At 32.7% G+C, this 276,751-nt stretch overlaps 9 protein-coding genes and 2 long non-coding RNA genes across 20 annotated transcripts in view; 7 read left to right on the top strand and 4 right to left on the bottom strand.

Annotated features, from left to right (window-relative positions):
* Positions 1 to 7,090: 7,090 nt before the first annotated feature.
* Positions 7,091 to 31,999, bottom strand: LOC127714505 (dynein light chain Tctex-type 5-B-like). The gene is made up of 4 exons (XM_052220585.1): positions 31,703 to 31,999; positions 11,951 to 12,050; positions 10,629 to 10,719; positions 7,091 to 7,354 (listed from the first exon to the last, which is right to left on the bottom strand). Exons 1-4 carry the CDS (start codon positions 31,856 to 31,858, stop codon positions 7,189 to 7,191), a joined length of 513 nt encoding a protein of 170 aa, XP_052076545.1. The 5' UTR covers positions 31,859 to 31,999; the 3' UTR covers positions 7,091 to 7,188.
* A 13,852-nt stretch (positions 32,000 to 45,851) lies between these two features.
* Positions 45,852 to 68,247, bottom strand: LOC127736566 (phosphotriesterase-related protein-like). Of its 3 annotated transcripts, none has more exons than XM_052247149.1 (8): positions 68,191 to 68,247; positions 52,287 to 52,449; positions 50,995 to 51,067; positions 50,045 to 50,156; positions 49,166 to 49,318; positions 48,246 to 48,410; positions 47,147 to 47,364; positions 45,852 to 46,161 (listed from the first exon to the last, which is right to left on the bottom strand). In XM_052247149.1, the coding sequence occupies exons 2-8, from the start codon at positions 52,316 to 52,318 to the stop codon at positions 46,030 to 46,032; spliced, it is 885 nt and encodes a 294-aa protein (XP_052103109.1). In that variant the 5' UTR covers positions 52,319 to 52,449; positions 68,191 to 68,247; the 3' UTR covers positions 45,852 to 46,029. The 3 variants fall into 3 exon arrangements, with proteins under 3 accessions (XP_052103109.1, XP_052103107.1, XP_052103108.1); XM_052247147.1 differs by lacking the exon at positions 68,191 to 68,247 and adding an exon at positions 55,959 to 56,081; XM_052247148.1 differs by lacking the exon at positions 68,191 to 68,247 and adding an exon at positions 55,907 to 55,927.
* Positions 56,256 to 99,488, top strand: LOC127736544 (solute carrier family 2, facilitated glucose transporter member 10-like). Of its 4 annotated transcripts, XM_052247137.1 has the most exons (17): positions 56,256 to 56,318; positions 71,588 to 71,653; positions 78,574 to 78,659; positions 79,649 to 79,867; positions 80,648 to 80,764; positions 82,512 to 82,618; positions 82,877 to 82,960; positions 83,495 to 83,598; positions 85,776 to 85,884; positions 86,167 to 86,253; positions 89,273 to 89,359; positions 90,142 to 90,252; positions 90,550 to 90,928; positions 91,562 to 91,684; positions 93,349 to 93,481; positions 94,784 to 94,816; positions 96,126 to 99,488. In XM_052247137.1, coding segments are annotated over exons 3-17 (1,719 nt in total). In that variant the 5' UTR covers positions 56,256 to 56,318; positions 71,588 to 71,653; positions 78,574 to 78,634; the 3' UTR covers positions 96,127 to 99,488. The 4 variants fall into 4 exon arrangements, with proteins under 4 accessions (XP_052103097.1, XP_052103075.1, XP_052103087.1 ...); XM_052247115.1 differs by lacking the exon at positions 94,784 to 94,816; XM_052247127.1 differs by lacking the exons at positions 78,574 to 78,659; positions 94,784 to 94,816.
* A 3,381-nt stretch (positions 99,489 to 102,869) lies between these two features.
* LOC127736534 (uncharacterized) lies at positions 102,870 to 155,492 on the top strand. Of its 2 annotated transcripts, XM_052247097.1 has the most exons (18): positions 102,870 to 103,085; positions 110,380 to 110,565; positions 110,890 to 111,048; positions 111,631 to 111,802; positions 113,337 to 113,500; positions 113,957 to 114,265; positions 115,045 to 115,406; positions 119,375 to 119,466; positions 120,580 to 120,669; positions 125,381 to 125,525; positions 125,843 to 125,944; positions 127,039 to 127,162; positions 128,531 to 128,558; positions 131,017 to 131,091; positions 134,856 to 134,945; positions 140,258 to 140,370; positions 141,522 to 141,669; positions 152,997 to 155,492. In XM_052247097.1, the coding sequence occupies exons 2-18, from the start codon at positions 110,386 to 110,388 to the stop codon at positions 153,143 to 153,145; spliced, it is 2,502 nt and encodes an 833-aa protein (XP_052103057.1). In that variant the 5' UTR covers positions 102,870 to 103,085; positions 110,380 to 110,385; the 3' UTR covers positions 153,146 to 155,492. The 2 variants fall into 2 exon arrangements, with proteins under 2 accessions (XP_052103057.1, XP_052103066.1); XM_052247106.1 differs by lacking the exons at positions 102,870 to 103,085; positions 110,380 to 110,565; positions 110,890 to 111,048; positions 111,631 to 111,802 and adding an exon at positions 112,481 to 112,723.
* A 3,951-nt stretch (positions 155,493 to 159,443) lies between these two features.
* On the top strand, positions 159,444 to 162,144 carry LOC127714503 (uncharacterized). Its single transcript, XR_007987755.1, has 3 exons — positions 159,444 to 159,526; positions 161,541 to 161,694; positions 162,008 to 162,144. It is a non-coding gene; the product is annotated as an uncharacterized LOC127714503 (long non-coding RNA).
* Positions 162,145 to 170,043: 7,899 nt separating this feature from the next.
* Positions 170,044 to 189,942, bottom strand: LOC127736517 (PCNA-interacting partner-like). Its single transcript, XM_052247087.1, has 11 exons — positions 189,797 to 189,942; positions 186,516 to 186,691; positions 185,140 to 185,421; positions 184,232 to 184,405; positions 183,294 to 183,458; positions 180,419 to 180,573; positions 176,523 to 176,688; positions 174,601 to 174,773; positions 174,253 to 174,343; positions 173,027 to 173,151; positions 170,044 to 172,567 (listed from the first exon to the last, which is right to left on the bottom strand). The coding sequence occupies exons 1-11, from the start codon at positions 189,903 to 189,905 to the stop codon at positions 172,216 to 172,218; spliced, it is 1,968 nt and encodes a 655-aa protein (XP_052103047.1). The 5' UTR covers positions 189,906 to 189,942; the 3' UTR covers positions 170,044 to 172,215.
* Positions 177,527 to 179,299, bottom strand: LOC127736527 (uncharacterized). Its single transcript, XR_007998998.1, has 3 exons — positions 179,132 to 179,299; positions 177,933 to 178,023; positions 177,527 to 177,570 (listed from the first exon to the last, which is right to left on the bottom strand). It is a non-coding gene; the product is annotated as an uncharacterized LOC127736527 (long non-coding RNA).
* Positions 189,943 to 200,966: 11,024 nt separating the features above from the next.
* On the top strand, positions 200,967 to 208,032 carry LOC127736492 (peroxisomal sarcosine oxidase-like). Its single transcript, XM_052247043.1, has 8 exons — positions 200,967 to 201,120; positions 201,320 to 201,471; positions 202,203 to 202,416; positions 202,649 to 202,831; positions 205,698 to 205,844; positions 206,193 to 206,342; positions 207,444 to 207,519; positions 207,796 to 208,032. The coding sequence occupies exons 1-8, from the start codon at positions 201,022 to 201,024 to the stop codon at positions 207,918 to 207,920; spliced, it is 1,146 nt and encodes a 381-aa protein (XP_052103003.1). The 5' UTR covers positions 200,967 to 201,021; the 3' UTR covers positions 207,921 to 208,032.
* Positions 208,033 to 213,342: 5,310 nt separating this feature from the next.
* LOC127736474 (peroxisomal sarcosine oxidase-like) lies at positions 213,343 to 222,739 on the top strand. 2 transcript variants are annotated; one of them, XM_052247027.1, is made up of 8 exons: positions 213,344 to 213,523; positions 214,514 to 214,665; positions 215,038 to 215,251; positions 215,794 to 215,976; positions 216,668 to 216,814; positions 219,464 to 219,613; positions 220,600 to 220,675; positions 222,026 to 222,739. In XM_052247027.1, exons 1-8 carry the CDS (start codon positions 213,419 to 213,421, stop codon positions 222,148 to 222,150), a joined length of 1,152 nt encoding a protein of 383 aa, XP_052102987.1. In that variant the 5' UTR covers positions 213,344 to 213,418; the 3' UTR covers positions 222,151 to 222,739. The 2 variants fall into 2 exon arrangements, with proteins under 2 accessions (XP_052102995.1, XP_052102987.1); XM_052247035.1 differs by lacking the exon at positions 220,600 to 220,675 and having other exon boundaries at positions 213,343 to 213,523.
* Positions 222,740 to 227,346: 4,607 nt separating this feature from the next.
* LOC127736453 (peroxisomal sarcosine oxidase-like) lies at positions 227,347 to 236,679 on the top strand. 3 transcript variants are annotated; one of them, XM_052247004.1, is made up of 8 exons: positions 227,347 to 227,604; positions 230,094 to 230,245; positions 230,577 to 230,790; positions 231,144 to 231,326; positions 233,307 to 233,456; positions 233,914 to 234,063; positions 234,328 to 234,403; positions 236,278 to 236,679. In XM_052247004.1, exons 1-8 carry the CDS (start codon positions 227,494 to 227,496, stop codon positions 236,400 to 236,402), a joined length of 1,161 nt encoding a protein of 386 aa, XP_052102964.1. In that variant the 5' UTR covers positions 227,347 to 227,493; the 3' UTR covers positions 236,403 to 236,679. The 3 variants fall into 3 exon arrangements, with proteins under 3 accessions (XP_052102964.1, XP_052102970.1, XP_052102979.1); XM_052247019.1 differs by having other exon boundaries at positions 227,459 to 227,578; XM_052247010.1 differs by lacking the exon at positions 234,328 to 234,403 and having other exon boundaries at positions 236,278 to 236,359.
* Positions 236,680 to 275,296: 38,617 nt separating this feature from the next.
* Positions 275,297 to 276,751, top strand: part of LOC127736510 (interleukin 17-like protein) — a 1,548-nt gene continuing 93 nt past the window's right edge. Inside the window, exons 1-2 of the mRNA XM_052247076.1 lie at positions 275,297 to 275,356; positions 275,828 to 276,751. The exon at positions 275,828 to 276,751 is cut by the window's right edge and continues 93 nt beyond it. Coding sequence (XP_052103036.1) covers positions 275,354 to 275,356; positions 275,828 to 276,403 — 579 coding nt within the window. The 5' untranslated portion in view covers positions 275,297 to 275,353 and the 3' untranslated portion in view covers positions 276,404 to 276,751. The remainder of the gene's footprint in view (positions 275,357 to 275,827) is intronic.

Raw genomic sequence — 276,751 nt, 5'->3', positions numbered from 1 at the left:
CTATTGACGTAAACTCCCTTTCGTTTTTTATATTACTTTTCTGAGTTATGGGGTTTTATTCATTAAAAAAAAAAGGGATTTTCCAGTTTTCGGACAATAACTCGAAAATGCTTTTACCAATTTGCACGAAACTCTGGTGAATTGTTTATATCTATTGACATGAGCTCCCTTTCGATTTTAATACATTTTACATTTTACGTTTCCGAGTTACAGGGTTTTATTCATTAAAAAAAGTGGGATTTTCATATTTTCGGACAATAACTCAAAAATGCTATCAGCAGTTCTCATGAAACTTTGGTGAATTGTTTATATCTATTGACGTAAGCTCCCTTTTGATTTTTATAAATTATAGATTTTATGTTGTTTCCAAAATGCTTTGAACAATTCTCATGAAATTTTGCTGAGTTGTTTATGTATATGAACACAAGTTCTCTTTCTATTAAAAATAACTTCTGATTTTACGTTTTGGAGTATTGGGACTTTATCCGTTAAATAGGGGAGATTTTCCAGTTTTCAGACAATAACTCTAAATTGCTTTGAGCAGCTTTCATGAAACTTGGGTGTCTTGTTTTATGTCCAACGAAATAAGCTCCCTTTTGTTTTTATGCCCCCGCTGAAGTGGAGGGGGCATTAAGTTTTACTCTTGTCCGTCTGTCCCAAAATTGGTTTCCGTTCTCTAACGAGTTTGCCTCAACCAACAGTTATGAAACTTTTACACAATGCTAATTACCACAAAACACAGATCAAGTTTGAATTTTGGTGGCGTCACTTTGACTGTTCTAGAGTTATGCCCCTTTATAAATGAAAAAAATGCAACATTTTTAGTTTCCGTTTTCTAACTTAAATTTGCCCCAACCAAACATCATGAAACCTATACACAATACTTGTTACCTTAAAACTCGGATCAAGTACAAATTTGGGTAGCGTCACTTTTATCGTTCTTGGGTTATGTCCCTTTATAATGTTGTATGCAAGCGGGGGCATCATCTGTGTCCATGGGGACACATTCTCCATTTATTGTTTTTGCTTTGTACCGATCTGCTAATTCAAGTTATTTCCAACTGTTGTCTACAGTTTGTTCCTCTGTTGTGGTGTTGTTACACCACTACAAGAGGTAAGTTAGAAGATTGGGCGTTCACAAACATATATAAACCAAGAAATTCTGTTTGTGCCTGTCTCTAGAAGCCTGTAATCTAGTAGTTGTTGGCTGTGGTCTGCTATAATTGATTTCCGTAAATTGTTGTATAAACCAACCATTTTGTTTGCTCATTTTAATTGTTTCATATTTTGTCATTCGCCGTCAACAACTCGCAAAACTAATGCTGTTTTGTAGTAAGATGTAATAGGCACCCTGTATAAGGCGACTTGTAATTTTTCACACCTTTGTGCGTTGGTTTTAAAATGTAAATATAAACAAGAAGATGTGGTACGAGTGCCAATGAGACAACTTTCCATCCAAGTCATAATGTGTAAAAAGTAAACAATTATAGGTCAAAGTACGGCCTTCAACACGGAGCCTTGGCTCACACCGAACAGCAAGCTATAAAGGGCCCCAAAAAACTAGTGTTAAACAATTCAAACAGGAAAACCAACGGTCTAATCTATATCAAAAACGAGAAACGCTTATGAACCACACCAACAAACGACAACCACTAAACAACAGGCTCCTGACTTGGGACAAGTGCATAAAAATGCAGCGGATTTTAACGTTTGAACAGGCGCCAACCTTCACCCTAACCTGAAAAAGTGGTATAACGTTGCAACATAAAAAGACACAATAAAATATCAATTGAAATGGCTAAACTCGATCAAAAAGACAAGACACAATAACAAGTAAATATACACTGAACGAATAAGTTTGATCTATGACACAATATAAATAAAAAAGATGTTTCAATATCAAAAAGACAACTTTTACCTAGGACAAAATGGCTTTAAATAAAGTAACGTACACAGGTAAATTTAAATATAATAATTTTGTTGTTCGTACAGTAACATTTTTTACAAAATAAATTTGTTATTCATAGTTCGAGTACAGAAGTGACATTTTTTCGTCATACTAAATACTTATAAAAGGTGGTACATATTAAAAAAAAGTAAGACGAGATATAACACAAAATAAGTAAACATTGAATAACAAATGCATTACGAGTTGTGTCAACAGGTCAAATTAACACGAAAGTACGATTTTATAGTACTCGCAGTTACTGAAAGCTAGTTAAAAGCAAAACACGATTAAATAATAAAAAGTCATGCATCAGAGACTAAAATCAATTAAAACACATCCCAGGCAGGGATTTAGTGTATTAACGCCATGGACAGTCAAAAGAACACGCGACTTGTGCAATGCCAAAATAAAAGTAACGACAGGCAGTAGGATAGTTGGGATTTAACCTTAAAATAATATGTATGATGTTAGTATAGATAAAACAATTTCTAAATCGAAAATAAACCTGGAGGTGTATATATACATCCCAAAAAACATTCGAAAAGAATGAACCTTTAGTTATGTTTTAATTTGTTGATGACAAAATCGATGTTAGTGCCAATGAAAATAATATTCAAAGTTCTTATTACAACATTAATAAGATAACCTTTACTAATAAGTTTGTTGAAAGGTTCGATAAGTTTACACGGATCACATAGTGATTTCTGCGCTTTTAGTACAATATTACCGTAAAATTTAGGATGTGAAATACCATTTTTAATAAGGTTTATACAGGTACAGCCAAATTTACTAATCAAATCTTTGTATCTATGAAAACATTTAGTAAATGTTTTAAGTAATTTATGGTAACGAAATCCCTGATATAATAATTTACCAGTGATACATTGATTATGTTCGTTAAAATCTATGATATCACTGCACACACGGGCATAACGAACGAGTTGGGATATATAAACACCGTATGATGGAGCCATAGGAACATCGCCGTCTAAAAAAGGAAAATTAACAATAGGGAATGAAAAATCGTCTCTTTTGTCGTAAATTTATGTATGGAATTTCCCTTTAGAAATTGAAATGTCTAAATCTAGAAAAGGACAACTACTGCTGTTTATGTTAGATTTATTTAAAGTAAGTTCCTTTGGATAAATTTCGGTAGTATATTTAGAGAATTCTGGATTATTTAATGAAAAAATATCACCAAGATAACGGTAGGTATTGTTGAATGTGTCAACTAAATGTAACAATTACGTGTCTTTACTGATTTGGCCATTAACTGTGATTCATAGCAATATAGGAATAAATCTGCTATTAAAGGGGGCGCAATTAGTGCCCATAGGAATACCTACTACATGTCGATACACTTTATCGCCAAAACGTACATATATGTTGTCCAGGAGAAAATTTAAAGCTTCAATCATATCTTCACATTTCCAGTAAGTGTATCTAGCATACTTTCCTTTTTCGATACAGATAAAGGCTTTAAACGAATTACAGCAAATCAATTTGCAATGAGATTTTTCAAAAGACCATTTAGTAATATGAAAACTTTTTCTTGATAAGATTGTGGAAGTGTAGTGTAGAGAGAAGAAAAATCATAACTTTCAACAGAATTAAAAAGACCATCAAAAGCACGTATTTTATCTAAAACCTCTAAAGAATTTTTAACACTCCAAAAATAATTAATACCATTATTTTCATAAACTTTATTACACAAGTTAATAAGTTCTTTGATAGTAGTAAGGGAGGTAGTTAGAAACACTGACAGATTAGTAGTAGAACACTTACTAGATGCGGAGATGAAACGAAATTTAAATTGTTGTTCGTGTAATTTAGGTAACCAGTACATAATCGGGACTTCCAAATGTTCGGAAGAGGCTTTAAGCTGGGTAGTGGCAGTGATATGCTTGTTTACAATCTGACTCTCTGTGGAGCGTACGGACCTGAATGTAGAAGAATTGATAATTTCGTTTTGGAGAACTTCCGTGTAGTATATGCGTCACACCACACTACATTATTGGCTGCTTTGTCTGCCGGTACGAACACAGACCGCTTTGCTAGTACTTGGAGCTTTATTTTTTATTCTAGAAATGGGTATATCATGAACCCTATTATTAATTTCAGAATTGTTTTGAAAATGAGATATACGAATCTCAACAGTATTCATAATTTTATTCAAATTACTGTCTAGAGATTTTTTATCAGGTTTTTCTCGTTTACACCAGACAGAGCGTCATTAATGACCTGACGACATTGTTTCCTATCTTTAAGAGATGGAGGACTATCTTGAGAAAAGTTTTGACCTCACGGTCTTCAACGATGTTGAGATCTCCTGTAATGACATGACCATAGGGAACATATTTAAAACTAGATGTTTCACAGTCTTAAATTGAATTTAGATAAAAAATATTACAAAAAATTATGCCAAAATAAGAATAAGTAATAGTATGCTGGCTGTTGAACGCGGTAGATACAACAAAACAGCCTTGGAAAATAGAATATGTCCTTTATGCCATAAAGATGTGGAAGATGAATACCATTTTATCATAACATGTACAGAAATTATTAATACTAGGATCGAAATGTTTAATGAAATTTCTAGTATTGTCCCCAGTTTTAATTCAATGAGTAAAGAAAACAAATTTGATTTTATATTTTCTTGTGAAGAATGTTATATTTTACTTATCATTGTTAACAATATAAGTAAAATGTATAATGAGAGAAACAATTATAATGTCAATATATGAACTGTGTGTAATTGGTGGCTTAACTTATAATGTTATATATAATCATAATATTTGAATTGATAATTTTATAGAGGAGGCATGCTGTCAAAAATAGTATTATACTTAATATTAATAATCTTTATTTATTTAATTTTTTTCAATGCTACATGTTTGTATTGTTTAATGTCTATCGTTTTGTCATTAATATGCCTGTCTGTCTGTTTGTTTGTTTTGTTTTGGTTTTGTATTGGTTTGTTTATTTAGTAACAATCCTATTGTTTGGATTTTAAACTAATAAAATTCTTATTCTCTTAAGTGGAAGGAGCATTATTTTCTATATTGAAGTTTGATGTTACTGACGTATAATTAAAAATAAAACTTCTGCTGTTTTTTTTTTGTACGAATACGAAATAATAGGTTGTTCTGTATTATCAAAATATGGAGGTATTTGGCTATGGAGAATATACTAGATAAGTTAATAAAATCTATACCTCTATTTATATATTTTAATTTTGAAAAAAAGCCGTTTATGATTTTCAGGTTTATCGATACTAGGAAACAGCCTGTGATGACAAAAGGCTGTAATAAGCATTCATACAACGGTCTGAAAAATGAAATTTTATCACACACTAGAAAAATATCATATACTAGTAGTTCACTTATTGGTATATGACCAAGTTTGCATAGTAATTGATGTCTACCATTATTTTTTTTATTATAGAAAACAGATCAGCAAGTGTATAATTTATACGTAGATTACGGTTTTTTACGTTTACCATGAGACCTATTATTTCTTAGCCGTTTATCGACAATATTCATGACATCGATAGAAGTTTTAGATATGCTCCCCTGTCACAATATTTTGTCATTGAGATCGAGAGGATAAGCTGTTTGAAGTCTTTTCATCCAAAATAGTTCGCGAACTTTACGGGATTTTTCAAATTGTTTGTGTGATTTTCCTGGTTGTTTCTGAACGGTTTCAAGTGGTTGGAAATTTATAAATTTAAGATTGTGATTATGCTTATCCAAATGTTGGTATATCAAACTTTTGAATTTTTTATGTCTTCGAAAGCGGTAAAGGTGCTCTTGATTTCTTTTGTAATAAGCTCGTCCCGTCTGTCCCACATATTGAATAACACACTCAGGCTGGGTTCAAGTTACCAGATAAATAAGGTTTTGCGTTTTTCAGGTAATGTCACAGGAAAAGGAGAGCGAAAAAGCTCTCCCGTTCACTGTTGACCTAACAGTATTGTGTGAAGTTAATCTGAAACAGGTCAGTCATTTTCTGACATTGCACGTGCATTTTTGTTTAACAATCTGACTGCAGAGGCATTGCCTCCTTTGACACAATTGTACACAGTGCTAAATGTAGTAGGGTAATTTTGATAGGCTGCTGTTAAATTTATATTAGAAATACGGTTATTTAAGCACGTGAATATCCTAGAAGTAGGATTGTTTTTCAATTTCTTTCCATTTCGTAATATCATGATTATTTAAGTAGGGGTATAGGAAAAATAAAAAAGACCGGAGGTTGTAACATTGAATTGGGATCACAATTACGGAATAAGAAATAATAGGCAAAGCAGTAAAAGAACTCTTACAAAAACTGTTATAAAATATTTTTACTTCATGACCACAAACTGAAAAAAAAAACGCGTTTAAACGAGGTGAAATGTTTTCAAAGCACTCGATCATGGCTTACAGGATGCATAAAACTTTTAAAATCTCATCATTCCGAAAACTCGACATTAGGTTTAAACAACGATGCCGTAAAATTTCCACCCATGTTCTCTATTCGCATCAACCATTGCAGCCGACACGAAAAGATAAAACCGATACAAAATTCTAGTTTGTTGCTCAGTCTTTAGTTGTGTTTTGTAGACTGTTACGTGTCTTTTGGTCATTTTTCGGGTTCTTTTTTTTGCCATGACATTGTCAGTTTGTTTTCGTATTATGAGTTTGAATATTCTTTTGGTATCTTCCACTTCTTTTTTTTACATGTTAAATTCCAAAACTGCTTTTTCGTTCAGATTTGATATATCTTTTACTGTTCGAGTTTAATGGATTCCACAAGAAACGGTAGGAGCAGACATGACAAAATATTTCTTTCTTATCATAAATCCGATTTTGCGGGGTCTATTTTCTTCTTTTTGACTTTTGATGATACCAATTGAATATTTTAGTTCGGGAATAGATAAATAAAATTGTTTTTAAAGTTTTCAAACATTCATCTCGGAGCAAATATGCCCAGAAAAAAAGGAAAATAAAAACAATAAAAAACTGTACCACTGAGTGGACAAAATCATACATCAGAAACAAAGTTAAAAGAACGGAACAATTCGTTATGCGTTAGTGACAACATCCGAGCCGAGGAATACAATGGACGATTCACTTCTTAAGCCCTTATTTATAAGTAAAATAACAATTTAAAATCATTTATTAGTTTCATTAATAAAAAGACGTGAATGTAACAAAAATAAAACGACACATGCTGAAATTTGCTGACTCCACTAATGCCTATTCGTAATACAGAGCATAAACAGTGCCTACAGCGAACACATATTTGTTGTGGAAGGAAGAGCATGCAAAACTATCTCTCTCATGATCCCAGAGATATCTACTTCCAATCCTTACTCCTTGGTCATTTTTTTGTCCAATGGTCACCAAACTTATTATCTTGTACCTGTAAAATAAAGGACTTCGTCAATGAACACGGAAATATAAAATATTAAAATACCATGAACAAATCAGATGAATAAAATCGGTACTTAATGATTTTATTTTGCACTTTTCAGTGTTTTCAGTTGTGAAGTTCTCGATTACAGAACAACGTTGTACATGTTATTGTTTTCGTCTCTTTCTATATTGCCATACAAATATCGAAGGCAGTTAAGATGAATATATATATAAACCTGAAATGTTTTGATTGAACATGATTTGATATCCCCTAATATTTTAATGTAGTGCACTTGAGACAGTGTGATATGGTCGTTATTAGAGATGGGCCTTATGGTCTTTTTGATTGAACGTAACAACATACAAACATACTTCACTACGATAACTGTTTTACTTAGAAACTGATTTTTTCCAGAAAAAAAGGTATTAAACAAGTTTCAAATATATTCAATGTGCATTTCTGAAAATTCTTATTTACCCCTTTTCCGAGTAAAAAAATGTTTTGAGTGTCAATTGAACATCATTTCCTTCACGTAATATTACTAGATTTTGTAGCGACAATGTCTCGTTGTTTGCAACATAGTTTCCACAGATAAGACTTTCCCGTTCCACAGAGTAATCAAGATAATGCAATCGGCTTAAAATATTAATTCATAATTAAATTAATTTTTATTTTGCTAATGTTTGATCGATATTGATGTTATTTAGAAATGCTGGTATTTATACACGCATATCATTTCTATGAAATTGAAACAATCTAAACAACTGGCAATTCAAAATGAAATTAAAGCAAACACTTTGTCACAATATTAGGATGATCAAAATGATGAATGATGTTTATTTTAGCTGCTATTACCACAGTATGTACGGAGATAGGATCCAGAAAATGTATTGTAAAATAAAATACATATAATAACGCTCGAAAGAACTATGCAAAAAAAACTAAAACAAAGACGGTGTTGCGACAATATTGGATGATAAAATTTGATATTTGATTTGTGTATCCTTTTCTATACGTATATACCAAATGATTGTAAATTCAACCATTTAAGTAATGGTTAAGATCTGATAATAGATCATTTATTGTACATACGGCCTTATTTCTCTGACTTAAATGGGTATCAACATGCAGAGACCAAAGAATGCGACAAAGAACGTCGATACCATAAATGGTCCAGATATATCTGACTTCGGACACTGACACCTGGGGTCCTGAGTACTTAACCCTTCCCCTGTTTTCAAACAGAAGAGAACAACAATTACAGATTCCGTTGAAGCTATCAGTAGACTGTTCATTACTTCAACAATCTGCCGATGACAACAATGTTCGATGTACGGCACTATTTACAATTCTAATTTTTATTCATGTTGGCATGGTAAATTAATTTCTCATTTTTCATGAAAAGAAATATATCAAGAGTGCACACACTGAAATGTCTCGCCTACTCTACTACCATTGATTTCATGTTGATAGCCCTAAATATAAAGTTTTACTACAAGTATTACATAAACTTATCATGATCCAAGAAAATGAGGTCAAGGTCAGATAAACCAAGCCAGAAATACATGTGCACCATACATTGATTATAGTTGACCTATTTCTTATAAGAAACAGATCAAACCATGAAAACTTTATATTGACCAATGAACCATGAATATGTGGTCAAGGTCAGATGAACCCTGCCAGACAGACATGTACACTTTACAATCATTCCATGGATCAAATATAGTTGATGTATCAAATATAGTATCTAAGAAACAAACTTGACCACGAAAAATTATTGACCAATGAACCATGCAAATGAGGTCAAGGTCAGATGATACCTGCCAGACAGACATATAAACATTACGATCATTCCATACAACAAACATAGTTGACCTATTGCTTATAGTTAAAGAAATACAGACCAAAACACAAAAACTTAATATTGAGCAATGAACCGTGAAAATGAGGTCAAGGTCAAATAAATTCTGCCAGACTGACATGAACATCATAAAATATTTCCATACACCAAATATATGCATACAGTATTAGAAAAATAGACCAAAAAACAAAAACTTAACTTTAACCACTGAACCACGAAAATGAGGTCAAGGTGAGATGACAACTGCCAGTTGGACATGTACACCTTACAATCATTCCATACACCAAATATAGTAGACCTATTGCCTATAGTATCTGAGATATGGACTTGACCACGAAAACTTAACCTTGTTCACTGATCCATGAAATGAGGTCCAGGTTAAGTGAAAACTGTCTGACAGGCATGAGGACTGTGTATGGTATGCACATATCAAATATAGTTATCATATTACTCATAATAAGAGAGAAATTAACTTTATAAAAAATCTTAACTTTTTTTTCAAGTAGTCACTGAACCATGAAAATGAGGTCAAGGACAAAGGACAAATGACAGACGGAAACTTCACAACATAAGGCATCTACATACAAAGTATGAAGCATCCAGGTCTTCTACCTTCTGAAATATTAAGCTTTTAAGTAGTTAGTTAACGCCGCCGCCGCCGGATCACTTTTCCTATGTCGATCTTTCTGCGACAAAAGTTGCAGGCTCAACAAAAATATTACGTGAGCTATTTCCTGTTTTTAATGGTTTATATGGTATTCTAAGCACTTTGTAAATATCTGTAGTTGTTTGAATGAGAAACAAACACAAACAGAAAACAAGTTAAGTGGTTTTTTTTGTGGATAATACTACTTATTCAGGGGGGTGACAAGGGGGTGCTTATCCCAAATCTCAAGTTTTTGTAATTTTTCCCCACTTCCTTTTTTTCCTTTTCCCTCAGATCCCATTTTTTACCCCCTGTATCACTCATCACAATCATTATTTACTCCCTATATCCCACATTTCCACTTTTTTTACCTCCTATATCCCAAAAGGGTGTCACTCTAAGCATCTATTTAATACTTAAAATTAGAGGGAAAACTCAGCAGACTTGTCCACAACCTGAATAAGGACTTGATTACATGTAATTACCATTTAATGGCCAACACTTATGTCCAGATAAAAAAAAAATATTGATCACTTATACAGAACTATTTTTCCCGTGTACGAATTTTACTCGTGTGGCGTCATAAAACGTCTATTAACTTTTGGGTTGCCATGACACTTACCAATGAAATAAGACGTAACAAACAACATTAGAATTATTCATAATCCACAGCATTTACTGCTGTATCTTGATATCTATTTGCTTTATGGCCATCCTCTTTAATTGTTGATCCAAAATTTCAATGTGAGTATTCGATAAGATTCACTAACCTCTTAAAATTTAGTTCCTTTACTTTCATCTTTAATTCTTCTGCTAGTGACTTGGACAATATAGAACATTCGATTGGATCATACTTTCTTCCTGAAAAATTACACAAAACTAATAGATTTAGACCATTCATGACAAGGCTAAATATGAATAAGAAGATACATTCCTATTGTTTATTATATATCCTCTTGTTGTAATAACTGTAAAGCATACAAAGTGTGTCTAACCACCCCTTTATTGTCAATATATTTAAAAAAAATCATACATCATGATTAAATTTCTGTTGTGAATTTTTTTTAAATAATTATTCTCATTTTTCATAGTGAAACATTTGTTTCAAATGAAAAATCAGTGGCAACAATTTCCACCCAAAATATTCTATTTTTTTTTTAAATTCCATTTGCCTCAGAAGCAAACTGCTAAGCATAAAGACAAAACCATATTTTTCAATCCGGAAGGTTTGCAGTTTGTTGTATTGTCTAATATTTTATGTATTATTCATCTTCAACTATTATTTTTAAGCACAGTGTGATTATTGGCTCATAAATTGTGTCTTGTGTTTATGTGTAATCATTGACCATTATTTATTTGGTTTTGTGTTTATGTGTACTCATTGACCCATTACTTGTGTCTTGTGTTCACTTGTGTTTATGTGTACTCATTGGCCCATTACTCATTTGGTCTTGTGTTTATGTGTACTCATTGGCTCATTACTTATTTGGTCTTTTGTTTATGTGTACTCATTGACCCATTACTTGTGTCTTGTGTTCACTTGTGTTTATGTGTACTCATTGGCCCATTTCTTATTTGGTCTTGTGTTTATGTGTACTCATTGGCTCCTTACTTATTTGGTCTTGTGCTTATGTGTACTCATTGGCTCATTACTTATTTGGTCTTGTGTTTATGTGTACTCATTGGCCCATTTCTTATTTGGTCATGTGTTTACGTGTAATAATCGGTCCATTACTTATTTGGTCTTGTGTTTATGTGTACTCATTGTCCCATTACTTATTTGGTCATGTGTTTACGTGTAATAATCGGTCCATTACTTATTTGGTCTTGTGTTTATGTGTACTCATTGGCCCATTACTTATTTGGTCATGTGTTTACGTGTAATAATCGGTCCATTACTTATTTGGTTTTGTTTTTAAGTGTGATTATTTATCCATTACTTATTTGGTCTTGTGTTTATGTGTAATCATTGGTCCATTTATTTAGTCTAATAATCGGCCCAGTTATTTAGTCTTGTGTTTATGTGTATTAATTGACCCAGCTATATAATCCTGTATTCATGTGCTATAATTGACCTACTTCCAGTACTTACCTTGTAAATGTTTAGCAAAAATGTCGTCTATTATAGGTTTAACCTTGTCCGCTCTAAATTTTGTGTCTGGTTCTAATTTAAAGGTATTTTCATAATATACCTGAAACAAGAAGTTTTAGGTTCATTCCAATGACAAATAATGCTAAATATCTAAATAGTAATCGGTATGAACTGTTTCTCGGCTTAGGGAACTACCATTTGATTTTTATGGGGGGGGGGGGGTTAGGATGAAATTTGAAAAAAATAGGCAGGACAGGAGTTTTGAGTAAAAAAAAGGCAGGATGAGACACCGCATAAAAAAAGGCAGGATGACAATTTAAGTAAAAAAAAAACGGCAGGACCGAATAGAGTGGAAAATAAAAAGGCAGGACAGAGATTACATCTAAAAAAAAAAGGCAGGACAACATTTTTCATCCTAGCCCCCCCCCCCCCCCCCCCCCATAAAAATCAAATGGTAGCTCCCTTACCATCAGACTGTCGCTTTGGACTTTTGCAGGAAAATGTATGGGATGGATGGACGATGATTATTTTATACCAAGCTTTTTAAGGTAATTTTATTTATAAGCAAAACATTAAGGCAGTGTCCTTCAAATATTTGCTTTCGGATTAACAGACTTAATCAATGTTTATATTGCTGTTGTTCAATAATTTCATCATTGCATTAATATCAATTAGTTTATTTACTAAACTAATTCCTTTCTTTTTCCTGCATTATAATTCTATACGGGTTTACATTTTACCAGTAGTAACAAGTACTTTTCTGTACTGATTTTACTGCACGTTCATATTATTCCACTGATAGAGGTTCAGCTTTTTTTAAATATAAAACTGATCGAATCCTAACAAAATATGTTCACCTTTTGTTATTCTACTGATCGAGAGCTCACAGGACTAAATCGCCTTTTGTTATTCTACTTATCGAGTTCTCACAAAACTAGTTCGCCTTTTGTTATTCTACTTATCGAGTTCTCACAAAACTAGTTCGCCTTTTGTTACTCTACTTATCGAGTTCTCACAAAAGTAGTTCGCCTTTTGTTATTCTACTTATCGAGTGCTCAAGAAACTAGTTTCCCTTTTGTTATTCTACTGATCGAGCGCTCACAAAACTAATTCACCTTTTGTTCTTCTACTGATCAAGTGCCCACAAAACGTGTTCACCTTTTCTTAGTCTACTGATCGAGTAATCAAAAAACCAGTTCGCCTTTTGTTATTCTTTTGGTCGAATAGTCACTAGACTAGTTCACCTTTTGTTATTCAACTGGTCGAATGCCCACAAGACTAGTTCACATTTTGTTATTCCACTGATCCAGGGCTCACACAACAAGTTCATCTTTTGTTATTCTACTGATCGAATGCTCACAAAACTAGTTCACATTTTGTTCTTCTACTGATCGAGTGCTCACAAAACAAGTTAACGTTTTGCTATTGTACTGATCAAGTGCTAACAAAACTAGTTCACCTTTTGTTATTCTACAGATTGAGTGCTCACAAAACTAGTTCTTATTTTGTTATTCCACTGATCCAGGGCTCACAAAACAAATTCACCTTTTGTTATTCTACTGATCGAATGCTCTCAAAACTAGTTCACATTTTGTTATTCTACCGATCGAGTGCTCACAAAACAAGTTAACCTTTTGCTATTCTACTGATCGAGTGCTCACAAAACCAGTTCGCCTTTTGTTATTCTACTGATTGAGTGCTCTCAAAACTAGTACACCTTTTGTTATTCTGCTGATCGAGTGCTCATAAAATAAGTTAACCTTTTGTTATTCTACTGATCGAGTACGCACAAAACAAGTTAACCATTTGCCATTCAACTGATCGAGTGCTCAAAAAACTAGTTCACCTTTTGTTATTCTACTGATTGAATGCTCACAAAACTAGTTCGCAATATGTTATTCTACTGATCGGGTACTTACAAACCAAGTTAACCTTTTGCTATTCTACTGATCGAGTGCTCACAAAACAAGTTAACATTTTGCCATTCTACTGATCGAGTGCTAACTACACTAGTTCGCCTTTTATTATTCTACTAATCAAGTGCTCACAACACTAGTTCGCATTTTGTTATTCTACTGATCGAATGCTCATGAAACTAGTTCACATGTTGTTATTCTACTTATCATGTGCTCACGAAACTAGTTCCCCTTTTGTTATAAAACTGATCGAGGGCTCACAAAACAAATTCATTTTTTGTTATATTTCTGATCCAGAGATCACAAAACTATATCACGTTTTGTTATTATACTGATCGAATGCTCAATAGACTAGATTACCCTTTGTTATTCTACTGATCGAGGGCTCACAAAACAAATTCGTGTTTTGTAATTCTACTGATCGAGAGCTCACAAAACTAGTTCGCCTTTGGTTATTCAACAGATCGAGTGCTCACAACACTAGTTCACCTTTTGTTATTCTACTGACCGAGGGCTGAGAAAACAATTTCCTCTTTTGTTATTCTACTGGTCGAGTGCTAAAAAAACCTAGTTTCCATTTTGTTATTCTACTGATCGAGTGCTTACAAAGCTAGTTCATCTTTTGTTGTTCTACTGATCGAGTACTCACATAACTAGTTCACCTTTTGTTAATCTGCGGATCGAGTGCTCACGAATCCAGTTCGCCTTTTGTTATTCTACTGATCGAATTCTCACTAGACTAGGTCACTTTTTGTTCTTCTTCTGATCGAATGCTCACAAACTAGTTCACCTTTTGTTATTCTACTGATCGAGTGCTCACAAAACTAATTCACCTTTTGTTATTCTACTGATCGAGTGCTCACAAAACTAGTTCACCTTTTGTTATTCTACTGATTGAGTGCTCTCAAAACTAGTACACCTTTTGTTATTCTACTGATTGAGTGCTCACAAAACTAGTTCGCAATATGTTATTCTACTGATCGGGTACTTACAAACCAAGTTACCCTTTTGCTATTCTACTGATCGAGTGCTCACAAAACAAGTTAACATTTTGCCATTCTACTGATCGAGTGCTAACTACACTAGTTCGCCTTTTATTATTCTACTAATCAAGTGCTCACAACACTAGTTCGCATTTTGTTATTCTACTGATCGAATGCTCATGAAACTAGTTCACATGTTGTTATTCTACTTATCATGTGCTCACGAAACTAGTTCCCCTTTTGTTATAAAACTGATCGAGGGCTCACAAAACAAATTCATTTTTTGTTATATTTCTGATCCAGAGATCACAAAACTATATCACGTTTTGTTATTATACTGATCGAATGCTCAATAGACTAGATTACCCTTTGTTATTCTACTGATCGAGGGCTCACAAAACAAATTCGTGTTTTGTAATTCTACTGATCGAGAGCTCACAAAACTAGTTCGCCTTTGGTTATTCAACAGATCGAGTGCTCACAACACTAGTTCACCTTTTGTTATTCTACTGACCGAGGGCTGAGAAAACAATTTCCTCTTTTGTTATTCTACTGGTCGAGTGCTAAAAAAACCTAGTTTCCATTTTGTTATTCTACTGATCGAGTGCTTACAAAGCTAGTTCATCTTTTGTTGTTCTACTGATCGAGTACTCACATAACTAGTTCACCTTTTGTTAATCTGCGGATCGAGTGCTCACGAATCCAGTTCGCCTTTTGTTATTCTACTGATCGAATTCTCACTAGACTAGGTCACTTTTTGTTCTTCTTCTGATCGAATGCTCACAAACTAGTTCACCTTTTGTTATTCTACTGATCGAGTGCTCACAAAACTAATTCACCTTTTGTTATTCTACTGATCGAGTGCTCACAAAACTAGTTCACCTTTTGTTATTCTACTGATTGAGTGCTCTCAAAACTAGTACACCTTTTGTTATTCTACTGATTGAGTGCTCACAAAACTAGTTCGCAATATGTTATTCTACTGATCGGGTACTTACAAACCAAGTTACCCTTTTGCTATTCTACTGATCGAGTGCTCACAAAACAAGTTAACATTTTGCCATTCTACTGATCGAGTGCTAACTACACTAGTTCGCCTTTTATTATTCTACTAATCAAGTGCTCACAACACTAGTTCGCATTTTGTTATTCTACTGATCGAATGCTCATGAAACTAGTTCACATGTTGTTATTCTACTTATCATGTGCTCAAGAAACTAGTTCCCCTTTTGTTATAAAACTGATCGAGGGCTCACAAAACAAATTCATCTTTTGTTATATTTCTGATCCAGAGATCACAAAACTATATCACGTTTTGTTATTATACTGATCGAATGCTCAATAGACTAGATTACCCTTTGTTATTCTACTGATCGAGGGCTCACAAAACAAATTCGTGTTTTGTAATTCTACTGATCGAGAGCTCACAAAACTAGTTCGCCTTTGGTTATTCAACAGATCGAGTGCTCACAACACTAGTTCACCTTTTGTTATTCTACTGACCGAGGGCTGAGAAAACAATTTCCTCTTTTGTTATTCTACTGGTCGAGTGCTAAAAAAACCTAGTTTCCATTTTGTTATTCTACTGATCGAGTGCTTACAAAGCTAGTTCATCTTTTGTTGTTCTACTGATCGAGTACTCACATAACTAGTTCACCTTTTGTTAATCTGCGGATCGAGTGCTCACAAATCCAGTTCGCCTTTTGTTATTCTACTGATCGAATTCTCACTAGACTAGGTCACTTTTTGTTCTTCTTCTGATCGAATGCTCACAAACTAGTTCACCTTTTGTTATTCTACTGATCGAGTGCTCACAAAACTAGTTCACCTTTTGTTATTCTACTGATCGAGTGCTCACAAAACTAGTTCACCTTTTGTTATTCTACTGATTGAGTGCTCTCAAAACTAGTACACCTTCTGTTATTCTGCTGATCGAGTGCTCATAAAATAAGTTAACCTTTTGTTATTCTACTGATCGAGTACGCACAAAACAAGTTAACCATTTGCCATTCAACTGATCGAGTGCTCAAAAAACTAGTTCACCTTTTGTTATTCTACTGATTGAGTGCTCACAAAACTAGTTCGCAATATGTTATTCTACTGATCGGGTACTTACAAACCAAGTTAACCTTTTGCTATTCTACTGATCGAGTGCTCTCAAAACAAGTTAACATTTTGCCATTCTACTGATCGAGTGCTAACTAGACTAGTTCGCCTTTTATTATTCTACTAATCAAGTGCTCACAACACTAGTTCGCATTTTGTTATTCTACTGATCGAATGGTCATGAAACTAGTTCACAGGTTGTTATTCTACTTATCATGTGCTCACGAAACTAGTTCCCCTTTTGTTATAAAACTGATCGAGGGCTCACAAAAATTCATTTTTTGTTATATTTCTGATCCAGAGATCACAAAACTATATCACGTTTTGTTATTCTACTGATCGAATGCTCAATAGACTAGATTACCCTTTGTTATTCTACTGATCGAGGGCTCACAAAACAAGTTCGTGTTTTGTAATTCTACTGATCGAGAGCTCACAAAACTAGTTCGCCTCTGGTTATTCAACAGATCGAGTGCTCACAATACTAGTTCACCTTTTGTTATTCTACTGACCGAGGGCTAAGAAAACAATTTCCTGTTTTGTTATTCTACTGGTCGAGTGCTAAAAAAACCTAGTTTCCATTTTGTTATTCTACTGATCGAGTGCTTACAAAGCTAGTTCATCTTTTGTTGTTCTACTGATCGAGTACTCACATAACTAGTTCACCTTTTGTTAATCTGCGGATCGAGTGCTCACAAATCCAGTTCGCCTTTTGTTATTCTACTGATCGAATTCTCACTAGACTAGGTCACTTTTTGTTCTTCTTCTGATCGAATGCTCACAAACTAGTTCACCTTTTGTTATTCTACTGATCGAGTGCTCACAAAACTAGTTCACCTTTTGTTATTCTACTGATCGAGTGCTCACAAAACTAGTTCACCTTTTGTTATTCTACTGATTGAGTGCTCTCAAAACTAGTACACCTTTTGTTATTCTGCTGATCGAGTGCTCATCAAATAAGTTAACCTTTTGTTATTCTACTGATCGAGTACGCACAAAACAAGTTAACCATTTGCCATTCAACTGATCGAGTGCTCACAAAACTAGTTCGCAATATGTTATTCTACTGATCGGGTACTTACAAACCAAGTTAACCTTTTGCTATTCTACTGATCGAGTGCTCACAAAACAAGTTAACATTTTGCCATTCTACTGATCGAGTGCTAACTAGACTAGTTCGCCTTTTATTATTCTACTAATCAAGTGCTCACAACACTAGTTCGCATTTTGTTATTCTACTGATCGAATGCTCATGAAACTAGTTCACATGTTGTTATTCTACTTATCATGTGCTCACGAAACTAGTTCACCTTTTGTTATAAACTGATCGAGGGCTCACAAAACAAATTCATTTTTTGTTATATTTCTGATCCAGAGATCACAAAACTATATCACGTTTTGTTATTCTACTGATCGAATGCTCAATAGACTAGATTACCCTTTGTTATTCTACTGATCGAGGGCTCACAAAACAAGTTCGTGTTTTGTAATTCTACTGATCGAGAGCTCACAAAACTAGTTCGCCTTTGGTTATTCAACAGATCGAGTGCTCACAATACTAGTTCACCTTTTGTTATTCTACTGACCGAGGGCTAAGAAAACAATTTCCTCTTTTGTTATTCTACTGGTCGAGTGCTAAAAAAACCTAGTTTCTATTTTGTTATTCTACTGATCGAGTGCTTACAAAGCTAGTTCATCTTTTGTTGTTCTACTGATCGAGTACTCACATAACTAGTTCACCTTTTGTTAATCTGCGGATCGAGTGCTCACAAATCCAGTTCGCCTTTTGTTATTCTACTGATCGAATTCTCACTAGACTAGGTCACTTTTTGTTCTTCTTCTGATCGAATGCTCACAAACTAGTTCACCTTTTGTTATTCTACTGATCGAATGCCCACAAAACTAGCTCACATTTTGTTATTCTACTCATTGAGTCTCCACAAAACAAGTTAACCTTTTGCTATTCTACTGATCGAGTGCTCACAAAACAAGTTAACCTTTTGCTATTCTACTGATCGAGTGCTCACAAAACAAGTTAACCTTTTGCTATTCTACTGATCGAGTGCTCACAAAACAAGTTAACCTTTTGCTATTCTACTGATCGAGTGCTCACAAAACTAGTTCACCTTTTATTGTTTTACTGATTGAGAGCTCACAAAACTAATTCGCCTTTTGTTATTCTACTGATCGAGTGCTCAATAGACTAGATTACCCTTTGTTATTCTACTGATCGAGGGCTCACAAAACAAGTTCGTGTTTTGTAATTCTACTGATCGAGAGCTTACAAAACTAGTTCGCCTTTGGTTATTCAACAGATCGAGTGCTCACAACACTAGTTCACCTTTTGTTATTCTACTGATCGAGGGCTAAGAAAACAATTTCCTCTTTTGTTATTCTACTGATTGAGTGCTCACAAAACTAGTTCGCAATATGTTATTCTACTGATCGGGTACTTACAAACCAAGTTACCCTTTTGCTATTCTACTGATCGAGTGCTCACAAAACAAGTTAACATTTTGCCATTCTACTGATCGAGTGCTAACTACACTAGTTCGCCTTTTATTATTCTACTAATCAAGTGCTCACAACACTAGTTCGCATTTTGTTATTCTACTGATCGAATGCTCATGAAACTAGTTCACATGTTGTTATTCTACTTATCATGTGCTCAAGAAACTAGTTCCCCTTTTGTTATAAAACTGATCGAGGGCTCACAAAACAAATTCATCTTTTGTTATATTTCTGATCCAGAGATCACAAAACTATATCACGTTTTGTTATTCTACTGATCGAATGCTCAATAGACTAGATTACCCTTTGTTATTCTACTGATCGAGGGCTCACAAAACAAATTCGTGTTTTGTAATTCTACTGATCGAGAGCTCACAAAACTAGTTCGCCTTTGGTTATTCAACAGATCGAGTGCTCACAACACTAGTTCACCTTTTGTTATTCTACTGACCGAGGGCTGAGAAAACAATTTCCTCTTTTGTTATTCTACTGGTCGAGTGCTAAAAAAACCTAGTTTCCATTTTGTTATTCTACTGATCGAGTGCTTACAAAGCTAGTTCATCTTTTGTTGTTCTACTGATCGAGTACTCACATAACTAGTTCACCTTTTGTTAATCTGCGGATCGAGTGCTCACAAATCCAGTTCGCCTTTTGTTATTCTACTGATCGAATTCTCACTAGACTAGGTCACTTTTTGTTCTTCTTCTGATCGAATGCTCACAAACTAGTTCACCTTTTGTTATTCTACTGATCGAGTGCTCACAAAACTAGTTCACCTTTTGTTATTCTACTGATCGAGTGCTCACAAAACTAGTTCACCTTTTGTTATTCTACTGATTGAGTGCTCTCAAAACTAGTACACCTTCTGTTATTCTGCTGATCGAGTGCTCATAAAATAAGTTAACCTTTTGTTATTCTACTGATCGAGTACGCACAAAACAAGTTAACCATTTGCCATTCAACTGATCGAGTGCTCAAAAAACTAGTTCACCTTTTGTTATTCTACTGATTGAGTGCTCACAAAACTAGTTCGCAATATGTTATTCTACTGATCGGGTACTTACAAACCAAGTTAACCTTTTGCTATTCTACTGATCGAGTGCTCTCAAAACAAGTTAACATTTTGCCATTCTACTGATCGAGTGCTAACTAGACTAGTTCGCCTTTTATTATTCTACTAATCAAGTGCTCACAACACTAGTTCGCATTTTGTTATTCTACTGATCGAATGGTCATGAAACTAGTTCACAGGTTGTTATTCTTCTTATCATGTGCTCACGAAACTAGTTCCCCTTTTGTTATAAAACTGATCGAGGGCTCACAAAAATTCATTTTTTGTTATATTTCTGATCCAGAGATCACAAAACTATATCACGTTTTGTTATTCTACTGATCGAATGCTCAATAGACTAGATTACCCTTTGTTATTCTACTGATCGAGGGCTCACAAAACAAGTTCGTGTTTTGTAATTCTACTGATCGAGAGCTCACAAAACTAGTTCGCCTCTGGTTATTCAACAGATCGAGTGCTCACAATACTAGTTCACCTTTTGTTATTCTACTGACCGAGGGCTAAGAAAACAATTTCCTCTTTTGTTATTCTACTGGTCGAGTGCTAAAAAAACCTAGTTTCCATTTTGTTATTCTACTGATCGAGTGCTTACAAAGCTAGTTCATCTTTTGTTGTTCTACTGATCGAGTACTCACATAACTAGTTCACCTTTTGTTAATCTGCGGATCGAGTGCTCACAAATCCAGTTCGCCTTTTGTTATTCTACTGATCGAATTCTCACTAGACTAGGTCACTTTTTGTTCTTCTTCTGATCGAATGCTCACAAACTAGTTCACCTTTTGTTATTCTACTGATCGAGTGCTCACAAAACTAGTTCACCTTTTGTTATTCTACTGATCGAGTGCTCACAAAACTAGTTCACCTTTTGTTATTCTACTGATTGAGTGCTCTCAAAACTAGTACACCTTTTGTTATTCTGCTGATCGAGTGCTCATAAAATAAGTTAACCTTTTGTTATTCTACTGATCGAGTACGCACAAAACAAGTTAACCATTTGCCATTCAACTGATCGAGTGCTCACAAAACTAGTTCGCAATATGTTATTCTACTGATCGGGTACTTACAAACCAAGTTAACCTTTTGCTATTCTACTGATCGAGTGCTCACAAAACAAGTTAACATTTTTCCATTCTACTGATCGAGTGCTAACTAGACTAGTTCGCCTTTTATTATTCTACTAATCAAGTGCTCACAACACTAGTTCGCATTTTGTTATTCTACTGATCGAATGTTCATGAAACTAGTTCACATGTTGTTATTCTACTTATCATGTGCTCACGAAACTAGTTCCCCTTTTGTTATAAACTGATCGAGGGCTCACAAAACAAATTCATTTTTTGTTATATTTCTGATCCAGAGATCACAAAACTATATCACGTTTTGTTATTCTACTGATCGAATGCTCAATAGACTAGATTACCCTTTGTTATTCTACTGATCGAGGGCTCACAAAACAAGTTCGTGTTTTGTAATTCTACTGATCGAGAGCTCACAAAACTAGTTCGCCTTTGGTTATTCAACAGATCGAGTGCTCACAATACTAGTTCACCTTTTGTTATTCTACTGACCGAGGGCTAAGAAAACAATTTCCTCTTTTGTTATTCTACTGGTCGAGTGCTAAAAAAAACTAGTTTCTATTTTGTTATTCTACTGATCGAGTGCTTACAAAGCTAGTTCATCTTTTGTTGTTCTACTGATCGAGTACTCACATAACTAGTTCACCTTTTGTTAATCTGCGGATCGAGTGCTCACAAATCCAGTTCGCCTTTTGTTATTCTACTGATCGAATTCTCACTAGACTAGGTCACTTTTTGTTCTTCTTCTGATCGAATGCTCACAAACTAGTTCACCTTTTGTTATTCTACTGATCGAATGCCCACAAAACTAGCTCACATTTTGTTATTCTACTCATTGAGTCTCCACAAAACAAGTTAACCTTTTGCTATTCTACTGATCGAGTGCTCACAAAACAAGTTAACCTTTTGCTATTCTACTGATCGAGTGCTCACAAAACAAGTTAACCTTTTGCTATTCTACTGATCGAGTGCTCACAAAACAAGTTAACCTTTTGCTATTCTACTGATCGAGTGCTCACAAAACTAGTTCACCTTTTATTGTTTTACTGATTGAGAGCTCACAAAACTAATTCGCCTTTTGTTATTCTACTGATCGAGTGCTCAATAGACTAGATTACCCTTTGTTATTCTACTGATCGAGGGCTCACAAAACAAGTTCGTGTTTTGTAATTCTACTGATCGAGAGCTCACAAAACTAGTTTGCCTTTGGTTATTCAACAGATCGAGTGCTCACAACACTAATTCACCTTTTGTTATTCTACTGATCGAGGGCTAAGAAAACAATTTCCTCTTTTGTTATTCTACTGGTCGAGTGCTAAAAAAACTTAGTTTCCATTTTGTTATTCTACTGATCGAGTGCTTACAGAACTAGTTCATCTTTTGTTGTTCTACTGATCGAGTACTCACATAACTAGTTCACCTTTTGTTAATCTGCGGATCGAGTGCTCACAAATCCAGTTCGCCTTTTGTTATTCTACTGATCGAATTCTCACTAGACTAGGTCACTTTTTGTTCTTCTTCTGATCGAATGCTCACAAACTAGTTCACCTTTTGTTATTCTACTGATCGAGTGCTCACAAAACTAGTTCACCTTTTGTTATTCTACTGATCGAGTGCTCACAAAACTAGTTCACCTTTTGTTATTCTACTGATTGAGTGCTCTCAAAACTAGTACACCTTTTGTTATTCTGCTGATCGAGTGCTCATGAAATAAGTTAACCTTTTGTTATTCTACTGATCGAGTACGCACAAAACAAGTTAACCATTTGCCATTCAACTGATCGAGTGCTCACAAAACTAGTTCGCAATATGTTATTCTACTGATCGGGTACTTACAAACCAAGTTAACCTTTTGCTATTCTACTGATCGAGTGCTCACAAAACAAGTTAACATTTTGCCATTCTACTGATCGAGTGCTAACTAGACTAGTTCGCCTTTTATTATTCTACTAATCAAGTGCTCACAACACTAGTTCGCATTTTGTTATTCTACTGATCGAATGCTCATGAAACTAGTTCACATGTTGTTATTCTACTTATCATGTGCTCACGAAACTAGTTCACCTTTTGTTATAAACTGATCGAGGGCTCACAAAACAAATTCATTTTTTGTTATATTTCTGATCCAGAGATCACAAAACTATATCACGTTTTGTTATTCTACTGATCGAATGCTCAATAGACTAGATTACCCTTTGTTATTCTACTGATCGAGGGCTCACAAAACAAGTTCGTGTTTTGTAATTCTACTGATCGAGAGCTCACAAAACTAGTTCGCCTTTGGTTATTCAACAGATCGAGTGCTCACAATACTAGTTCACCTTTTGTTATTCTACTGACCGAGGGCTAAGAAAACAATTTCCTCTTTTGTTATTCTACTGGTCGAGTGCTAAAAAAACCTAGTTTCTATTTTGTTATTCTACTGATCGAGTGCTTACAAAGCTAGTTCATCTTTTGTTGTTCTACTGATCGAGTACTCACATAACTAGTTCACCTTTTGTTAATCTGCGGATCGAGTGCTCACAAATCCAGTTCGCCTTTTGTTATTCTACTGATCGAATTCTCACTAGACTAGGTCACTTTTTGTTCTTCTTCTGATCGAATGCTCACAAACTAGTTCACCTTTTGTTATTCTACTGATCGAATGCCCACAAAACTAGCTCACATTTTGTTATTCTACTCATTGAGTCTCCACAAAACAAGTTAACCTTTTGCTATTCTACTGATCGAGTGCTCACAAAACAAGTTAACCTTTTGCTATTCTACTGATCGAGTGCTCACAAAACAAGTTAACCTTTTGCTATTCTACTGATCGAGTGCTCACAAAACAAGTTAACCTTTTGCTATTCTACTGATCGAGTGCTCACAAAACTAGTTCACCTTTTATTGTTTTACTGATTGAGAGCTCACAAAACTAATTCGCCTTTTGTTATTCTACTGATCGAGTGCTCAATAGACTAGATTACCCTTTGTTATTCTACTGATCGAGGGCTCACAAAACAAGTTCGTGTTTTGTAATTCTACTGATCGAGAGCTTACAAAACTAGTTCGCCTTTGGTTATTCAACAGATCGAGTGCTCACAACACTAGTTCACCTTTTGTTATTCTACTGATCGAGGGCTAAGAAAACAATTTCCTCTTTTGTTATTCTACTGATTGAGTGCTCACAAAACTAGTTCGCAATATGTTATTCTACTGATCGGGTACTTACAAACCAAGTTACCCTTTTGCTATTCTACTGATCGAGTGCTCACAAAACAAGTTAACATTTTGCCATTCTACTGATCGAGTGCTAACTACACTAGTTCGCCTTTTATTATTCTACTAATCAAGTGCTCACAACACTAGTTCGCATTTTGTTATTCTACTGATCGAATGCTCATGAAACTAGTTCACATGTTGTTATTCTACTTATCATGTGCTCAAGAAACTAGTTCCCCTTTTGTTATAAAACTGATCGAGGGCTCACAAAACAAATTCATCTTTTGTTATATTTCTGATCCAGAGATCATAAAACTATATCACGTTTTGTTATTCTACTGATCGAATGCTCAATAGACTAGATTACCCTTTGTTATTCTACTGATCGAGGGCTCACAAAACAAATTCGTGTTTTGTAATTCTACTGATCGAGAGCTCACAAAACTAGTTCGCCTTTGGTTATTCAACAGATCGAGTGCTCACAACACTAGTTCACCTTTTGTTATTCTACTGACCGAGGGCTGAGAAAACAATTTCCTCTTTTGTTATTCTACTGGTCGAGTGCTAAAAAAACCTAGTTTCCATTTTGTTATTCTACTGATCGAGTGCTTACAAAGCTAGTTCATCTTTTGTTGTTCTACTGATCGAGTACTCACATAACTAGTTCACCTTTTGTTAATCTGCGGATCGAGTGCTCACAAATCCAGTTCGCCTTTTGTTATTCTACTGATCGAATTCTCACTAGACTAGGTCACTTTTTGTTCTTCTTCTGATCGAGTGCTCACAAACTAGTTCACCTTTTGTTATTCTACTGATCGAGTGCTCACAAAACTAGTTCACCTTTTGTTATTCTACTGATCGAGTGCTCACAAAACTAGTTCACCTTTTGTTATTCTACTGATTGAGTGCTCTCAAAACTAGTACACCTTCTGTTATTCTGCTGATCGAGTGCTCATAAAATAAGTTAACCTTTTGTTATTCTACTGATCGAGTACGCACAAAACAAGTTAACCATTTGCCATTCAACTGATCGAGTGCTCAAAAAACTAGTTCACCTTTTGTTATTCTACTGATTGAGTGCTCACAAAACTAGTTCGCAATATGTTATTCTACTGATCGGGTACTTACAAACCAAGTTAACCTTTTGCTATTCTACTGATCGAGTGCTCTCAAAACAAGTTAACATTTTGCCATTCTACTGATCGAGTGCTAACTAGACTAGTTCGCCTTTTATTATTCTACTAATCAAGTGCTCACAACACTAGTTCGCATTTTGTTATTCTACTGATCGAATGGTCATGAAACTAGTTCACAGGTTGTTATTCTTCTTATCATGTGCTCACGAAACTAGTTCCCCTTTTGTTATAAAACTGATCGAGGGCTCACAAAAATTCATTTTTTGTTATATTTCTGATCCAGAGATCACAAAACTATATCACGTTTTGTTATTCTACTGATCGAATGCTCAATAGACTAGATTACCCTTTGTTATTCTACTGATCGAGGGCTCACAAAACAAGTTCGTGTTTTGTAATTCTACTGATCGAGAGCTCACAAAACTAGTTCGCCTCTGGTTATTCAACAGATCGAGTGCTCACAATACTAGTTCACCTTTTGTTATTCTACTGACCGAGGGCTAAGAAAACAATTTCCTCTTTTGTTATTCTACTGGTCGAGTGCTAAAAAAACCTAGTTTCCATTTTGTTATTCTACTGATCGAGTGCTTACAAAGCTAGTTCATCTTTTGTTGTTCTACTGATCGAGTACTCACATAACTAGTTCACCTTTTGTTAATCTGCGGATCGAGTGCTCACAAATCCAGTTCGCCTTTTGTTATTCTACTGATCGAATTCTCACTAGACTAGGTCACTTTTTGTTCTTCTTCTGATCGAATGCTCACAAACTAGTTCACCTTTTGTTATTCTACTGATCGAGTGCTCACAAAACTAGTTCACCTTTTGTTATTCTACTGATCGAGTGCTCACAAAACTAGTTCACCTTTTGTTATTCTACTGATTGAGTGCTCTCAAAACTAGTACACCTTTTGTTATTCTGCTGATCGAGTGCTCATAAAATAAGTTAACCTTTTGTTATTCTACTGATCGAGTACGCACAAAACAAGTTAACCATTTGCCATTCAACTGATCGAGTGCTCACAAAACTAGTTCGCAATATGTTATTCTACTGATCGGGTACTTACAAACCAAGTTAACCTTTTGCTATTCTACTGATCGAGTGCTCACAAAACAAGTTAACATTTTTCCATTCTACTGATCGAGTGCTAACTAGACTAGTTCGCCTTTTATTATTCTACTAATCAAGTGCTCACAACACTAGTTCGCATTTTGTTATTCTACTGATCGAATGTTCATGAAACTAGTTCACATGTTGTTATTCTACTTATCATGTGCTCACGAAACTAGTTCCCCTTTTGTTATAAACTGATCGAGGGCTCACAAAACAAATTCATTTTTTGTTATATTTCTGATCCAGAGATCACAAAACTATATCACGTTTTGTTATTCTACTGATCGAATGCTCAATAGACTAGATTACCCTTTGTTATTCTACTGATCGAGGGCTCACAAAACAAGTTCGTGTTTTGTAATTCTACTGATCGAGAGCTCACAAAACTAGTTCGCCTTTGGTTATTCAACAGATCGAGTGCTCACAATACTAGTTCACCTTTTGTTATTCTACTGACCGAGGGCTAAGAAAACAATTTCCTCTTTTGTTATTCTACTGGTCGAGTGCTAAAAAAACCTAGTTTCTATTTTGTTATTCTACTGATCGAGTGCTTACAAAGCTAGTTCATCTTTTGTTGTTCTACTGATCGAGTACTCACATAACTAGTTCACCTTTTGTTAATCTGCGGATCGAGTGCTCACAAATCCAGTTCGCCTTTTGTTATTCTACTGATCGAATTCTCACTAGACTAGGTCCCTTTTTGTTCTTCTTCTGATCGAATGCTCACAAACTAGTTCACCTTTTGTTATTCTACTGATCGAATGCCCACAAAACTAGCTCACATTTTGTTATTCTACTCATTGAGTCTCCACAAAACAAGTTAACCTTTTGCTATTCTACTGATCGAGTGCTCACAAAACAAGTTAACCTTTTGCTATTCTACTGATCGAGTGCTCACAAAACAAGTTAACCTTTTGCTATTCTACTGATCGAGTGCTCACAAAACAAGTTAACCTTTTGCTATTCTACTGATCGAGTGCTCACAAAACTAGTTCACCTTTTATTGTTTTACTGATTGAGAGCTCACAAAACTAATTCGCCTTTTGTTATTCTACTGATCGAGTGCTCAATAGACTAGATTACCCTTTGTTATTCTACTGATCGAGGGCTCACAAAACAAGTTCGTGTTTTGTAATTCTACTGATCGAGAGCTCACAAAACTAGTTTGCCTTTGGTTATTCAACAGATCGAGTGCTCACAACACTAATTCACCTTTTGTTATTCTACTGATCGAGGGCTAAGAAAACAATTTCCTCTTTTGTTATTCTACTGGTCGAGTGCTAAAAAAACTTAGTTTCCATTTTGTTATTCTACTGATCGAGTGCTTACAGAACTAGTTCATCTTTTGTTGTTCTACTGATCGAGTACTCACATAACTAGTTCACCTTTTGTTAATCTGCTGATCGAGTGCTCACAAATCCAGTTCGCCTTTTGTTATTCTACTGATCGAATTCTCACTAGACTAGGTCACTTTTTGTTCTTCTTCTGATCGAATGCTCACAAACTAGTTCACCTTTTGTTATTCTACTGATCCGAATGCCCACAAAACTAGCTCACATATTGTTATTCTACTCATTGAGTCTCCACAAAACAAGTTAACCTTTTGCTATTCTACTGATCGAGTGCTCACAAAACAAGTAAACCTTTTGCTATTCTACTGATCGAGTGCTCACAAAACTAGTTCACCTTTTATTGTTTTACTGATTGAGAGCTCACAAAACTAATTCGCCTTTTGTTATTCCACTGATCGAGGGCTCAAAAAACAAATTCATTCTTTGTTATATTACTGATCAAGAGCTCACAAAACTATATCACCTTTTGTTATTCTACTGAATGAACCCACTAGACTAGATCACTTTTTGTTATTCTACTGATCGAGGGCTCACATAACAAGTTCATATTTTGTTATTCTACTGATCGAGAGCTCACAAAACTTGTTCACCTTTTGTTATTCTACTCATTGAATGCCCACAAAACTAGCTCAAATTTTGTTATTCTACTCATTGAATCTCCACAAAACAAGTTAACCTTTTGCTATTCTACTGATCGAGTGCTCACAAAACAAGTAAACCTTTTGCTATTCTACTGATCGAGTGCTCACAAAACTAGTTCACCTTTTATTGTTTTACTGATTGAGAGTTCACAAAACTAATTCGCCTTTTGTTATTCTACTGATCGAGTGCTCAATAGACTAGATTACCCTTTGTTATTCTACTGATCGAGGGCTCACAAAACAAGTTCGTGTTTTGTAATTCTACTGATCGAGAGCTCACAAAACTAGTTTGCCTTTGGTTATTCAACAGATCGAGTGCTCACAACACTAATTCACCTTTTGTTATTCTACTGATCGAGGGCTAAGAAAACAATTTCCTCTTTTGTTATTCTACTGGTCGAGTGCTAAAAAAACCTAGTTTCCATTTTGTTATTCTACTGATCGAGTGCTTACAGAACTAGTTCATCTTTTGTTGTTCTACTGATCGAGTACTCACATAACTAGTTCACCTTTTGTTAATCTGCTGATCGAGTGCTCACAAATCCAGTTCGCCTTTTGTTATTCTACTGATCGAATTCTCACTAGACTAGGTCACTTTTTGTTCTTCTTCTGATCGAATGCTCACAAACTAGTTCACCTTTTGTTATTCTACTGATCGAATGCCCACAAAACTAGCTCACATATTGTTATTCTACTCATTGAGTCTCCACAAAACAAGTTAACCTTTTGCTATTCTACTGATCGAGTGCTCACAACACTAGTTCGCCTTTTGTTATGCTACTGATCGAGTGCTCATAAAACAAGTAAATCTTTTGCTATTCTACTGATTGAGTGCTCACGAAACTAGTTCACCTTTTATTGTTTTACTGATTGAGAGCTCACAAAACTAATTCGCCTTTTGTTATTCTACTGATCGAGTGCTCACAACACTAGTTCGCCTTTTGTTATTCTACTGATCGAGAGCTCACAAAACTTAATCGCCTTTTGTTATTCTACTGATAAGAGTGCTCACAAAAATAGTTCACCTTTTGTAATTCTACCGATCGAATGCTCGCAAAACTAGTTCTTTTTTGTTATTTTACTGATCGAGTACTCACGAAACTAGTTCACCTGTTGGTATGCTACTGATCGAGTGCTCAAGAAACGTGTTCATCTTTTCTTATTCAACTGATCGAATGCTCACTAGACTAGGTCACCTTTTGTTATTCAACTTATCGAGTGCTCACGAAATTAGTTCGCCTTTTGTTATTCCACTGATCCAGGGCTCACGAAACTATTTCACCTTTTGTTATTCTGCTGATCAAGTGTTCACGAAACTAGTCCTCATTTTATTATTCTACTGATCGAATGCTCATGAAACTAGTTCACATGTTGTTATTCTACTTATCAAGTGCTCACGAAACTAGTTCCCCTTTTGTTATTCCACTGATCGAGGGCTCAAAAAACAAATTCATTCTTTGTTATATTACTGATCAAGAGCTCACAAAACTATATCACCTTTTGTTATTCTACTGATCGAACCCACTAGACTAGATCACTTTTTGTTATTCTACTGATCGAGGGCTCACATAACAAGTTCATATTTTGCTATTCTACTGATCGAGAGCTCACAAAACTAGTTCACCTTTTGTTATTCCACTGATCGAATGCTCACGAAACTAGTTCACCTTTTGTTATTCTACTGACGGAGGGCTCACAAAACATGTTCATCCTTTGGTATTCTACTGATAGAGAGCTCACAGAACTAAATCGCCTTTTGTAATTTTACTGATCGAGTGCTCACAAAACTAATTCACCTTTTGTTATTCTACTGATCAACTTTCCCTAGAAACTAGTCCACCTAGAGAGATGAACAGCTGGGTCCTACTGTTATTCCACTGATCTAGTTTATTCCCGTGATATGTAATAATGACATGGATGTGTCTGTCAGTACTTTCGTTAGTAGTTGTCTAAGGTCATATCATATCAATTTGTTAACCTCAAGAGGATATGGTAGATGTCAGAGATTTTGATAGTCTCTATAATATTTATACAAAACATTTTTAAACGCGGGGCGATTTAGAACCTGACAAATTCTCATAAATACCTGTCTATTATTGACGATTGTCTGTTGCTCTCTAGTTGTCTTGATTGTTTTTGTCGTTAGGTTGTCGTCTCATTGAAGTATACCCCACATCTCCTTTTATTCATTCGAAATTGTCAAATTGACCAAAAGTGGTCTTTTTCCACAATGCTTTTACGAGTATGAGCACAAACCCAACAAAGATACTTTTCTCCCAATAACATTTTTGTATACGACAATTTGTTGCTAACTATCTGTTTTGGTTTGTGTTGTTACTCGTTTCTAAATAGCGACAATAAACCATCAAATTAGGCCTTTTGCGGTTTTTTCTTACATCTGAACGAAGTTTGGAGACCTACATCAAATATGTGTAAAAATTAAAAGAAATATAAACATTCCTATCCGGCTGACGTCTTGTGAAAATCTCAAGAACGTTAATTATTGTTATATTTATACTACCGGTATAATACATAAATCCCTTTTTGTCACCATCCCACTCAAAAGTATATATTTCGCAGTTACTGTTTTAAAAAGGGGGAAAATAGTAGACCACAAAATGAAATGAATAAGGTGAATTTTAAATACCTTCTTCGCTGGTCTTCCAGTATCCTCAGAGAGTCTTGGATCACAGGCATAAGAAGTTATACTGGAGCCAATGGCTGCCAATCTTTTATCAGGAATTTCAAATAAACTAGAGACTCTAGCTCCCAAATCTCTTCCTTGAGCAGTTAGTCCTGCCATGTTGTACACCTGTCAACCAAACAATAACAATAGCGATGATGATGTTGGGTGATAATTGTATAGTGTTAGGTCACGCTATCTACAATGCAATTATTTATGTACAAGTAATTGTACATTGATTAACGCCTCAATTCATGACCAGATTGCTCGTCCTTTTGTTTATCGATTGTTCACATAAGAAGCATTATTTAGCCATCAAATCAGTAAAAGCAATTTGAGAACAGTCAATTGAAGAAACAAGTTAAAAGTGGCATAATTAACTTTCTGTAATTATCATCTCTTTGAAAGAAATGTTATCTGGTATAAAAAGCCGATTTCCTATGTGTTTGTTATACCATTCTGTCGTTATGACAGAAAAAAAGATGAAAAGTGGTAATATTTCATTACAGCTCTTATTACCTGATCATAAAGTGCGATCAAATCAAACCACCACAGTCATAATTATTGGCTATAATTACTATTAATATATAAAATTCTTGATCGATTTTACTGGAATAGATGTTTTAACCAAACTTTGGCCAACCAAAGTAAATATAACGTCTAATAATTAATTGTTTGTGTGTTTTTTATAAAATTGTCTTTTGAACGTACGTCTTTCAATTCAAACTTAGAAAAATAGAAATAGATAAAATATCTACGCAGCAGTAAAAAAGAAACCAAACAAGGCGAAAATATTTAGTAAAGACTCAAATGATGGCTGTACACATTAAGAGTCTTTATTTTCGTTTGGAGGGATCATAAATATTTTCAGATGATCAGGAAATAATCATTTTTCTTCTGCTTCAGAAATAAGGATTTAAGTGTCTGTAATAATTACGTCATGCAGCTTGTGTTTTAGAGCTTTGTTGTTATTTTCATAAAATCTCATTTTCAAAAGGCATTCTTTAAGAGCATACGATACAGAAAAGATCACTCGTTGATTTTTCCTTAAGATTTTGACACATATATATATAAAATGAGAAGATGTGGTATGATTGCCAATGAGACAACTTTCCACCATTATGATAGACCTTATGACATAGAAGGTTAGCAACTATAGGTCATCGTATGGCCTTCAACAATGAGCAGAACCTATACCGCATATCAAGCGGTAGATTTCTTTTTGCATTTGTTTTGGCAAGAAAATTGTCTACGGGTTTCTCATTACCAATAATTGTATGATTTTGATATGCACTACTGAGATTGGCAAAGAAAAGTATACCTCCATGAATTACTTTCGAGATAATTCAGCTGGAAATATGCATGTTTTAAAATACAAAATTTCATTTTTCAATACTTTTCCGAAAAAATAACACAACATTCAAACGGAAAGAGATATTTTCATCCGTTTTTTGCGAAGTGTTCCTTATATTATCAATTTATAGGCCTTTAAGTAAGTCCCTAAAATGAAGGCAACATGCGATTAAATATTTGTGAAATCATACAATTATGGTAAGAAAAAACCCGTAGACAATTTTCTCGCAAAAACAAATACCAACAAAAAATCCGTTGATTTTTTTCTTGCAATTTCGATATAACATTCCTGAAGCAGAACATAGTCCATTGCAAAAGAAAAAGGGGTACCATGTGCGCATTTTCAAAGCTAGAAATAGAAAACCTAGTTTAATACGAATTTATTGATGATAAAAAGTAAAGAGTCTTTATTTGCTTCAAATCTTATGCACCCGCACTAGATTTCAAGTGCTTAAATATACATTATCTTCGTTTTCCTTTGCAAATACTTCTTAATCCATGTTACCGGTTTGATACCGTTGGTGATTTTTCCGCGAATTTTGGATGCTTATCATTAGCAACATTGCAAAAACAACCCGTTAAATGTGGATGCATTATTATCTGCCCTTGCTACTATATCGTGCCCGTAAGGGAACGACCATTTAACTTCCGAGGGGGAGGTGGGTTTTTTTCATTCTGAAATTTTTCGTTCTGGTCAAACATTCATCAAATTATTGTTTTTTCATGCTCGAAACAAAATTTAAAAACTTAACATTAAATTTAAAGTCAATAACTCTCAATCAGAAACATATTTTTTTCTTCTGCTTGATCAAAATATTTATTGCTTCAAAGTTGGGAAACAGAATATTTTTAGAGAAAAACCATACCCCCCTCCCCTTCTTTCCGAGTTAAATTGTTGTTCCCTAAGATGATTTATATACTATGAAATTGAGAATGGAAATGGGGAATGTGTCAAAGAGACAACAACCCGACCACAGAACAGACAACAGCAGAAGGCCACCAACAGGTCTTCAATGCAGCGAGAAATTCCCGCACCCGGAGGCGTCCTTCAGCTGGCCCCTAAACAAATATATATACTAGTTCAGTGATAATGAACGCCATACTAAACTCCAAATTGTACACAAGAAACTAAAATTAAAAATAATACAAGACTAACAAAGGCTAGAGGCTCCTGACTTGGGACAGGCGCAAAAATGCGGCGGGGTTAAACATGTTTATGAGATCTCAACCCTCCCCCTATACCTCTAGCCAATGTAGAAAAAACAAACGCACAACAGTACACACAGTAAAACTCAGTATAAGAGAAGTCCGAGTCCTATGTCAGAATAGGAAACAAAAGAAAATAAACAAAATGACAATAATACATAAATAACAACAGACTACTAGCAGTTACTGACATGCCAGCTCCAGACCTCAATTAAACTGATTGAAAGATTATGTCTTCATCATATGAATATCAGGCACAATCCCTCCTGTAAGGGGTTTAGTATTATACCGTCATAAAATATATGAGAAGAACATAACCCGTGTCATGCCAACAACTGGTTTTAGAATAAATGTGTTTAATTCCGATGCAAAGACCCTATAAGTGAATCAATATTAAAGCCAAAATATGCAATCTTTAATGACCTGACAACAGTATCGTAACTATATCCCTTCTTAATAAGTCTGTTTAAAGGTTTTGTTAGCTTTTGAGGTGAATACTGACATTTTTGAGCATTGTAAAGAATATTACCATAAAAGATTGGATGTGAAATACCCGAACGTATGTATAAGATGTCTGCATGTTGAGTTATATTTACGAATGATGTCCTTATACCGATGATAAAATTTAGTAAATGTTTTGACTAGTTTATGATATCGAAAACCCTGGTGTAATAATTTTTCAGTAATACATAAATTTCTCTCGCTAAAATCTAATACGTTGTTACATACACGAGCGAATCGTACAAGTTGGGATATATAAACACCATAAGATGGTGACAAGGGAACGTCACCATCTAAAAATGGATAATTAAGGATAGGAAATGAAAAATCATCTCTTTTATCATAAATCATAAAGTGCATGTCGAGTGTCAATTACTGACTCTGTCTGAGACTTTTACAGCATATCTTTTATTCAAAACAGTAGAGGTTGTTAGTAGGTATCGACACTTAAAAAACGTTGGTAGATACTCACAGGGAGAAGAGCCCCCTTTTTATCGACTTTCTGTGGGCTTTGTTCACTGCAAACATTTTTTAAAAGGATTAGGTGTTTCGTTAAGTATTACTTTCAAGCGCACGGTTTTCTTCCGTCATATTTAAAATATTACAAAATGCTAAACACAACATGAAAAATGTGAGCCTTTTTCAAATAGCCGATACCTAGGGAATTTCAGAAAAGTTTGACGTTTCTTTATACCTCTTTCACGTTTTGGGGACAAGAACCGACCTAATTATATTTTGATCAGAGGGTATTTCCTTGATTGCAATTATGTAGAGTTAAAGGAAGAAGGCATCAGTGGTACGAGTTGATTGCCTATAACTTAAGTGTTAACTTAAGTGTAACACTATACATGTTTTCCCTTCCAGCATAAGTGAGTAAATATGAAAATTACACCTTTTGACGGACATATAATTTGTGTAAAATTCTGCAGAAGATAAAAGAAAACCGTCGAAATTGTACTTTTAATTTAAGCTACAGCCAGTTTTTAGGAAGAAATAAATGTTTTTCAGTTATAAAGCATGACTGTGTTATCCTAACTCAAATACACACCCTTTTCAACAATAACAATATTTGTAAACACCTGTCATTCAAATGTACCGCTGTAAAAACTTAACACGCATGCGCACAATTAGAATCAAATTTTATGTATGACGGAACTGAATTGACAGAAATACGTGTTTTACCTTTCAGTAGGTACATCATAATTTTGTGGCCCAAAAATAGGGGGTAAAAGGGGGGGGGGGGGGGGCGACCGGGACCAACTAGGAGATATATACTCCATATACAAGAGCTACTAGAATTTTGCTACGTAGAAATGAAAATTTCCAATTGGGTTGTTCTGTGAAATTTCTAAAGCATTTTGTTTCCGACGCAAAATATTCGACGCAACGGTGGCGAATCCTGTGAACGGGGATTTACCTGGACTATTGATTTCGATCTGGCATTTGTATACGTTTTAATTTGATTTTTTTTAATAATGATTGTTTGGTTTATAGTACTGCATGATGGGGGTGTCGGGAAGTACTGTAGGTTTGTCAAGTTATGATACAAAAACTCGGCGACACGATCTTGTTTGCCTTTTTCTGTGATGTCATCTAATTTTCATTGAGACCCTCAACCAAATATACGCATACAGTACACATTCAACGGCAAAATACAAAAAAAAAATATAATAAGAGGCGGAAGATACAAAAAGGGACACTTAAAAACTTGTAAGTCAAGAGAAACCGACGCCATGTCGAAAACGAAAACCGACGATGATGATGATGGATGGCTGCTTAACGTCCAGCGGCAAATTAATATGCATATCCAGGACGAGAACTTGTTAATGTAATATGAATATTAACCCTGCTTTGTACTAGACCGCCGGACACGCTGAGCCGGATTTTTAACGTGCTAGTTCACAAGGTAACAGTCCGCAGGAAGACAGTCACCTTACCCGGACACATTATTCTGACTCCGAGCCGACCAGTCTTTGCTCTTAATCCTTAATTCCGCGAAAACCGACGAAAAGACACAACAGTCCACAAAGACACAACACAGAAAACAAGACTGATCATCCTTGCAAAAAATCGGGGTAATCTCATACATACCGTGATCTAAATAGTATAATAATGAAAGATTTGAAATTCTGATCAAAATCAGAGACATAACATATAATACATGTACATGTATTATATGCCTTTGTCAAAATTATAAATATCTGTAACATTTTTCTATGTTATGTCAGCTGTTTTATGTACATGTATCTTCGTTTTTCAAGATCTTGCAACTATATACATTTACGAATGTGCGGCACGCATTTGAGATGACAAGCAGCACAGAAACTAACTTGTCAAAACTTGCGAAATTGTCCGTCATTCAACATCTTTTAATCGACTTATATACCAAACTTGGTATACTATAGTGGCCGGTTAAGGCCATGTCGCCATTCATATTCTAAAGGACGAAAACGCGAAAACGAGAAGTTGAAAATGCGAAATCGAGCAGTGAACTATTTCGCGTTTTCGACTCCGCGTTTTCGTGTTTTCGACTTCGCGTTTTCGCATTTTCGACTTCGCGTTTTCGCGTTTTCGCCCTATAGAATATGAAAGGCGAATAGGCGAAATCGCGAAAACGCGAAATTGCCTTAACCGGCTACCATAGTATACACTTTGCACTAACAAGTGCGTTCTAATGTAGTACATAATATTACAAACCTAAAATAACAAATAAAACATAATTATGTTATTCTCGCTAAACAACAAATCATAAACAAACTATTCTAAAAACCCTATCCAACAAGTGTTATGTGCAGTTCATGTCTGCAGTGGAAGCATCTTTCTTGTGCAAGAATAATAAAGAGCTGCAACATGAGCGCATGATACGCCCGTCGCTTTTTCAGCGAATAAAGTTCCATAACTCCTGTCATATCTGAAATTTATTAAAAATATAAACCAGACATCAAAGTTTCATGAAAACTGCTCAAAGCATTTTTGAGTTATTGTCCGAAAACTGGAAAATCCCCCTTTTTATGAATAAAGTCCCAATACTCCAAAATGTAAAACTAGAAATTTTTAAAATTCAAAAGGGAACTTATGTCGATATATATAAACAATTCACCAACGTTTCATGAAAATGGTTCAAAGCATTTTGAGTTATAGTCAGAAAACTGGAAAATCCCCAATTTTTTACGAATAAAATCCCATAACTCGGAAACATAAAATCTAAAATTTATAAAAATCGAAAGGGAGCTTACGTCAATAGATATAAACAATTCACCAACGTTTCATGAAAATTGGTTAACGCATTTTTGAGTCATTGTCCGACATGTTGACGACGGACGGACAGACAACAGTATACCATAATACGTCCTGTAAACGGGCGTATAAAAAATGTACCAAAAGCAAGGCGCTGGTTTTGTAACACTTGTAAAGTATTATAAGGTTGTTGAATTTTACTTTTAATTTCAAAACTTATGGGATATTTTATTATAATTTTTTTAATTAGAAAAAAACAAGGACTTCGTAATAGTGAATCATTCCGGCAGTGTATTCCTTTTGGAAGGAAGCGACTATAGTGTGAAAAAGGGATACACTAGTGTTAACTTTCCCTGGCGCATTTTCCCGAGGGTACTACAGTGAAACATCCTATGGAAATTTAGTTTGAAGGATTTTTAAAGCAGACAAGCAAACAAAAGGCACTGACTTTCTAAGCAGCATAACAGTACATTAAACATACAAGATCATTGTATCACGACAGCTTCCCTGTGGCATTGGCTCTTTTTATTTTCTCTTTCAGTCTGACTCTCTTTTCACTCATTCCGATATTTTCTCTTTTTACTTACATGTGATAATAAAAATTATTTCCTTGCTTATGCTGGCCGTCTATACAATATCAGAAGACTGAGAACTAAAAAAATGAGATCCATACAAAAATAATCTCGCAACAGTCATTTTCATATCTCTGCCCTTCTTCTACTTTCATATGGACAGTAACTTTTACCGATACTATAAGGATGTGCTTGGCATGATAAAACATGTTAACAAAGTATGTCCCTCCTATATTAAGAAGTTCAGTGTTAAAATGTTATAGGTTTAGTGTTAAAATATGTTTTATAACAGTTGCTCTAGTGGAGAGATTAACTCTACATTGTAGGAACCGTTGTCCTAGTGGAGAGATTTACTCTACATTGTAGGAACCGTTGTCCTAGTGGAGAGATTAACTCTACATTGTAGGAACCGTTGTCCTAGTGGAGAGATTAACTCTACATTGTAGGAACCGTTGTCCTAGTGGAGAGATTAACTCTACATTGTAGGAACCGTTGTCCTAGTGGAGAGATTTACTATACATTGTAGGAACCGTTGTCCTAGTGGAGAGATTTACTCTACATTGTAGGAACCATTGTCCTAGTGGAGAGATTTACTATACATTGTAGAAACAGGTGTTCTAGTGGAGATATTTACTATACATTGTAGGAACAGGTGTTCTTGTGGAGATATTTCTGTACATTGTAGGAACAGTTGCTCTAGTGGGGAGATTTACTATACATTGTAGAAACAGGTGTTCTAGTGGATAGATTTCTGTACATTGTAGAAACAGTTGCTCTAGTGGAGAGATTTACTATACATTGTAGGAACAGGTGTTCTAGTGAAGTGATTTACTGTACATTGTAGAAACAGTTGATCTAGTGGAGAGATTTACTGTACATTGTAGAAACATCTGTTCTAGTGGAGAGATTTCTGTACATTGTAGAAACAGTTGTTCTAGTGGAGAGATTAACTGCACATTGTAGGAGCAGTTGGTCTTGTAGAGAGATTTATTGTACATTGTTGGAACAGTTGTTCTAGTGGAGGGATTTATTGTACATTGTAGAAACAGTTGTTCTAGTGGAGATATTTACTATACATTGTAGGAACAGGTGTTCTAGTGAAGTGATTTACTGTATATTGTAGAAACAGCTGTTCTAGTGGAGAGATTTACTGTACATTGTAGGAACAGTTGTTCTAGTGGAGAGATTTACTGTACATTGTAGGAACAGTTTTTCTAGTGGAGGGATGTACTAAATATTGTAGGAACAGTTGCTCTAGTGGAGAGATTTACTGTACATTGTAGGAACAGTTGTTCTAGTGGAGAGATTTACTGTACATTGTGGGAACAGTTGTTCTTGTGGAATAATATACTTTATATTGTGGGAAAAGTTGTTCTAGTGGAGAGATTTACTGTACATTGTGGGAACAGTTGTTCTAGTGGAAAGATTCACTGTTCATTGTAGGAACAGTTGTTCTAGTGGAGCGATTTACTGTACATTGTAGGAACAGTTGTCCTAGTGGAGGGATTTACTAAACATTGTAGGAACAGTTGCTCTAGTGGAGAGATTTACTGTATATTGTAGGAACAGTTGTTCTAGTGGAAAGATTACTGTACAATATAGGAACAGTTGTTCTAGTGGAGAGATTTACTGTACATTGTAGAAACAGCTGTTCTAGTGGAGAGATTTGTTGTACATTGTAGAAACAGTTGTTCTAGTGGAGAGATTAACTGCACTTTGTAGGAGCAGTTATTCTTGTAGAGAGATTTACTAAACATTGTAGAAACAGTTGTTCTAGTGGAGATATTTACTGTACATTGTAGGAACAGTTGTTCTAGTGGAGTGATTTACTGTACATTGTAGGAACAGTTGTTCTAGTGGAGAGATTTACTGTACATTGTGGGAACAGTTGTTCTTGTAGAGTAATATACTGTATATTATGGGAAAAGTTGTTCTAGTGGAGAGATTTACTGTACATTGTGGGAACAGTTGTTCTAGTGGAGAGATTTACTGTACATTGTGGGAACAGTTGTTCTTGTAGAGTAATATACTGTATATTATGGGAAAAGTTGTTCTAGTGGAGAGATTTACTGTACATTGTGGGAACAGTTGTTCTAGTAGAGATATTTACTGTACATTGTAGGAACAGTTGTTTTAGTGGAAAGATTACTGTACAGTATAGGGACAGTTGTTCTAGTGGAGAGATTAACTCTACATTGTAGGAACCATTGTCCTAGTGGAGAGATTTACTCTACATTGTAGGAACCGTTGTCCTATTGGAGAGATTAACTCTACATTGTAGGAACCGTTGTCCTAGTGGAGAGATTTACTCTACATTGTAGGAACCGTTGTCCTAGTGGAGAGATTAACTATACATTGTACAAACAGGTGTTCTAGTGGAGATATTGACTATACATTGTAGGAACAGGTGTTCTAGTGAAGATATTTCTGTACATTGTAGGAACAGTTGCTCTAGTGGAGAGATTTACTATACATTGTAGAAACAGGTGTTCTAGTGGATAGATTTCTGTACATTGTAGAAACAGTTGCTCTAGTGGAGAGATTTACTATACATTGTAGGAACAGGTGTTCTAGTGAAGTGATTTACTGTACATTTAAGAAACAGTTGTTCTAGCGAAGAGATTTACTGTACATTGTAGAAACAGCTGTTCTAGTGGAGAGATTTCTGTACATTGTAGAAACAGTTGTTCTAGTGGAAAGATTAACTGCACATTGTAGGAGCAGTTGGTCTTGTAGAGAGATTTATTGTACATTGTTCGAACAGTTGTTCTAGTGGAGGGATTTATTGTACATTGTAGAAACAGTTGTTCTAGTGGAGATATTTACTATACATTGTAGGAACAGGTGTTCTAGTGGAGAGATTTACTGTACATTGTAGAAACAGTTGTTCTAGTGGAGAGATTTACCGTACATTGTAGAAACATCTGTTCTAGTGGAGAGATTTACTATACATTGTAGAAACAGTTGTTCTAGTGGAGAGATTAACTGCATATTGTAGGAGCAGTTGGTCTTGTAGAGAGATTTACTAAACATTGTTGGAACAGTTGTTCTAGTGGAGGGATTTATTGTACATTGTAGGAACAGTTGTTCTAGTAGAGATATTTACTGTACATTGTAGGAACAGTTGTTCTAGTGGAGTGATTTACTGTACATTGTAAGAACAGTTGTTCTAGTGAAGAGATTTACTGTACATTGTAGAAACAGCTGTTCTAGTGGAGAGATTTATTGTACATTGTAGGAACAGTTATTCTAGTGGAGAGATTTACTGTACATTGTAGGAACAGTTTTTCTAGTGGAGAGATTTACTGTACATTGTAGGAACAGTTGTTCTAGTTGAGTGATTTACTGTACAGTATAGGAACAGTTGTTCTAGTGGAGAGATTTACTGTACATTGTAGGAACAGTTGTTCTAGTGGAGGGATGTTCTAAATATTGTAGGAACAGTTGCTCTAGTGGAGAGATTTACTGTACATTGTAGGAACAGTTGTTCTAGTTGAGTGATTTACTGTACAGTATAGGAACAGTTGTTCTAGTGGAGAGATTTACTGTACATTGTAGGAACAGTTGTTCTAGTGGAGGGATGTTCTAAATATTGTAGGAACAGTTGCTCTAGTGGAGAGATTTCTGTACATTGTAGAAACAGTTGTTCTAGTGGAGAGATTAATCGCACTTTGTAGGAGCAGTTATTTTTGTAGAGAGATTTACTAAACATTGTTGGAACAGTTGTTCTAGTGGAGAGATTTATTGTACATTGTAGGAACAGTTGTTCTAGTGGAGAAATTTACTGTACATTGTAGGAACAGTTGTTCTAGTGGAGTGATTTACTGTACATTGTAGGAACAGTTGTTCTAGTGGAGAGATTTACTGTACATTGTAGAAACAGCTGTTCTAGTGGAGAGATTTACTGTACATTGTAGGAACAGTTGTTCTAGTGGAGAGATTTACTGTACATTGTAGGAACAGTTGTTCTAGTGGAGGAATTTACTAAAAATTGTAGGAACAGTTGCTCTAGTGGAGAGATTTACTGTACATTGTAGGAACAGTTGTTCTAGTGGAGAGATTTACTGTTCATTGCAGGAACAGTTGTTCTAGTGGAGAGATTTACTGTACATTGTGGGAGCAGTTGTTCTTGTGGAATAATATACTGTATATTATGAGAAAAGTTGTTCTAGTGGAGAGATTTACTGTACATTGTAGTAACAGTTGTTCTAGTGGAGAGATTCACTGTTCATTGTAGGAACAGTTGTTCTAGTGGAGCGATTTACTGTACATTGTAGGAACAGTTGTTCTAGTGGAGGGATTTACTATACATTGTAGGAACAGTTGCTCTAGTGGAGAGATTTACTGTACATTGTAGGAACAGTTGTTCTAGTGGAAAGAAGACTGTACAGTATAGGAACAGTTGTTCTAGTGGAGAGATTTACTGTACATTGTAGAAACAGCTGTTCCAGTGGAGAGATTTGTTGTACATTGTAGAAACAGTTGTTCTAGTGGAGAGATTAATTGCACTTTGTAGGATCAGTTATTCTTGTAGAGAGATTTACTAAACATTGTTGGAACAGTTGTTCTAGTGGAGAGATTTATTGTACATTGTAGGAACAGTTGTTCTAGTGGAGATATTTACTGTACATTGTAGGAACAGTTGTTCTAGTTGAGTGATTTACTGTACAGTATAGGAACAGTTGTTCTAGTGGAGAGATTTACCGTACATTGTAGAAACAGCTGTTCTAGTGGAGAGATTTCTGTACATTGTAGAAACAGTTGTTCTAGTGGAGACATTAATCGCACTTTGTAGGAGCAGTTATTCTTGTAGAGAGATTTACTAAACATTGTTGGAACAGTTGTTCTAATGGAGAGATTTATTGTACATTGTTGGAACAGTTGTTCTAGTGGAGTGATTTACTGTACATTGTAGGAACAGTTGTTCTAGTGGAGAGATTTACTGTACATTGTAGGAACAGTTGTTCTAGTGGAGAGATTTACTGTTCATTGTAGGAACAGTTGTTCTAGTGGAGAAATTTACTGTACATTGTAGGAACAGTTGTTCTAGTGGAGGGATTTACTAAACATTGTAGGAACAGTTGCTCTAGTGGAGAGATTTACTGTACATTGTAGGAACAGTTGTTCTAGTGGAAAGATTACTGTACAGTATAGGGACAGTTGTTCTAGTGGAGAGATTTACTGTACATTGTAGAAACAGCTGTTCTAGTGGAGAGATTTATGGTACATTGTAGGAACAGTTGTTCTAGTGGATAGCTTTACTGTACATTGTAGGAACAGTTGTTCTAGTGGAGAGATTTACTGTACATTGTGGGAACAGTTGTTCTAGTGGAGTAATATACTGTAAATTGTGGGAAAAGTTGTTCTAGTGGAAAGATTTACTGTTCATCATAGGAACATTTGTTCTAATGGAGAGATTTACTGTACATTGTAGGAACAGTTGTTCTAGTGGAGTGATTTGTTGTACATTGTAGGAACAGTTGTTCTAGAGGAGAGATTTACTGTACATTGTAGAAACAGTTATTGTAGCAGAGAGATTTATTGTACATTGTAGAAACAATTGTTCTTATGCAGAGATTTACTGTACATTGAAGGAGTAGTTGCCATTTTACCAATGATACAGGAGTTGTTCTAATGGAAGTGATTTACTGTTTTTTAATTTTTAGAAAACACATGTAGTTACATTTACAATTTGAAATCAGTGGACTTTATAATCCACCCTAGTCAAATAATTCTGCATCCCCACTTTTCATCAGTAATAGATAAATTTCCTCTATTTGAGTCATATTTGGATGCGTCATAATTTCAGGTGACTCAAACTAAATTTTAAGTCAGAAAAGATAATATACAATGTAAATTTTGTTCATTATAGTCAAATTGTTTCACAACAACAACAGTCCAAAACTGTCACAGAGATAGTCTTTAACAATGTTACTGATGATACAAATGTACTTTAATGCATCAATAAAACTTTTGTTTAACACTTTATCAGATGGTTAGACATGTTTATTAACTACATATGCATATTCATATAATATAATCAGCTTATTAGCATCAAATAAAAACCAACGTCCTGATTTATGACAAAAGAATAAAAGAAAAATAAATATGAAGGACAGCAACCAACCAAGACTACTGAATTACAGGCTCCTGTCTCACTGACTCATACTCACATCTCCTTTTATTCATAAATAAAGAACATGGCAGAACATTGTTGTTTCTATAATTCTGAATACTATAAATACAAAATGGCTTACAAAACTTGTGTAACATAAAAGATTGGTCATTTTCAGCATTAGCTCAATGAATGTTTTCTATTGTCCAAGTTCTATAAATCTTTAAAAGTAAATGATTCAAGATCATAATTTTTAATGTTTTTTATTCTGCAGAATATCTTTATATCTATAGTATAGGTAATCTGACAATTAATTTGAATTCAGAATGATGGCACAAACAAAATAGTTGATAAAATTGAGAATGGAAACGGGGAATATGTCAATGAGACAACAACCCGACCAAAGAGCAGAAAACAGCCCAAGGCCACCAATGGGTCTTCAACACAGCAAGAAAATTCCGCACCCAGAGGCAGGCTTCAGCTGGCCCCTAAATAAAAATGTGTACAATTCTTAGAAAATGGACGTCACACTAAATTCCCAAACATATAGATGAACCAAAATTAAAAAAAAACATACAAGACTAACAAAGGCCAGAGGTTCCTGACTTGGGACAGGCTCAAAAATGCAGCTGGGTTTAACATGTTTTGTGAGATCTCAAACCTCCCCCTATACCTCTAGCCAATGTAGAATAAACAAACACATAGCAATATGCACAGTAAAACTCAGTTTAAAGGAAGTCCGACTAGGATGACTAGGTCTCATGTTAAAAACTTATCATCAAGATAATTATAATAAAATGATGTGAATGAATTGACCATAACAAAACCTAGTAAGGAGTTCTATTCAAAATTCTGTACAACAAAATCTAAGTATCAAAGTAGTTCCTCTTAGTAGAGCATCTATCATTTGTATTTCAGTGAATGCTTCTGAATGACTATTGTGATCATAAGTGTACCACTATGTATTGATTGAATGACCTCCCTTTGTATTGGTTGGAAGTTGAAATATATATTTTCTAAAGAGGCCGAATGGGTAACTTTTTCAATAATTGACAAAAAATTCCAACAATTTTTGCCAAAGTTTGTAAAGTTATAAGAAAAAATGGGATATAAATTCAGCAACCACATATGAAATTTTGATATTTGATAATTTATTTCTGAATATATATTGACGTCATTCAGACTATAACAATGATTCATTTGTTCTATTTGAATTACTTGACTTGATAATTTCCATGTCTGATTAATATAAAACTCTTAGTGATAGAATCATTTCTTATGAACTGTACTCCCAAAAGTTTGTTTTTTCAATATGCCAGCCATTTTTGTGGGTTGACTTTTGTTATTTTATCTATCTGTTCTTGTGATATGCCTCTCTTTAACATCTTTGGGATAATGTTCAGTAGAATGTGTGAAAATCCATGACCACCATATTTCATCTGAAAAAAAAAAAATGAAATTAACAAAAAATATCAAATCCTTTAAACGGACACTTTTCCTGAAACGTTTTCTTTTATTTTATTCCCTGAAACATGTTTGACTTAAAGTTGTCTTCTGTTTTTTTTGTTCTTGGGTTGCTGTTTCATTGTATTACATCTCCTTTTATTTATAACTTACTATTAAACAAATGTTAAGAAATATTTCTTATGGATTTAAATTAAAATAGAGGCTCTTGAGGAGCCTCTGTTGCTCACCAGGATCATTGTGCATCTTCAAAAATGACAACTCTCCAATAATAAAGAATATAATATAATTCATGACTAGAGTCTCTTTTTTGTTGATCTTGTATTGCTATCATTTTTGCTTTGAACAGTTTCTCCTATAATTTTTGCTTTAACTTTGACATTATCAAATGCGACTTATAAACATATTTTTACCTGCAATGAGTTACACTTCAGGTTTAATTGTTTAATTCTCATACTGCTTAGGTTCTCATGTTTTCTCTAATTTTCATGCTATTTTCACATTTCCTGATCTGTGTGAGAAAAATATTTTCATCTCTAGGAAAAATTTTGTTCTCAGCAAATGATTGGTCAAAATTCAATTATGACGTCAAATTTCCTTGACTTCTACTGAATTTCCTATTGTGAAGTCATGAAAAAAGGCAACCATGTCTGATTACGTCACATAAAAAGAACACAACTTTCTGCAAATCTTTGAAAAGTAAGGATACTGTTTAGATATCGTCCAAAAATCATTAGCATGATCACCACTATATCTCGTGTATTACGACGTTTCTCCACTCTCAACAGTTAAATTTTAAATATTCAAATGCTCGGCAAGTGTCACGTTTAAATTTTATAATTAAACTGTCTCGAGTGGAAAAATACTGTAACACACTTAATGCAGTGGTGGAACCTATATATCTTTTTTATATGATACATCTACTTCCTCCAACTGTTAAGTCTTTTAATGATAACTTACCATTCTATGTTTTGTATGGATGTCGTGAGCAATGGTAATTTTGTCTTCATAACCACTATTGATAAGTGACTTTATTGACTGGATTCTAATTGCATCACCAGGCATATCTACTGCCTCATTTTGTTGATAATGAGTTAACTCAATACCAAAAAGATCAAACTCACAATAACAACCAAGAGCTGCAAATTCAATCAATTTATCTTCTCTCTGAAAAGTTCCTAGAAGGAAAAAATTATGTAAAACAGCTGATGTAATGAAAGCAATATTTGTGAAAAAGCAATCAATTTTTGTATGTAAATATATTAGACTGTTTATCATTACATGTACCATACAATGGCTAAAATATTAGTCTGATCCAAATCTAGTTTTTGAGTTGATATTGTTTCAATGTTCTCAGAGGTTGGCTATTTGATAGTGATTTCAAAATTCAGACATTTTTTATCAACCTTAAAACAATTAATTGTGTTGCATATGGAAGGTGGAATTTAAACCAAATTTGAAAATTGAAATCTGAAAGAAAAATGATAATTTTGAAGGGAATAGGGTAATATTCCAGTTGATACATTCAAGCTACTTTCTCCAAATCCACACATTAAATAAACAATAGACCATGTATAGTTACTACAGACCAGACATAGAATCATTAAAACTTTACCACCAACCGCCACGAAAAAGTGAATAGTGCTGAAAGTGGTATTAAACATCAATCAATCAATGTTATAATGAATCCACACACTAGTACCAAATATTGTTGGTCTACCATGTAAAGTTACTGAGGAAACTATATAATCATAGAAATAAAAGTTCTGTTCCTTTGATTTTTGTGTTTTTTTCTGTGCATGTAATGATTTTGTGTCATGGATGGATACCACATATCCTTTCTCTTCTATTACTCTGGAAACATAACTTGACCTCTTGAGCATGAAACTCTGATTAAATATTTACAATATATGTTTGAAAGACATATATTTATTACAAATTCTAATGCTAAATACTTTTGACCAATCATGTACAATTATTAGGAACAGATTTAATCCTAGAAACTTAAATTGACAACTGGACTATGAAAATGTGATGGACTAAATAAATAAGAACATACTGTCAAGATGTGACATGATAAGTTTGTCTACTTTCCCTCCAGCCTCCTGGTACACTCTTATGATCTCTGGTGGTGCCTTTTCATCACGTCCAGGATGTATAATTACCGGGCAACCAATATCGATATTCACTTGTGCTGCTGCTTCTAACGCCTGTTTCTCACTTGCTGAAATGAAAATCATAAAGTACTTTGTAAGTTAGTAGATTTGAGAGCTTATTTGAATGATAACGTTTTGTTTAATACCATTATTTACATTATTAGTATACTTCAGAATAAACAATTTAATAAAGTGTTAATATTGTTTTTAGGACCATTTGAACCTCATATTGTATAGCTATTTTCATTGCTATTATAAATATTTTCACATTGTATTGTTAGTTTTGTTGTTTGGATTGTTTCACATTTTTCATGTTGGGGCTTTTATAGCTGACTATACAGTATAGATTTTTCTCATTGTTGAAGGCTGTACTGTGGCCTATAATTGCTTACTACCACTTCATTTTAACTCTGGAGGATAGTTGTCTCATTGGCAACCATACCATATCTCCTCATTTTTATGTGATTTAGTAATAAACAGTATGAAGGCATGGAGAGGCATTTGGAAATAAAGCATGGACAATATGATAAAGTTTTATCAACATAAGTTCAGAAAGTTAAAAAATTCACAGTGACATATACATGTATGCATGATTGATTGTTTATTTCTCAAAGTCCAGTGGCAAACATTTAAAGCTAAAACACAGGACAATGTATCAGAAATATCAACTGTACATCTGTATAACTATTCACAATTCATGCAATATTCAATTTTAGATAAAAAGTAAATTCTAAAGGCTTATCATTTCCTCTGTAATTTATATAGGGAAACCAATCACATTTGATACTTGGGAGCCATACAAAATATTCATCCGACAACTTACGTAAAAGGGGCCAACTACACCCAACCTCTCCTACAACCCCACATTTGATACTTGAACCATCACAACCATCTTGTAACTCTCTCTTCATATGTGCTGCCATTTCTTCTACTGTTAACGTAACAGTTTCTGGTCTGGAACATTCTAAGTAATACCCTAAAACAAGAAAAATATTTTTGCTGAAAGACAATTTCTCATAAAACAAAATGATTCTGCGAAACAGGTTTTGCTTCAAATTACTGTAATCTTCCTAATCCTATCTCCAGGTCATTTTCACACAGATAAGCAAATGGGTTTATGGTAATCTAATCTATACAGTATTACAGGTAAATTCATCTTGTGCATTATAACCTCAAAATCAGGTCCCATCAATATCTTATCTTTTCCCTATTTGGTGTATTTTTCCTTTCATCTTTTTTGTGATAATTTTTCATATCATGCTACATGCTTGAGATAGAAAATTATTGCTAGTATCTAAGGCCTGTTAGAAACATCTTATTTTTTTTCAGTCGAGAGAAAGAGAATATATGAGGTCATGAGCCTACACCATTAACATTGCATAGGAAAACAGTGATAAACAGATTATCAATGGTCTTTAGAACTCGAGGATGCTTCTTGGAAACATCTCATCTAGGGCTGTTGAAAATGGCCCAGTTAGTGGATATGTCCAACTCAGGGGCGAGTTATCCTAAACCCACTGTCACATTTCCAATATTTATTATAAAGTAGTATAAAATTCAGTGTATTTTTACTGTATTCCTGGTGTCTAAATGTAAATACTGGACTACTGAAAACCAATTTAAATAAGCTTTGTTATGAGTAACATCACATCTAATTTGTCGATGGTAAATATTACTAATTTTTGATCTATGAATTCTGTACCTGTCCCAGCTACTATATTGACACCCGTTTTCTCTGAAGCCTGTTTCAGAAAATTTATATCTCTGCTTATACCAAGTGTAGTATTGTCAACCATTGTACCACCTCCATACTTCTGTAAAATAAAATACAAATTATCAATCATCAAGGTAGCACACCAAAATTAAAGTTGAACCTCAACTGTGTCAAGTTTTGTAATAATATGAGTATGCAATTAAATAGTGAAAATTGTGAATAGTGTTGTTTTTAATAAATCAAACATAACTATGTATATTTGCCATACAGTTATGAACAGTTATGGTCCTAAAACCTGTCGACCTTTATTGCATCAGGTCATTCTTTTTTCCGTTTATGACATTTTTTACACTAAATCTGTATGATGTGTACCGACTAATATTTTTAAAAGTCTAAGAAAATTTGGTTTTCGAGAAAGTCGGAGTACTCTTAGATGCTTACTTTGTTTATCTTGTCTTTTTGTTAGTTGTGTTTAGTGCTTTGTGCCAATCTGATGAATCAAACCTTCTCATTTTTTTTACAGTTTATTCTTATGTCGTGCTGATACAACACTGTCCCAAGTTAGGGGAGGGTTGAGCACTCACAAATATGTTTATAATGGCCACAAACATGACAAATATGTTTATACTTGTCCCTTTCTTTTTGTACTTGTCCCAAAGTAAGGAGACTGTAATTCAATGGTAGTAGTTGGCTGCTGTTTGCCAAGTTTTGTTTTTGTTTAGTTTTTGTTTAGCATAAATCAGGCTGTTTGTTTTCTCTTTTGAATTGTTTGCCAGAGCCTTTTTAGCTTACTGCCCTGTATGAGTTTGTTCATTGTTGAAGGTGACCAATATATATATATAAATAAGGAGATGTGGTATGATTGCCAATGAGACAACTATCCACCAAAGTTCAAATGAAGTTTAACATAGTTAACATTCCTTATAATTGTACTTTACCTTAAAAAACTTTAATTCTTCGATTACAGCTTCATGTTCTTCACACTGTTGTAAATTAGGGATATTACTATATCTATAAAACATCAAATGAATCAAGATATTAGGAGTAGCCTTTATTGCCGTGCTTGTACTATTCAATCATTGAAATTTATTTGTCCAACCCATGATACTTTGGTTGCTATTTTCTCAGGAACATCAAATCAGAGCTTCCTGGAATATGGTATCAGTCTTCATGTGAGCATTCCTTATCCTAATATGTGTTTTCACATTCATCACTCATTAACTTCCTTTTTACCCAACACTGATACATTCTTAACTAAAATGGCCATGACCACCAGAGAATGTAGGCCGTTGACATACAATGCCAGCAACCAATCTGTGTATTTTCCCCTTCTATTTTCTGCAGTAGCTCTGTTTGCCATGAATATTGCATATAACATGAAATTAGGACTCTGATGATATTTTGTTGCAAAAGAATTATTTTCAGAAACTGTTTGTGCAGGACAATAGAAATCAGACAGATGGCTTATGTTAAGCAAGAACAAATCTGTGATATTTTTGCCCTTAAGTAAGCTAATATATAATTCATTGTAATCTAAACTGAAGTTTTGAATATAAAAGATCAGTTTCTTATCTTTGTTTCTTTAAGTTTTGACATGAATGTAAAATATTCTCCCATGTGAACATGGGTTATGTTTCTTTGGGTTCATCCAAGTATATCTGGACTTTTAGCAAAAACTTAAACAATGTAATCTTCTAAAATATATCAAAAAATATTGAGGTTGATAAATATAGCTTAGGATTTAGGTAGAGTGGTTACAGAATATCAAAGAAAAGTTGAAAACATCAGAAGCAAGCATCCATAAAGGAATCAAATAAAGGTTGCTACAGATGATCATGCAAATTACTAAATCGGAGATAAAAGCAGCAGAAAAATTTATGCTCATCAGAAGTTCTAATGGTGTAGATTTTCTTTCTTTAAGGTCTTCATTGAAGATCAGAAATAGAATACTTTAATATTAAATGCATGGAATATGAAAAGAAAACCTCACACATACAGGTAAATATTTTTCAACTTTATTAAAATGTTTAAACATTCATACTCAGGTGCAGATCCAGGATTTTAGGTTAGGGGAGGCGCTAACTGAAATTTTTTTTTTTGGGGGGGGGGTGCACGCCCGCCACGTCCCCGCCTGAATCCGCCCCTGATACTTGTATTCAAATTATCACATTTACAATTACCCCAACCTTTACATCTGATTAAATATAGGGTGAAGCCTTAATATCCATACGGATTCTGATTAATCCACCACAAGGTATCCATGGCAACAGCTGCATTCTCATAATCCTTAAACCGTTCATCTTTGACTTTGACACCTAAAGCACCAGCAGCAATAGAGAGATGTTCATGTGGAAGAACCAGTCCTGCTGAGCTGGGATCTATTGGTCCTAGAACTAAAATTAAAAAAAATAAGACTCAAAACCAACATCCCATTTAAGTGATGTGATATGGTACCATTTCAAAATATATAGAAAATACTTAAATTTCAATTTGCAAGTATTCAACTGAAGAATACACTTTTAAACAACATTGACAATATATAGCAAATTTCGAATTATAAATATATACATGTCACAAATTTACAAAATTACAAAAGTACTTTTCACAAATTATATACCATGCAGCATTTTGGATTGGATATTTGCATAGATGCAAAGTTCAAGTTGTTCAGACATTCAATAGTTGAGTTGCACTGTTACAAAGAAAGTATTGCAAAGTTGTAATTTCAAAATTACAGAGTTATATAGTATATACATAAAATTTAAGAATTGCCTGGTTGGAATTATGACACCTTTGGAAAATTCCACAGACAATTGCTTTTGGTGTGCTTTTTTATTATTCTTTATTTTCATATACCTATGCACTTGTTTTACAAGATAGAATAAATGTCATTGGTATCCTTAAAAGTTACTTGAATACATACATGTTCCTTATTCTAAATATTTTTAAATATACTTTCACTAAGCTGTCTACAAGTTTTCTTACAAATCCTTCCAAATAAAAAAGATCTCTTCATATCAAATAAACATTAAAAATAATAATTCTGAATTATTGCAAACAAACAGAAAAACTCGAAAAACTGATATCACCTTGCATGAATTTTTATTGGAGTCGAAGCTTATCTGCACAAAAAATAATTACTTAGTCTTGAATACACTTAATATTAATCGGACACTATTTCCTTGACAAGACATTTTTACCTGTATTTTGTTGGCAGATCAAAGAGTGTAGGAATTCAAGGAATGAAATGTATCATTGTGCTATTACTAATAGCGAAACTCCCTAAGACAAAGTTGATCCTCCACTATTATGGCTGATTCGTTGGTAAAAGTTTCATATGTCAACCCCACAATACTAAATGAACACATAAAATACATTAGTACCTGTCAACTGACCTGGATCCTGCGGGTGTGACCCGAGATTTTCACAATTCTGAGGGGTCACCCAGAACACCAGCCGGGTGACCAAATAACCCGGGAATTCGGAAAAATAACCCATTTTCACCCAGATTTGTAAGCCTTCAGACTGATTAGATATAAACCGGCAAATTCGTAATTCTTCCTGGACAAGAAGTTCAACTAGCTGTGTAAACTCAGCTCAAGTAACCCATTTCAGTGCATGGCTTCACTTGACAGCTTTGGTGTCAAACACACTGTTAATTAACACCAATTACCTTAGCTTTAGGTCGTAAATAATTTGTGTATTTCAAAGTTGTTTTAAAAATAATTTGAGTTACTTCCCCTTTTTTGTCAATTCACAATATACTCCTTAAACTTATGTTTTTTTTGTAAAAAGATTAAATCTAAAATGAATTGAATGCAAAAACATATCAGAATAATACTTTTACTTATTGTTCTACCTTATAACAATTAAAAAATAAAAATTTTGAAAATTACTTTTTTCATCTATACCTCCTTTAATTGTTTAACTTTATTTTACTATACTCTAATATCAACCCCCTGGTATGTTCTACTGTTTAAAAACTGCACAAATATATGCAAAGAAAACACAAATTGGCACTTTGTATGTCAGTGACTGAATATGAACAGGAATAAAGGCAATGTAACACAAATCTATCAATGGCCTCCAAGTGCAATGAAATAATAAATTGTACAATTTAAATTACTTAACCATGTGGACATGTTTTGGAAACTTTGATATAAATTGTAAGAAAAATGTCCCCTAAATCTGAAATTCAGCTCGAAAAAGTTCGTACACGTTATGACCTGAGATTTCATTCTTCTATGCAGGTCATCACCTGCATTTTCATTGTCATAGGTTGACAGGTATGCAAATGATTACAATAAAACAAAATTTATTCAGTTGGATTGCCATATGGACATCTTTCCAATCAGTTTAGATCCTATGAGTTTTGATCATTGATGCTCACAAATGTTATATCTACATTTACACTGGGACTGTTAATATAGGATTAAATGCCTTTCTAAAGGAATTTATGGTGTATAAACTGGACCAAGTCACTCAAAAACAAGAAAAAAAGACGCTAGAAATTCAGTTACAAAAAGATGGCAACGAAGATGGGAAAACAGCAATTCTGGACGTCATTATTTTAGATTTCATCCTGAAGTTAAAAATAAAGTTAAAAAAGACTTCCCTTCAAAAAGAATGTACAACATAATCAACAGTTTAAGAACAGGTTATTCCAAACTAAATGCATACCAGTTTATAATAAACCAACACATCAATTCTGAAACCTGTGATCACTGCAAACAAAAAGAAGATGTACAACACTACCTTTTTGAATGTGATCGCTATTCCGATGCTAGAGACAAATTATTTCATCAAATTTATTTCATAACAGGTCAAATTCCAATAGATTTAGACAATTTATTAACAATCAATATGCCAAATGCAGAAAATGTCATTCAATTATTAGCAGAGTACATAGAGGAAACAAACCGTTTTAGTGGATAATTTAATAGACATTCTTTTTATTTTTTTTCATGTCAATTCAATTACCTGATTATACAATTTTTTAAATTTTAATTTTTTCTAAATACTTTTTTATTATTATCATTTTTTTTTCCCTTTATTAATAAAGCGCCACCTAAGATATTTAAGTACAACGGAGAAACTACATTAGTGACTATAATTTCACAAGAGAGGATATTAATTCACAACAGAGACTACCCTGTCATCACGACAAAGATTGAAGAAGAAGAATAACAGGACTTTTATGATATGTTTGTGAGTGACTTGGTCCAGTTTATACACCAATGAATTCCTGTAAAAAAGCGTTTAATTCTTATAATTTTTTAAAATTGGAGACAATAAATTAAATTTCCCCATCCTTAACCTTTATCACGCATAAATTGTATATTTGTGTCATTGAATTAATGGCCTGGCACATGAATATATTTTTTGGTTAACGTAATATGTATTCCATGCAATTTGCTTTCCGTCAATTCTCTACATAAGAAAATACCTGTACCAAGTCAGGAATATGACAGTTATGTTATCCATTCGTTTGATGTGTTTGAGATTTTGATTTTGCCATTTGATTAGGGACTTTCCTTTTTGAATTTTCCTCGGAGTTCAGTATTTTTGTGATTTTACTTTTTTCTGATAAAACAATAAACTACAACTACAAAAATATCTTATAATCATTCAAATGAATTTTTTTGAAGTTTATTATGTAATTCAACGACGAACGACAGGTACTAGGGTGAACGGACCCAGATTCGGTGTTGCCTGTGGTCTGTCCACGTGTGTATCCAGATTTTGTCCTCATAAATCCGTCTCTTAGTGTTCGACATCTGATAATTTGCTTCGCTTTGCACCTCACCACCTGCCCCGCCCCCTTCTTAAAGTTCTTTGCAAGAAACTTACTGGAAAGTATATGATGCAACTGTTAATATATTGTTATAAAAAAGGTAGCTACCAGTCTGAATTTTCATATTTTCCTCTAAATAACTTGTCAACCAAAAGAAATTATTGTTAGTATAGATTTTTCAAGGCGCCTTGGTTTCAAGGGACATAAGTCTAGTTTCACTTTTATTGTCGCAAAATTGAAATATTGGAGAAAATAATTTTGGCGCTATTTTTTATATTATTTCCACGTAAAGATTCAAATTCAATAAAAAAAATCCCTGAATTTGATGAATCAGCTTGATTCGTTGGATCATTTATAGTTAGGATTGTCGTAATTGAAAGTAATACTGCATATTAGTATTATTACCGAAAAGAGAGTGAGAACGTCTTCCATGTCCCAAATTAGGCCTATATTTCCCATCTAAACACAGTAAGTCTAAGAGGTAACCGAAATAGGTACTTTTGCTTCTGCTATACATATATTTATTCTAGTTTGAAGGGTCAAATCATAATTTGTACAAAACAATCTGATACAAGCACAAATATATCCAAAAGAATTGAAGATGCTTGATTTTTTTTTGACATATTTGGATAATTTGTTACATTTTGAGAACAGGTGTTTCTCAACACGCAATCGGCATTCCTATTGAAACCAACTGTGCTCTTCTTCTTTCCCACTTAATACTTCATTAATATAAGTCAGACTTCATACAGGAACTAGTCCAGAACATAATGAAATATTTGCCACTGGACATTATACAATCATCAATCAATCAATCAATCGCACAGGAGCTTTTAAGGAGGAATGAAAAGAAGCTGAATTTTCCTTCAACTTCAAGTTCTACTATATACATGTCCGCAGGTGTTAATTCGGGTGCATGCCCCACCCTACTATTTTTATAAAAAAAAAAAAAATTGTAATAAAGGTAAACTTACAGCCAATAAACCTATTTACATTTTTGGTATTAAGCTTGATTTTGTCTCTGACTGACCTTAGATCTGCTCCGAATAACCTTTTGACGTCAAGACAAGCAACAATCACTTTTTAATTATGACGTCAATTTTTGATTCAGCCATGTTGGATCTATGCGATCACTTTGTTTTGGAGATTGTGCAGAATACTAAGTTGAAGACATGTCATGAAACTAATTATGTGTTTTTATGACTTACAGAAACTTTCTACACCATTTTAATCATCAACTGCCAACTTTTGACATGTTATTTGCCCTTAAATTAAGAAAAGATTGGTCTAACAACTCTTTTATTTTAGATATACACTTGCATATAGTTCCTTTGTAAATCAAAATTTATAATGATTTATTATTTATGAAATAAATTGAAAAAGTATTTTTACATCAATTGAATCAGTTGATAACAATTTTGAAAGTATTATATTATTATCTTATGCTTGTGTAAGTTTTTGTTCTATGAAATTTAGGTCAACATGTGTGTTAATATATCTAAGTTGATTCCCACACTTTTTTGAAATGGTATTACTCCAATTCTTTCCATAGGCAAGTAAGAGTCAGTATGATTATAAACTGTCATGATTTTCAAATAATTACACTCAAAGGTGTAAGTATTAATTGGAAACAACCCAAGTCTTAATTCACCACATTTAATATCTCATGACCTGTTACATAATTAAATAGGCACAATTTATTACACACCTAACTGAATACACACATTCTTGACCTCAATAGTAAACCCACAAATGTATTATTTATTTTGATCTACACTACATTAAAATATTCTGTTAATTTTGCTAGCTAGCTGAATGATTAATCAAACATGGTTTTTTTTCAAAGAAAAGACAAAAAATGTAAAAATATGTATAAAAAATGCAACCAAATTTTATTTCACTTGTAAAATCAGTGTCATTATCATCTGACATAAGTCAATAATCAAGATCTAATTAATTAGTTACAATTATCAGAAATTTGGTTGAAACAATAAACAAAATTGCTTAACTCTTACCTGAGCATTTTCTGCAATAAAATTTATTTGTTTGTTCTACATTTATATCCCATTATATTACTATTTAACAGTAATTGGAAATATCTCAGCATTAGGTATTTGTACATTTAAATTTGAATACAGGAAAAGTATTTTTTCTTAATGAAGAATTAACACCAATTTAGATAAAAATTAGTTATTATTTTTTTTTCATTTTTGTTGTTGAGAAAGTGCATTTCCAAGGCCTCGTTCTGGAAATTATTAAGCCAGTTATAATTAATGGCATATAAAAAAATATATTACTTTTTTGACGATTTCCCTTTCCATTCATGTCAATACCATTAAATTGCAAATATTTAAAAAAAAAAAAAAAAAAAAATCTGACAGAGTCTAAAATTGAAATATCAATATATATATATCATTTTTTGCATCAATATTGCGAAATTCCCTACCTGTGGGCAATAACATAGAAATTTACAGTAAGATTGGAAATGAAAAGAGAAAAAAATATCGAAAAAAGTATGGTCAGAAAGAATATCAGACTAGCTATGAATATGGCTGGATCACAACATCGACCATGCTTTGATTTAAAATTGTGATGTCAAAATTTACAGGAACTTGTGTGATTTTAAGTAATGGCAGACAACTTTGCATACAAGTGTAAATACATCTATTTTGCCTCAAAATAATGTCGTATTATTCTTACCTTCAGTTTTTGGTCGGGTTTTTGTAGTTCAGTCTTTGATATTCTATGAAGTGTTTTGTGGACTAATTGTTTGTCTTATCATCATTTTTTTTTTGCTATGGTGTTGTCAGTTTCTCATCGACATTTGATTTTGAATGATATCAGCTACCTCTTTTAAGCTCACCTGGCCCAAAGGGCCAAGTGAGCTTTTCTCATCACTTGGCGTCCGTCGTCCATCGTCGTCATAGTCGGTTGTCGTCGTCTTCATTAACTTTTCACATTTTGAACTTCTTCTAGAGAACCACCGAATGGAATGAAACCAAACATGGCATGAATGTTCCTTATGAGGTGCTGACCAAGTGTTGTTACTTTGAAGCCGATCCATCATCCAAGATGGCCGCCAGGGGGGGGGACTTCGTTTAACATAGGACCCTATGGACAATACATATAAATGTCTTCTTTTAGAGAACCGCAGAATGGAATGTAACCAAACATGGCATGAATGTTCCTTATGAGGTGCTGACCAAGTGTTGTTACTTTGAAGCCGATCCATTATCCAAGATGACCGCCAGAGGGGGACATATTTTAACATAGGACCCTATGGGAAATACATACAAATAGATATAAGATGTGGTATGAGTGCCAATGAGACAACTCTCCATCCAAGTCACAATTTGTAAAAGTAAACCATTATAGGTCAAAGTAAGGCCTTCAACACAGAGCCTTGGCTCACACCAAACAGCAAGCTATAATGTCTTCTTTTAGAGAACCACAGAATGGAATGAAACCAAACATGGCATGAATGTTCCTTATGAGGTGCTGACCAAGTGTTGTTACTTTGAAGCCGATCCATCATCCAAGATGGCCGCCAGAGGGGGACTTAATTTAACATAGGACCCTATTGGAAATACATACAAATAGATATAAGAAGATGTGGTATGAGTGCCAATGAGACAACTCTCCATCCAAGTCACAATTTGTAAAAGTAAACCATTATAGGTCGAATTACGGCCTTTAACATGGAGCCTTGGCTCACACCAAACAGCAAGCTATAATGTCTTCTTTTCAGTCAGAGCTCTGACATAAACAAGTCAGAATAAAATGACTTCTTCAAGTCAGAAAGTGTTTTGAAATTCTGACCTGTACGCGTCAATTTTTGTTTTGCGTAGTTTTCACTCGAGTCCGTCAAACCAGAAGTTATTTTGAATTTGCCGCCGATCTACGACACATACGATCACGTGGGGTTACACTAATGACTGGACCGAATGACAGGACCGAATGACAGGACCAAATGAAAAATGCTAATAACTTTTTCATTTCTCAAAGGATTTATCTCAAATTTGAAATATAATAAGATTTCATCATTTTATATATAGATTTAAGAAAAAAAAATATATTTTTTTCTTAGAAGCTTTTGAAAACGTGACCTGACCAACGCTGATAATGACAGGACCACCATCGACAATGACAGGCCCAAATAAAAATGCTAATAACTTTTTTACTTTTCAAAGGAATTATCTCAGATTTGAAATATAAGATAGGATGTCATCCTATAATATATAAAAAAAATTTAAATTATAGATTTTTTTCAAAAACTTGCGAAAACGTGACATGACCATCGATGACTGACAGGACCAACCTCGACAATGACAGGACCAAATGAAATTGCTAATTACTTTTTTATTTTTCAATGGAATTATCTCAGATTTAAAATATAATAAGATCTCATCTTTTAATACATAAATTAAAGAAAAAATATAGATTTGTTTTTTAATTGCGGAAACGTGACATGACCATCGCTGACTGACAGGACCAACCTCGACAATGACAGGACCAAATGAGCTGCTAATTACTTTTTTATTTCTCAATAAGATTACACCATTTTATACATAATTAAAGAAAAATATAGAAAAAAGGTTTTTTGCAAGAGATCACGTGTTTGAGAGTCGTTGTTTTGGAAGTGTCTCGAACGAGAAGTCATTGAATATTATATTGATTATTTACGATTTTTAGTGAAAATCTAGGTCATTGTGGGCATTTTTAGAAAGGTAATTCACATTACCTCCGTATTTTCATGGGCATTTTTATATTTTTTGCCTAAAAAGAAGTTCCTTGCAAGTGATTTTTTTGCTGTTTCTTGAAGGCGCGCGACCTGTAAATACGGACGCGTGGTCTTTTAGATGACCTGGTGTTTGACAATTCTGACTTGTTCAGGTCAGAAAATGTTGTTATGATAATGAATTGTTATTTTCGGGAGATAACTCGTGTTGTCTTAAACAATATTAACATTATTAACCAGTCAGTGCAATTTAAAAAGTAAAATTATTGCTTCGAGCTGAACATCGTCACGTGATTTTTCTATTTTTAAACTCAATCACGAACTGATTTTTTAACCTTTCTGATTCGTTTCTCCCTATGAGAAAAACGATCATTGTGAATATTGATATGATGATAATGAAACGAAAATGGGAAAAATTTTAATAAAAGAAAAAGGAAGGGAGGGGTTTAACTAAAGAACCCAAGGTTTTTTTTTTATTTTTAAAGTTATAACTTGAGAACAATAAGTGATGCACACACCTGGTCTTCATTTATGATCATGGGACATGATAAAACAAATCAAATGAAATGTAGGGCAAGTCTCCAGGGATCACCCCTATCCCTGTCATTTCTCTATTCCTCTATAATGTCAAACTGATTTGAATGAAATATACCGGGCTAGTCTCCAGGTTTACCCCCACCCCCTGTCATTTGCAAATGTTCTTATATTTTGTAAACGGTAGAGATCCCCACCCCTAAACCATATATATTCTTGTATGGGACAATTTAACAAATCAAATGATATGTTGGGGAGGTCCCTGGGGGTCACCCCTACCCGTCCTGTTTGAAAACTTGTAAACGGTCGAGATCCCCACCCCTAAACCATATATTTTCTTGAATAGGACAATAAAACAAATCAAATGAAGTATAGGGGAAGTCCCTTGGGGTCACCCCACCCCCTCCTGTGTGAAAACTTGTAAACGGTCGGGATCCCCACCCCTTAACCATATATATTCTTGTAAGGGCCAATAAGACAAATCAAATGAAATAAAGGTGGAGTCCCTGAGGGTCACCCCACCCCCTCATGTTTGAAAACTTGTAAACGGTCGAGATCCCCACCCCTACACCATATACATTCTTGCACAGGACAATAAAACAAATCAAATGAAATATAGGGGAAGTCCATTGGTGTCATCCCCATCCCCCTTTTTGAAATGTTCTGGATCACCACCCCTAAAGGTAAACCATATGATATTCCTGTTCGTAATTTCAAGAAGATTTGAATGACATGCAGGGTCAAACCCTAGGCGTCACTTATGCATATCACTTTACTAGACAAAACCAATTTGTACTGGAACTTGCCCAATGTCAGGCAACCATGGGAATGACGAATTATGGGAGCTTAAATTTGTTTGGGAGACTTCGTAACAGCATCCTGTTACAATTATTTCTTGTTTATTTTAATCTGCTGAGAGACCACCTTTACATATTATATTTATCAGTGTTTGTGCAAACAGAATTGTCTATTCAGTATTATTTTCCTGTCACATGCATCACATCTTATTGATTACATGGATATAGGAAGATGTGGTATGAGTGCCAATGAGACAACTCTCCATCCAAGTTACAATTTATAAAAGTAAACCATTATAGGTCAAGGTACGGCCTTCAACACGGAGCATTGGCTCACACCGAACAGCAAGCTATAAAGGGCCTCAAAAAATTACTAGTGTAAAACCATTCAAACGGAAAAACCAACGGTCTAATCTATATGAAAAAAAAATAAATTTTGGCATATTTGTTTTCCTCTGAAATTACACATCTACAATTCTTACCCCAGATGCTTAGCCACATGAAGCATTTACCTCTTATTTGAGACATAGATAGTCTTTGTTTCTACAGAAGTGAGAAGAACATTGGAAGTCAGAATGTTCTGACTTATAAAAGTCTGAATGTTCTGACTTATAAAAGTCTGAATGTTCTGACTTATAAAAGTCTGAATGTTCTGACTTAATAAGGTCAGAAAGACTCAGAATGATCTGAAAATACTGACTTTTTTTAATGTTTAGAGTATTTTAGAATATGAATGCACTTGTCATGCTAGTACCATAAGAAATCCTGACAAGATTTTGTTCCCAAACAACAATTTTTAAAGATATTAAGAATAACAAGTGTACAATGGAACATAAATTACAAAGTTATAAGTGTTGTGAAAAAAGCTATTTAAAAAAAAATCAATAGATAGTTATCTTTCAACTTTTACATGTATTTAAAAAACAGTGAAAATATTATGGATTATATGTACGGCTTCTTGAAGGACAACAAAGTCACCATATTTGGTTTGAATTTGTATGTTTTTTCTCCTCAATTTTTTTTTTACATTATTAATGTCGGCTTTTTTCTTAACTAATTTTAAACATTCTTAATTATAATTAAATTTCCCCAACATTTTGCTTACAAACTCTTTAATTTCTAAAGTCAAATTGAAAGTTGTCTTCACAGATTCAATGTGTCTGAAAATGATATATTGAAAAAACAATACTTTTATATCCTCAAATAAAATGGGTATACCATGAGTTTAATGGTCATGCAGATATGCAATCCAGGATGTTAACAATCAGAGTTTAGATTACAGTCATATAGTAATAGGCAGAGTTTTTCTTATATAATCAATAACCAGAGTAAAGATAATTGATTAATAGAGGTTTAGTTTAATATAAGTAATAAACAAAGCTAATTAATACACTTGCAATAACATACATGTAGTTAAATTAGTAAATACAGAATATTCATAAAAAATTCAGACAGAAATACTGTAATAGGTCAAGTCATTAGGGACGACATCAAAAGTTCAATATAGGATAAAAAACTTAATTCACATCACATAGTTTTTTCACTGACCCACCCACCCCCCCTCTTAACTTAATTTGGGAAAGATTGATTGACCAATATGGATTTATGTAAAATCGATTTTGGATAAACAAAACTTGCAGCAACTTTAACCCCATCCCCACCCCAAACTATTTGATTTAAGTTTTTTTATCCTACATTGGTCTTTTGATGGCGTCCCTTAGAATGTGCTGACTTTGTACATGTTGTAGTGATAGTTATGGCACCCATACAACATATAGGAATTAGTCAAAAGGAGAGAAAAATTCCCGAAATTTGTCACATAGTGACATTTGTGAGTCGGAATAACAAAATATAGACTCATTAATCTCTCCATCTTTTCAAAAATTATGAACCAGATTTTATGCATATCCATTTAGTTTTTGACGGACTCTTTTAAGTCAGAACATGATTTGACCTGTTTGAGTAAATTTGCAGAACAAAATTTCCAATCAAAGCTATGTGTTGGACTGTTCTTCCTCTTAGCCCCCTTCTGAATCTGCCACTGTTGAGTTTATTAATTGATTTTTCCATACATTATCATTAATATCAAATGGCAATGCCTGACTTAATAATTTCAATAAATTTAGTTTTTGACTAATTTTTTAAAGTCAGAACATGACTTGACCTGTTTAAGTCAATTTGCAGAACAAAATTTCCAATCAAAGCTAGGTGTACTTCCTTTAAGCCCTGCAATGCCCGGCTTAAATATTTCAATAAATTTATTTTAGTTTTGGACTGACTCTTTTAAGTCAGAACATGATTTGACCTGTTTAAAACAAAATACATTTAATATTGAATATACCAAATAAACTTTTTTATTGTCCTCATTATTGTGACTTATGGGGACTTTATTCTCTCTGTCTTTTATCTGGCTCACCCATACATTTTTAAATCAATATGACAATACTATACTTAAAAGTTGTAATAAGTTTAGTTTTGACTGACTCTTTGAAAGCAGAACATGATTTGACCTGTTTAAGTCTGTTTACAGAACAAAATTTCCAATCAAAGCTACGTGTACTTCCTTTAAGCCCTGCTTCTGAATCTGCCATTTTCGAGTTTATTATTTGATAAGTTTTTAGAAACAATTAAGTCAAATGGTTATTTATTTTAGGGGATCTTACATATATTTCGTGTGTCTTTTATCTGACGTTCCCATACATTCATTAAATAACATATGGCAATGCCCAGCTTATATATTTCAATAAATTTATTTTAGTTTTGGACTGACTCTTTTAAGTCAGAACATGATTTGACCTGTTTAAAACAAAATACATTTAATATTGAATATACCAAATAAACTTTTTTATAGTCCTCATTATTGTGACTTATGGCTACCTTATTTCCTCTGTCTTTTATCTGGCTCACCTATATATTTTTAAATCAATATGACAATACTAGACTTAAAAGTTGTAATAAGTTAAGTTTTGTTTGACTCTTTGAAGTCAGAACATGATTTGACCTGTTAAAGTCAGTTTACAGAACAAAATTTCCAATCAAAGCTACGTGTACTTCCTTTAAGCCCTGCTTCTGAATCTGCCATTTTCGAGTTTATTATTTGATAAGTTTTTAGAAACAATTAAGTCAAATGGTTATTTATTTTAGGGGATCTTACATATATTTCGTGTGTCTTTTATCTGACGTTCCCATACATTCATTAAATAACATATGGCAATGCCCAGCTTATATATTTCAATAAATTTATTTTAGTTTTGGACTGACTCTTTTAAGTCAGAACATGATTTGACCTGTTTAAAACAAAATACATTTAATATTGAATATACCAAATAAACTTTTTTATAGTCCTCATTATTGTGACTTATGGGGACCTAATTTCCTCAGTCTTTTATCTGGCTTACCTATACATTTTTAAATCAATATGACAATACTAGACTTAAAAGTTGTAATACGTTTAGTAAGTCAGAACATAATGTGACTTGTTTGAGTCAGTTTGCACAACAGTATTTACCTCAATGAAATATTAAAATAATAAATGTTTTGCTCTTAATACATTTAGCTTAAAGTGGATGAGAATATATCTTTTATTAACATAGTCTTATCATGAATAAGTGTCTTGTTTTTCCTTGGAAGATTTGAAGTATTGTCATGTAATGTATCCAATATTGTATTTTGTAAATCTTTTGATATTCAGAAAATTGTATGATCCATTTTTTCTCACCTGGTTTTTCTTTGTATTTTGAAATAATTGAAAGTGATGAGATAAATATATTATGTTTAGATTCTGGAAAGGAGAAGGTATGATGTCAGATGAGCCCCACTTTTTAAAACTCTTTAATTCGAAACTAGTAATCACCATATTTTTATGGAGATTGATAACAAAGTGGTAGTAATGACTGCTTCAAATCAGAACAAAAATGACCTCTCGAAGTCAAAATGCATTAAAAAGGGGCATAAATCTTATTAGAATATGAAGATATTAAGTCACAATATTTTGTGCAAAATCTGACCTGTGGAAGTCATTTTATGATAAATTAAAGTCTGACATAAACTGACCTGTACAAGTCATATTCTGTTGAGTGCAAGAAGGGAGACAACACTTACATCAAATTATATCTGACCTATGGAAGTCATTTTATTCTGACTTGTTTATGTCAGAGCTCTGACTGCTTTTAGAGAACCACTAAATGGAACGAAATAAAACATGGCATGAATGTTCCTTATGAGGTGCTGGCCAAGTGTTGTTACTTTATAGCCAATCAATCATCCAAGATGGCTGCCAGCGGGAAAATTAGTTTAAAAAAGGACCCTATGGACAATACATACAAATGTCTTCTTTTAGAGAACCACTGAATGGAATGAAACCAAACATGGCATGAATGTTCCTTTTGAGGTGCTGACCAATTGTTGTTACTTTGTAGCCAATCAATCATCCAAGATGGCTGCCAGCGGTGAACTTAGTTTAACAAAGGACCCTTAATGTAAATACATACAAAAGTCTTCTTTTGAAGAACCACTGAATGGAATGAAACCAAACATGGCATTAATGTTCCTTATGAGGTGCTGACCAAGTGTTGTTACTTTGTAGCAAATCCATCAACGAAGATTGCTGCCAATGGGGGACTTAGTTTAACAAAGGACCCTATGGGAAATATATGCAAATGTCTTCTTCTAGAAAACCACTAAATGGATTGAAACCAAACATGGTATGGATGTTTCTTTTGAGGTGCTAACCAAGTGTTGTCATCCAAGATGGCTGCCAGCAGGGGTAGTAAGTTTAACATAGTACCCTATGGGAAATACATACAAATGTTTTCTTCTAGAGAACCACTGAATAGAATGAAACCAAACATGTCATGAATGTTCCTAATGAGGTGCTGACCAAGTGTTGTTACTTTGTAGCCGAACCATCATCAAAGATGGCCGCCAGCAGGGGACTTAGTTTAACATAAGACCCTATGGGAAATACATACAAATGCTCTTAGAGGAGCACTGAATGGAATGAAACCAAACATGGCATAAATGTTCCTTATGAGGTGCTGATGAAGATTTTAACACATGTATCTTTATAATAAGATTGAGATATACTGTAAACTGCAAAAATATCAAGAAAAGAAGATCTACACATAAGTCAACATGAGCAAAATTGTCAATTGACATCTTGTTGGAGTTATTGTCCTTATAAAGTCATTTTCTACAATTTCAATGAATTTATTGGTAATTTCTGTAAACTTTACAAAAGTTTCTGCTTTTGATTAAATTACGTGGCCAATATTAAACCAAATTTGCCCTCAATCATTATAAGGGTATCTTTTATGATTTTAATCTATTTTTACATGATTTCCAAAACCAAAGTAGAATCAGGTGAGTGACAGAGGCTCTTAAGAGCCTCTTGTTTAATACATGTACTATTTTTACAGATAAAAGAAATCACTATTATCATTTGTACATTGTAATGATGCATGGCAGTGGCAAACTGATGACCGAGAACAATAAAAAAGTCATGCTTCTTATGAAAAAGTTGAAAAAATCAATAGTAAATCAATGCTGGTAAAGATACTGATAAAGAGTTATTTCTAAACAACAATTGATATTTTAAAGAAATTATTTGTTGAATGGTATTACTGTTTTTAGAAATATATGATATTTTATGTTTTAAACTGAAATTTGAAAAAATGTTAATCGTTTCTGCATATTGATAAAAAAAAATGGAAAAAGTCATGTACATACAAAATCTAATGATCTTTCAGGTCACAAATTTTCAGAGTGTGTGAATAGTCCTTAGCATGTTACAATTTCTCTAAATATACATCCAAGTTTTCGAGTAAACTGATCTGCTCTTGTCACATGAACTTTCAATGAAGAAACTCTTTTTACGAATATGGCAATTTAAACATGTTAAAAGATATGTCTGTACAGGTTAAAAAATTAAAACATAAATATTTTTAGAAAGAAAAAAGTAAAATAACAAAAATACAAATTAAAACTCCAAGGAAAATTCAAAACGGAAAGTCCTTTATCTAATGGCAAATTCAAAAGCTCAAACACATCAAACGAATGGAACACAACTGTCTTATTCCTGATTTGGTACAGGCATTTACTTATGTAGAAAATGGTGGATTAATCCTGGTTTTATTGCTAGCTAAACCTCAGTTTTCTAAAGTAATCTGTTAAAAAAGTTGCAGTATGCAAGACATAGGAATTATCATGCTATCAGGCAGCTGTTGCGTAAAGTTTTTGTATAAACCTTTATATTTCACATGTATGCAGATACCTTATGTTTTGAAGTTTCCATCTGTCATATGTCCATGGTCCTTGACATCATTTTCATGGTTCAGCGACTGCTTGAAAAAAAATCATAGTTTTTTGTTATATAGAAATAAGAAGATGTGGTATGATTGTCTATGAGACAACTATCCACCAAAATACAAATGAAGCGGATATAAGCAATTATAGGTAAGTGTACGACCTTCAACAATGAGAAAAATCCATACAGTATAGTCAGCTATATAAGCCTCGGACATGGAAAAAAATGAAACAATTCAATTGAGAAAACTAATGGCCTAATTTATAACAAAACAATTTACGAAAAACATATATGACAGGCATGAACCAACAACCACTGAACTACAGGCACCTGACTTGAGACAGGCACATATAGAATGTGGCGGGGTTAAACTAGTTTACTGGTGCCAAGCCCTCCCCTAACCTGGGACAGTGTGGTAACATTACAACAAAAGAACAAACTATGAAAATCAATTAAAAAGGGCTCAACTCATCAGATCGGTACAAATCAGAAAACATCTAACGATAACACAGACAGGACGTAGCAGCTTATCTATACATCCCACAACATAAAGGACACTAAGTAAAGATCTGAGAGTACTCGCAGCGCAGTTACTGACAATAAAAATAAAAATTTGAAAATATTCTCAGAAGATATCAGCATTATTTCAGCATTATTTCGACTAGTCCTTTTCTTTTTCGTGTAGAAATATGCAGAAATAGCTGCTCTGCTGTGATGTTTTTATCAATGTGCAAAAATGTGACAGTAGCAGGTTCTTAATTATAAAACATCCAATTACGAATTTCAAAAGTGATTTATAAAATATTGCCACTGCATAATTAACTAGATTTAACATTTCTGCCAGAGGTCAAGGATTCACAATAATAAATGCATGCATTAATTTCTGAATTTACAGCATCATCATCAGGTTTTGTGAATCTATGATGATTTGAACACAATGACAATGATCCTCAATTCAACTAAAGCTTCTAGAATCCGAACCCTTTTACATGAGTATTTAGGTTACTGGATTGGATATTAATATTTGGAATCACCAAAATCTTAGGAAACTATTCTTGTCTGCCTAATTTTTTCCAAAGAGTTGATAAAAAAAAAAACTTAGATATTATTCAATTTTGCATGTTTTTTAGAGTAACATTTTCTCAGGAATTCTACTCAAAATAGGTTGAAAATCAGAGCTAACGATCAGACTATAATAGCCTGATTAGGCTGTAACAATTATATGCCTCTGACATTTTTGGTGAAATTTCTGTTTCGTGTTATTTAAGACTTGTAGGCTTGATTAAATAATAAAGCTAAATTACATGCATGGTTACTAAGCAAAAATTCTCTTATAAATTAAAAGAAAATAAAAATTGGACTATATCATGTATATTAATCTATTTATTTTGCTTTATATGCTGTTCTTCATCTCAAAGTAACTACATGCTGAAGCCAATTAAACAACTTTCAAAGTAAAAAAAATATAAGTAACATTTTTTTGCAATGCACTTCAACCATGTCAACATCAAACTATTGCACTTTGTTATGACCAAAGTTTTAAGGAGTTCCATTACTGCTTTTTAGAATTTTGCATATAAAGGGGAAAATACAATTATTATTGATATAAAGTAGTGACACCTAAAAAAATGAGTGTATATTTTTAAAGTTAGGATAAAGATTAGCTAATAGTTAATTGATAACAATGTATTTTCTGTCACAAACACAACCTCTGGATGTCTTTTGTTTGGTTATATTATTGAGTTACTGTCTTATTGATATCGTTGACAAATGGCTGCAAGAAATGAATGATGATAATTTAAACCTAGCAATACTGTTGGACTTCAAAAAAGCATTTGATCTTGTAGATCATGACATTCTTTGCTTAAAGCTTGCTATTTATGGATTCAGTGAGTCTGCAGTAGGTTTTTTCAGGTCATACCTAAGTAATAGAACACAGCAAGTAAACATTTGCAATGTTAATTCTGATAAAAAAGATGTGAAATTTGGTGTCCCCCAAGGATCTATACTAGGTCCTCTATTATTTGTCTTATTTATAAAATGACCTTCCCCTTTGCATTAAAAAATTGTAAAACAGACTTGTATGCTGATGATACTACTCTTCATAAATCTGGGAAAAACATAGAAAATTTACATGATGATGTACAAGAAGATTTATGCAGAGTTGAAGAATGGTGCAAAATTAATAATATGTTCATCAATACTAAAAAAACTAAATGTTTGGTTACTGGAACAAGTCAGAAGTTATCAACTCAATCTTTTCAACCAAATTTACAAATAAATTCAGAAACACTACAAAATTCATCATGTGAAAAATTATTAGGTGTTAAAATTGACAGCACACTTAGCTGGACAAATCAAATTGATCAAATTTATGCTAGCATTTCATCAAGAATATACCTTCTTTCTAAATTAAAGTAATTTTTAGATATTAATGCCAGGAAAGCATATTATAATGGGTATATTCTGCCGCTCATCGATTACTGCTGTATTGTTTGGGGAGAATGTTAAAATGAAGGGATAATAAGAATATTAAAACTTAAAACAGGCGGCAAGATTAATTCTTGATGCAGACCCTTTATCCCCATCAGCCCCCTTATTTAAAGAACTTGGATGGATGACAGTAGAAAACCGAATCAAATACCACAAATATTTACTGCTATATAAATGTATGCGGAAAGAAGCACCACAGTACCTACTTCAAAAGTTTCAACTTATATCTGTTAATAATCCTTATGCTTTAAGGGGTGTTACTCAAGGTAATTTGATAATTCCTAAGCCAAAAACTGAACTGTTTAAAAAATCTTTTGCTTATTCTGGATCAGTTTTATGGAACAGACTACCATATGAAATGCGTAAAGTGCAAAACACTTTTTCTTTTAAACAAATTATAAAACGATACTTGAGGCAGTCCCAATATTCAGTCTTGAAATGATTGCAACTATTACTTTTTTAGAAGGTATGATTTTGATTTGTATATTATATCTATTTACTACATGCAATCTGTAACTGTTTTAAATGTTCTAATGGTACTTGTACATTGAACTATCATGACTATACGATTGTGTTAATATGATGTATGTTTGCTTTTTTTTTTTTTTTTTTTTTTTATTCTCTTATTATTATTTTTTTTACTTGTATTGTATATGAGGGCCTCAGGGAAGATTAGTAATTGTAACTAACTGTGTTTACCCTCTTTAAATAAAGAATTTATTATTATTATTATTATTATTATTATTATTATTATTATTATTATTATTATTATTATTATTATTATTATTATTATTATCAATGTTCAAAATGTATACCCCAAATCTCTTTTTTTAGCAAGATTAGTCATTGATAACACAAGTTTATATTTTAGGCAATGTAAAATAGAAAAAAAGAGGTTGTCCTTGACCTCTATCAAGGATGGCAGAAGAGTCTCAAGGTAAGCTTAATAATCTATTGACAGGTACATGTGCATTCAGAGTTATTATTTAGAGATAACAGATTGAGTCCTTTTAATGCAAGCTGACTAACAATTACTGCAAATTCAAAAATTATTGCTATGTGGCTGTTTCAGGTTAGCCATACATTGTAATAGAAATTAGCATTCACAATTGCAGTAGTGCCTTTCCTTGGTAACATTTTTTTGGCATTACATTAATTAGATTTCACCTTTTTTTTGTTAAAAGGTTAAGGATAAACAATAATAAATGCACACATTAATTTCTGAATTTACAGTAATCACATTAACATACCTTATTACAAGAATAACAAAAGTTATTTGCTGTCAGTTTTTGAAACTTGAAATAAACTTTGTCCAGTTTAATCAGGTGAGCAGCATTTTTCAGTAGAGATTTTTCATATTTTCCTTCAGTTAAAGAAAACAATTATCATACATGTATCTAAGTTTTGATTGATGGTTGGTGTTTTTTCTAAGTTGTTATTCAGGGTTATATCTGGTCTATATACCTGCTTTGATAAGTGTTTGGTATTACTATAAATTTTCACTTCGTACTATGAACATCAAAATTATTTATTTTGTATAAATATTTCCTTTCTCTATTGGAACTGTACACGTATACCTAACAACAAAATTATTTTCATTTACCTGTGTTTAAAGTTATTGCAAATGGCTGATATTTTTGTTCGAGCATATTGTTTTTCTTAAATTGTTTAAAATTTCATACCAACATAACATGTTACTTTTATTATTCTTCCCTTAGTTTATTTATTTTGTATTTACATTGTATCACAGGTCAAATTTATTTGTTCAGTGTATGTTCACTGGTGTTAATGTCCTTTGATTGAGTTAAGCTATTTCAGTTGATATTTTATAGTGTTTCTTTCTATGTTGTGATGTTACACTATTGTTTCAGAAAAAGGGTGAAGGTTTGGTACCATTAAAACGTTTAAACCCGCTGCATTTGTTTGCACCTGTCCTAAGTCAGGAATCTGATGTTCAGTAGTTGTCGTTTGTTGATGTGGTTCATAAGTGTTTCTTGTTTCTCGTTTTTTATATAGATTAGACTGTTGGTTTTCCTGTTTGAATGGTATTACACTAGTAATTTTTGGGGCACTTTATAGCTTACTGTTCGGTGTGAGCCAAGGCTCCGTGTTGAAGACCGTACTGTGACCTATAATGGTTTACTTTTATAAATTTTGACTTGGATGGAGAGTTGTCTCATTGGCACTCATACCACAACTTCTTATATCTATTTGATAATTGACCCCTGTGAACTTCTGTGAACCACAATGATGAATATCAATGCTTATTGGTTTGGTTGTTTTTAATCACCAGGAAATGAATTAACCATGAATGTCTCCACATAAGGTTTATTTACAAAGCAATCAAATCCAATGGATTTGTTTAAACTACAAATTGTCAGAGAAACCTATGCCATGAATAGGAATATGCAATAAACTGAAACATTTTATAAATAAAATAAAGGTATTGTTTACCTTTTTCATTGGGAATATTTGGTTTACTGTTAAAGAAACACAAGAAAAGAGATGTTAAGTAATGACTTTTGGAGAGATCTGTTTGTGTCAATATAACATTTATGCCACTCATTTCAAACTACCTAGTATCATTTGCACCCAAATTTAAACATACGATTGTGTCAATTCTTAGATGAATTTTATTTAATTAAAACAGTGCCTCTGTCCCCTCTTTTATCTGGACTTAGCAATGGTAGATTACACTGGTGTAGTTAAAGCAATTTAATGTTGTTAAATAGCAAACTTATGACAGAGGACAGAATATGGTTAAGGACTGTAATTTTGTAGCTTACAGCTTATATAGGTCTCTTTTTCATACTTCTGGATTTTTCAATGTCAGATGTTTCTTTTTATTTTCTAAATCAAGTCTGCTTCTTGCAGCTGTTGTACTCCATGAGATAGAGATGTTGTAAAATCATTTATACTCCATGAGATAGAGATGTTGTAAAATCATTTATACTCCATGAGATAGAGATGTTGTAAAATCATTTATACTCCATGAGATAGAGATGTTGTAAAATCATTTATACTCCAAGAGATAGAGATGTTGTTAAATCATTTATACTCCATGAGATAGAGATGTAAGAGATAGAGATGTTGTTAAATCATTTATACTCCATGAGATAGAGATGTAAGAGACAGAGATGTTGTAAAATCATTTATACTCCATGAGATAGAGATGTTGTAAAATCATTTATACTCCAAGAGATAGAGATGTTGTAAAATCATTTATACTCCAAGAGATAGAGATGTTGTAAAATCATTTATACTCCATGAGATAGAGATTCAATATAAACAGTTATGCTCTGCTCCTCTGTATATAAAATAGCAATACAGTCTTTTGTTGTACAATACACTGCTCCTCTGTATATAAAATAGCAATACAGTCTTTTGTTGTACACCAACACCCTTTTTTCTCTGCTCTTCTTTAAATTTTATACATAAACGTCCCAATTATACCATACCTTTAATAAAAATATAATTAGGTTCAAATATTAAAAAAAATAATAGCAATTGGCGCATAAGGTGATGTCACAATCTCTAATCCATTTAGAGATACTTTACAATAAGAACAAGTTTATAAGTGGAACTTAGTAACCTTGATGCTTTTAAAACTCCATGAAAATAAATTGAAGACAGTTAGAAAGTATGTTTTCTACTATGATGATATTATAAACATCAACCTTATAAAATGGAGAAAAAAGTGAAACCAATCAAAGATGTAGATGAATATTATTTATTGACCTATACAAGTCCTGAACATGCATGAAAATGAAATATTTGCCGCTGGATTTTAAGCATACAACAATCAATAAATCAATCAACCTTAACAAGTTAGAAGTTGTCAAACAGTGGGTCTCTTTAAAAAGGCCATGCACACCAATTAACAAGTTAGAAGTGGTCAAACAGTGGGTCTCTTTAAAAGGCCATGCACACCAATTAACAAGTTAGAAGTTGTCAAACAGTGGACTCTTTAAAAGGCCATGCACACCAATTAACAAGTTAGAAGTTGTCAAACAGTGGGTCTCTTTAAAAAGGCCATGCACACCAATTAACAAGTTATGAGCCTAGATGAAACTGTAAAAGCATTATTCACAAAGAACCACTTACCGTCATCTTTACAAAATATGAACATCACTGTCAATGTGCTCATCACTTAAGTTACAATTGTTTTAATGGTTTACAAACAATTATATATATATTTTAAAATGTTTGTTATTTTAGTGTGGTTTACTGGTATGTTATCATATTCCTCATTTATCATTGTTTATTTATTTTCTATTAAATGATTAGATGTATTGATAATATATAATTGCTTTATAAGGTTTGCATCTGGTGGTTGCTGTTCCTTTTATAGTTGGTACTAATGTATGTCCCATAGAAACATGGTCTAGGTTGCTTTGATATGGTTTCGCTTTCTTTTTATGGAATATTTTAATCAAAGACTGAAAAAAGATTAATCTTGAACATTTAAAAAGAAATTTATGATCTACATGGGGCAATTAAAAATTTTATGAAAAATACATATTAAACCAATTTAACTTATTAGAATTGAACAGAAAATCTCATCAATTTTATTTAAGAAGTTAAATGAAAAAATAAAATCAGTCATCTTTCATGTCTTTACACTTAACGTTACTGTGTAATATATATATATATATATATATATATACACTAACAAAATAATTGTAGATAAAAGGAAATGTTGGGTAAACATCAACTTGTCAGCAACCTAACTACAAAAGTAAACAAAATGGACATCTACCATCTTCAATGATAGACAAATGCTCAGAATGTATGATAAGTACATATTTGCCAAATCTAACAACTAAAGATACAATTAGATACCCAGTACCGCTGTCAGATCCTCAAAGTAAAACATTTATATTCCCATTTTGGCATATATGTTAATGAGGTCTTTAATGTCAAATTGTACAATCAAGCCTTAAGCTTAGATATAAGCCACATTATCCCAACTTACTTTCTCCCTTAGCTCCTTGTAGAAATTTTAACCATAAGAATATGTATATGCCAAAATGAGAATATAATCTACATATGCAACAAATTAAAAGAAATGTCATATACTGCAGTTAAACTATCAAAATCAGAAAGACTGTTGAAATGGCGATGATGATGGGTGTGTTTAACAACCTTGACTGGCTATAAAGCCCTCGCACGGTTGGCCCTTTCTTATGCCTTTTTGGGCATTTAAATAATTTATTTTTACCTTATAATATTAATGCAATTTGATAGACAAAAATAGAACATGAATATGTAAAAAAAAAGAATGAAAATAAAATAATGACTTTTTGATAAAAATAAATGAGTGAATTAATTTATAAATGATAATTGATAGATTAAATAAGAAATAAAAAATAAAACTAAATAAAGAAATGAAAATAGTTAAAAATATGAAAATAAAAAATAAAATAAGATTATGTGCCACGAAAAGCTGGAACAGGAGGAAATGAGAAACGACAAAGGGCAGCAGCGACATTGTTATAGTACACCAGCTGCCAAGATGGAGTGGAGAGTTTGTGTTGCCAAATGTAATGTATAAACCAATTGGGCCTAAATATGTGTTTGTAAATTTAGGAATAATAATTGGAGAAAGTTTTATGTGCATAAAATAAGTCAAGGCAATAAAACAAAATAATAAAAAAAAAAAAAAAAACCAAAGGGTTTTTGTATAATTTTGACTGCTTTGCGCTAGCCTACTATAGTTGCAGGACTTTAGGGTGCTAGAACACTGGAAGGCTCTCTGCAGGAAGACAAATGTCCCACTTGAACTGGCCATGTAAATGTTACAGAAAGTAGTCATCTCTTGTTATAAGAGTCTTCAGCTTATTGTGAATTATAAAATAATTATCTCTTGTGTCAGGCATTCAGTAAAATCAGGTAAATCTTCAGCAGCTGACTTTTTTACACAGAAGTTTATCTCATGTTCAATAATGTCTATCATTGATACTTTTTTCTATTAAGTTCACCCAGTTTATTTGTCAGTTAATTAATTGACATAAATTTAAATCACACCTCTCATGCCAAATAAAGATTTTTCATAGCATAATGGACTATTTTAAGAAATTCTTTATATTTGGTTGTCAGGTTTTTTCCCATTATAAGTGAATGGGTATCTCGTGGCATTTAGTAATTGGCATTGCCAATTGATATAAGAGATTTCAAGAGCATCATAATGCAGTCACAAACCTACGTAATTTATACATGTATGTTTATCTACATATTTCCAGTTCAGATAAAAGTTATATCTGCTTATTCCACACAACTTACATTAGTAATCGAAAAATAAATCTTGGCCCATTGGTTCTTTGAAATATTATATTAAAAGGATAGTTTCAAGTCTTGTCTTAGGGGTGAAATGCACAATATTATGACAGTTTGAATAGCTCACTGGTATATTTTTTCTGTTGATGGAACCATTTTTGTCGAGCCTTCGACTTTTGTCGAAAAAGCGAGACATAGCGATCCTACATTCCGTGGGCGTCGTAGTCGTCGGCGGCGTCCACAAATATTCACTCTGTGGTTAAAGTTTTTGAAATTTTAATAACTTTCTTAAACTATCCTGGATTTCTACCAAACCTGGACAGAAGCTTGTTTATGATCATAAGATAATATTCAAAAGTAAATTTTGTAAAAAAAAAATTCCATTTTTTCTGTATTTTACTTATAAATGGACTTAGTTTTTCTGCCAGTTAACATTACATTCAGTCTGTGGTTAAAGTTTTTGAAATTTTAATAACTTTCTTAAACTATCCTGGATTTCTACCAAACTTGGAAAGAAGCTTGTTTATGATTTAAAGATAGTATCCAGAAGTAAATTTTGTAAAAAAAAAATTCTATTTTTTCCGTATTTTACTTATAAATGGACTTAGTTTTTCTGCCAGTTAACATTACATTCACTCTGTGGTTAAAGTTTTTAAAATTTTAGCAACTTTCTTAAACTATCCTGAATTTGTACCAAACTTGGACAGAAGCTTGTTTATGATTAAAAGCTAGTATCTAGAAGGAAATTTTGTTAAAATTTTGTTCAATTTTTTCCGTATTTTACTTATAAATGGACTTAGTTTTTCTTCCAGTTAACATTACATACAGTCTGCAGTTTAAGTTTTTAAAACATTTATTAGATTCATAAACTATCCTGGATTTGTACCAAACTTGGACAGAAGCTACTTACAATCAAAAGATGGTATAGAGAGAAATATTTTTATTAATTTTTTTCCTCATTTTTATTGAGCCTGCGATTAACAGCAAAAGTAGGCGAGACACTGGGTTCCGTGGATCCCTTACGAATTTTTTAAAAACACTCTCTATACAATGTAACCCTATAAAAGAAAATGTTTTAGGTCATATTTCTACATACTGAGAGTTTATAAGCTAGAAAAAAATGCATGCAACACTTCAATTCATATGAATTAAAGTTAATAATTATATGTATGACAAATTTTGATCGCATGTGAATCTTGAAGTATTCATTGAAGAATTATATCTGATTAAGTTTCCTTTAAGAAAATATCAGCTTTCTAATAAATCATTTTCTTTCCATCAAAATTTTACCTGAAGGATTTTATTTGTCCGTTCTGATTGATTTTACTGTATTTACCTTGGGATCATGTAAGATAAAGTCCAAAATTAAATTGTACTGGGAAAAAAAAGTATAATTGAAAGTCAAATCAAATTAGTAGATATATTCATATGTCAAGTGTAAATTGGTACTAAAACTTGTTTTTGAAGATGGAAGAAAATTGTGATAAAATACAATGACTAGAAAATAACCTTGATGGTGAAATGTAATCAACCTCATAGATACTACCTGTAATTTGTTTTCCATGTTTACAATCCATTTAGGAGATCTGTAAAAATGATAATGAATAAATTCGCCGTGATAAGTGATAATATCTAAACGACAATGAAGGACAAAGAGGAAGAGGAAGGTAAAGAAGTTATATTACACTCTTATTTAACATACTCACATTTTGAAAGTTTATTTAATTAACGTAAACATTGCATAGTCAAAGTCTTTTGTGATTATTGAATAATAGTAAATGGTGAAATATTGCTTGTAAAGAAATACAATTTGATAAAACATGTATAGCACAAAAGCTTTCTTAAAAATAGAAGGAATGATAGGAGTTGTAATTTGGCACCTAAAATGAAAAGATTTATAATTCTTCAATTGTTTTTAAATGTTTTTTAAGGACCATACCATACCGACTTCCTTGGAAAGCTACTTTTCTGAAAAGATATCAAAATTTACAGATACTTTAAGATCAGTTATCAGATCTTATTTCATTGTGGCTTTATAAAGTTGATAATATATTTATGTACATATGTATATGGTGAAAAATTACATTTGTTTGTTGGTTCACTATTCTTTTACAAACTCATTTCCACCAAACAAATCCTTTCTTTTTTACAGTCATACACAAATACTAATGCATTCAGTTGGTATACATATAGAGTAAATTAGAGTAATTAGTTTTAAAATATATATTTATAAATGCCTTGGCTGGTAATGCAGTAATGGGTATTGAGGTATGCAGCTTTGCATGTGCAAATATTGAAAATAACCTGTACAAATATATAAGACAATGATCTGTTACATAAATATTGAATTATTGAATTTCCTTTAGATATGCAATGAACAGATGTTACTTTATGATGTCTGTTTAATGATAATGACTAGAAATTACAACTTAAAGTCAAATTAACTAAAAATAATGTATGTTTAACTTTAAAAATGAACAAAACAAAAAAATAGAATAAATATCATCTGTTCCAAGATTAAAACTACATGTTATATCCATTTTTTGTTACATGTCACTGATATTTTATTAAAACAGTTTCGGCTATAAAATCATTTCAATATATCCACATGAAGGCAGCCTTAACTTTAATCCTCCTTGTATCTTGAATACTTCAGAGTTACTGCTGTCAGAATACTGCTTACAACACCAGGACAGTAGAAGTTCTGACAGTGATCAATCAGCCTTTCATTACCCACCTGTCCACATGGAGACATCACCTCGTACCAAACTTATCGTGGACCACAGGAAGTCTAGGTCACCATGTGGATCACTGTATGTCCTGGCTGCCTCCGTAATGGCTTCACTCGGAGGAATACTGTTTGGATATGATATAGGTATACTGATAAGGTTATTGTATGTTAAAGAAAAACACTAACAACAGTCTACAAAATACAACATAGAAAAATAAGACTGAGCAACACAAACCCCACCTAAAACTGGGGGTGATCACAGGTGCTTTGAAAAGTAAGCAGATCCTGCTCCATATGTGACACCTGCAGTGTTGCTTATGTAAGTTCAAATTTCGGTGATAAGTCTCATTCCATGATGTAATATTTGAGGAAAAGAGAACAGGATCATAGTACAGACAATTAGTACAAAATAAAACATTTTGAAAATGTGAATTATGTCCAAAGTTTGTCTAGTTGAATAGGATAACACATTCAGATCATTTGTAAATACCCAGAATGTATGTTAAAAATGTTCAGACACTGCATACATAGTGTGTCACTATCAATCCATCGTTCTGTAAATACCCAGAATGTATGTTAAAAATGTTCAGACACTGCATACATAGTGTGTCACTATCAATTCATCATTCTGTAAATACCCAGAATGTATGTTAAAAATGTTCAGACACTGCATACATAGTGTGTCACTATCAATCCATCATTCTGCCTCTGAAGAAGGACCATGAAGGACAGAAACTGGTCAGGCTATTAATTATCACAAGGCACTGTTAATAATGTGTTTTCAGCATTACCTATACTTTTTATATGTTAAAAATGTTCCTAAGCATTTTACTTATTCAATTCAAGTACTACTTTTCCTTATAAAGATAGAGTGTGATAACTATTTCAATTATAGATGAATTTTTGAGCATTTATTTTTCACAGGTATTATATCTGGTGCCATATTACAACTAAAGGAAAAGTTCTGTCTGTCATGTTTCGATCAGGAGCTAGTTGTTAGCTCTATGTTATTTGGAGCTTTACTTGGATCTTGTTTCGGAGGTCAGTATTTGGTTGGCCATTTGGGAAAATGTGGGTGTATACATGAATATACTGAAATTTTCCCTCTTTATCAGATTTGGAAATGTAGTAATTTTTTATCAAAATTTTAAACAGAAGAATCAAATTTTATATCCTCAACTTCTACAGTGTGTTGGTACTTTTTTGTGATATTTCTTTCCTTTTTTAATCCAGATCACATATTTGTATGAGTTCTCAAATTTGTTCAATATTTTTCTAACATTTTCAGAAGTTTTAAAGAATGCTTGTTCACAAGTATACACCTGTGGGTGTTATATAATTGAAAATTTTGAAATTTAACCCATTCTTTCACATTGTGACACTTAATTTTATTCATTTTTAGAAATTCCAATATAGAACAAATTTTATATTGTAGTAATTAAACCATTTTTACGACGTTTTGCCCACTGGCATTTTTCAGTTTTATCCATTATCTATCTAATCTACATGGTACACAAGTCACTTTTACAATGCATTTAGATCTGGTATCTAACTTTTTTTTTTATTAAACCTATTTTTGTTATGGTAAACTCACTTTGTGTGGTTGAATGAGCACTCACAATATATTTACAGTCATTATGTCTTGGAAATGTAAATTATATGGAAAACTACATTATAAGGTGGTACATAACACTACAGGGAGATAACTCTGTAAAAATCAGCTGAATGTTTTAATCACGTTCTATTGTTAAGGAAATATTAAGCTTCTCAAAGATCAAAATTAGTGTTTGTCAAACTGCTATATATCCAATGAAATTTTTCCGATAAAGTGTGGATTAAGTATTTGGAAATTTTGATATTTTTGTCAAAGGGTCAAAGTAAATATTTTGTTAAAATTTTATGAAAATTAAACAAGCCAAATTAATTTTAGTCAAGGTGTTTGGTACCACTTTATAAGGGTTTTCAAGTTTAAATTTCTTGTAAGATTTTAATACGAAATTTATATCAAAGGTTTATATCAGTTATGTCTTTGACCAATTCAATATCAGTTCAGATAAATTATTTTAAGCTTAATGATGTCCCTTTGAAATAAAAATTATATAGAAAATTGCATTGTAAGCAATCTGATGCTTAAATTTCATGTAGGATATTTATGAAAAAGTTGAAAAGAACATAAATAAGTAGATTGGAGAGTTTTGATTCCCAACAGAATAGATATGTGCATAGATGGGGGATATTGGAACTCTGTTCTCTTATTTCTATAAAATAACTAACTTACGTTCTTAACACAGTTTGTTTAGTTTTGTTTGATATTAAAAATATCTCTTCATGAGGGAAATAGATAACAAGCAAAGCATACACTTTGTTTAGAAAAATTTTGTGCTACTCAACTTATTGAGCCCTTGACCCATTTTTATCTAAACAAATGTCTTTGCAGGTGCTGAGATATATGAAGGTCTTAAATGTTTCTAAATGTTGTGTAAATACTGACCCTCTCAAAAAACACCAACAATGGAATATTGCACCTTTGAAATACAGAAGTTAATCTAGAGGTTAAGAATTAATAACCATCCTCTAAAAATTTCCTGTATAAACAATTTTTTGCTAAACTAGCTATTTCCATGTAAATACAATATTTTCTACAAGTATTTGTCCCAACTAATTTTCTGACATTTGTCCCATGTTTAATTTTCTGACATTTGTCTCATGGTTAATCTTCTCAGTGATATCACTATCTTATTTTTTGGTTGAAGATTTCTTATGCTAACTTATAGAATTTTCTCTACAGGTATGATAATAGACTGGTTTGGAAGACGTTTTACCATTATAGTAAATGCTGGTATCTTTACCATTGGTGCTGTTATAGCTGCAGGAGCCCCTGTCTTTTATGTTGTTGTATGTATTGATACTGCTCTCAAAAAATCTATGTGCAATGAATATTAATGTGTTTATAATATATATTTCATACTTTTTTTTAGATAGGTGGAAGATACCAATGTTAATTAAAAGGGATGTTTCCTCCTATTGTTTAATCTATTTGAAAAAGAATACTATTGTCTTGTTCTTATTGAAATTTCTTATAAATTCTTCAATGTCAGTTTCAATTTATTCAGAACAGTTGTTCAGATTATGTTATTTACTTTTACTTTACAGGTAATTGGTCGTGTTGTATTAGGATTTGCTGTGTCTGTGTCAGCCATTGCAGAATGTATTTATATATCAGAAATTGCTCCAGCTGTAAGTGAAAAATATGTGTATTAGAGTTGTTTAAATATATATTGTACGTAGAAATCTGTTATTAAAAAATACACATTGAGATGTATGAACATTGTTTTATACATAAGTAATGGAATAAAATAACAAGACTGCAACCAAAAAAAGTCAGCTAAAGGTTAACATACATGACCTTGCCTTATAGAGAAAGAAATATACAAAAAACCAGAAAAAAACACAGAAAAAAACCTGCACACATTAAAACACGTGAGACTTTAAAATGCTGGTTGATAAGTTATTTTTATTGACATTTAGGTTGAACAGCATTCTATAAAATTTCCCCGTTTGAAAAATCAAAATATAGAAAAAAATTGTACTTATAGCAGAAACTTGTGAACTTTCTCCATTGTAGCAGCTTCAGAGTTGCTATAATTAAAAGTATTGATTGGATGTTGTTTGTTTAATGTTCAGAGGCAAATATTTCATACATATCAAGAAGTTTATACTTCGGTTCCATATGTACTGTCATATTTCTCACTGAAATATATTTTTTTTCAGAAAAGACGAGGTTTATTGGTGTCTTTAAATGAACTTGGTATAACATGTGGATTACTGATTGCTTACTTAGTTAATTATGCATGCATAGATATTGAAAATGGATGGTTTGTATTATCTATTATATAGTATTCTCTTATTGTACTGTAATAAATTCTAAATATTTAGTGAATGTTTTGAAATTTAGACAAACTATATATTAAAGAAACAAATCACATTATTTTTCGAATAGGAATTTTATTTAATGTCATCTGAACCAGAAAATGAATTGCATCAATAAACAAATATGTATAGATAAAATATTTAGTGATTGCTGGGAAAATATTAAAATTTTTCTAGAAATTAAATTTGCTAAAACAATAGTATGACTTTGGTTAACATGTTACAAGGTAAATACATAGTCTTACCAAGAAATAAATGAATAACTTTGTTACAATGCTTTCAGTTTACTAAATGAGTACTTATGAATTATAGTTATCTTTAATAATGCATATGAATAAAAGGAGATGGAGGGTAAACAATAATTTGAATGCAATACATAAAAAACAAACTAACACCTACAGGGCAAGACACAGTCATCTTCAACAGACTAGTATCTATACAATATGTCAGACTAGTATCTATACAATATGTCAGACTAGCATCTATACAATATGTCAGACTAGTATCTATACATTATGTCAGACTAGTATCTATACAATATGTCAGACTAGTATCTATACATTATGTCAGACTAGTATCTATACATTATGTCAGACTAGTATCTATACAACATGTCAGACTAGTATCTGTACATTATGTCAGACTAGTATCTATACATAATGTCAGACTAGTATCTATACATTATGTCAGACTAGTATCTATACAACATGTCAGACTAGCATCTATACAATATGTCAGACAAGTATCTATACATTATGTCAGACTAGTATCTATACAATATGTCAGACTAGTATCTATACAACATGTCAGACTAGTATCTATACAATATGTCAGACTAGTATCTATACAATATGTCAGACTAGTATCTATACATTATGTCAGACTAGTATCTATACATTATGTCAGACTAGTATCTATACAATATGTCAGACTAGTATCTATACAATGTATGTCAAGGGATCACTGAACAAATTATGAAAAATTAAAAAAAAATCCAGCAATACTTATCCCAGAAATATATATAATAATAAACAAAAACATAATGTAAGTTAAGACAGAAACTTAGGATTTTATGTTTTTCTATATTTTGTTAAGTGTTATTCACTTTAATTTATATTTCTTACTTCACAAATTTAATATTTGGTGTCTTTTTACAAGATAAAGGTAAATCATGTTTTTGTCAGTTTTTCTGGAAGAAGTCAGTATGTTTGTTATGTTTTATCATAGGGAACACAATGTATTTAAGAATGTATATTTTATAGCATTACAACAATATATGTCAAACAGTGTATTTTTCTGTTATTCCAGGAGATATATGTTTGTTATTTCTGTGGTCCCAGATGTTATATATTGTATTGGAATGATATTTTCTGTTATTTCAGGAGATATAAGTTTGTTATTTCTGTGATCCCAGATGTTATATATTGTATTGGGAGGATATTTTCTGTTATTTCAGGAGATATATGTTTGTTATTTCTGTGATCCCAGATGTTATATATTGTATTGGGAGGATATTTTCTGTTATTTCAGGAGATATATGTTTGTTATTTCTGTGATCCCAGCTGTTATACAGGGTATTGGGATGATATTTTCTGTTATTTCAGGAGATATATGTTTGTTATTTCTGTGATCCCAGCTGTTATACAGGGTATTGGGATGATATTTTCTGTTATTTCAGGAGATATATGTTTGTTATTTCTGTGATCCCAGATGTTATATATTGTATTGGGAGGATATTTTCTGTTATTTCAGGAGATATATGTTTGTTATTTCTGTGATCCCAGATGTTATATATTGTATTGGGATGATATTTTCTGTTATTTCAGGAGATATATGTTTGTTATTTCTGTGATCCCAGCTGTTATACAGGGTATTGGGATGATATTTTCTGTTATTTCAGGAGATATATGTTTGTTATTTCTGTGATCCCAGCTGTTATACAGGGTATTGGGATGATATTTTCTGTTATTTCAGGAGATATATGTTTGTTATCTCTGTGATCCCAGCTGTTATACAGGGTATTGGGATGATATTTTCTGTTATTTCAGGAGATATATGTTTGTTATTTCTGTGATCCCAGCTGTTATACAGGGTATTGGGATGATATTTTCTGTTATTTCAGGAGATATATGTTTGTTATTTCTGTGATCCCAGCTGTTATACAGGGTATTGGGATGATATTTTTACCACCCAGTCCAAGATTTCTGATGTTACATAAACAACAATCTAAGGTTTGATTTCATTTCTTTGCTATTGTAATCATTGTCCCAATTTTTCAGTGGAGATACTTTATGACAGTTAATTGTTAAGTGGTTAAAAGTGAATACCAAAGATCTGGAATTTCTAAACAGTGAGAGAACATTGCATTTTTCCCTTAAATTTAAATAATGGCCATGAAAACATATAAATTGATAAAGAGTTTGGTAAATACCTTATTCATTGTAACTGTTATAAGAAAAGATGAAATAAACTTTTTGTAGTGTAATTCTACATCTGTTGTTGTTTATTTTTAGGCTGAAGCTGTATTATTGAAGCTAAGAGGAGGATGTAATGTAGAGAAAGAAATAGATAACATCAGAACAGCTGTTTATTATGAAAAGGTACAAAATCAGAGTCATACCTGTCTAGATTAATATACTTCCTGTCTAGAGTGACCAAAAATAATTAGTCCTAGGGAAATTAACTAAATAAGTTACCTCTATATAGTGTCCACCTGTATACAAATTCTTTTTTATACGACTGCAAAAAAATTTTGGGGTCGTATATTGGTATGACGTTGGCGTCGTCGTCGTCGTCGTCGTCGTTGTCCGAAGACACATTGGTTTTCGCACTCTAACTTTAGTTTAAGTGAAAGGATCTCTATGAAATTTTACCATAAGGTTCAATACCACAAAAGAAAGGTTGGGATTGATTTTGGGGGTTATGGTACCAACAGTTAAGGAATTAGGGGCCAAAAAGGGACCAAAAATAAGCATTTTTGTAACTTCCAGACATGACTTGTGTGTTGGTGTATGGATCTCTCTGACATTGTACCACAAGATTCCATATCACAAAGGGAATGCTAGGATTGATTTTGGGGGTAATTGCCTCAAAATTTTGGGAATTAGGGGCCAAAAAAGGGGCAAAAAACAAGCATTTTTCTAGTTTCATGACAATAACTTGTGTGTAAGTGTACAGATCTTTCTGAAATTGTACTACAAAGTTCCATATCACAAAGGAAAAGCTGGAATTGAGTTTGTGGGTAATTTCCCAAAACGTTTAGGAATAAGGGGCCAAAAAGGGGCCAAAAATAAGCATTTTTCTAGTTTCCAGACAATAACTTGTGTTCAAGTGTATGGATCTCTCTGAAATTGTACTGCAAGGTACCATACCACAAAGGGAAGGCTGGGATTGATTTTTGGGGTAATTGCCTCAAAATTTTAGGAATTATGGGCCAAAAAGGGGCAAAAAACAAGCAATTTTTTAGTTTCAGGACAATAACTTGTGTGTAAGTGTATGGATCTTTATGAAATTGTACTACAAGGTTCCATATCACAAAGGGAAAGCTGGGTTTGAGTTTGGGGGTAAGTGCCCTAAACATTTAGGAATTTGGGGCTAAAAAGGGGCCTAAAAACAAGCATTTTTCTAGTTTCCAGACAATAACTTGTGTTCAAGTGTATGGATCTCTCTGAAATTGTACTGCAAGGTACCATACCACAAAGGAAAGGCTGGGATTGAGTTTTGGGGTGATGAATCATTAGGGGGTTCAAAAAATTGGGGGGGGGGGGGATTTTTTTATCCTTTTTTTCCTTTTTTTTATGCCCCCGCCTTATTACCACAAAACACAGATCAAGCTTGAATTATGGTGGCGTCACTTTAACCGTTCTAGAGTTATGCCCCTTTATAAATGGAAAAATTGCAAAATTTTTAGTTGTTGTTCTCTAACTTAAGTTTGCCTCAACCAAATGTTATGAAACTTATACACAATGCTTATTACCACAAAACACAGATCAAGTTTGAATCTTGGTGGCGTCACTTTAACCGTTCTAGAGTTATGACCCTTTATAAATGGAAAAAATTGCAAAATTTTTATTTTCTTCTAAATATCAAGTTATTTTTAAAATTGGAGTTATCTTCCTTTGTCCATGATTATAGTTGAATCAACTACAATCAATGCTTTATACAATGCAATGTTTAATTTTGACTTCCACTGATAAAACACAGATCAAGTTGAATTTGGGTAGTGTCACTTTAACCATTATTGAGTTATGCCCCTTTATAAATAGAAAAATTGCTGAATTTTTAGTTTCTGTTCTCTACTTAAGTTAGCCTCAACCAAATGTTATGAGACTTGCACACAAAACTCAGATCAAGTTCAAATTTGGGTAGCGTCACTTTTACTGTTCTTCAGTTATGTCCCTTTATAACTATATGATATGCAAGCGGGGGCATCATCTGCGTCCACATGTGGACACTATCCACATTTATTTCTTTAAAATTTTCCGTTTTAAATTTGTTATTTCTGATTTATATATAAAAGCAAATAATAATGATATGGTTTGAATAGGTAAATTAAAAATTTTTAAGTTCTTAGACCACATTCATTCTGTGTCAGAAACCTATGCTGTGTCAAATATTTAATCACAATCCAAATTCAGTGCTGTATCAAGCTTGAATGTTGTGTCCATACTTGCCCCAACTGTTCAGGGTTCGACCTCTGCGGTCGTATCAAGCTGCACCCAGCGGAGCATTTTATTAATGTTACCATAATTTGGGAGCCAGTATGGATGTGTAAATGTCATTAGCCCTTAAATGAAAAAAAAATATATATAAAAATAAGAAGACATGGTATGATTGCCAATGAAACAACTCTCTGCCTGAGACCAAATGACAAAAAAGTTGAAGCTAATTATCATTTTAATTAAATACACTTGGATATAGTTCCTATGTTGATCAAAATTTACAAAAGGTTATATATTTCCTTTTGATTGGAGTGAAAATGTAAGATACCATATTTAAACTGTTGATAAAAAATTAAAATGGTATTCTAAATGCATACCGGTCACCTGGAATGTTGCCCAGGTGATCAAATAACTCATAATTTTGGCATTTGACCTGTTTTCACCTGTATTCTTGTGCCTTCAGACTTTTTATAACTGATTTTCCTTGGAAATATCGACAAATTAGTAAAATGTATTGTATGGTTGTGGAAGTAATTGAATAAAATTCAGTACAAGCTTTAGTTGATTTCTCACTTTTAAAAATATGTAGAAAGGGAGACAATTCAATCTCAGTTATGCAAAATTATGAATAGTTGATATTTCAACTGTAGATTATACTTCATTTAAATAACAGAAATTCTGCTACATGTATAATAAAATAATCAAAAAGAGGAGATTTTTTTAACCAAGTTGCATCAACATTATTTAAAAAGAGAGATTCCAATTATTATTTAAACAAAACATTTGTAAAGAATTGTTTAAATATTTAATACATAAATGGATATGCTGCTTTTGCAATCAAGTTAGATTAGTTGGCTCACAGCTTCAACAGTGCTTTGATTCAACCTCTTCTTTGTAGTCTATTCAATATATTACCTTTATATTATACTCTTATTTGTACTGTGATATTTATTTTTAGAATACTCATTGCTGTGATATATTTTCCAAGTCTGATAACATGAGAGGGAGGCTGTTTATTGGAGCAGGTCTTGTCTTCTTCCAACAGGTAGAGTTGATAACACTGAAATGAAACTTTAATTTGAGTAGGGCTAGTCTTCTTACAACACAACTTTTGTTAAATTCTTATTCTTGTTGTCAAAATAGGACAATAGGTAAAAAGTTGAAGGACACTTTGTAAATTTTGCTGGTACACTACACTTGAACCACAAAGATGGAACATGTCTAAATTTTGAAGTCATTATCAATTAGCTAATCTTTGTAAGTATGAACAACCATTGGAGCTCATAACAGAAATTCAGACATGACCTGCATATATGATGGCACCACTTAAGGATACAAGGATGCTGAATGTATATTTAACTGATCAAGTCAGTTGTTGGAATAGAAACATCACTATATATATCAGGGCTTCCAAATTTTTATTTATCTTAAACTTAAAATTTTTAAATTTTGTTAAAATGGCAAATCCTTATATGAAGTCCAGTTCAGGCTTGGCACACTGGACGAGAATACAAATTCCCAAGCTTGTCCAGACAACACGACTGTTTTGGAAGCCATGATATAAATACATATTTTTCTTTTACAATTGTTGAAATATGATTGAATCTGTAACCACATGTTGATTTTGGAGCATAACAGTCATACTTGTCGCATACAGTAGTTCACTTTATCAAGTGTAGAACTGGTTTTTAAAAATCTCAGATTTCTATTTTTTAAAAGCAAGATTGAGAAAGGTAGTCCATTTATCAAAAAATGTCATTTTTCTCTTCTATTTAAAATGGATATAGATAAAAACTTTCTTATTAGTTTTGATCTGTTTTATTTCAGTTTACTGGGCAACCCAATGTTTTATATTATGCCTCCACCATATTAGAAGCTGTAGGATTCCACACTGATTCAGCTGCCACTCTAGCCACAGTTGGATTAGGTGGTGTTAAGGTATCCATAATATTTCATTAATATTTCATTCTTAATTTCTATTATAAAAGTTTGAAGATCCTTTGTACAGCTGTTGTCTCATAAAGGTATTTATTGACTCAGTATTTGTTGAATCATGGTTTATTGAATGAATTAATCGGAAGGCCTATCACTTTAATTCAAATAACATTTGTGTTGATGCAATTGAATAAACTTATGCTAACATTTTTCTGTAAACACTTGATCAAACATTATTTTATTATGATAAAATGAATTAAACTATTTGCAATAAAAATGACATCATTTACTTTTTTGAAGGTTCTTATGACAATAGTAGCTTTACTATGTGTAGATAGATGGGGACGTAGAAAGTTCTTATTGGTAGGAGCAACTTTGATGGGGATGTCATTACTAGTTCTAGGATTAGTGACTCATTATGAATCAGGACAGTCAATAACGAATCCTTGTCAAGAGGATATGTTTTGTCAGAGATTTAATTCAACTTCAGTATTGTTAAATTCATCGTTAGAAATCCAGACTCATGTGACAGAAAATGCTGTGATATCAAACTTTACTACAAACACAACAGTCTATCCCATTTTACCATTTAAATTACACGGAGATGATGCTGGAAGAGTTCTGGCCTTTACAGCTCTCCTTACATTTGTTGCTGCTTATGGATTTAGTTTTGGTCCAAGTAAGAAACTAACTTTTTTGTAATTTGACAATATGTGTATAAGTAAAGATGACTTGAGATAACCACACAATTCAAATTTACAGGAAAATAGTCTAGAAATTAGAAAATAATACTGTAAATTCAGAAATTATTGCGATGTTTTTATTATTGCGAAAATGCGACAGAGTTATAATCGCAATAATTTAAACTCGCATTTTGAAATTTTTTATATGAATTAAACAGGATTTTTCTCAATATCGCAATAATTAAAATCGCATTTAGTCTAAAATGACAAAATCGCAATAATAAATGCACGCAATAATTTCTGAATTTACAGTACTTTGTATATTATATGCTGTCAACATCATATAGTAAATTTTAAATCAAAGAAGTTGTTGGATGAACTTCAAAAAGTTAACCCAACATTTACCAAAAATAACACCAACGGCTTTCATTGACAGTCTAGTGATTAAACAATAGGGAACATTCTCAATTGCTTCGGAGAAGTTTCTTGATACATGGTACTAAAATAATTTTAAGGAAAGTTTTAGTTGCAGTAAGGAAAGTTTTATGAAATTGATATTTTCTTATATATCATTAAGAACATTAACACTAATTCATCATTCACATAATACATGTTTTTTTTGTTGACAGTTAGTTGGTTGGTACTGAGTGAGATTTTTCCTTCAGCCATTAGAGGACGTGCAATAGCCTTGACAACAACTCTCAACTGGGGGACCAACTTAGTTATATCTGCTGTGTTTTTAGATATGATAAGTAAGATGAATGTCTAAAGTTTAAGGAATTAAAAATATAATAAGATTAATGCTTAGATTTAAAGGAGAAGAGAATGTGTTTTAAACATCAACCAGACATCATCCCAGTACAACAAAAAACCTCAGAAAGACATATATAATGTTATTCTATAAAAATTTGTAAGTGTAATAATGTTTTAACAATAAAAGAAATCATCTAAAATCAAAACAATATTTCTTATATTCTATGGTGGAACTTAAATTTTTGAATTAAGAGATAACTGCATGTATTATATTTGAAGCTTGTCCTTCGTGTTGCAAATTGAGTTTACCTAGGGACATGTAGCGGAGCTGGTAAACGGATATTTCCGACAGTAAAAACCCATGTTTTACGTAGACCAAGCTTCAAATACAATAAGGTTATCTCTATTCAAATGAAAAATAAATAAATTAGTCCATTTCAGTCGGTACTTTGGTGAAAAGTTACATAAAATGAAAGTTCTACAAGATGATGTTATTGTCCTTTGCAATTGAACAAGGTGACTTCATATGTATGCTTCCGGTGTTAAATGTAAACACTGGGCTTTTTCAGCCTTGTTTGCCACAAAATGTAATAAAAATAGCATGTCAATACATTCCAGAATTCAAAATGTTGGCATCCCTTAGCTACAGATAGATAGATAGATTTTGTTGTCATCCAATCAGAACCATTGATATAAAATGATTGCATTAGAATACTACTTTGACTTCATATTGTGAATCAATATTGAATTTCTCAGTTTTAGAAAAAATATTTTTTACATAGAACTAAAAGATTTTATGTAATTCTAATTGAATGGAATGGCAAATGCTAGAAACAATTAAATTATTTACAGGTCAACAATCACTGTGGTCTGTAATATGATGTATATAAAGCAGTTCTCAAAAATAATTTATTTAATGCATCGACTTATATTGATATTTCCTTCCTACAATGATCTAATACTTACTGTATTTATCCTTAATAGCCATCCTGAACAGATCAGAGTATTTTAATCATCAACTATTACTGTAGTTATTACATTTCAATTTTTGAAATTTAAAATTCAGTCAATTATAAGGAACCAGGCATGTCCTTCAAAGATATGGATTGATTGATTGCTCGTGTTTAATGCCACTTTCAGCACTCTTGGCTATATCATGATGACCAGTTATTATTAGGGGAGGAAGCTAGAGTGCCCAGAGGAACCACTGACCTTTATACTGTCAGTCAATAAAGATGGTAGTCATAGGCATCAGCTATGAGCAGGGTTTGAACTTGCAACCTCAGTGTACACCATAGTAAAACTTCTTAGACCACTGGGCCAGCTGAGGCCCCTCCTTAGACCACTGGGCCAGCTGAGGCCCCTCCTTAGACCACTAGGGCAGATGAGGCCCCTCCTTGGGCCTCCTTAGGCCACTGGGCCAGCTGAGGCCCCTCATTAGACCACTGGGCCAGCTGAGGCCCCTCCTTAGACCACTGGGCCAGCTGAGGCCCCTTCTTAGACCACTGGGCCAGCTGAGGCCCCTCCTTCAATTATAAGCAGTAATCTTTTTTAAAAGTCATTTTTGAATTCTGATATGACCTTTTATGTCTTTGAAATAAAAGAACCCTTATTAGAAACATTTTTACATGTGTGATACTATATTATTTTTTCTCATTTTCAGATGGATTTGGAGTATCAGGGACATTCTTTTTCTTCAGTTCAGTATGCATAGTATCAGTTATATTTATATTTACCACTGTACCAGAGACTAAAGGCAAATCATTAGAACAGATCTCAGAAGAAATGAATAAAAGGTATAACTTTAAATTCATGTTAAAACACTATACAAAATTTACTGGTGCATCACAAATGTTCTAGTGGTCCGTGCAAAATTGTGAAGGTATGCACATTTCTTAAGTTATATAACATTTAAAATCAAACATGCAGGACTGTATAAATCTGTAGTAGGGTCTAAAATGTGTATTAGATATGGTGAAGAGCAGAATATTTTGACTGCTATTGCAAGGATTCTTTATTGTGAAGAAATCATGGACCTCTCACAATATGAATGTTTGAATCTAAGATCAAATTTAGATCATACGGAATATTATTGCTTTAAAAAATTACTCTTCAAGTATAAAGTGGTTACTAAACAGAAAATAAGTAAATTTTATTTAGTAGTTAATTTTGTCAAATGGTAAATGTTGATATTTGATTTTATTCTTTCTAATTTTCATTTGTGATGTACAGTAGTACTGATCTTGATGCAACTCAGTTGAAGTAAATCTAATGATGGTAAATAGTAGGCTTGTGGGATTAGAAATGGTGAATTGTGGTAGAACAGGAGCTTTTATCATCATATTCTATTCAATCATGTGCAGCGTCAGAGATTAAATTGGAAGAGATGATATATTTCAATTTGTATGCATATATCTTATATAAAAATTTTCAATAGAAGAAATGAGAAATTAATATTATGAATAAACAGCATTTTGATATTACTCAAGAGTGGGTGGTATACTGCAATCACAAAGTTGGCACACCATTGGTTCATATCTGCCAACTTTTCAAAATCTCAATGGGGGATTTTAAGCGCAAGAGGACCTAATGCTCCTCTTATATTGTCATAAGTGTTTTTAATCAACTACTATATCATGTATATTGGATGAATGAGTATATATGTGCTTAAATACCTTTCTACTCATTAGAGTGCCTGTTTGTCCTTTTGTTTATCTATCCGACAATTCTGCTTCATATTTTGTTGGGAATTTTATAAAGTTGAGTTGTAGTGTGAAAGTGATATGTAGAATTGTAGGGTAGTCACTTCATGAGGGATGATACTCAAACTTATTTTATTTTTGAATGAATACAAGTTCCTTAGACTAAGAGGAAAAGAGCTTTTCATTTTTGTTAAAATTTCATGAGATTATTATATTGATATTTCAAAGGTATTATATACTGGCTTATATTACCCTGAATAAGATTGTGATAAGTTGTGTCATAAACATTTTCAACAAAAAGTAGATTTATTAACATTGTCATTTACCCTGCATACTGTCAGCTTATCAGTGTTTTAAAGATATTTTATTTTAACTTTATTTTCTGTATTTGTACAGCTTTCCATGTAATTGTGATAGTCAATGTTGTTGGTAAGCTTGTTTTTGGTAAAACCTTTGCTTTAACTAATGATATGACATTATAAACACAACTAGCTCTTACTAATATAATGAATAGCTGCAAATGTTTTCCACTGTTGGTTATCGTATTAAGTCATAATAATTTTTACTTTAGAATTATATAAAGATAAATTTCATTGCTGAATTAGAATTGAAAAACGTTCCTTGTTTTTTTTTTCATTTCATCTTTTTGGTCACAATATTTACTAAGTATAATTGAGTTGTAATTTTGTGACCTCATTTTTCATCAAAATTCTGTAGTTTTCAATGAAATACTCCCATAATCATTATTTCTAACATTGCTGATGAGTTATAAGTAAATAACATAGAACTACTTACAGAATTAATTTCGCATTTATGTTTCTGTCATAGACATATATAATTTAGAAGTAGATCATTCTATTAAAAAGCTGTTCTTGTCCACTTCAAACTATATTTCATACTAATGCAATCTTTATGTAACAATTTTTTACATTGGCTAAAATTTGACATGTATGTCTTGACACCATATTGAATTGCCGGAATCCACAAATGTTTGATTGTATCAAATATATAATCTTAAATAAAACAACGCCTATCTAAAATATGCTATTAATGAGAAATTATCCAAAGTTGAATTGCACAAGTAACAAAATAACCTTCAGTTACGCATTGCCAGATAAACTGCATATGTGAGCATCAAAATACTATTAAACTGTGCAACTACAGTACTGTTATTCCTTGATTAACGCTTCCATCTATTTTTAACTTTTCCTATCCTTATAGTTAATTGGTTTACTTGAAGCAATAATACAGATACGTATACAATATTCGTACATTGTAATTTTATATTTTCCTACAATGTACAAATATAACTTAATGGGATTGTGATTAGGATCTCAAACTGAACTGTGATGTTAACAATAATTTGAATATATAATCAGTCGCTCACAACATATTCTATATATTTGTCACTTAATGTTATCCCTACACCTGTATTTGTATAGAAGAAAGGTCAATTGCAGGATAATATTTAATAATAATAATAATGATAAGAAGTTAATTTTGTTAGAAACCATATTTCTGTTTAAAGCATCGAATATGATTTTGCTTTTGTACAACTTTTCTTTATAATTCAGTTCATGTAAGTATATGTAAGTATATGTAAGTATATGTAAGTATATGCTGATTTAATGCTTGTCTGTGTTGCAAAATGTAAATGTCTTTTAATGTTTAAATTTGAAACAATATAAAAAAGAAATAAAGTTGGGCGCAAATAATTGTTATTTATTTATTTTTTTAGATCTATAATATCTGGGATGAAAGCTCGCTGTTTTAGATGTTTACGCTGTTTTGTTGTATACAACACAGAATTACATGAAAGTACATAACAGAGAGACATGACGTTGGAGGATATAACCAGGCTGTAGAAACTATTCGTCAATCTATAAAACTTTCTCAAGAAGAATATTTTATATTAGTGGATAATCCTGAACATTTTTGTAACTTACTTATCTGCAGTTTCAAAAGAATTGTACTGAAAATCTTTGTCCTGTTGCTTTATATTACTTATTTATATTTATACATTTAGTTTAATTTGATTTCAACCATGTTTTTTTTCTTTGGGACGTAAATCCAGTTATTAATTAGGAGTTAAATTGAATGGTACTGATTTCGAGGTCAAGTTTGATATTGATGATTTTGCAATTTTGCTGTTAAGGTGTTATGTTCCTCGATCAATTGGAAAAAGGGACTTTATGTCATTTTTGTGCAATAAATTATGAACCGTTCGTTTAATATTTTTTTTATATTTGAGGAATGTCGTTTATGATCACAAAATGGAGGTCAGGTTTGAGAGTGACGATTGTTAATTTTTCTGTTTAGTAGTTCTAAACCTTGATCGGTTGAAAAATGACACTTTAAGTCATTTCTGTGCAATAAGTTATGAACAGTTCAACTGATACTTTTCATATTTTAATATGTTGTTACTGATGACAAAATTGAGATGAAGTTTGATGTAGATGATTTTCTCTTTTGTTGTTCAGGAGTTATGGCCCTTGATTGCTATAACAATGACACTAATAATCCTGGTTTTCTGTCATTTTGACATTTTTTGTTTAGCTTCTGAAAAAACCAAGAACTTATGTTTATTCTTTAAAAATTTTGACATTTTTTTTACTTTGATGAATTGCTTAAAATTGAAGTTTTGAAGAAAACATTCTTCATAAATTTCTCTGTATAGAGATTTCCTATTGTCATAGGTATACAGTGGAACAAAGAAAAAAGAAATGACATTTAATAGCAATTGTTTTTATTATTACAGAAAACTCTGCATACCTTTGGTATCAACTATCAAACTCTACCAACAAATCAAGAGGGGTTGGTTCAGTTCTTTATTTATAAATTTCTTATTTGTACTTATTTTTGTTATATATTTACATATCATTTAATCACATATCACAAATACTATTAAGGTTGTTTACTCAAAAGTTTGATTATGTTTTACAAATATATTTACAGAAATTACAATTAACAGTTGAATCAGTTTTGTTTTACATATTTTTTGCTATGAACATTTTTTCTTGGGAAAGGTTGATGTTTTAAAAGTGCTTTTTGTTATGTGAAATATTTTACAATTTTATTTTGTTTTACAGATGAATGTCATTATTTTTACATATTTATATTATATGAAATATATTCCTTCTTATTAGGAATTAAACCTTGCAGATGAATACCACCATTATATATATTAACAAGAATGTGTCCATAGTACACGGATGCCCTACTCGCACTATCATTTTCTATGTTCAGTGGACCGTGAAATTGGGGTCACAACTCTAATTTGGCATTAAAATTAGAAAGATCATATCATCGGGAAGATGTGTACTAAGTTTCAAGTTGATTGGACTTCCAACTTCATCAAAAACTATCTTGACCAAAAACTTTAACCTGAAGCGGGACAGATGGATGGACGAACGGATGGACAAACAAACAGACGCACAGACCGAAAAACATAATGCCCCAAGGTGTTGCATAAAAATCTATAATGTAGACCAAAGACAGAGATATATCCTGAAATACTTTATAATGTTACTTAATAGTACACACTATTTTTAAAGTCAATATGATCAGCAAAGTGGTGAAGAGCAAAGACGGGGAAAGAGTTCCTTGTTTGGTCTCTGGTGGATAGTTGTCTCATTGGCACATCCCATTTTTCTTTTCACATTTAGAATATGCCATTTAGCCCTCATTAAATATCAAAACAAACAAATATTTTAAAAACTTTCATTGTTGTTATTGCCATTGTGCTTTTAAGGAAAAAAAAACAATTTAATTATCATTTTATGTAACTTATTGATAATTTTACAATTTATGTGCATATCAGGTTGTACAATTTTTGGTTTTCGTATCATTTTAATTGTTTGTATAATTAAGCTTTAAACATTAAAAGTTCTAAAGTATATTTTATTATTTGTATTCTTATCTAATTACAACATATTTTTGTCATTGCTTATGTTTTCTATATTTGAGATTTATTTTAAAATTGAGTGTGACAGGTTACTGGAATTTGATGTGAGATTTGAACAAATATACTGTGATAACTTAAAACTGTAATTTTTTATTTAGCTATTTTGACATTGTTTTCAATTTGTAACACTGTATATTTTAGATTCAATTTATCGTACAAGGATTTATGCTACTATTTTGTCCAAAAAGAATTTACTTTGAAATGTGAGTATTATGATAACTGCTGTGTAAATCGTTACACAGGCTGCCTAAGAAAATTAATTGTTAAATTAAAAAATATTGGGATTATAAATGTTTGCATTAAATCAAAGAAAGCAATGGAAGACACTTAAATGTTAAATTGTCAACTAAGTCATCTTGTTTGGATTTAAGAAAAAAACTGGTAATACTGTGACATACTCTTAATAATAATTATAATCTATTTGATTGTAGTTTAAGACATGTAAATTTTTAGGGTATTTAAGGCTGAATAATATACATTACTTTCACTACTTTACATCAGTTTCTACACAATTGTTTTTTTACAAAGAAATATAAACATCAAAGTAGGATATCCAATACTTCAGTTCTCAATTGAACTCAAAACACTTGGATGAATTGTTTTTTGTATACTGCTGGGGTTGACTTGGGGGTTTTAGACACTTTTTTAAAGTTTAAAAGAACGACAGTTGCACAAATCCTACAGAGTTCAATAAAAAGATTACCATTCACAGAAGAAATAACTTTAGATCCCAATGCATGGTTGAAGACAATTCCTTATTCCCAATTAAATGAAAAGTAATATATTTATTATTTTCTAGATTATATACGTTTGTATCTTGGTTTTCATAGTGTACATGCATTTCTTTTGAACTTTAACAAACTTGACTTTTTTTTAATACCTATTCTCTAAATAGTGTCATGGTACCCTGAAACTATGAAATCCTGATTATTTTTATATTTGAAAACAATAATTTTCACATGTGTACTTTTGATAATTCTTTTCTCATATTAGTATTTTTGTTTTGAATCCCTTATTGATCAAAAGAAATCCACTTTGTTTTATTTTTATGTGAAATTAAGTTACTTGTTATACAGCAATGTAATATATGTATTTGTTTTATATTTTGTTGAAAATCTATTAAAAGTATTGACAGCATTTCCATTGTTGTTTTGCCCTCCATGTTATTAGTTGCTATGACAAAATATGATGTTATAGTTCAAGCAGGTAATATTTTGCATTTAAATGTATTGGGGAAATAAAGAAGTCAAAATAAAGAGTATGTCTGTGTGAAGGTATTGTTTTAGGACATTTTGTTGTGAAAGCGAGACATACCAATCCTACATTCTATCATCGTCAGCAGCAACAATATTTTAGGTTCAGTCTGTGGTTAAAGAATTTTGGACATCAATAACTTTGTCAAACCTTCAGACCTTCAACTTGACATAAGCTTCTTTGTCATGCTTGGACTACGTCCGTTGTTGCTGTCAACATTGTATTAGTTTGTGAGTAGGTCAGTTTATGGTGAACTGCTGGTAGTAGGTCAATGATATATGGTATGCAGTTGTTTTAGAATTAGCACTTCTCATTTCCATGCAGAATACTTTGCCCTGCAAGTCATAGTCTATTGACTTTGAAACTTTTTACATACATAAGTTTTTGATTAGGTTAGTTTAAGATTAATTAGGGCCCTGCCAAATGGCAGAAGCCCTATAGTGATCAGTCTGTCCGTCCGTCCGTTCGTCCGTCCGTATGTCCGTCCGTCTGTCCGTCCGTCCGTCCGTCTGTCCGTCCGTCCGTCCCTCCGTAACAAATTGTGTCCGCTCTATATCTAGAGAACCGTTATGATTTCAAAGTTTATACTTGACATGTATATTAACCAACACCAGAGGGTGTGTCATAATGTATGTACAACTTCCTAGGTCAATGGTCAAGGTCAAAAACTTTGGTTTTAGTTGACAACCCCATGTCCTATGGTAAAGATCGTGTCCGCTCTATATCTTGAGAACCGTTATGATTTCAAAATTTATACTTGACATGTATATAAACCAACACCAGAGGGTGTGTCATAATTTATGTACAACTTCCTAGGTCAAAGGTCAAGGTCAAAAACTTTGGTTTCAGTTGACAACCCCATGTCCAATGATAAAGATACAAATTTTTTTACCACACATTATTCACAGCGGGGCCCACAGAGGTGGCTCCCATCTCAATGATATCTACATGTAGTTACTAATGGTAAGTCAATGATGTTTGGTATGCAGTTGTATTAGCATTTGCTTGTCTCATTTCCATGGATACTGTAAATTCAGAAATTATTGCGTGCATTTATTATTGCGATTTTGTCATTTTAGACTAAAATGCGATTTTAATTTTTGCGATATTGAGAAAAATCCTGTTTAATTCATATAAAAAATTTCAAAATGCGAGTTTAAATTATTGCGATTATAACCCTGTCGCATTTTTCGTAATAATAAAAACATCGCAATAATTTCTGAATTTACAGTACTATATGGCTCCACCCATCCTCGTTGTTCATTGACTTTGAAAATTATGTTTCAGGTATTTATTTTATTATACAAGTATATTTTGGTTTGAATTATGTCATATGGTTTGGACCTCATTTTCATGATCGATATCGATTGGGCCAAGATTTCATGATGGGGACTGCTTCTTTAACTCTATATGCATGACAGAATAATAATGCAAAGAAGTGAGAAGTAGGATTCTGCTGCTTAAATTGACCAAACCTCTTTATAAAATTAAGTTCTTTAAGGAATGACTAATATTTTTCTGTCTATGAAAAAATAACATCAAAAATGGGGTGCACACTGAATAACCCGTACACAGGTTATTTAAAAGTGTGCACCACATTTTTGAGGTTATTTCAAATAGACAGAAAAAATATTACAGTTTTTCCTTATAATTTATTTCTAAATTCCATTTTTAAGGAATAAATCATGAAAAAAAAAACGCAGATGACGTCACGATCATACGAAAAAATTATGTCAATGAGCTGATAGACAAAAAACTTTCAGCCAATCAGAAGAAGTGTTACAGCAAAACATAAATTGTTAAGAATTAGAAACAAATATATTCCTTCCTACACTTCACATTTTAACAACAAAGTTGCCCTTCATCTGGACACTGTAATATCCAAAATTGATTATAGTGACTTGTGTTATTGAAATAATAAAAATAAATGTTGTGCACTCCTAGATGGGGTTTAATGTCAATATGGATGCAGTTTTTTTTAACTCTTTTCATAATTTTATCAATATATTTACTACTACACCATCTTTCAAGCATTCAGTCTTTTTCTCTTGAAAATTATACAAAAATTTGGGAATCTGGTTTTTAACAATCTTTAACTGTTTACCCGTAGGCTTCATGGACTAGTTTTTAGGCTCTTTATAAAACTTCTGTTATAATAGTATAATTTCACCCACCTTCCACTGCAACGGTACTAAAAATTTCTCTGGGTTTCCTAAAAAGGACAACCAAACAATCAATTAAAATATAAAACTCGTTGGAGCAGCTCATGAAATTGTCTCGTTTGACATAGAATCTAGTTTGAAATCGTCTATCTGTGATCCAGATATGAAGCAGACCTAGTTTCGGTAGTACCCCTAATTTCAAACCCACTTGGATATATGAGATGCAAGCACTCATTGACATTGGTTGATAGGACTTCACCAATGTATCTGAAAGTAAAATAAAAGAACCTTGCAAGATTTTATGAACAACCCACTGGAACACGAAATTTTTTGGCTAAAAAACCAACCAACCAAAATATGTTTTCCTTCAAAAGGTCGATCATTATGACGAATCATTATCACATTTGGACATTGCTCAGGATCTGAAAAAAGCAATTTGTATCTACCTTTCCCATTTTTGTAGATAAAATACTGTTTATTGAGAAGATGTAGCCAATCGTTCAGTTGACCATTGGATATAATGGTATAGAGGTTAGAAAACTCAAAGAAATAATATAGCAAAACTTGTAATAGATTGAAGATAATGGGGTAGATCTTTGATATCAGTGTAAGATATGAATGAAGTGTAGTTATTTTGTGAATCTTTGATATCAATGTAAGATATGAATTAGGTGTAGTTATTTTTTTCTTTAATATACTTTTACAGAATACGTCTTCAAACACCAATACCTTACACTAATAAGTTTGAATGGGAAGTATTAGGGCATCGAATAAGTCCACTACCAGGTATGATCGACTCCGATAATACTAGGGTACTACATTATTATATTAACAAACAAATAAAAACCAATCTTACAGATATGACTAGCAATTGAGTCAATATTATTTAGATCTGTCTGATTTAAATCCAGTACTTCATTCAGATTTGTACTTGATTAAAATCAAACATTTCATTTGCAAAAAACCTTAGTTTAGTTAGTTTTTAAAATGAATATCCTATACATTGTTGCCAAATAGTTTTTTATTTTTAGTTTTTCCAATTTTTACCTTGAAACCTAATATTGCAATCAGTAGAAATTTTAAAATAGGCTTGGAGGTTACTTTAATGTATACGGACAAATATACTCAGTGATTTTATTGACATTATTTAAAGGATGAATTCATTGAACAATGACAAGGAACTATTAAACATGTATTTTACAACTCAAAGGTAAAATACCCCAACTTTATACTACCTTGAGACTTGAGATAGATCTCATGATATTTTATTGGCAAAAAATATTGGGATTAAAAATCTGTGCAAGGCTTGGAATATAATGTAAGTATGATAAATCAACATTTAAATAACCTCTTTTTGAAATGGATAACATCAGCTAAAGCTTCTCCTTCCGAAGGGAGAAATAAGGAAACTGTACATAATATACACAAAATAAATACATTTTCGTATTTCCAGAAAATACTTCCACATACAAGGTATTGAAAGGTTGCTCGTTTAAAAGAAATAATATTTATTTTTAAAATCGATTCAATAATCTATAATTACCGTTAGCATCGGATCTTTATTCTTATTCCTCATACACGAGTTTCACCAACATAATACTGTACTTACTCCCGTAGGGATTTATCTCCTTCCTTCAAATCTTTTATGCTAATCACTCTGCAAACCACCGAGATCATACCCAAAACATATATACAATAATTCATGACAACTTTCATTAACTTTACAACATACCATCTTCCCCAAGAATGTCGTCCCCTCAAATAAATCTGTTAATGATTGAGATATCCCTTAACAATGTTTACTCAGGGAAAATATTAACGTACGTTTTGTGGATGTTCGTTCCAAACATACCAGTCGGTAAGTACTTGTCTAATAACTTAACGTTTTACGCATGACAAACGTACATTTTAGGTACGTTAAAAACGGACGTTCTACGAAAGAAAAAGAAGTGCTTAACGTATATTAAAACGTCATAAAACTAATATACCGAAGATGATATCTTCAAAATGCTGGACTTTTTGATCGAAAACATATTTGTTGCGATTGGTGGATTCAGGGGCGTTTCTTGGATATTTGAAAGAGGGGGCGTAGAATGAAATCTTTCGCCGAGCGGAGCGATGCGAAAAAAATTTTGGACCTTTTTTTGCTAAAAAACATAAAATAATTGTGAAATGCATAAATTGCCATATTCAATACAATATTAGCAGATTACGATAGTTTTTTTTTACTTTTTTTTTTTGAAAAAGGGGGGAGGGGGCGTACGCCCATTACGCCCTCACCTGGACCCGCCTCTGGATTGATATCTTAGCAGACAGTCGGTATTCCAATGGATACTGATTTCGCACCACTACTGGCCAACTTGTTCTTGTACCTACTCAAAGACAAAATAAAAAAAAACATCTTGCAAAGTTCTTTTATTTCACGTTAAGATATATTGATGCTTAAATTTCATATATCCTAGTGAACCTCCGATTATAGATACTACCGAAAGTAGAAGTTGTGCTTCATATGGAACGCCACAGCTGTCTTATGTGGTACTCTGATATTACGTTATGTTGTTTTATTATTACTTGATGATATTTTGTCTTTTCATAATATTGTTTTGACATCACGTAATGATGTTTTGATATAACTCAATATGGAATATAGTCATTACTTAATGATATTTCGATTTTACGTGATATGGTTTCGTATGGACTTGATATGGTTTTTTCATTACTTAATATGGTTTTGTCATAACTCGATTTGATTTCATCATTATTTAATGTGGTTGTGTCATTATGCAATGTGATTTTAACATTACTTGATGTGTATGTGGCTTAACGTTATGTATTTGTTTCATTAATTACATGATGTGGTTTTGTTATTTCGTAATGATGATTTGCCAATTCTTCATATGGCTTTAACATTACATAATGATGGTTCAAAATGTGACGATTTTACACAACACGATGAGTTTGTTCCTGTATTTTATGTGGTCCTGTCATTCTTTGATGTGGTTATCACATTACTTGATGAGGTAAAACCACGTGACTATTTGGGAAAAGCTAGTTCTATTTTTAAAACCGATTTTCATGTTTTATTTGCCTCGGATGAGTGGCAACCCATCGAGTTAGAGTTCAAATTAAAGTTCGGGTTACTGATCGAATTAAACTTCGAGTTAGTCTTCGATTTAAACTTCGAGTAATTTTCGATTTAGAGTCATAATGAGAATAAAAGTTCGAGTTAGCATTGAGTTTCGAGTTGAACTTCGAGTTTGAGTTACCTTTTGAGGTAGAGTTCGAGTAAGACTTGAGTCTCATTTAGATTAAGATTTCGAGTTGAAATTGGAGTTATCTAACATGAGTTCGTATTTAGATTTTCTATCGCGGATCAAGGGCTTTTGCTTGGGCTTCCGAAAAAAGGGTTAATGGGTATGCGTACAAAAGATAAACAATGTTACAGAATACAAAACACCACATAGAAATCGAAATAAAGTGAGATGTGGTGTGATTGCCAATGAGACAACTATCCGCCAGAGTTTAAATGCAGTGGATGTAAGCAATTATAGGCACCCGTAACTAATTACTTGATGAGGTAAAGCCACGTGACCATTTTGGAAAAATTAGTTCTATTTTTAGACCGATTTCCATATGTCGTTTGTTAATGTGCTTCGTATGAGTGTCGCTATCCATTGAGTTAAAGTTCAAATTAAAGTTCGTTGTTCAGAGTTATTTGTATGAAAAAGGGGAAAGGCAGACAAAAATAAGAAAAAAAAGTACAAAAAAAATATCAATATTTCGGACATAAGGGAGATATCCCCAAACCACTTGGTCCTGCCGTTTTTGACTTAGTTCTCAAATGGAAGCAGTATTATAATAAATTCGTGAAGAATTCCACGGAACCCTGTGTCTCGCCTGAGATTGCTGCTGGCATTGTAAAAGTGTAATGTTGACTGTAAAACTTCCATTTATAGCGGGTAAAAAAAAAAAAATAAAAAAATAGTTTTTCTGTACATGCTTTATCTCGATATAGAAGATTAACTCCTATACAAGTTTTATAACCATTCATGGAGGTTTACAAATTTATCATGACAAAATTGTTAATTTGGTAATATTTAATGCAAATAAAACTTATATAAAAATAAGAAGTTGTCATATGGCAAAATCAAAGGTACTTTATTCAAATGATTTGCACCACGTGACTTTGTCCCTTTTGATCAAATTACCTCCCTTAGCTTAAGATTGAAAATATAATTTATTTTAGATTAGCGGATAATCACGTCCTTTTCCGTCATGTATCTAAAACTAATGTATCTTTAAAAACTTCCTTTGGCGGATATTTACAAAAAATGCTGTGTTATTCTAAGGGAAAATGCTTAAAATTTGACTTTTTACTAAATGAGAAGGTTGAAATCATCATTTTTTTAAAAGAATTTGGCCGAAAACTTGAGAAAGTAGGTAAGTTAAAAGTTATTTAACTTTAAAATTCAACCTACAAGGTGTTTCCCTATATGCGAACAAATCATGAACAATATCTTCTTGCATATGTATTTCTGTTTTGAATCTTGCTATTTTACGATTTTCCGTCATTTTATATGATCTTATATAGCAATTATACTATGACTACGCTTCCGATTTTTAAACTAAAAAGGCCGAAAGATTTCAGAGTAGACAATGTCCATTTGTACACGGACAGAAGCCTAAAAACATGTACAATTCACCTATATGCGAACAAATTGTTCATTCGAGATAGGTATTGGCATATTGGCATTTTTATTTAAGGGGCTTATATAATCCTATTGCAATGGCTGCCGTCATGATAAGGCAAAATGGCCGCTATGCAAATTAGCAAATTACCCCAAATTTTGCCATATGTGGTATGATTGCCAATAAGACAACTCTCCACCACATACCAAATGACGTAGCAGCTAACAACTATATGTCACTGTATGGTCTTCAACAATGAGCAAAACCCATACCGCATAGTAAGCTATAACAGGTCCAGAAATGACAAATGTAAAAACAATTCAAACGAGTAACCTAACGATCTAAATGATGAAGACGCCGACGACGGAATATAGGTTTGTTGTGTCTCACTTCCGCGACATTAATATCGCAGGCTGGACACACACCAAATGACTTGTACTTTATTGTCAACAAATGAAACACTTTAAATCAACTCACACTAAAGTTACAGGGAAATGGGGGGATCTGACTAAGCGACAAAGCATCAATTCTATAAAATAAGAATTCTCCGGTTTTTTTTTTAGCGTGTATTATCATTTGAACATATACGAATATCAATCTTCTAGTATATATTTTAATAAATTCCATTCTCTGATATACCTCGCACTAAATTGAAAAAAACTAAACTTTTTGGAATATCTGTTCCACAGGTGACGACGGATATGTTCCAGTTGTCGTAACCACAATCCCGTCCTCTTTTTTTCGAATGTGACCTACCGAATTATACCAAATCAATGGGTTTATACTTTCACGAATAACACGACAGGTGCCACACGTTGAGCAGGATCTGCTTACTCTTCCGGAGCACCCGAGATCACCCCAAGATTTTGATGGATTTATATTGCCCAGTCATACCGATCTATAGAGTTAAGCCAATTGCATCTATTTTTACAGTTCTTGTGTTGTGCTGTTACACTATTCACCCATGGTAGGGTTAGGGTTTAGCGCTCACAGACATGTTTAACTGCCACGTGCACATTCCTTATGTGCCTGTTCTAAGCCAGGAGCCTGCAATTCAATGGTTTTCGTTGTTTCATGTGTGTCATATTTGTTTTTCGTAAGTTGTTTAGTTATTAGTTACGGGTGCCTATAATTGCTTACATCCACTGCATTTAAACTCTGGCGGATAGTTGTCTCATTGGCAATCACACCACATCTCACTTTATTTCGATTTCTATGTGGTGTTTTGTATTCTGTAACATTGTTTATCTTTTGTACGCATACCCATTAACCCTTTTTTCGGAAGCCCAAGCAAAAGCCCTTGATCCGCGATAGAAAATCTAAATACGAACTCATGTTATATAACTCCAATTTCAACTCGAAATCTTAATCTAAATGAGACTCAAGTCTTACTCGAACTCTACCTCAAAAGGTAACTCAAACTCGAAGTTCAACTCGAAACTCAATGCTAACTCGAACTTTTATTCTCATTATGACTCTAAATCGAAAATTACTCGAAGTTTAAATCGAAGACTAACTCGAAGTTTAATTCGATCAGTAACCCGAACTTTAATTTGAACTCTAACTCGATGGGTTGCCACACTCATCCGAGGCAAATAAAACATGAAAATCGGTTTTAAAAATAGAACTAGCTTTTCCCAAATAGTCACGTGGTTTTACCTCATCAAGTAATGTGATAACCACATCAAATACTGGAACGAACACATCATGTAGTGTAAAATCGTCAAATTTTGAAACATCATTATGTAATTTTAAAGCCATATAAGGAATTGGCAAATCATCATTACGAAATAACAAAACCACATCATGTAATGAAACAACTACATTACGTTAAGCCACATACACATCAAGTAATGTAAAAACCACATCGCATAATAATACAACCACATTAGATAATGATGAAACCACATCGAGTAATGACAAAACCATATTAAGTAATGACAAAACTATATCAAGTCCATACGAAACCATATATCATGTAATATCGAAATATCATTAAGTAATGACTACTCCATATTGAATAATATCAGAACATCATTACGTAATGTCAAAACCATATTATGTAAAGACAAAATATCATCAAGTAATAATAATACAACATAACGTAATATCAGAGTACCACATAAGATAGCGATGGCGTTCCATAGCTTCATATATTGAACTTTTCTTCGATATTGACACAGATAGATGACTTAAAACTAAAGTCTATGACAAACGTGAGGATTTCAACCTTCCAATTGTCAACTTCTCATTTCTCAGCAGTTACATATCTTCTGCTCTATCGTGTGGTGTTTACATGTCTCAGATAATACGTTATACTCGAGCATGTTCACATTATACGAAATTCATTAACAGTTGTGTCCTTCTTACACATAAACTACTCCAACAGAGGTACGAGAAAGATTAACCGAAATCAAAGGTCTCCATAACAAATTGATTAAGCGATACGAGGTGTCGGTGCATCACCTCACTAGCGACTTAGCGGTCTTAGATCATTAGATACCAGTATTGTCGTCTGACTGTAATTTAACCGATTGAATGTGTCCTATTCCCGATTATGGCATGTTGACTGAGTGAATTCGCATGGCAGATGATGCATGCATGGATTGCATGAGACGCTTATCCTGTCGATGCAACCGGATTCGCTCCTCCTTGATTTCATGCGATTCACTTGATGTTTGTTTCTTACCTTGATATAAAGATAAGGAGATGTGGTATGATTGCCAATGAGACAACTATCCACCAAAGTTCAAATGAAGTGAATATCATTGATTTGTCGAAGCACTTCATTGAATCTAAGTATAAAATATGCATTTAATAAAATTAACTCTTGCACAACGATGTCTTAATTGGTACGTCTATTCTAAATTATGTACTCTTTACACATGTTTACGGATGTTTAGCAAGCTACCACCCTACCTGCAGCAAACGCGAATATATTGACATTATTCAAACGATGCACTTTAATGCTAAATTTTATGATTATAAAACATGTTATCGAATTAAAACATATGTTTGCAACTTTCTCCTATATTTCTAAACGTTTGTTGTCAAAAGTACCCGATGACTACCTTCCAGATGCACATATCATACGTAATGGAATCTATATCATACATATCATACTACCGCGCAGTCTCTTTTGCAATATACTTGGAAGTAAATACAAATAAACTTTATATGTATTGACATAAACGTTCCAATCTTATAGTACCAGATGTGCATTTCAAAATACTCAAGGCCTATTTATCTGTATCATCTATCTGTGATGATATTGATATCAGTCACTATCGCAAGGCTTTCTCAAATCATTACAGAAAAAACAGCTCACTGGGTCGGTGCGAGGGTATCACCAGTCAAATAGTCAGCACTTCTGTGTTTACATGAAATATTATTGATACAATCATTTTTTGTAAATATTTTGTCTATAAAATTTTTGAAATATTCGTAACACTAAGATTTTTTTACCTCCAGGAATAGATAGTCTAAACCGTTTTGGCACCTCTCTTTTTGTTCACAATGCTCTTCAACTTCGTACTCGATTTGTCCTGTCAATTGTGATCGATCTTATGTCTGACATAACCAATTATGATTCTGATATCTCTGATGAGTAACATATATGATAAAGTGTATATGCTATGTTTATTTTCTTCAACAATACACTCCGTATAATTTTCCAACTTTATTATATGGTGTCTCGGTTGATATGAGTGTAATATTGAAATATCCAATGTACAAGATGTTTCAAAGCAATCCAAGGAATAAGCTGCAATGTGATGAAAAAAATGGTGATGTTGTTTACGGAAGCACACGAAGGAATCTACGAAACAGATAGGAAAATTAAAAAAAAAAGTTTTTGTTTTAAGAAACCAAGTATTTTTGTTATCATATTGACCGGTTTAATTTACTCCATCTATATATTATAGGTGACAATGGTATCAATGAGCGCATACCTTACATCAGTATTCTTGTTTCTGAATGTTCTTGTATCGACCATACAATACTGTCCAAGTATAAGTGGTGATTCCGTGTCATGGTGGATCCTATACCAACAGAAAGACAGACCTTTCATACATTACTATGTCGATAGTACTAACAATGAAAACATAACGGTGAGTCTATTTGTAGGAATTTTCAGCATGTTTGTATACGATTTGCATATATTACGTAGATAAGTTATGAGAAGTATTATAATAAGGAAGTTTATTACAGGTAACGTTACATTGATATATATGCTATCATTTAAGTTTACAGATCAAACTTAATTTGACACTTCAGTAATCAATCAATTAATTCAGATTGATTTCCTATTGCTGCAATCTGTTCAATGTATTCGTAACGGAATTTGTTATCGTTATATGTATAAATCCTCTGGTATTATAATTAAATGAACAAACACAATAAAATATTTGTCTTATATTAATTTTTTTCGTCAGGTTCATTTTCCAGAAAAAGCTGACAGTGTTTTATCGCGTGTGATACTGTCCATTATAAATACTGAGTCTGCAGAGTATATGGTTTATTTCAGCGATTTTCTAAACGCAAAAAATATCGCAGATATCAAGCAGTCTCCAATGAGATCGCAATGGATGCATGTACGTATGTTTTCCTAGATTTAATGCATTTCTTTTATTTCCTATTTTTTACTTGTCTATGCACATAATGTTTGCTGTTTATTTTTCAAACCAATACCTTTTGTTGTAAACCATATATTTCATTTTCTATATATAATGTAGTTTAGGTGCATCATGTATAACTCATGTATAATTTGATTCATTGTCCGGCTTTGACTAAATGTTAAAAAAAGAAAACTTATTTAAAAGTGGCAGTTTCAATTGTTATAGCATACACGTGAAATGATTTGCTCAAATACATATACATGTATTGCTTACATTTGACATTTTTACCTATTATGTCTGTTTGTTTTGTTCACACATTGTTGTCAGTATAATGGAATTTTATTCGACTGTCATACAAGTGAAAGGTTGAGCTAGCTATGAACTAAGGTTTAATCCACCATTTTCTGCATAAGGAAATGCCTGTACCAAGTTAGGAATATTACAGTTGTTTTCCATTCGTTTGATGTGTTTGAGCTTTTGATTTTGCAATTTGATAAGGGACTTTCCATTTTGAATTTTCCTTGGAGTTCGGTAGTTTTGTTATTTTACATTTTACAGGGTATTTTTGCCACAGATAACTCATGGAAATCTGGAACCTGGTTACTAAGCAATAATCTTCTTTTTCCACCAACAAAAGATAGTAATTTAGTTTCACCAGAATCAAGACAGTGGATATTGTCTACTATTGGAGATAGTGCAGTAGATTTGTTTTATGTTTGTATATCAGCGGGTAAGATGTTTGTTTATCAGTATTAGAGATGTATGCATATCACGGGGAAAGATGTAAGCGTATAAGGGATAGAATTTCTATATATGTTTGTATTAGTTTGTAGTATGTCTGTATATCAGCGGGTAACATGTTTGTATATTAGCGGCTCAGATGTCTTTATACCAGTTGGTAAGATGTATGTCTATTAGTTAGTAGTATGTCTGTATATCAGCGGGTAACATGTTTGTATATTAGCGGCTCAGATGTCTTTATACCAGTTGGAAAGATGTCTGTATATTAGTTAGTAGCATGTCTGTATATCAGCGGGTAACATGTTTGTATATTAGCAGGTAACATGTTTGTATATTAGTGGCTCAGATGTCTTTATATAAGTTGATAATATGTCTGTTGTTTTGTTAGTAGAATGTCTCTTTGTCATGGGAAACATATATCTTTTTCATGGGGAAGAATTCTCTTTATTATAGGGAAGTGTACTCTTATTACTGGGAAATGTTCTCTTTATTATAGGGAAGTGTACTCTTATTATGGGGAAATGATCTCTTTATTATAGGGAAGTGTACTCTTATTATGTGGAAGTGTTCTCTTTATTATGGGGAAGAGTATTCTTATTATGGGGAATAGTTCTCTGTAATATGGTGAAATATGTCTCTTTATTAGCGGTAGGATATCAATTTATCAGCGGTTAAGATATCTGTACATCAGTTGAAACAGATGTCTGTATATCATGTGGTTAGATGTATGTTTATCATGTGGTCAGATGCTTGTATTTATATATTAGCGGGTTAGCTGTCAGTCTACTAGTTGGCAGTATGCCTGAATATCAGCGGGATAGATGCGTCTTTGGATCAAAGGCTTGTTTGCCTGAATATCAGTTGGTATGATGAATGCACGTCAGTTGGTGAGATTTCTGTATATCAGCTGGTAAGATGTATGCATAGTAGCGCGTAAGGTGTCTTTATATCGAGGGTAATATGTCTTCAGATAAGCGGCTTATTTGGCTGTATATCAGTTGTTGACTGCACGTCAATTTGTATGGTGTCTTTAACATGCAAAATATTTTGTTTCATTAAAGAGTTGTGTGATGTGTTTGAGCTTTTGAATGTTGCCATTTGACAAATCTGTTTTGAATTTTTCTTTGAGTTCAGTATTTTTGTTAATTTAATGTTTTCGTTTCATTGAGTGACACCAAGAGTTCTTTGATTTGATTATATTCTAATGTACAGCCATTTTTATAGTAGATACATTTGATTAATATATAGATATTTATGTTTCAATTGAAATTCTTATGTAAGTTATCGATTGAATTCAACCGTATATAGTAACTAAATAGCTTTCTTTTCGACATATAATTCTAGGCAATTTTTTAAAAAAGTTAACTTTTCAATAATTTTGAATTTAGAAATTAATTTTGAAACTTCACATTCATTTAATATTTTATCTTGCCTTTTTATTATGTAGAATTAATGCAATGTTTACCCGAAATTCAATTACACATTTTACTAATTCATTGAATAATGGATGGAATTTTACACAGATAGCAACAAAGATGTTCAAAGTATATTTGGGAAAATATTAGCTGGGAACCCATTCATCTTCAATCAGAGAATAAACGAAAACGCATTCATGAAAGCATATCTACAAGACGTACGGCCACTTAATTCATCATTTAGCTTGCATGCATCTGCAAACCTTTTTTTGGTAAGACTTGTTTAGAAAGCATATACACATATTGAATTAACATTAACTGCTTTGCTTTTCAAACCCATATACTGAATATCATGGTTTCAAGAGATTTGAAAAGCTCAACTGAGGAAGTATATATACAGGTAAAAATGAATCCATTGATATTCATTTCAACTATTTATATACATAGTAAAAACTTGACGAAAAGATGATTAAAATCAAAATAAAACATAACATAACAAAAAGACGTGGTAAATAGGTAAGCTAATTAATCTGAGTATAATATGAAAATCTTAATCAATGTAAAATGAGGCGATCTGTAATGATTGCCAATGCTTCAACTATCCACCAAAGATCAAAGGACAAGGATATAAGTAATAACATACCATTTCAGTAAAAGTAATTTATTATAGAAACAAGATTATTAAGCTTTTATCATTCACAGTTTTTTAGTTTTATTATTATTTACAGAATTGCGTGTATGCCACAAGGAATGAGACACAACAACACTGTTTATTCAAATACTCTGTGGAGACTGGAACTGAAATAACTGTCTTTACAAGACCACGGGGGATGATCAAACGTTCCAGATCATTTTGCTACAATGCACAGTCTCAACATGTGTACGAGTTTGGTGTGCTCGAACAAACCTCATCTGATAACACAGGGAAGACAAGTAATTCTATGTTTGTGTTAACAGATAATAAGGATTCTCCTGCTTCAGGTATTACCTGCTTTGGACAAGATATATCTGCCAGTACAGAGACCGTTGCAATCATGGTTAGTTTTGTATATTTTGTTTTGTTTATTTTTTTTTAGTCTCAACTAACATCTTTTATGTAAATTAGCATATATATATACTTCTTTGTCATTTATTTTCAAATTTTAAACATTTACAGGTACAGACAATGTAAACGATCGACATTTCAAAGATTATACTCTAAGATTTTTTAAACATGCAAAACCCCTCTGTTTATAGCATTGACCGATGTAAAGTCATACAATTTCGTCTATTTTACACATTTCTCATATTTCTTTTTTTCTGATGTAACTTATTCATGTCCAAATTGTGTTAATTCTATGAATCCCTAATTTTCTTTTTTAATGATTCTTTTTACCAATTGGCTACACATAGATACTCTTAACTCTTCTTTGTTAAGAAAGTTGTTTGTTTTTACAGTGATTAATATTATAACACAATGTTGACCTCTGTTGCCCGCACATTGTTGTCAGTATAATGGAATTTTATGCGACTGTCATACAAGTGAGATGTTTATCTAGCTATAAAATTAGGTTCAATCCACCATTTTCTACATAAGGAAATGCCTGTACCAAGTCAGGAATATGACAGTTGTTTTCCATCGGTTTATTGTGTTATAAGGACTTTCCCTTTTCAATTTTCCATGGAGTTAGTTATTTTTGTTATTTTACTTTTTAGAAGTGTGAATTTGTTAGTAAACCTGAACTCTTGAGAATTATATGTGTTTTACACAATTTAGGTATGAAAGAACGCATTCCTTTTATTTCCTTATTTTTGACTTATATCTTAACATCTCTAGATTTGTGTCCGTCTACCAGGACTTTACAAAAATATCATAGAATCTTCTGAAGTCAGTACTTGGACCTGCCCACAGCAGAAACAGCCTACATCACACAAAACCAGTATCTCTCGTCCTAATGACAATACAGTGTCTTCGCCGTTAGTTTCTGCAGGACATCTTACAAGTAACGAAATACAAAGCGAGAAAACAGAGGATATTGAACATGAAAATGCAGAGCATGATCCCAGAGAAAAACAATATACGAAATTCTGTGATTTACACGATTGTTCTATGCCAAATGAAAACCTAAATATCTATTCAGAAGTTGAGAAAAATATACAGAGTAAACCATTTCAGAAGTCAGAAAAAGTTAGCAAAAGGTAATTTATAATGAATATTGTTAATACTTATATTTGATTCAAATTTAAGAAAGACCATCAATATATAATATAAACAGGTAACAAGACAGTTAGAAGTGTATATGTTTTTTTAATTGACAAACATATGTGCTTTTAATGAGTTGCCCTGACTAAAATATAAATGAACTTAGAATTGTATTCAACATTTCTTTCCCAGAGTTTCTAAAAAGTTCAATTTAAGTATGTTCTTTCAAACAAAGAAAGTTACAATGGGACTGTTAAAGCTATCAAATGAGAAAACATTACTTTTGGAGTAAAGGAAAAGTAGGAAAAATATCTTTTAAAAATATGACTGGTATTAACTAAAACAACACTCATTATGTTCAAAATACACATATGTGTGATGGTTACCCAATTGAATTATCCATAGAATTTTGGACAATTATTAGCTACTTTATAAGATTGGTATTTACAGTAATATATTTAGATTTAGAAAGAAGAACTAGATACCATAGATAATTCATTATGGAGTTTTCATATGGTCTCTCGTCTCTGGCATGCACTAATCAATTGAATTGGCAACTACCGTTGAATGTCAAAATAATTTCTTTTGATAGCTTTGACAATATTGAATTAATTAAAAAAGAAAAAAAATATCGCACCAAATTACAAATTACATTGCCAAATTTAAATGTTCTAAAAACATTATTTAAAGGAAAACCTGAACTTCCAAAAATACTCTCTGAAGATAAATATGACAAATACCTGAACACTGGGTTGCTCATTGTAGACCTAATAATAAAAAGTAATTTTGTTCTCTTTCTTTTCACATCAAGAGTGACTGGGGAATAGAAATATGGTCCTCTTCCGACCGGCAGTAAAACCCTTGCCAAAGTGGGGCGTCCGTCTTGCTGTGCATGATGTACAAGTAGGTTGCAACGTCAGGTCAGAATGGGGAGGTTAAATCCGATGCCTCTTGTAAAGAGAGTACCACACTCTCTGCACGTTAAGAACCCTTGGAACAACTCTTTGAGGGGTCCGTAGGTGGTCAGGTGTAAGGACAAAATTCTGCTATCTAATTTACCCTCATTTTCCAGTTGCAGTCTAAATTTCCCCGACCTTCATTCCGGACGGCATCTATTACAGGACTAATCTATAGGATTCATTGTTAAAATGTTCTCATCCTGAACATGTATGAAATATTTGCCACTGGATGTTACGCAACCAACTCCACAAATATATCCAAGAAAGAGAAACTATTTTCTCATTGGTTCTCATAATGTAAGCATTGATGTTTTATCTTAATCAGGCAAATTTTGCTTACATGAAATTCATGTGAAAAATGTCACGCGAAATTCACCTCAAACGGGCTTATACATGAAGCTCACATGAAATTTTTCATGTGAATTTCACGTGAATTTCACATGAACTATTACAAAAATAAATTTTTTATGTTTTTTCATGATTTTAATTAAATTTGAAATTTAATAGTTTTTTGAATAACTTTATTTTTTAAATGCACGTGAATTTCATTGAAAAAATTCATGGATTTTCATGTGAAATTCAAATGAGTTATACACTGAGATTCATGAACTGATTTCACGTGATTTTCACGTATGAGCTCGTTTGAGGTGAAAGTCCCGTGAATTTCACGTGAGATCCACATGAATTTAAATTCATGTGAAATTCATGTGAGTGAAATTTCCCTGTGTATGTTATACAATGATATATTCAATTGTTCTTTTGATTCTAAATTTTACTATTTTCCGGATGTCATTCTGTATACTTTTGTTAATACATATTGTGCCGGCCGAAGCAAATTCATTATAAAAAAGTAAATGATTACATCAGAGCATGTCGATATTCCTCAAGTTATTGTTTTTAATTGATAATTTTGATGAAAAAAAGGAAAACGTCTCAGTTCTTAAATCATAAAACATTCCGAAAATATACTATTATATAAATGTTTTTTTATTAGTTGTTATTGGCTTTGAACTAGCATTCAGTAAGTTAATGATAACCACACGTTATAAATTTCATTCATCCAAAGCGCTTTCCTATATTTACCTTCATCAGAACTGAACATATTGTATTCTTTTGATAGGTGTGTTTGTGCTTTGTATCGATCTGATGAGTTGATCCCTTTCAACTGATTTTTATAGTTTGTTCTTATGTAACCACTATCCAATGTTAGGGGAGGGTTGAGCCCCCGCAACATGTTTAACCCCGCCACATTTTGTATGTGCCAGTCCGAAGTATGGATCCAGCAATTCAGTGTTTGTCGTTTGTTGCTTTTTTTTTCGGTTTTAGTTTTGTACATAAATCAGAGCGTTAGTTTTTTTTTTTCTCGTTTGAATTGTTCTGCATGTGTCATTTCGGGGCCTTTTATAGCTTGTCATGCGGTAGAGTGTTTATCATTGTTGTAGGCCGCACAGTGACCTAAACTTGCTCTCTTCTACGTCATTTGGTATTTGGTGTAGAGTTGTCGTATCGGCAATCATAATACATCTGCACATGTTTATATTATTGTCACGATGTGTAATTTATTTGAAGTCATTTACTAGATGGTTTCCCATTGATCATCGGACATGTAATACAAATCACACTCTGTTAAATAAATAGTTGTTAATGTAGCTAGCCGTACATTCAAAATAACGTTATTTTCTTTTTGAATGAAAATTTTAACTGCTGAAGACTAAATACAAATATCTTAATGACAGCTTGTCATTGTTAGCACATAATATCAGATAGAACTATATGAATGATGGAATATCAGTCCATGAAGATGTAAGTTCCTAGGACCTAGAAGATTGTAGATATGGAATTGAAACATATGCCGACATCTTTTGAAAGAATTAACAGAAAAATAAACCACCAATTCTGGTAAACCCCGTCTACCGCGAGGCCATTCATTTGTTAACATAACATAAAATAAACAGATACATCATATCGTACAAACTAAAGTACCAGTCAGCATAGTTTAGCTTTTGAACTAGTAAAAAAAGAAGAAATAACAACAACAAAAAACCCCAAAAACAAGTAAACATTTGGAAAATAAGAGCTACAGTGAAGCGATATTTATTTGTCGAAATGAGCATCTGGCGCAGTAAAATAATGACAGATTCAGGTTCTCATTATGTTTTACTATACTATACTATCAATTACAAAATGTGTTCTTTTGGCGTCTTTGGGAGATTAATTTGTATGTTTGTTTATGTTATTTTTTTCATATCAACTGTGTTGTATATCTTTGAAAGAGGGACGAAAGATACCAGAGGGACAGTCAAACTCATAGATCGAAAACAAACTGACAACGCCATGGCCAAAAATAAAAAGACAAACAGACAAATAATAGTACAGATGACACAACATAGAAAACCAAAGACTAAGCAACACGAACCCCACCAAAAACTGGGGGTGATCTCAGGTGCTCCGGAAGGGTAAGCAGATCCTGCTCCACATGTGGCACCCGTCGTGTTGCTTATGTTATTACAAATCCGGTAAATAGTCTAATTCGGTAAGTCACATTCGTGAAAAGGGAGGGTAGTGTAGTTACGACATAAGGAACATATATCTGATATATCTGTGCACAGCTTTGGCTGCTTGGTCCCAATTATGTTTGTTTGTGCTGCTCACACAATTTTGTCAATATACCGGAACTTATAAACAAGGGTCATACAAGCGAACAAGCGGGAGTTTAACCACCAATAACACTAGGTTTAAGGACCATTTTCTCTGGAAAATGCGTGTACCAAGTCAAGAATATCACATGTAATTATCAGTCGTTACATTGGTTGAAATACATGATATAGTCGAGCGTTTGGTTTTATTTGTCAGGTTTTATGGACTTCCCCTTCTTGAATTTACATTGAAGTTCGGTATTTCATATAAATACGTTTTTATTGTTAATATCTTGCAAAATATTAGTTGAATGAATATAACAGAATTTTACTATTCATATATTTCCCCTTTTTAATTTACCTTTATAGCTTTGATGATATGGTTACTGACATTCAAATGCATGAGACAATGAAGATGCCCTCAAAATTGAAGAAAGAACAGAAAATCCCAAAGAGACCAAGTAAGTTGTATTTAAGAGATTTGTGACATAAGATTTATGCCATATGCAAATGATCTATAATTATTACTAAAATATTCTTTTTATACATGTAGTCTATATCTTAATTAGTTACCGACTCCATTGTCCGATACATATCTTGGTCAATTAATATAATGTCTGTTGAAGTTTATCCTTAGCTTCATTGGAGATCATCTACATTTCTTACAGCGACCAACTGGCTGTCAAACGTTTTGTCTCTCTGCATTAAAACGGAAAACATAAAAAAATCAACTGCTTTAAATCAAATTTGATCTAATGTATAGTGATCGAATTGAGCTTTCAACACAATTAAGATGATATAATTTAATACGAGAAACGGTTAGAGTTTTAAAGGATATCAAAAGTGTTCCGTGTTCTAATTTGGATTAAGTTAGTAAAAATTCTAGTATCTATAAATTTTTGGATACGATTTTTTATCCAATCCATAACAGAAATAAATTAAAAAAACAGAATTACAATGAAAAAAAGAAACAGTCGACAAAAAGTAAAATAACAAAAATACCGAACTCCAAGGGAAACTCAAAACGGAAAGTCCCTATTCAAATGTCAAAATCAAAAGCTAAAACACATCAAACGAATGGAAAACAACTGTCATATACCTGACTGAGTACAGGCATTCCTTGTGTAGAAAATGGTGGATTAAACCTGGTTTTATAACTATCTAAACCTCTCACTTGCATGACAATCGCATAACAAATTCCATTATATTGACAACAATGTGTGGACAAAACAAACAGACATAACAGGTGAAAATGTAAAAAATTGGAGTACAGTAGTTAACATTGTGTTATAATTTAAATCACTATAAAAACAAACAAATATTTCAACAACAACAAAAAAAACCAAATTGGCATATAGGCAAAGCACATAAACAAGTGTTTTTAAAATGTGTTTACTAAGAAACATTCATAAAAATGTAAGCGAAGAACTTAAATCATACTTTCACATTTTAAGGAATAGATTACCTTAGCTGTATTTTGCAAAACGTAGACATTAAAAATATACACCAAAGCCAAACATGGGATTTTTTATTCAGTATTTGTTGCTGTTTATAACATAAGTTTTATTTTCTAGGTATTCAATTGCGGTATTCCGATGACGAAACAATGATGAATAAGTATTTGCTTAAGACTGAACAAGCTGTATTGGGATTATTTTGCAATGGTAAATACCTGAAGTTCGTGTTATTTAGTTTTTAGTGTCTTCAAAAACATCATCTCGTATATTTCTTTTCTAATTAATGAAAAGCTAAAATAAATCTAGAACCTAAGCTTTTATTTAATTCAGTGATTCTTTTGTTTGAGACAGTAATATTCCAATTTTCAATATGAATTTTAAGGAAGAAGAAATATGGTAAAGTAAAGATTTCAACATCGCTTCCCAAGTTAAAAATATATGTAGCTTGTATTACTTGTTTTTGCATGTCTGTCAAAGTACCGATAATGTAACCATATTGATTCAAATGTTGTGTTAAATAATAAATATGTTATGAAATAAGTCATTACGGAAGAAAAAAAAATAAATACTTTATTCACATACACAATTATGCAGTATAATGATCATTTGAGTAATCATCTGTGTCATTGTAAGCAATATAAGAGGATGACAATTTAAAATCAGTTATAGTACCTTCTATATGACGAAACCGATTTATGATTATTTTGAATATAATACAGTGACTGCGAAAATATACCTGATTAAATCAGCACAATGTTAACATCAGTCTATTACAATCAAAAATTCGAAAGTCTGCAAAGACCAATATGCATTCTGACAAAGCTATGAGATCATGTTGATCGTCTTCTTCGTGGTCATTCAATGATTATTCATCGGTTTATAATCATTTTGTTAGGTGTATAAGCCTCTACATTTTCGCCCTAGTGTGGTTTTGAATACACGACCCTAGTTTCGATCTGTTGTGTTTCATGTCGTTCATCATTCCCTGTTTTCAGAACGGCGGTGTGTAAACTTTACGATTCTGACGTTCCGGCATTTCCATAAACCAACACGAATATATATATATACTTTTCACTTTTTTGGTCTTTTGGAAAATGTTGTTTGTGCTGTATTTAGACCCCTCTACCAAGAAATTTGTTTTACATGCACACGTATAAAAATTGCGGTTTTTATCCAACGCAATCATAGGTTTGAACGTTGTTTTCAATTTAGACTTGTTTATATTTTTTCGTTTGGGCTTGTATTATATTTTCCTTCGGGTTTATATGATCCGTTCATCCTATTTCGACGTAAGAATTCAAAATTCAAGAGGCTTTCCTAAATTGAGGTAAATTATATGGCCTTCCAAATACCGTTTCGATCCCTAACATCACTGAAGAGACATTAATTGTCGAAATCCGGATATGGTGTACAAATTTTTGCACCTCATGTTTGCGGTATACCATCTTCTCCGCAAGTTTATTGTTTTCTGTTTGGTATTAAATTAATAATTAAGATCCATGTTACATCTCGTGATCAATTATTTGGCAATCACAAATGGCAGTCAGCAGGGTTTAAGAACATCAGTTGTTCGACCTGTTAGTCAAATGCAATTTGTTAAAATATACTTTTCACTTTTTTGGTCTTTTGGAAAATGTTGTTTGTGCTGTATTTAGACCCCTCTACCAAGAAATTTGTTTTACATGCACACGTATTGGTTTTTATCCAACGCAATCGTAGGTTTGAACGTTGTTTTCAATTTAGACTTGTTTATATATATATATATATATATATATATATATATATACGTCTTATCCGTTGCTATTCAGCAATTCGTTTATTCTGGAGTCTTTGTCCGACGTCGAAATTAGATCTAGACGATCATGTTTTTAATGCATGCATATAAATAGTAATCTAATTCTCAAACAATTTTGGATCCAGTTGACAAATTCAACACTTTGGTTAACGGTGTCACGAATGACTTCATAGAGGTACTGCAATCTCTAGTAAAGCCATGTGGTTTTCTGTGGTTTCGGTTTATACATACATACACATTTTGAACGCCACCAGCATGTCATTTAGGAATTACGTCTTTCCAGAGGAAGTCTGTTCGAAACCAAATAATGGAAAAGGCAGACGAAAGACAAGTCCTCATTTTGATCCGCATGAATTCTGACCAACATTTTAAAAATCAGGAAGAGTAATATCTGTTTTCTGTTTACAAATGCATTCTTTATTGCTGCTTTGATGTAAATGTATTCAAAAAGACCCATCTAATGCCCTAAACTCATGTATGAAAATAAGACAACATTGGTTTATATATTGAAACGTTTTGGTGTCAGATATCTGCTTATATTTGTCATTTGCAAATCAACAATGCCACAATCGTAAAAACGGAAAGAATTAATTACCTTAAATAAAGTTTCTTTTAACTCATAGTAATATGTACAAACTTTAAAACGCAAAATTTTATATATATAAAGTAGTATTGAATGTGTTTCTCTTTGAAATACTAGTAATCGGACACGAACGCTACGTTTATAATAAAGAAGAAATCAAAATGAAGCAAATAACTTTACCAAAGCTACCACAGATACCGTGCGTAGTATATTTTCTACAATTAATTACTCGCATAACTTTCGCAAATTGAACGTTTAAACTAGATTATGCATCAATATGGTAAATATGGCCTGGAAAACATGATTAACTTTAGTGTGTTTTGATTTTATGTTAGTCTAGATTCTTTCTTGTGATTCCTACCTAAATGTTACGTTGAACTATTTCGAATTAATATTCACAGTTCACTGTTATGTAGTGCTGTAACCTAACCGTCATATGTAACTGTTAGGATAAGCGCACAAAAACATGTGTGCCAACATCGTGTCTGAAGTGATGTTTTAGATTTCAATGAATGTAATCTATGAACAACTGGTGATTTATTCAGGAAAATATTTTAGTGTGTAACCTCGGATGTTCAGCTATAATTCTTTTTAAAATCGGGATATCACATCCTGATTTATATGGTAATGTAGTTCATAATGCCCGTAAAGCTAGATACGATTCATATAAACTCGTTGGCCCATTTAAAGGATATTGATTTAAACAGCGTACTAAGATCTTCAGATATTGTTTAATCGGTAATAACATCGATTTAGCTTTTCATGAATTAAAGCATAACTAGATTTGTAATGATATATTGTTGTCACACACAATCCTCGCAAACAGATTATATTTTCCTAAGCGAAAAGAATTTTACCAATTTTTGGACAAAATTCAAAATTAAGTACCTTAAAGTAATTTAAGGCAAACGGCAACAGAAAAACTTACAAAGTCTATTGACCCGTGCAAAATCTGACCAAACAGAGAGAAGAAACAAGTGTCGAAATGCAAGGATACTCGATGTGGTAAATGTGCATACATCTATATCGGAAGCGAACTTAAGACAGAAACCGGACAAACAATATATGCTTATATCAACATGACGTGTAAAATTGAAAATTTGATATACAGTATTGAATGCTGCGGCTGCAAAGAAATATACATCAAACAAATCGGAAATAGTTTAGTTGAGAGAACGCGAATTCATCGACAACACATCAGACAGCCGCAATATATGGAAATCCCTGTAAGCGAACATTTAGATCGTTGCGGTAGTGGGCTTTTTAAACATCTCTCTTTCTATAAAGTAAATGTAGTGTGTGACATCAAGAGGTCTATAAAGGAAAATACTTGATAACCAAATTAAATCAAAGAAGAAAGAAAAAAAAAAAGAAAACATCAAGTTGGGTTTTTCAGTATTCTTGCTGTCAAAAAAAAAGTCATAATACATAAAAAGTCACAAACATACAAACAGTTTACATGAAATCTAAAAACGTTTTTGAAAAATATTCTTAACGAAAATAAAAAAGTACTTGCATTTAAAAGAATTACTGAAAATATTAAGATATACTGAATATATATACTGTATGGTGAATATTTAACGAATAACTGGTACTAGAAAAAAAAACCCATTAAGGCTGGGGTAATCCGTAATGTATGTGTAATTGAAAACTTAAATATAAAAGCTGTCAGTCAATATTTTGTACTTGCCTTTTGGCATTCATAATGTCGTTTTCTCAGACTGTTCATGGCGTCTTTACATACAATCCGTTCATACAAGTGAGAGGTGTAGCTAGCTATAAAACCATGTTTAATCCACCATTTTCTACATCAGAAAATGCCTGTACCAAGTCAGGAATATGACAGTTGTTATCCATTCGTTTGATGTGTTTGAGCTTTTGATTTTGACATTTGATTACGGACTTTCTGTTTTGAATTTTCCTCAGAGTTCGGTATTTTTTTTATTATACTTTTCGATATGTAATGATTTATAATAAATTAAGTCTGGGAGAAGATGATTTATTCATTAGTTGTTTTTGTTTTTGAACTGGATTTCAGTAGCTGGGAGTACTCTTATATCGGTACGTTGTTTCTTTTTTCTTTATGTTAGTTATGTTTTGTGCTTCGTATCAATATAATGAGTCAAGCCATTTCTAACTGATTTTTACAGTTTTTGTTTTATCATTTTGCCTTTTTATACCTCTGTCCAAGGTTAGGTGGGGGATGAGAGGTCACAAACTTGACTAACCTCGCCATATTTTATATGTGCTTGTCTCAAGTGATTAGCCTGCTATTCAGATGTTGTCGTAAATTGCTACCTGTCGCCTTTGTTATTCGTGTATTGTTTTGTAACTAATTACACCGTTAGTTTTGTCGTATGTATTGTTTCAAATTGTGTCATGTCAGGGGGTCCATAGCTGTCTCTCTGGGTTTTGCACATTGTTGAAGGTCGTATAGTGACCTGTTATTAATCCACTTCATTTAGAAACTGTTAGATATTTTTCTCATTGGTAATCATATCACATCTGCTTATTCATAAAATGATAACTATTTTTTGCAGGCTGCACGTTTTGTCAAAAAGCAAAAAACGAAATACTTTATCTCGGACAGAAACTAGTACTTTCAGCACTTGATATAGTAATTGTCGACATTAACAACAAGTATCTTCCAAGCCATTTGGAAGTTCCATGGACACCATTTATAAGGTAGTATGAAAGTTAGCAAACTTATTAACCCCATAGTTGGGCAATGGAAAAAGATAGTAAAGTAATTAAAAATTTGATTCTTGATGATAAGACTGACAGAGGGAAAAATGGGTTGCTGGTGGTTGATTTGGTCTGTTATACTTTCCGAATCTTTAAGAATTATTCCTGTTGTCTTTTCCATGTATTGCTAATCGTTATCTATCACTGATATTTAATTAGGTACTGAAAACTTTGTACTACATTTTTTACTACTTTGCTATATTACACTAACATATGAACGGAAACAAAAGAAATCTAGTCTGATGTTAAAATTTCAGGTATAAACGACAAGGTACTTTATCTTCATGGATTGATAGTGTGGAAAATAGATATGACAAAATGTCTGTGATGAAGTTCTTGCACGAGTCAGTGACAACAGAGTAAGTGTATTTTTCTTATGACCTAAAATTAAAATAATTAGTAACAGGAATAAATATTTTACCAACTAGTTTCATATTTGCAAAACACGCAAAGCTTCTATTAAATTTAACTTAAGCTTTAAAATGAGATAAGTTTTTACATTTTTATAAATTATTTTAATGTCCGAATTCTAACAAAACACTGACCGTTTATTAACAAATAATAAGGCACTGTTAAGTAATAGTATATTTTCCTCAGAAGGGAACAATAAAGAATAGATGAAAGGGTGTTCCATTTTCTTCCTCATACTCAACTTAGTATCCGTTGTTTTTCTTTATTGCTGTGAACAGTTACAAATAACATTAACGGTACCGATTTTAATGCTGATTCCGTCAATTAATGTTCCCTCAATGATGCTCGAAATTGAATTTTATTTGAAAGTCTAAAACCTAATACAAACGTTGAAAAGCTGATTAAACCAAAACGACTAAACCTTAATGCCAAACTCAGACTAAGAATCAGAGCTATGCATGAAGGACAGGCATTCCTTAATTAAAAAAATATTCGACATTTTAGAACAGTATCTTTTAATAAAACAATATTCGTATTTTCGTGACAAAACCGAAGTACTGGCTACATGGCTGGTGATACCCTCGGGGAGAACATTTCACCAGCAGAGGTATCGACCAAGCAGTAGTTACAATATAATTACTGAACCAGATGCGCATTTCGACAATTAATGTCTCTTCAGTGATGCTGGAGGGCAAAGTTATCTCTCAATCAATGTGTAATTTGCCTTGTTAACTGCTTTCAGTGTTGTACAGTCCTAATTTATTGGATACTTATTAGAAAAGCTAGTTTCGTGTATTTCAGGTTATCTAATAGTCCTTTAACTGTTATATCGGTTAATGAAGTGATGGAATAATAACCTATACACTGACGTGTGTGATTCAGATTATAAAATATAAAGTACAGAAACTGTGTCCTAATTTTGTTATATCACTGTCCAAAATGTCTATATATACCCTCTTTAGAAAATAAAAAAAAAAAACAGTATTCGAAAAAACTGAAAATTACTAGGCAGTGATAAATTTATCATTTTGATTATACATAGTACTAGAAATACAACAGTGCATCAGACAGTAGACAACCAGCCAACTAGACGAAGAAAAAGAAGATCATCCATTGAAATTTCTAAAGATGGGTGTGCAAAGCAGGAACCCAGTTCAAGTCCTCATGTAAGTCTTTCTAGCCAAACAAGTCATGAACAAAATGGATTTTTTTTATTTTGCTATGAATATCTTTTACACAAAAGAGGGACAAAAGATACCAGAGGGACAGTCAAACTCACAGATCGAAAACAAACTGACAACGCCATGGCCAAAAATAAAAAGACAAACAGACAAATAATAGTACAGTTGACACAACCTAGAAAACTAAAGACTTAGCAACACGAACCCCACCAAAACCTGGGGGTGATCTCAGGTGCTCCGGAAGGGTAAGCAGATCCTGCTCCACATGTGGCACCCGTCGTGTTGCTTATGTTATTACAAATCCGGTAAATAGTCTAATTCGGTAGGTCACATTTGTGAAAAGGGAAGGGTATTGTAGTTACGACATAAGGAACATATCCGATATCATCTGTGAAATGGTTATTCCATAACGGTCAACCAACTCGTGATGGCGTCCGTAAAATTTACGAAGGGATGATTTCAGCTTCACCATTTGGAACTCTTGGTTTAATAGCTTCCTTGTGAGCAGCAATCCTCTATCAAGGAAATCATGATAGGAAATACGGGAATATCGTATCAATTGGGAGATATATACTCCGTATGCAGGCGCTGCTGGAATGTTGCTACATAGAAATGGAAAGTTCACAATTGGGAAGCTGAAATCATCTCTTTTGTCGTAAAGTTTTCAACCGACCCTCATTCGTACCTCATTCATTACACAATCGTACCTTAAAAATGCATAGAACCAACCTTCATAAAGTCCACATGTCTATTAAATACTACTTAGAAGATAGTTTAACAATGTAATGGAAGATGACAGATTCAATTGCAACAGTTTCCGCTTAATGAAATAAGTTTCAATATTGATACAGTAATAATAGAAAAAATATCTATTGTACAGTCTTGGTATTTTCCATACATGTCCTTTTTGCCATTCCGTGTATTCTTACATCACGAGGTAGAATATGTTACAAACATTTTAAAGAGACAAAAGTGTGTAATTAATTCCCTTCAGTTAGATTAAAGTTAAGAAATATGTCATGTGGGCTTGAATTTATCGTGATTTTACCACGGGTTGGGCCTTCGTGCTAAATATTTTACCTCGAGCAATAGCGTGCATTTTCCCGTAGAATTTTTATATTCTTACGTCATCTTTCAATGAGTCATTTACACCATCTGATCTAGGGTATTTCATTCATCAAGAGACAGCGACGTTGGAGTAAGATTGGAACAGCCAAAAATAATCCTTGATCAGCTGACATATCAATATATTCATATTTCACCACGGGTGGGTACTCAAAGCAGTTGAAGAATGTCATATTATAATAGACTATTTGTAATTGTTAGATGTGCATATACTTATTTCCTTTTTAGAAATCAATGTGTCCAGTAGAAAAAGGACGTAAGTGATTATTTATTAGATATTAATTGGCTTGAACTAATTTCAGTTATTGAAAAACATGCTTTTTTTTGTCTATTTGTGAGTTGGTGTTTGTGCTTTGTGTCAACTCGTAGGTCAAGTCATTTCCAATTGTTTTCTCAAGTTTGTTCTGTTGCACAACTGTCCGAGATATAGGGGAGGGTTTGGCACTCACTAATTTGCAAGGCCCCACCATATTCTTTATATGGCTGTCCCAAGTCTTTATACATACAAATTGACCAACAAATGAATTCAGAGTACGAAATATTTTTCACATTTATACTAAAATGTTCCATTTTTATTTTTATTTCAATCATACACGCGTTGATAAATCGATTCTCACTGATTTTCAAAATGTAAATGTAAAACATTCACATTAAAATCGATTAAAACTGAATAAGAGGGCTTACAAAATTGATTTTTAGAATATGTTGTATATTTCTAATAGCACATCTCATACAATAAAATTCGGTAAACTCAGATTTTTGAACTTATTCGAGGTATTGCTGATGGAAACTTTTTTTACATAAATTGCATTTTACTCCAACAAGAACTGTAAATGTGAGTGTATGCCTGGGCCTACATTGCAGATTTTCCACATCTTTACCTTTCAAAGGTATATTTCTACCGCACAAATATCTGAGCAACTATGTATTGCAAGGTCGTCCGAGATATTGCCGACGACAAACTTTGTCATATAAAAATGAGAATCATTAATTCAACTGACTGAGAAATTATGCAATTAGAGCGATTACAATGATTATTTATAGTATTTACATTTCCAAAGGACACAACTCTAAAAAACATTGGAGATCGGCTTTAACTCATTTACTCTTCCAAGATGTTAATTAGGTAAACCTTTAAACTACATTTTTTTAGAAGCGTTAGCGATTCTGGATGGACGGATCATCAGCTAATCTATATTCCTCGTTTCTCACTCCAGTGGGAGATAACAAGCTGAAAATATAGCATTAATCGTTTATATATTCAAATATCTAAATCCATGCATCAGTTCTTTTTCTCTCAACTCCTGAAATGAAGTACTGCTAGAGTCTCATAGCCAACGTGTTGAACGCCAAATGCGGGCTGTTGGCTATGTTTAACACGGGGTTGTGGTTTTGAACCGAAGAATAAGCGATCAAGGTAATTTAAGTATCGAAATTTATATTTTGAAAATTGTTATACCAAATAATGTATTGCACGGAAGGAAATATAAAAAAATGCGGTTTTAAAATTATTAAAGGTATCGTCTCCGGGTCTTATTTAAGTTTTTTTGTTCTTAGTTGTAAATACAGATGCGGGTGTGTATTTATATGGAGTGAGTAAGCGAAATTCGTTTCGTAATAAGTCATTTTTGCGGTGTACTGTGAAGTGGAAACTGGTGAAGAAATTTGATGAAGTGTAGGTGTTGTTGGGTTCTGCTTCGGACAAATCTTATACAGAGGTCTGCTCTGTGATTTTGTCCCATGTTTGGGTGAATTAAGCCATTGCCGTGACTTCTTCATCACCATGATAGTAACTGGAAAGGAAAACAAATCATGTTCAGGTATAAAACAAAACACTTTGAGGCTTTTTCTCTATTTCTAACATTAAACATGCACATTCATTAAACAACTAAAATATGGGTCAAATGAAATACCTAAAATCTGTAATGAGTTATCATAATAGAGTATGTGTGTTTGAATTACTAACTATCAGATTAAGACCGAATTATAGGAAAATCTATCCTTGTTTTAATAAATGCCTCACCAACTTGAGACGCAAAATCTGATACCCTCAGCGACACCTTACATTTCGATGAAACATTTACTTTAAAAACAACAAACTTTGACTTAGAAGCTGGTATTTTGTTAAATTCTATGATAGGAATTAATTTCTATCTAAATCATACGGAAAAAAATCGCCAAAAGTAGTTTTTTTGTCCCGAAACTTTCATATGAAGTCTCAAAATCTGCAAAACGGAAAACTAGGGGAGGTGTTTGCGAAAACGGAGCACCGGAAACGTCTGCTTCTGCTCGTTGGAAATAAATCATGGTTCGTTTCCTTCAGTGCAATACATTATTTGGTTCTTACAATTCTCAAAAAAGAAATTTTGATACTTTTACTTACCTTGATCGCTTATTCTCCGCTTCAAAACCACCACCCCGTGTCAAACATAGCCAACACCCCGCATGTGGCGTTCTACACGGTGATAGATAATACTTTTAATATTAACATTCGAGATGTGGTATGCATGCCAATATAAAAAAATATCTTCCAGAGTCGAAATGGCGTGAATGTAATCAACTATTGATCACAGTTCGGCCTTCACCAATGAGCAAAATGGCATAAACTTGATTATCCTCTTTAGGATACGAGGAGTTTCTCAGCCCCAAAAAATGTTAGCTTCAAATTGAAACTTCTTTGAGAATATTTATTATTCAAATCCTTCATTTATCAGGTTATGATTGTTATGGAAATGTAATGCGTCTTAAACCAAAAGGAAGGAGGAGTAAGACGAATAGTAATGAATGGGGTAAGATACGATCATAACATATTTATATTTTATCAAAAATGATATTTTAGTTAACGTATTTGCATTTTAACTATAATATGTTTAAATCATTTTCATTCTTTTTGGCATAATTCAGCCATTTCGTTTTCGTTCTATTCAAACAAAACCGTCCTAAGTATTATCTACACAAATCGTGTTTGTACAATCTAGAAACAGACTCAAATCCACAAGATAAAAATGTATCACTCATTTAGTGTATATGCTATTTATCTAAGGCATCTTATTTTAAAAGATATAAGAAAGTATTCAAATATAAAACAATTATTCGACTGTTCTGATTTTGTTAAGTTTTTACTGCCACTGGGTAGATACTAATGCTGGTGGACATTTTATCCCCGAGAGTATCACCAGCAAAGTAGTCATCATTTATGTGTTGGCATGAATATCCTTTTTATGCTAACCTGCCCCTATGGGCCAAGTAACCTTTTCTCATCAATTGGCGTCCGTCGTCCGTCGTCGTCCGTCGTCGACCGTTAACTTTTACAAAAATCTTCTCCTCTGAAACTACTGGGCCAAATTTAACCAAACTTGGTCACACTCATTATTAGGGTATCTAGTTTAACAAATGTATCCGACGACCCCGTCTACCAACCAACATGGCCGCTGTGACTAAAAATAGAACGTAGGGGTAAAATGCAGTTTTTGGTTTATATCTCTGAAACTAAAGCATTTAGCATTGGCTAGCCACAAAACCAGGTTCAACCCACCATTTTTTCTTAAAATGTCCTGTATCAAGTCAGGAAAATGGCTATTGTTATCTTATAGTTCGTTTCTGTGTGTGTTGCATTTTAGTGTTTCTGTTGTGTCTTTGTTCTCCTCTTATATTTGATGTGTTTCCCTCAGTTTTAGTTTGTAACCCGGATTTTTTTTTTTCTCAAATTGAATTTCGAACAGCGGTATACTACTGTTGCCTTTATTTAGCTTATATCTCTGAAACTGAATCATTTACAGCAAATCTGACATGAGTTAAAATGTTCATCGGGTTAAGATCTATCTGCCCTAAACTTTTCAGACGAATCAGACAACCTGTTGTTGGGTTGGTGCCCCTGAATTGGTAATTTTAAGGAAATTTTGCAGTTTTTGGTTATTATCTTGAATATTATTATAGATAGAGATAAACTGTAAACAACAATAATGTTCAGCAAGGTAAGATCGACAAATAAGTTGACTTGACCAAAATTGTCAATTGACTCCTTAAGGAGTTATTACCCTTTATAGTCATTTTTAACAATTTTTCGTAAATTTTTGTAATCTTTTACAAAAATCTTCTCCTCTGAAACTACTGGGCCAAATAGAATCAAACTTGGCCACAATCATCATTAGGGTATTTAGTTTAAAAAATGTGTCCGATGAACCCACCTGCCAACAAAAATAGCCGACGTGGCTAAAAATAGAACATATTGGGTAAAATGCAAGTTTTGTCTGTTATCCTGATAACCATTATAAATAGAGGAAATCGTAAAGGATGTTAAAATCATAATGTTGAGCTCTACCAATTGTCCATATACGTCAAAACTGTCAGACGATTTCCTTTAGGAGTTATTGCCCTTAAATGACAAATTTTACCACTTTTTTTTCATTTTTGCCTATTATCTTGAAATGCATAGTAGATAGAGAGAAATTTTAAATTGCAAAAATGATCAGAAGGATAAGTTCTGATGAGTTTATTTTCTACAAATAAGTCTTTTGGTTGAAATCGTCAGTTGACTCCTTATTAGAGTTATTGCCTTTTGAAGACGATTTGTTCAATTTTTTTTTTTGCGTTTTTGTCTTATATCTTAAAACTTATAATAGATAGAAAGAAACTTAGATAAACAAAAATGATCAGCAAGACAAGATCTACAACTAAGACAATTAAGACAAATAGCGAAAATTGTCCGAAGAATCCTTATTGGAGTTATTGCCCTTAAATGACGATTTTTACAATTTTGTTTGCGTTTTGCCTTATATGATAAAAATTATAATAGATAGATAGAAACTTGAATAATAAAAAATGATAAGCAAGACAAGACCTACTATCAAGTCAAATTTTGCCGATATAATTAGTAGACTGTTACTCTTTATAGGAGTTATTGCCCTTAAATAAAGATTTTTTTTTACCCTCTTTCGTGTTTGGAGCAAAATATAAATAAGATAGAGAGAAACTAAACAGACTTCAATGATCAGCAATATAAGATAAAAAAAAACAAGAGATTTTTGTCATTAATTCTGTTCTCGTCTACAATGTTGGAGAGTGTCCTTTGTTGAATATGCATATAGACCAATGTGAGCGACACAAGCTCTAAAAGCCTCTAGTTTAATTTACTGTTTATCACACTATGGTTTCTCTAACCGAGGCGGATGGGATAGAAACAAGATGGTACGTTATCTTATGCTTTATTACTAAACTTGAGAGTAGCCTACATTCAGCCATTGATGGTAATTTAATGTTTATAATCAACTTCGTAATTGATTTAATTTGATATTAATTCATTAAAGAACAAGCTTGGGTTTAATTTATTGCGACTTTGGCAATACTAGTGTTGGTGGACTGTCAGAAGCAAAATCTCATCCAACCTCAAAGAAAATCAGATTTAAATGAGAAAATATGGCTTTTTTTCAATGTAAACATTATATAATTGTACCGACACAACTGACGATCACACTGAAATAATTTAACATAGATCTTATGCCTAAGGATACACAAATTAATTCAAAACAGTAACTTACAGACGTCGGAAATAATGTTTAACATAATGATAACTTGAACTTTTATTGATTCATATGGTGATAACTTAAAAAAATGAAGGGACAGTTGTATTGGTATGACAGGTATTGGTTTACGCGATTTTTTTTTATGACCAAAAGTCTTGAAATCATCGCATAAAACTCACCAACGATAACATGCATATTTCATGCATCAATTTGACTACGCCAGACGACTCGCGTCTACAAAAACGCGACTTATAATTGACGCTCGAATTCAAAACTGCAAATGCCCAATACAATACGAAGTTTAAGAGCATCGACGACCCTAAATTTTAAAAGGTTTGCCAAATCCAGCGTTGGTGATCTTTTCCTAGGGTAAAAAATCCTAAGCATTTTGAACTAAAGTTCTGTTAACAGTTAATCTATAAAACGACCATATAAATGATATTTCATGTCAACACAGAAGTGCCGACTACAGTGCTGGTGATAAGAATGAACTTCGTATTTATTAATCCCAATTATACTACGACAGCTCATGACTTTCACTCTACAAGAGAAGGTCCAGACAAAAATTGATAACAAGTCAAGGCACTTTAAGTACAACTATCATCATTTCTAAAAAAGAAAATCTCGAGAAAAATATATTACCAAGGCATGAAAACATCTTCATATCCAACATTATTCAATATCATTACGAACATTATTCAGTACTATTAAAATGAACGAAAGCCCTGGCATGAAGCTCTTAGAATCAATTTTGATACAAACGTTCGTTTCATCCCGAATATCACCGGGCACACGAATGATAGAGGGTAGACCTACAAACAAGAAATTCCTTTTTTCCACTTCCATTTTTCGTGTGTGCTCTTGTGTCTCATTGACACTAAACTCTATTTCATTTTTTCATATTTAACATATAGTCTGTATATGTGAAAATCTCCTGATGACAAAGTAATGAACGTTAGAAATTCAGTTTTTATTAATGATTTAAATCCTCTACGGCATAAGCATTCATTTTTATTTGTCGTTCATTTTAGACAAAACTAAGTCTCAAGAAGCAGTTAAGCAGGATTATATGGAAATCCTTAAACGAATGGATTGTTATAAAAAAGCTGGTGCCTGCAATTGTGAGTATTATCAGTTATGCAGTCAAAACAAACAATGTTACCGCCACTGATTGAATGTCTAACATTATGTTTTAAAGGGGCATTAGCTGTCAAAATCATGTTCACCGATTTGACTCAAATTCTCATATTTTATTTAAAACATACTAAAACACATATCCAAATTATAATAAGTCTTTAATAAACAGTTAACAATGCATATGTAGAATATATATATATCAGAATTTCGTGTGTATTTTAGTCTAGACGCCATCTAATTAACTATCGAGATGACCTCCGAAAACTACCGACGGTCACCAAACACGACATAAACATAAACATAATTATAAGTAGATAGCGACCTCGTGCAATTGGATTTTTCTATGTCAGTTTGATTTCATGTTATGGGTTAAAAAATAATTTTTTATCTTACCTGTATAAGAATGAGTTTTTGTGGATCCAATCAGTCAATCAAATGATTTACCTATGTTTCACTTTCAATGTTGACATTCTTTTCTTTTAATAACCGAACTCGCATAAATCATGCGTAATCCATCTCTAGCTAATGAGTTAAATTGAAGTTCACATATGAATACGGATTCAATGAGGTCGAGTTATTCACTTACAAGTGAATAATTCATCATCGATGTTTCTTAGCTTATTTTGACAAAATTGAACCATACTGGGTGCTAAAAGCGAATGATTATTTCACTATTTCACTTTCATTAGTGATTGAACAAAACAATTCATTATTTAATTTTTTTATATATCTCGTAGCTAGTGCCCCTTTAAACTATTAAACATATAAGATATATAATTATAAAACGTGAAATAGCTCAAACGAATAAAATCTTGACGAAGTAATAATGACGTTGTATATTAAGGCAACAGTAGTATACCGCTGTTGAAAAGTCACAAATCGATTGAGAGAAAACAAATCCGGATTACATACTAAAATCGAGGGGAACACATCAACCATAAATCTGTTAAATGATATTTTGAATAATTTTCTAAAATTCATGTGTTTACTCTCATGTTGTATTGCAATATTTTATATCTTGAAATTGCCTTCTGATATGGACATTTTGAACATTTCGCCGTTGATAATTTAGCATTTACTCTGATGCTAAGACATGTTTGGGTTAAGTTCATGTAACGTGATAGTTCTACAAAGTCTATATGATATTCCGTTGGACAAGGAAAAAAATCATTTACATCATTCCTATATAAAAGTTAGGAGATTTCATATGATTGCCAATGAGACAACTATCCACCAAGGTTCAAATGAAGTGGATGTTAACAATTATAGGCTACCGTACGGCCTTCAACAATGACAAAAACATATACCGTATAGTCGGCTATAAAATACCCCGACAAGAAAAATATGAAACAACTCAACTGAGAAAACTTACGTGTCTAATTTGTAACAAAACAATTTACGGAAAAAAAAATATGACAGACATGAACCAACGACAACCACTGATTTACAGCCTCCTAACTTGGGACAGGCACATAAAGAATGTGGCGGGGTTAAACATGTTTGTGAGCGCTCAACCCTCCCCTAACCTGAGACATTGGTGTAACAGCACAACATAAGAGCAAACTATAAAAATCAGTTGAAAAAGGCTCAACTCATAAGATCGATACAAATTAAAAGAACATAAAAAAAAACACAGACAGGACGTGGCAGTGTACATATCCATCCCTAATGCCTTACAACAGAAAGACACTGCTTTATGTTTTTAATTTTTAACGTTGATGATGTTCTTTTACATGATAACATACCAAGTTTGCCAATAGGGAGACACAGTATATTTATTCCGAGCCCTTATTTCATTTATGAACGACAAGACTACATTTCTGTAGGCTTTTTTGACACCTGGCTTTATCTTCCTCGAAAGATTTTATCTCGAAGGACTTTATCCAGTTCTGAAAAATTTATTAACGATACTAACATTACTGCATTAAATGCGCATTTCGATAATAAATGTCTCTTCTGAGTTGATTAAATCCATAATATTGGAAAATCCAAACCTTGCAAAATGTCTTATCGGTCCAAAAATGAAAACGAAATCTCATAAATCGATTAAAAAGAGGCAAATAAAGGTTACAAACAAAACATGAGGGAATGACATGAACTCAAAAATAAGTGAGACCGGTTGCGTCGACTAGGGTTTGCATCTTCTGCTATGCGTGCACCACCCGCCATTCGTATACACATTAGGGCATAATGTCAAAATCGGGCATATGACACAATATGTTGAATTCAAGATCAGACGACTACATTGGTATCTAAAGATCTGAGACCGCACAAACATGTCTCTAGTGAATTAAGACACCAGCACATCGTATCACTTAACAATTTCGTGAGGGTGACCGTAAAAGTTATACAGTGTCGACTTTAGCCGTTCTACCTCACAACTCTGTTGAAGTAATATTTGTCTAAGGAGCGCATCCTTGTTAGGGTAGTCCTTTCAACGTGAAGCGTGAATTTACACGAGCGTAACGTATTAACTGAGATATAGCAGAGGGCATATTACTGCAAAAAAATTCGAAATTTACAATGTGTGTCAATAGGAAATATCAAGATATGAAACATAGTAGATTCCCTAATCTCAAGCTAACATGGGTATATGATATGTAAACAGACATAACTGTTACCATAACGTGGTCAAAACCATAACTTTCACACTGGATCAAATGCAAAGGATAATTGTAAATATGCATCTCGTCTACTTACCTTTGTTTAAGGGGTTAAAATTGACTATCATAAGTTCTCAAAGTTGATAAGCCAAGCATGTTGCATTGATTTCCTGTTTCGTTTTATTAAAATCAAGTGTTTATAGTATAAACATGTCTATACTAGTACGTTTGCACGATTATAAATGAGATAGTTCATCGTTTAGAATGATATTAACGATTTAATAGAAAACAAAGGGTATTTGGGCATCCATTCATGACACAAATTCAGTACATGCAGAGCAATAACCACACAAAAAGCAAAGTTTCAGACGGCCCAAAATTAAATTTACATTGGATTTATTTGGTTTCGATCTGATTGATTACAGATCCCATATCCAAGCTTTGCTTGCGTGGATCTGAAAACGCTCTGTTTTACTTTCTGTTTCATAGACTGTTTTGAGATACTCTGTTTTGGTTTAATACACACCTTCAAAATTTTTAAGGCGGAAATGTCATCGACTGATGTAATAATTACCAGAACAGAATGTGAAACGTAGTGTTTTCAGATCCTTGTAATCGAAGCTTAGACACGGGATCTGTATGTTAATCAGATTGATGTGGTTCTAAAACAGTCAGTCAAACTGGCGGCATTTACATACAAATGTTAACCACAAAATAATTAGACAACTTATTGAACTTTTAATACATATTCAATGACATTTTAAGTCTTTTTTTTTATATTTCAAATGTTACGAAAGGGACACTTGAAACCTTTCCTGAACAAAAGCTTTTGGCAACAAAAAAAAATTCGATATAGATATCAAATCAAAATACAATAATATTTTCTCCAAAACCGTTATGGCATATAGTAATCTCTATAAGATGCGTCAAGAAAAAAGTAAAATAACAAAAATACCGAACTCCGAGGAAAATTCAAAAACGGAAAGTCCCTTATCAAATGGCAAAATCAAAAGCTCAAACACATCAAACGATGGTTAACAACTGTCATATAACCCATTATGAATTCAGTCTTCAACATGATATCCTTTAAAGCTCACCTGGCCCAAAGGTTCAAGTGAGCTTTTCTAATCATTTGGCGTTCGCATCCGTCCTCGTAGTCGTTAGCTTTTACAAAAATCTTCTCCTCTGAGACCTCTTGCCCAAAATTAACCAATTTTGGCCACAATTATCACTAGGGTATCTTGTTTAAAAGATGTGTCCGATGACCCCGACTACCAACTAACATGGCCGACATGGCTAAAAAATAGAACATAGGGGTAAAATGCAAGTTTTGTCTATTATTTTGAAAACTGCTATAAATAAAGAAAATCTGACATAGGCAGAAATGAAATGACCTACATATTGTCTTTTTATATTTAAACTGTCAGACGACTTCTTATACGAGTTATTAATATTTACTGACGAATTTTACTATTATTTTCATTTTTGCCTATTACCTAGAAAATTAAAAGAGAGAGAGAGAGAGAGAGAGAGAGAGAGAGAGAGAGAGAGAGAGAGAGAGCACAAATGATCAACAAGACAAGATTAACATATAAGTTGACATGTTTGATATAGTAAGATGACTCCTTATTGGAATTGTTGCCCTTTAATGATATTTTTTATCAAACTTTTGCCGTTTTGTCTAAAATCTGAAAAAAAAACAATAATAGGTAGATAGAAACTTAAATTAGCAAAAATGACCAGCAAGACCATACTTACCAATAACTTAAATTATTTAGATCGTCAGTCGACCCTTTATTGAAGTTATTGTCCTTTAATGACAATTTTTACAATTTTTGCGTTTTTGACTAATATCTGAAAAACTATAAAAGATAGATAGCAACTCTAAAAAAAGCATAACATATCAGCATCTACAAATAAGTCAACCAGGTTGAAATTGTTTGACGACCACTTATTGGAGTTGTTACCCTTTGATCACCCCCAGTTTTTTTGTGGAGTTCGTTTTGCTAAGTTTTTAGTTTCTATATAAAAATAAGGAGATATGGTATGATTGCCAATGAGACAGCTATCCACCAATTTAAAATGAAGTAGATGTAAGCATTTATAGGCAACCATACGGCCTTCAACAACGAGAAAAACACATTCCGTATGTACTGTTGTGTTTGGTGTACTGTTGTTTGTCTGTTTGTCTCTTTCCTTTTGAGCCATGGCGTTGTCATTTTATTTTCGACTTATGAGTTTGAAGGTCCCTCTTGTATCTTTAGCATCTCTTTTAATAACGAATTTTACCCAATTTTTTGTGTTTTTTGTCAAATATCTAGAAACTATAATAGACAGATGAAAATTTAAATAAACGAAAATGATCAGCAAGACAAGATCTACAAATATGTTTTGTCGAAATCGTCCATTCACTCATTATTGGAGCAATTGCTCTTTGATGATGATTTCTATCCATTTTTGGTGTTCTGTGTCTTATCTTGAAAACTATTATAGATATATTGCCCCTTTAAAATAGCAAAATGATCAGCAAAACTAGATCTTCAGATAAGTCAACATTGGAGTTTTTGTCATGAATTCTGTTTTAGTCCACAAGGTTTGATGGTGTCCATTGTTGAAGATGAATATAACCCTAGGTGAGCGACACAGGCTCTTTAGGACCTCTTGTTTATAAGTATTTTTATTTCCCTTCTCAGGTATATCACCAGCCGTGATAGCGGCCATTGCAAGCAGGGAGTCTCGTGCAGGTAAATTGTTGTATAAAACCAAAGGCTATGGAGATAATAATAATGCATTCGGCATTATGCAGGTAAAATGTTTGCAAGAGTAATCTCTTATTTATTTCTCGTATTTTATATAACTTGTTCGTGTTTGTATATGCTACACCTATTGTGTTCATCTTAATAAATTGCTTTTAAACGGAACTGGTGTTTTCATATTATTTAATTGTCAGTTTATAAATGTAGAAATTAGTAAAAAAAAATAAAGTTTCAATTCCATCAGGGAAAGTTGACCTCAGATCGATTTGGTTATTACTTTAGGTCCATTTTGGTCATATAGATCATCAAATGTTTCGGTTCTTATACATCTTTGCCTTTCAAATATTCGGCGTTCCTGATGAAGTTAAATTCAGAAAAGCGCTTCGGACGCATGATAAGTAAAAAGTGTCGTTCACATTCTTTTGGTTTTGTGCCGAAATATATACGAATGAATGTATTAGGTCAACGGGAGAAAATATAAAGGTCAGTCAAAGTAATGTCCTGCATTTCGAAATGGGTGTTTAAAACAACCACTGGATTAAAAAATAACGACGAAACATACATCTCTGGTTCGAATGCATAACATTGAAGATTCTGTATGCAGACATAAAAAATGCTCATGGACAAGATCATGCGTTTCTCATGTGTACTGATTGATACTTAATTAAGTATGGGAAACACGATTTATTCATAAGTTGTTATCGATTTTGAAACAGCTTTCAGTTACTGCGAATACTCTTAAGATCGGCAATTTATGTCTCTTGTCTTTATTTAAATTGGGTTTGTTAACACACACACACACACACACCATTTAGGGTCATAGTAAAAAATATAGATTATGTCACCGAATTGCATACACCTTTAACATGATCCACGGAACTAAAAAAACGAAAAAACAATGCATCTGTCTCTCTTATTTTCTGAAATATTATTGATATAATTCTTTCAAAAGAGATCTCCATGTGTATAAAAAAGCACGTAAAATTGGAGAAAACGTTCTTAGCATTGTCTAATGTTAACGGCTTCGTATAATCTCTAATGATTACCCTAACAAACAAAGTTTGTTACCTATCATAAACACGGAAATTTATCAAACAAAACACATCGATTTTCGAGTAAAATCTATCTATACACTAAAAAAAAATGATTGCCTCCATTTAATCGCCTCTTTTTTAATAGTTAAATCATTCTTGCTTTTAAGTGTGATCTACGATACCATAAAACGTGTAAAGCCCACGCATGGGACAGTTGTGGACACATTAACGCGATGGTTGAAGACGTACTGATATCATATATAAAAGAAGTACAAACAAAACAGCCTAAATGGGTTAAGGAGAGGCAGCTTCAAGGTAAGTATGAATTTTAGAACGACCTAAGACTACAGCTCAATTGAAGTTATGATATGTTAATCGTTATGGTGTGATAATTGATCAAAGACATCATGTTTAAGAAAAATCTTACAATAATTTAATTTAAATATGTAGAAATCTCCAAAATTTATTAAGATACAATTTTTATTAAGGCTAGATACATTATATTCATCTCACACAGAATGTAGTAAAGATAGAGAACGATAGTTTTATTTTATATGGTCAGCTCTTATCATCTAATTGTCTTGAGTCTATATACCTTATTGTTATTTATTTCAATCCAGATAAGTTCCGAAATTACACAACTTTTTCATGACGTCACAATCCAGTTTAAGCTACCTAGGGCCCTGTTTCAGCAATGAATTATGAATAAAACGTTCCAAAGAGACATGTTCGAACCATCGTAAACACTTCAAACCAAGCAATTTTAAGACTGTAATTTGTGTTTCCAACAATTGGATTATTTTTTTTATAATTGATTTTTTCTTCCTGAATTTACAGGTATTAACATATATGCATTTTCTACATAAGAAAATGCCTGTACCAAGTCAGGAATATGACAGTTGTTATCCATTCATTTGATGTGCTTGAGCTTTTGATTTTGCCATTTGATTAGAGACTTTCCGTTTTGAGTTCGGTATTTTTGTGATTTTACTTTTGATATGTACCTTGTGGCATAATAATCAAGAAAGTGAAATAAATAAGCATAATTAATAAAATACTATGGTTTAACAGTATGAAATCTATGGAGTACTACTATAATAATAACAAGTTCATTAATATAATAATAGTAGTAATAATGGCGCAAAAACATTTAAAAAACATACATATAGTATTAAAGGAAGCATACATTCAAATATACATATCACTACAAACTGCTCAGAGTCTGATAAGACAACATTTTGTGCTCGACCAGTAAAATCGAGCACAGATTTTACTCGACTAGTCTCGACATTGTCTCGACAGTACTTAACTGTACTCGACTTTGGTCTCAACTTTACATAATAAGTCTGATTAAGTACTTGATGATCTTGATGCAGTATGAAATGGTCTCGATCAAGGCTCGACCAGTCTCGACCAGTCTTGACCTGTCTCGACCAGTCTCAACCTGTCTCGACTCAGTCTCGACCAGTCTTGACCAATCTGGACCTGTCTCGACCTGTCTCGACCTGTCTCGACTAGTCTTGACCATCAAATTTAGTCTTGACTGGTCTGAATCAACCCATCTAACTAAATTAAATATAGATCTAACAAAATTCCAGTTTATTTGGTAGTTTGGTTCATTGCTGTGAAATTAAAGAATTTAATTAATAGGTAAAAAAAAATTTGATTAAATTCAGATAGTCATCTTTAATGATTTCTATAACTTTTTCAAATCAACTTGGATTTTCATAAAACTCTACAGTTATCTCAATTATACAGAATACAGAATGCCAGGTTGTTTGGTAGTTTGATTTATTGCTGTCAGGTTTGAGGATTTGATTAATAGGTAAAAAAAGCTAGAAGTTTCAGTTCACACTGAATTCAGATAGTCAACTTTAAATTTGTTTATTTCTTTTTCAAATTAACTTGGCTTTTCAAAAAAAACTATACAGCTATCTCAGTTATATATTGATCTTACTGAATCCCAGGTCGTTATGTAGTTTGGTGTATTGCTGTCAAATTTAAGGATTAAATTAATCTAGGTAAAAAAAAACTAGAATTTGCAGTTCGGACTAAATTCAGATAGTCATCTTTAAATTTGTTTTATATCTTTTTCAAATCAACTTGGATTTTCATCAAACTATGCAGCTATCTCCGTTATATATTGATCTTACTGAATCCCAGGTCGTAATGTAGTTTGGTGTATTGCTGTCAAATTTAAGGATTAAATTAATCTAGGTCAAAAAGCTAGAATTTGCAGTTTGGACTAAATTCAGAAATTCTTTAACCTAAAAACCACACCTATACTGAGGGTAATTAAATCTTATTAAGGTGCTTCTTGTTTGGCAGGTGTTTTTTTTTAAACTTAATTTTCCTAAATTCCTAAAAAAAAAACTACATAGGTTTCATGGTTACATACAACAACTTTTTAATGAGGTAACAGCAGCCAACAAAATCACTGAAATTGTGTAATTAACCTTATATAAGAAATATATCTATTATTATAATTTGGGATATAGTATATATAATATATATCAAAAAGGGATAAAACATTAAGGAAATTATTAAAATTGTTCTTCTGATTAGTGGTGAAGTATAAAGCAATACCTCCTGCTTGGGGTAAACTCATTAAAAAAATCACACCTACCAGAGAGTATTAAATTCTAAATAACATTCATTCAAAATTGCAACATCTTGTTAAACTTAAATCGCAAGGCCTTTTGAATTCACTAGATAAGTAATACACAGTTTAAGAAAAGTAGGGCTTTCTTTTTACCTGTAAAACACACATGTACTGATGTAATTAAACCTTATTAAAGTGCTTCTTGTATGCCATGTCTTTAATTTTGACAAAAATTTTTTTAAATTTGATTAAAATAAATTTTTACTGTAACTTTGGTACACATTTCCTTTTTTAAAAGGTTATCAAGGATTGCTATGAAAGTTCTATTATCATGATTATATTAAATTCTTGTTTTAACAAAACAAATGTGTCATTTTTTTAAAATTTATTACTTTTTCAAATCAGCTTGGATTTTCATCAAACTTTTCAGCTATCTTTATTATATATCTATCTTACAAAATACCAGGTTGTTTTGTATTTTGGTGTATTGCTGTCAAATTTAAGGACTTAGTTAATAGGTAAAAAAAGGATAAAATTTTCAGTTTTGACTAAATTCAGATAGATATAAATTTAAATATTTAAATTTGACAGCAATAAACCAAATTAACAAATAACCTGTATTTTTGTAAGATAAATATATAATGGAGATAGCTGTAGATTTTGATGAAAAATCCAAGTTGCTCTGAAATAGTTATAAAAAAAATTTAAAGATGACTATCTGAATTAAGTCCGAACTGAAAATTCTAGCTATTTTTTACCGTGATTAATTAAACCCTTAAATTTGACAGCAATATGGCAAACAACATAACAACCTGGGATTAAGTAAGATCAATATATAACTGAGATAGCTGTATAGTTTTATGAAAATCCAAGTTAATTTGAAAAAGAAATAAACAAATGTAATGGTGACTATCTGAATTCAGTCTGAACTGAAAATTCTAGCTTATTAAATTACCTATCAATTAAATCCATAAATTTGACAGCCATTAACAAAAGTACCAAACAACCTGACATTCTTTAAGATCTATATATAATTTAGATAGCTGTAAAGTTTGAAGAAAATCCAAGTTGATTTAAAAAAAATATAAAAACAAATTAAAGTGTACTATCTGAATTTAGTCCGAACTGCAAATTCTAGCTTTTTTTACCTAGATTAATTTAATCCTTAAATTTGACAGCAATATACCAAAGTACATAACGACCTGGGATTCAGTAAAATCAATATATAACTGAGGTAGCTGTATAGTTTTTTTGAAAATCCAAGTAAATTTGAAACGGTAATAAACAAATTTAAAGTTGACTATCTGAATTCAGTACACTGAAAATTCTAGCTTTTTTTTTTATCTATTTATAATTAAATCATCAAATTTGACAGCAATAAATCAAACTACCAAACAACCTGGCATTCTGTAAGATCAAAGTATAATTGAGATAGCTGAAGAATTTTATGAAAATCCAAGTTGATTTGAAAAAAGTTATAGAAATAATTAAATATCTGAAGTTAATCTATTTTTTTTACCTATTAATTAAATTATTTAATTTCTCAACAATGAACGAAACTACCAAATAAACTGGAATTTTGTTAGATCTAAATTTAATTTGGTTAGATGGGCTGATTCAGACCAGTCAAGACTAAATCTGAAGGTCAAGACTAGTCCAGACAGGTCAAGACAGGTTGAGACTGGTCAAGACAGGTCGAGACTGAGTGGAGACAGATCGAGACTGAGTGGAGACAGGTCGAATCTGGTCGAGCCTTGGTCGAGACCATTTCAGACTACATCAAGATCATCATGTACCTAATGAGACTTATTAAGTAAAGTCACAACCAATGCCGAGTACAGTTAAGTACAGTTAAGTACTGTCGAGACAATATCGAGACTAGTCGAGTAAAATCTGTGCTCGATTTTACTGGTCGAGCACAAAATGTGGTCTTTTCAGACTCTGAGCAGTTTGCATTGTATACTCATAAGATATACACACAAATGTATATAAATTTACATCATTAAACTTTAATCAGTAACCTTAGTCCGGGGCTTCCAGTACAAGTTGTATTCTCCAAACTCATATTTTTGACTAAAATCGAGTTTTCTTTTATGTAATTTTGAAGTCCGTTTATATGAGGTTTTACATCATGCATCTTAGATCTGTTAATGAAGCACTTTTTTCGGTAAAATAACTTTTTTTTGATAAAATTTTATTTATAATTTTGATAGAGGCCAAAAATGACAATATGGAATTTCGATATGTACTATATCAATTATCCCAGAATTCAGATTGTGCCAAATGTCGGCTTCAATATGACAACCCCAAAGTAAATGTTATATCGATTCTGGCTCTTCCTTGTAAAATGTACATAAATTAAGTTTACAAGGGTCATTTCAAAGATTAGACGGTTTGTACCCAAAATATAATGAATAATTATATATTGAAATCAACATAACTTGGTGTTTTTTTAAACCTTGATAACAAAAGAGTGTACTTTTTTCTAATTTTCTACATCCTTATTTAGAATACCTTCCCATTTTTTTCAGTAGCAAAATCTATAGCTATAGTACTTTGGTTTAAAATAGTATACACGTCCTTTGAACCCTTTTCTGACTTAAAATTAATATTAAAAGGCATAATATCTTATTGTTTTTCCTCTCTTTAAAGGTGTTGATTCCAATGGCTTGCAACCACTTTTCTAGTGCAAGTATAAACCCATAAAACTGTAAGAACGTGGGTGTGAAATTATATATTCTTTCAAAATTTTCATATGTTAATATATTTCCATGTTCATCTAACAGGTCATTTACGGTCCATACCTCATTGTGTGCTACATTTTTATAGTAAACACTGGCATTATGAATTTAAAATATGGTCATTATTCCATATAGATGCCGAAACGACCTCCTAAAAATGACAGGGACGTCTGAGTTTTGACACATTTTACCAGGCATTAAAAATTTCATTACAAAATTTGTGTTTTGATATTCTTATGGTTCCAAAATAAGCCAACTCTGTAAAATTTATATTTTGTGTGGAGGTAAATAATTGTATCCATTTATTTTGTCATAACTAGTCTTCTAATCTAGGTAAGTTTTAATCCTTGTATGAAATTTCTCAAATTAATCATTTTAGGCCCCCTAGTAATCTTGAATTAGAGAGACATCCCACTCTATATCGCCAGGCTTATCATCCCAAATGAATGAATAAATTATACTTTTAAGTTGACGTATCATATTATCATCTGGACCTGGGTTGGACAGGAACAGATGATTAAACTTGATATAAATAGAGACTTTATAATGGTTAGTTTACCACATGGCGTAAGTGACTTCACAAATAATACATGTTGGCCTTGAAGTATATATTCTAGGTACTGTCGTTGTTTATCATCTTAATTACGTATTATAGTGTTCTTTTATTTGTTTTTGTAAATTATTAACTTTTACTGTTGAGTCAATTTTTGTTTTGGTAATATCCTTTTGGCGTTGATCGGTACTTATGCATCCCAGCAATGTGCTGTCGTGCTGTGGTCATTTTTTGTATTCTTGTCTTTCATTTTTGTTTAATATGTGCTCTGTCTATATGCCATTTTGCTCTTCTTTGTTGACTTATTTGTTTGTTTTTATAGAGATTAAGATTATAACACTATGTTGACTGCTGTATCCCTATTTTTGACATTTTTATCTATTATGTCTCTTTGTTTTGTTCACACATTATTGTCAATATAATGGAATTTTATGCGACTGTCATTCAAGTGAGAGGTTTAGCTAGCTATAAAACCAGGTATAATCCACCATTTTCTACATTAAGAGATGTCTGTACCAAGTCAGGAATATAACAGTTGTTTATCATTCGTTTGATGTGTTTGAGCTTTTGATTTTGCCATTTGATAAGGGACTTTCCGATTTGAATTTTCCTTGGAGTTCGATATTTTTGTTATTTTAATTTTTTGTGACAATTTTTTCTTATATATTTTCTATTTCTTGTATTCGAAGAGCTTGATTTCGGTTCAACATTCTATCTAAAACAGCACCCAAAAAATTATACCCAATAATTTGAAGGTACTGGAACCCATTTCAGTCCCAACTTTTTCAGTGGGATTTCCAGTGACACAAGAACATAAACTGTTATCAAACAGATATGTATCGCCTTTTTGTAATTTTGATTATGCAAATGTTGAAATTAAAATAACAATACTTTAACATGTAAGTTATGCAAATATTCAAAGTCGATGAACCATGAATAAAGGTACATGGTCTAACAAACTATATAGAAATGAGATGTGCCAATGCTAATTAAACTGCATACCAAATATCATTGACTAATTATAAGTCGTCACCTTTAAACAAACCTATAGCTACACAAACATTAACTTTTCAATGAACCATGATGAGGGGATGGGGTTATATAATCTCCATGGAAAAGATACTTGCAAATGCCAATAAATTTGCATACCAAATATTAATGACTTAACATAAGCAGTTCATCTTAAACTGAGCTAATCACAAACTAATACATGTAAACTAAGCAAAAGTTTCAAAGTTGATAGACCATGACTGAGGGGGCGGAGCCAAATATTCTCCATGGAAATGAGATATGCCAATGCTTATACAACTGCATACCAAATATCCTAGACCTAAACCTTGTGGTTCCCCATAAACTGACCTAATCACAAACTCATACATGTAAACTAAGCAAATGTTTCAAAGTCAATAGACAATGACTGAGGGGGCAGGGCCAAATAATCTCCATGGAAATGAGATGTACCAATGCTTATACAACTGCACACCAAATATCATTGACCTACCACTTAGCCGCCAACGCTGACGCCGGAAACAGCATACCTATGTCTCGCTTTTTGACTCCGTCAAGGCGAGACAAAAAATGACTCTTCTTATGAAAGATAGAAAAGGTAAAAAAAAATAAACACATTAAACTCGATATGCATAGGGATATCTTTTAAAACACAAAACCATGAAATAACTTTTATACAACCACTATAATTAAAGTATTTTTAAAGCTGAATTTATTGATATATGATTTTTTAGTTGCCAAATATGCTGTTAATAGAACAATTTATTGCTCAACATAGGGTGTCTTAAGGTTTACCATAACCCTTTTGCTAATATGGCCGTATTTACACCACAAAGTTTCCTCTGAGTAAAGACAAATCTGTGCACCTGAAAAACTTTTAAGGCATGGCAGGAACTAGATGATTAAATTTTTAATGCATTTTCTGTTTCAGAAAATTAAAAACTTTTTTGGATTTTGCTATTCGTTTTTTGTCCATTCCTGCAGAAGTTGCTAAAATAAACTAAGCCGGTGCTAGGGGCCGTCTTAAACTTGCAGTGAGATGAGAGTTTTTTTTTGTCCGTGTTGAAGGCCTCACTGTGACTTTGAGATGAAGAACAGCAATAAAAGCGCTGTTCCTTTGCTTTGTGTGTGTTTTTTTGTTGTGCATGTACTGATTTTGTGTCATGGATAGATACCCCATATCCTTTGTTTTTCTATTAAGTTGGGAAAGCGGTTTGAGAAGCTTCCTTCATATAAATAATGTTGTGAGCAGTATTGATTTAAATGGACAATAGATGGACAATAGACGTCTGCAAACAATGGGTAATTTAAACTGTGTAACTGAGTAGACCGTATCAAATAAAACTCATGTGTTTGTTTATTTGCTATCTTCTGCAGACTAGAAAAAAAAATGCACATCAAAATCCAGGTAAGTTTTTAATTTTCTAAAACATAGACTACATATAACTTTTATTATATCTAGGTCCTGTCGTGCCTTAAAACTTTCCTAGATACATCAGGTTATCTGTACTTATAGTAGATTGTGTGGTGTAAACACGACCATATTTTTCAATTCCTTTAGATGAACCTTAAAAACTGCCAATCTTGACTCCATATTTTTTTTAAAATATATACCAAGCCTTAATAATGTAGCTTAATGAGGATCCAATTTTTAAAGAGCACATGAGATCACACCCAGTTTTTGGTGGGATTCGTGTTGCTCTGTCTTTAGTTTTCAATGTTGTGTTTAGTGTACTATTGTTTGTCTTTTTTTCTTTTTTTTTTTAGCCTGGTTTTGTTTTCGACATATGAGTTTGAATGTCCCTCTGGTATCTTTCGTCTCTCTTTTAACGTGTTCCAAAATGTAGTTTCGCCACAAGAATTTTTTTACAGTCATTTTGTCTATAAATGTCGGTACATGTGTATGATCGAGCACACCGACATGTGTATCGTCGTGACAAAATATTCTTAGCGGAAGGCCACAAAATCTTATACATTGTATTTTGTTATTTTACCTAATGTGAAGTGTATTTAAAACATTTCAAAGAAATCATCATTATATAAATGACATATTATATTTGAAAAACACGGGATGGAAAGTTACCATGTCTGTTAAAGAACATAGACTTTGCACTTTTATGATGTGCAGGTATGCACATCTTCCATTGAATTCAAATCTGTGAGAAAAAATGAAAATTGAAAAACGTACACACTACGCAATAGTTTGTTACATTGTGTAAAATAACTTATTTGACTTTGATCTGATATCATAAGTGTTTTTATTTGGTATTTCTTGGATATAACTATACTCATTTCTCTAACTTTGATTTTTGTTTATTGTTAGTTCCTGTAAATATGTTGGACTGTGTGCAAAAGAGAATATTCTCTCCAGAATTATAAGGTGTCGAACACGGCCACCTCGATCTCTACATTGAGCAGATGCTAGAAGAAAGAGTTACCCGCGTAGGCATAGTGTCAAGCAGGATTCTTTCCTGTATGAATTGGTCAGGTTTTTTAAAATGTCAATTACCTGAAATGAAATCATTACTAAAATATGTGACCGATATCAAAACTCATTGCAAAATATTGTTACATATATGTTAAATTGATAGAAAGTTGTGTTTAAATTAATTGTTGCCACAGGCCGAAGCTGTGGTATCGACTATTGCACAGATTCCCATGGTTTTTTTTTAATTTGCACCAGTTATTTAAACATGTAGATAAACATGCTCATTTGAAAAAATCCTTGACCGCTGGACAGTAACTGCTGAGTTGCTGCCATATGAACATTTAATTTGTTTCAAAATTATTTATTTCCTGTGAAATGTGACTAGAAGTTGTCTAAATCGTGTACCTACATTGCATTTGCGAAACTTTTATTAGGGCAGTTTGAGTATTGTTATTTAAATATTTTTGTTGGAATAATTTTAAAATTGTCGATTATTTTTAGTGAACTATGCATATCGCATTGGGTGATTTTGTACTGTTTTTGTGTCATATTTTTAATATTTTTTGCTCCTGGCTATCATTTTGTGTGCTTGTTTCAGTTGACTGTCTGTAACCCCAGAAAGATTGCGAACTCTATTGACATCATTCGAACAATTTTGATATAACACCTTCGAATAGTACCCTTCTGCACTAGCTGTAGTTCCACATGTAACTTGAACGGGTTTGTCACATTTACTACAGACTTGTGAGTTCCCGGTGTATCTCTTTACATACATAGTGTTGTAAAAATAGTTATATTCTATAGTTCTTTTTTACGAATTCTGAAAGATTAATATTTGCCAAAAGGGTGTTGTACTTCTGTCTTTGGAATATGCAGCTTTTTCCCACCTTATTCAAATTTAGACGGCAAAGAATCAATACATTTGTCCCCCGTCACTTAAATGCTAATAATCCAGATTAAGAAGTGAAAAAGACAAGATAGGATGGGGGTATTTCACATTTTCCATTATATACAATCACTAGTTGAAATGTTATTTATTCCGAACCTAATTTCGTCTACTGTCTTTTTTGTTTTTTATTTTCAACAATTAATGATGCAGTCAAATTATTGAGCAAATGTTTTACCTTAAATGAACATAGAGCATGGCATGATAGATTTATTTTGATTCCAATAGGAAAAAATAGAACTTTTGTACTTCGAAGCGGACTTATTTTACACGCTCGAAAGGCAGCCATTTTGATTTCATGCAAAAACATAAAAGATACATGAAAACTTACTTTTAGAATGTTTTTATTTCATCTCCTAGAGCACCACCAACACAAATGTCCATTTTGATCTCAAGCATTCTTCAAAATACAATAGACGTTGCAACTTCAATTGTGACGTCAATCACGTGCAGCCAATGTTTTATTGGAAAAAATTAAAATAACAAAAATATCGAACTCCAAGGAAAATTCAAAACGGAAAATCCCTAATCAAATGGCAAAATCAAAAGCTCAAACACAACAAACGAATGGATAATAACTGTCATATTCCTGACTTGGTACAGGGATTTTCTACATCTTGGTACAGGGATTTTCTTATGTAGAAAATGGTGGATTAAACCTGGTTTTATAGCTAGTTAAACCTCTCACTTGAATGACAGTCGCATAAAATTCCATTATGTTCACAACAATGTGTGAACAAAACAAACAGACATAATATGTAAAAATGTCAAAAATAGGGGTACAGCCGTCAACATTTTGTTATATTTCTTAATCCCTATAAAACAAAAAAATATGTAAACAACAAAATACAAAAACGCATATAGACAAAGCACATTAGCAAAAACGAAAACCAAGAATGCCAAAATTTACCATAGCAAAATAACAAAATGATGGGATGTGTAAGTACCGAGCCACCTCAAATGGATATTACCAAAAATAGACTAAACAGTAAAAGTAATAATTAACAAAGACATATAAAAGAACACTATAACACATAACTAAGATGATAAATAATATGGAATTAGAACATGGCTTTGTTTCCAAAGCGAAAGAAGAACGTCATTATACGGCCAAATTTTGATATTATTTTTGTATTACTACAAAAATTCGTATTTTCTGTTTTGGATACGGAAATAAATTTAAATTTGAAGAATTAAAATTGTGTTATATGAAAATATATTGATATTTGAATTCACTTATTGCCACTTACATATACAAACGACACATAATTTCTTCTTTTTCGTTGAAAATACAGCTTATAACATCGTGAATGTTTTTTATTTCCGCTTACAACAAACCTTTTATTACCATTTGTTTCTTTCAGGTGGAGTAGCAGCCTATAATTTTGGAGTATCAAATGTACAGACATGGAAAAATGTAGATTTAAATACAACCAATCATGATTACAGTAACGATGTAATTGCACGTGCTCAGTGGTTGATTAATAATAATCCTGATCTATGGAAAAATTAATTATCAAACAATCACATTGATGTCGAATTCAGTTTAATTTAAAAAAAAAAGATAAATCCTCACGTTCATTATATTTCATTTGAACATGTTTCATTTGCTAAGTCTAGGTTAGTCTATGGAAAGGTATATACTATGAAATTTAGAGCGAGGGGCTTGCCCCGAGCTCTTAATTTCATAGTATATACCTTTTCATAGACTATCCAATTTAGCACATATTTACAACTCGAGTAATCTTTTAATTGCTCTATTGATAGTTTATTTTGGCTGACTACTTGTATCACAGATGTTTGTAAAACAGAGCTCATTAACGAATTTTATGTTTTGTAAATCTACTCACTAGTATCATTGTAAAATATGTGATTTCAAAAGGCCCTAGAATGAAAAGATGATAGCTGCTGGTGTAAGTATGTATATTGATATAAAGCGGTATTTTACTATACATATACTTCTTTACATGGTAAGATGACAAAATGAATTGACCAAAAGCAGACAATAATTAAATTGCAGCGGAAGCTTTACATGTTTTGAAAACACTTTTCAATTTCACAGTAAAACTAAAGCTATAATAAATTGAAATTATTTGAAAGATATAGATAGTTTGTCCCCATAGATAGTCTAGCGAATAGCATTAAAAAGCAACTACCAATAGATCAGAGATTATAGGTTTTGTGTTTTTTTGTTTGTTTATTTTCAAAGTAAAAACTAAAAGATTTATCAGAATATGTATATATGTATATATATATATATAGGTGGCACATTCTCTTCAGACATTATCATGGTTTTTCAATTCAAGACATGCATGAAATATTTGCCACTGGACATTAAGCAACCAATAATCAATCAATTCATGACGAAATAGATCAATTTCCCAAAGAAGTTAATAAAATCACCAGGTTGCCTTAATTTCCCTTCACAATAAATCGTAGTACACACTTTTTTTTGTGTACAAAGTAATTGCATGGACGATAAATTATTACAATTTTAAGATAGCGCTGTACTTTAATCAAGGTATAAAAGAACCATATGTGTTACTCTTTATTTAAATGAAGAAGAAAAAACTTGCAATTGTCAAAAACATTTTTTAGATCCAAAGATTTTAATAGCAGGATATTTAAAAATTAATGTGAAAACTAATTACAAACTATTTAATTTAATTTGGAACACAGTATTTTATTTCAAAATAGCCAGTGGCAATTTTTGTTTTCATATCTTGATTACGATACAATGAAATCTTACCCTTGTGGTCATTCATGTGTAGTTACTTAGTACACGGAAAAGTATGTACTATGAAAATTAGAAGGCAAATTCAAGCAATATGATTGGACGAGAAGTTGTAAGTAGGTGCTAATACAAATAACAACTTAGATAGTCTCTTCTTATCATAATAATTCATGATTCATAAATATAATGACATGCAACAACAACATTAAACAGTTATAAATTTGAACAATAGTAAAAAGTACACAGTATCCCAAATAAATAGCAGTCCTAAGTTACGATGCTTATCCAATGACATACTAAACTGTATAAATTCATAAGGAAGAAAGACAAATTCAATAAGATCAAAAAGCACGTTCTAATAAAATTCAAAATGTCTGTAAATAAGAAAGTATTTTTATCAACAGTCCATTAAGATAAAAGCAATTATAAATTACCGTATGGCCTTCAACAATGAGGAAAACTCATATCGTAAAGTCAGCTATAAATGGGCCCGAAATTACAAATATAAAACAATTCAAACAAGAAAACTAACGGTCTAGTATATACGATGCAATTTGTGAAAAAATAAATCCTCGCTAGTTTGTAAGAGTAAAATATTTGACCAATCTGTAATGTGTGTCTTCTCATGAAATATGTGTTGCATGACAACATGAAAATCTGTGGCCCGTTTTTTTTTTATTAAAGTATATGGCCTTTCTATAAGTTAGACTTTCAATATGACTCCAAGGAACTTTGTGCACTTTGTTTTTTTTCTATATGTCGTTTTAAAAGAAAAAATGTTACGTATTATGTATCCCTTAATTCCGATATTAGATTTGGTTGATACCACGTTCAAGTCCTGAAAATAGCTGTTTCATCAATGTATGTTTGCATCTAAAACTAATTGTGTCTGTTATGCAAATTAAGTGCCATTTATTTTACATTTTTTTTTAAATTCAATACATTCTACCTGTCTTGCATAGTAGACATATCAAATGTGAGTATTTGTATTAGGAAACGGATTAATATAAGTTTACAGCTTGTTTCAAGATCCTATTAATAATTTCATGGTATTTATATGTTCATGCCAGATTCTGTACTAGTATATTATTTAACTTGAACTGAATTAAAAACAAATATATCATAATCAAACTCTTGTTTTTAATTGACTTTTACCACGGTATGAAATGCTTTGCAAGGAGTGGATAGATTATGTACCTAACGGCAATGCGATATTGATAATTACAAAAGAGATAAGATTGCCCGTTAGTATGTTTTACTCTCTGGAAGAAGGAACGCTATTTTCACTTCAAAATATGAATAAAACTTCTTTTTTTTCAAGATTAAACCTGACCAACTTTACTTCTGCTGACTAATGAAATCCCTGATTAAAATTCTGAAAAACAGGAATTAAATGAGTGGGTGAAATGATAACTCCTCACCAGACATAGCATCAGAGCATAGCATGTTCATGTGAAGGTTGATACCAAATTTCAAAAAGCTTTTTATTAATTAATAGAACAGTTCTTAAATGGTCATTATGCATATGAATATTCAAGCATTTGTCGATTACTTATTTATACAAACTGAAAACGGCAAGACAATCTTCTTCAATTAAACAAAATACATATTTAAACATCTTTTTTACATTATTTTGCAGTTTCCAATTTGATTATTTAGTTACGAATCTCAATGCCTATATAGCGTCTATTTCATAAATTCAAATGTTATTACACCTCTAAAGAACTCCAAAATCTGAATCAATCAATTACAAAAGTTAAGTCATACAATCGTTTTAAACAAGTTACATGTGTGGTATTCAGTATAAAGATGTCCTATCCTCAAATCAAACTAAGTTTAAAGGCTGTCATACACATCTTACTCGTGCAATGCAACTTAAATCAATGTGTCATGCTTTCTGCAGAGGAATGGCAGTAGCTGCGATACTATTCACGTAGATTTCATCATACATAATTCAACCACAATAATGTTCATCTTGTCATAGACACGGTCGTGTCCACTATCCCTTCATTTGTAAGATCACCATTATTTTTATATCTTTTGGTTTGTAATGAGCAAAGTGACAGGTGGCACAAAAAGATTGGGAACTAATTTACCAACCACTAGTATTGTTTTTAACTAATTATTTTGATCATTTTACTCAAGTTTAACTCTACGTTCCCCTTACTTTGTAAATAAATTAAGACGACAGTAGCCTGCTGATGTTCAAATCTTGTAAACAAATCGATTAGATAGACACTTATTGAGGTAACAAACAAATATTGAGGGAAACAACACCAACCTGTATTACCAGTTCCTCTTCGCACAGGAGCAACTGCAGTCAGTCAATTATTTGCGAGCTTGCTAGTTACAGAGGACCGTTATTTGGACATCAGTATTATTGTCGTGTTTGTTTAGCCTGTGATGAAAGACTTAAGTGGCAGAAGCAGGACACAGTGATCTTATACCTACCATCGTCTTCGGTGACGGCAACATTTAGTTTTATAGTTGTTTTTTAAAGTTTTGCCAAACCTTTATGGAATATAATGTAAACTGGGCAGAAGCTCTATCCTGATAAAAAGAAAAAATCTATCAATTTTTTCCGTAGTTTACTGATCCTTTTTCAGTTAAGTTAGATACAGTCTAATGTTCAGTTATTCAGACATCGATTGTGAAACCTTAATATTTTTTTAGAACATTGGCATGGTTGGATATATGCTTCTTAATGCACAAAAAAAGACAGCAACCAGAGCAAATTTTAAAAAACAACGCAATGTATTGTTTTTATTCTAAATGTATAATATTTCCGTTTTTAACTGATAATTGTACTTTTTGTTTTTTGTTTGTTTGCAGTTAACATTATGATATGGTCTCGGTTTTTTCAGACAGCCATTACCTGTTGGCATCAATAACTTTGACAAACATTCATGGAATTTTATGAAACTTTGACATACGTTTCATGATAAAAAAATGTTATTTTTTAATTTTTTTTATATTCAACTGATAAAGTATTAAATATTTGGCTACCAAATTCACTTCTACACTAACAGTGCTATAGCAGTCGAAAAACTTTGGTTTTTTGTTGTTGTTGCTATAACATGTATATAAAAATCATTTATAATAAAACATCATTGGCTTTTCAAATATCAGATAAATGGAATTAAATGTGTCGTATTTGTCAAAGTTTGATTATTCCTACATAAAAACGATCTTGTATGAGGGACCATTGAGGGTATGGATGTGGGTTTTTGATATCCAGGTCATCTTGTATGCAATCTATTTGTACTACTAAATAAACATGAAGACATTTTTAAGAAAAGAAAGGTTCATTAGCAGTCAATGTCATAAGAAAAAAGAAGAAATACAATATATGACACTAATTCTACAAGAATAAAAATCATGCAAAGTAAGCGCGAAAAGTTGTATAACCCTTAGTAAATGGCCTCACATGTAACAAGCAGGTGCTCCTCTCATGAATATTTTCTAAAGTTAGCAGGTATCTTCATTTTAAGGTAAGGATACTTTTGATGGACCCTTGACACACGCATATCAGGAGGCATAGTCTTTCTGTCCGTGCCATACACAAATACTCATAACTAACAAAGCATTTACTCGTCATCAAACCTTCTTGACCACGAACTCTACCTTTCATAATTTTTGAAGAGGTTTTTGGAATTGGACCATTTACAACAATTGTGAACTGTTGAGAAAAACACACTTTTAAATAATTGAATTTGAAATTCCAAGAATGAAGTAAATTTATAGAAAAAACGTAAACACAAGAATTATATTGTTGACGTGTATATACTAGTATGCGATATAACAAGGAGGGTGGCAATTTTTATAGGTGAAAAACTATTTACAAATTGGATCAAATAGTTAATACATGTGCAGTTGAATAATGTTTAAGAATACTAGTGTAAAAGCCGGTTTTCCTCAGGCTTTTAGTAATAAATAACTAACTTCAATCTAGGGTTCTGTAACTTTTATTTCTCAGACGAAAACGAAGTAACTATATGAATATGTAAATACAGCCCTGTAAAATATAAATGTACTTATAAGTTACAGATAGATAAATCTGTTTACTAAGTAATAATTAAAACTAATGTTCGTAATTCATTATCATTCAAACTTATTTAGCTGCATACTTATGTATCTAGTCACAAAAATATATACTGTGGATACAATAGCCATTACTTGTCTCAATTACAGTTATACCAATTAGACTTAGATATAATAGTACATGTTCTCATATGCTGTCTCATGCCAATGTCTATTATAAATATTACTTGTGTTGGTAACATAAACTACACAAAAACGTAAGCTGCGTGCTTGATTAAATCAAAAAGCAAATAAGCACAAAAAGTAACAATATAGCAAAGCAAATATTAAAAACTAAAGCTAAGCGAAACAAGAATACAAATACACTTAGCTTACCTCACATATCGTGCAAGTGGCACATTTCCATATAAACCATTAAATATCGAATACTACATCTTTGGCAAGGTTCAAATATACCTGTATAACAAAAATGATTATTATAAATCTTTGTTAAGCATTATTTATTGTTTATAGTACAAACTCATGTTTACTATAAAAATCAATATTAAACCTAGATATCTATTTTTAGCTCTAAGATATACCCAGCAGGCACACAACGTTGAACCAACGTTGAAAATATGTTGAAATTTGGTTGTAGCGTTGATCAACGTAAAATCAACGTTGTATCAACGTCAATGCTATCAACGTTTAAATCACGTTGTTGAATCAACGTTGATTTGTGGTTAAAAATATCAACGTTGAACTGTCAACGTTGAATTAACATTGAATTTAAGTTAATGCTTTCAATGTTTTGATAGGTTGAAATTATAACGTTGATAAAAGGTTTATTTAAGGTTGATGACTTTAAGTGTCGACCGAAATTTCATTCCAGATGAGATTGAATCATTTTATATATATATACAACTTTGCAGGAATTATTGGGAATAAATGTTAATAATTTGGAATTCTGTTGCATGTGTATATAAATCTTCAAATTTACACGATAAGAGCGAATGAATTAACTTACGTGAAAGAGATTTTTTTTTCTAATTTGCGCATGCGTATGAGGCCGACATTTCGAATTTATTTGCGCCAATATGATTACCACAACAAGTTAACAGTTGCTCGAAGCAGTGCAAAGTAAGTATAATTTTCATTCATTGTTTGCTTTAATAATAGTTATATGATAATTTAATGTTAACAGTATTGTAGCTGTAATTATTCGCTGTCCCCGCAAGTATGGCAAATCATTATAACCCCTTCAATTTTGAAGTTCACCTATGTAATCTCGATATTTTATATGTTGATGTAATTAAAAGTCAAAGATTTACAACGCATGGCATTCTTGACCTTGAAATACATTTAAAACAAACAAATTATTTTCTCTGCGTCAGAATAGATGTCACTCACAGCATGTATTCCGAAGATTTACTAATCATGCTAATCATGTGAAGCAATACGGCGGATAAGAAACACGTGTGACCATAACAATTAATACACAATCTGACCAATTTCAAAGTGGTTTATTTGATACTGAGTTATGATAAAGTCGAAATAGATACTTGATCAAATGACCGTACTGAATTATTACAGCCCAAAAAATTCAAGGAAAAAGACAGTATTCCTTTAGTTTTAATATCTAAACATAACCCATATGCATGTATACGTAAAATTTAAAAAAGACGTATCACGTCGGAAAGACTTGAATTTATTGCAGTTTGAAGAAGAATGTAAACAAAGGTTCAAAGTTGAACTACTGCTTGAGTATAGCAAATTAACATGCTGAAAATATTAATTGATGAAATATTTAAAAATATAATGAAATATATCAATAAAATAAATAATCCATATATAATATTCATTTTGAGTTATATGAAATAAAAATAACTCATCATTGATACCAGGATTGAAATTTTGTATTTGCGCCAGACGCGCGTTTCGTCTACAAAAGACTCATCAGTTACGCTCGAATCAAAAAATGTTAAAAAGGTCAAATAAAGTACGAAGTTGAAGAGCATTGAGGACCAAAAATTCCTATAAGTTTTGCCAAATACAGCTAAAGCATCTTAAGGTGTTATCTGCCGAAACGCGTTGTTTTATGGGTTTTATACTAACAACATAGGCGGGTCCCCCCTTTTATGGGAAAAATTTGGTTGATTATAAAGGGAATCATTGAAGCATGACTGGAGCGGGCCCCTTCTTAGGACAGTCAGTGGGCCAACCCTTATGAAAATTTCGGGATCCGCCACTGAACAATATGAGTTGCTGTAAAGATCTCGGTGCTTGTGGGGCATTATTGTATCTCAGGATGAGAAACTGTCAAGATCTCGGTGCTTGTGAGGCCTTATTTTATCTCAAGATGAGTGACTGTCAAGATCTCGGTGCTTGCGTTGCAATATTGTATCTCAAGATGAGTGACTGTCAAGATCTCGGTGCTTGTGGGGCATTATTGTATCTTAAGATGAGTGACAGTCAAGATCTCGGTGCTTGTGGGGCATTATTGTATCTCAAGATGAGTGACTGTCAAGATCTCGGTGCTTGTGGGGCATTGTTGTATCTCAAGATGATTGACTGTCAAGATATCGGTGCTTGCGGTGCAATATTGTATCTCAAGATGAGTGACTGTCAAGATCTCGGTGCTTGTGGTGCATTGTTGTTTCTCAAGATGAGTGACTGTCAAGATCTCGGTGCTTGTGGTGTATTATTGTTTCTTAAGATGAGTGACTGTCAAGATCTTGGTGCTTGTGGTGAATTATTGTTTTTTCACGATGAGTGACTGTCAAGAAAAAATAAATTGAAATGCCATTACCTTATTTTGAGATCTTCAACCTATGATTTAGGATTAAAATTAATTCTAAAGCCCTTGGTCCCAGAGGCGAACCTTTTGAGAGAAAAAATTGGTTGACTGTATAAGAAATCACTGAAGCATGACTAGAGTGTGCCCCTTCTTATGCACTCAGTGGACCCCCCTTATAAAAATTTCCGGATCCCCCACTGATTCGAGAATCTTGTTGGATTCTGCAGGACAAATTTCCCTTAATGCTACAATAAAAATAAATGAACTTAAAGATTTTCAACCAAATTGTGAAAGGTTTTGGAAGTCCAAAATTTGTAAGCGTTTCACACATATGAAACTTTTTTTTTCTATTTCAAGTTATAGAAGGAGTTGTGACAATTTGGAAATGCTGCACTTAAAAGTGTCTTTTTTGTAGATGTCTTTACCAATAAACCCATGTCTGAAAAATACATGACGGGTAAAAAGAATAAACATGCCTTTGGTGGTTCAAGCTTTTTTGAAATAATAAGAGGTGAGTATTGAAATATATATCATTGTTTTCCACATTTAAAATTGTGTGGGATTTTGTCACAATTTCTTTTAAATGTGCTCTAGTATCATTGTCTACTAAAATCTATAGGTTTTTTGTATTAAAAAATATTTTTTTTTATTATAAAAGTTTAAAAAAACATGGTTGGTCTCAATAAATATTTTAAAAAATAACAATATCATTGCACAGAGATTATTTTTTCACATATTACAGTAGTGTTCTTCATTTGAGCTGCAAAATAATATTAACCTAGTTATGATAAAGATAGTATAATATGTTTTTTTTTCTGTTGCAGATGCTATAGCTACAAGTCACAAATGGCAACATGGACAACAATATGGAACTAGTGTGCAATATACCTAAAATACGCCCAGAAATTTCGGGAATGTGTCTAGCAAAAGGATAAACATTTTAAATAAAATTAAGTATTCAGTTTGTGTTTGTTTGAAATTGTAAGATGCATTTGTGAGCAACATGTTATATAATTACTGTTTTATGTCACAAACATATTTTGTGTATGAACAAACATGATCCTGTCTATTATGAAAAATGAAAGTACAAAAAGGTATGACAACTGAAACTACAATAAAGTTTAAGACTATCTATGCCTGGTAAGGTTAATAAGTTGTGCCTGTTCTTCTTGTCAAGTCTTGTATCATAAACACCAGATTCAGAAGTGAGTGGTCTCATTACAAGTATAATAATTACCAAAACAAAGTGAATGACTTATTTTCCACTTAATCATACAATTTAGCGAAATACAAAAAAGGAAATATTGGAACAGGCAGAAATCTCCTAAATAATGAACTCAGCAACAGACTACATGTATATCAACCACCGACACATGACTACTACCACTTAGTACATATAGTTTTGTGAAAGTTTTATTACACATAAAATGGCACTGATGGATATAATAAGTGGTAATGATTTCAGCTGTTGACAACCCACAATTAAACCAATGTTCAAAATCATATTCTCAACATTGACCACATTTCGAGATTCAACTTGCATTAACGTTAACCCTAAAACAGTCTACCTAGGCCCAAATCCTACCTATTTTCAACATACACTAACCACAGTTCAACCAACATTCGACAGGTTTTCAGCATACACTGGCCTCATAACAACCAGCATTCGACCTGATTTCAACATACAGTGACCACAGTTCAACCAACATTCAACATGTTTTCAGCATACGCTGACCATAGTTCAACCAGCATTCGACCTAATTTCAACATACACTGACCACAGTTCAACCAGCATTCGACCTGATTTCAACATTTACTGACCACAGTTCAATCAGCATTCGACCTAATTTCAACATACACTAACCACAGTTCAACCATCATTCGACTTGTTTTCAACTTGCATTGACCAAATTTAGACCAAAATTCAACCTTTTTTCAACGTTGGAAGCTGACGTTGAATCAACGTTATGTTTTCAACGTCATATCAATTTTCAATCCAACACTACTTTTCAACATTGATTCAACGTTGAAATCTGACGTTTATTCAATGTTGAATCAACGTTGCTGTGCCTGCTGGGTATTTACTTTAATTCGATTAACCTTTAAAAATTACCGCATTCATACCGGGCCGCTCGATACATGCATTCATTCAGTTTTTATACGTAAAGTTTTATCTTTAAATTGTCATACCAGATTTAAATAGGTTAATGAAATATTATTATATCTGATCGTAAAATTCTACTCTTCTTATGTTTTAAATACATTTACGATCTCTTTTGTTATAAAATTTAACACTCGTTCTCGACATTCAATCTAAACATTCATACGTGTAAAATATGAACTATTGGACAGTTATTGCAAAATTAATAAAGAGAGAATAAGACTGACCTTATATAAGAAACTTTCCAATCACAGAATTGTTATTTAACAGATATTAATTTCTTCAAGTTGTTAAATTGCAGACAGGTAAATATATAGGTGTTGACCACAAGATGTCTTCTCATAAGATCTAGAACAAAGGAATTAAACCGCCAAAAGTACTGACCAATAGAAGAAATGTACCATAGCGCTCAAATCAACCGTGAAAATAAAGTACTAACTACAGTGAAATCAGACTTAACCAAAACATGAGATGAGAATTCGTCCGTCAATAGTCCATGTCAATAAGTTAAAATAGAATAATACACAATGCTAATCCTTAATTACAGAATGTAATTAATAAGCTAACAATATAACTTTATTCAAGTATATACTAATATCAAGTACTAAGAATATAGAAATATACAAAATACATAAAATAACAGGCTATCACACTAGTAATAGTATAAATGGAAACAATGGCCATTTTCCCTCAGAACTTGAAAGCTCTGTAGTTGTAGGGTTCCTGCTACTAAATATCAGTTCAACACCAGATAAACCTACCAGACAGTCATAACCACATTACAATCATTCACCAAATATATATGATTTGTTTCTTTTATGTTCCCAGAGACATAAACAATTGTACTATATGTTTCTGGTGCTATTAACAGACCTGATCATAATTAAGTTGATGTTGATCACTGAACCATTAAGTAAGATAAAAGTTGGGTGGACCATAACAATTTCTTTTTTTAGCCCAATGTATGAATACACCCGTATTATTACAGCCTTTTGTCATCATAGGCTATTTCCTAGTATCGATAAACCTGAAAATCATAAACGGCATTTTCTTAAATTAAAATATATAAATATATATATTTAATTTGCTGATGATTTTATTAACTTATCTAGTATATTCAATGACTCTACCATCCAAAGCCAAATACCTCCATATTTTGATAATATAGAACCACCTCTTATTTCGTATTCTTATAAAAAAAAACAGCAGAAGTTTGATTTTTAATACGTCAGTTACATCAGACGTCAATATAGAAAATAATGTTCCTTCCATTTGAGATTGTGAAACATCTAGTTTTAGATATGTTCCCTATGGTCATGTCCTTACAGGAGACCTCAACATCGTCGAAGACCGTGAGGTCATAACTTTTCTTAAGAAAGGACCGAAATATCGTCCTCCATCTAAAATAGATTGGAAACAGTGTCGTCAGATCATTAAAGACGCTTTGTCTGTCTACTGTAAAAATTAGTGTAAACGTGAAAAATCTGATAAAAAATCTCTAGACAGTTATTTGAATAAAATTATGAATACTGTTAATATTCGTATATCTCATTTTGAAAACAATTCTGAAAATAGTAATAGGGTCCATGATATTCCCATTTCCAGAATAAAAAGTAAACTCCAAGTACTCGCAAAGCGGTTTGTGTTCGTACCGGCAGACAAAGCAGCAAATAATGTAGTGGTGGTGTGACGCATATACTACACGGAAGTTCTCCAAAACGAAATTACAAATTCATCTACATTCAGGTCCGTACGCTCCACAGAGAGTCAAATTGTAAACAAGCATATCACTGCCACTACCCAGCTTAAGGCCTCTTCCGAACATTTGAAAGTCCCTACTATGTACTGGTTACCTAAATTGCACAAAAAAACATTTAAATTCCGTTTCATCTCCGCATCTAGTAAGTGTTCTACTACTAATCTATCAGTGCTTCTAACTACCTCCCTTACTACTATCAAAGAACTTGTTATTAACTTTTGTAATAAAGCTTATGAAAATAATGGTATTAATTATTTTTGGAGTGTTAAAAATTCTTTAGAGGTTTTAGATAAAATACATGCTTTTGATGGTCCTTTTAATTCTGTTGACAGTTATGATTTTTCTACTCTCTATACTACACTTCCACACAATCTTATCAAGAAAAAGTTTTCATATTTAATTAAATGGTCTTTTGAAAAATCTCATTACAAATTTATTTGCTGTAACTCGTTTAAAGCCTTTTTCTGGAACGAAAAAGGAAAGTATGCTAGATACACTTACTGGAAATGTGAAGATATGATTGAAGCTTTAAATTTTCTCCTGGACAACATATATGTACGTTTCGGCGATAGAGTGTATCGACAAGTAGTAGGTATTCCTATGGGCACTAACTGCGCCCCTTTAATAACAGATTTATTCCTGTATTGCTATGAATCTCAGTTTATGACCAAACTCAGTAAAGACACGTCATTGTTACATTTGGTTGATACATTCAACAATACCTTCCGTTATCTAGATGATATTTTTTCGTTAAATAATCCAGAGTTCTCTAAATATACTACCGAAATTTACCCAATAGAACTTACTTTTACTAAATCTAACATAAACAGCAGTAGTTGTCCTTTTCTGGATTTGGACATTTCAATCTCTAAAGGAAAACTCCATACGAAAATTTACGACAAAAGAGACGATTTTTCATTCCCTATTGTTAATTTTCCTTTTTTAGACGGCGATGTTCCTTTGGCTCCATCATACGGTGTATATATATCCCAACTCGTTCGTTATGCCCGTGTGTGTAGTGATGTCATAGATTTCAACGAACGTAATCAATGCATCACTGGTAAATTATTAAATCAAGGATTTCGTTACCATAAATTACGTAAAACTTTTTCTAAGTTCTTTCATAGATACAAAGATTTGATTAGTAAATTTGGCTGTACTTGTAGAAAACTGATTAAAAACGGTATTTCACATCCTAAATTTTACGGTAATATTGTACTTAAAGCGCGGAAATCACTATGTGATCCGTGTAAACTCACCGAACCTTTAAACAAACTTATTAGTAAAGGTTATCTTACCAATGTTGTAATTAGATCTTTGAATATAGTTTACATTGGCACTAATATCGATTTTGTCATCAGCAAATTAAAACATAACTAAATTTGTATTTTTTTCAAGTGGGATGTATAAAGACACACCCACGTTCGTTTAGATCTATTAAGAGGTTAAACTCCTAACTATCCTACTGTCTGTCGATACATTTATTTTTGGCATTGCACTAGTCATGTCTTCTTTGACTGTCCATGACGTTAAAATACTAAATCCCTGGGATGTGTTTTAGTTGATTTTAGTCTCTGATGCAGGATTTTTTATTATTAATTGTTTAGGCTTTTAACTAGCTGTCAGTAACTGCGAGTACTCTCAAATCGTACTTTCTTGTTTATTTGACCTGTTGATACTAATTGTATTGCTTTTTTGTTATTTAATGTTATTCAGGGTTATATCTGGTCTATATACCAGCTTTGATAAGTGTTTGGTATAACTATAAATTTTCACTTCGTACTATGAACATCAAAATTATTTATTTTGTAAAAATATTTCCTTTCTCTATTGGTACTGTACACTTATACCTAACAACAAAATTATTTTCATTTACCTGTGTTTAAAGTTATTGCAAATGGCTGATATTTTTGTTCGAACATATTGTTTTTCTTTAATTGTTTAACATTTCTTACCGATATAATATGTTACTTTTATTATTCTTCCCTTAGTTTATTTATTTTGTATTTACATTGTGTCATAGGTCAAATTTATTTGTTCAGTGTATATTCAATGGTGTTAATATGTCCTTTGATTGAGTTAAGCTATTTCAGTTGATATTTTATAGTGTGTCTTTCTATGTTGTGATGTTACGCTATTGTTTCAGAAAAAGGGTGAAGGTTTGGTACCATTAAAACGTCTAAACCCGCTGCATTTGTTTGCACCTGTCCTAAGTCAGGACTCTGATGTTCAGTAGTTGTCGTTTGTTGATGTGGTTCATAAGTGTTTCTCGTTTTTTATTTAGATTAGACCGTTGGTTTTCCCGTTTGAATGGTTTACACTAGTAATTTTTTTGGGGCCCTTTATAGCTTACTGTTCGGTGTGAGCCAAGGCTCCGTGTTGAAGACCGTACTGTGACCTATAATGGTTCACTTTTATAAATTTTGACTTGGATGGAGAGTTGTCTCATTGGCACTCATACCACATCTTCTTATATCTATCCATGCCTGTCAGACATGTATACCTTGTGTTGTTAATGTTTTTCACTGATGATTTCTAAATAATGAAATATTGTTACTTTTTTATTTTATGAGTTTATATCATGGGCGCTTGGGGTATGATATAATGGAAATATCGTGCATAAAATTTGATGGAGGCAAGCAGATGTACGATTTTAAATTTACCATCTATCCTGACTTTAGGAAATAGAAGTAAAATAAAGGGACATCATATATAAGCTACTGTTATTGTAATATCGAATGGATAAGAGCAAGAACACATTAAAGAAGTGGAAAATATGGATTTAACATTAATATTTACTTTAAAAAATCATATCGGGTTCGATGGAACCCTGTGTCTCGCCTGTCATTGCTGCTGTCAGTAAAAAAGTGCAATGTTGACTTAAAAAGTAAGTCCATTTATCAGTTACATACAAAATTTAACAAAAAAATCACACTTTTTCTTTAGATGCTATTTCTTGGTCTTGAATATTAGCTCCTGTCCAAGTTTCATAACAATCCATGAAGGTTTACACATTTATCATGTAAAAAAAATGTATTCCCAGACTGTCTGTAAATGTTAACTAAAAAAAGTCCATCTATCAGAAAAATGCTAAAAGTGCAAAAAATATATTTTCAAAGGATTGCTTCAGAAATTATTTCTTAATCATTGAAAAGCTTCTGCAAAAGTTTCATAAAACTCTATGAATGTTTGACAACGTAATTGATGTGTAACAAACTTTAATCCCAGACGGAATCTACTTGTTAACTGTAAAAAAAAAAATAAAAAAATAAGTCCGTTTATCAGTAAAATACTGAAAAATGAAAATATTTTTTTTCAAAAGTTTGCTCTGAATACAGTATTTTGATCATAAATAAGCTTCTGTCTAAATTTTATAAAATTCCATGAAGGTTTTACCAAGTTACAATTTTCTTGAAATTGCAATAATTAATCTTGAATTTTTGTCCTTTCTTTAAATTTACAAAAATAAATGCACACAATAATTTCTGAATTTTCAGTATTCAATTAGTTTAATAAGCGTATCATTTTCAACTATGGATTATTTATTCACGCTACCCAAGATTGGAGAAAGCATACACTTCTCTTTGAAACAAGTTTGACGAGTTTTATATTTATTTCTTTTTTTTTGGAATAGACAAGACTTAGCAAGAAGACGAAATCAACAAACCATGCAATGATTCTATACTTCAAATAAAGATGATTTATAAGGCATAAGTAATCAAAATTTTATCAATGGTACAAGGACATCATTCGTAAATATAAATCAACATGCAGCCATCTTATATGTTCAGGTATTTCACATCTAATATTTTATGGTAATATTCTTTACAAAGCACAAAAATGTCGGCATTCACCTCAAAAGCTAACCAAACCTTTAAACAGACTTATTCGGAAAGGATATAGTTAAGATACTGTTGTCAAGTCATTAAGGATTGCATATTTTGGTATTAATATTGATTCACTCATAGGGTCTTTGAATCGGAAATAAACACATTTATTCTAAAACCAGTTGTTGACATGATACGGGTTATGTTCTTCTCATATATTTTATGATGGTATGATACTAAACCCCTAACGGGAGGGATTGTACTTGATTTTCATATGATGAAGACATAATCTTTTAATCAGTTTAATTGAGGTTTGGAGTTGGCATGTCAGTAACTGCTAGTAGTCCTTTGTTCATTTATGTATCATTGTCATTTTGCTTAGTTTCTTTTGTTACCTTTTCTGACATCGGACTTGGACTTCTTTTAAACTGAGTTTTACTGTGCGTATTGCTATGTGTTTCTTCTTTCTACATTGACTAGAGGTATAGGGGGAGAGTTGAGATCTCACAAAACATGTTTAACCCCACCGCATTTTTGCGCCTGTACCAAGTCAGGAGCCTCTGGCCTTTGTTAGTCTTCAACTTGTATGTTTTTTAATTTTAGTTCATTTATATGTTTTGGAGTTTAGTGTGACGTCCATTTTCACTGAACTAGCACACAATTTTATTTAGGGGCCAGCTGAGGACCACCTCCGGGTGCGGGATTTTCTCGCTGCATTGAAGACCCATTGGTGGCCTTCGGCTATTGTCTGCTCTTTGGTCGGGTTGTTGTTTCTTTGACATATTCCCCATTTCCATTCTCAATTTTATTTTTCAATTCTTTTTTTCTTTCTCAATTATAAAGTTATACACAAGAAGTTTAGGTTTTTGTCAAAGTAGTTTCCCCAATATGTCTTGCATTTTGTGACATTGGTTTATTTATTGTTGTTTGCTTTATGTCCAATGGCAAATCTGTGACATTGGTGGCTGGGATGCAACAATAATAAACTAACATAAATATTGCACTTTTATTGATTACCACACATATATAATCATAATACAATAAGTTATTTAAATAAGATTATTAAAACATAATTCACATTTACATTTATATATACAAAATAAATACAACCATACGATTTACCTACAAAAATATGAACTACAATAATTGAATAAATGTTTGTCAGTCACAGAAATACAATGAATGACATTAAATAAAATATAAATAAAAACTCAATAAGTTTACAAATACAGTCCCTTGTAGACTAAAAAAATGTCATTATAAGCTGCACATTATCAATCAACATTTCAGACAAGAACTTCATCAAAATGAAATTAGATATTATTTTTTTAGTATGAATGGGGGTCATAATATTTATTTCTAACACATAACTAAATAACATTTAATAACTTATTTTCATTAAGAAGAACTGTGAGAAAATCATTTTATAGACACGAAGGGTGAACATAAAGAAAACCATCTAATTCAGGGTTTACGAGAAGGGGTATAAATTAGTACTGTAGTGTGCACACATGATTTGATGAAGGAAACACAAAAAGTGATTCTGATGGTTAGGATTGTGAGAAAGTTTGAAAAAAAAATATGAGGTTAAGGAGAATTTGCAGATACAAAATAAGTACCCCAAATAAAGTACTGTAAATTCAGAAATTATTGCGTGCATTCATTGTTGCGATTTTTCAAGAATGGACAAAAATGCGAGTTTGGTAATTGTGATTTCGAAAAAAACCTTATACAGGTCTATATTTCGGTTATCAGAATGCGAGTTCTTATTATTGAGGTACTCACCCAGTCACATTATTTCCATTAATAAAAACCTCGTAATAATTTCTGAATTTACAGTAATGGCAAAGTTCATGCTTAGGTAATGAAAACCCAAAATCAGAGGTGGAAGGAAAGCATTTTATGGTAAAGAAAAATTATGAGAAATTTTCAACTAATTGTAAGAAGGGGTTTTGTAGGAGTTCCAGATACAAAACGGGTACCCCAAAAATAAAGCAATAACAAAGATTTACTAAGCTAAGGGAAACTTCCCCAAAAAATCATTCAAACCAAAAAACTAAATAGGAGGTGCACAATTGCATTATATGGTATAGATTCTGATAAAGTGCCATTAAATTACATAAGGGGTTAGGAGGAGCAGAAACAAATATGTACTATGGTGCACAGATTTGACGAAGTCCATGTCCATTTTATCCAAAGTAAACCAAAAAAATTGTTCAGAATAAGAATATGTTTCAGGAATTTCCAACTTAAAGTTTCCAGTTTATTTTCTTTCAAATATTTCGAAAAAGATTCATATAAATTGTTTTGATATGACATATATTCTTAAGTACACACAACCATTTACTAGACCTGATTGTTGGTTCAATTCTTTACACAGCACTGTCAATATACAAATTTATGGGGAATGGTTTGCTTATAAAATTAGAATCATTATCAAAAACATCTTGTATAAGTCTCTTGTAATGTTTTAGATAATGATTCTAATTTTATAAGCAAACCATTCCACATAAATTTGTTTATTTTTATATTGACAGTGCTGTGTAAAGAATTAAATAACTTTTAGTTGGCAGACTACTCTTTTGGCATTGATTTCTTCATTTAATTGATTTCAGTTATCCTGTTTTATTTATTTTTCAGTTAAAATTACATCATGAGCAACACAACCTTTTTTTATCTATAATATCATTTACAATAATAAGATTGCTTTCAATTCAAAATTCTGAGAAAGTTTATGTAATTCTGATTCAGGGTTGAGGAGAAGCTGATACAAATTAGTACTGTACAGTGCAGATATGACAGAGTCCATGTCATGGCAAAGATAAACAAAAAATCATTCAGATGGATGAAATGAAATAAGAACCGCAAAAGTATATCATGATCAGAAATCAGGGGGTATAATCCGAAAAAATCTAATGAAATTAAGATATCAATGTATAGTCGTCCCAATAGACTGGTGTTCTTATGATATATCTAGATGTAGACTACACTGGAATCTACAATGTTCAATTTGAATTGAAATATATGAAACAGAATATAAGCTCATTAGATTTACTATATCAGACACGTTTGTCTAAAAATAATATGCATTTGTTTCAAACTTTAAAAAATAAATAAGTAATTTACACATTTACATATACAAAATTTTTTTACAAATAATTAATACACAGAAAGACTAGTTATGCTTGAATATCTTGTAAATAATTAATATCAAATCTAAAACAAATATGGCATTAAAACTTTAAAAAACTGATATTTTAAATTCTGGTAATATTATTGGAATAATTACACCCGGAAAAATGTAGACAACTGTTGTTGACCTTTCACCTGTGGTAGTAACTTTCTTCGACAAGACTTTGTTTCTGTTTTGGACTTTTTCTTTGCTGGAGCATTTGATTCATTGTTTTTTCGTTTCTTTCCCCCTTTCTCTACATTTCCCTTTGTTTCATCAGATGTCTGACTAGAGAGTTCCATTGTTGTTTGACTAGATACCACATCTACAGACTTGGATTTACATGTTTCACCAAAAGTCTTTGTAATTTGTAATTTCTGTATATTTTCCTGATCACAGATGGATTCTAAAATCTTCTTTGCTAAGCCTGCCTTAGATGCTGAAGCAGGATGAGCCAAAGTTTTACTGAAAAATATCAAGAGATTCTAATTAATTATGTGTAAAAAGGTTTATATTTTAGCTTGTTGTATAGATAAAGCAGTTGACCTTTGTTACAAGTTTCTTTAACTTCTACTGCTTTATCAATTATTTTAATTTGCCAACATTTACCAACCATTTGATTAACAGTTCGTCTTCATTGGTAGATAAATTTTTAGAGGAATCAATTTAACTTAGACAAGTTTTTACGATATTCCCATATCTTCAATTTTGTATAAACAATTTAAATGCTTTTTTCATGCCCTTCTAATGCCTGCTTGCACTATAACATTTCCATGTTTAGTGAACCATGAAATTTTGGTAAAAACTCTAATTTAGCATATATATTAAACAGTTGATTTAATAACGATTATGTTTGATGTTGACCATAACTACCTTATACATGCAGTGCTGTTGTGTGTATAAAACAATAGTGAAATTAAATACCTTGGTAGGACTACAACTGGACTATTTGTTGGACAGATGTCATCTTTGTTTGGTAAACCTACATGATGGGCTGGTAAAGCCCAGTCATAGGAGGCTTGGTATGATCTTGTTGTCTCCAAGGAAACCTGTTTTCAAAAGGAATAAGTCAAAACATATATTAATTATTATGCAGAAAAAATAAGAATCCTTTGCAAAAGTAAATACACACCTTTTTCATTAAAATCTCCATTTTCTAATGTTAACAGATTTTTTTAGTCTGTTCAAATATCACCAATTTCTAGATGTTTTCCTTTTATCATGTCCTTTGTCAAATCAGGGGTTAAATTTGATAAGGATGCTCAGTTTCAAAATTTAGAAATGCTCAAAAGTTGCCAAATCCGTCGCATCATTATGAAAATAAAAATTTGTCAAGGGTTTTGCTGAACTCGGGGTCTGGCCTGCAATAGCTGCTGTAAGTGTAAAATTGTAAATTTAATGTTGACTGTAGAAAGTGAGTTCATGTCAGTAAAATACAGGATTAAAAACAAAATCAAACTTTTTCTTTAGATTCTATTTCTTGAACTTGAGGATTAGTTTCTGTCCAAGTTTCATAACAATCCATGAAGTTGTACTAAGTTATCATGTCTAAAAATTGTAATGTCATGGAAACGATAATGAATAGATGGAAAAAAAATTCTCAATATTTTGCTTCAGACTTTTCTTGATCATGAAAAAGCTTCTGCCAATTTTGTTTTTCAAAATGTTGCTTTGGACATGGTCTTATGATCATGAAAAAGCTTCTATCCAAGTTTCATAAAATTCTATTTGGGTTTTACAATGTTTTTGATTCTGAAAAAAAGTCTTGAATCACAGACTAAACCTAAATGTTGACAATGCTGGTAAAGGAATATAGAATCGGTATGTCTCACTTCCATGACTTTTGTCGCAGACTCAACAAAAATTACTCTAAACAATATGTCAGTGTAGTATATTCATGTGTTTAATAACAAAAGGTGTGTCTACATGTAATGAGTTGCCATGCCATTTTGACTGTGTTCATACATGTCTTTTCATCAAGATTATCATTGTGTGAACAGAATAAACTGATGTTGATTGATGTTGGTTGATTGTTTCACCATACCTAGTCAAAACAATTATTAATAGTCTAGATTTATACTGAATGTTCACAGAATGATTAAAGAGACTGCACCTCCTTATTTTTATATAAAAAAATACTGTATGCATACCCCAGATTGTCTTTTCAATAATCTTTCTGAGAGTGATAAACTGAGGTCAGAATTCTCTTCAGCATCATCACCATTTTCTTCATCAGGAGATCTATCAATAAATTCAAAATGATCATTTATTTTCTCATTTGATAATATATCCATAAATATGAGCTTAACTCATGTTAAAAAAAAAGTACAAGCTTTTATTCCAATCTGGAGGTCAAATGACAGATATCAGTTCCTGTTAATTTTTGTTTTATTTATAATTCTTACAAAATTCTATGGAAACAACCCATATTCAATTTACTTGAGCACCTCCAATCCCCCCTTATAAATTTTGGAACAGGTGTCAAATAGTATACAAACCTGAATTGTGATAACAGTGAAGGAAATCTAATGGGTGTTTTCTGACTAGAGAAACCGTCACACAAATAATCAATTGACTGACACTGGTCCTGTTGTGTTAGTATCTTGTCTGTTATGTAACGTAAAGCTGTCAATGTTTTCCTTCCCAACAGACTTCCACCATTACTGACAGACTGAAAATAATAAAGAAATATTCTGTAATTCAACAATGTCAATGTCTTCTCTCCTAAACTTACGTTACTGACAGACTGAAGATAAAACTGATTTCACCTGGTGTATTCATTATTTTCCTCAAATAGTCTAACTACATCAATAACTAAGCATGGCAATATAAGCAGTGTTTTCATTATGTACTAGCCTGGTCAATACAATTTCTGGCCGGTTCAGCTGGCAATTAAAAAAAGTGTACTTTGAGTGCTGCACTGGTATTCTTAAATCTTTTACTATTAGATATTACTAGGGAGTTTGAAGTTATAATATTACGTTTAGTTTTTGCACTTTATTGCTTCTTGTTTACATTGTACTCGACACATGTTTGCAACGACGATTTCATTGTCTTCTAATTCAGACTTCAAGATTGACACACATGCTCATCATAATTATGATTTGATCATGAAGAAACACAATTTTTTATTCTCAACTGCTCCTTCAAAGTAGTAAAGTTAAGAATTACTTTGTATTGTTTTGTACATTTTGAATCAAGTTGTACTTCAATTCAGCTGAAAAGAGCCTGCCAATCTGTCAGCAACCAGAGAGCATCCAAAAAAAGGGGGAGGGTTTACATTAAAAAAAAAGTTGTTTCTCCCATAGATAGCTCTTGAGGCTGTGACACTCAGACAGCTGAGATCTACTGAAGAATACTTTAATGTAAAAGTAAATAAGGATGTACTTAGTTCAGGTTTAGGAATTTTTGTCAGATGTTCAGACTCCTTGGTTTTTTTCCTACGATACAGGGTAAAATATTTTGCCCCATAACATTTTTTCTTTTCGTATAAGAATTCAATAGCTCATAACGTCATTAGCCAAAATTTAAGCAGATTCTGGATTTCTTTTCTTTCGATTTGAGACCCAAATAATACCAATACAAATATAAGGTAAAAGTCCGAGTCAGCCTTTTCCCGCCATTTTTTAAAATTAAATATCTCGAAAAGGCGCTCCATAAGCTATCAATATTTTTAGCTTATTTTGTTTCTTAACTAATGCTCTTCTGACTTATAGTATCAATTTCAAATTCTAGATTTTTTAAATTTCACCTAAGTACATCCTTAAGTTGCATTGATAGAACTCCAGGTCCTGTTCAAAATCAAAGATTTGTTTCTAATACTACAGTATAATAAACTCTTTTTACACATCTATTCATACCCTAGGGAGAATGGGAAGGGGAGATATCATTATTGCTTTGTGCAGGGGAATTGCTGCCAATATTTTTAAGGATGTCCCAATGGTAGGATTGGAGTATCTAGGTTGTTGTTTGGAATGTTAACAGTGCCATTCTGACTGTCCAAGTTCCTAACATTTGCCCTATAATCTTTTGAGAAGAGTATAGTCTGCCAGGTCCAAATTTCAGACTTACTCTCGATACTAGGTAACTTTTCATACACTATGTATTGCCAGATTTTTTTTTTTTGCATTATACTTTCTCAAAATAATTTTGTTTCAGTGCTTAAATTGTTAATTTAGCTTTTAATTTCATTTTTGTTAAGAAACATTTATATCTTTCATAGGTTTTTTTATTATGTCAATCTGCTGTTTAACATGGTTATCATGTTCAACAACATTGACTGGTATTTGTTTTGTATTTCTGGATTTTAATGCCAAATTAAATATCTATCATTCTATAATAGGTTTCACTTCTATGCTTCGTCTACAATAGTAGAGGGGCAATATGTGTTCTGGTCTGTGGATCTTATGTATATTCTTACTTTATCTGGACTAGACATCTTGTTCCTCTCTGTCTGGTCAATAACCATTTTAATCTGTTGTTGTAAACTTTCACTGACGGTCTCTATACTACTTTGTCGTAACTTAGTATCTGTTGATCTCAGCAGTTCTTTCTTTATGATATTAACAACTTTACGACAAGCTGACCTGTAGAGAGTGAGATGAGGTTAAGAGAAAAAAACATTCACTATTAAAGATAAGTTTCGACCACCATCAACAACTAATTACATTTCATAATATACAGATCAAACAGTGAAAATGGGGTTTCCCTGTTTGCAAAATTCTTATTTTGTATTGTAATAAAATATCAAAAATGTGACTATGGCATATGGCATCACACTGAAGGAACACATTGTTTAACCAGAATGCTGTTGGGCTACTATAGAGAATATTCCATCAAAATAACTGTGCATTCAAAATAGCTTTTAAGATCATAAATTGTTATTATATAAATGGGAAAAAGTACTTTTAATTCAACAGAAAATTCTGTAAATATGTGATTACACATTTTTCCCAAACTTCAAATTTGATGTACCTTTTTTCCAAAAATTGACCTATCTTACCGTAAATTAAACATTATATTTATATACAATATTGGTCAATGTCAGAAAAATATAAACTTTTTGGTATGAGGCTGAGAAACTGGGGAAGGGCGAGGTTTTCATCCCTAAATGAACCCCTGATTGTGGGTAGACATTGGACAAAATATAGATATGTTACTATATTTAGGAAATAAACACAACTAGTTGCAATATAAAACCTTGTATTTGACCTATCCTACCTTAAATTAAACATTATAATCTAACCTTGTATTTGATCTTAAACATTATATCTAACCTTGTATTTGACCTATCCTATCCTAAATTTAACATTATATCTAACCTTGTATTTGACCTTTCCTATCCTAAATTAAACATTATATCTAACCTTGTATTTGACCTATCCTATCCTTAATTGTACATTATATCTAGCCTTGTATTTGACCTATCCTATCCTAAATTAAACATTATATCTAACCTTGTATTTGACCTTTCCTATCCTAAATTAAACATTATATCCAGCCTCATATTTGACCTTTCCTGTCCTATATTAATCATTATTTCTAGCCCTGTATTTGACCTTTCCTATCCTAAATTAAACATAATAATCTAACCTTGTATTTGACCTATCCTATCCTAAATTAAACATAATAATCTAACCTTGTATTTGCCCTATCCTATCCTAAATTAAACATTATATCTAGCCTTGTATTTGACCTATCCTATCCTAAATTAAACATTATATCTAACCTTGTATTTGACCTATCCTATCCTAAATTAAACATTATATCTAGCCTTGTATTTGACCTTTCCTATCCTAAATTAAACATTATATCTAGCCTTGTATTTGACCTATCCTATCCTAAATTAAACATTATATCTAGCCTTGTATTTGACCTATCCTATCCTAAATTAAACATTATAATCTAACCTTGTATTTGACCTATCCTATCCTAAATTAAACATTATAATCTCACCTTGTATTTGCCCTATCCTATCCTAAATTAAACATTATATCTAGCCTTGTATTTGACCTATCCTATCCTAAATTAAACATTATATCTAACCTTGTATTTGACCTATCCTATCCTAAATTAAACATTATATCTAACCTTGTATTTGACCTTTCCTATCCTAAATTAAACATTATATCTAGCCTTGTATTTAAACATTATATCTAACCTTGTATTTTACCTATCCTATCCTAAATTGAACATTATATCTAGCCTTGTATTTGACCTTTCCTATCCTTAATTGAACATTATATCTAGCCTTGTATTTGACCTTTCCTATCCTAAATTAAACAGTATATCTAACCTTGTATTTGACCTTTCCTATCCTAAATTAAACACTATATCTAACCTTGTATTTGACCTTTCCTATCCTAAATTAAACATTATATCTAGCCTTGTATTTGACCTTTCCTATCCTAAATTGAACATTATATCTAGCCTTGTATTTGACCTTTCCTATCCTAAATTAAACATTATATCTAGCCTTGTATTTGACCTTTCCTATCCTAAATTAAACATTATATCTAACCTTGTATTTGACCTATCCTATCCTAAATTTAACATTATATCTAACCTTGTATTTGACCTTTCCTATCCTAAATTAAACATTATATCTAACCTTGTATTTGACCTATCCTATCCTTAATTGTACATTATATCTAGCCTTGTATTTGACCTATCCTATCCTAAATTAAACATTATATCTAACCTTGTATTTGACCTTTCCTATCCTAAATTAAACATTATATCCAGCCTCATATTTGACCTTTCCTGTCCTATATTAATCATTATTTCTAGCCTTGTATTTGACCTTTCCTATCCTAAATTAAACATAATAATCTAACCTTGTATTTGACCTATCCCATCCTAAATTAAACATAATAATCTAACCTTGTATTTGCCCTATCCTATCCTAAATTAAACATTATATCTAGCCTTGTATTTGACCTATCCTATCCTAAATTAAACATTATATCTAACCTTGTATTTGACCTATCCTATCCTAAATTAAACATTATATCTAGCCTTGTATTTGACCTTTCCTATCCTAAATTAAACATTATATCTAGCCTTGTATTTGACCTATCCTATCCTAAATTAAACATTATATCTAGCCTTGTATTTGACCTATCCTATCCTAAATTAAACATTATAATCTAACCTTGTATTTGACCTATCCTATCCTAAATTAAACATTATAATCTCACCTTGTATTTGCCCTATCCTATCCTAAATTAAACATTATATCTAGCCTTGTATTTGACCTATCCTATCCTAAATTAAACATTATATCTAACCTTGTATTTGACCTATCCTATCCTAAATTAAACATTATATCTAACCTTGTATTTGACCTTTCCTATCCTAAATTAAACATTATATCTAGCCTTGTATTTAAACATTATATCTAACCTTGTATTTTACCTATCCTATCCTAAATTGAACATTATATCTAGCCTTGTATTTGACCTTTCCTATCCTTAATTGAACATTATATCTAGCCTTGTATTTGACCTTTCCTATCCTAAATTAAACAGTATATCTAACCTTGTATTTGACCTTTCCTATCCTAAATTAAACACTATATCTAACCTTGTATTTGACCTTTCCTATCCTAAATTAAACATTATATCTAGCCTTGTATTTGACCTTTCCTATCCTAAATTGAACATTATATCTAGCCTTGTATTTGACCTTTCCTATCCTAAATTAAACATTATATCTAGCCTTGTCAATGCTTGTATTTGACCTATCCTATCCTAAATTGAACATTATATCTAGCCTTGTATTTGACCTTTCCTATCCTAAATTAAACATTATATCTAACCTTGTATTTGACCTTTCCTTTCCTAAATTAAACATTATATCTAACCTTGTATTTGACCTATCCTATCCTAAATTAAACATTATATCTAGCCTTGTATTTGACCTTTCCTATCCTAAATTAAACATTATATCTAACCTTGTATTTGAACCTTTCCTATCCTAAATTAAACATTATATCCAACCCTGTATTTGACCTTTCCTATCCTAAATTAAACATTATATCTAACCTTGTATTTGAACCTTTCCTATCCTAAATTAAACATTATATCTAACCTTGTATTTGACCTATCCTATCCTAAATTAAACTTTATATCTAACCATGTATTTGACCTTTCCTATCCTAAATTAAACATTATATCTAACCTTGTATTTGACCTATCCTATCCTAAATTAAACATTATATCTAACCTTGTATTTGACCTATCCTATCCTAAATTAAACATTATATCTAACCTTGTATTTGACCTTTCCTATCCTAAATTAAACATTATATCTAACCTTGTATTTGATTCCTCTTCAATAACATTCTGTAACTTATGCATCAGATCAACAAATTCTCCCAACCCTTTGACAAACTGTAACAATGGATGACTAGGGTCAGGGGCATAGCCTTTACCTCCTAATCTTATCTTCAATATATATGATACTGCCGTCTACAAAAGTCAATCACAAAAACATACATACATACAAGTTACAATAGGATAAATTATAATTCCTACGTTAACTTATATAAAACATCCCATATTACAAACTTTTTTCATCTCCTTCATTGCTTTTTTGTTTTGTTGTTGTGTCTAGTTAACTACAGGTTATAATGTAATAAATCATTTGTATTTGTATTTGTTGATCAACAGACAGAAATGCAAGATGAAATAATGTCATTTCAGGAGATGCTACATGCAAACAATCAAATAACAATATGTACAATTTAAATGAGATTTTAAATTAATACATAACGTTATCTTCATGGTCTTGTTTCAGTTTTCATGAATGAGTGCATGAGTGTTTTTAATTATGTGAATCTATTAAAACTATGGAGCTATATGTAAACAAGAGGCTCATGAGAGCCTGATATCGCTCACCTGTAATTTCCGTTTCAGGCATTTGACTTATTTGTAGATCTTACTTTGCTGAACAATTTTGTCATTTACACTTTCTCTCTTTCTTTAATAATATTAAAGATAATACATAACCCAAAACTGTAAAAGTTCCTAAAAATTAACTATTTCTAGACAGTAACCGAACAATAAGTTGTCCTAATGGTCTGAAGATTACTTGACAGGTAGATCTAAACCTGTTTAACACTTTCATCTATGTCAGTTTTGCTCTTACTGCTTTAGTTTTTGAGATTGATTGTTGGTGTTTTAATGCCACTTTTAAGCACCACTTTTGGGCTATTTTGTGGTGGCCAGTTTTTAACGGTGGAGGAAGGCGGAGTGCCCGGAGAAAACCACCAACCTTTGATAGAAAACTGACAATCCTAGTCAATTAAGATTGGAGTCAAGTGCACCAGCACGAGCAGGGTTCGACTCACAAACTCAGTGTTGACCGGCTAGTGATTACAGTAGTAGAACTACTTAGACCACTTGGTCACCGAGGCCCCTTAGTTTTTGAGATGAAAGCCAAAAACTTCATTTGACCCCTATGTTCTATTTTTAAACTGCCGCCATATTTTTGAATGCATCAAATCCAAGAATACAATCTATAAACTAGATACCCTAAGGAACATTCAGTATTTGGCCAAGAAGTTTCAGAGAAGAAAATTTTTGAAAAAGTAATTAGACTCACAAAAAATGTAAAAAAAAAAACTTTTTAAGGGCAATAACTCCTTAAGGAGTCAATTGACTATTTTGATCATTTGACTTATTTGTAGATCCTATTTAGCTAAATATTTTTACCATTTACACTTTCTATCTATCTATTATAATATTTAAGATAATAACCAAAAACAGTAAAATTTCATAAAAATAAGCTATTTTGGACAGTAACCCTACAATAGGTGGTCCAATTGGTCTGAAAATTTCAAAGCAGATAGATTTTGACTTTTTCATCACTTTAACTCCATGTCACTTTTGCTCTAACTGCTATAGTTTTTGAGATAAGCCAAAAACTGCATTTGACCCCTATGTTCTATTTTTAGCCATGGCGGCCATGTTTGTTAATGGATCAAAACTTCGGATACAATTTATATACCGGTTACCCTAAGGAACATTCAGTTAAAGTTTAGAAGTATTAGGCCCAGTAGTTTCAGAGGAGAAGATTTTTAAATGTTAGCAAACATGATGAACAAATTGTGTAAAGGGCAATAACTCCTAAAGGGGTCAATTGACAATTTTGGTCATATTAACTTTTTTGTAGATCTTACTTTGCCGAACATTTTTGCTGTTTACAGTTTATCTTTATCTTCAATAATAATCAAGATAATAACCAAAAACTGCAAAATTTCCTTAAAATTACCAATTTAGTGGCAGCAACCCAACAATGGGTTGTTCGATGCTTCTTAAAATTTCAGGACTGATAGATCATGACCTATTGAACATTTTTATCTCTCTCAGATTTGCTCTAAATGCTTTAGTTTTTGAGATAGAAGCCAAAAACTGCATTTGACCCCTATGTTCTATTTTCAGCCATGGCGGCCATGTTTGTTGATGGATCAAAACTTTGGATACAATTTATAAACAAGATACACTAAGGAATATTCAGTTAAAGTTTGAAGGTATTTGGCCCAGTAGTTTCAGAGGAGAAGATTTTTGAAATAGTTTACGACGACGGACGCCAAGTGATGGCATAAGCTCACATGGTCATTGTCAATTTCTTGTAATATATATATATGATATTGTATCTTCAAACGAAGGAATTCACTTAAAAATATAAACATTAATTTTGATCTTATCAGACTATTTAAATACACTTAAAAACATTATATAACTTACCTGTATGAATATTTGTGTGGTATAAGATGCATGAGATAATATAAAGGATAATATACTTGTGCAAGAGACTGAAGTGTCATTGCATTCAATATTTGATTATTATGTTGATGGTATATGACATTATACATTTAACCATTGTTTTGTGAATATTCTTGTTTAATGTGTAATATAATTTTTGTACATAAATGTTGAATACTTAACAAAGATAAAGGTCACTGACGAAAATTGTATTGAAAGATGTGGCCTTGTGTAAGATTGTTGTAAAGGGTAAATATCATTAAGATAAACATAGTGATGATGCCATCACGGGTTTCTGAGATTTAAGGTTCTATGTGTGGGGTTTTAATAATTGTGCTTCAAAGGAATGAAATTCTTTCTACTGACATTCGTTGACTGATCGAAAAGAGTTGTCCAAGATAATTACATAGAAGTTGATATACCTGATACATTGTCATATTTTTCATCTTTGCCTCTCGTTTAAGCTCTGTAAATGCTTCATGTGTAAGTTCTCTGTTAGGGACATTCAGAACTCGAGCTAGAGCTAACTCAGATCTAGTGTTCACCAATAATTCTAAATAAGACTGGAGAACCATCCTCACATACGACTGTAAAAAGATATATATATAAATATACAAAATTAAAACAGAACTTCATTAATTCTTTCTCCCATTACTTGTTGCATCTCACATCCAGACATCCCTCAGACAGGTGATTAAAATTAGAGCTGGGAGTGAACTTACAAAAACAATACCTCTGCCATGCAAAATTGGATTATCTCCCCTTTAGTATGTTGAACTGTATTTTTATTTCATTATCCAAATTCACAGGTAGTGTTAAGTTTCAAATATCTGTACAGCCATTTATGATAAGATGCACTTACAACAGACAATTACCACGTATTGAAAAATAGAAGCAAAAAAGATTGATTATCTCCCCTTTGACATGTAGGACCTGGATTACAGTTCATCATGCATATTCTCAGGTTGTGTTCTACAATTGTGCCAAGTTTCATCAATACCAATCAAGCTGTTTAGTAAGAGTTTGTAAGAGTAACAGATAGACAGACTAACAATGTGATTCCTGTGAAATGTGAAAAAAAACTTGGGAAAGAGCATTTATATAATCATGATCATCATACTTGATTTTTATTTTTAAATAAAACCAAAACTATTTGTTTTCAATAGTACTTTGGAAATACATATGAAAACTTTTATACATAACTAGATGAAAATTAATACACAGTTTCCAGCAATTATTGAATTGATCCTTGAAACAAGTGATAAGGAATCTCTCATTCCAGTGATTCCCCATATAGAGATTATTCTGAGAAATTTTTTATCCCTCATTGTGTACTGAGTAGTATTAAGCTGTATCTTACCTCTGTTAAAGAAGCATTTCTACTGGCAGTGAATTCCTGAGATGAATTGAGTTGTATCTCGTCTAATGATGATGACACAGACAAAACTCTTATATTACTGTTATTTTCTAAAGATGTCTCCATTGTTATCTTATTTATAGTTCTTCCATTGCACAAAAACTTCAGCATATATTTCTGAAATAGAGTAAATATACTACATGTATGTATTTACAAAAGGAGACGAAGAATGCAAAATAAAAGCACTTCACACTTCATATGCAGTCATATTTAAAATAGCTTACAATACCAGTCCATATGTTTTGCTCATTGTTGAGGCTGTACAGTGACCACTTGACTGAATGAATGCATACTTTAATGTAAAACACACAAAATATGCTGTAGCAACATTTTATTTACAATATGACCTTATTAACAGTTCAGAAAAGTGTAATCATATTCAATGATAGTGGTATATTTGAAAATACACCAAACAGAGTTGTCATATTGCTTATAATATCTGAGAAACAGACGTTACTACAAAAAAACCTAACTTTTGTCACTGATCTAACAAATGAGGTAGGATAAAATCTGTCGGATTGACATGTAGGCCTTGCAATGTTTCTATATACATAATTTACCAAATATAATTGTCCTAACACCCATTATAACTTTCAGAAAAGAACCACCTGATAAACAATTGTACAGTTTGTTTTTAAGCAGTCTGTGAGCATGAAAATGATTTATGTCAACAGAAATAACAAAACATAAGAAATTTGTTTACATAATACATAAAAAGTAAATGGATCTTAGGCTTCTATATTTTGAAATATAGTTTTATACAAAAAGTTTGTGCCCTCTCCAGGATGGTGAAGAAGCAGCACTATGTCTTACATTCGGCCATATCTAATGCAGGCAAGACTAAACTGTACCTGTATTTGATGTGATGGAAGACCCAGCACAATAAAATCTGTAGACAGGAGATCATTTTTCATTCTTTCATTCTTGTCAAACCCTGACACTAACAGTTGTAATATATCACACATGTCTACTTGGTTACAGTTGCTAATGAACTGTGTATAGGCCTGTTCTAGCCAATCGTCTACTGTCTGTGTTAACTTTATATCTAGTGTACATGTTGATAATTTCTGTTTGATCAGATTGTTACACTGGTGTATTGCTGTACTGGATTCTACATCATAGTCGCCAATATCCTGAAAATAAGGTACAATTTATCATATTCATGTTCCAACATTGTCAATATTTTGATTGCCAATAAAATTCTGGACCTTTGTTTAATAGTGGTTTAACAATACACTAGGAATGTTTCAGTATGTTTTTTGATAAATATTTTGATATTTACACTATTTTTGGAATAAGCCCTATTTTTTTAATGAGAGACAAAAAAGTGGAATAAACAGGTCAACCTTTTTTTTTTCTTTTTTTGCTAATAAAAAATAAATAAATGAATAATAGCAGGATCTTTTAGATGTGAAAACATATTTACATATCTTTAACACCATCAATCCAACCGAAATAAAAATTTATATAATTCTTTGTGGTTTAGTAAATTGTTGTTTTGTGCAACTCCTCCGCTGTTATTTTTAACAAACATTAATCTCAAGCCTTTAGAGCAAGTGCTAATGATTACTCTTACCCAATGTTTAAAATGATTCTTAAAATTCAACAAAAAACTAAAACATGGAAAATTTTATTGTCAAAATGTTTTAAAATTAATTTACTTATACCCGAACTATATGCATATATATTCCAGATATTAATAGGTTTCATAAGTAGTGGCAATTGGATATTGCTTGACATCAATTCAAGTTATTTAATTTCAATATAATATGTGATGAGGTTATTATTACTATCTAACTTAAATAACAAGTTAAAAGTAAGCGATATCCAATTATCAACAGTTTTTAAACTTATTTCTATTGTGATAAATATTGTGTTAAATAGAAAATTCTGTGAGTAGTTGACATACCAGAATGACTTCATACATATGTCTTTTCTGTAGTCAAACTTCCAAAAACATCAGATATTTTAAATCTTGATGTATGCTTCAAAATGTAATGAATTTTGATAAAAAAAAGAAGATTTTAAGGTGAAAAGTGTGTGTGTTTTGTATATTATTAAAAAAAATTAAAAGCTATCGAAATAAAAAAATGCATGAAATCAAGCATAAAAAAATTTCTTAGTATGACAAGCATTCTCAGTTTCTTAGTTTTACTGATATATTGATCATGTTGATAAAAAACTTTATAATGTTACACCATATTATAATCTTCAATGATTTACAAACCTGTTTATTTTTCTCTGCCAAACAAAGCTGTACAGCCACCATCTGATCCATGGATGACAATAGTGTTACTCTATCATTCTTCAGGATCCCATGTTTACGACACATGGTCATTACAAACTCTGGTAAGGTGTAATGTTGCTCATCTTTTATTTTATCACAGCATATAATTACAGGTTCTGTAATCAATTCAAATAAATATATCCAGTGATTTTGTCAAGTTTTATTTTACTTCTTGTAAAGGGTTCAAATTTTACCTTAGACATGTACATTAATAGATATAATACAAAATTCATTATTGTGCAGTTTAAGTACAGTGAAACTCCTCAAAACCGGCCTAATGTCGGACCACTGAAAACGGCTGGTTTACGGGGGTGGCCGGTTAGTTGAAAATTGAATCACCAAGAGTAACTTCCCTTTAATATGTGTGTTTAAGTATATTTGAAAATGTACTTTACCTTAATCAAAATATATGTTTTCCTTTAAGAATTTTATTTTTGTATATTATATGTATCATAAAATACAGCTACATGTACAACCTCTATTTCATCTTATTTTATTTTTGCAGGAATAATAAATAAATATACCATAATTCAATGCTATTTCATTAATAAATTATCAAAATGTTCTACTAAAATTTTCATCCAACACTGTTTAAAAATAAATTACAACTTTTGAATAGCATGTGTATTAAATTTTAGCTGTCAAAACAATTAGATTGGGTATTGAAACAAAATTGACAGGTGAACAGTAACCAGTCAGCATGCAGGTGTCCTGATGGACCGGATTATCTTTTGTTTACATAAAAATTATATGTACGGATTAGTGATTTCAGATGACAAGGCTGGTTTTATGAGGTTAAATTTTATTGATTTTGATTAAATACAAAAATACCAACCGGTATCATGTTTAAACGGGTGGCCGGTTTTATAAGGTTACATGACCATTTAATTGAATGCAAATTGGCCCAGACTTCTTGATTTGGCCTGTATGGGGGAGAACCGGTATTCAAAGGGACCGGTTTAGAGAAGTTTCACTAGATTAAATTTTTGAATAATCTCTGCAATGTCCCCTTTTAGGACCTATTTCCCTAAAAATTATTAGCAAAATAAATGTTTTTTCTCATATTAAATGTAGGGGTTTTTGGTTTTCAACTAAAGAGAGTACATAAATTGTTTAACATTTGCATGCATGGTTGAAGGCCATATGATGACCTTTAGTTGAAAATTTCTCTGTCTTTTGGTCTCCTGTGGAGAGTTGTCTCATTGGCAATGGTACCACATCTTCTTATTTTTATATATGGTAAAAGTTTCTATCTGATCAGACAGAATAAAAAACAAACTCAGTTGAAGAGCCTTGGACAGTTTTGTGCTCTTTGGTCAAGTTGTTGTCTCTGACACATTCCCCATTTCCATTCTCTACTCTTAGTATGAGATACTGTTGATACATGTATGATAACACAGAATATTAGTCTGAGATACTGTTGATACATGTATGATAACACAGAATATTAGTATCAGATACTGTTGATACATGTATGATAACACAGAATATTAGTATGAGATACTGTTGATACATGTATGATAACACAGAATATTAGTATCAGATACTGTTGATACATGTCATGTATGATAACACAGAATATTAGTATGAGATACTGTTGATACATGTATGATAACACAGAATATTAGTATCAGATACTGTTGATACATGTATGATAACACAGAATATTAGTATCAGATACTGTTGATACATGTATGATAACACAGAATATTAGTATCAGATACTGTTGATACATGTATGATAACACAGAATATTAGTATCAGATACTGTTGATACATGTATGATAACACAGAATATTAGTATCAGATACTGTTGATACATGTATGATAACACAGAATATTAGTATCAGATACTGTTGATACATGTCATGTATGATAACACAGAATATTAGTATGAGATACTGTTGATACATGTATGATAACACAGAATATTAGTATCAGATACTGTTGATACATGTATGATAACACAGAATATTAGTATCAGATACTGTTGATACATGTATGATAACACAGAATATTAGTATCAGATATTGTTGATACATGTATGATAACACAGAATATTAGTATCAGATACTGTTGATACATGTATGATAACACAGAATATTAGTATCAGATACTGTTGATACATGTATGATAACACAGAATATTAGTATCAGATACTGTTGATACATGTATGATAACACAGAATACTAATACAGATAATACTGTATTAAAATAAGGGCTATCCCTGAAACTTTTCATTCGCATAGGGCATAAAATGCTAAAAGGTGTACATGCATTCTGAATGCAGGAAAAGCCATTGGTGTACAACAATTGATACAATATGCTTTGTTACAAAAAGGATTTGTATAAGTAAATGAAATATTTAAAAAAAACTTTCAGGAATTTTGTTTCCACAAATTGCCTTTAATTGCTTACATCCACTTTATTTGAACTTTGGTGGATAGTTGTCTCATTGGCAATCATACCTCATCTCCTTATTTTTTAAAACTTATACTAAATCCTTTCAGAGATACAAAGATTTGGTTTGAAAATAACCGTAGAAATCATAACAGAATATCACTTCATAATTTTTACCATGATGTTGTTTATACAGTCCGTAAACTTTTGTAAGAGCCTGTTCTATGTCAGGAGCCTGTAATACAGTGAGCTGGTTGATGTCTGTCATATTTGTTTTTGTAGTTTATTGTTTCATGATGTTTATCATAAACCATAGGCCTTTGGTTTTTCTTGTTTGAATGGTTTACATTTTGGCATGTATGTCAGTTCCTTTTATATCTTACTACAAATGTATACTGTGTGAGTGTGGCTGATCAGTGAGGATTATAATAACGGTAACCTTAAGTTGCATCCACTTCTTTTTTTTCTGGTGGATTGTTGTCTCATTTGCAATCATACCACATCTCCTTATTTTACATATGTTACAAATATTTTTTTTAATGATTTAATATACATGTACATACATACATTTTTTTTTTGTACCTTTCTATCATCATGATCATGTCTATCCCGACATTTTATGTGAAAAATCCAGAATCATCTTCATGAAGTTTATCCCAGCAAATATTCGGATTTTTTATGCTTTTTTCTCAATAACCATAGTTAAATAATTATGATTCATGCATGTCATGACTATGCTATTTTGAATTTTATCCGGGAATATCCTATAATTTAACATTTTATAAATTAGATGTCAGACAAAATCAGTGATTAGATTATTACCTTTAGAACATGTCTCGTCCCTTACATAGTTCAATATAGAATTATAACTATCTGTAGTTAGCTCTGTCCTATCACAGTCTGGTACAATATAAATATTAGGTTGCCTCATCCTGAAAACAGACAACAAACAAATGATGAAGAAGTCAATTTTATGTACATCTATTTGTATTCAGCTCTGCCCTATCAGTCTGGTACAATATAAATATGGGCTTGCAATTGTCTCATCCTGAAAACAGACAACAAACAAACGGTTAAGTCGACAATTTCATACTGTTCAACCCTAAACAATTGGATTTCAGATTTGAAATAGATGTTGAATGCTAATAAGGTTTTTGCAGTAGGTGAATGTGGCATTAACAGTAGTGGGAGGAAATGGGATATTAGAAAACAGATAAACTTTTTTGAAAAACAGATTAACATTGCAGTAAAGAAAGACTTACCTATATATATATATATATATATATATATACATGTATATAGTAATCCATTGCAGAGGAGAAGTGTACATATGTGTAACCCATGTAACCATTCTGTCAATGGAGGTTACCAAACAAGATAACTTAATTCTGGTGCACATTTTGGGCATACATGTATGGTGGCCAAAATGAAAAAAATCATAGAACACCACCAAATACATTAAAATACCATCTACCACACTTAAATTATTGTTTTCATCTTTATTCATATATTTGACTTAGCTTCTGAACGTTGATGAATATGTTTATACATATTATATACACAAATTAATAAGAAATGATAACAAGAGCACCAAAAAGAAGACTTGCAGGGCTGTTGTCAGAACAGTACAATTTTATGTCTTGCATTTTTTTAAATAGAATTATTGTGATAATTTCACATTAAATAAAATGTTTTAACTTATTTGAACAATTTATTTCTAATAATTGAAAAGTAAACTTAAAAGACTATAAGATAATATACACATGATACAATGGAAGACAGACAATGTAAATCCGGAAAAAATATTGCTGGATCCGGAAGCGTTTTTTTTTTTAATTTTGATTCTCAAACTTTAAAATCACAATTGCACATAAAAATGTGAAAAACACAAGAAAAGGGTTAAATTTTACGTAATTTAATCGATTTTATTGTTTTTTGTGCGACATTACTGTTTTTCTTAAGGGTACATTTGTACGTGGGTTTTTTGGGTGTTTGGTGGTGTTCGGCAGTGTTCGGTGGTGAAAAGACCGACCCTAAAGCATGTTTTTTTGTAAAGTAAAGGGATTAACTTTTACCATGAAAAAATAATTCTTACAAAAAATTGTGAGCAAGGAAATAATCAGCTATGTTTCTTTATTATGTGTGTAAAGATTAAGACTGCACTTCTATTTTAAACATAATATTAACTCATACCTAGGGGTGGAGCTAGACAGCAAGCTCAAATGGAACCATCACATTACCTCAAAAATTAACAAAGCTTCACAACAACTGAATTTTGTAAGAAGAAATTTATATAGATGCCCTCAAGAAATTAAACAACACGCTTACATTGCTCTGGTAAGACCACATCTGGAATACAGTAGCTCAATATGGGCCCCCTATTGAAAGAAGGACATCAAATGTATAGAAATGGTACAACACAGGGCGGCAAGATTTGTAACCAAGAACTACAACTACCAACCTGGCTCTATGACCGCAATTATACAATCTTTGAACTGGCCTACCCTTGAAACGAGAAGAACAGCAAATCGCTTAATATTATTTCAGAAAATACTGTACCACCAAGTAGCCACCAAAATTCCCAAATACTACCTCGTCAACAACAGTAAAACACGTCATAGCCACACAGTCAGCATCATGCAGCCACAATGCAACACCGCCGAATACGAATTCAGCTTCTACATGAGAACAATCCGAGACTGGAACCATCTACCAGGACAGGAAACATCTGACACCGACTCGGATACTTTCAAGGAAAACCTCTGGTCACACTTCCATCCTGAGACCAGAGACACAGTGATGCTGTAAAGATCATCCTTGTTTTTACCCTGCACCGACCACAATTTTAAACTTGTATATATTTATTTATTTTTTCGGTTTTGATGATCACAACTTGTACAGCACCTGCACTTGATGACACAGCATCAGCGTGATGGTATTTTTCCGTTGCTGATTAACGAAAGAAGAAGAAGATTACAGCTGAGACTTTAATAATTTGTTTTGAAAAAAAAAAACATAAAAGGGAGATCTAGATATTTAAGTTAGTTACTAAGTTAGCCCAATCGAGCGATTTCCGAACCTGTGTTATCCAGATAGTTACTGTACGTCTATAAAATTTTGTTATGCTTAAGAGAATCGTCTGCAACAGCTGAATAATATCGAGAAGGCAACTTTCCAATGGCTGACGATTATGAAAGACAATCTGTCCTTGTTTACATTTCAAAATTAGCGCACAGCCACAGGAGAAAGTAAGCATTGACCAATCAAATTTGCCGGAAATACCAAAGACAAATTAAAAAAAAAATCTGAAGTGCTACCGGTTATGCCATGAGTATTATACGTAAAACGGTTTATACATGGACATCACTTTTATACTTTATCAGTTCGTTTGGTATTAATATTTTGCGTGACATACCTATGAAATAATATTACATATGTTTAACCACACAATAAAACCAATTACATTATATTGCTCTGAAATATGGGGCTATCTCCCCAAACTGAGTCAATTTGTAAATCAATGATGCATGAATCAGTGTAGACTGAAAAATCATCACTGACTAAATAGATTAATTCGCTTGTGTTTGAAAAACTTCACATATGATTTTATAAACTTGTATAAGGTGTACAAATTTTAAATCCTCAAATGATGGGTGTAGACAGGGACAGTCTATACTAACTAGACTGTCCCTGATGTAGAGGACTGAGAATTAAGTTGTATTAGCCTTCTATCAGTCTACCTCTGTTTCAATAAAAAAAATTAGTCAAATAATGATTGATGTCATATAGTTAAAACTGTTGACAGTAACAACTCTATGCTATTTGAAGCATTTGGTATGTCTAATACGATGACATAAAAAAAACAAACACTCATGGGTTGGATGTGTAAATTAAATATTTAAGTCTGAAAGCTTGGAATTTCTATTTAAAAATTTCGAAAAGTTTAAGATCAATCATATAATTCATTAAGTAAACATTAATATACGTTCTTTTGTTAACTTATGGAAAATCTTTGAACTCTTGAAACAAATAGAACATTTAACTAGAGGCTCTAAAGAGCCTGTGTCGCTCACCTTGGTCTATGTGCATATTAAACAAAGGACACAGATGGATTCATGACAAAATTGTGTTTTGGTGATGGTGATGTGTTTGTAGATCTTACTTTACTGAACATTCTTGCTGCTTACAATTATCTCTATCTATAATGAACTTGGCCCAGTAGTTACAGTGGAAAATATTTTGTAAAAATTTACAAAAATTTACAAAATTTATGAAAATTGTAAAAAATTGACTATAAAGGGCAATAACTCCTTAAGGGGTCAATTGACAATTTTGGTCATGTTGACTTATTTGTAGATCTTACTTTGCTGTACATTATTGCTGTTTACAGTTTATCTCTATCTATAATAATATTCAAGATAATAACCAAAAGCTGCAAAATTTTCTTAAAATTACCAATTCAGGGGCAGCAACCCAACAACGTGTTGCCTAATTGGTCTGAAAATTTCAGGGCAGATAGATCTTGACCTAATGAACAATTTTATCCTCATCAGATTTGCTCTAAATGCTTTGGTTTCAGAGATATGAGCCAAAAACTGCATTTTACTCTATGTACTATTTTTTAGCCATGTCGGCCATCTTGGTTCGCGGGCGGGGTCATCCGACACATTTTTTAAACTAGATACCCTAATAATGATTGTGGACAAGTTTGGTTAAATTTGTCTTAGTAGTTTCAGAGGAGAAGATTTTTGTAAAAGATTACAAAAATTTACGAAAAATGGTTAAAAATTGACTATAAAGGGCAATAACTCCTAAAGAGGTCAACTGACTATTTTGGTCATGTAGAGTTATTTGTAGATCTTACTTTGCTGAACATTATTGCTGTTTACAGTTTATCTCTATCTATAATAATATTCAAGATAATAACCGAAAGCTGCAAAATTTTCTTAAAATTACCAATTCAGGGGCAGCAACCCAACAACGTGTTGCCTAATTGGTCTGAAAATTTCAGGGCAGATAGATCTTGACCTAATGAACAATTTTATCCTCATCAGATTTGCTCTAAATGCTTTGGTTTTAGAGATATGAGCCAAAAACTGCATTTTACTCTATGTACTATTTTTTAGCCATGTCGGCCATCTTGGTTCGCGGGCGGGGTCATCCGACACATTTTTTAAACTAGATACCCTAATAATGATTGTGGACAAGTTTGGTTAAATTTGTCTTAGTAGTTTCAGAGGAGAAGATTTTTGTAAAAGATTACAAAAATTTACGAAAAATGGTTAAAAATTGACTATAAAGGGCAATAACTCCTAAAGAGATCAACTGACCATTTTGGTCATGTTGACTTATTTGTAGATCTTACTTTGTTGAACATTATTGCTGTTTACAGTTTATCTCTATCTATAATAATATTCAAGATAATAACCAAAAACAGCAAAATTTCCTTAAAATTACCAATTCAGGGGCAGCAACCCAACAACGGGTTGTCTGATTCATCTGAAAATTTCAGGGCAGATAGATCTTGACCTGATAAACAATTTTATCCCTGTTAGATTTGCTCTAAATGCTTTGGTTTCAGAGATATAAGCCAAAATCTACATTTTACCCCTATGTTCTATTTTTAGCCATGGCGGCCATCTTGGTTGGTTGGCCGGATCACCGGACACATTTTTTAAACTAGATACCCCAATGATGATTGTGGCCAAGTTTGGTTAAATTTGGCCAAGAAGTTTCAGAGGAGAAGATTTTTGTAAAAGTTAACGACGACGGACGACGACGACGACGGACGACGGACGCCAAGTGATGAGAAAAGCTCACTTGGCCCTTTGGGCCAGGTGAGCTAAAAATAACTTCGCATTTGAACCCTTTCTCCTCATCGGTAATAGAGAACATGGGAAGTCACTAACAAAATTAAGAATCAGTGACCACCCACATGAAATTAAAATAGATAGATATTTGAAAAAAAACCAAAAGATATGCAAAACCGACGTAGAGATGATCAGATGATGAGCTCCAATTTTTGATTAAAAGCAAAGGTTTAATTGTATCTAGCGAGATAATATTTTGATAAATAAGGAAAAGAATTATATTTTTAGAATAAATTTATTTGGTTAATGTTATGGGAGGATAAATCTGCAATTATGAATATACAAACGTGAAAATCTGATAAAAAATCTCTAGACAGTTATTTGAATAAAATTATGAATACTGTTAATATTCGAATATCTCATTTTGAAAACAATTCTGAAATTAATAATAGGGTCCATGATATCCCCATTTCTAGAATAAAAAATAAACTCCCAAGTACTCGCAGAGCGGTTTGTGTTCGTACCGGCAGACAAGGCAGCCAATAATGTAGTGGTAGTATGACGCATATACTACACGGAAGTTCTTCAAAACGAGATTATCAATTCCTCTACATTCAGGTCCGTACGCACCACTGAGAGTCAAATCGTTAACAAGTATATCACTGCCACTACCCAGCTTAAAGCCTCTTCCGAACATTTGAAAGGCCCTACCATGTACTGGTTACCGAAATTACACAAAAAACCATTTAAATTCCGTTTCATCTCCGCATCTAGTAAGTGTTCTACAACTAATATATCAGTGCTTCTTACTACCTCCCTTACTACTATCAAAGAACTGGTTATTAACTTTTGTAATAAAGCTTATGAAAATAATGGTATTAATTATTTTTGGGGTGTTAAAAATTCTTTAGAGGTTTTAGATAAAATACATGCTTTTGATGGTCCTTTTGGTTCTGTTGACAGATTTTTCTACTCTCTACACTACACTTCCACACAATCTAATAAAGAAAACATTTTCATATTTAATAAAATGGTCTTTCGAAAAATCTCATTGTAAATTTATTTGCTGTAACTCGTTTAAAGCCTTTTTCTGTGACGAAAAAGGAAAGTATGCTAGATACACTTACTGGAAATGTGAAGATATGATTGAAGCTTTAAATTTTCTCCTAGATAACATATATGTACGTTTCGGCGATAAAGTGTATCGTCAGGTAGTAGGTATTCATATGGGCACTAACTGCGCCCCTTTAATAGCAGATTTATTCCTGTATTGCTATGAATCTCAGTTTATGACCAAACTCAGTAGAGACACATCATTGTTACATTTGGTTGATACATTCAACAATACCTACCGTTATCTGGATGATATTTTTTCGTTAAATAATCCAGAGTTCTCTAAATATACTACCGAAATTTACCCAAAAGAACTTAATTTAACTAAATCTAACATAAACAGCAGCAGTTGTCCTTTTCTAGATTTAGACATTTCAATTTCTAAAGGGAAACTCCATACTAAAATTTACGACAAAAGAGACGATTTTTCATTCCCTATTGTTAATTTTCCTTATTGACGGCGATGTGCCTTTGGCTCCATCATACGGTGTTTATATATCCCAACTCGTTCGGTATGCCCGTGTGTGTAGTGATGTCATAGATTTTAACGAACGTAATCAATGCATCACTGGTAAATTATTAAGTCAGGGATTTCGTTACCATAAATTACTTAAAACTTTTACTAAATTCTTTCATAGATACAAAGATTTGATTAGTAAATTTGGCTGTAACTGTAGAAAACTTATTAAAAATGGTATTTCACATCCTAAATTTTATGGTAATATTGTACTTAAAGCGCGGAAATCATTATGTGATCCGTGTAAACTCATCGAACCTTTAAACAAACTTATTAGTAAGGGTTATCGTACCAATGTTGTAATTAGATCTCTGAATATAGTTTACATTGGCACTAATATCGATTTTGTCAATAGCAAATAAAATCATAACTAAATATGTATTTTCTTTTCAAACGGGATGTATAGAGACACACACACGTTCATTTTTATCTATAAAGAAGTCACTCCTAACTATCATACTACCTGTCGATACATTTATTTTTGGCATTGCACAAGTCATGTCTTCTTTGACTGTTCATGACGTTAAAATACTAAATCCCTGGGATGTATTTTAGTTGATTTTAGTCTCTGATGCATGATTTTTTATTATTAATTGTTTTGGCTTTGAACTAGCTGTCAGTAACTGCGAGTACCCTCAAATCGTACTTTCTTTTTAATTTGACCTGTTGATACTATTTGTAATGCTTTTTTGTTATTTAATGTTAACATGGATCTTGTCTATATACCAGCTTTGATTATTTGGTATTTAATTACTACAAATTTTCACTTCTTCGTACTATGAACATCAAAATTATTTAATTTTTCCTCAGATGCTATTCTTGGACCTGTACAGGAAGTTTTATCTAGCACTAATTGTATATTTTTATTGTTGATATTCACCCCATATGTACCAAGTGTTAGATTAGTTTTATTGATATTAAAGAAATTTCTTGGTATTCCTAAACGGAAGATTTTATACACACAGAAGAAGAAGTATACATAACAACACAATTATTTTCATTTACCTGTGTATAATGTGACGCAGGTTTCTTCAAAAATGATGATTTTCTATAAATTGTTTGAAATTTCACAGTGATAACATACTTTAACTTTGTTTAAACCTGTTTATTTACTTTTGACTTTAATTATTTATCCCTTGTAATTTTTTATTAACTGTGTATTTGCATTCAGGTGTCACAGGTCAAATTTATTCGTTCATTGTGTGTTAATTTACGTTTTTTGATTGAGTTAAGCCTTCCAATTGATATTTTATAGTATGTTTTTTCTATGTTGTGATGTTATACTATTGTTTCAGAAAAGGGAGAAGGTTTGGTACCATTAAACCGTTTAATCCCGCTGCAAATGTTTGCACCTGTCCTAAGTCAGGAATCTGATTACAGTAGTTGTCGTCTGTTTATGTAGTTCATACGTGTATCTCGTTTCTCGTTTTTATATAGATTAGACCGTTGGTTTTTCCGTTTGAATGGTTTTACACTAGTAATTTTTTGGGGCCCTTTATAGCTTGCTGTTCGGTGTGAGCCAATGCTCCGTGTTGAAGGCCGTACCTTGACCTATAATGGTTTACTTTTATAAATTGTAACTTGGATGGAGAGTTGTCTCATTGGCACTCATACCACATCTTCCTATATCTATTTACTTTATTTGAGTTGAATAAAAAAAAAACGAACATATTGGAAACAATATCAAGCAAAGATTAAGATTTATTTATATTAGATATACACATATAAAGTTAATAATTATCTTTCGGTCTTAGCTAGGTGGGTGGTTGTCTCATTGGTCATAATACTATATCTCCTAATTTTTTATAACATATCAGAAATTCAGTGTTATAATCTCAGTGTGATTTCTGATGGGTGAATTACATTGTTATTAAAACAAATTGATATGTGGTTATTTTAGATATTATATATCCTAACATATTAATATTTTATTTCGTTTTGTCATTATTTTAATATCAATTCATTCTAGAAATTTGTCAATCAAATATTTTAATTGTTTTTAAAAAGTTTTATTTCGTTGAGAATAATTTCTATGCTCAGCAATGGGTGCTACATTGGCTCAATCAAATACCTTGCACATTGCATATTGAGCTTTCTTCATGTACAGTGTTTTTCAACACCAATATATCGAAAACCCCCCAAAAAAACAAAAATAAAAACAAAAAAAAACAAAAAACAAAAAAACAAAAACAAAACAAAAACAAAACAAAACAAACATTAACAAACAAACAAACAAACAAAAAACATCACAAAACACCCCAAAAAACACACACAAAACCACATGAAATGATTTACAACGGAAACACTTTATTATAATGAGGAGGATAAATATAACGATGCAAAATGACTTTGGAAAGGTTTGTATGCAGGAGAACAAGTTCATATTCAGCCTCGCTATATTTGTTATGTGTCTGTCCCAAGCTAGGAACCAGACAGTAATCCAGTAGTTAAGTGTCATTGGTTTATGTCTGCATGCCATATTTTTTTCCGTTCATTTTTGTAGTACAAATCAGGCCATTGGTTTTTTTTTCTTTTGAATTGTTTCATTTTTTATTTCACAGCGGAGCCTTTAACATAGCTTACTATACGGTATGGATTTTACCCATTGTTGAAGGCCGTAAGGTGATATGTAATTGTTTACAGCATTGTTGATCATTGTCTATGGATAGTTGTCTCAGTGACGGTAACCATACCACATCTTCATATTTTTTTATATGTATTGTGAAAGTAGAAATGATGGGTTGGAATATGCCAATGAGATAGCAATCCAGTGGTATAAAAACCAAGACACCTAGAGGTCATTTTACGGTCATTAACTATACGCTACTAGCAGATTGAAATTGATAGGTCTAATGCCCCATTGACTAAATTTTTCTCGAAATTACTAACTTAAGGGAAGATGTCTCGGCTTCATAGTTAGTTAATTAATAGTAGTTGCTGTGAAAGTACGGTCTCTATGGAAGATATCCCTATTTCATAAATCGTTACTTTCAGCCTGCCTTTCTATGGAAGTCGGTTCGACAATGTCTTTATTTTTTATACCATTTTTCTCTATTCTATATTTATTTTTTCCTTTATTCTCTATTCTTTTTTTTTTGTTTGCCTATTTTTTTTTTTTGCTCTTTATTCTGCACTGTTTGCCCTATTATTCTCTATATTCATTCTGTAAATCCCATCCAGATTGTCGAAAACTGTGGTTGTATCGTTCACTTTTTCATTGTTACACAAATCTCAATATATAATTTGTATTTGAAAGGCAATTTTACGCAGATCTGATGCTAAAAAAATATTTGGGATCGATTTTTTTTATATCGTTTCGTCAAAGCATATATATATTAGTCAAAGGCGTTTTGTTAAAATATACTTTTTCACTTGTTTGGTCTTTTGGAAAATGTTGTTTGTGCTGTATTTAGACCCCTTTACCAAGAAATTTGTTTTGCATGCATGCACACGTATAAAAATTGCGGTTTTTATCCAACGAAATCATAGGTTTGAACGTTGTTTTCAATTTAGACTTGTTTATATTTTTTCGTTTGGGCTTGTATTATATTTTCCTTCGGGTTTATATGATCCGTTCATCCTTTTTCGACTCTTTAAAATTCAAGACTCTATCCTAAATTGAGGTAAACTATATGGCCTTCCAAATACCGTTTCGATCCCTAACATCACTGAAGAGACATTAATTGTCGAAATCCGGATATGGTGTACAAATTTTTGCACCTCATGTTTGTGGTATATCATCTTTTCCGCAAGTTTATTGTTTTCTGCTTGGTATTAAATTAATATTAAGATCCATTTTGTTACATCTGGTGAACACTTTATTTGGCAATCGCCAATTGCAGTCAGCAGGGTTTAAGAACATCCGTTGTTCGACCTGTTAGTCAGATGCGTTTTCTTAAAATATACATTTTCACTTGTTTGGTCTTTTGGAAAATGTTGTTTGTGCTGTATTTAGTCCCCTCTACCAAGAAATTTGTTTTACATGCACACATATACAAATTGCGGTTTTTATCCAACGCAATCATAGGTTTGAACGTTGTTTTCAATTTAGACTTGTATATATATATATATATATAGATTCTTACATTGATACCAGTGGATTATCGGATTTATCCAATCGAGATAGTTAAATTATCAATTTTAAAGTCCGAGCCTCGGCGAGAACTTTAAAATTTATAATTTAACTATCGAGATTGGATAAATCCGATAATCCACGAGTAACTATGTAAGAATCTGTTTCTCTAATGATTAAAAAATAAATTTTCCTTTTTTGCTAAACTAAAATCCCCTTCGAGTGCCTTCCACTTTCCATAAAGTTGTCAATTTCATTAACACCTGTTAGCATATTTTGATGCATCCAGTGAGCTGAGAAAGGTTATGACCCTTAAACTCATATCCAATGATCTTCTGAGATCACTGGCAACCACACGTTGATTAAATTTTTTTATACAATGGGTTCGGAAAGGGATAAATTTCCATAGAAATAGAGAAATATATATATATAGATTTTCCAACTCATATCAACAAAGTTATTTAGTTACATAAGTGTATTTGTTGTCCTCGTTATTAACCTATTTGAACGGTTATACTCGCAGGTAACGTAGGAAATGATATATGATACTATTGTTGTGGGAGCGGGGATAGAGGGATCAGCTACGGCCTACCATCTGGCAAAACAGGGCCAAACAACACTACAGTTAGAACAGGTATCTGCACTTATTTATAGACGAATTAACATAAATATTAACAGAAGTCCATTACTAGAGCCCTAGTAATGGTCTTCTGATATAACATAACATCATCATATCTAGGTTTACCTTTAAAGTAGGATTATCACTTAGGCCAAATCAGTTTTTTTCTTTGTGTATTATATTGCCGACTTAATGAACATTTTAATCTTTATAGTTTCCTCTTCCACACAACAGAGGTAGTTCCCATGGGCAGAGTAGAATTACAAGAAAGGCTTATGGCCCAAAAGAACATTACACCATTATGATGAAGGAGGCCTTCAAACTATGGGAAGTTCTAGAAAGAGAAAGCAAAACTTCTGTATTTAGGTAATTCAAGTTCAAATTCTATCAAATTGATGTCAATCGATATTTCATTTATAGTGTAGAAAATTATAGATAAATAAAATGTATAGATCTGCTGTTTATTCAACGTAATCAATGTATGCCTATATGTGTGTTATTTTAATGTTTTTCACAGCGCGCATGGCACATGCACTCCCTTCTCCTGTATTACAAATATTTTCTGTAGAATTAATTTATCTCATTCACCGTATTTTCCATTATTATATAATGTTCTTGCTTATTATACTAACACAATCTGGCAATAGGAGCAGTTAATGCACCGCCCTCGAGCCGCCCTCTACTCTTCAAGATGGAGAAAACACGGTTTTAATCATATTGCCCTCACTAAAAATGAAATGATATGTGATGTGAAATTAAGTTTTATAGACATTCGAATGATATTGAACATACTTTTACCCAAAATAATGATAGCAAAACATTCAACAATTATATTTGCAAACCATCTAAAAACTCTTTAGGTTAATCTAGATTTAAATTGAAGAAATCTTGTGGAGGTCCTACTCGTGCGATATTCCTACAAAGTTAATTTTGTTTTTTTTATTTTAACCACTTGATTTACGAGACAAACGTAGAGATACCAAAAATAATCAGTCAAAGGAATACAGGATCAGTAAAAAATCCTATATCCTGTTTACTGACAGCCATATTGTACACAATTCGTAATGTTCTGACCGGAATAACATTCAATGTTTTAGACAAACAGGAATGCTGACCATGGGTACAACAGATAATACTTTTGTTAATGGCACTATACAGTCGCTGATAAAACACAATATGGCGATGGATATTTTAGATTCGACCCAGGCCAAGGCCCGGTTTCCTATGGTATCATTTCCAGACGACTTTACATTTGTGTTAGATCACAGTGGGGGTATACTTCGAGCAGACAAAGCCCTTAAAGCTTTTCAAGTAGGTGTTAAATATATTATGTGAAAGTTTATTTCGAGTACATTTCTTATATTCTATTTTACCTTTATTTCTTTATCTTTATCTTAAAAATAAAGATGTTGGTTAAAAATAAACGTTTTAGCAACGCTGTTTTTGCTAGCCGATGTGAACGTAAACACACAATGAAGATTGAAGACAAATAAAGGTTTTGCACATCACGAATTTTAACAACCCGTACTTTATATATCGATAGGACCAGTTTCAGAAATTTGGTGGAGAATTACACGATGGAGAACCCATGGTTAACATTTTACCAGGGGACGTAATAACAGTACAGACAACTAAAGGTTCATACAAATGTCGAAGTCTGGTGTTAACTGTTGGTCCATGGGCTACGAGGATTCTACCTGCTATTGGTGTAAATGCACCTCTGAAGGTAGGAACATGTCATAGTATAACGTGAGTATTTCTTAAACAGTCCACTTATTCTATCAATCTTTTAAAATTAGTTATTCCATTAAAGAAATAGAACTCTTTAAGTTTAACATAATGTAACAAATTTTGCATGACGTGCCAAAAAAGTATAGTTGAAAATGAATACAAGAGAAAGCAACGGTTAATGAAATATTAAACTTGGCTTAAGGTCAAGTTACAGTAAATGGGCTATTTCACAGATTTTGCTAAAATTTTGCATACGACTTTGACTCGTTGAACTATAACTGAAAATCTAAAAAATAATGCATTATCTCTTGTTCCATCTGACATATTATACATTTATTTCCCGTGCCTGAGGGAGATATGAAGATTTGTTCACCCAAGAAAATAGATAATTATCTTTTGATCGGTACTGTTTATCAATGTTTTAAATTATGTCGTGTTTAGTTATGAAAACAAGCGGTTGAGAAAAATGTACGTAAATTAATGTTTTATGTTCAGGTACTTGGTAGTAAATAAAGAATAGGCCGTGGAATAAAACATTCATTTCCCTTGGCTTAGGGAGATATGAAGATTTGCTCACCCTCGAAAAGTGTTGTTCAGTGTCATGTGGAATGATCTCAACCAATCAAATTTAACATACAGTGGAATAGAACTGATTCTTTCGACGTTTTGTGGTATTTTTAGATCATCTGGCCCGAAGGGCCAAGTGAGCTTTTCTCATCACTTAGCGTCCGTCGTCCTTCGTCGTCGTCGTCGTTAACTTTTTACATTTTGAACTTCTTCTAGAGAACCACTGAATGGAATGAAACTAAACATGGCATGAATGTTCCTTATGAGTGCTGACCAAGTGTTGTTACTTTGTAGCTGATCCGTCATCCAAGATGGCCGCCAGCGGGGGACTTCGTTTAACATAGGACCCTATGGACAATACATACACATGTCTTCTTTTAGAGAACCACTGAATGGAATGAAACCAAACATGGCATGAATGTTCCTTATGAGGTGCTGACCATGTGTTGTTACTTTGAAGCCGATCCATCATCCAAGATGGCCGCCAGCGGGGGGACTTCTTTTAACATAGGACCCCATGGACAAAACATACAAATGTCTTCTTTTAGAGAACCACTGAATGGAATAAAACCAAACATTGCATGAATGTTCCTTATGAGGTGCTGACCAAGTGTTATTACTTTGAAGCCGATCCATCATCCAAGATGGCCGCCAGAGGGGGACTTAGTTTAACATAGGACTCTATAGGAAATACATACAAACGTCTTCTCTTAGAGAACCACTTAATGGAATGAAATAAAACATGGTATGAATGTTCCTTATGAGGTGCTGACCAAGTGTTGTAACTTTGTAGGCGATCCATCATCCAAGATGGCCGCCAACGGGGGACTTAGTTTAACATAGACCCTAAGAGAAATATATACAAATGTCTTCTTCTAGAAAACCGCAAAATGGATTGAAACCAAACATGGTATGAATGTTTCTTTTGAGGTGCTGACCAAGTGTTGTTACTTTGTAGCTGATTTGTCATTGTCCTTATAAAGTCATTTTCTACAATTTCAATGAATTTATTGGTAATTTCTGTAAACTTTACAAAAGTCTTCTGCTTTTGATTAAATTACGGGGCCAATATTAAACCAAGTTTGGCCTCAATCATTATTAGGGTATCTGTTATGATTTTAATCTATTTTTACATGATTTCCAAAACCAAAGTAGAATCAGGTGAGCGACACAGGCTCTTGGAAGCCTCTAGTTCACACAGAACACCACGTTGAATGATGTTATTGTATACCGTAAAAATGAAGTCGGTGACCATATGAATATTTTATATCGTTAAAACGGAAATGTATGTATCAACAACATGTAGTTTTTATTTTTTAAATCTATGAAAAGAAATTAGAGATTTGATGATTTTAAGACAAATTTAAGAAGGTTTTTCGACGAATTTTTATGCTTTCTATACAAATATTCACCTATTTTGAAAGAATTCAATCAGTAATATTTCAGATAATATAAGAGATAAATGCATTATTTTTTTTTCGATTTTCAGTTATAGTTCAACGAGCCAAAGTTGTATGCAAAACCTGTGACTTAGCCCATTTACTGTTCCATGACCATAATACACTTATTGATACAAGTTATAATTATACAGTTCTTGCTTATCACTACTTCTCGAATCTCAATTAGTTGCAACATGAAATCTTCTAATATGTACAACAGTCATTATTCAGTGCAGGATAGGTACGTTTACCTTGGTTTCAATAACTGCAGTATATTTTTTTATTTATTTTATGTTTTTGTTATCTGTGATACCAATATTTTAGAGTTATGTTCTTTTTACTGTACTGCTTTTGTAGTATGTTCTTATATGGGCGTTTTGTTCATCTATCGATCGGGGTTAAGGAGGAGGGTGTTTAAAATTTAGAATTCGCCACATTTATATATACCTGTCCGAATTAAGTTACCTTGTCAGTCGTTGTCTTATGTGGTATCTTCATGTTTTTTTGTTATTTGGAAAACTGTTTGTTTATAGCAAGTCTCTGAATGTTTTATTAAATTTATCCACTAAGTCAGTGGCGTAGGAGTGGACTGAAAAGTCTATTGAAATTGGGCAAACTTCTGGCATTGTTTTGCTCTCCCCATTTCCAACTGCTCCGCCCTTGTAGACTCCGGTTGATTTAGATCTTTACATAGTGAAAGACTCCTGTGTATTGTTGAGGACAGTATGCTGCCTTCTAGATGTCTTTTGATTAATTTTTCGTTGGGTTGTTGTCTCATTGACGTATACTTCACATCTCTGTTTATTCAGAGATATGGTTTATCATTAAGCTTTCTTTTTAAAATTTAATCTACAGCCAATGAGAATTAACGTGTGTTACTGGAAAGAGAGAACGAAGGGAGAATACGGTGCTGATAGATTCCCAGTGTTCTTCCAGATTCCAGCAATAGACGGATACGAAGTGTATGGACTACCCAGTGAAGAATACCCTGGGCATGTTAAGGTACACACCATGTTGATGACAGAGAAATATTATTCAAAAATTTAACAATATAACTTCTCAGATGACGTAAAAATATATGATTGTTTACTAACTAATGAAACTTGGTCAGCACTGGAATATTCAAGTAATTCTTTCAGTAAATGTATAGATGATACTCGAACTATGTAGTAAATATATGACTATTTGAAGGTAATTAGTAGGACATATAACGTTAACAGCCAATACCAATATCTTTATTGCCTGGGAATAGTTTTGTGGTTCGGATATAGGGAGACGAATCTAGAAATGTCATTACATGTAAATATATAACATTTATTATTTCAGTTCAGTCATATGTTTTCTTTTTAGATCTGTTTACATGCAGGACCGGAGATAGACCCAGACAATAGAGATGCTGCAGATGATAAATGGGTGATAGATAAAATATCTGAATATGTAGCCAGACATTTTCCAAACTTAGTTCCTTCGCCTAGTATTGTCGAAACATGTATTTATACGGTATGCTATTTAAAAACATTTTTTTCCTTTATTTCTGATCTTATAATGTTTTCTAATGAAGTTTTTCCCTCACATTTAATGATTTATCATGGCCATAGACCAATAAACGGCCAGATTTAATGATATGGAGACAGCAACTAAACAACATTAGAAACCTAAAGAAAAGGCTTCAATTCCTAATATATGGACTGTTGTCATTTGAGGGATAAAGATCGCATGATATGCCGTCAAAACCCGTATGTCACCATCTCTACCTTTGAGAGTCTTAACAGCATAGTAATTCAATGGTTGTCATTTGTTATTGTACATCATATTCATTTTTCGTCTATTGTTTTGTACATTAATCAAACCGTTAGTGTTCTCGTTTGAATTGTTTTAAGTTAATGGCCGTTGTTATATTATAGTTCGTTTCTGTGTGTGTTACATTTTAATGTTGTGTTTTTGTTGTGTCGTTGTTCTCCTCTTATATTTGATGCGTTTCCCTCAGTTTTAGTTTGTAACCCGGATTTGTTTTTATCTCTATCGATTTATGAGTTTCGAACAGCGGTATACTACTGTTGCCTTTATTTACATTTGTCATGTCGGGGTCTTTTATGTCTTGCTATGCGGTTTGGGTTTTGATCATTGTTGAAGGTCCTATAGCTGCTAACATCTACGTCATTTGGTCTCTCAGGTTCCAAACTGTCTTATTGGCAATCAAACCAAATCTTATTAATTTAGTACAGCGATGTGAACATTCTAAAGATCTTACCCAGCACATGTCATGCAATGTATCAATAATATATACTAAAACATTCAAGATACAACATGATGTGTATGTGTTTAACCATGCTTGTCAAGAAAACGATTTTATATTATGGTGCATGAATATATCTGTTGTAAAAATAGGATCAACTACAAGTGTACAGTTATGAACAAAAGAAGATAACTACAATTCAAAATATTGCCTAAATGGGTTAAATTTAATTTCACTTTACAAATGGAAAGCAATCTTTACCTGTCAGTGCTCACAAGCACTTTGATTGAAAGTACCCCACCTATATTGTGTTAGAGATAATGAACTAAGAGGATTTAATTTTATATTTATTTTGGTTCATTCAGATGTTACCTGACGAAGACCTTATTTTAGACACCCATCCATCGTGGAAGAATATCATAATCGGAGCGGGATTTTCAGGTAATTATGGTGACCGGATACGGCCATTTTACGTTTTCGACTTTGATATTTCAAAATTTCGAAAACGCAAAAACACGAAATGATTTTTGTTTCGCGTTGTAGCCGTCGTCGTGTCGCGTTTTCGCATTTTCACGTTTTTGTCTTTCCTCGTAGTTGTTTTAAAAATAGAATAATTAATATATTCCAAAGACAAATGCATGAAAACATCAATATTGGAAAATAAATTATAAGAGTGGTATATTCAATTATTTTATCTTTTAAATTCACTGATTGTAGGACATGGATTCAAGCTGGCACCAGTTGTGGGAAAAGTCTTAGGAGAACTGGCCATGGGAAAGTCACCATCATATGATCTCACGCCTTGTAAAATTAACAGATTTTTCCCGAAGTCCAAAATATAAATGTGATAAATACATTTGATTAAATGACTAATACCTATTCATGATGCTTAAAAATAACAATACCATATAGTATTTAGGATGGTATAATAAAATTAAAAACAAACTAAACGTCTGTTTATTACATTTTATCTATGTGGAGAAATATTCGTTCTGTGTAAAGTCTTTACTCAAGACGTGCCTTCATCCTTGTCTATGTTATGCGATGGAAACTCCGTGCTATATATATCGAAATCGTTTGCCATGGTTAAGTTATCTAGTTTCCACATGTTTCTGATTCAAAACGTGTTATTAAATTTGAAGGGGATTCGTTTAAATCTCTGGAAATTGTCATAAATGTAACCACAGTAGCAACATACCAGCTTCACCTCCTATGGTGTATGCATTCGTGTTTTTACATTTCACATTTGGCTCCCTATGGTATGCATATTCACAGTTGTCCCCCTTTCACGATGGCATGTATCCAGTACCCATACAGACCGCAAACAGTTGTCATATGAGCTGTTATATCCAGCCTTTTATAGGAATTTGATATCATCACTAATTATGATTGTGTTTCAAATCAGAATAGAGTCAATTCAATGATTTTTTTCACTTCACCGATTTTGACTCATTTTCAAGATCGACCACAGATAAAACAGCAGTTATACAAATGTTGTATGCCAATCTTGGAGACGAACCATGTTGAAAAAGTGGAAAATCTTGATAATATTGTAGCAGGAACTATTTAGACAACACTTTGATGCTAAATTCAGGATACGAAGCAAGTGGAATGTCGCATATTCCTTTTGCATTTTTAAGATGAAATGGAGGGAAGGAGAATAATCACTTTTAAGTTCGCAAAACCTTCCACGGCGTCATACCATTCAGAAGCCCTTTATCGACTTTTAATAAAACAAAGACTCGAAATCGACAGACAATGCAAGGAACAACAAAAGTCATTGGCATAAAATGTATTGACTCTAATTTCATTGTGGGTTAACGATGGTACAACATAGGTTGAATGTAATAACTTTAATTGACAATGTTATATATGTTCCGGACCATATGAGTATTTGGACCATACGCGTATAGTCGGACCACATGAGTATATACTCGTTTGGATATTAACGAGCCGGACCATATGAGTATTTAGACCATATAGGTATTTTTCGAATATATTTAAAATGGGCTATTTTCTTCTTTCCCCGGTATTTAGATAGTTTAATTTTTTAAATTCTTCTAAATTTTACATATTTTCACTTAATTGATATGTTTTTGTTTCTATTCATACGAACTTACAATGACAGTAGTTCGTAGTGACAGCACGTTTAAAATACGTGATTGTATAAATAGGAACATGAACACATTAAAGATCATTAAATAAGTAAACATAATCTACGATATTAAAAAAAATATTTACTAAAATCAAATTAAAACATTAAAATAAAGGAAAATAGGTGAGGGTGCAATGCCCCAAGTACCTGTGAGTTAAACAGTTGACTTCTTTTTAAACGGTACATTTAAATATTTCTTGAACTTATATTCCAAAGTCAAAATCGACACATATTGTGTTTCGTAAGGACAAGTCGAAAATGACCACGTAAAAATGCTTTAACTTAAATTTCAATTTGAGTAGAGTTAAATTTATTTCATTAATCATGTAACAATGGTTGCCATTTGATGTGATAAGTCACAATTAAAAACTCTTAATTAATGACACCTTGAAGGTTCGTGCTTAAGGCAACGTCCATCGTATTAAACACCCGGACCATACGCGTATGGGCGGACCATATGAGTATATACGCATATGGTCATGACAATACGCGTATGGTCCAAATACTCATATGGTCCGGAACATATATATACAGTCCGCCAAAAGTTAAGCACCACCTATTTTTATTGCATCGAAATGTTTTTCATTTAAAAAAATCAGTTAATCCTCGAAAAAGAGAAAATATTCATGTAGCAATTTTGCTAAAATATACCATAAACAAACAGCAGACTTAAGTTTGTTCACGTATGCAGGTTCTATGCATTTGAAATTTGCGTTCATAGAAATAGTGAAAATTACACAAATCAGAAAAGGAATTTAAGTTTCACTGTGATTTTATTTTTTTACAACAATTAATCACCCAATATCATTAAAAGTCTCTACAAATAATCTTTGGTATGTTCGGCAAATTTAATGTCAATATTTGAGTCAATAGGATGTGTAACACCCTCTCTTCCGGTACAGTTCCATAACATGGAGTCTCATACTCTGTACAAGCCTTCTGAACTTTAGTTGAGCAAATTTATTCCATTCAGCAACAATTGCGCTTCTTAAATCGCTAAGATTTTGCAAAGGTGGATCTCTGCGATTGAGATTTCTGCCAATGGCATCCCAGACATGTTCGATAGGGTTCATGTCTGGAGACATGGAAGGCCAAAAGATAGTGTCAATGGCTTCTTGCTCTTTGTACTCTTTGTACTCGGTTACAATCCTTGCCCTGTGTGGTCTAGCATTGTCGTACATGCACAAGGGTCTTGAAGCAAGTGGAAGATTATCAAAATGAGGGACTACAATGTTTCTAAGCACCAAATCCCTGTATGTCTGTCCGTTCATGTTACCCTGCAGAATATGCATACCCACCTTACAACAGTATGATAAGAAACCCCATACTGTAACACCACCAGCAACGTATGCAGTCGTTGGGCAAATGTTGTTTTGGTCATTAGCAGTTTTATTTCCACGGCAAATTCGTATTCTGCCGTCTATTGGTCGTAACAGAAACTGACTCTCATTTGACCAATGAACATTTTGCCAGCTTCTCATGTTCCAGCGTCGATGGTCATTAGCCCTTTGAAACCTGATTATACGGTGCCTGGCTGTTAGGGCAGGTCTCTTGACAACACGACGTGCTCTTACGTAGCCTCTATGAAGTCGACGGACCAATGTTCGAACACTAACATGACCACCTTGACGCCAGTGGTGTCTAAGTTGTGGGGCAGGAGTAAATGGGTTGGCTTTTGCGCAACCAATAAGGAGTCTGTCATCACGATCAGTACTTAAACGGGGTCTTCCGGACCTTGGTCTATCAATTACAGTTCCTGTGTCAACATGACGTTGTAAAAATCTGAAAATGACGGTGTGTTTAACATTGAAATGGTTACCTATGCAACTAGTGCTCCTACCGGCATTTGACATGTCAATTGCTTGTCAAGGTTTAGTCACATATAACTTACCCCCTGCCACATTTCACAGTGACTTGGTGAAGGTCAAATTTCACCTGTACGCGGGGCAGTAGGAAGATCTATGATTTAAAGGCATTAAAACAGTGTATTCGAAAAAGTGCGGATGACCTTTAATAAAAAATTGCTTGACGTGTTGATCGAATTTTTTTTTTTGTCGTAATGAATTTTCTTAGTGTATGTTATAGGCAATTCATAACACCAAACATAAATATTTTTTTCGCAATAGTTAAAAAAATATTCCCAGTTATATTTAGGTGGTGCTTAACTTTTGGCGGACTGTATATATAACATTCTGACGACTTTGTCACACAGTGTAGAAATTCTGTATTATGATGTTTACCATACTGGTCAATAAAGTAACACTGAGAAGTTGAATTGAAGGTAAACTAACATTTAGTATACGAATTATGAACCAAACAGAATTTTGCCCGCTTCACATATGCAAATAGAGTTGTAACTTATGAACAACAACATTGAAATATAGTGTTAAGTATAGTACTTTATACAAAATATTTTGTTTTTAACCACAGAACGGAAAATTTAGATTTGGGATATCATTTCAAAATTCTGAACACATTTAATCCCTTTATTCACTGTAGCTTTTATATTTCATTTTTTATGATAAATTCTTAAAAAATTTAAAATCGATTAATGCAAAAATAAAAGAAAAATAAAATACATGAAGGCATTTAGATACATTAAAGTAGAGAATGATATTTTATCTTACCTCCTAAACATTTCTAAGAATATCATTGGTTAAAAGCGACCGCGTGGACACCGTGTATATTTCATATGGGGTTAGAAGCTGTGGTTTATTTCAATATACGGTTAGTAGTGGTGGTATGTGCCTTTATTGAAACAACACGGCGTCGAGGAAAAATCTTAAACGTTTCACCCGGACAACATATGAAGAAATTGATGATGAACGATTGAAATAAATTCGGAAAACACATTAAAAGATGTTTTTTATTGTTCCTTATGTCGTAATTACAATCCACTTCCTTTTTCACCACGAATGTGACCTACCGAATTAGACTATTTACCGGATTTGTAATAACATGAGCAACACGACGGGTGCCACATGTGGAGCAGGATCTGCTTACCCTTCCGGAGCACCTGAGATCACCCCCAGTTTTGGTGGGGTTCGTGTTGAATGCTTAGTCTTTAGTTTTCTATGTTGTGTCTTGTGTACTATTATTTGTCTGTTTTTATTTTTATTTTTTAGCCATGGCGTTGTCATTTTATTTTCGATCTATGAGTTTGACTGTCCCTCTGGTATCTTTCGCCCCTCTTTTAAAAGCTAACAAGTTGTTACTGTTGGCATTTGTTTTTGTATAGACCAGTGGAAGTAGGTTCTTTATATTGAAGACTTGATCACTTTGACATGCCATTAGTCGAAATGCCACATCTTAAGCTAGTCCGTAAGATAAATTCGTTACGCAGTGTGCTAATGACCTAATACGATACATATGGGGTCATGTATTATTTTCTGACTTAAAACCCCTTTTAAAATAAATGAACACTAATAAAAAAAATCAAACACTGACTCTAAACCTCAAATCTTAACAAATGTGCGCCATATTTTGATTCTACGACCTGATTTTTAAAACAGTTTAAGCATTTCTCTGAACGAAAAGTAATGATTTAGCCTGCAGGGAGGGTGTTCTATTAAAGCTGAAAATTCGTTGGCTTGGAAATTTCACTATATATATTTGAATGAATTTATTTGAGGCATTTTGTCTCGAGGTTAATGCCATCCCAGCTGCTCGTCTGCACCCCAAATCCCAAGTTGAGACCCCCCCACCCCCCCCCCCCCCCCCGTTCTTTATGACAACGTTAATTTTTTTTTGCTGGGGTTAACCCATTGACCGCAACGTTTTAGAATGAACGTCATGTTCTACGCAGAATTTATCTTTTACGTTGTTCATAGGAGAATACCTCCAACTACACTTTCTGACATCATATCTGTCATTAGGACGTTATATTTTTATTTTTGTGAATTTCCAGCATCCTAGCATCTATTTTATATTAAAAAAATAGTTTTCAAATTGTAAAAGTTTGTAATTATTATTTATTCGGCTTGTAAAACTTTATTGTCGTACTCTGTACCTAGCGCTGTCAAATGGTTAAACCTCACTTTAAAATCCCTTTTCAGACGTTTAAACTCAGAATCTTAATCAAAGGTAATGAAGAAGATAAACGAAACATATTATAAAAGGGAGTTAACAAATCTTTGTCAATATCGTATAACCTACAGTATGTTTTATCATTGGACTTGATAGAAGATGTCCGGTATCTATGATACTATTGTGGTTGGTGCAGGGATAGAGGGCTCGTCTACTGCCTACTATCTAGCCAAGCAGGGACAGAAAACTCTTCTTTTGGAGCAGGTAACTTATTAAGTATTGCATAATGTAATAAGTGTGTCCAGTAAGCAGGACATTTCTCTTTTCAAATGCACGACCGCTTATCTACACATTTATTACGAGCTATCTTTGTCCCACTATGTCAACTGGATCATTGGATAAACATAATGTATCGCCGTACTGTTGTCATTGAGGCGTATACTAAAATCGGAAGAATTTGTACATGTATCGCATTTGTCAACTATATGTCGTTGATTATATTGAGAATTGCGTACATAATGAATTTGTGAGAAACTTATTAAAGATTTCGAATTAAAGAAATACACGCTTTCTCTCATGTTTTTGTTAAGGTTCTGGTACCTTCACAAATATGAGATGGATAGTGTTATGCGATTAAAAAGCAAACAAACATGACCCGTAGATATTTATATGTTAGGCCAAACATAAAAAATGTATATATGTTTAGGGTTTCCCCCTTCTCTATTTATATGCCTCAAGATGCTTACTAAAAGATCTTATTGACACACTGGTAGTAAATCGGAAAAATGCCGGTTTCACAAATATACTCAAAGTAAAAAATGTTCAGCAAATCCAAAAAAAATCTTAGCTAACTACCCTATTTTCTTAAGGAGGAAACAAACACATATTACATTAGTCATGTCAGGGTTAAATACAAGTATCCCGTATGATATTTATACTAAAGTAAGGGTAAATTAAGTCCTATTGTCCTTACTCGTTTCTCAGTGCTTTGCATGTTTAATTACAAAATTAAAAAAAATAATAAGGCCACATAAACTAATCTTCAATTAATTTCGGGTATCTTTTGATAAAATGATTCAAATTTTTACTTTATTTGGAGCAATGCTTTTTAAGATTACGTACGATACGTGATTTACTGATTGAAAAATCATCATATAGGGAACCACAAATTGAGGAGTGCAATTTAAGAATATTACTTAAAATTTGGAGTAAATAATTGATAGTACTAGGCTGTAATATTTGAATTACTTTCAGTTTCCTCTGCCTCATAACCGGGGTAGTTCTCATGGACAGAGCCGGATCACCAGAAAGGCATATGGCTCAAAGGAACATTACGCCGTCATGATGAATGAAGCCTTTCAATTATGGGAGCAGTTGGAAAGAGAGAGTAAAACAGAAATATTCATGTATTTAATCGATATTGTCTAATTTATCTCTGATTTAACTTCTATACAGAAAACTATTATTATTATACAGTACATTAAATGAATATTTAGGACTATTACAAAAAGTACCAGAACTCAATAAATTCGGCCAAGTGTAAACATGAACACGATTTTCGCCTTATTAAATCATACACATTATGATTACGATAAATCATGATAATGATCTACTTTTGTTTGATATGCAGCAGTATCTTTATATTTGTTCAGATTTAATGTTGACATTGTTCTTATATAATACGTATTTTATATTACAGATACACAGCTAAAGCTCGTCTATTTTCTTCTGGTCTGGTGATAAAACTTCTATCTCATTTCAAATATTGATCTTTTCAGAAACACAGGAATGTTATCCGTAGGTGAACCAGGTAACGAATTTGTTGAAAGCACAATCAAAGCAATGAGAAAACATAATATACCAATGGACGTTTATGGTTCGGATGAAGCAAAGGTCAAGTATCCAATGATTTCTTACCCAAATGATTTCACATACGTATTAGATCACAGCGGTGGAATATTACGGGCTGACAAGGCTCTCAAAGCATTCCAGGTAAAATTGCTTTGTTAAAAAACAATACCCCTTTTTTGTTAGTTTTGAATTTAAAAGTATAAAACAAAGCATATCAGGTTATCCTTAAAGAGTCACTATCTTTTGCTGAAAAATGACGAAATAAAACTTTTCCAAGCACTTTTATATCATACAATAGAACAAGACTGATGTAGCTGTATTACATTGAAATATCTACAACAGCGAAAAGCCATATTCATATCCCCCGCTTGAAGCAAAAATGGATTTAGAAATATATCATAGATAAGGGTATTGCGATACTAGCTATTCATGAGACATATAAGACTTTTTAATTTCCGAAATAAAGAGTTAAAAAGTGGTCTGATCATACTTTCTGCTTAATCAAGGTTTGCCCACGTAATCTGGATTCTTTTTGGATAATCTATAAATGACCCTAATTTAATTGCTATTGTTTATTCAGTGTTGACTTGGTACATATGATGGTGAGATGATTATGGCTTGACAGCGTGCCAAATATCCACTGTTATTATAGCCATTGATATTTTCTATTTAATCGATTTCAGGATCAATTCCAAAAGTTTGGCGGTGAACTACATGATGGAGAGGCAATGGTCAATATCATACCTGGACATGTTATCACTGTCATAACTTCTAAATTATCGTACAAGTGCAATAATCTTGTGTTGACTGTTGGTCCATGGGCCAAAACTATTTTGCCGTCTCTTGGTGTTCACATTCCATTAAGGGTAGGTATTTATTATATGATGAATATAAGATGAAACTGAATCAATGTAGCATATAAATTAGAACGGTTGTGGAAAGAACGTTGATTAGACAATTTAACCAACCCAAAACGACATCATATGACATATAAAGCTGAAATCCAGCACTGAATAAGCACCAAGTGGGTATGCATGCCCCACTTAGTTAGGTTGGGATAAATTCAACAGATACATCAAATAGTAGACAAAACGCCATTTTTTATTAGGATAGACATACCAAACTTTCGTCGTTTTAATTTATTTTGCAAGTACTTAACTCTACCTGTTAATACTATCCGGGAAAGATCAAACAGTTATAATAGCACAATCAAACCATACAAAGGAAAAGCAAATCTTATAATTATAAAAAAAGTAAAATAACAAAAATACCGAATTCGTCGGTACTGCAAAAACTCAAGGAAAATTCAAATCGGAAAGTCCCTTATCAAATGGCAAAATTAAAACTCAAACACATCAAACGAATGGAAAACAAATGTCTTCCATACTTTTGTTTTATAGACTATTACATTCGTGGAAAATAGAAAGTGAAGCATCCACAGAAACGTTAATCATTACAATCATTGTTTTTCTTAAACTTTTGTATGAATGAAACAAAATATTAGCACAACAAATATATAATTTCGCTTATATCAAAATTACTAGCACTAACTTTCAGCCTTTAAGAATAACAGTTTGTTACTGGAAAGAGAAGTTTCCTGGGCAATATGCTGTGAACAAATTCCCTGTCTTTGTACAACATCCGGGGGTAGATAACTATAGTGTGTATGGGTTACCAAGTGAGGAATATCCTGGACATGTTAAGGTAACTATGACGTAATTTTATGGGTTACCCAGTATTTTAAGGTAATCATAAAGTATGAGGTTTACCTATTGACAAAGCACATTGGGCATGCTTATGTATCTTTAGGTATATTTTTATCCTAAGTGGAATGCGAAGGACGTGTTTAGGGAACGTATGTGAGTTACTCAATGGGGAATCCGGCAGGTAACTATGATGTGTATTTTTGCTCCCGGCAGAAAGTATGTGGAATAGATACCAAAGAATTCATAAGTTACCAATGCAGAATATCCTTAACATGTTTAGGTAACTATATGATGATATATCGTCCTTAGAAAGGTATAGATAGGTATATTAAATACCGATTATCATTTTTTTTTCATTTTGATACTGTAAAATATCAGCTGGGAGTCATTATAACATTGACGGTGCAAATTTATCTGCACCATATGCATATTTCGATAATGAATTTCTCTTCAGTGATGCTCTAGGCCAAAACGGTTGAAAATCAAAAACTAATTCGGTATAACAGATAAACAAAAATATCGAACTCCAAGGTAAATTCAAAAAAGGGAAGTCCATGAAACTGACAAAAGCAATTAATATTAACCAACGGGACGAGTGAAAAACATCCGTCATATTCCTGACTTGGTACAAGCGTTTTCCGAATTAAATGATGTGTTAAACCTCGTTTTATAGCTAACTAGACCCCTATTTGTATGACAGTTGATAAATTGAAGAGCTTTTGTTTAGAATTCGAGCACAGTTAAAAAAGGCTTTACATTTTGACATCCAACTGATGTTTGTTTACAATATCAATAATGATTAAAATCTGCGGTTTGTATTCTTCTGTCTTTCATGATATAGACATATATTTATTTGCTTCATAAATCGGAAGAAGATTTGATAAGTTCGATTCAAACTCAAACATTATACCGTCGATGATATAAATAAATCATGGTCAAAGTGTTTGACGCCATAAAGCCGCGATATGCAATTTTATGAAGAAATGAACAGAATGACACAGACTGAAGGAAGACCGATAAATATGTGTTACAGGAATAGCATAGACGTGTCTACACTACTATTTATAGAAGAACAACTGGAATAGAATTTCACAAGTTACACGGTCACAATCATAAAATAGTTGACAAATACGATGTGTCTGTGTGAACTCACTAACGCAGTCTTAGATCTTTAGATACCAGAATAGACATCTGGCTTTAGATACCAGAATAGACATCTGGTTTTAGATGCCAGAATAGACATCGGGTTTTAGATGCCAGAATAGACATCTGGTTTTAGATGCCAGAATAGATATCTGGTTTTAGATTCCAGAATAGACATCTGACTTTAGATGCAAGAATAGACATCTGGCTTTAGATGCCAGAATAGACATCTGGTTTCAGATACCAGAATAGACATCTGGTTTTAGATACCAGAATAGACATCTGGTTTTAGATGCCAGAATAGACATCTGGTTTTAGATGCCAGAATAGACATCTGGTTTTAGATGCTAGAATAGACATCTGGTTTTAGATGCCAGAATAGACATCTAGCTTTAGATGCCAGAATAGACATCTGACTTTAGATGCCAGAATAGACATCTGGCTTTACATGCCAGAATAGACATCTGGTTTAGATGCCAGAATAGACATCTGGCTTTAGATGCCAGAATAGACATCTGGTTTTAGATACCAGAATAGACATCTGGTTTTAGATACCAGAATAGACATCTGGTTTTAGATACCAGAATAGACATCTGGCTTTAGATACCAGAATAGACATCTGGTTTTAGATACCAGATAGACATCTGGCTTTAGATACCAGAATAGACATCTGGTTTTAGATACCAGAATAGACATTTGGCTTTAGATACCAGAATAGACATCTGGTTTTAGATACCAGAATAGACATCTGGTTTTTACTTATTGTGTCCTATTGTAAGTTGTGACGTTTGACTGAGGGTGGATAATTGTGACGTTTGACTGATGGTGGATTCGTATAACGGGTGATGCATGCATACGCTTACTCTGTCGACGCACCCAGTTTCGCTCTTTTAGGAGTTCATGCGATTCCCTCAGGTGTTTTTTTTAACTTGCTTTGCTTGATCTGAAATAATTTCTGAAATTGGAACATGATACAGTTGTTGCCACTAATAAAGATATAATAAGGTTATTATGTAAATGTTACATTTAGACAACAGTGGTTTACCGATGTTCAAATCTCATAAATCGATTGAGAAGATAAATTACTTTTAAGTTTGATATTCATGCAGTTTTGTGGTATTGTTATAACTATTTACTTTCTACTTAAATGGGGTTTTCATTGGTTATCATATTGCGCGTGCTCAATTAATACTAACATTCGTAGTTAAAAACAAGAAGTCATTTCTTTTTATAAATTACCAAGATACGTTGAACTTGTTGTAGTTTTGTTTACATTATGGTCCAGACATAGACCCTAACAAAATATGTGTTGATCTTGTAGATTTGTTTACATTTTGGTCCAGATATAGACCCTATCAATATATGTGTTGACATTGTAGGTTTGTTTACATTTTAAGACCCAGATAACAGAGATATATTGATCTGGTTGTAGATTTGTTTACATGTTTGGTCCGAATATAGTTTTAACCAAATATATTATCAAGATATGTTGACATTGTTGTAGATTTGTTTACATTTTGGTCCAGATATAGACCCTGACAACAGAGATGCTGCAGATGATAAATGGGTGTTGGATAAAATGAAAAGTTATGTCTCAAAGCATTTTCCAAATTTGGTTCCAGAACCAAGTATTCTTGAAACATGCATTTACAGTGTAAGTTGAAGTGCATTCAATAATTGACATAGACCAAAGCAGCAAATGCAAATATGTAGCTTTTTAATATATTTAAGTGCACAAAGATCATAACGATTTTCACAAATTATATACATCTTTATTATTTTGAATGATTGAATGAATATTTTATTATTTCATGTCCATTTTGGTTTATTAGCTCTTCATTGTTTTAAATAAGTTTTGGATTTTCAAATATTTTGGCCTCGAGCATCACTGAGTAGACATTTATTGTCGAAATGCACATCACATGCAGATCAAATTGGTAGCGTTAATGTTATTAAACATAAAAGGACATGTCTTTCTATGCTGTGATGTTATACTATTGTTTCAGAAAAGGGAGAAGGTTTGGTACCATTAAAACGTTTAATCCCGCTGCAAATGTTTGCACCTGTCCTAAGTCAGGAATCTGATGTACAGTAGTTGTCGTCTGTTTATGTAGTTCATACGTGTTTCTCGTTTCTCGTTTTTATATAGATTAGACCGTTGGTTTTCCCGTTTGAATGGTTTTACTCTAGTAATTTTTAGGGCCCTTTATAACTTGCTGTTCGGTATGAGCCAATGCTCCGTGTTGAAGGCCGTACCTTGACCTATAATGGTTAACTTTTATAAATTGTTACTTGGATGGACTGTTGTCTCATTGGCACTCAAACCACATCTTCCTATATCTATATAGATTATGGCGACAGTAGTTTACCAAGATACCAGATTTGCCTTGGAGTTTTTCAAATCTCGTTAATCGTCGAAGTACAGACAAAAAAGATATGCATGAATCATCCGATTAAACGCAATGAAACGCAAAGCAATGGCTAAATGAATTGACCTAAATATTCGCTATAGATCTGAAATTGTGAAGCCCAAAAACTTCCTTTGTTCAGTAAACGTTGAAATGTCAGCGTTTCTAAAATCTTGTTTTAGAGAAGTACTTATTTATTTACACGTTATGTCTATTGTTACCATAATTACAGTGGTTACCAGATGAAGAATTCGTATTGGATAAACACCCAGCTTGGAAAAATATAATTATTGGTGCTGGATTCTCAGGTACAATTTTGTTATGCTAACATCTTAGCGAAATGTTATAAATGAAGCATCCAAAAACACCAGCATGTGCAGATAAAACACCAGCGGACATAATAATTTATGTCAAGACATACAATTGTAAAAACAATTAAGTGAAAAAAAAATAAAGCTGGAAAGACAATATTCTGGGGGACTATCATATTACAAACATATATAATGACAAAAGCTATGTTTTAATAATTAGTTTTTACAATTTCTTTGTTTTTAAGATTTAAAATGTGAACTTAAAATTCAGACAGATGACATGTTTTGACGAAAGACGAGTCCTAATAACATGTGCTACTGCGGACTGAAATCAAGGCAGATCAACTTTAACAATAACATTTGCTACTGCGGACTGAAATCAAGGCAGATCAACTTTAACAATAACATGTGCTACTGCGGACTGAAATCAAGGCAGATCAACTTTAACAATAACATGTGCTACTGCGGACTGAAATCAAGGCAGATCAACTTTAACAATAACATGCGCTACTGCGGACTGAAATCAAGGCAGATCAACTTTAACAATAACATGCGCTACTGCGGACTGAAATCGAGGCAGATCAACTTTAACAATAACATGTGCTACTGCGGACTGAAATCAAGGCAGATCAACTTTAACAATAACATACGCTACTGCGGACTGAAATCAAGGCAGATCAACTTTAACAATAACATGTGCTACTGAGGACTGAAATGAAGGCAGATCAACTTTAACAATAACATGCGCTACTGCGGACTGAAATCAAGGCAGATCAACTTTAACAATAACATGTGCTACTGAGGACTGAAATCAAGGCAGATTAACTTTAACAATAACATGCGCTACTGCGGACTGAAATCAAGGCAGATCAACTTTAACAATAACATGCGCTACTGCGGACTGAAATCAAGGCATATCTACTTTAACAGAACATATGACTTATCTGGTGTCCACAGATCTAAGACTGTGAAAGCATATTTCTCTCAGTTGAAACTTAAAAAAGAGTATGAATAACAAAACGCAACAAATCAAAGAAAGACAAACACAAAACATTGAAAAGTCAAGATTTGTCCTTAAAACAATTTGGGGTTTAAAATCAAGTGTTCATGAAGGGTAAGCAGTTTCTTTTCCCTTAATAGCACCCTTCGTGTTGTTTATGTCTAGAAAAAGTCCGGTGATAAGTCGCATGTGGTGATGTCATGAACGCGAAATACTTGCTTATGGATACAACAGGTAGTACATAAAGGATATCAGTGGTCAGCTATGATATAGATATTATGTAACAATCAGAGCAAAGTTATGACTGCTTATGTACAATTTTGTTTAATAATTTATTGCTACTACAGGTCATGGATTCAAGCTATCACCAGTGGTTGGAAAAGTTCTTGGAGAGTTGGCCATGGGAAAAGAACCTTCTTATGATTTATCACCTTGCCGAATTGATAGATTCTTTTCTAGATCCAAGATATAAATTTAGACCACTTGTGTACCTTCACTCAAACTAATCAGTATTGCACTTGTTGTATATTATATATCAAGAAAAAATGTGTTATTAAAATGTCACATACTATTGTATATTAAACTATATTGTTTAACATACCACAGCAATTAAAAGATCATGTATAACTGTATATCCAAGTACCGTATTAAATAAAATTTAGTTCGTTGTCCGTTCAGGAATATTCATGACGTGACCATTTGTTTGCACTTAAAACCCGTGCGGTCATCATTTTGACCATCTACTCTCGCCATAGCCTAAAGAAGAGATACATTTATTCATGCATAATTGAATGAGCATTTGTATTTGCAATTCTGATGATTATAATTATAATGTGTTGTATTTGATATATAAGATATAGAATTAAAGGTTATAACGAGTAGCACACCTACATTCAATTTGGATCTTGGTTCCTTGTAAAGTCCATAGAATTTCATTCTTTTTATTCGGACGAAAGAAAAAATAATATGTTTTAGCAAAGCATTAACAGATATATGTATATATCTCAAATGCAATACTTAATTCCATTTTTGTTGCAATAATAAATGATATACATTATAAAGTTGACTACCTTCTTCCGTTCATGAATAAATGTAACATTTTACCCCTCTTCCTTTGTAGAAACCATAGTCTAGTGTCATATACGACAAAATCATTACTACTGGTCGATTTGCAATATGAATATGAATATATAACGTAAAAGTATGATTTCCGTAAACACACACTACATGTTTCTTACATTTCATTCTTCAAATATAGTCGTAATCATTAGTTTGGAAAGTCAAAAATATAAAACGTTGGCGAACAAAAAGAACAAAAATTCCCTACCTAACAGCCAAAACAAAAGCTTAATTTCATTGTATTGTAAAACATGTTTCAACTTCTTACATACAATACTTCACAAGATATCTTTACATCCGGATAGTTTTCAGTATATTTTCGCTCTTTACTTTATTGAGACAAGTAATTTAAACTCTGTAACATTGAACGTCTGGCGTACTAACTTATAAGCCTGGTATATCTTTGATGGGTTTGTATGCACATAAGTGTTTACTGTACTTTTGTGTGCTATATCATTATATTTGCTTGTGCTATACAGATTTTATTGATTCATTCAATTGTATTCCCAGTAAATTTGATCCATCTTTTTGCTGTTTTTTGCTAAACCCAACAAATATCACTATATGGTGCCACTAGTGGAGCTGGTTTTTGGCGTGGTTAGTGTTGCTTAATATACAGTTCGCTATTTAGTGTTTTGTTATTGTTGGTTGTCTTGATTTTTTCGTCGTTTTTCTTCTTGGTCATGGTGTTGTTTTTATTGGACTTATGATTTTCATTGTCCCCTTGATATTCTCTCATTCTTTTTTATAGATATTTTCAGAAGGAGAGGCGAAAGATACAAAAGGGACATTCAAACCCATTAACTTTAAGATTCAGAATACAAATGTTTTGAATGGGTGAAAATATTTACTCAATGTAGCAGTCATATTATACTATATTGTTGAAGAATGATTTGCTTTGCGGAAACTAAAAACAAAAAGTGATATTTCACACACAAAAGTATTTTAATGCAATATCATTTTAAATCAAGCAAGTGTTAATAGCAGACAAGAAATGCTTAAGAAACGCCTGTCCCAAGTCAGGAACCTCTAGCCTTTGTTAGTCTTTTGTGTTTTATAAAATTTTGGTTCATGTATATGTTTCGGAGTTTAGTGTGGCGTCCATTTCTCTGAACTAGTATACATTATTGTTTATGTGCCGACTCCCGGTGGGGATTCTATCGCTGCGTTGAAGACCCATTGCTGGTCTTGGGCTATTTCTGCTCTTTGGTCGGGTTGTTGTCTCTTTGACACATTCCCCGTGTCCATTCTCAATTCTATTATTTTTGTCATGGTTTCTTTACTACCAGATTAAGCTACTTGTTTCCAGTGATTGTGAGCTTGTTTTGATATTGAATATTTAAGTATTGGCTATGTCTTCTGCATTTGTGTTAAAGGCTATTATCATATCGATACTTCAGTAATGTTTTTTTTTAACTTTTATTAAATTTCCCTGTATTGTTTATTAGAAAAATAAGGCTCTGGAAAGAAAAGCAGTTTTGCCGCACAAAATGTTATAGCTTGCCCCTCCAAAAGTAGAAATCTCGTCTTGTATCTAAGTGGTTTTTTTTTTGTTTAAGGATCTGACATTGATGGCAGATTTATGTTGTTCCATTTTAATTTAAAATTATTGAATAAGAAGAAAAATGAAGACAAAAAAGGAGAAAGAAACAAAAGGAACAATTAAAACGCCTTATTGGAAATGAGACTGTCCGAACCATAGCAAAAACCAAAAAAACAAGGTAAAAACAAAGACCAGTCTTCAAAACTAGACATAGTATAGTACGTCAGAAGCTCAATAACAAAAAGAGAAAAAAGAACCTTTGAAGAGTATCATATTATCTGCTCATCAAACACATGTTTATGCAATATACCAAGTTCTTAATCTATTACAGTCTATCAAAGTTGTGAATGTATAAAAAAGCAACCGAAAAAGATCTGCCTTTAACACCAAATACAAAAATAACGAAAAACATCACTATATACAAGTAAGACACAAGACAACTGCTGACGAAGTTTCTAACGTGGAACAGACACATTATTATGAGACGGATTTTAACCAATTATTGTTGGATCTCAACCCTCTCTTCCATTTACTTTCTATCAGTGGGATAGCAAAATGTCAAAAAAAAAAGCTTTATAATAACATTAACAGTACCCATTTGTATGCACCAGATGCCTATTTCGACAATTAATGTCTTAATTCAGTGATGCTGGAGGTTGAAATATTTGAAAAATCCAAAACGTAATAAAAACATTGGTACAGCTGAACAGTATAATTGATACCACTGTTAAATGCTGGATTCGAATTTCAACTTTTAAGGTAGAACCATGGCCAATTCTTGATATCTTTATCCCTGATGTAGCCGTTGTTATTAAATAATGAAAACAAAACGTTCATTTAAATCCAATTTGACTATATTTGAAGCAGTTTTCATTTATTCTCTCTCAGTAATTTTTTTTATGTCAGTAACCTCTATCACAACAACAACAAAGGGGAATGAAGATCCGTACGCGGTGTACCAACGCATGTCAATTGCGAACTGACCCAATAATTTTTCTATCACGTCCAGTCAACTGATACTGACATTATCAGAGAGTACACATCAAAGGAAAAATGCACAAATTACCAATAAATTATTATATATGATATTATAGAATTAAATATGTTTTATTACAAACAAATGTGTTCTCAATCTTGTAGATAGATATAACAGGATGTCATATCAGTACCAAAGACAACTCTCCATCCAAGTCACAATTTGTAAAAGTTAACCATTATAGGTCGAAGTACGGTCTTCAACACGGAGCCTTGGCTCACATCAAACAGCAAGCTATATAGTCCATATCAATCATGACAATAAACATAAACAAATAAAACTAACAACTATCGCTTACCAATAATCCTGACTATATGTATTACATGAACTGGTTGCCATCAGAAATGAAAATATAAATATTCCAAATAACAAAAGCATGTGCTTACACATGCAACCAAATATAAAGCACTAAATGCTTATACCAATATGAAGCTCTCATCTATAGAACTTACACAAAAATTGTCAAGATTACAAACCACAACGTAATATATTAAAAGATATAAGAAGCCAGCTGACAACATGTTCTAGAAAATGATTTGCAATTAATATTTCATTCCAAATCCATTTACACAAAACATCTTACAGTATTACTACATCTGTAAATGAGTAATAACAACACTTAACCTGTACCGTCAAAACTAATTGCTTCTTTTAAGTAAGACAAAAACCAGAAAAGATATTCATCACTTCTATACATATAAGATGTAATATTCTCATATTTGAACGGCCTACTGTAGTAGTCCATTTTGTCAAGCAGTAATCCTCAAAAGTAAATAATACGTTTTTCTTATCAAGTTGATTATAACCTCACAAACTATTACATAACTGTCAAGACACAGTATGCATTTTAAAACTACTTGCACTGTCATAAACAGTAAACAATCATATTTCTCAAAACAAAGGAAAAGTGTTTGTATTGCTACTCTAGCTATTATATATATATATATGCATGAGTTCGAATCCCGGCCAGGGAAGAACAATAAAAGGAAACATTAAATGTAATTATCTATAAATATTTCGGATAACAGATATCCTTCATCTGTATGATTATGATGTAAAATGAATCATATGAATCTATTCTGATTAAACTATAACAATCTTGAAATTTATACAATAAAACAGTTAAAACCGAACATAATAGAGACACTTGTACAATTCTAAAATTTCAAAAATGACTTAGGTTATATAGCTATTTACAACAGAGACTGCAAAGATATGCTTCAAATAAAAATAGTAATGTGTGATATGAATTGGTACAATTCTAAAATTTCACAGGTGACGACAGTTAAGATGTTACAATAACGATAGTGTGGAAATACATTTCCAATAAACAGCACTGCCTGATCTACGCGGGTATAATATTTCAAATTTGACAACAGTAGAGTAGTTACAGCAGAGGCTGTGTATTTAAACATCCAAAATAAATAGAACCAAGCAAATTTAAACTGGTATAATTACAAAAAATTAAGGAGTTGACAAAGGTAAAGAAATAGAAACAGATACTGTGTAGTAATAATAATATAACCCAAATGTAAAGCACTGCGCGAATTCGAACTACATCTTTTCATTTATCCCATTTGGTGCCAAAGTTTTAAATTTTCTTATCCAAAATCTTTCCCAAGTGAGTTTATCCTCCCTAGACCAAGCAGTGTTGTGGTCTATGACTGTAATGGTCAGTCGATTGAGATCTGCCTTAGTGTGTCCAGGGGATCTCAAATGTCGACTGAGAGGGAGGTCTGGATTATATCATATGTGACTGTAAAAGCCTCCTTCCATCATAACCCTGATCCACCAATACTACAACTAAAAACAAAATCCAGGAGAAATAAAAACACTATATATTCATATTGCTTGGAGTGCAAGATTCCAATAAAATACCTATACCCACAAACCACCGATCTCAATATAATCAGCTAAAATACGACAAGCTTTTTAGAAAAGCTATTACTTGTTAACTGATTACCGGAAGATAAAACTGTACAGGCAGTAATGCATCTGTGGTAATACAAAAATGTTTATCTCGTTTATATGTAGTGTACAACCTGTGAGAATTCGGGTGTACGTAAACACGTATTAATTCTGTACTTGTATGTCAATATATTTTATGGAACACTAAAATGAACAGCGACTATAATTACGATGTTATTGTTGTCGGTGCTGGAATAGAAGGGTCAGCAACCTCATACCAGTTAGCCAAGAAAGGTAAATCTACATTACTACTGGAACAGGTAATTAAATAAATATCAATAAACGTAGATGCGGGATGAACGTCAATAAATAGTGACAAAAAAACCAACAAAAACACAAACTAACCAAGATCCATTTTTACGGGAGATTGGAGCACTCTATGGCACACACACTATATATTAGCGTGCTACAGTATATTGACCGGAGACCGTCTGGGACATGTAGGTAAAATATGTATAAAAAAGGGCACGTATTTCGGAAAAAAAAAAAACATCTGCAAAAAATAAACAAATGAAAGATCTTAAAAACAGTAATCCCTTGGAGTTCGGTATTTTTGTTACTTTTCATGTACAGATAACGAATGAGATCAAACATATCACATAAGCCCATTTAGAAACTCCTTTGTGGGTTCCGTGTTCAGTCTTTAGTTTTCTATGTTGTGTAGTGTGCATTGTTGTTTATCTTTTGGCCGTTTTTCGTTTTTTGCCATGGCATTGTCAGTTTGTTTTCGACTTATATGTTTCAATGTCCCTTTGGTATCTTTCGCCTCTCTTTCCAAATATATTGTTTGAATTTGATATCAAGAAATTATAAAATAGTGATCACGGATTAAAATGCAAAAAGGATTAGAATTTAATAAGATAAGTATTCGTGATAAAGAATATGAAGATTTACTTATCACAAACTTTGGCAATCTTTAGTACGATTTTTATTCGTTATCACACATTTTTACAATTCATGAAAATTTACTATATTCTTAATCACGAATTTAAAAAAAAATCAAGAACGGTATAACTTGTTACAACGGTTTCGTTTGACGGATGTTGGTGCATTTAGTCGTTATAGATTTCTTAAAACTCATTTTCCAAATCATTATATGTTCTGAAGTACAATTTAGTTGATAATCATAACTGAGAAGGGTAAAGTTTAAAATTATATATCTTATATTGCATAAAGTGTTGTTTTTTTTTTTTATTTCAAAATGTCCTATATTTGCACAGGAACATATATATTAACGTTAGATATACTGTTCCCAGATTTGCGCTACAAAATCTCAATTATTTAACTTTTACAAATCAAAACTTTAAGAAACCAAAATGGAATGTCAATTGTAAGGTTTTGCAGAATTATGTACACTTATTACACAAAACATTAAATTTTACAAAAAACTCCAAAAGGATAACAGGAATCATCAAACGTATTTGGACAGAACAACATACGACACAACCAAAAACCTCTGAAAAAAGGAGACGTACACACAAGAAAACAACAACAAACAACATATGGTCCAGATAGCCTGACGTGAGACAGACACAATATTGTTGGATTTAAAGCAGTTTTAAGTCTGCACCCCTCCCCGCTGTCTATCCTGACAATATATCGAAAAGTCAGTAAAAGACGGCTGATATTTCAATAGAAAGCAGGGTCAAACCGTACTCGCTACTATAGAAAGCTTGCGAATATAATAGCCGTTAGATAAAAATAGCTGCTCAAGGGAGATGATTTCTATGGGGAAAAATGAAAACAACACGTTATTAATTTCATGCCTCCGAAGCGCTTTTTTGGATTTACCTTCATCAGGAACGCTCACAGCCGAATATTCGAAAGCCAAGAATGTATAAGAACCGAAACAGTTGAAGAGGTATATAACCAAAAAAGGACCTAACAAAATAGCCAAATCGATCGGAGGTCAACTTTGCCTAAGGGAGTTGAAACCTTAGTTTCTTTATAATTTCAAAATTTATAAACGGCAATATTTCTTAAAAAATCATATGCTATATTTCGATTTTCTGTTTATTTTGTAGGGAATATAAAGAAAAATTTTCATTGAATAACAAATACGAAAAAAACCACAAATTTTAAATCTTTAAACGTACAATGTAAACCGACAATACGTCCCGTCTTCAATTATTTATAACTTGTTTTCTTATTGATGAAAAATACATGTCTTTTTGGCATTCTTTCATCACTCACTACCCACAGGCATGTGAACAGTTCCCCATGAAGTCATTGCAGTAGATAAAAAAATGGGTTTAGTTTATATGTAATGCGGCTGTTGGTATATCAACGTATACCCCTTATCTCAGTTATTCATAATAAATAAAAAAGAGAGCTATTAGTAGTCTCGTATCATCTTTTTTCAGATCTAGATATACAGCCTCCCGTGCAATTATACATCTTTGGCTTCCCAACGTTTAACTCCTAGACGTCCTTGCACACACATAAAAATGTACGGGCTTGTCTCAAGCGAAGAATTTCGTCAGTTTTTATCTATTTCTTTTATTAATGTTTTTGTTAATATTACTTTTATTTGAAGAATAAAGTGTTGATGGCAGATCTGTGATAGTTTCTGTTTAATTAATTCACTTTTATATACTCGTGTTAATTTTGGGCTTGGCATTCTGTATACGCATCTGTCTATTGTTGAAGGCTTTATGTAATCCTTCGATTTTTTTCTGTTCATTTTGTCATTTTAGCTGTAAAACATTAATGATTGATATTAATTGAAAATTTTATAATTTTGTTACAGTTTCCTATTCCACATAATCGTGGAAGTTCACATGGCCAGACCCGAATCACAAGGAAAGCTTATGGCGTGTATAAACACTATGCCATTATGATGGAGGAGGCTTATAACTCCTGGAATCTTCTGGAAAAAGAAACTAACACTACACTGTATCAGTACGTGTTAAAAATTATTTAAAGAATATGTTTCAATATTGCAACACGTCTTTTGTGCTGCTGGGTAGCTGTCTCATTGACGTAAACATTATATATCTTTATTCAAATTCATGTCACTTACAAGTATAAGAAATAACATATAAATACTTCAGCGGAATTTAAGATTTTGCCTATCGAATTTATGATATAATCAGCATCTTTATAATTCATCTTTAGCAAGTCAATTTTAATTGCGGCCTTTTAAATTTAAGTAAAGTAATTTTTTTTAGATCCAAATGAAAGGAAATACTACGTTAATATAATTCTTACATGAATTATTTGTGTTTTAAAGTGAGACTGGAATGTTGTGCACTGGTCCAAGAGACAATACATTTATAAATGGGACTATAGAATTCTCAAAGACAAACGGAATACCAGTAGAAGTTACAAACCAAAATGATATAGGGAACAAATATCCTAGGATGACATTTCCAACGAATTATGTGTTTGTTCTAGATACATGTGCTGGGATACTCTTAGCTGATAAGGGGCTACGAGCTTTTCAGGTATGCTTATGAGAAAATGATAAGGAAAATACAAAATAAGAAAGCACATCAGCAGACACTTAAGAAAAACAAAAACAAAAAGGGAACAAATAAGACTAATAAAGCACTGAGATATCATGAAATGGAACAACAAAGTACAATGCATGAAATACAGATATAAAAATACATATTGATATAATTATATGTAAAAATACTAATATTACCTGTACTAACCTATTAATGCAGTTGACCAGAAAATAAGTTTTTCTATATTTATAATTCGAAATTTTGAGTTGATTTATAAATAATAATGATTATATAGATCATAGAAATTTTAAATTGCACAAATTGTGTACCTTTCACATTTCATACAGGATATATTCAGACAAAATGGTGGCATATTGAAGGACAACGAAGCACTAACTAATATTATCCCTGGGTCAGTGATAACTGTACAGACGACGAAAGGACAGTATACATGTAAAAGTATTATCTTAACTGTCGGACCATGGGCAAAACAACTCTTACCAACGTTAGGGATACACATACCATTGAAGGTTAGGATTTCTTTTTAGAGAAAAGAGTAAAGAAATTACTTCATTGGAAACATGTTTAGGGAGTTATTACCTGCTCAGACTCCTGGTTCTAAGTTGCTTAATGTCTTGACATGTACTATGACATCAGTATTATTTATAGTAATTTTTGTGCGGGGTCTATTTATAAGTTCCGTAATAATAATTTATTGGACATTAACGCACTACTTTAATTTTTGGCATATACCCATTGAACTAAAACAATGAATACATGTTTTGATGCTTTCGAATCGATCAGTTAATGCAGCAACATTCAAGTTTTAAGTGGTATCTGCACTCCCAGTTGGTACACCCCTTTCAGACCTTTTTCCTATCAAGATTTCCTTGGCATAGGACTGGTTTTTTACAAGGAAAATATTGGTTAAATAGCGAAAAATACCAAAGGGACATTCAAACTAATAAGTCGAAAATAAACTGACAACGCCATGGCTATAAAAGAAAAAGACCAACAGACAAACAGACAAACAGACAAACAATTGTACACAACACTCAACATAGAAAGCTAAAGACAGAGCAACATGAACCCCACCAAAAACTGGGGGTGATCTCGAGTGCTCCGGAAGAGTAAGCAGATCCTGCACCATATGTGGCACCCGTCGTGCTGTTCATGTTAGTACAAACCCGGTTTCAAGTCTAATTCGGTAGGTCACATTCAGGGAAAAGGGGACTGGATTGTAGTAACGACAATTGGAACATATCCATTATCATCTGTGAAACGGATATTCCATAACGGTCAACTAACTTCGTGATGGCGTCCGTAAATTTAACGAAGGGATGATTTCAGCTTCATCACTTGGAACTCTTGGTTTAATAGCTTCCTTGTGAGCAGCAACCCTCTATCAAGGAAATCATGATAGGAAATACAAGCCCTAGAATATCGTATCAACTGGGAGATATATACTCCGTATGCAGGCGCTGCTGGAATGTTATTACATAGAAATGGAAAATTCACAATTGTGAAGCTGAAATCATCTCTTTTGTTGTAAAATTTTGTTTTCAACCGACCCTCATTGTCAATTTCTAGATGTATGATATGAGGCAGACTTAACTGTATTTGTTGTATCCTTTATCTCAAGTTCGATGGGATAGATGCGTTCAACATAGTCACCAAAATGTGTGAGAGAACATCATCTATATAGCGGAAAGTAAAGTTAAAAGATACTGCTAACTTCTTTTCTTTCTTCCTAAAGAGTGCCTGTATGAAGTCAGCCTCATAAAAATAAAGGAACAAGTCGGCAAGAAGAGAAACACATATGACTCCCATGGGAATGCCGATTGTTTGTTGAAAAACACGTCCAAGTATCTTGATTATGTCAGTTTCAGAGAATTTTTTGTTTGAATCAGAGTGATTTATAACAAAGTAGGATTTATCCCTCCCTAAAACAAGATACTTGTATCTACGTTGGCCATTCTTTTTTATGAAACAAATGTGTTTCATTTATCTAATACATAATCCCGTTCTTCTTAATCAAAGTTATCATTGTCATGAGGGTACCACTTGTAAGCAGGAGTTACTTAACCTTGCACGTCACATAAGCATAGACTGATTTCTAATGTGGTAATGCGCAAAACGTATTTAGAAGAGGTTTAAGGCGATTAAAAAACTTTCAGAGAACCGGTTATCTAATGTAAGTTTATGATGTTAGAGGCAAATATTCATTACGAATGGATTAAAATATATTCAAACAAAATGTTGAAGGCCTCACTGTGACTTTGAGATGAAGAACAGCAATAAAAGCGCGGTTCCTTTGCTTTTTGTGTGTTTTTTTGCTGTGCATGTACTGGTTTTGTGTCATGAATGGATACGCCATATCCTTTGTTTTTCTATTAAAATCAACATGAATCTAAATTGAAAGTCTTTCGTTCTTCATTTTAAAAGAAGCATTTCAAAATTTCTAAAACGAAATGATTTGTTGTCCATAATCTTTAGAAATTGTTTTACAGCCAATAAGAATAAACGTATGTTACTGGAAAGAGAAAAATCCAGGAGAATACGGATTAGGCAAATTCCCAACGTTTTATGAGAGTGAAGCTATTGATGGAAAATACAGTGTATACGGTTTACCTAGTATGGAATATCCTGGTTATGTCAAGGTAATCATCAAATAGGAGAATATAAAATGATTGTAGTATAGTGAATCTTTGAATTGTTATCTTGAAACCTCAGATTTATCGTAAAATTAAGATCTGCAATTTTGAAAAAAGGTAAGGAAATATGTAAGCAGTTATCGTCAGACAAAACAATACATATACAACCAACGTGTTAGCAACATAATCCTCATACAAAACTTAGGAGCTTCGAAGAGTAAACTCTATCTCCATGGGTATGAAAATACTTAATAATTATTATTCAAATTATTTCAACGCACTGCCCTCGTCTGGCGTCAGGGTTCATCCTTTCAAAAGAAGTCTACTATAAGAAATAAGTATTAGCCTCGTTCCTAGATTGACAATTTTAAACACTTCACTATACAGCGCATAGCAGTTCTGTTTGTATAGAGTCACTCATGTAAAGTATGGTTACTATAAACATTGTTTCATTCTCTTTCAGATGTGTTTGGGATGGGGTCCAGATGTCGACCCAAACGACAGAGATTTTGTAAATGATCAATGGGTTATATCCAAAATCAAGAAATATGTTGCTGACCATTTTCCTAATCTCCATTCAGAACCAAGCATAGTGGAACCATGCATATACACGGTAATAGGTTAAAAAAGAAAAAAAAAACCTTATACCCAAAGTACTGGTGACGTGTTTCTTCTTTATTTCCTTCTTGTTGTCATTTAACAATTTTTTACTCTGAAACCACGTTATAAATGTTATAAAAACCATATAGGGTGTTTAATGTTCATTTGGATTGAACTGAAATCATGGAATAGAATGTCATTTTCATGTCAGATAACTAATAATGATATATTTAACTTTGTGATACTCCAAAATATTATATGATAGTTTCCATTTCAGATGGTACCTGATGAAGATTTTGTATTAGACAAACATCCAAAGTGGTCAAATATAATCATTGGAGTAGGCTTTTCTGGTAATTGGACACACTATCATAATAAGAGCGAATGCCAAATTGGCATATATTTCGCTTTCTGAATTAAGGCGACAGTAGTTTACCGATGTTCAAATCTAGTAAATCGATTAGGAACAGACAAATTCAAATAACAAACAAAAACCGACTGAATGGCAAAAGAAGCGAGACCGGGTGGGTCTACATGTTAGGCGTCTCTTGCTATGCATTCATAACCCGCCATGCAAATTTACACAATCGGAAATAGGACACAATCGATAAAACTGCAAATTGACTATATTGGTATCTACAGAACTAAGTTCAAAAACATGTAGCTAGTCAGTTGAGACACCGACAAATTATTTTGGTCAGCCAATTCGTGATGGTGATCGTAAAACTTATGTTTCGATTTCAGTCGTATACTCATAATTTTGTTCGAAAAATGCCTTTACCATGTCTGGAATATGAAAGTTGTTTTCCACTCTTTCCGTTGGTTGATAACGTTTAATTTGTCAGTTTGTTTTTTGGACTTCCCCTTTTTGAATTTACCTTGGAGTTCGTTTTTTTGTTGTTATACTTTTTCCCTCATAACTCTGAGCAGCTCATGTGTAGGGAACACTCCACTGTTTATGAAGTCCATATTGTGTGAACAAGCATGAACGTAATGTATTAACTGATAAATGTAAACGCTATATAATGGAGCAGAGGGTATGTTACAGCTGAGAAATAGATAGTTGACAAATGGAAAGTTAAAATGATCACTTTTGTCATATATTCTAAAACAATCACTATATGAAAAACATACCTTCTACTTTTGGTAGTATACTTCTCAAGTTCACTAGGATATATAACATGTAAGCACTCATCATTGAAATTAGGGTTATTGAGTGTCAGCAGGGGCGGGTCCAGGTGAGGGCGTAATGGGCGTACGCCCCCCCTTTAAAAAAAAACTCGTAATCTGCTAATATTGTAATATTGTATTGAATATGGCAATTTATCATATTTCACAAATATTTATGTTTTTTAGGAAAAAAAGGTCAGAAAAAATTTTCGCCTCGCTTCGCTCGGCACAACATTTCATTCTACGCCCCCTTTCAAATATCATAGAAACGCCCCTGGTCAGAACATCATTCATATATCTGAAACTGAAATAATACCGATGTAATCAAAACATATATCATTCCAATTGGTCTGTCAAAGTCATTGCTTGTGTATGTGTGTTTGTCCTAACATTATAAAACATGAAGATAAAAGTTGATTGACCCCTCTAAAAGTTGACATCGAAATATTGAGGCCATCATCACTTATCTTGATTTTCATATAACTTATCATTCTTGTAAATCTTTTCAATAGAAGTGCCTCTTATCTACAGTTTGTAATTTATATAAATTATGCAATTTTAGAATTTAGTTTTAACATTTAGTGTTTTGAAAATGACATGTATTTAGTTAAGAGACAGAAGACACCAAGAGGTCATTCAAAACTCATAGGTCGAGAAAAAAACTAATAACACCATGGCAAAAAACAAAAAAAAAACGACGAAAAAAACGAACACATTCCGGAAGAGTACGCCGGTTCTGCGTCAAACGTGGCACACGTCGTGTTGCTCATATAAGTACAAATTCGGCGAGAATAATCATTCTGTGATGTTACATTCGAGGAAAAAAGTACGGGATTATGGTTACGACAATAGGAACATGTACGTGGTCATCTGTGAAACAGATTTTCAGAAGTCAAATTGAAATTTGTATTTGTTTCAAGATGGGGTAATTACAACGACCATGGATTTCGAGTCTATAATTTTACGTAGTCACAAATTGATATTTTTTGCGTGTACCATAACCATTCTAGGACATGTAATATCAGGTGTTATATAGACTATAATTCATATATTTCAGGTCATGGATTTAAACTTGGACCAGTTGTCGGTAAAGTATTAGCAGAATTAGCCCTTGGAGAGACCCCATCGTACGATATAAGTCCATGTAGATTAAACCGTTTTACCTTTCAATCTAAAATGTAACAAAGATTTATTTAATTATTCTAACAGGAAATAAAATTCAGTGTGTATTAACATAAGAAAATCATTTGAGACAATATCAAGTTCATATTTCTTAGTACAGTATTTTGGACGACAAGAGTTGATTGCAATGGACACAATCTTGATTTCTTTTCCAGTCTGTTTGAGGCAATTGCTGTTTTATGGTTAATATGCATGTATATATTAGAACATTTTAAAACTTCGTCCACAACATATGTACAAACATTTAAAAAAAAACATTAAATGGAATCGCAAAGTCTTTTGGTTATGTTTAAACTGCTGAAATTGTATCAAATACATGTACTATTCTTAATCATTTTCATTTCAATTTTGTTTTAATGAATCACATATTATTCAAATGAATGAGATAACAGGAAAGTTGCGTATGTACTCAAATTTGTCTTTTAGCCGTATGTCTTTAGTTAATTACAGCTAAAGGACACTCCCGAATTGAAAGTTTTTAAGTGGTAATGTCAAAGTAATATCTACGAAAGTTGCAAATACTTCATTCAAACTTGGTTGACCGTTAAGGAATAGTTGCATTACATATGACAATAGATATTTTCCATTGTCATTTAAAATGAAGTTTATTTGCCATGATCAAAATCATATATGTCACATGTGTACAAACAACTGCATACCTTTTCAAAATACGTAAACTCACAACCACTTTTGTTCGATTTTTGTTGCTACATCATCATTTTTATGTGTTTTGTTTTCTTTCTGTTGGCCATGATATTGCATGCCATTCAACGTTCGATCTTTAATTGCTCCCATCTATCATAACTTTATTTTGTTATGATTTTGACGATTTTGATTGGAAACGAAAGGATATGGAATGAATGTTCACAAAACAAAATGCAGTGATACTGTTGAAACAGGTACAGTACGCCTTTATTTGTACTTGATCTGATCATTGTTGTTGTTGATTGATCTTTAACCATGAACACAATAGTGTATGTATTATTGTTAGATTAGCCTTTGTCTATATGTCGACATGGTGTCATCTATACACTTGTATGTATGCCTGTTTTTATTAGTATTTGCCTTCCATTATATGTGTAAGAGTTATATCATTGATTTTGTCCTTACATTTCTTTTTTCAATATCAAACTTTTCATACAAATACCGTTTTCACTGATTTTCGATTTTAATCTTACACGACGTACAACTTCCTCAATGGTCTTGTGGTAAATTGTTGGCTTGGGTACGGGAGGTTCTAAATGTTGGCTCGAGTACGGGAGGTTGTAAAAGACTTGAAAATTAGTATTTGCAACTTCTCCTCTGAACACGCTTTGGACTGTCACCCTGTGAACTAGAAAGTACAAAATCTAGCTTATCGTGTTTGTCTAGTACACAGCTAATTCGTCCTGAATATCAATTTAAGATTCGGTGTTGACATGAATTAGCATTGCTATGGTCATAATTAAAAAAATAACTGTTTAAAAAGTATTTTTCGACATAATAATAATTTTTTACCTTAGGAATAGATTACTTATCAGTATTTTGCAAAAACCTTTCGAAATTTTGGTTCCATCATCATCGTCATCATCATCATCATCATCATCATCATCATCTCATCATCATCATCATCATCATCATCATTATTACTATTATTTTTATTATTATTATTATTATTATTATAATTATTATTATTATTTAACAACGTTCATTTTGTTAAAAAGACATTATATTAAAAACGACGACTAATTATTTTAATATTAGGATTGGTTGTATTGCCTGTACTTTTGACAGAATGCAGGATGCTAAAGTTTTGAAATTCAATTAAATGTTATGCATTAATAAGCAAATATTTTGAAATAATAAAAATTTCCCATAACTGAAAATTTACCGACATTTGGAAAGCAGCGAGTGAAGCTGTTTTTATAAATAACTGAATGACCTGGCGTTCAAATATCGTTCATGATTATGTATTCCCAACATACATTATAGTGGGATGAATATTAAAAGTACAAACATTTTCTCAAATTGAATAATTTTACTAAATAATAATTCAATAAACTGTCAAACTGGTCTTTTGCTGATTTGAAAAGATTATGTATGTCTTATAATAAGGACAGATACTGATAACAGTCTGTAAATAAAAAAAAAAACCTCGTCCAAACATCCCGGTTATTGTGGTTTAAATATAGTTACATATTTACTCATAAATAAACAATGTTATATTGATTGATAAGTAGGTCTATAGTACTAAGGTTAAAGTCATTCAAAAAAAAAAACCAAATAATAATTTGTAGTTCCTGTATCCATTTAAATTTTTTTTAATGGCAATTACTTAAATGTAAATCGTAAATATTTGCCATATACGGAATAAGGTAAATGGACAGGTAAAATACAGATAGAAATTAATAAGTTGCCTTTACAAAAAGTCTCATATATTAAAGAACAGAATAAACTAAAAAAAGTTTGTGATATGAAATGATTTACTCTGTTTATTTCAGAATCTGGTTACAATTTTCATACGAATAAATAAAATATTCAATGCGTACCTATTAAAATTGAAATAATACACAAAAAGTCTAAAAATAATGGACAACACAACACACCACAATAACCTACCAACACCTGACTTCTCCGAAAAAATAACAGACATGCATACAACAACAAACAACACACGGTCAAGATAGATAGCAAGACTTTGTTCAGGCGCATAACAGGGTAGAGTTAACCTAATTTTCCGTTCGGACACCTCTCCTTTACCTATGTAGATAGATAGCAAGACTTAGTTCAGACACATAACAGGGTAGAGTTAACCTTATTTTACGTTCGGACACCTCTCCTTTACCTATGTAGATTGGCCAGATGTCATTCAATGCTTTTCTACTTCGTACTATAATTGGCCTTTTAAACTTTTTTGAATTGCACGTCACTGGTCAGTAATTTGTAGACAAAACGCGCGTTGTTAATAGAAGATTTTTAATATTTTGTCAGCTCAACTAAACCTCCTCATACATTATATAACCATTTCTATATTGTTTAAAAAGTAAAATAACAAAAATACCGAACTCCAAGGAAAATTCAAAACGGAAAGTCCTTTATCAAATGGCAAAATCAAAAACTCGAACGCATCAAACGAATGGAGAACAATTGTCATATTCCTGAATTGGTACAATCATTTCCTTACCTTCACGGCATTTGATTAATTGTTATTTTTTGTTTTATGGACGAATATACGACCCTTCTCCTTTCATAGTATAACAGTAGGATAACAAATTTTTATGCATTTGCTTATGGTCTTTTGTTGTGCTGTGAAATCACTGTCAAAGTTTAATGTTTGAATTTAAGCAGGGGGTGTGCATTCAAAATATAAAAGATGTGGCATGATTACCAATGAGACTGCCAGCTATTAACCTGAGACCAAATGACGTTGATGTTAGCAACTACAGAACAAATATGTTTAACCACGCCATATTCTACAGTCCTTTATTTAGAAGTCAGGCGCATGGAATTCAGTTGTTGTCATTGATTACTGTTTATCATATAAGGCCGTTGGTTTATTTTTTTTAAATTGTTTCGATTTAGTGATGTCGGGGCCGTTTATAGCTGACTATACGGTATATGTTTTGCTCATTAGGGAAGGTTCTACGGTGAACTATAATTGCTATATTCGCACCATTTGTACTCTGTTGGATAGTTGTCTCATTGACAATCATACAAAATATTCTTATTTTATGAACATAAATAATATGACGATAAATCATGTTCAAGTGGGGATGTAAAAATACCCTGCCACGTCCGGTCTGTGTTTTTGTAAGATGGTTTCGTCTTTGTATCAATCTGATGAGTGAAGCCCTTTTCAACTGATTTTTATAGTTTGTTCTTATGTTGAACTGTTACACCACTGCTCCAGGTAAGGGGGAGAATTTGGCACCAAAAAACTAGTTTAGTCCCGCCACATTCTGTATGAGTCTGTTGTTCAGTGGTTGTCGTATGTTGCTGTATATCATATTTGTTTTTCGTTCATTGTTTTGTTCATAAACCAGGCCGTTACTATTTTGTTTGAATTGTTTTACATTTTTTACAAGCCTTTTTTAGCTGACTGTGTTGTATGGGTTTTGCTCATTGTTGAAGGCCGTATGGTGACCTATTAGGGGGGGGGTGATCTCAAGTGCTCCGGAAGGGTAAGCAGATACTACTCCACATGTGGCACCCATCGTGTTGCTCATGTAAGTACAAACCCGGTAAATAGTCTAATTCGGTAGGTCACGTTCGTGAAAAGGGAACGGGATTGTAGTTACGACATTAGGAACATATCCGCTATCATCTGTAAAACGGATATTCCATAACGGTCAACAAACTTCGTGGTGGCGTCCGTAAAATTTACGAAAGGATGATTTCAACTTCACCATTTGAAACTCTTGGTTTAATAGTTTCCTTGTGAGCAGCAACCCTCTATCAAGAAAATCATGATAGGAAATACAAGTCCGGGAGTATCGTATCAATTGGGAGATATATACTCCGTATGCAGGCGCTGCGGGAATGTTGCTACATAGAAATGGAAAGTTCACAATTGGGAAGCTGAAATCATCTCTTTTATCGTAAAGTTTTGTTTTCAACCGACCCTCATTATCAATTTCTAGGTGTAAGTCAAGATATGAGGCAGACTTAACCGTATCTATTGTATCCTTTATCTCTAGTTTGATGGGATAGATGCGTTTAACATAGTCACCAAATTTTGAATTATTTAGTAAGAGAACATCATCATTATAGCGGAAAGTAAAGTTAAAGGATACTGCTAACTTCTTTCCTTTCTTCCTAAGAAGTTCCTGTATGAAGTCAGCCTCATAAAAATAAAGGAACAAGTCGGCAAGAAGAGGGGCACAGTTAGTTCCCATGGGAATGACGATAGTTTGTTGAAAAACACGTCCTTCAAACGTAACAAATATGTTGTCAATCAAGAAATCAAGCATCTTGATAATGTCAGTTTCAGAGAATTTTTCGTTTGAATCAGAGTGATTTTTACAAAGTAGGATTTATCCCTCCCTAAGACAAGATGCTTGTATCTACGTTGGCCATTCTTTTTTATGAATCAAAGCAATACCAACTCTTTCAATTTGTCTTTTACTTTGGAATGGGGAATACTTGTGTAAAGTGTACAAAAGTTAAATGTTTTAATACTGTTGAAAGATGAAAGAGTCTTAGATTGTATGTGCTTTAAAAGATCTTAAGAATTTTTTAGTATCCACGTCTGATTCACGCCACCTCTAGAATAGGCAGTTTCACAATAACTTTAAAGCCTGGATTTGATTGCTGATAAAATTGATGTTAATAATTTATAAAGAGGTTTCATGGAGCACTTGGAAGACCCAGCAATATACCGTTGTTTGTAAGGACACTTATGTAGTTTAGGTATCCAATACAGTGATGGAAGATCCAGTTCTTCATCTTTGGTTGAAATTCCAAAGGAACATAGAATAGACCAATGATTATCCAGGATTTCCTCTTTAGTAAGTGTCGTGGGGGTATATTTTGGGTTTCCAAGTGAATTGTCAATACCTTATTCATTCATCAAGAGGTTTATGTAATGTGATTTACACCCAAAAACGTTGTTGTTTGGGGCTTTAGGTTGCACTTTGTAAATACAGCTGTTTCTCAAACCACGCCTCTTTTGGGGAGATATATAATATTCATAGATATGTTAATTTGTTAATGTACTGGTTCCCATTTATGATCTCTGTGTTTCATCACATAGAGACATCACTTTGGAATGTAACCAGTATAGAAAAACATGGTAGCGCCTAAATTTTAATTCTTAGGAGGTCCAAATATGAAGGTAAGGGTAGTATAGAATTTTAGTATAAGTTTAAACTCTTAGAAGTTCAGGGCATATAAATGTTGAAAATATGCCGCACAGCCCTATATTTTGACCTTTGAATAAAATAGTAGTGCATATAAACTTTCCGTTCTGGGATATCATTTTTCACGAAACTTCATAGTAAAAGTGTCACAGTTTAAGCCGCAAAGGGAGTTCCTATGGGAAATTGCATTGTCTATATTTACAGAATTGCAACCTTTATCTGCGGGGACAACAACATATTTGTCATGGAGGTAGGACAAGTGTTTTGCAACATTTGGGTCTTTAAAGATAGACGTAGCATGGGTATTGATAGACCAATTCAGTTTCTTAATTCTGATTTGTATCAACGACCTCACAGCCTTAATCCATTCGGAAAGAGTATCTACGTCTTCTTTCTCACATTTAACCCATTGCCTGGCATAATCCTCGACTGAATCCATCAGTATTTTGAAGTTGTGTTTCCAATTGATGGACTTTGACTCACAATATTTCGGACCTTTGGATAACACATTTCGCAGGGAAGTGTAATTGACAATGTTGAGGTCACCGGTAATAACGTGGCCAGCCGGATTATATGTGAATGGGGAACTAACACAGGTGCAATCAGGAGGTTCAGACTTGAAGTCGTCAATATTGAGATCCTGCAACACGTATTTGCAATTGGTTTGGTATAGGTATAAGGAATTATTGGTACAGACTGATCTTTAAGATAGGGAGGTATTTTCGATTGAACTGATTTATGATGAAGGATATTGCCCAAGTTGACGGCATCGAGACCTTTGTTGGCAAAGGAAAGTTTAAGAAAGGATCTTTTTTCTTTTTTATATTTCCATTGCGAACTGGTTTGAAAAGTTTGTGACTTGCAATATCAGAAAGGATAGCTGTAGGTTTGTATTGGTTTGAATGAGGGTTTGTAACAGTGACTTCAAACAAAAATTGAACATAGAATGAAGTTTTGAAAGAGATAATGAATAAAGCTTCGTGCGAATGTGAAGAATACTTAACGGCTTTTGTATAAATGGCAGCAAGTAATTAATAGAGACATCATGGAGAGTTGGTGATGTATAATGACGATGACCGTGACTGCGTCTACGTCGAGGAGTTGAGTTGAAAATATTCATCACATTCACCGAGCTACAGGAAGGACTAGATAGAATATTTATAGCATCAATTTTGTCACAGATGTAATGTAAAGGCGCATAAGCAGTCTGAAATAAAGCATGACCGTTCTACCAAATTATATAACTTTCGACAGGATGTTGTACAAATAAGTGTTGAATTACTGGATTGTAGGTAATATATTTTGTTTAGTACTTTTTATTCCTAATAAGTAGAAACTTTTTGTGATATATTTAGCCTTTAATCATACACAGGATTCCCAAATACTTATTTACAAAAACATTTCCCAACAAAAGACATAACTGCCTTTTATTGTTATAATTATCTTTATTCTGTAAAATGTTTCCGGATTTCTTTGGTTTAAACAAAAATCAAAACGTGTAAATAATCTGTGCTTATAGATACATACCATACATATAATTTTGTAAAATATAGTTTTATTACTTTTGTCTAGATAGGTGTCTATATAACAAATTTCATTTGATTGCTATTTTGTATTTTCGTGATGTGCTGCACAATATGCAACACGATATCTTAAATTTCACCGTTAGAAGAGGTTTTCATCTGTGTTTTTTTTTAATGAAGTTTCAAACTTCGCTAATAAAATAATGATATGCACAAATAAACACCAAAATTCATGGCATAAAACATGCTTTCAAATGTATCTCCTTGATAAAATACAGGAATTTACTGCGCAAATATATGTAAAAGAGAGGCAAAAGATACCAAAGGGACATCCCCTGTTGTGTTATTGTGCTACGGTCATTTTTTGTGTTCTTGTCTTTCATTTTTGCTAATGTACTTTGTCTATAGAGTTTCTATATGCCATTTTGTTTTTGTTTGTGCAAAAAGTTATTTGTTTTAAAGTGATTAAGATTATAACATTATATTGACTGCTGTGTCCCAATTTTTTACATTTTTACCTATTATGTTTTGCTCACACATTGTTGTCAATATAACGGAATTCTATGCGACTGTCAAACAAGTGAGAGGTTTAGCTAGCTATAAAACCAGGTTTAAATAAACTCATCATAGATACCAGGATTGAAATTTTGTATTTGCGCCAGACGCTCGGTTCGTCTACAAAAGACTCATCAGTGACGCTCGAATAAAAAAAAGTTAAAAAGGCCAAATAAAGTACGAAGTTGAAGAGCATAGAGGACCAAAAATTCCTAAAAGTTTTGCCAAATACAGCTAATCCACCATTTTCTACATAAGGAAATGCCTGTACCAAGTCAAAAATATGACAGTTGTTTTCCATTCGTTTGATATGTTTGAGCTTTTGATTTTGCCATTTGATAAAGGACTTTCCGTTTTGAATTTTCCTTGGAGTTCGGTATTTTTGTTATTTTACTTTTTCAAACTCATAAGTCGAAAACAAACGGACACCGCCATGGCTAAAAAAGAAAAAAAGACAAACAGACAAACAACATTACACAAATCACAACATAGAAAACTAAAGACTGAGCAACACAAACTACATTCTTATTCTAAACAATAAACGTGATTCGATTTAAACATTTAAGATAGGAATAGTAATGAATAAGAAATGTATCTTTGAATATCTGCTTTAATAAAGAGATACTTAGATGTCACAAAAGTATGATGTATTAAACAATTGTATATGCAGTATATTCGAACAAAAAATTTGAAACCTTAGTTTTTTGATAATTTTTAAATCTATAAATGAACACTTTAAGATATATATCATCACAGTACCGAAGAACTGACTACTAAGCTGATAATACTCTCGAGGACTGATAGTCCACCAGCAGCGGTATGGACACAGTGCTGTAAAAAATGAAAACAACTCTTTATAAATTTCATGCGTCTGAAGAACTTTTTAAATGTTTTAATTTCGTAATAGATTACACACTTCACCTATCGACATCTGTAAATGCACAGATTATCTAGACGGAGATATATATTAGATATACGTCCTTCTTTATATTTTTGTTGCTTCTTTCTCGACATTAGTTCAACAACAAGAATTTTTTAGTACGAAGCTTTGTATTTATTTAGTACAGGTTGATTTAACTCATAAATGGTTATTGTACATTTCAAAAGCTGAAACTGATAAGACTCAAATAGTATAAAGGGAAGAACTAAATAAGTGCGCTTGAAGTTAGTTAATATATATATATACTATGACATGAAGGAAAATCATCTGCAAGATATTAACCATAAGTTGCAAAAATTAATACATTCTTGAAGTAAATAGGGTTTTGACATACAGCCAGTCTACTTTTACAATTTACAATCAATAACCTTTGTATTTTATTGTAGACTATTGAGTGACGACCTTGTGTACAATATTTCAAATTCTTACTTCAACTTTTGCATTTGATATCATAGAAATATTCGTAATTGTAACGTTGAATACCCATTAAATTGTTTCTTTTAAAAATTGTGTTTTTATTTTTCATTTGAATAGATACCTTTAATTACATATATTATAAGTTTGATTGAATTTTCAACATTCCGGGTATATATTAATAGCTTTGACCTGAAATACACAACAGAATGCTTAACAGCAAATTTCCCTTTTAAAGTTTGATAGATTTTAATTTTCACCGATCGATGCTTTTAAATACATAGTTTATAATGCAGACTTCCTCTTTTACATTATTGTTCTATTTATAAAGTGCTAAAACCTTTTAAAAATGGCAACTGTTATATACTGAACCTATATTATAATGACCTTCACAAATTGAACATCGTAATAGAATTTATCGATACGATTCACATAGTATAGTGGGAAAGACGCATCAGCTGCACTTGAAATTGGTCATGCATTTTCTACGTTAGGAAATGTCTGTGCCAAGTCAGGAATATGACAGTTGTTTTCCATTCGTTAGATGTGTTTGAGCTTTTGATTTTGCCATTTTATAAAGGACTTTCCGTTTTGAATTTCCCTTGGAGTTCGGTATTTTTGTTATTTTTACTTTTTACACAAAACTCCTTAAAGATGTCAAGCTATCACTATCAGCAAAAACGCTATTGGAAGGCAAAATATTTTCCAAAGTTCAAGACGACGTGTTAACAACTGGACTGGTTAAACCTTGGGTAACGAATTTCCACCAGCATTTGCATCAACCCAGTGGTTGTATAAATTAAGGCAATAGTAGTTTGCTCCATTTATCGATTTAGAAGACAAATCAATGTTAATGAAACAGAGGAACTCGCATGACCTCTACAAGGATCGATACCCACTGCGTCGATCGGGTAAACATTTACTGTTATGTATGCCTGCCATGCGAATCCACTCTAAGTCAAAATATCACAACCAGGAACGGACACAAACGGTCAAATTACAGATCTGGTACCTAAGATGTAAGACTGCAAAAACATGTCGCTAGCGAGTTGTGACGATAGAAAGCTTACACTACATATCGAACGATCGTACGGTATACACGAGATTCTTGTATATTCGACTAAACCGTTACTCTAAAACCAAATTAGTGGGGGCAAAGATGTTTGGACAAACGAAATCAATAAAGCGTTATTTCCATTTGGAGGGTCAAATCAATTTGAGGTTGCGGAGCAATGATAACAAAACGTATCCAAAACGTGGTGTCAAATCTGATCAAGTTCATATACGAATGGTGTTACCCCTAGTGTTTAGAAAAGAATAACAATTTATGAACAGAAAATTTTTGGAAAAATTACCGTTTCAATGACATGTTCTGACTATAGGCTATATAGCTCATTTAAAATATATTGACCATAAATTACAAACATTAAGACATCCTTAGGGTAGAATAGATTACTGCATACAAAGCCATTCTTCTTTTTACAGGATATGGAGTCATGTTCAAACCAGTCTTATATTGTAAGGGTATTTATGAGCATAAACACCTTGAGTAGGGAAAAGAAAGTGGAAATAACATTACGTTTAAGTGCGTGTTGTTTACGAAAAGAACTAAATCGTGGATTAAATTTAAAAATGAAGTTTCAAATGCTCTTGAAAGCGTTAGGTAAAAGAGACAGGAGGAAGTTGTTTTCATATGCTCTACTGTGTACACATAATTAGTGAAACAATACCTTAAAGTTTGCACAAAACATGATTTTTATATTTCCACGTTAGATTATACGATTATTTGCTTAACGAATACTTTCGGGGTAAAATATCTACTGATAATTTGGCAGAATTGTTCCGAATGTTTGGTAATTAATGCTCTCCAATTTCGTATTTGATTTGGCTTTGCAAGAGTTTTAATTTGAGCGCCACTTAAAAGTCTGATGTAGAAACGCGCGTCTGACTTACAAAATTAAAACCTGGTATTTTTGAGGAGTTTTTATAGGTGAACTTTTCACAACCTTAGTACTATCATCTTTTCCTCATTCATAGCATTATTTATTGTGAACTATCAATAAATGATTACTTGTCATAAGAAAAACGACAAATGCGATTAGTGGATCTGGAACTTCGTTCTCTTCCGAGCCCCTGACTTACCTCTAAATGATTGAGGTATAATTCAAAGAAAAGACAAAAACATTTCCTACAGAAACAACACACAAATAGAAAATAAAATAGCTACACTGCTGAGGACTACGAAAAGCGAAACCCTTTAAAAAGAAGGATAAAGTCAGGTGTTTCGGAAAGGTAGGGGCACATTGACCTAAGCAAGAGAAATGAACATTGATCTTTAAGCCATTAAAATGAACTTCAATGTCAATTAATAAATCTCTGGAAAACAGACATGTACACAGTTAGACGGGTGCCACATGTGGAGCAGGATCTGCTTACTCTTCCGGAGCACCTGAGATCACCCCCAGTTTTTGGTGGGGTTCGTGTTGCTTAGTCTTTAGTTTTCTATGTTGTGTCATCTGTACTATCATTTGTCTGTTTGTCTTTTTATTTTTGGCCATGGCGTTGTCAGTTTGTTTTCGATCTATGAGTTTGACTGTCCCTCTGGTATCTTTCGTCCCTCTTTTAGCGATTATGTCAACAATAACAAAAATACTATTACTAGTAATTAATCATACGAATCGAAAATCTTATATTAAAACTCGTCAATGGTACATGGCCTTTGATTTGTTAAAGTAATTGAGAAAATGACCAAATAGCAAAAAACATTGATCATAAAACCGTCAGAAAAGACAATTTATTCTATGTAGATCATAAAACCGTCAGAAGAGTCAATATACTCTATGAAATAAAAACATGAAAATTTGAATGTTGTCTTACTTAGTAAATTAATATCATGATAAAGTTGATTTTTATGTACAAACGGAAACTCTAAAACATAAGCAATATATATAAATATATCAGTCTATTGATTGGTCAACGGTACTGATAAAAGACAGTTTTGTAGGAATGAAATTAAGAATAAATATGGCATTGATAAATATGTCAGCACTAAAATAGTTTCCGTCAGTGTCAATTATTTTTCCAAATGCAATAATACAACGATGGTAACCATCCCAACAATGGTATGGAGTGCTTTGCAGTATCATAAATTAACATCAGCTGACCTGTTTGTGTGATTTTTAGAGAAAACGATTAGTTTTATTTAATTTCCTAAATATTGTTTATTTCTTAAATATTTTATACTTTTATTTTCGGATTTCCTTTTCATTATAATAAGTATCGTGATATAAAATGTGATTTAACAAGGAAAAGCCTCCGTTTCGAGAGTTTCAAATAAAAGACCGTTATAGTAAAATGTAGCAAAAAATAGCTAAACTAACAAATTATTTGTTAGACGAAAGATGTTATATTCGAATCTTCTTGATAAAACTGACGCTCGATACCGTTTATTCCAACTGAATATTTTAATCTCCCCTGTGAATTTAGTTATTTCTGTTAGGTACAAGTAAATTGATACTCTCGACTTCATCATCACCTTCATTCACTGCGAGAGTAACCCATCAATCTATACTTTAAATTCATAATGTTCCAAGGGTAAAAGATGAAAACAACACTTGAGAAAGCCCATGCTTCTGGAGCGCTTTTCTGGATACACCTTCATCAGGACCGCTCATATAGGAATAGTTGAAAAACTATATGACCAATATGACCAAAAAGGACCTAAAATAAAGGCCAAATTCATCTAAGGTCACTTACAATGTTGACGTTATATACTGGTGTGTTGTTTTGTTATACTGTTTTATAAAAGTGTTACATATCTAATAATTATATATAGGTCAACATTGAACAGAACCATCCTTTTCGTATAATATATGTAATTACTGATGATATGGTATTAAGACACCACGAATCTATACAAATTAAAGCAAAAGAAATGTGTAATAATAAATGTATCAGTTTTCACCATCAGCTCTTTTCCGACAATATATGATCTTATAGCGACATATTTATCGATCTGGTCTCGAATACATATGCTGTCAAACAAGATATGCCAGTCTCATTTCGACCAATGCACTTCAACATCCCTTTTGTATCTTTCTCCTCTCTTTTACGTCTTCCTGGCGTGTTCCCAATTTTATTAATCATTCAAGCCGATTGAAGCTTAGCCACACCAAAAAGGTAAATAATCAGAACTAAAAGAGAGGCGAAAGATACCAAAGGGATATTCAAACTCATAAGTCGAAATTAAGCTGACAACCTTATGGATAAAAAAGAAAAAGACCAACATATAAACAACAGTACACAAGACACAACATGGAAACAAAAGACTGAGCAAAGCGAACCCCACCAAAACTGCGGGTGATCTCAGATGCTCCACAAGGGTAAGCAAATCCTGCTCCACATGTGGCACCCGTCGTGTTGCTCATGTAAGTACACACCCAGTGATAAGTCTAATTCGGTAGGTCAAATTCGGGGAAAATGGGACGGAATCTGTCGTCATCTGTAAAACAGATATTCCAAAATAGTCAACTAACTTGTGACGGCGTCCGTAAAATTTACGAAGGGATGATTTCAACTTCACTGCTTGGGTTAATAGCTTCCTTGTGAGCAGCAACCCTCTATCAAGAAAATCATAATAGTAAATATAAGCCCTGGAATATAGTATCAACTGGAAGATATAAACACCGTATACAGGCGCTGCGGGAATGTTGCTACATAGAAATGGAAAATTCACAAATGGGAAGTTGAAATCATCTCTTTTGTCGTAAAGTTTTGTTTTCAACCGACCCTCATTGTTAATTTATAGATGTAAGTTAAGACATGAGACAGGCTTTGTTGTATCTGTTGTATCCTTTATCTCAAGTTCAATGGGATAGATGTGTTCAACATAGTCACCAAATATTGAATTATTTAGTGATAGAACATCATCTATATAGCGGAAAGGGAAGTCAAAGCATACTGCTTACTTTTTTCTTTCTTAAGAAGTTTTTGTATGAAGTCAGCCTCATCTGAATAAAGTCGATAAGAAGAGGAGCACATCTGGTTCCCATGGGAATGCCGATTGTTTGTTGAAAAACACGTCCTCTAAACGTAACAAATATGTTGTCAATCAAGATATCAAGCATCTTGATAATATCAGTCTCAGGGAATTTTAATGTTTGAATGAGAGTGATGTTTTAAGATGGTACCTAAGATGTAAGACTGCAAAAACATGTCGCTAGCGAGTTGTGACGATAGAAAGCTTACACTACATATCGAACGATCGTACGGTATACACGAGATTCTTGTATATTCGACTAAACCGTTACTCTAAAACCAAATTAGTGGGGGCAAAGATGTTTGGACAAACGAAATCAATAAAGCGTTATTTCCATTTGGAGGGTCAAATCAATTTGAGGTTGCGGAGCAATGATAACAAAACGTATCCAAAACGTGGTGTCAAATCTGATCAAGTTCATATACGAATGGTGTTACCCCTAGTGTTTAGAAAAGAATAACAATTTATGAACAGAAAATTTTTGGAAAAATTACCGTTTCAATGACATGTTCTGACTATAGGCTATATAGCTCATTTAAAATATATTGACCATAAATTACAAACATTAAGACATCCTTAGGGTAGAATAGATTACTGCATACAAAGCCATTCTTCTTTTTACAGGATATGGAGTCATGTTCAAACCAGTCTTATATTGTAAGGGTATTTATGAGCATAAACACCTTGAGTAGGGAAAAGAAAGTGGAAATAACATTACGTTTAAGTGCGTGTTGTTTACGAAAAGAACTAAATCGTGGATTAAATTTAAAAATGAAGTTTCAAATGCTCTTGAAAGCGTTAGGTAAAAGAGACAGGAGGAAGTTGTTTTCATATGCTCTACTGTGTACACATAATTAGTGAAACAATACCTTAAAGTTTGCACAAAACATGATTTTTATATTTCCACGTTAGATTATACGATTATTTGCTTAACGAATACTTTCGGGGTAAAATATCTACTGATAATTTGGCAGAATTGTTCCGAATGTTTGGTAATTAATGCTCTCCAATTTCGTATTTGATTTGGCTTTGCAAGAGTTTTAATTTGAGCGCCACTTAAAAGTCTGATGTAGAAACGCGCGTCTGACTTACAAAATTAAAACCTGGTATTTTTGAGGAGTTTTTATAGGTGAACTTTTCACAACCTTAGTACTATCATCTTTTCCTCATTCATAGCATTATTTATTGTGAACTATCAATAAATGATTACTTGTCATAAGAAAAACGACAAATGCGATTAGTGGATCTGGAACTTCGTTCTCTTCCGAGCCCCTGACTTACCTCTAAATGATTGAGGTATAATTCAAAGAAAAGACAAAAACATTTCCTACAGAAACAACACACAAATAGAAAATAAAATAGCTACACTGCTGAGGACTACGAAAAGCGAAACCCTTTAAAAAGAAGGATAAAGTCAGGTGTTTCGGAAAGGTAGGGGCACATTGACCTAAGCAAGAGAAATGAACATTGATCTTTAAGCCATTAAAATGAACTTCAATGTCAATTAATAAATCTCTGGAAAACAGACATGTACACAGTTAGACGGGTGCCACATGTGGAGCAGGATCTGCTTACTCTTCCGGAGCACCTGAGATCACCCCCAGTTTTTGGTGGGGTTCGTGTTGCTTAGTCTTTAGTTTTCTATGTTGTGTCATCTGTACTATCATTTGTCTGTTTGTCTTTTTATTTTTGGCCATGGCGTTGTCAGTTTGTTTTCGATCTATGAGTTTGACTGTCCCTCTGGTATCTTTCGTCCCTCTTTTAGCGATTATGTCAACAATAACAAAAATACTATTACTAGTAATTAATCATACGAATCGAAAATCTTATATTAAAACTCGTCAATGGTACATGGCCTTTGATTTGTTAAAGTAATTGAGAAAATGACCAAATAGCAAAAAACATTGATCATAAAACCGTCAGAAAAGACAATTTATTCTATGTAGATCATAAAACCGTCAGAAGAGTCAATATACTCTATGAAATAAAAACATGAAAATTTGAATGTTGTCTTACTTAGTAAATTAATATCATGATAAAGTTGATTTTTATGTACAAACGGAAACTCTAAAACATAAGCAATATATATAAATATATCAGTCTATTGATTGGTCAACGGTACTGATAAAAGACAGTTTTGTAGGAATGAAATTAAGAATAAATATGGCATTGATAAATATGTCAGCACTAAAATAGTTTCCGTCAGTGTCAATTATTTTTCCAAATGCAATAATACAACGATGGTAACCATCCCAACAATGGTATGGAGTGCTTTGCAGTATCATAAATTAACATCAGCTGACCTGTTTGTGTGATTTTTAGAGAAAACGATTAGTTTTATTTAATTTCCTAAATATTGTTTATTTCTTAAATATTTTATACTTTTATTTTCGGATTTCCTTTTCATTATAATAAGTATCGTGATATAAAATGTGATTTAACAAGGAAAAGCCTCCGTTTCGAGAGTTTCAAATAAAAGACCGTTATAGTAAAATGTAGCAAAAAATAGCTAAACTAACAAATTATTTGTTAGACGAAAGATGTTATATTCGAATCTTCTTGATAAAACTGACGCTCGATACCGTTTATTCCAACTGAATATTTTAATCTCCCCTGTGAATTTAGTTATTTCTGTTAGGTACAAGTAAATTGATACTCTCGACTTCATCATCACCTTCATTCACTGCGAGAGTAACCCATCAATCTATACTTTAAATTCATAATGTTCCAAGGGTAAAAGATGAAAACAACACTTGAGAAAGCCCATGCTTCTGGAGCGCTTTTCTGGATACACCTTCATCAGGACCGCTCATATAGGAATAGTTGAAAAACTATATGACCAAAAAGGACCTAAAATAAAGGCCAAATTCATCTAAGGTCACTTACAATGTTGACGTTATATACTGGTGTGTTGTTTTGTTATACTGTTTTATAAAAGTGTTACATATCTAATAATTATATATAGGTCAACATTGAACAGAGCCATCCTTTTCGTATAATATATGTAATTACTGATGATATGGTATTAAGACACCACGAATCTATACAAATTAAAGCAAAAGAAATGTGTAATAATAAATGTATCAGTTTTCCCCATCAGCTCTTTTCCGACAATATATGATCTTATAGCGACATATTTATCGATCTGGTCTCGAATACATATGCTGTCAAACAAGATATGCCAGTCTCATTTCGACCAATGCACTTCAACATCCCTTTTGTATCTTTCTCCTCTCTTTTACGTCTTCCTGGCGTGTTCCCAATTTTATTAATCATTCAAGCCGATTGAAGCTTAGCCACACCAAAAAGGTAAATAATCAGAACTAAAAGAGAGGCGAAAGATACCAAAGGGATATTCAAACTCATAAGTCGAAATTAAGCTGACAACCTTATGGATAAAAAAGAAAAAGACCAACATATAAACAACAGTACACAAGACACAACATGGAAACAAAAGACTGAGCAAAGCGAACCCCACCAAAACTGCGGGTGATCTCAGATGCTCCACAAGGGTAAGCAAATCCTGCTCCACATGTGGCACCCGTCGTGTTGCTCATGTAAGTACACACCCAGTGATAAGTCTAATTCGGTAGGTCAAATTCGGGGAAAATGGGACGGAATCTGTCGTCATCTGTAAAACAGATATTCCAAAATAGTCAACTAACTTGTGACGGCGTCCGTAAAATTTACGAAGGGATGATTTCAACTTCACTGCTTGGGTTAATAGCTTCCTTGTGAGCAGCAACCCTCTATCAAGAAAATCATAATAGTAAATATAAGCCCTGGAATATAGTATCAACTGGAAGATATAAACACCGTATACAGGCGCTGCGGGAATGTTGCTACATAGAAATGGAAAATTCACAAATGGGAAGTTGAAATCATCTCTTTTGTCGTAAAGTTTTGTTTTCAACCGACCCTCATTGTTAATTTATAGATGTAAGTTAAGACATGAGACAGGCTTTGTTGTATCTGTTGTATCCTTTATCTCAAGTTCAATGGGATAGATGTGTTCAACATAGTCACCAAATATTGAATTATTTAGTGATAGAACATCATCTATATAGCGGAAAGGGAAGTCAAAGCATACTGCTTACTTTTTTCTTTCTTAAGAAGTTTTTGTATGAAGTCAGCCTCATCTGAATAAAGTCGATAAGAAGAGGAGCACATCTGGTTCCCATGGGAATGCCGATTGTTTGTTGAAAAACACGTCCTCTAAACGTAACAAATATGTTGTCAATCAAGATATCAAGCATCTTGATAATATCAGTCTCAGGGAATTTTAATGTTTGAATGAGAGTGATGTTTTACAAAGTACGATTTATCCCTCCCAAAGACAAAATATTTTAATCTACATTGGCCTTCTTTTTTATGAAACAAAGCAGTACCAAGTCTTTCAATTTGTCTTTTAGTTTGGAGTGGGGAATACTTGTGTAAAGTGTAGAAAAGCCAAATGTTTTAATACTATTGCAAGATGAAAGAGTCTTGGATTGTATGTACTCTAAAAGATCTTTGGAATTTTTAAGTATCCACATCTGATTCATGCCACCTCTAGAATAGGTAGTTTCACAATAACTTTGAAGCCCGCTTTTGATTGCTGATAAAATTGCTGTTAATAATCGTGGAGCACTTGGAAGACCCAGCAATATAAAGTTGTTTGTTAGGACACTTATGTAGTTTAGGTATCCAATACAGTGATGGACGATCCAGTTCTTCATCTTTGGTTGAAATTCCAAAGGAACATGATTACTAGGATTTCCTCCTTGGTAAGTGTCGTGGGGTATATGTTGAGTGTCCAAGTGAATTGTCAATACCTAATTCATTTATAAAGCAAGTGGGGACAACAACATTTTTGTCATGGAGGTAGGACAGGTGTTTTGCAACATTTGGGTCTTTAAAAATTGATGTAGCATGAGTATCCATAGACCCATTCAGTTTTTTTATTCTGATTTGTTCAACGACCTCACAGCCTTAATCCATTCAGGAAGAATATCTACGTCTTCTTTCTTGCGTTTATCCCACTGCCAGGCATAATTCATCAGGACCGCTCATATAGGAATAGTTGAAAAACTATATGACCAAAAAGGACCTAAACTAAAGGCCAAATTCATCTAAGGTCACTTACAATGTTGACGTTATATACTGGTGTGTTGTTTTGTTATACTGTTTTATAAAAGTGTTACATATCTAATAATTATATATAGGTCAACATTGAACAGAGCCATCCTTTTCGTATAATATATGTAATTACTGATGATATGGTATTAAGACACCACGAATCTATACAAATTAAAGCAAAAGAAATGTGTAATAATAAATGTATCAGTTTTCCCCATCAGCTCTTTTCCGACAATATATGATCTTATAGCGACATATTTATCGATCTGGTCTCGAATACATATGCTGTCAAACAAGATATGCCAGTCTCATTTCGACCAATGCACTTCAACATCCCTTTTGTATCTTTCTCCTCTCTTTTACGTCTTCCTGGCGTGTTCCCAATTTTATTAATCATTCAAGCCGATTGAAGCTTAGCCACACCAAAAAGGTAAATAATCAGAACTAAAAGAGAGGCGAAAGATACCAAAGGGATATTCAAACTCATAAGTCGAAATTAAGCTGACAACCTTATGGATAAAAAAGAAAAAGACCAACATATAAACAACAGTACACAAGACACAACATGGAAACAAAAGACTGAGCAAAGCGAACCCCACCAAAACTGCGGGTGATCTCAGATGCTCCACAAGGGTAAGCAAATCCTGCTCCACATGTGGCACCCGTCGTGTTGCTCATGTAAGTACACACCCAGTGATAAGTCTAATTCGGTAGGTCAAATTCGGGGAAAATGGGACGGAATCTGTCGTCATCTGTAAAACAGATATTCCAAAATAGTCAACTAACTTGTGACGGCGTCCGTAAAATTTACGAAGGGATGATTTCAACTTCACTGCTTGGGTTAATAGCTTCCTTGTGAGCAGCAACCCTCTATCAAGAAAATCATAATAGTAAATATAAGCCCTGGAATATAGTATCAACTGGAAGATATAAACACCGTATACAGGCGCTGCGGGAATGTTGCTACATAGAAATGGAAAATTCACAAATGGGAAGTTGAAATCATCTCTTTTGTCGTAAAGTTTTGTTTTCAACCGACCCTCATTGTTAATTTATAGATGTAAGTTAAGACATGAGACAGGCTTTGTTGTATCTGTTGTATCCTTTATCTCAAGTTCAATGGGATAGATGTGTTCAACATAGTCACCAAATATTGAATTATTTAGTGATAGAACATCATCTATATAGCGGAAAGGGAAGTCAAAGCATACTGCTTACTTTTTTCTTTCTTAAGAAGTTTTTGTATGAAGTCAGCCTCATCTGAATAAAGTCGATAAGAAGAGGAGCACATCTGGTTCCCATGGGAATGCCGATTGTTTGTTGAAAAACACGTCCTCTAAACGTAACAAATATGTTGTCAATCAAGATATCAAGCATCTTGATAATATCAGTCTCAGGGAATTTTAATGTTTGAATGAGAGTGATGTTTTACAAAGTACGATTTATCCCTCCCAAAGACAAAATATTTTAATCTACATTGGCCTTCTTTTTTATGAAACAAAGCAGTACCAAGTCTTTCAATTTGTCTTTTAGTTTGGAGTGGGGAATACTTGTGTAAAGTGTAGAAAAGCCAAATGTTTTAATACTATTGCAAGATGAAAGAGTCTTGGATTGTATGTACTCTAAAAGATCTTTGGAATTTTTAAGTATCCACATCTGATTCATGACACCTCTGGAATAGGTAGTTTCACAATAACTTTGAAGCCCGCTTTTGATTGCTGATAAAATTGCTGTTAATAATCGTGGAGCACTTGGAAGACCCAGCAATATAAAGTTGTTTGTTAGGACACTTATGTAGTTTAGGTATCCAATACAGTGATGGACGATCCAGTTCTTCATCTTTGGTTGAAATTCCAAAGGAACATGATTACTAGGATTTCCTCCTTGGTAAGTGTCGTGGGGTATATGTTGAGTGTCCAAGTGAATTGTCAATACCTAATTCATTTATAAAGCAAGTGGGGACAACAACATTTTTGTCATGGAGGTAGGACAGGTGTTTTGCAACATTTGGGTCTTTAAAAATTGATGTAGCATGAGTATCCATAGACCCATTCAGTTTTTTTATTCTGATTTGTTCAACGACCTCACAGCCTTAATCCATTCAGGAAGAATATCTACGTCTTCTTTCTTGCGTTTATCCCACTGCCAGGCATAATCCGTCAGCATTTTGAAGTTGTATTTCTAAATGATGGTTTTAGGCTCATGATATTGAGATCCTGCAACACGTGTTTGTAATTGAAAATTTTAGTTACAATTGGTTTGGTATAGGAAAAAAATATGATAGGTACAGACTGATCTTTAAAATAGAGTGGTAACTTCGAGTGAACTGATTTATGATGAAGAATATTGCCCAAGTTGATAGCATCGGGACATTTGTTGACAAAGGAAAGTTTTAGAAAAGATATTTTCTCCTTTTCATCTTTTCCAATGCAAACTGGTTTGAAAAGTCTGTGACTAGCAATATCCGAGATGATAGCTGTAAGTTTGTATTGGTTTGAATGGGGGTTTGTAACAGTGGTTTCCAAACATAAATTGTACAGAGAATGAAATTTTGAAAGGAGTAGTGAATAAAGATTCGTGCGAATGAGATAATACAAAGGGGAAACAAAATCAGAAAACACCATTACCAGAAAGAAAAACGATAAAAAGGCAAAAAAAGACCATAATTCACTTCACAGAGAACTAATGATTGTGCATCATGAACCCAATCAAAACCCCTTGGGTGATCCTATGTGCTCCGGAACGATACGCATGTCCTGCTCCACTAGTGGCATTCATCGTTTTACTCATTTCAAAATAAATGTGGTGATAATTAGCATTTGTTGATGCCACAGTGTAATAAATAACATACAGTATTGTAAACCGTTTGGTGAACTTAAGCGAAATAGTAATGAGTATAAAATAAAGTTTGACTTGAAATGTAGTCAATAGTTTAGCATGATTTGAAGTTTGACCTACATATTAAGTATGATGGAACAGTTTACATGTAATTGGGTTAAATAATTTATCTTGTAGTTTTTTATGATCTTCACAGAAATAGATTTTCAACAAAAGAATAATGAGTTGAATTTTTCTGCTTTCAATTCAAGTACAGACATTTAATGTATGATAATTTAATACAATTGTTTATTATAAAAATATAAGGTGTATCCGGATTTAAACAGTTAAACCAAACATATCCTTCTACAATCTGCATGTGTGTACGCTATTGCTATAACAAATTACAAATATTGATTTTGATAATAAATTTTGTTGGAAACGATCAGGATGCTTGTAATGGAACCTATTTTCTTTTTTCTATCTGGAATTTCCATGCAAGGTTTATTATCAATACGCAAAAAAAAAAATAATAATAAGCTATATTCTTATGGTATGATATTATTATTATACAATACACACACATTAAAATTTAATTATTGTTATTTTGTAAACCCGGGTAATGTCTCCTAGGAAACATAATGTTAAATTCACATTGAAAGAAAAAGTCGGTGTAAAACAAGTAGAAACTGAATGTATTAAAAAATCAAGAAGATATTATGGTCCCATCGCTTGATTCTTTACCTAAATTTTCCTTTTATGAAAACCATACATACACGCAAACCGATATAAGTCCAATAACATGTCTTAACAGTTTGCCCAGTGTTGATGGTGTGTCCAAATTAAGAAGTTAATAATCAGTATTGAGAACAACATTAACCATACCGCTCTTATCCCAATTTTTTAACATTTTTAACCATTATGTCTGTTTGTTTTGCATCCACATTGTTGTAAAAATAATGGAATTTTAAAAGACTGTTATACAAGTAAGAGGTTTAGCTAGCTATAAATCCAGGTCTTATCCACAATTTTCTACATCAGAAAACGCCAGTACCAAGTAAAGAATATGACAGTTGTTTCAATGTTGGGTTTTGTGTACTTTTGTTTGTCTGTTGGTCTGTTTTTTTAGTCATGGCGTTGTCAGTTTATTGTCGACTTATGAGTTTGATGTCCCTTTGGTATCTTTCGCCTCTCTTTTGTTTTGCATTCGTTTTATCCGTTTTGAATTTTCCTTGGAGTTCGGTATTTTTTATTTTACTTTTTATTGCGCATTTTGCGACAAAAGTCTCTTGTGTGAGGCTGGTGGCAAACATATTTGACAAATACAAACTCCAATTCAAAGATTAACTACCTACTTAAACCAAAAAAGGAAAAAGGTTATAGTAAATTACTGGTCGACGTTTTGTCATGTAGTATTCCAAAAGCTCAGTAGTCATGTGCTGCCATAAATATCATTGATGCTGTCATTTTCCATAAATGTACGGTATAATTCAAATAAACCAGGTGTTTTTATACCCAGGCATAGATGGCCTTAGCCAGATTTGGCAAACATGTTTCAAAATGTTAGTTGTCAATGCTTAAAAGTTCGTATTTGATTCAGACTTCGAACTGTTTTGATTTGAGTGTCCCTTAAGAGTTTTGAGTTGACAAAACGCATGTCTGATAATTCACAGATCTGGTAACTTTGGTGACTTTTTATACAAGAGGGTTAGTTTTTATATTTATAGCATTTTTTTAAATTTATCTCAGCCTCATATTTCTTTTTCTTTTTTACTATTATGTATATTTCATGCATACAAGAAACCGTTAAGGACCACAATCCATAATGAAATCACAAGATAATCAGGTGATTGTACCAACAATGACACATTGACTTCTAAAAAATGATGAGCTTATATTTATATGCAATACGAACAGGTTTATAACACTTCCTTTTCACACTATAGTATGCACAAGTAGAACTTTATTATTGTTTCCAACCTCCTATTCTTGTCGAAATAACTTGCTTAGAAATAAGATAAACATTATATTCCTCCTTGAGATTATGCTTGGTTCTGATATAACATTAGTAATTGTCGATAAACATCCAGTGTTACCTATTTGCTCATATGACCTTAATCTTAATGTTTACATAACCCCTAACTGGAAAACTAAAAACAAAACAAAAGCAAATCAAGCCAGTGAACACTCTTTCCTCTCCCCCCCCCCCCCCCCCAAAAAAAAAAAAAACAACAATGAAAAAAGAGCTTTAAATAAATTGGTGATCCCAATAATTATTGCCTTTCCTTTTATTTTTACTTTATTCAACTGGAACTAACTCTTCAAATCAAATTTCAGAATTATTTCTTTTAAATACTTTCTTGTTACATGTCTGCGTCTTCTTTTTAAAGTAACGATATTGCACACATCTTCTATATCAAAAAGTACGTAATGTGATAACTTTTATATCATAATTTTGCAAATAATGTTATAAACAAACTTCGTATTGGTCAAGTGTGAAAATATTCTATCAATTTCATTTAAAAGCCCCGATCATATCGAAAAAAAAAGCGGATGCATTATTTACCTATGTCTTCACTTTAGAAAGTGCCCAGTATTGGTGTTCAGTACAAAACGAGTCCATGTAGAACACAAGATAATCGAAGTGCCAACAGGTACTTCATATGGATGTAATGACATCTTTTGATTTGCGCCATCACTCAATTTTGATGTGACTTCGAAACGCGCGTCTGGCGCAAATACTAAATTTCAATCCTGGTATCTATGATGAGTTTATTTACAACCACTGGGTCGATGCCACTGCTGATGGAGTTTTAATTCCCCGAGGGTATCACAAGCCCAGTAGTCAGCACTTCTGTGTTGACAAGAATTATCATTGATGTGGTCATAATTATAAATTAACTGTTTACAAAACTTTGAATTATTGAAATACTAAGGCTTTTCTACCTCAGGAATAGATAACCTTAGATGTATTTGGCAAAACTTTTAGGAATTTTTGGTTCTCAATGCTCTTCAACTTCGAACTTTATTTTGCCTTTTAACATTTTGTTTTTATTCGAGCGTCACATATGATATTCGAGCGTCACTGGTGAGTCTTTTGTAGACGAAACGCGCGTCTGGCGCAAATACTAAATTTCAATCCTGGTATCTATGATGAGTTTATTTACAACCACTGGGTCGATGCCACTGCTGGTGGAGTTTTAATTCCCCGAGGGTATCACCAGCCCAGTAGTCAGCACTTCTGTGTTGACAAGAATTATCATTGATGTGGTCATAATTATAAATTAACTGTTTACAAAACATTGAATTATTGAAATACTAAGGCTTTTCTACCTCAGGAATAGATAACCTTAGATGTATTTGGCAAAACTTTTAGGAATTTTTGGTTCTCAATGCTCTTTAACTTCGAACTTTATTTGGCCTTTGAACATTTTTTTTATTCGAGCGTTACTGGTGAGTCTTTTGTAGACGAAACGCGCGTCTGGCGCAAATACTAAATTTCAATCCTGGTATCTATGATGAGTTTATTTCGTAAACGACGTCTAAACACCATTAATTCCAGGATAGGAAAAGTACAGGAGTTGTTTCACATGTGAAATATCGTTTTATCCTGGAAAATAACAATATTTCATTGCATCCAATACCATAAATCGAGATAACTGCCATGTTAAATCGGGAAGAAATCATTTTAACGTGTCACAATTAATGCAGTTTAATAAGTGATAACAGTAGTTTATCGCTGTTCAAATATCGTAAATCGATTTCAAAATATACATATAAAGTAAAATCAAAAGAGGTGATTGCATGAACAAACTCAAAAAGCAGAGAGACAGAGTGTCTAGAGGAAGAAAACTATAGCACAAATTATAAATCTATATGTCACGTGTTTCTGGTGTAGTTAAGCAGAGAGCAGTCAACTTCGTCTTCAGCTTTATTGTAATACTGGTAGATTCACATACTTTAACAATGAGCGAAACATACCATTTAGATGAATAACTGGCTGTTGTTGGTACATAGACCATTGGATATTCAGTCACCCTAGTTCTTTAATGTTTGAAAAAGAAAAAAAACAAATATACAATTATCTGAACATCTGAAGTTTTAAATTGCATGTGTCTTTAAAACTTATGAATTTTCTTGACAGATACAATAGATAAGTAAGAAAACTAAGCATATGATAAAATTCAATGTATTTCTTTATGTATTTATCAATATTTAGGCAAATTTAATGATTTTAGGCTAAAAACTGCTAAAAATTGCAAATATTCCGTAAATTGCCATACAATTTATTTTATGCCTGTACCAAGTCAGGAATATTTCCATTGTTTTCCATTCATGTTGTTGGTTGATATAGTCAAGATTTTGTCAAGCTTTATGGACTTCCCCCTTTTTTAATTGACCTTGGAGTTCGGTATTTTTGTTAATACCCTTTTTTTAGTCTACATAATCTTTTGACAAACCAGACTACCTGAACCATCGTATTTGTATTCTGCGAACCACTAGGCAAATTCTTTGCATTAAGCGTATCAGATCCAGGGTTTTGAGAAACAAGCCAAGGTTATCTTTCCTAACTTTGTTGAGTTACACAAAGAATTGTGATAACTTTGGTCTGCAACTTTCAGAAAGGTAAGTACCACTATTACAATGAAATAAATAATAAGAAAAATGATGTCATCTCTCTTATTTTTAATTATTTAGACTTCTCTGTTTGCTGAACTTTTCAAATATATATTATCATTCCGCGTGACGTAGAGTTGCTCATATTTATAGAATTATTTAGCCTTGCAAAAATTCCCAACATTGTTTAACACCCTAGTAAAGTAATTGCATCCGTGTTAATTACCAGAACCTTTTTATTTCTACAAAACATCCCCGTGAACTTTAGGTATGACTGTGAATTGATTTGATGTTAAATATTCCGAATTTTGATATACTTCTTGTTACCTATATCAAAACAAACAATACCAGTCTAGGATTGGTAAATTGTTTTGTTTTTTGAAAAGTTGATTTAAAAGATTACTAATGCATCAAAGACATTTATATCAGTTTGTAAGGTACTGTAAGATTAGAAAACTGTCATATTGTAAGGTTTATGTTGATATTTTCACAATAAAATATTGTTTACACTAATTTGTACGCTAAACTTTTAAGATGTTACAGAATGATAAAGTGGAGATTGAGAATTCTGGCAATACCGTTTTTTGTAGTTTTACATTTTTCTGTTTTATTTTCCAGATGTGCTTCTTGACCGTCGACTGTGGGGATGACTCTGATCTGCTGAATTATAATCATAGATTTTTCAGACCAAATTTTATTCAAATCGGTCATGTGAGTTTCATAAAATAAGTTGTATAGTTCATATGTCTAACACTCTTTACGTTCGGTTCAAATTGTCCTCCGTGATTTGAATATTATAAGTGTCGGGCTTAAACAAAGGAATTGTTATGGGAAAATCATTGAAAATACTAACTGAAACAAGTATCTAATGAAGTAAACGCACAGAAAGAGATATATTCAAAAATTTCTTTCGCCGTAACAGTATTATTCTAAAGGCTCGTCGAAGTAAGGAAAATCCGAATTCATATAGTAATATCATTATCAGAAAAGAGGAAATCAATGAAAACGTCACCAAAAGCAAAAGAATAATCAAATTAATAAGGAGATGTGGTATGATTGCCAAGAAGCTCGCTTCGTTTTCAAGAAGGTCAATTTTGTAAAAGGTTTTACAAAAGATTTCTAAGACATGTTTCAGTAGTGAAAAGGTTAAAGGTAATTTCCAAAAAGACATGTTTTGTTCAAAAAAGAAGTTATTTATTACACCTTTCTTAACGGTGTTTATTAACGTTTGATTAAAAGGGAAGATGATATCTGATATCAAGAGAGAAATTAAAAACAATGAGTTGAAAATATCAAGAGAGAAATTAAAAACAATGAGATGAAAAAAAAAGACTTAAAACAGACAGCATCATGACGATGAAGAAAAGAAGACTTATGAACAAACATCTACTTGAAATGAAATAAAGATGGCTAAAAAAACCACTTTTTAAAAAACAAATGGGAACGCTGTTCCAGCTGCACCCTTATAACACCCATCGAGTTCCTCATTGATATTATACTCCTACGGTGATATGTCCCAATCGATAGTGATGTCATAGACAATAAAAGAAGGATGGGATTATAGCTATAACAATTACATGGTTCAAACATTTATTTGTTTCTCTGTGGTCAACCAAATCATTATAGTTTTTATAAAACAAACCGTTCTTTATGTGAAAATTGTTTGACTTTCACGCACTGCTGTCTCGGTTGAATTACGTTGAAGTGTATATATCGGTGGTCTGCAATGTTTTTGAGTTATTGCTTTCAATATATAGAATGTATTTCACACATTAGGATCCCTTAATTGAAATACATAATAAATGACATGTATTCAATTCCCTTCAAAATCATAAACTGTTCGAAAATTTTCAATCAAAATAATTGAATTCCTCATCTAACCATTGATAGGGAACTAATTGTGTGTAGTTTTTAAAACTGATAGACAGCAACACCGTTAGCTCTGGTTGTCCCATAACAATTGCGTTCCCTTCTTTGTCTTTGAAACTGTTTTCTGTCAATTCCGTCTAATAGGGTTTATTTATTTTTACCTTTTTCAAAATTCTTATTCTTATTTCAGTAAAGTTTTGCTATATATCTATGATCGCTTTCTAATATCTACAGCAGTACTCTTTAGGCTCAGTTGGAACAGAGGTGACTTACAGTCCTAGGGGTCTTGTCCCTGCTGTTCCAGTGGTAATTTTGTAAGCACAATCGATTGTTAATGTTAATATGATATTTGACCAAATAAACCAGTTGATGCTAGAGTGACGTAGTTAAATGCTAAATTTTCCTTAGAGTTCGGTATTTCTGTTATTTTACTTTTGACGACCGTACTGGCATCAACATAGCACATAAGAGGACGTTCGAAACTCATTTCGATATAAACTAATAACGTCAGAGGAATAAAAAGTCGGCGAAGACATAGAAGTTCACAAAATACTAGATGGAAACTAATAACTAATAATAAAGAGGAATGAAAAGTCGGCGAAGACATACAAGTTCACAAAATACTACATGGAAACTAATAACTAAGCATCTCGAACCGCACAAAAAAGGGGGGTGATCTCAGTCTTAAGTTTTTTGTGTTTGTCGTGTTGTTGTTAGGTTGCTGTCAGTTAATTGTCGACATGAACTTTTTATTTTCTTCTTGGTATCTTCCTTCTCTTTCCATCTTAATTAACTTTATAATGACCAGAGTTATTTTGTTTTCTTATGTTTTGTTTAAAATTTTAACCTGAAAAGTGTTGATTGTCCTTGAACGTACTATATGCCAAATTACAAGATAAATCATTTTACTGTAAAATATTCTATGTATGTAATTCAAAAACAATAAATATATTCCCTCACTAAGAGCATAAGTTTTTGTTTTTCTTCAATACTAAGAGGGCGAAAACTCTATAGCATTTCATTGGGCAGGAACACTTAACTACGATCTCAGATATGGTATAAAATATTTTAAATGAATAGGTATACATATCCATTATTTTGCAATAAAGGATAAGGGCTTTTAATTTATTAGATGTGGCCTATAGGTAAAGAATTTGAGCTTCCCCGAGTATTGTTTAATCTTAAACAAAGATCAGTACGCTAATTTGATCTACTTTATATTTTTTCAAAATGCATATAGGCAAAATAAAAGAAATATCTTATCTCATTCTGTATTTCCCAGGTGTGAATTATTTACTTTTTCCCCTTTTTCCTTATAACGTAAGTTGGTCCACATTGGTGGTAGATTTTATTCCTTCAACATAAGCAGAAATTTCCATCGGTGCATTGTATACTGGTAACTTATACTATATGGATTATACACTCCATTAATTTATCATTATAAACATCATTAGTGCTTCTAATGCCTACAAACTGACCTACATAGATACTGTGTTAACTTCCCTGTTTTAAACCGTAATCATTACGTACAAATTGATCAACCCTATATCTAGCCAAGCAATGTGTATAGAATGGTACTTTAAACCAAACAAACAAACAAGTAGAATCATTTAAAGTGTTTTTGCAGTATCTACTTTGATACAATTCTTTAAATACTCAAAGACAGTCTACTCTACATCACCATCATATCCTATTTGGATATGTTCAAGTGCAGTTTGCTGTGGTCCGATGAATTTTTGAAAAAAAATATAAAGCATAAATTAAAATTCTAACTATCATCATTATTATACAAAAAATAAATATTATTTTCTTTTACGTTTAACACATTCTGTTTACACTTTATCGCTTCGATTACTTAAATATCGATTATTATAATTTAAGTTTTACAATTTCGATATGCTAAAAGCATTTATAGATTATAAGTAGGAAGTACTTTTAAATATGCTAAAACGATCAATATTCAATTTAAAGGAACAAAATATGTAATTTCTTTTAACGAATCATAAATGACAAATCATTGATTTTAAAACTCCCCTTGGACGGATTCACAGCAGGGGGTATACATAGATTGTGTTCGTTTTATTAATCGTAAGTTTGTGCGGATAATATCTGCCACCCCATTTCACAAAATCGATCTCATTTTTCAATCTTATCACGCGACATTACCTATTTTAAATCGGTTTTAATATTTATTTGAGCAATGTTTTGTGATGTATTGATCGATCATGTTTCCTTCATTTCTTTTTGTCATGATTCCATTCTTGGTATCTTCTTATTTATGTATGGATAGGGAAATTGCAAACTATTTGTTGTTTTCGATATTGAGAAATGAAAGGGTAATTTTGTGAAGATTAAAAGGATAGTCAATTTGTCAATTTCTAGGATCTTAGTATCTGTCGCATTGTATGTCGTTTACATGTCTCAATTGATACATTCGGCTTGTGTATTTTTACACTATACGGACTTTATTAGCAGGAATGTATGTGCTCATTACAAAAACTGTTCTAGCAAGAGTTATGAGGAAGATCAACTTGAATAGACACTTGAATAAGTTTAACGTTTACTATCAAAACGTAGCTGACCGATACGATATGTCTGCGTCTTAACTCACTAGCGACATGTGTTTGTAGCCCTAGATATTCAATCGTCTAATATGTTATCGTTTGAAAGTTTGACTGTACCTGTAGAAATCTTATTACATATATACAAACGGGATACATCATCGTAAATGATACGGTGATGTTGTTTATGAAGCTGGTAAATTCAGATACGATCCATGTAATCTTATTGATCTTTTGAATACACTTATTTCTAAAGGTTATCAATTAAACACTGTAGTAAGATCTTGTACTAGTGTCTTTATCGGTACGAACATGGATTTCGTTTTTTTAGCAATTAAAACATTATTAAAGTTGTTAAACTTGTATCTTATCCGTTTGTTTAGTTTCTGAACAATAAAATATATTTAAACTATAACTGAAAGAGAGACGAAGGATACCAAAGGGACATCCAAACTCATAAGTCGAAAATAAACTGACAACGCCATGGATGAAAAAGAAAAAGACAAACAGACAAACAACAGTACGCAAAACACAACATAGGAAGCAAGAGACTTAGCAACACGAACCCCATCAAATACTGGGGGTGATTTCAGGTGCTCCGGAAGGGTAAACAGATCCTTCTCCACATGTGGCACCCGTCGTGTTGTTCATGTAATTACAAACCCAGTGATATGTCTAATTCGGTCGGTCACATTCGGAGCGAAGGGGACGAGATTGCAGTTACGACAATTGGAATAACTAAATATGTATTGCTATAAGTTATGAACACTTATGGTCCTATCTCCTGTCGAAACTCATATTTTTGCATTGTAGACGGTCAAGCTTTTTCTCATACTGTTGATGACGTCTTTGCAATGAATTCTTTTGATGTTTCTTGATTGATGATTTCGTCCAGGAAAAACTCATTAATAATTGGCTTTGAACTAGCATTTGGTAACTGCCAGTACTCTAACATCGGCAATTTGCGTCTTTTGTCTTTTAATTCGTATTTTTTTTTTGCTTCGTGACAAAACTTTCCAACTGATGTTCATAGTGTGTTCTTGTGTTGTGCTGATACGCAACTCTCCTTTGCTATTGGAGGTTTGAGCGTTCACATAGAGGTTTACCCCGCCACATTTCTGTATGTGTCTGTCCCAACTGTGGAGCCTGTAGTTCAGTGGTTGTCGTTTGTTGCTGCCTGTCACATTTGTGTTTCATATATTGTTTGGCCTAAGTCAGGTCGTTCGTTTTCTCGTTTGATTTTTTCAAGTTTTGTAATGCCGGGGCTTTTTATAGCTTACTAAACGGTATGGATTTATGCTCATTGTTGACTTCAACGTTCGTTGGTTTCTGGTAGATAGTTGTCTCATTGGTAGTCATACCACATATCTTTATTTTCAAATCCATATAATTGGTAGAATTTAAGGCACAAGGGAGCGGTTACAGGATACAATGTTTTAACCATAGTTTTTTTTTTATAATCTGAATATTTGTCTGTGCACGGATTTGGATGTTTGTTATTGTGGCAAAACATCAAATGCTTTAAGTTAGATGTAGTGAACCAAGTCGAAAACATACATCAACTTAGAATTTATTATGAGATAAGTTCCTTGTATAATGAATATATTGATATTGATATATCAGTACTATGACAGATTTTAAACAGTTGATTATGTTGACTTTACTTATAATCAATGCGATACGACTTTTTTCCTGTAACAGCTTATTTTCGAAATTTCGAAATATAAATAATTATTTAGAGGGGAGAAATGTCATATTTTATGTGACTCAGTGATATACATCTTTTTTGTATTAGGATAATCTTAAAACAACGACATAATGACATAATAATAAAAAAAAAACTCACCAATAAAATAAAAATGACTTGACGACGGATTTATGTAACAAATTATATATTATATTCGTAATTGCTTAAACCTTGTTGTAGTGCTCTTTCAGTTACGTAGACACATAAAGCTTCATTTGTGAAATATTCATAAAGAAAGCATGCTTGCACCTACTGTATTACAGAGATATTTAAACTTTCGCTTGTGTATATAAACAGAAATCTAAAACATTATTGTGCGATTGGTTCAGTAACACTGGAATGCCACTATTGAAGTAGGTGCACAATATATACAGTGAAAAATACAAAAATTCCCCATATAGCATGAGATATATTTAATTCTTTTCTTTTATTACTTATCAGAAACATCAACAATAAAATTATAAAATTCTAGTGATTATGATTTATTTTAACAACTTCCCAATTCACATGACCTGTATACTAAAGGTAAAAAAAAAACAGTAATAAATACATATACATTATTGAATAACATTTGTTCTTCCTACTATTTTTTTTATTAGTATTTTTTTTCTATAAAGATATCAACTACAGTAAAAATACAATAAACAAAGGACCTCAGATCAAGATTTCATTTGGAATAGATAAGATATTTTTCTATCAACCAATCATGGTGCCCAAAATTTCAGCAATACAATCAATTAGAGGGATTAAAGTACATTTAAACAAAAACATGTATGTTGTATGTCCCAAGTCAGGAGCCTGTAATTCAATGGTTGTCGTTTGTTTCTGTATATCATATTTGTATTTCGTTCATTATTTTGTACATAAATCAGGCCGTTAGTTTTCTCGTTTGAATTGTTTTACATTTGTCATTTCGGGGCCTTTTATAGCTGACTATGCGGCATGGGCTTTGCTCATAGTTGAAGCCCTTACGGTGGTACGGTGACCTATAGCTATTAACTTCTATGTCATTTCGGCTCTGGTGGAGAGTTGTCTCATTGGCAATTATACTCGTATTATTATATACACATTTAAACAAAGTAACATATAAATAATGTCATTGACAAAACATTAAGTCTTTTGGAAGCTATTGTTACCTGGAGAAAATACTTTTTTCTTAATATATATTTAATAAACACCAATAAATAACTAAATAAAACACACCAAGAGGATATGCGCTGAGTAAAAAAGTCTTTAATGCACTGTGCCATAATGAAAATTTCGAAATCTCAAAATGCATATAACAATTATGAAATTCTATGACGAACTCTTTAAGATTGTCGACTAAATACATCAGGAAACACTGGAATTTCAAAATATCAACTGCATATAAGATATCCGGAAGGGTAGGTATATATGATGTCTGCTAAGGCAAGCCAGTAATACCAAGTAATACATCAAATATATACACGGAAGGGTATGTATATATATGATGTCTGCTAAGGCAAGCCAGTAATACCAAGTAATACATCAAATACTTTGCAACAATGAATAAGTCATTTGGGAGAGTACCACTGCACAATGGTCAACAACTTGTGATATTTTGCTGAATAGTTTCTGAAACAGCTGAGATTAAAATTATCGGAAAACAAAGTCAAAATAAGTATCTTAAAGATTAAGAACAAAAGTTAAAGTTCTATAAGAGTCAGAGTCAAGAGTTACAATTTGGTCGTTTAAAAGCTAAAATTTCACATTAAGTATATTTTGTTTTAATATTGCAAGTATCACAACAACGGTTACTGGACGTGTAGTATCTTCCATGGACTGGGGAGTCCACTAGCAGCGCCAACGGTTACTGGACGTGTGGTATCTTCCATGGACTGGGGAGTCCACTAGCAGCGCCAACGGTTACTGTACGTGTAGTATCTTCCATGGACTGGGGAGTCCACTAGCAGCGCCAACGGTTACTGTACGTGTGGTATCTTCTATGGACTGGGGAGTCCACTAGCAGCGCCAACGGTTACTGGACGTGTGGTATCTTCCATGGACTGGGGAGTCCACTAGCAGCGCCAACGGTTACTGGACGTGTGGTGTCTTCCATGGACTGGGGAGTCCACTAGCAGCGCCAACGGTTACTGGACGTGTGGTATCTTCCATGGACTGGGGAGTCCACTAGCAGCGCCAACGGTTATTGGACGTGTGGTATCTTCCATGGTATCACAACAACGGTTACTGGACGTGTGGTATCTTCCATGGACTGGGGAGTTCACTAGCAGCGCCAACGGTTATTGGACGTGTGGTATCTTCCATGGTATCACAACAACGGTTACTGGACGTGTGGTATCTTCCATGGACTGGGGAGTCCACTAGCAGCGCCAACGGTTACTGGACGTGTGGTATCTTCCATGGACTGGGGAGTCCACTAGCAGCGCCAACGGTTACTGGACGTGTGGTATCTTCTATGGACTGGGGAGTCCACTAGCAGCGCCAACGGTTACTGGACGTGTGGTATCTTCTATGGACTGGGGAGTCCACTAGCAGCGCCAACGTTTACTGGACGTGTGGTATCTTCCATGGACTGGGGAGTCCACTAGCAGCGCCAACGGTTACTGGACGTGTGGTATCTTCCATGGACTGGGGAGCCCACTAGCAGCGCCAACGGTTACTGGACGTGTGGTATCTTCCATGGACTGGGGAGTCCACTAGCAGCGCCAACGGTTACTGGACGTGTGGTATCTTCCATGGACTGGGGAGCCCACTAGCAGCGCCGACGGTTACTGGACGTGTGGTATCTTCCATGGACTGGCTGGACCTGTGGTATCTTCCATGGACTAGGGAGTCCACTAGCAGCGCCAACGGTTACTGGACGTGTGGTATCTTTCATGGACTGGGGATTCCACTAGCAGCGCCAACGGTTACTGGACGTGTGGTGTCTTCCATGGACTGGGGAGTCCACTAGCAGCGCCAACGGTTACTGGACGTGTGGTATCTTCCATGGACTGGGGTGTCCACTAGCAGCGCCAACGGTTACTGGACGTGTGGTATCTTCCATGGTATCACAACAACGGTTACTGGACGTGTGGTATCTTCCATGGACTGGGGAGTTCACTAGCAGCGCCAACGGTTATTGGACGTGTGGTATCTTCCATGGTATCACAACAACGGTTACTGGACGTGTGGTATCTTCCATGGACTGGGGAGTCCACTAGCAGCGCCAACGGTTACTGGACGTGTGGTATCTTCCATGGACTGGCTGGACGTGTGGTATCTTCCATGGACTGGGGAGTCCACTACCAGCGCCAACGGTTACTGGACGTGTAGTATCTTCCATGGACTGGGGAGTCCACTAGCAGCACCAACGGTTACTGGACGTGTGGTATCTTCTATGGACTGGGGAGTCCACTAGCAGCGCCAACGGTTACTGGACGTGTGGTATCTTCCATGGACTGGGGATTCCACTAGCAGCGCCAACGGTTACTGGACGTGTGGTATCTTCCATGGACTGGGGAGCCCACTAGCAGCGCCAACGGTTACTGGACGTGTGGTATCTTCCATGGACTGGGGAGTCCACTAGCAGCGCCAACGGTTACTGGTCGTGTGGTATCTTCCATGGACTGGGGAGCCCACTAGCAGCGCCAACGGTTACTGGACGTGTGGTATCTTCCATGGACTGGCTGGACCTGTGGTATCTTCCATGGACTAGGGAGTCCACTAGCAGCGCCAACGGTTACTGGACGTGTGGTATCTTTCATGGACTGGGGAGTCCACTAGCAGCGCCAACGGTTACTGGACGTGTGGTATCTTCTATGGACTGGGGAGTCCACTAGCAGTGCCAACGGTTACTGGACGTGTGGTATCTTCCATGGACTAGGGAGTCCACTAGGACCGCCAACGGTTACTGGACGTGTGGTATCTTCCATGGACTAGGGAGTCCACTAGCAACGCGCCACTGAAAAAGGTTATAATGATTCCGATTAGATAACTCAGTGTAACATAATAAAGCTGCAATGCAATAGAACGGTGCTGCTGTTGTTAGACAGTCAGATTCAGAAAGTACCATCGGCCTAGTACCCGTTTCTTCAGTGAAGTTCTCATATTTCAAATTTTAAGTAAAATGTAATTTGGTTTAAACTTATTAACAAAATAAAGGGCCAAATCTCCCAGACAAAGTTCTCAATTCTGACTGTTAAATTTAGTCACTCTTTGGATGTCTTGTTCTTCAAGTGTAGTGTATTTGGCTTCCGAAAAATATTGGTCTCGAGAATACCTGATGTTAATTCCAAAATCACATGTCGTCAGCACTGCAATTCAAGCTCTTGAAATCGGACGGCAAATGTAAATGTAATACGAAGAGAAAGTAAAGTAAATTTGTTGTCAGAAAAGGGAAATTCACAATTAAAATATCGTTAAATATATATCATAGAATCTATTAAGGTAATGTAAAACCATAAGTCGAAACAAAAGGAGAAAAAAAAGGAAAGACAAAATAAGACTACTCATAAAACTTAACATTTAGCAACACAAGCACCTACTGTGACATTTTAATGACCCCGTTCTTGCTGGTTATGACTTACGCAATTCCATTGATAAAATTGCTTATGTAATTAACATTTATTACACAATATAAAAATAAGGCGATGTGGTATGATTGCAAATGAGACAACACAATTCCATTGATAAAATTGGTTATGCTATTAACATTTATTACACAATATAAAAAATAAGGCGATGTGGTATGATTGTAAATGAGACAACTATTCATCAGAGTCCAAATGACGTTGATATAAGCAACTAAATTTACCAATATTTAAAAGTATATCAAGATACAAGATACAAATAGTTTATTTACGTCTCACCATTAATATTACAATACATAACATAATACACGAATACATAAAACAATATAAAATATTAATGCCATTCTAAAAAGAGTTATGAGAGACGGGATTAAAAAAAATAAATATATATATATATTGAAAATTAATAATAATAAATATCAATGTACAGCTAGATTTAAAAAATTTCCTTAAAAATATTTATATATTACTGACTCTTTAGATTAGTGTATCATTACTTTTCAATCAAATTCAAAAACAATACGAAATGAAAAGCTCGAGGTACTAAGTTATGTAAATTAATTACGGGCAAACCACAATTACAGTATCAATCTAAAGTACACAAAACCTCATATATGTGGTGACCTATAGTTATTAACTTCTATGTCATTTGGTCTCTGGTGTAGAGTTGTCTCATCGGCAATTATACCACATCTTCTTATTTATATATATACATATATATCTTTCTTTTCGCTTAAGGAAGTAACACAAATAAATAAATAAATTCATTGAGAAATCCAAACAAAAAAAGTAATGTATGCAATACTATACTATATTGTAAGAGAGCAAGCTTGCAGGTATATATATACACCTGTATTATAAGACGTTATTTCCTTGTACACACTATAATTAATTACTTCTTAGCCCAGTGTACTATTTAAAGATTTATATTCCTAATTAGCTGTTCCTGTATATAATACCGACAATTGTTTGTTTATATGATGTATGTCCATTAAACATTTACATAATCATTGTTACCTATAGGAAACCACCTACAAGTATTTAATTTTGATGCGGTAGTTACGGACGGTCCACTAGCGGTAGACTTCCTAGTAAACCTTTTAAATGCTCGGATAAACGAATTCATAAAGATTTGAATTAAATACACGAATTAGGTGACAATCAATACATGTTAAGTTAACGGAAGATAATTTTACCCCGATATGACGTGGACCAATTATTATATCCGCTCCAAATTCAAATCAAAAGTCCTAAACTTTTCTATAAAAAGTCAAGAATTTCGAAATTTGAATTAAAATCATCATCTCTCAACAAGTAACAACACCAATTGAACATTAACTCCCAACAACTTCTAGCATTATGGTAAGTTTAATATGACTTTATGAAATTGACATATATTATCAAAGTCCATTACTATGGGTTCTCTTGGAGCATTGATAACATGTATTAGAACTTATGAGAGTTTATGTTTCACAGCTTCAGCGATACAATAAAATTAAATTATCATTATTTTAAGATTGGATTCCATTATATATACTTGAATCTTTCCACCTTTTGATATTTTCGATCAATTTCTATTTATTGAATTTAAAAAAGTGCGATAAAAAAGAAAAAAAAAGTTTATTTGATAAAGATTATTCATCATTAGAATTAAATGTAATGTTAAGATCGACATGGCTTGCAGTCCCAATGATGTATACCCATATTTCCTTTTGTTCATATCTGTACAAATTAAATGAAAAGTTTATTTACGTACGACAATGGCTATTACAAAAATCGAGAAAATGAAGACATATTTAGACAAATAAACATTCGACTTTATTTTCTTTGCAGCTTCTGTATGTCTCTGTCGCTATATTGTCTTATGCTGCTCTGGTCGTTTCAACACCACTGCCATGTCAAGATCCAGCTAACCTTGATGGGATGTGGCAAAAATTGCAAGCTGAAAACGGAAATAACGTCTTGGAGCGTATACCTTATGAAGTTTCCAATCTCAAACAAGAACTCGTAAATGGGAAGTTAACATTTGGTGAAACAACTTGCCCGAGTAATTCGTTAGAATTACTGAAAACAATAAGCGCCTCACTATATCACAGATCCACTTGTCCGTACTATTACGTCATGGAAGAGGATACGAAACGCTATCCCAAAATGATAACAGAAGTACGCTGTCGTTGTCAAGGCTGTCTAGAGAAATCAGGACAAAGCGATTTCAATGTATGCGAACCTGTAACATTACCTATGAAAATGTTAAGAAACACGGGAGTTTGCGAAAAAGGCGTGTGGAAGTACGAGCCATATACTCATCATCTACCCGTTACTTGTACATGCGCTGTTGGTCGCGAAAAAGAAAACTCCATTTTAATGACAAGTCCTCCAATCGGTGCTGACGGACCTGAATCAATGTAAACGTCAGCAAACGTACTAACGACGGAATCAGGGTAAATTATGGATAAAGAACAAATCTAAATTAATGTTAGAGTTAGATATAACATTGGTTACCATTGTCTTTCAATCAAACTTGCCATTATGTCAGAATGCGCGTTTTCACTGCCAATACTAGGTTCTAAGAATATGAATGAAACGTGAAGTGTATATGTAGATTTGAGTGAATCTGTTGACTAATATTACTAAAACATTTTATATCCTGTTTTGTGGCGACCATTGGTCAATAAGTGTATGCTAAGAAAGGATCTGTTAAAACGTATGTCTCATTTCGTATAAATAATACTCATCCAACTTGTGCCACATTCAAAG

Source organism: Mytilus californianus, unplaced genomic scaffold, assembly GCF_021869535.1.
Source record: "Mytilus californianus isolate M0D057914Y unplaced genomic scaffold, xbMytCali1.0.p SCAF_1, whole genome shotgun sequence".
Lineage (NCBI taxonomy): Eukaryota > Metazoa > Mollusca > Bivalvia > Mytilida > Mytilidae > Mytilus > Mytilus californianus.
The sequence above is the reverse complement of the archived record's forward strand: the minus strand, read 5'-3'. Positions and strand labels throughout refer to the sequence as shown.

Coding starts and splice junctions, on each gene's coding strand:
- LOC127736566 (XM_052247147.1), bottom strand. Junction 49,319..50,044: donor CAATATAGTAGCTGGGACAG/GTACAGAATTCA, acceptor TTCTTGTTTTAG/GGTATTACTTAGAATGTTCC. Junction 47,365..48,245: donor TATCATGTCACATCTTGACA/GTATGTTCTTAT, acceptor TTTTCCTTCTAG/GAACTTTTCAGAGAGAAGAT.
- LOC127736534 (XM_052247097.1), top strand. CDS start 110,386: ATGGTATCAATGAGCGCATACCTTACATCAGTATTCTTGTTTCTGAAT. Junction 114,266..115,044: donor CAGAGACCGTTGCAATCATG/GTTAGTTTTGTA, acceptor TAACATCTCTAG/ATTTGTGTCCGTCTACCAGG. Junction 131,092..134,855: donor GACGAATAGTAATGAATGGG/GTAAGATACGAT, acceptor CGTTCATTTTAG/ACAAAACTAAGTCTCAAGAA.
- LOC127736453 (XM_052247004.1), top strand. CDS start 227,494: ATGAACAGCGACTATAATTACGATGTTATTGTTGTCGGTGCTGGAATA. Junction 231,327..233,306: donor GGATACACATACCATTGAAG/GTTAGGATTTCT, acceptor ATTGTTTTACAG/CCAATAAGAATAAACGTATG. Junction 234,064..234,327: donor TGGAACCATGCATATACACG/GTAATAGGTTAA, acceptor TTTCCATTTCAG/ATGGTACCTGATGAAGATTT.
- LOC127736474 (XM_052247027.1), top strand. CDS start 213,419: ATGTCCGGTATCTATGATACTATTGTGGTTGGTGCAGGGATAGAGGGC. Junction 213,524..214,513: donor AAACTCTTCTTTTGGAGCAG/GTAACTTATTAA, acceptor AATTACTTTCAG/TTTCCTCTGCCTCATAACCG. Junction 216,815..219,463: donor AATATCCTGGACATGTTAAG/GTAACTATGACG, acceptor ACATTGTTGTAG/ATTTGTTTACATTTTGGTCC.
- LOC127736492 (XM_052247043.1), top strand. CDS start 201,022: ATGATATATGATACTATTGTTGTGGGAGCGGGGATAGAGGGATCAGCT. Junction 202,832..205,697: donor GTGTAAATGCACCTCTGAAG/GTAGGAACATGT, acceptor TTTAATCTACAG/CCAATGAGAATTAACGTGTG. Junction 206,343..207,443: donor TCGAAACATGTATTTATACG/GTATGCTATTTA, acceptor TGGTTCATTCAG/ATGTTACCTGACGAAGACCT.
- LOC127736544 (XM_052247115.1), top strand. CDS start 78,635: ATGAAGGACAAAGAGGAAGAGGAAG. Junction 85,885..86,166: donor TACATAAACAACAATCTAAG/GTTTGATTTCAT, acceptor GTTTATTTTTAG/GCTGAAGCTGTATTATTGAA. Junction 93,482..96,125: donor TCAGAAGAAATGAATAAAAG/GTATAACTTTAA, acceptor TTATTTTTTTAG/ATCTATAATATCTGGGATGA.
- LOC127714505 (XM_052220585.1), bottom strand. CDS start 31,858: ATGGCAGGACTAACTGCTCAAGGAAGAGATTTGGGAGCTAGAGTCTCT. Junction 12,051..31,702: donor CTGGAAGACCAGCGAAGAAG/GTATTTAAAATT, acceptor TTCTTGTTTCAG/GTATATTATGAAAATACCTT. Junction 7,355..10,628: donor AAGGAACTAAATTTTAAGAG/GTTAGTGAATCT, acceptor TTTATTTTACAG/GTACAAGATAATAAGTTTGG.
- LOC127736517 (XM_052247087.1), bottom strand. CDS start 189,905: ATGAGGCAACCTAATATTTATATTGTACCAGACTGTGATAGGACAGAG. Junction 185,422..186,515: donor TGGCAGAGAAAAATAAACAG/GTTTGTAAATCA, acceptor CCTTATTTTCAG/GATATTGGCGACTATGATGT. Junction 184,406..185,139: donor TTCCATCACATCAAATACAG/GTACAGTTTAGT, acceptor ACTCTATTTCAG/AAATATATGCTGAAGTTTTT.